General features: G+C 43.2%; 5 protein-coding genes across 8 annotated transcripts; 4 read left to right on the top strand and 1 right to left on the bottom strand.

Moving 5' to 3' along the window:
* The first annotated feature begins 29,307 nt into the window (after positions 1 to 29,307).
* Positions 29,308 to 67,607, top strand: LOC311227789 (protein THEM6-like). The gene is made up of 3 exons (XM_084313600.1): positions 29,308 to 29,433; positions 31,263 to 31,770; positions 66,468 to 67,607. The coding sequence occupies exons 2-3, from the start codon at positions 31,267 to 31,269 to the stop codon at positions 66,573 to 66,575; spliced, it is 612 nt and encodes a 203-aa protein (XP_084169726.1). The 5' UTR covers positions 29,308 to 29,433; positions 31,263 to 31,266; the 3' UTR covers positions 66,576 to 67,607.
* An 8,372-nt stretch (positions 67,608 to 75,979) lies between these two features.
* On the top strand, positions 75,980 to 101,980 carry LOC311227790 (protein THEM6-like). Its single transcript, XM_084313601.1, has 3 exons — positions 75,980 to 76,060; positions 76,675 to 77,179; positions 100,590 to 101,980. Exons 2-3 carry the CDS (start codon positions 76,679 to 76,681, stop codon positions 100,695 to 100,697), a joined length of 609 nt encoding a protein of 202 aa, XP_084169727.1. The 5' UTR covers positions 75,980 to 76,060; positions 76,675 to 76,678; the 3' UTR covers positions 100,698 to 101,980.
* Positions 101,981 to 102,371: 391 nt separating this feature from the next.
* Positions 102,372 to 150,732, top strand: ftr67 (finTRIM family, member 67). The gene is made up of 7 exons (XM_084313061.1): positions 102,372 to 103,043; positions 118,915 to 119,010; positions 135,407 to 135,640; positions 141,040 to 141,199; positions 142,752 to 142,850; positions 144,918 to 145,019; positions 149,615 to 150,732. Exons 1-7 carry the CDS (start codon positions 102,429 to 102,431, stop codon positions 149,680 to 149,682), a joined length of 1,374 nt encoding a protein of 457 aa, XP_084169187.1. The 5' UTR covers positions 102,372 to 102,428; the 3' UTR covers positions 149,683 to 150,732.
* A 390-nt stretch (positions 150,733 to 151,122) lies between these two features.
* On the top strand, positions 151,123 to 206,599 carry LOC311227420 (tripartite motif-containing protein 16-like; the record flags this gene model as incomplete). 3 transcript variants are annotated; one of them, XM_084313056.1, is made up of 7 exons in its annotated part: positions 151,123 to 151,725; positions 153,300 to 153,386; positions 193,146 to 193,379; positions 196,850 to 197,009; positions 198,456 to 198,506; positions 205,699 to 205,758; positions 206,037 to 206,599. In XM_084313056.1, 7 exons carry the CDS (start codon positions 151,123 to 151,125, stop codon positions 206,579 to 206,581), a joined length of 1,740 nt encoding a protein of 579 aa, XP_084169182.1. In that variant the 3' UTR covers positions 206,582 to 206,599. The 3 variants fall into 3 exon arrangements, with proteins under 3 accessions (XP_084169182.1, XP_084169183.1, XP_084169184.1); XM_084313057.1 differs by having other exon boundaries at positions 193,146 to 193,226; XM_084313058.1 differs by lacking the exon at positions 193,146 to 193,379.
* Positions 206,600 to 206,739: 140 nt separating this feature from the next.
* Positions 206,740 to 243,341, bottom strand: LOC311227421 (elongation factor 1-delta-like). Of its 2 annotated transcripts, XM_084313059.1 has the most exons (9): positions 243,319 to 243,341; positions 239,976 to 240,642; positions 238,921 to 239,047; positions 219,916 to 219,972; positions 217,942 to 218,023; positions 217,220 to 217,323; positions 214,265 to 214,468; positions 212,723 to 212,917; positions 206,740 to 206,865 (listed from the first exon to the last, which is right to left on the bottom strand). In XM_084313059.1, the coding sequence occupies exons 2-9, from the start codon at positions 240,608 to 240,610 to the stop codon at positions 206,827 to 206,829; spliced, it is 1,443 nt and encodes a 480-aa protein (XP_084169185.1). In that variant the 5' UTR covers positions 240,611 to 240,642; positions 243,319 to 243,341; the 3' UTR covers positions 206,740 to 206,826. The 2 variants fall into 2 exon arrangements, with proteins under 2 accessions (XP_084169185.1, XP_084169186.1); XM_084313060.1 differs by lacking the exon at positions 219,916 to 219,972 and having other exon boundaries at positions 239,976 to 240,645; positions 243,319 to 243,336.
* Between the last annotated feature and the right edge of the window lie 14,498 nt (positions 243,342 to 257,839).

Below are 257,839 nucleotides of genomic sequence, written 5' to 3' on the forward strand. Positions count from 1 at the left end.
CTGCATTTTGTAAAGTGGTTGTGTTTGTATGTTGTGTATTGTGCATTCTGTATAATTGTAGACAATGTTCTGGGAGTGGGTATTACTGCAAATTGTGTGGGGGTAACATGTGATAGGGACAGGCGGTTAAAATAGGATTAGATGATTTAGAATACATGCCCCTTAACTTACACTGGGATTCATAAACCAGATACACATTGGACTTGTAAACTAGGCAATATTATGTTACACAAGTGTATAGTCTTGACATATTGGGGTTGAGGGAAGCTACAGGCTGAGTTGGGAAAGCGCTCTACACTGAAAAGGACATATTGCTTGCATTATGTTTAAGTAATACATCTACATTACTTTCACATGTCGCCTGTATACAGGGCTAGGTGTTTCCAGAATATTCTGTTTACAGTTATGAGACTTAGCATGATTGAAACTGAACTGATAATAATGTTTAATTGCTGATAGGTGGTGGTTGATAGAAATGCTTATGTGTGTGTTGTGCATGTATAAATGTGATTTTAAGATCTGTATAGAAAAAATCTGTATAGAATGGTAATTATTTTTAGGTGCTTGTTTTAGATTGTTAAATCTTTAATACACTGTTAATGTGGTTAGGACATTTAATGCTGGACACAAGCCTCCGACTTGTAGGGGATTATAATTTATTGATTGAGGCTTGCTGTCTGTGTCAGGAAACAATGTTATTAATGCAATGACGATTTAATGATATGATTGTGTTGACAGTAGTTGAGATAATACTAGGTGAAATTGCAAATGTGTGCTACTTAACCTCTGGGGGGAAGGGATTTAGCCTCCCCTGGTGGCAGTAGGAATGTGTGTTTTATTCAAACCTGGGGGGGCGGCTTGCCCCCAGGGTGAGGTGTATGAAATGATTAACCTTTTGATGAAGTTGCAGGGGGCCTGCATATGGTGGTAGCGCCTGTTATTTATGATCACTGTTACGCTCACGGGAAAGACCAAGAATATCTTCACAGTAGGAAGTGATAACGTTGTATGCCCAGGCGGGGGCAAGGGGGACAGCTGTTGTTTACAAATGGCTGTTTGACAGGATGACGAGGCAAGATGCAACGGGGGAGAGGTCACAGGTGGAGATAGGAGAGAACAGTCATAGTGAGATAACAGATGGAGTTATTTTTAGAGCAAGGGACAAGAAGGGTTATATTGCCCAGGGGGGTAGGAATCCTTTTGTGACAGGTCTCAAGGCTCGAGATGTACAGCTGTTACAATGACTGTTGTTTTATACGACAGGAAGACGGAGCGGAGCTAATCAGAGAGAAGCAGGGGAAGTAGGGGTCAGAGGTGAAGATTGCAGAAAGTGAGATAACAGTTGACAGTTGTTTTTTACAACAAGGGACATGGAAGGTGTGACAGGAAGCGTGCTAATACAGAACACAGCTGGGTCAGTGAGTGAGACAATCAGGGAGGTAGTCGTTCAATGGGGTTATGACTTTTGGAGGGCTAGCTTTTTGGTTAGGGGGAATAGCGGTAGGCTCTCAAAGTACTAGGAATGCTTTGAGGTTCTGTCGTTGAGGGAGAGTTCCTAGACTCTTTCTGGCAGTAGGTAGGAGTGTAGAAATTAAGTGTGGATTGTATTAGCCGGAGATGAGTGTAGCCTGATGAGAGAGCAGGAGAGGGAGAAGCAAACTAACCTTTGTTTGTCAAAGATGTGAAGTGATTAACGAGTGTGGTGAAAGTATATGTTTATAGTATGAAAGTGGTGTGGATGATGTTGAATTGTGATGTTTGATTGGTTTTTGCTTTTATTTCTTTTCTAAAAACTCTAATGTTCAGGATTGAATGTGTTGTGACACTGAGAAATTGGATGAATGCGTTTACTTTAGGTCATATTTTTTGGTTGAGTGTCAAGGTTTAAAGTTTTATTTTGGAAACAGTGGTGGTGTTGGTACAGATAATATTTTTATTTAAATTTAATTTTTGTATGTATGAGTGAGCGTGAATGTACATTTGTAGGTTTATTTTCTAAGTGTTTTGATCTATAGTTGTGTGGACTGAAAGGTGTTTGAATAGGAACCGGTAGGGGTGATTGTGCTGTCTTGAGAGGTGTCAAAGTCACTGACATGTGTGAATGGAACGGTTGGGTGATGAGATGTTGAATGGATGGTTTTGGAAAACCTGGTTTTTATTTTATTTCATTGATTTACTGTTTTAGGTATGAATGGTAATTTTTTATGTGAAAATTGCAAGACATGTGGTCGGAGGATGTGTTATGTTTAAATATTTGGTTAATTGTTTGGTTTTTGTTTTTTCCCAAAACTGTGTTGCATGATCTGGTGAGAGGACTGTTGAAGGCTGGGATGCATTGGAACAGATCGAGGCTGGGATGCATTGGATCAGATCGATGATAGATAAGTGGTCCCATCACGTTTGCATAATGATTAAACATTTGGCTTCTCTTGAGAATATTTGACATATTGTGTAAAGAAAATTTGTTTTGTGTTTTGTTCCCTCGCAGTTTCAGTCGAGGGGGAGGACGGACCGTCACAGGTGGAGGAATCATGGAAGATGTGTAGGAATACATTTCATTAGATTATGACACAATGGTGTGAACCCGTTCAGTCAGTTCCTGTGGGAGATTGTTGGATTGTGAAGAGAGGTCGCTTGTAGACGCTGGCCCCTCCTTCTAAATAGCCCCGAGAACAGCGGCCGGAGGTTTGGGACAAACCGCCAGGCTGACAGAGTCGTCTGTAGATCCAAGGAAATACAGTCATGGGTCAAAATATGACGAGGTCACAGGCCTACAAACAGTGGCTACAGCTGAGGCTGGCCGACATGGGGTGGAGGGGGGGGGCGAAAACGGTCAGAGACTGGAGTTGAGCAAGGGCCTCTGTGGGATGTGGTGTGATTGGTATGTTGAACGGGAGGTGACTGAACGGTAACAACTGGTATAGATTATGACACAACGCAGGAGTACTAAACACATGCACATAGGTAGAATATTAGGTGTAGATTATGGCCAAAATGAGTTGGTGAAAATGTTTTTCCTTGAGTGATGCTCCGCCTTCCCCGTCCGACTGTGCGCCGAGGTGGTAGGTATTATGTCCATGGTATGTTCATAAAGGGGGGAGAGGTGAGAAGACCAACTGAGTTGATTATGCAAAATGTGATTGGGCTGTCTTGGAAAAGGAATTAACAAGAGAAAAAAGCTAAATATATGAAAGAATGAATAATAATTTCTGTGTCTTCCTCAGATCTTATGAAAGAATGTGGAATCAAAAGTGCTGTAACTTAAGAAGAATGGGTTTTTAAAAAATTGTGTTTTATTTAAAGGTATAATGATTAGATTAAATTGTTTTATTGTGTTCAACAAGCTCAAAAGTTGTTGTTTCAAAAGTAGGCCTCTGGCTATGAGCCTTGAGGAGCAAAAGCTAATTGATGATATGTACCAAAGAAAAATGGAAAAAGAAAAAATGGAGACATTTTGAAAAAATGAATTTTAATTTTGGAAAAAAATGAATTTTATTATGTATGGTTAGTATGTATAGAAAACCAAGTCAATATATCATATGTGACGATAAGAATCGTCAAAACGGGGAAATGTGGTAAATATTGACGTGGAATTTCATAAATAATATGTGTGAATAATCAGAGATCATCACAGCTACCTTTCAATAGCAGAGTGGACTCAGTGGCTAAATAAGGAACCATACTTGAGACAGTTGCATCAGATAACAGCAGCAACAGTTATTTCAACCCCCACTCAAGCAATGACTAATTTAGAGAACAAACAACACCTTCTCGAATTGACTGTATGTAAATGTAGAAGCAGAGACAGCTGGGTTGAACACAGGGCAGACCAGTTTAGACTTGTTGAAGAGATGATTAGTCATGGACACTAAGTCACAAACAAAGTTATCTATTAATCAACTGTTTAGTATCAAAAGAGTAAATCATAATATTAGAAATGTGTAAATTCATATACACGGGAGATACAGTTGGTAAAAGGTTTATTGGAACAGGCCTCTGTACTCATCAAGCGGCCACACCAAGGAGGGGGGCCACCAAGACCCCCCTCTGTTTACTGAAAGAAGACTCACACAGCAACCACACGGACGGGGGCCACCAGCAGAACCCCTCTGTACTCAGCAAAAGACCACACCGACGGGGGCCACCGACAGGCCCCCTCCATCTCTGTCCCATCACGTCGCCACAACCCAGAGGTGGGGGCTGCCAGCCCCCACAGGAGATCGCCCACAGGAGACGCATGATTGGATCAACTGTATTAGTAAAATGTACCATTATTGGCTAGAAATTATAGTATATAAGAGGACACTAAATGGTAGTTCGGGAGCCCCAGACCAAACCAACCCCAGGGGTCTGCGGCTCCACCGCTCCACCACCAGAGAGACTGTGCTGCTTTTTATATGAGTAAATCATGGACCCATGGTTGGTTAGAATAGAATGTAAAGATACTTATCTTAGAGACCAGGCTTACTCATATAAAAAGGGGCCTACAGTAAATTATGTATGTTCAAATTATGTTACCAAGTGACTGTTTATGTACATATTGAGGTTGAGAGAATGCAAACCTGATTGTGATTTCTGTACACAGACAGCCCTGTTAATGTTTTCTGATAATCTTTTGGCCTATTCACCTTGGCCTCTGGCTCTGATCAAATAAATGTTGAATTGGACTATAGTTCATGGTTTGTCTGGCCTACACGTTTAAGTTTAAGTCAGATGAAGAGATCAACAAATTCTATCAATATGATCCCTTTCTCCTCCTTCCAGATAAGCAATCTCATTGTACTGTACTACAATAACCTCAGATTATTGTAGAGTTCTGTGGGAATTTACCACAGAAATGTCAGTTATTGTGCCAGCTTGAGATCACTGATTAAACAGATTACACTGATCTGTAGAACACGGTCACATGACCAGTCATATTCTGAAAAGCATGAATGTATAGCCTAGAGTGGCAGATAGTGGAACACAGCAGTGTATACACGCAGCACAGAGATATAGCAGACAGATATATTTATTATACACAGACGCAGAAATTGAAAGCTCAACAGAAACATTGTGGTTGGCAAGATGTGATGACAAATAGACAGACACACAAACATGCTCGTACATGCACACACAAGCACACACACAGACACGTTTGTTTATGTGAAATAGGGGGACATTACATAGACTTACATGCATTCTGTAACTAACCCTAACCTTACCCCTAACCATAACCTAACCATAACCATAAGTTAATCATAACCATAACCATACTCTAACCATAACCTAATCATAACCATAACCATAACCAGGGCGGCTGGGTGGCGCAGTGGACATTGCGCTCGTCACCAGCGCAGGAGACACCGGGTTCGACTCCAGCTGTCTGCGTTGCCTCCGGCTTGGGCCAGCCGTCATACTAACTCAATTGGCAAGAGTTAGTGGATGGAAGTCGATGAGTGGTAATCTGGACGTTGTGGACAGCGACTCCTACAGGTCGGTTGGGGACGCCTGCACAGCAGAGACAGGAAATGGCTGGGGTAGTGTGAGCCTCCCACACATTACACCTCGCCAATGAGAGTCTGCGCTGGCAGGTGAAAAGATGTGACAGGCTGCCTCCACATGTATCGGAGGGGACATGTTATGCAAGGCTTCTATCCTCCCTACGACCGGCCTGTGGGGGGCATATGCGAGCAACGTTCAAGACAGGGGAGGGGAGAATTGGCACGACAAATTGGAATGGGAGAAAAAATAGAAAAAGAGGAGAAAAAGTGGATAAAAAAAAAACCATAACCATAACCTAACCTTACCATAACCTAATTTGTGTTATGGGGACACCCAGATTTGTCCCCATAATGTTTTTGGTACCCATTGCATGAGTGTGTAAACAGGTCAGTGTCCCCTGTAGTATAGCAATACACACACACACACACACACACACACACACACACACACACACACACACACACACACACACACACACACGCACACACACACACACACACACACACACACACACACACACACACACACACACACACAGTGGCAAAAACAATCAGTGAAGATGTAGATGTGGCCGTGTGTTCCCGGATATCCCTTCATGAGTGAGGAAATCCTTTACTATTGCAGACATACATTGCGGCTGCACACTGCAATCAATAGGCCACTCTTCCATTAAGGTGATGAACCTCTCCTCTCCCCAGAGCTCTCCAATAACCACAATGATCCAAAGCAGTCAGTGTGTCGGCAGTGGCACAGCAGCCCAACCGTTGCTATACCAAAGGTAAAGAGATTGACTGCTAAGGGTGTACGTTATATCCTCCATATATGCCTGACCTCTGGTGGACAACTAGGGTATTGCACATTGCTCTTATCCTATTCTACTTGCATTTCAGTGTTCTCACGGCGCGTCATCAAACCGGAAGTCGGCCATCTTGGCGATACACTTGGATGTAAATAACGCGTGAGTGCATCGAACTAGCAACTCTTCAAGTTCATTGTTGCTCAAAATAGTCAATTATTGCCGTGTTCTTGGCTGTACTAATAGGTCGGATAGGGAAAAGCATTTGGAGTTCTTCAGATTGCCAATTGTCATCACAAATCAAGGAGAAGATGGCAAACAATTGTCTCAGGAAAGGAGACGTTTGTGGTTGGCCAAACTGAACCAGGATTTCCATGGCAAGACTCTTGTCAACATTCGAGTTTGTTCTGCGCATTTCTTGTCAGGTAACGTTATGTGAAATATATTCTTGGCTGAATATGATTGTTATCTCATTTCATAACCTGCTACAGTAGTAGTGTAAGACTCAGTTTACGTTATGGTAACGTTACGTCAGGTAACGTTATGTGAAATATTAATTTATGATGAATTGAAAATGGGGGACCCTGATGTAAACAAGACGAAAGTCTTTCTCTGGTCTGCATCCCTTTAACAATTGTATGTATTGAGCTGTACTGTACTGTACCCATTCTGCAATCTGTTAATAAACTTTTCAATCAATCAATCAATAACACTAACAGCAACTATCATTTTACAGTGGAATAGTATGCAGGCTGGATATGATTCTTATCTCATTTCATAACCTACTACAGTGTAAGACTCGGTTTCTGTAAATGTTCCTAAAATGTAGCGTCTAAAGTGTGCTATATTTTTCATTATTGTATTCCAGGTAAAAAGTGTCACCTGTACAAGAAAGATGACCCAGATTGGGTGCCATCTGTAAATATGACCGGAAAGCAAGAGCCTTCTTCTCTGCAACCACCTAAAGAAACACGATACCAACGGCGTGTGAATCGTACCCAGCAGAAACTGAAGGTGGATGCTGCCCATGCCTTGCTTCTTATGGACATACCAGCTGCTGCTGATGATTCTGCTGCAAGTGATGTCGGTGATAATGTGTGCAGTATAGGTACTCAAACTGATATGACTGGTGATTTTATTTATTCTATGACCAATGAAGTTATAAATCTGAGAGCGGAAAACCTTCAGTTGCGTTCTGATGTGAAACAGTTGTCCTCTACCTATGACCAAAGTGCATTTGTGGATAAAGATGAGAAGGTTTTATTTTTCACTGGTCTACCTACATTCCAGATTTTGTTAGCACTCTTTACATACCTTAGTCCCCACCTTCCTGTGAAGAAGTCGCTTAATCCATTCAAGATGCTGATGTTGACATTGATGCGACTAAGGCTTAATGTTTCTACAACCTTCCTGTGTTATGCATTCAATGTGTCAATATCCACTGCTTCTAGGGTATTTACTGATGTCATTGATGTCATGTATATTCGCATGAAACCACTTGTTATATGGCCAGAAAGAGAACATTTGCAAAAAACCATGCCAATGCAATTTAGAAAACATTTTGGGAAGAAATGTGTTGTTATTGTCGACTGCTTTGAGGTCTTTATAGATCGTCCATCTAACCTTATAGCCAGAGCGGAAACATGGTCTTCCTACAAGCACCATAATACAGTAAAATGTTTGATTGGTATTACACCACAGGGCACAGTCTCTTACATTTCAAATGCATGGGGGGGAAGAGTTAGCGATAAGTACATAGTTGAAAACTGTGGCTTTTTGGACAACATTGTTCCTGGTGATTTAGTTCTCGCTGACCGTGGCTTTGATATTCAGGACACTTTAGGTTGCATAATGGCTCAGGTCAAAATCCCAGCCTTTACTCGAGGGAAGTCGCAGTTAGCTCCAATTGACTTAGAAACCACAAGGAAAATAGCTCATGTTAGGATTCATGTTGAGCGTGTGATCGGTAGTGTACTGTACGCCAGAAATATTGTATTTTGGGGGGGACATTGCCAATTGATTTCTTGATGTGCAAGGATGACAGTTTTTGTACCATAGACAAGATTGGACTTGTGTGTTGTGCTCTGGTGAACCTTTGCCCATCAGTTGTTGATTTTAATTCAAGTGTCTTGTTGTGCTCTGGTGAACCTTTGCCCATCAGTTAAGAGTTAAAATAGTAAATTGTATAGTAGTGTACATAGGAACCAGATTATCAGGAACATAGCATGTCTTTTTTAATCATGCATATCTTGTGTCTTACCTATTTTATTTTTTTATGCCTATATTTTTATTATTGTATTTTGCACAATCACAATGTTGAGTTGTTTTTTTGTGGTGGACATCTTCAGTTTTGCAGGATTTTGAGAAAGCATGGCACTTGAGACAAAACACACTATATCCTATATAATTGTATTTTAATTCCTCTTGTTTCTTTATATACATTGCGTACAGCTTGTTATATTACATTTTATTGTATTTTCTTGTTCTTGTGGCCATCTTGGTCGACAGGTCATTTGTCAAGTAATTGGTCAAACGTTTCACACCGAAACGTCATGATATGATTTCAGGCTGCCAATAAATTTGGAAAAGTGCGTGCCTGGACATTGTTTACCTATTTTTATGTGTGGTACAATACACCATTCCCATCAGAACACTTGAATAACAGAAGAGACAGTTTTGTATGCAACGTTGTGTTTAATAACAATAACAAAACACACCAATAAAAATTGCATAAATAGCAGCATTAACATCTCTCATTTACATAACATAACTATTATTATTTGATACACACAATTGTTACCCACTCAGAATATCCTCCTTCCAGAAAATCCTCCTTCCAATGTGCTGCTTGCCTGCATGGTTAAATAAAAAAATATATATATAAAAATCACAGCATGGGTATAGTGTGCAAATCAGCTTCAGAATAGAAATCAAAATAGCACTTATTAGGAGTTGTTTGTAATTAGGCTGTACATCGGATATAAATGAAGACGTCAATACAAATTTATGAAGCTACACAACGGTTTACTGAACATAGCATAACCTAGGATTTTTTACAAGGTTTCTTGACCCTTCTTGGCAGAAACTGAGGGAGCCTATGGCAGGTGGGACAATACCATTTTCCTTTTGGCACAACCTCAACATTAACACATGAATAGTGAAACCACTGAATATGACATTTTGTATTGTCACACAAAATCATGTGACCAAACTCAACCTGGCCACAGTAACACCAGGTTTCTTCTTGCACGCTGGCACTTGCTGCAGTATCTGAACCAGCATGGACAGATGCACCAGGCTGTAGGGATACATTAGCCATGGTAGACGAAAGCCTAGTGTAGAACTTGCCAACTAGCTCTGGCATAATGGCTGTGTCAAAAATGTGCTTGCTTTTCTGACATATCATGCCCCAGAATTCTTCATCAAATAAAATGTGCTCAACATGCAGATCTTTCTCTGTCCAAACAACAAAATAGGCAGATTCCAGTTTGCACACTCCAAGCTGTGTTTGCACCTGGTAGAAATACTGGTGGTTTCTATTTAGTGTCAGATTCCCTTCACCATCCTTCTCTAAGTAAAATAGATTAGGGTCATTGACGGATAAGACTTTTCAATAGGCCAATTTTAAAATACAAAAAATAAGGATATATTTGGCCATTTTTCAAACATTTGGAATGTAGTGTATACATGCATTTATGCAAAAAAACAAATGAAGAGATTTTAATGTTTTTAAAGTTGAATTAATAGGACATGGCCTTAATAAAAGTCATTTGGGGCGACCGTAATTTATCTCAAAATTAATATATTTCCTTAACATTACTAATATTTTAACAGGTATCAGTAATTAAATATACATCTTAAGAAAGACAGGCTTGTGTGCCCTTACATTTTTTGTAAACCATGATTTCACAAGTTTATTCTATAATGGCAGTGTCTCCCTCGTAATGCAGTTACAATACCCATATATGCTCTAAAACCCATAAAACTGATTTAAAATGTGTACAGATAGTATCCACTTAAGCATAGTATACCAGTGATTAATATTTGAGCCAAAACTGATGGATATTCTATTTTGAATTTAGTACAGTTATTGACAATCATTGGTTACCCCGCATGACAAATGGTCGCCCCAAATGATGAGAGTAGTTAAAAGTCTATTTAAAATGTTACACAATGCAGTTCAGACAAAAGAAAACGGAACAATGTTTTTATTACAATCTTTTCAAGTGGTCAACAAAAATATTCTTCAATTCATTCAAATATCACAAAAGTAAAACATGTTAACATGCGAGGGCCCACATGTGGGCCCTCTTGAGGAAGATTTTCCCACCTGCACTTTGGCGACCTCTACCGGCTCGGGTGTGCATATATTTTAATACAATATATATATCGAATTAAAGCGTGACACAATCCGTTCAGCGGTTCTCGAGTTACATGCCGATATGTGAGGTGTGCGCCGAAGTACACAGTGTTGTACAAATACAACACCGACTCCCGGGGCTCTAGCTCCGTCAATCATTTGGCACGGTAGGTTACAAGCTTCGTCAGGAACATTCAAATATCACAAATGTTAAAAACATTAAACATTCAAAAAGTTATAGTGCAATACACATTACATGCTTCAGGAACTTGAACATTTCACAAATGTCCATTTTCATGTCCTCATATCATCATTGGTTTTGTCAATGTATGAGAGCGAGAAGGTGGATTAAGTAGCATCACTTTTGTGATGGTAGTCACATTGGACAGGGATTAACAATTTAAGTCAATAATAAAAGGTAAACAGAGTTGTATGTATGGAATAAAAATTAAACACCAACACAGTTCTATAGTCAATAAACAATAACCACCAACATAGTTGCATGGATGAAATCAATGCTAAACAACTACAACACAGTTGTATCAGTTCCTTTTAGGGATGGCACGATACAACTTATTCATGTCCGATACTGATATCACAGCCTTGAGTATCTGCCAATACCGATACCCATCCGATACTCCCTTAAAAAACAAAAACCTGTTTAACCTAGCCATCTATAAAAAAAAAGCCAAATCAAAAACTCCCCTAAAGGAAGAAATACATACCACACATGACTCAGTTATGCAATAGTGCTGCTGCTTTTTATTTTGTTCAAATTATTTAGTTAATACGTTAATAAGACTACAGCGATTCCATGACGGCTTCCTGTCCTCACGTCTAAAACGTCTGTTTACCGGTACAATGCGTGGAGAGTTTCCAATCATTGGTATACAAACATAGTGCTGAAAATATACACTTTGACTGCTGTTTTGATAGGGTTAAGGTCTTTACTCTTGGCTACATTTGAAAAAGAAACACAACATTGTACTTATTTGAGATAGCCGTGTCAGAGATAATGACTGTTTGGCAACATGAAGTGAGGCTAAGCGTCGGAAACCTACATTTTCAACAACAGAAAGGAGCTGGTCGTCCAGCACAATAAATGTGGTTATTTTCTCGGTTTTCTTCAGCTTTGCTTTGTTACTGTCTGCAGGGAGTTTCTCTCGCTTCTGAATGGTTTCCAGCTATGTTAGCTGCTGCGACAAAACTTTTCCTCTTGGCATTCGTTGCACATATGAACTCGGCATACTCCCTTTCCATGATTAATCTGCAAGTGTTGTGTGGTGTTGAAGTTTCCAGTGTTGCTGCCACCCCTAGAAATACTTGCGTCGCAGATATTACACTTGGCTGTGTCGTGTTATTCCACAAGTATACATGCAAGTCCTCTGTATTTGTTTGTGCGTGTCTTCATTCTGTTAGCTCCACCATACAGGTCCGTTATTATCCGCTCTTAGTCTACTCTGCCCTGTGTACCTGTCCAGGGACGTGCACAGGACTTTAGAGGGGCAGGTGCTCAAAGGCTGAAAAAAGCATATACTTGTGTGTATATATTAACCGAGCGCATGTAGCGCGCAAGTCCGATTTCTAAGGGCCCTTTTCGGGCGGGGGGCCCCCCTTTTTATGCTTTTTGGGGGGTTTTGGTGATCAAATATTGAATATTGAACTATAATAATCAGTGCAGGAGCTCACTTATCCTTGAAAGACACTTTTATCACTGACTTAAAAGGCCCATACATCTCCATAAATGTTCAGGGGGGAAGTGCTTACCCTACAGACCCCAAGAAGTGCTGTATATTCTGTATTGTTTAATATAAATGCATTTTTTATTCCAATCCCGATTTGTATTTGAGATTCCCAAATCCCATCGGACTTGACTTCTTCGTGTCCCTCAATGAGTGTAATACCAGCATTCAACTGTATGCGCCACAGCGGTTTGTATCATCATCATCATCACCACCCACGCTATGCATAAAATATATAGGTCCGCGGAGAGGCACGCTGAGGAGGCCGTGCAAACTGCAATGGAATATGGGGCATCTCTCTCTCTTTACCTAATATTTTGATTCTATCCTGACATTTTTCAGTTGGAAGGGCAGTCTATATGCGTAACGGTAAAAAATAAAATAAAATAAAAAAATAAAAAAGGGCACTTTTTTAATGAGGCTCAAAAAGGCAGGTGCTCAAGCACCCCTTGGCCTCTATGTGTGCACGTGCCTGTACCTGTCTGTGACCCCAGTATGGTGGCCTGTACTCTGTCGTATTAATGCACACACATTAGCATAACACCACAGGCTGTTTTGCCTTTCTCTTTGAGCTTAAAATAACTCCACACAGCTGACATGATCGCAGCGCGCTGCTAACAAGTTGACTTACGTTTAGTTAATGCTAACGTTGTTGTCGCGCTACTACTGTTCACGTGATGGCATGCTTTATGGCCTGTATCGGATCTCCAATCCTGTGAATTTGGCCATAGTATCGGACCAATACCAATACTGAGTATCGGATTGGTGCCATCCCTAGTTCCTTTTATATTATCTCATGGTAAACTGCAGGCATTTCAAATTGAGGTACATGTGCATGTTTTAACAAATCAGGCAACCTGAACACCTAGAATAAGAAGCACACCAAAAAACAAAACACTGATATTTTTTACATTTAAGTTAAATGATTAATGTTCGGTTATGACATCATACGGTGACATCACGAATGTTCTAGAACATTCGGTCATGACATCATACTGTGACATCACAAATGTTCCAGAACGTTCGATCATGACATCATACTGTGACATCACAAATGTTCTAGAACGTTCAGTCATGACATCATACTGTGACATCACAAATGTTCTAGAATGTGCTATTATGACAAAAAGACGGTTCAATGACTTTATCTAAATCCAATCAATATTCCTAATGCCGTGTCAATGTAAGGTTATAAAAATAAACATATAAACATTCATACAATACAATATAGCTTTGGCTCCTACAGTCAACATTCCCCAAAGATATATCAAACACGAAACAAACTTTGATCAGATTATAATGGAGATGTTGCACAGTGCAATCCACTGAACATTTATTGTTGAAATATGTCACTGTTGATCATGAGCTGGGTATATAACCTATGGTTTCAAGGGATGTTAAACCTACTGTAGAATCAAAGTAAATGTTAGTGATTCAAATCCTCATTTAGAGGTAGGGGATCCACCACAGCTTGCCCTGCTGCTCTTCTCTACTTCTACACCAGCCAGAACTGGTGGAGTGTTCTCCATGGATAGTGGTGTCAGGTCCAGCATCGCCTTTTCCATCTTTTTCCTTCTCCCTGTAACCTCTGGATGCAGCCTTCTCCCTCTCCGATAGCTCATCTGACTTCACATATGGAATCTTGCCCTGTTGTTTTCTTCTCTGGTAGCTGAAACAATGGTGTATAATGTGATACTGATTATGGTGGGCTAAATTACATACAAACTTAAGTTCAAGATATTACAGAAAAGGTCATTCCTAATCCTACTAACATGACAGTTTGAAATACACCAGAGAAAAATATACTGCATGTTACCTACCTATAGTTTTTACCTTCTCTTTTCCTGGCAAGATAGTCGGCTCTTGCTGTAGGGTCTGCATTGACCCGCTGTCTGTAGTGAGCAGTCTTCTGTTTGCTTGTTTGTGCCATCTAGAAAATAGGTTAAACTAGTTAAACATGACTAATACATGTACAATTACCTAAATGGAATGTCATGCTATACCGTTTAAAAAGAATTCTCGTAAGATTGTACAATACTAAAAAAGAAACGTTAATTCCTAAATAGGAATGAAAAATTACAGAAATGTTGAAAAATATATGTTAAAGTATACAAAGAGTTATGCTAAAACAAAGAACTTTATGTATATAAATCATGAATAAAATATAAATATACAGAAACTACAAATACAGGACATATATCTATCATCTAAAACACTCAGCAGTGGTCGCCCCACATGATACTCGGTCGCCCAGATGATGTTTTTAAGGTCAGTCAAATATTACAGGCTAACCATTAGCTACAGAAACCAAACTAGCTAGCTCTTACCACATGTCACTATCAAATTCATCATCAAAATATAGATTTTCAGATAAAACGTATTATTCACAGTTTTGGGGCGGTCGTCCCACAAGACATCCAAAAGTGGCAACTACATTACAGCAGTTAAAAAATAGATTTATTTGCCAATATGAAAGAGATTTACTAACCTGCTAGTTGTTTCTCTGGGTCCCTCACATGTGACTGGCTGATGCAACATCCTGTCCTTGACGTGGTTTCAAAATAAAAGTCCCACAATTGTGTTTTCTTGATGGTCGCCCCAGATGATATTTCATAAAATTAACATATGCGGACAACATTCGTTTGTATATTATGATGGAAGTATATGTGCAAATGCTTCATAATGTTGTCAATGAATGCAAAACATGTTTGAAATTATGCCAAATAGGGCAAGGGAAATATTTAAATAGATTTAAAGTGATTTTAAGCCGGTTGTCCAAATAGAAGTCAATGCTGGACGGTCGCCCCACATGGACATTTGACACTTCAGATAGCAGAGAAATGACCAATAACTCAAATGTTTGGAGGAGTTAGAGTGGGTCTGTATATGGGGAAGGTATTAGAGATACATGTAATCTTTTTATGAATTTTAATGTTTTTTTTAAGGTAAGAAATTCAGTGGGACAGAAAAAATAGGCGTCACGTCATTGACCCATTAACACTATCTAACTTGTCACTTTTTACACAGAATGGACATTTAATTTCAATTACACTGACACCACAACAATCGCAAGAAACAAGGCCATCCGGGGAAGCACCCAAGAATGGCACACTTGGATTTATAAAAAAAACGGTGTCGTGCACTTTCACATTTTCATGAGATTTCTTATGTCCATCTGTAAACATGTCACGTGCAAATTTCTCATGAGTACATCCCCAGGTAGTGGATTTTGAGGTAAATTTGTATGATTCGGGATAGCATACACTTTTTATCAAGCTCTGGGCTGGTTGGTTTGGATCAGTGCAACATGCAGTTTTCATTTTGGATGCTGTAATCCGACCAGCACGAAATCGAAACCACAGTTTGGAAGAAGCTTGCTCCCTTGTAGCGGCCTCAACTGCATGTGCTTGCTCTTGGGATCAGTGATGCCACAGATTACTTGTAAAAGTAATCCGATTACTGATTACTGATTACTCCTTTAAAAAGTAATCCAAGTTACTTTACTGATTACTTGATTATCAGAGTAACTTAGTTACTTTGAAAGTAACTAGGTTACGAAGTCGTCGTCGTTCCCCCAACAGTTTTTTTTAAAACGCTTTATTGAAAGTGCATAAATTGTTTTTAACTTGTTTCTCTGCACATAACGTAAATTGTTAAACTAGTGCTTCAGCTTCTGTACCATCAAGTATGGTAAAGCAACAGTCTATGATGCTCACAGCATTAGAGCAGCCAGCCAGTGGTTTTACAAAACCAGTGTATCCATTCACATCTAACAAATGCAGGCTGAACTATTCAATTATATCAACTGTAACTATTAAATTGTTTTTATAAATGTCCCTCTATAAACATACAATCAGTCTCTCTTTAACATGTAAATTAACTGTAAATCTGGCAAATAAGAGCTTTTGCTCTGCCACCATCAAATATACATTAATCAATAGGGAAAGAAACAATCTCTCTCTTTTTTGCTGTTTGGCTGGCCTCCGAGTCCTCCTGTACCTAGTCGAAGCGTCGTAGTGTTGTGATTCCAGATGCTTTCAATGCAATTGGATGTGCTGTTTTTAGCGGTAGACAGTATTTACGTTTAGGTCGCTTTCACATATAGTTTTGGTGGACTCGGTGCGGTTCTGGGGGTGAAGTTGCAACATTGTTGCATTCTTCATTTTGTTCGCCTGCTTTCACACAGAGGCGGACCGAGACCTTCTGAACAATGTCACGCGGTCGAAAAGGGCGCTTGTCTATTGGACAGTGGAAATGTGTGTGTGGCTGCTGCGATCCCGTGTGTGCGCGCGCGCGTGTGTGTGTGTCTGTGTGTGTACTGCGGAGCCCTTCAGATCAGCGGAGCCGAGTTTTGACATGGCATTGATCCATTGTTCTATTGAAGCACATTACCACCATCCTCTCGCTAAACAACTTGTAGACCACGGTGTTTTTATGAGTGCCCACAAGTAGCTGTTTTAATAATATAATAAGCCGCGCGCCTCGGTAATAATAATAAGCCGCGTTTTTTCTTCCTGTAAGCGTTTTGGGGTGGAATTCTCAGACGAATGCAACGGAGCCCTGCTGTCACACGATTGGCGCATATGTCACATGACGTGCTGTGAAGACCCGCCCTACTCTGCCTCTGATTCGCAGACTGTGGATGGGGAATGTGATTGGGCCAAAGCAGAGTCACTCACAGACAGAGAGTCCAGTCACGCCGCGGGACACATTCTTGTGTAACCCTTTCACTGCCACACCACGTCACTCCCAAATAAGAAAAACAGCTCAAAAATGTATTTTTGACTGTCGAAAACGAAATAAAATACTGCATTCCGCCTGCATTATGCATTTATGATGAGATAGTAACGAAATAGTAACGCACAGCCACTTGGACAAGTAACTGCAATCAGATTACTGGCTTTTAAAGATTAACGCGTTAGATTACTATTTTCGGGGAAAAGTAATCAGATTACAATAACGCGTTACCGGCATCACTGCTTGGGATACAGAAATGTCAACACCATTACAAATGGACAATACATCAGTATAGTCCATGTGAACTGCATACTCGTTTCGTAATTCCGTTAACACCAGAGGAAAGTTTTCACCCATCGGCTTGGGAACAAAATCATTTGAATAAGGCTCAATCAGCGACAAAATAGCAGACTTAGAGCCAGTTGTGCTAAGAGCATTAAACAATGATGCTAATTCATCACTGGTTGGATGTTGGGTTTTGTTTACTTTAAGAGCAGAACAACTAGCACTTTCCTTTTGCTTCTCAAGTGACTGTAGTACATGACCAGCACAGTCACTTTTAGCCCTTATTTTACTTTGTATCTCTTTGCTGCACACACCACTGATGATTAACGGGGCTACCGTGGACAGGGTGAGCACAGCTTTAAGTACCTGGGGGTCCACATCTCAGAGGACCTGACATGGTCAACACACATAGACACAGTAGTAAAGAAGGCGAAACAGCGCCTCTACCACCTGAGACAGTTAAGGAAGTTCAGAGTATCGGGGAAGATACTCCAGTCCTTCTACTCAGGAGCTGTAGAGAGCATCCTGACCGGAAACATCACTGCCTGGTATGGAAACAGCACGGCACAGGACAAGAAGGCCCTACAGAGAGTGGTGCGCTCAGCTGAGCGTACCACGGGTATTGCACTACCTCCCCTGCAGGTTCTATACAACAAGAGGTGCAAATCCAGAGCCTGCAGAATAATGAAAGACCCCCACCACCCCAATAACAGCCTGTTTCAGCTGCTGAGGTCAGGCAGACGCCTGCGAACCCCAGCTACTAGGACAGAGAGGCTTAGGCTTGGCTTCTTCCCCCAGGCCATCAGAGTCCTGAACAATGAACATTGAGTACCACAGAACACTGAACTATCCACACATAAGCACACATGAGCACACACACGACACGCACGCTGTGCACGCTCACACACTAGCAGCCACTTTAACACTTCAACATGAGCGGGCACACACTCATGCGCACACACTCACACTTATTGCCAAAAGGAAAAGCCACTTTAAATCAGTATTAGCAACAGTAACAGTGTATTGCACTACCAAAGCTACCTAGCATGTCCTATATGCTCTGTAAATAACTATGTACAGATACCAATTTTGATGTCACACCATGTTACCTGTTATTATTATTATTGCACAATTTTATTTTGTATTGGATTCTATTATATGTTGTACCCACTGTATTGCACATTGTTGCGGGCAAGACCACCCGCATTTCATTGTATACTCGTATGCCGTGACAAATAAAACTCTTGACTTGACTTGACTTGCTGCAGTGAAGTCAATCTTTCTGCATTCCTTGTACTCCACCTTTGACATTGCAGTAGGCAACAGCCAATACGCCTTTTCCTGCGTCACTGTCTTTGAGTCCCTCAACTTCACTGTTGCTTCAATGAGAAACAACAATGCTGCTACATATGTGCAGGTCTCGCCCAGGCCAGCCATACATGTACAGTGGGCTCCAACAATCCTACCAGACTTTTCAGCCATTATCCAGGGCTCCAGGGGTTTTTCTCTTATTCGTTGGGAATGGAGTACCTGAATAAAAGACAACCAAATATAAGCTTGTAAATAAAAAGCGAGTTTGAATGAATTTATTTAACAGATTGCAGAATGGGTACAATACAGTACGTGTTAAGGGGATGCAGACCAGAGAAAGACGTTTGTCTTGTTTACATCAGGGTCCCCCATTTTCAATTCATAGTGACATTTATGACATACACAACATACATGACATTTATGGCATAGGGACATACATGACATACAGGTATATAGTACTGTTACATTTGTGACATATACGATATGCAAATATACAGTACAGTGTTACCCATAGATCCTAACAGAGATATGCAAATATACAGTAGCCTACTCATCAATTTACTTATTTAATAGGGTTTAATTGTTTATGACCGATCAGCATTTTGATCCAAAAATGTGTACTAGTAGACTATTAGAAAATAAAGTTAGGTATTACAATTTCCTAAATGTAAAGATCAGTTGATCTAGTAACGTTAGGTGAACCACCTACCTTGGCTTTCACAAGACACATGTCATCGATAATCTGGTACTGTGCGTCTCTCACCCATCCACACACCATCTGGTTGTAGGCATCCAACCCTTTGTAAGCCTTAAGATCTTCATTCGTGTATGGGCTTGGCGAAAATACTAGGTAGTTGACTATATCTGGATAGGCAACAGAAGGCAAAATTGTGGGGTCGCAATTCCAAGACGACGGAGCTAGCTCGTAAGGATCTTTATCACCTATTCGTCTTAGTTTGTCACAATATCGCGCCCTTTCCTGCTGACCAAGTCCTTCTCTATATGTTCGAGCAGCTTCCAGCTTACTCTTTTTGGGTTTAGACATATCTTAAATATATAATTCATCGCGCAATTCATTCATTCGTTCATTCTATCACCTGTTGTTTACATTGTAGTATAACGCCAAGATGGCGGCGCACCTGGCCACTGACGTCATTCGTGACGTCGGTGAAAACACTCTATACAGGATTGGGGATGATATTAATTTTTAGCTGTCAAGACTATTTCGATATTGAAGAAACACACTCCTCAATGTCAGTTTCAGTATTTAATAAAAGACAAAGATGAAGACACCCTGAAACAGACAAGACAACACACTCAGCTGACAATGTGTAACATGAATACATAATAACACTATGGTAACACATAAATATATATATCTGTATAATGCATATAATATAATATATATAATATGTATGAACAGCAATAGTGCAATAAGCATCTCACATGAATGAGTGAACGAACGTCTCTGCCGCAGGCGAGTGAGGGAATGAGGACTAAGATGGCCGCTCAGTAATAACAGCGCGGATCAAGGCATGTCCGGTTGGGTGCTGGTAAGACGCTGCCCCCTAGTGGCCGGCGATAAACTCTTCATCCCCCCCAGACCGGAAAGCTAAGGGTAGGAATAGCTTAACGTAGGGGTGGACGGTATAAACGGTATACGGTATAAACGGTATGAATTTGCTCTACGGTATGGATTTTGACTATACCGTGTAACCGGTAGTGCAGCTCTAAAATAGCAATGACGTCATGTAACCACAGCGCGACTATTGCACTCGCATTTGCCCCTAAAAATAGATAGAATTAGTCATAGATAATAGATATGTGCGAACTGGAAAAAGTTATTTAGGAGGCTTCGCGCAGTGGGCGTGCCAGCCCCTCCCGCACGCATGTAAACACGGGTCTAGTAGTCTAGTGGGACGGGACACGGCACACGGGAGGACGGCGGCGTCTCCCTGAGCTAACGTTAGCTTAGCTACCGTTACAAAATGACCCAGTCAACTATTCACTTTTAGTTTAATACATGATGAGGCATTGTCTAACCGAACGGTATCTAGTCGGCCAGCTACCGATAGCTCCTGACATCAACAAACGCTCCATCAAGTCTAGTAGAGACGTGTATGATAGCTCCGTTAGCTGTTAGCTCACGTTAACGCAAGTTAGTTCACCGTTCAAAACGAAATGTCCCATTGAACTAAATAATTCACTGAGGCGTTGTATTAACGTTATATATCCGGCTAGCAGTAGCTACAGATAGCTCCTGATATCAATGTCTTATAAGTTATAACACTGATTCGATGCGTATTCGAGCTGAGGGCTTGCTAACGTTATACCAATACAATAGGGTCCAGGTGCAGCGCCGGAGAATCCTGGCTGTAGCTCTGCTCGAGGCTACTCGAGTATAGGTCCAGGTGCAGCTCCGGAGAATCCTGGCCGTAGCTGGAGGCTACTAGAGTACACACAGACAGTGGAGCTTGTTGCGTGGTGGCGATGTCTCGCAGATAATACAAGTACAAGTCTAATTATATAATATATATATTTTATAAAAAAAATTAAAAATTATATAAAATAAAAAAAAAAAAATTATCAAAAACGATGATACCGTGATATATACCGTTACCGTCTATGCTTCAAATTATACCGTGATATACATTTTAGACCATACCGTCCACCCCTAGCTTAACGGTCTAAATCCTGTATCCAGCTGCCGGACTCGGGCTCGTAATGTGCAGGCGGCCGCCTCACGCGGCCCGGCCGAGTAGGCGGGGGCAGCGTCGGTGGCGACCGTGGCACCGGAAGCGGCACGCCCAGGAAGGCACCAACAGGAGCGGTGAGGTCAGAGGCCGCCTCATCAGCAGGCGCCGTAGGGAAGGCGCCCATAGCCGAGTCGCGGGGCTCATCAGCCGGCTGCTGAGTAAACCCCTGGGGCATCGCGGGCGGGGGCTGACGGGTGGGGGCCGGGGTGGGGACAACGGGTGGGGGCAGACGTCCCATTGCAGTAGGTGGCGGCGACGGCGCAGCCGACTGCTGATGGGTGCAGGGTGTGGCCGGTGTGTAGGCGCGGAGGAAACGCCGGTTGCGCAATGTTAGGCGTCCCGAACCGTCGACCCTGACCCGATACTGGTCGTGGCCCAGTGACTCCACCACCACCCCTGACCTGTCCCATTTGTGAGGGCTCGGGCCCTGCTGGTTCTGGAGGAATACTCTCTCGCCGAGTGCCAACGGGCGGAGCGGTCTCGAGTGAGTCCCCAGAGACTCGGTGGTACGGGACATACGGGTCCGAAGGGCATCCTCCTTTGCCGCCCATGCCTCGCGCCACAGCAGGCGGATATGTGGGTTCGAGAACTTCTCGAGGCGGTTCACGAAGGAGAGTGAGCCCGAAGATGATCTGCGCTGGAGAGAGGTTGCAGTCTGGGTCAGGTGTGTTTCTCAACTGCAGCATCGCGCGCAGGAAGCGGTCCTGATCAAGGCTGCCCGACGGGCCGGTGTTGGACATCAGGAGGCGCTTAGCAGCCTTCACCGCCACTTCTGCCCTCCCGTTCGACTGTGGAAAGCTGACGGAGGATATACGGTGCTTGACGTGCCATAGGCAGAGGAAGTCCTCAGTGTGGCTCGCCTTGAATTCCGGACCGCCGTCGCTTGAGAGCTCCTCCGGTACGCCGAAGGTGGCGAAGAACGAACGGAGGTGTTGGACCAGGCCCGCTGAGCCTGCCAGGGCAGTACCAGCCGTAGAGCTCAGGACCTCTACCCAGCCCGAGAGCCGGTCCCCAACAACTAGGTAGTGGCGGCCCCCATAGTCGAAGAAGTCCGCAAACACCGCCTCGAACGGAGTGGATGGGGGTGATGATGGCAGGGGGGGTGTAGCCGCCTGTGACGGAGCATTGCGGTTGCAGTTTGCACACCCGTCCCTGGTGGCTTGAATGTCCCCTGACATCCCGGGCCAGTAGACTATCGCTCGGGCATGCTGCCCCATCGCTGAAGTCCCCTGGTGGGCGGCGTGGAGATGCCGAAGGACTCTCTCACGGAGGGATGGGGGAACCACAACGCGGTCCTGATAGAGCAGGACGCCGTCCTGTGCGTAGACGGACTCACAGACCGATGACAGGCTCGCCAGGGCGGGGTTGTTGACGTCAATTCCACCCTCCTGCTCGATGAGGCGGAGGAGGTGGCCAAGGCCCTCGTCAGCCGCTGTCTCTTGTGCGAGGAGGGGCCAAGAGACGGCACCGAGCTCTCGTGCATCGTCACGGATGGAGGCCATGAGTGCTGATTCCACGGCGTCAGGCTCGCTCGGCAGCCACAGTGAGATGCCGTTCGTCGAGCCCGAGGGGGAAGGGTGCCTTGAAGTGGCGTCAGCGGCATAGTTGCTCTTGCCAGGCAGATGCACAATGTCAAAGCGCCATGGGAGGGTGCGCTGCTTGAGTCTAAATAGACGCGAGTTCGTAATCTCATCCAGCGTGCGGTCGCCAAAGATCTTCACCAGCGGCTTGTGGTCGGTGACCACGACGAGGTTGTCGGACCCCTGCGTGAAGTACCGCGTCTGTTCCAGACCCCAGGCCACGGCCAGGGCCTCTCCTTCGACAGCCGCATAACGCTGCTCCGCAGGGGACAGGAAACGCGACCCCGCATGACGCGACCAGTCAGGGCGGAGGCAGGTACGCTTCTGCATGTCGTAGATCTCCACGCCCTCACGGATGGCCCCAATTATGGCCTGCTTGGACGTCTGGAACGCCTCCTCCAGAGCGGGGGACCATAGGAACACACAACGTGGGCTGAGGAATGGCTTGAATGGAGCCATCGTCTCACGCAGCTGGGCATAGTTAGCCACCTGGTTAACAAGGCCGAACCAGCTCCTGATATCCGTCGTGGAGCCCGGTGTAGGGAAGTCCCGGATGGCGTCCAAGTATTTCGGGAGTGGTTCGATGGTGGACTCCGACACTTTCCATCTCCGTCTGTTAAACGCGTCCTGTTTACATTCGAGTGTGACGTCATCACCTACGGCAGCTTAGACGATCAAAACGCGAACCTAGAACAAAACCCGGGGGGGGGGGCTGGCTCTCTCATTCGTTCTCGCCCCCTCTCTCTCTCTCTCGCTCTGATTGATTGAAAACTTTATTAACAGATTGCAGAATGGGTACAATACAGTACAGCTCTCTCTACATTCAATGATTTAAAGTAGCCAAACGTTACAGACAGTATAAATACTAACTGGATAGTTGATGATAAACATTTAATTTCATTATCTGAAATATTCTAAAATAATTAAGTCTGCTATAAGCCATTATCCCTTTGTGTGTGTGATTATTATTTTCTCACAGTAGTGTGTGTGTATATATATATATATATATATTAGTGCTGTCAGGCGATTAAAAAAATTAATCTAATTAATTACAGGATTTGTAATTAATTAATCTAATTAATCGCATTTTAATCGCATAACCATTTTATGCCTGATATTCTATATTCTATAATCATATTTAAAATTGCATGTGTCCGGATGGCAAAATGCAGTACTGTATCTACAAAACCTTCTGTTTAATCTATTAATTACATCATCTGTTCCATCTATTAATTTGCTTAGATTTTTCAGGTCTGGTCAATTTGAGCATGGTGTTATTCACAGTCAAAGATAAAAAGAAAATTATTGATATTCTCATTTGGTTCATTACAATTGATTAAAAATAAAATTTCATTCAATCACTACGCAGATTGATTGATTGAATGAAAATGTTATTAACAGATTGCAGAATGGGTACAGTACAGTACAGCTCAATACACACAATTGTTAAGGGGATGCAGACCAGAGAAAGACTTTCGTCTTGTTTACATCAGGGTCCCCCATTTTCAATTCATAATGAATTGTAAGTAAGGGTGCAACTTGCACCGTGCAATCCATTCTTTGTGGATCTAGCCCACAGTATTTCTGACACTGGGAATACATTCCCTGAGATTCATAGATGTCCCTAGAATCAGATACCAAGAACATGCAAATGGACCATATTAAAAAAAAGTCTGTAAATGTGTATTCTACATTCTTATGGAATTAATGATACAAACAAAATTTATTAAAAAAAGAAATTATAAAAAATAAAAATTGTAATTAATTTTGAGTTAATTTTCATAACGCGATAATTTGCTGTGTAATTAATTAATCTAATTAACGCGATAAACTGACAGCCCTAATATATATATATATATATGTGTGTGTGTGTGTTTGGCTAAAGTGGATAGAAAACACAGTACTGTGCAAAAAAAAGGCACCCAAAAGTTTTTATATAAATGGTCTTAGATGTAAATACATTTTTTATTAGTGTGTCAGTAGACTACTCTTAGTACATTTTCATTAAATTATTTTTTAAAGCATCTTCATGGTTTAATAATGCAAACATATGTTGCAGGGACTTATTATAATCATCATATTATTGGCGTGACTGTATGCATCAAAGGGTTAAATCAAGCATTTTTAAGTGCTTTAGAGGAAATGTCAAAATATTGCGATATATATCGTGTATCGTGATATGGCCAAAAAATATCGCGATATCATTTAGAGGCCATATCGCCCAGCCCTACTATAATGGTAAAATAGTTATTTAAAAATTTGCCCCTAAAAAATATTCTTTGCCCCTAAATTTCTCATTTAGGGGCAAGTGTGCCCCTAGTGAAAAAGCTTAGCGTACAGCCCTGCCGATCGGCCGACACGCGTGAGGAAGTCGATGGTCCTCCACCAGTGTTGCTCCAGGTCAGTGTCATAGTGGATGGTGTCATCCACACAGCGTTCCTTGCGCTCATAGTCCGAGAGGACGGCGTCGAACCGGCGGTTGTAGCCATCCCCTGACGACAGGAAGCCCTGTGGTGCCCTGGTGTAGCGCCAACGGCCGAAGGGTGTGATGAAGGTAGTGAGGTGGCGATCCGACTCACGCAGGGGGACGCTGTGGTAGCCGTTCCAGGCATCCGTGATGGTCTTCCAGGTGCCCTTCGGGACGCGGCGTGCGAGGTGGAACGGAGACTCGGTGGCGAAGGTTTCACGTTGGCAGAACTTGTTGAGGGGGGAGAGGTCCACGGTTCTGCGGGGAGAACCGTCGTGCTTCCGAGTGACTACCATACGATGGCACCACGCGACAGGCTCGCCGTATGGCACACGTTCAATGACCCCAAGGGCCTCGTCCCGCAGGATCGTGGACCCTCCGCTGCCAGTGTAGAGGCACGTTGGCCGCGGTGTGGCATGCCTTGGGCGTAGCTGCGGGGTCCACGTGCATCTCGATAGGCGGTCCTTCCATGCATGGCAGTGCCCGATGAGGGCAGGTGTTGAACGTCGACGAGGCATATCTCTCGAGTAGCCAACCTTTCATCCGGCCGTTGTTCTCTGGCGTACAGGGGAACGGCAGTGCCGCGGGGCGCGCGGGGGGGACCGTGCGCTGGGGGCATGAGCACTGTGCGTCCTGGGGGTCACCTGGCCCTACGCAGCCGCCGTTGGTTGACCTCGTAGCATTGACGGACAACGGCTGGTCTGGCGTGTCAGCCGTGTCAGGGCCGCGCCTGTCCCTGGGCCCCCTTGTAACGTCGTCCGATGGGAAGCTCATAGGCAAGAGGCCGAGGTTGAGCAACGACTCGTAGGAGAGGAACATAGCCCGGACTGAGCTGCTCACGTATACCATGGAACGGCAGGACGTAACGCGCCCCCCCGCTGCAGGTCGTCGAGAGCCTAGCGAAGAACGCTCCCTCGATGGCTATGGGGGATCGATTGGCGGCTGACAGGCTGAGGCTGACGGGTCGCAGGTCGTCCTGCGTGAAACCGCAGGACAGGAACTCCTCCAGAGACCAAAGCTCCGACTGCGCGCCAGTGTCTGCGACGGCCGATATCCGAGCCCCGTTGGCTGGGCCCCGGTTGCTGGTGCCATTCCTCAGTCCGACTGGCATGTCCACCGAGATGGTGATCAGTGCTCGGGGGTGGTCTCTCAGCCTGGCTCGTTTCCATTCGCCCTTGGAGAAGATGTGGTGCTCGAGTCTGATGTGCAGGCCTGTTGACACAGCCATGCGACGTAGGGGCGTGGCGTCGGCGATGGCTCCTGCAACGTCGGCCAGGGCGGGCTCCAGCTTGCACCGATGAGACCTGGGAGATCAGCTCCGACCCCACAGCGGCCTGTTGACCGTCGGATGGTGGTTGTTGACGCTTCTGTTGTCGGCGGGCCCTGTAGCAGCCGATGCCCACCTGGTGAGGCTTAGGATTCCACCCACGAGGCCCCTCCGTGAAAATGTTAAAGACGCTCTTGCACTCCGGGCATGACGCTCGTTTAGCCCCGTCCGCAGGGTTCGGGGCGGGGCTCGTCTGTGGAGTCGTCTTAAGGCGCCGGAACGACGACATGGCTGACAGGGAGGACGACGGGAGAGCGTTACGGGCCATCTCTTTGTTCTCGACGAGCGCGATCACCTCGTTAACTGGCTTAACCAGGATGTCAGTCGTCCCCAGCGTCTCGCGGCGTATGTCCGAGTCATAAATGCCATTGAGCAGGACATCGCGGATAATGTGGTCGGTGAAGTCGACGTTCGCACCACACACGCATGCCGCACTATATGCGCATGTCTCTGCTTTGCCCCGCACTCTGGCAGCGAGTGCGCGGAATGTCTTGTCTCGTTCCTGTCGTAGCTGAAGTAGCTCGGTGCGCAGGACACATGTAGCGACCGGGATGACAGCCAGAGAGCGCATGACGGCGATCAGGTCCTGCAAAGGTCCGGTAGCGGCGCCGGGGGCGGCTTTCAGCAGGCTGTCTCCAAGCACAGGCCCGGCGCACTGAAACAATTGGACGGGGGCCTGGGCATCCTCTATGCCTGAGCCGGTGAAGAATACGTCCCAACGTCGGATGAACACATTCCATTCCTCTATTGACACGACACGTCAACCCTGGGCCGATCGAGTCTCGGGCCGCGAGGGGCTGGGGCCTGGGCCGGCGCGGCCATGACAGGCGCTGCGTGCTGATGGGCAAGTCCATGATTGTTCAACATAGCAATGGCGAGTGCTTCGGACACGTCGCCTGATGTGAACTCACAGGCGGGGACAGAGCATCCAACGACGACCATGGTGTCTTCATGAAGAAACACACTCCTCAATGTCAGTTTCAGTATTTAATAAAAGACAAAGATGAAGACACCCTGAAACAGACAAGACAACACACTCAGCTGACAATGTGTAACATGAATACATAATAACACTATGGTAACACATAAATATATATATCTGTATAATGCATATAATATAATATATATAATATGTATGAACAGCAATAGTGCAATAAGCATCTCACATGAATGAGTGAACGAACGTCTCTGCCGCAGGCGAGTGAGGGAATGAGGACTAAGATGGCCGCTCAGTAATAACAGCGCAGATCAAGGCATGTCCGGTTGGCCTGTACCCGTTCCGCAACTGTAAGTTACTTCCGGGGTAGGCCTGATTGGCCCCGACAGGCACGTGACGCGGCAAACTCAGGACGCGCAACGAGGCTGCTGAGAGCTGTCGCGCGGAAATAGGCTGTCTATTGCCATTCTCTAACACAAACTCTAACCTTAACCAGCTCCTTAACAGCGCCTAAACTTAACCGTTCTAACCTTAACCAACTCCGAAACAATGCCTAACCTTAACCTTAACCTTAACCATGCCTAACCTTAACCATAGAAAGAATATTGCCATTCTCTAACACAAACTCTAACCTTAACCAGCTCCTTAACAGCGCCTAAACTTAACCGTTCTAACCTTAACCAACTCCGAAACAATGCCTAACCTTAACCTTAACCATGCCTAACCTTAACCGGCGAAAGAATACACGTTAAAAAAAAAATCACGTTAAAAAAAAAAAATTTGATGGGATTCGAACTCGTCAAGAACGGACCGCAGGACCGCTGCTCTGCCAGGTGAGCTGAAGCGCCGAATGAAAATCATGGCGGATTAGGGCGGTGACATAATTCCGCAAGCTCTGCCGCTCCGCTCCGCGGAGCGTGCCGCGCGGCAGAGAAAGTTGCGCGTCACGTGCCTGTCGGGGCCAATCAGGCCTACCCCGGAAGTAACTTACAGTTGCGGAACAGTTATAGGCGTCCGGTTGGGTGCTGGTAAGACGCTGCCCCCTAGTGGCCGGCGATAAACTCTTCAGATATGATGACTTGATACATTATTTCCAAGATTACTCGTAAAAAATAGGTTTAATTAACATTTTTGCAACTCCAAATAAATTATAATCACAATAAATAAATAATGAATACTATAGGATGCAAGCTAATAGGAGACTGTGGGATTTTAGACAAAATTGTTTCAACCTATTCCAACTTCAACGAGGTGACTCAACAGCCAATCCTCCAATGTACAGTTTCTACGTCAAATGTATACTCTCTTTTCTGGACTCTTTTTGTATCACAAACAGTACTGTATTTGCAAATCTGGTATGGCATAAATGTATCTATGTAGCAGTACTGTCTATCTGTATGTGGTGTATGTCATATGTTATGATGAATTGAAAATGGGGGACCCTGATGTATTCTGCAATCTGTTAATAAAGTTTTCAATCAATCAATCAACCAATCAAGTACGTGCATTCAGTTTACGCGTCATGTCCAAGAGCACCCCAAAGCTGCAGCGACAAGTGGTCCACAGTGTCACGAAGAGCTGCTACCGACTCAAGTCATTTCAGACTAAAAAGCCGTAAAACGACACGAATCGCGTCAACCGTCGAGATTGCGTGAGTAATATATAACTGATTATTTGTAATAGTTTGCCAGCAAAACATTCGCTACCGTTTGAATGCGTTTACGTTCCGTTTCGAAGTTGGACGGAAGGAGATCATAATGTTGCACCGACTTGATCTGCCGTGCTGCTATGTCCATTTTAAACTGCAGCATAGTTTACAGTATTTTCTATCAACACTGTTGCTACGATGGTGTCGATGCTATTGAACGTAAGATATCACATTCAGCAAGACTCTTAGCGTAACGCTACGGCTACGTACACGCAGTGATTGATTACCCTGCTGTAGTGGTCAAAAATAAATAAACGGAGCATAATGTTTGCATAGAATTATAGTGGGTGGGCTTAGCCCCTTTCGGGGCTACTGTAGGTGGGCTATGTTTGGGAGTAAGTTTTAAAACCCTCCTTCCACTCCTGATTTGTTGACAAATTAAACGTAAGTTAAGAGGCAGCCTATACTACTGCAAGACGCTATGCTTTATTGATTGAACCAGAACATGGTAAAGCAAGAAACGCTAATTTACGCATCATAAGTTATCAATCATGAGACTATTTCAGTAGAATACAAGTGCCCGCCTTTCCAGCAAAACCAGTTGTTTACTAGCAGGTGAGGGTGCATTTCACACACTGTCCCACCTATCAGGTCGGACAAGTAAGAACACCGAAACTGATTCTGGACTGCAACCCAGTGGAACTCCTCTACGCCAAACTCAAGTAACAAGGGCTGCATACGTTTACACCTTCCTCCACCCAGTGGACTACTGTATCAATGTTATTGATGGGCTGACTGCTGCCTATAGGCTACTAGAATTGCAATCAGGGTAGGACATCTAGGCTAGCAGCAAAGAGACGAAATGCCCTCATGAATCAAAATAGCCTAGAATGTATAGCCTCCAACTGCAGGGGCAGTAACAAAAACAATACTAATAGCTTCCCTGATCAGTCTAGTATGCGAGTAACCGTTCAGTCATATTTTCCAAATAAAACAACTAAATCTTAATAATAATTAAGTAATCTAAATTATGAAGTCAACAGTAATGTTAAATTAATGCTGATAATAATCTTACAAAATGCACATAAAAATGTGTCACCAATGATGACCCCTACACACACACGCACACACACACACACTCACTCACTCACTCACTCACTCACTCACTCACTCACTCACTCACTCACTCACTCTCTGCTCCAAGCCTGGAATGAAGGAGGAGGTGAAAAACATGCTACCTTTGGTACAGTATTATAAAGGTTCTGTATAGATGACATTCAGCCATGAGATGTCGCACTAGAGCACCAGCATGTAATTTATAAAATCGGGTGCATTCCATGTGGGGAAATGGGAAGTAGGGATACATGCTTGCAACATATAAATGGCAACATTCATTTTGGACCCACCAACATTCCTTAAATGATTCTGTATGTATTCTACATACAAATGTTTTCTATATCACCTTTTAAGAAATAACTGCTCCTGGGAAGTTTTGTTTTTGGTACATGTTGATAGTATTCTCATGACTTATTTTGCCATACAATATGGTGCATAACCATGGCTCATTTGCTACAGTTGTCATTTAATGATAATCACCTGCTGCCTGATTTAAAATCACCTGCTGTCGCATTACAATCACCTGCAGTCTGATTACAATCACCTGCTGTTTGCGACCAAGATATCCGTGATCGAATACTATGAATAGATGAAATGTCATGATGTGATCATCATCTTTTTAACCATTACCAATAACAACGACATCACTATGCACAAAGCACACCTTATTAATAACCCGATGCCTCTCCTGCTTCCTGCACGTCTTTCCCCCTTAGCGTGATGTGGTGGGTCCTGTGGGTCCTCACCGCCTTGCTCGCTCTCTTCTGCTGTCTGGACGTGTGGTACTTCCTGCGGGCCGCGGCCGTGATCCTCTGGGCCTGGTTCCAACCCCCGGTCTGGGACGTCACGGCGGAGCAGACTCTAACGGGACGAGTCCTCCCCCGGGATATAGATATGTGTCACATGAACAACGCCCGCTACCTCCGGGAGTGTGACTTTGCCCGCTTTTCCCTTTACACTCGCAACGGCGTCTTCAAGGCCCTTCGAGCCCTCGGCGCGGGCATGGTCGTGGGGGCCACCACCATCCGTTACCGCAGGGCTCTGTATATAGGGGAGGGCTTTGAGCTGCGGAGTCGCATCGTGAGCTGGGACGACAAGTGCTTCTTCCTGGAGCAGAGGTTCGTGTCCACGAAGGACGGGCTGGTGTGTGCTGTGATGTACTGCAAGCAGAATGTCACACGCAGCAGCCCGGACAAGATCATGCAGCACCTCTGCAAGAGGAAGGTAAGAAAGGGATGTCCGTTTGGTTTGTATGGTTTGTATGTCTCTCGGCTCACATCAAGCAAGTACAACAGTAGTGAAATGCTTCTTATTGTGCGTCAATACCCCTGTTGACCTGGGCCCTCATTTATCAATGGTGCGTACGCACAAATATGTGCGTAACCCGTGCGTACGATCATTTCTAAGCAAAGTGTGTGACTTATCAATTTGAACGTGTGCTTGACTTTGTGCATATATTTACGCACAGCTCCGACCGTGCGTACCTGGCGCCCAGCGGTAGAATATTAATATTGCAACGCGGAAATAAGCTTCCGTGCATTAGTTTCAACACTGGCGTGTTCTGTATGACCCGTAATTCATTATAGTTAATTGTAAAATAGCAACAGTAGTGTAATTATAATGGGCTCACGCGCGAACAAGATGTTGGCCTGCTTGTTTGGCAGGGGGGCAGACGCAGAACACCCACCTCCAAACGCGATTAAATATTGTTTAAAGTAAAAAGCAAAATACTATTTTGTGTCATGTTTCCAAATAAGATTGGTCACAACGAAATGCTTTCTACTTCAATTTGTTGGTTAGAATAGATGACCTCCGTTGAAACTTCACTGAGACTAAGACAGTTGTGCGGGAGCTTAGAGGACTGTATATAATTATCACAGTCCATCCTGTGGTAGGATGCCTTAACTCTTAAACTAATTGTACCAAATACACAACTGAGTGAATAACTTAAAATGGAGTCACCTAAACTAGAAAGAGCGAGGAAACTGTTTGAATCATAATGCTTTTATATAAGCAAAAAAGGGGGAAAAAAGATACATACAAAATATTGTTATCACGTTACACCAGGGGTGTCAAACTCATTTTCACAGAGGGCCACATCAGCATTATGGTTGCCCTCAAAGGGCCAAAGACCGTATAAATGTTAATGTAATGTAAAATAAATGTAGCTACTCATTTACATATTGTTAAACATGTTGTTTCTGTATTTATTACTTATTCAAGTTATACATATTGCATATGCATTTGCATAGATGTAAAAATATATGTTAGCTTATGTTATTTTAACAAATAATTTTAGTTTATCAGAACCCCATATTACTCCATCAATCAATGATCAAACCATTCAAGTAAATAACAAAGAAGAATATCATCAAATACAAGCTATGACATCAAGTTTGTTCAAAACCTTTTTGTCACAGTCAAGAGGGGCAGAACTAACACCTGTGAGCTGCAAAGAACACGTGGGACAGATGTAGCAGATGTTACAAAAACAAATGGCTGCACACAACCTTGCAGAGGCCATACATCCAACTAATGGAAGATAGTTTAATTAACTTTAATTAACAGATTGCAGAATGGGTACAGTACAGCTCAATACACACAATTGTTAAGGGGATGCAGACCAGAGAAAGCCTTTCGACTTGTTTACATCAGGGTCCCCCATTTTCAATTCGTAATGAAATTGCTATTATGTGTCTGCATGAACACACAACTGTAACTGTACTCAAAAATAACAATAAGGGTTGTCTCAGTTCACAACTATATTGGTCAAGTTTTGGGTGGGACTTGTTTGCGTCCCTACAGCTTCTTATTCAATTGAGCGAGATGCTCGGTTATGTCACACAGCCAGCTTGCATCTGACAGTTCAGACAATATTTCTTCAACCCTTTGTTACCTATTCCGCCTGGATCTTTTTTGTATTTTGGGCTGTAAAATTGTCAAAGAATGTCTGAGGAGTAAGTGCTTTTGGCTTTTTTCCTTTGTTACTTCATCAATACCTCAGATGTTCAACACACATGTATGTGTAAGAATGTGTAATAACTAAGGCTGTCAAAGCTTTATTAACGCATTAACCCACAATTATTTTAACACCGCTATTTTTTAACCCAAGATTAATGTTAACATTTTTATTTTTATTTTTTTCTAACCAGAGCTCTTGGGGGGCCACATCAAATGACGTGGCGGGCCGCATTTGGCCCGCGGGCCGTGAGTTTGACACCTATGCGTTACACAATGCCTAATTAAATACTATTACTAAATTTAGATGGGCGCCCAAATAGTTCTATTAAAGTGTTCTGGCCAAACGTTGCCGCGGTTACCACTGTCAGAGGAACAATTCCCTCTGCAGGATGAGAGAGATGGAGAGAGTTAATAATCCTGGGGGTGAGAAAAGGACCCGGATGAGTTCTGTGATGAGGAGTAGTAGACCGCTGCGTGGTGATGAGGGCGGGAAGACGCTGCCCGGTCCAATAGGCGCCACCAGTCTGCTCCTGCAGACCAGATGCTCCGCTGTGGTGGATCCGAGTGTCTCGCTCCGCTCCGTGGTGCTGCACGGCGCACGCCGACAGCTGCTGCAGACACGCTGGTCCCCTCTGTACCACAGGCTACTGCTATGGCTACTTCTTAGGACTAGTTGTGTCCTTTTACAGCGACACAGACCCTATCTAAATGTTCTCTGGTCTGTGTTATATATCGACTGATATGTCCAGTATAGAGCAGCTATCGAAGCATGAGCCGAAGCTACTTTAGGTATTAGCGCCGAGCTAGCTAGCTTCGGCTAACTGGTAACGATAGATGGGGAATACTATAGTCCGCTGTAATGTGCTAATCCCAGACGTTTACTAAACATCGAATTAGCTGGGTACTAAAACTCACTCTCTCTTGGTGGTATAATGTCCGCTTGGTAAGCCACTTTACATACTTGGTCACCGTCAAACTATAACGTTAACAAGAGCAATGCTGGGTGTACGTTTGCTCTCTAACGTGTCCGGTCAAGTTCAACGTCAACAAGCTCATAGAGGAAGTGACGCACATACGAGGGAACACTACCACCTCTGGCCCACTAGAGGGCAGCACCGTCATATAACCTGAGATGCCATCAATAGGCAGACAGTGTAACATTATGTGGTAAATAATAACTTAACTCCCACATATTAAACAGGTTGGTGAACTTAAAGGGGGATTATTTTAGGTCTAATTTTACCTAATTGCAGACCCTTCAGCACAGCCGCCCCCTGATTTGCGGCGCTAATCAGTACTGAGGTCTGCTGAATGTCTAGTAGTCACTCAGGCTGGTCAGAGTCAGAGTCAGAGTACGGGGGTAGTCGGATCAGTCGAGCCACTGGTCTGTGGTATGTTCTTCCTCCGACATCCACGATAGCAGAGCGGACTCTTCCGTCTTGCCCTTTTACCACACTCTTCACCCCTCCGGTGAGCCAGCGGGCTCGGGGGAGTGCCTGATCCACGATCATGACTGGGGTTCCTGGTTCTAGGTTGCCTCTTTCAGTGATCCACTTGCGGCGGCCTTGCAGCGATGGGAGATATTCGGTGGTGAACCTCTTCCAGAATTGGTCGGCTAGAGCCTGACTATACCTCCATTGTCTTCTGCAGATGATCTCGGTGGAGGCGTAGACCGCAAAGGGAAGGGCCGCGTCTCGCCGCCCCATCAAAAGGCTGTTGGGTGTTATGGGGTCGAGATCGGCCGCGTCGCTACTGACGTACCCCAGTGGCTTGGAATTCAGAATGGCTTCAATCTCCACCAGCACGGTGTTGAAGACCTCTGCCTTCGGAACCTGTCCTCTGAGCGCGGCTGCTAGAGCAGCCTTTACTGACTTGACCTCTCTCTCCCACGTTCCACCGAAGTGGGGTGCATTTGGAGGGTTGTAGGAGAAGGTGACCTGTTGGGAGGCCAGCTCGTCCCTCAACTCCTCACTCATCTGGTGGTAACTCTTGATGAGTTCAGCTTCTCCTCCCTTGAAATTCGTCCCGTGATCAGACCATAAGGTATGGGGTCGCCCTCTCCTTCCAGTAAATCGACGGAATGACTGGAGGAAGCTGTCTGTTGTCATTTCAGCCAGCACCTCGAGATGGACGGCTCTCGTGGTGAGGCACTTGAAGATGATTCCCCATCTCTTAGCAGTTGCTCTCCCGATCTCCGCCTTGATGGTGAAGGGCCCGAAGCAGTCCATGCCCGTGTTGTGGAAGGGCGCTTCTTGGAGACGGAGGCGGCAGGATGGGAGGTCAGCCATTCGTGGCATGATGGGTTGGGCTCTGAGCTTCTGGCAGTCTGTGCATGACCGTTGGTAACGCCGCACAGCCTCCCGGCCGCGAAGTATCCAGAACCTTCTCCTGAGCTCCGCGAAGAGCCGCTCCGCTCCAGGGTGATACAATTTGGTGTCATAGTGACGAATCACCAAGTTAGTCACCGGATGCTTCGAGGGGAGTAGGATGGGGTGTTTGCTGTCCTCAGTGAGGCCCTGAGCCCGTCGTAGGCGGCCTCCGACACGTATGAGGTCTTTCTCGTCCAGTTCGGGGGCCAGTAGCCTCAGCTTGCTGTCTCTTGGTAGCTCCATCTTCCGTCCCAAGCACGCCATCTCGATCTGGAAGACCTCCCGCTGCACCCTCTGCAGCAACATGATCTCAGCTGCGGCGTAGTCGTCGGCGCTGAGAGGGGTCGGGTCTCCGGGACCGGGGTTCCGGTGGTGGAAGGTACGTACTTGGAGCTCTTCTAGGGTCTGGCAATCCTCAACCTTGGGACCGTCAGTATTTGAAGGGTCTTGGAGTCCAGTGAGGCCGCAGAAGATGGACTTCTTAAGTTCCACCTCCACCTCTGCGTTCTCCAAGTTCGGAGGAGAAGGCCAGTCTTCTTCTGGCTTGCGTAGGTAGTCGGGTCCACGGTGGTAGAGGTTGGGACGTGCCAATTCCTCGAGGGTCGCACCTCTGGTGATCACGTCCGCCGGGTTGACATCTGTCGAAACGTATCGCCAGCAGCTGATCCCCACAAGCTCTTGGATCTCTGTCACCCTTGTTCCTACGAATACTTTATATCTGCACGAAGTCGACTGGATCCACTGGATGACTGTTGAGTCAGACCACATCGACACCGCGTGAAGGGGGAGGTGCAGCTCTTCCTTCAGCATCTTTCCCAACTGGGCTCCACTTAGAGCTGCGCAGAGCTCCAGCCGGGGAATGGATTGCTGCTTCTTGGGTGCAACTCTTGAGCGTGCAAGAATGAAGGAGACGTGGACTGTGTCGTCGGGCTCCATCGCACGCAGGTACGCTACTGCACCATATGCCTTCTCAGACGCGTCACAGAATACATGAAGGGAGAGCTGGCTGCCGGTCAGACTGACGCTCGAGGGAAAGTAGCTCCTGGGAAACTCGATCTGTTGGAGGGTGGGGAGCTCTTCTTCCCACTTCTTCCACTTCGCCCCGAGTGTCTCTGGTAGGGGGTCATCCCATCCCTTCGCCTCAGTCCACAGCTCGCTGACCAGAGCCTTGGCACGAGTCGTGTAGGGGTTGATGTAACCCAACGGGTCATATTGACTCGCCAGAGTACTGTAGATCGACCTCCTGGTTACGTAATGGCGAGTTTCAATTTTCTTTTGCCGGTAACACAGGGTGTCAGATTTGAAACGCCAGAGGAGACCCAGAGTCATTTCCTGGGCGTCCTCACTTGACTGGGAGAGCCAGGTCTCGCTGCTGTCAGCCTTCGCTTCGTCTGGGAGGTCTCGGACGACCTCAGGGTCGTTGGTGGCCCACTGGCGGACCTCAAAGCCAGCGGTGGCCAGGAAGGTGCGTATGTCATGCACCAGCTTGTAGGCCTCTTCCGCGGTCTCCACGCTGTGGAGGCAGTTGTCCACATAGAAACTGTGGTGGACAGCATCGGAGACTCCGGGGGGTGCGGCGCCGTCGTCGACATGAAGCTGCAGGGCGTAGGTGGCGCAACACGGGCTGCAGGTCGTCCCAAAGGGCAGCACCTCCCACTGATAGATGGACGGTTCCGGGTCGTCTGGGTTTTCTCTCCACAAGAACCTCATGAGTGGCTTATCTTCGTCGAGCAAACACACCTGATGGAACATGCGTTTGATGTCGCCACTGATGGCGGTCTTCTGTCGTCGGAAGCGCACCATGACTCCGAGGAGAGGAGGGGTCAGAGTCGGACCGGGCAGGAGATAGCGGTTGAGGTTCTGCTGGCGCACTTGAAAGCTGCAATTAAAGACCACTCTGTTCTTTCCGTTGTGCTTAACGTTATGGTGTGGAAGGTACCATGACTCGGTACTCCTTTCCGCCTCCTCAGGCTTCAGCCTCCTGACGAGTCCAGACTCTATGAGCTTGCTCATTTCTGTGGCGTAGGCGGCAGCCGTCTCGGGGTCTCTGCTGAGTCTTCTTTCAGTGCTAAGCAGACACGGCTTCGCTACTCCTGGGGGAACCTTGAAGGTCGGCATGGGCTCTCTTCTCAAGAGCGGTGTGGCGTATCTGAGGACACCGCGCACGCAGACACGCTTGGTCTTGGCTTGGAGAAGATCCATCGCCGCCTTATCTTCTTTGGAGCGAGTGTGTATCTTCTCATTTTTGTATGGAGCAATGTCCAGCTGCCATAACCTCTGAACATTCTCCAGCAATGCCTCGTCTTCGTGCCCCGCTCCAATGAAGAGGCAGTGGGTCTGACGGGCGTTCAGATTTCTTAGACTGATGGGGCCCTGCAGGGTCCAGCCTAGCGGAGTTTCCAGGGCGACGGGACATCCGGGTGGACCCGGGATGATGTGCTTGGGTAAAGTGAGGTTCACATTATCGGAGCCGAGCAGGAGGGTGGGCTTCACCTCCATTGCAGCGTTGATCCCCAGATTACGGAGATGTGGGTACCTCTTCATGAGGGACTCCATCGGGTAGCCGTAACTGGAGAGGCACAACCCGGCAGCTGTGAATACGCGGCTCACTTTGAAGACTTCCTTCGGCCGTCCGGCCGGTGTGAGGGTGAGGGCCACACTTTCTCCTTGAATAGTGGTGCGCCCTGGTTGGATGGTGAGGAGATCCAACTCCTCTGCGTCGCCCATGAGTCCAAGGGCGATGGCAGCCTCACGCATCAGCAGCGTGCGCTCCGAGCCATCATCAATAACCGCGTAGGTCTCCAGAGTCTTGTCGCGGTTCCGCAGGACCACCGGCACAATCTTCAACAGCACGCGGGGAGTGCTGCCTCTCACGGGGCCCACGTAGTAGTTGCGTAGCTCTCTAGAGGGCTCATCACGGACTTCCGCCACATAAGGCTTAGCCTTGTCGTCTCTATTGTTGAGGTCGTGGAGGGCCGTGAGGTGGATCTTCCCGCACCCGCTCTGTCTGCAGGGTCCCTTGAGGGTGCAGTCCTTTGCTCTGTGCTCACGGGCGCACTTCCAGCACCGCTTATTCTCTATTATCCACTGTTTCTTTTCCTCTGTAGTCTTCTCCTTGAACACGGGACAGTTGTCTAGCCAGTGGACCTCTGTGCAGCACTGGCATGGCGGCGGAGTCTTCTTCTCTCCTTTCTTCTGGGAGGAGAAGCCTCGTTGGCCTTTCGGGGGCCCTTGGTGCTCCTTTGATCTGGTTTCATGTACGGTGGTCAGCACCCTAACGGGCCGCCCCGTTCGGTCGGACTTGTCTCGTCCACTGCCTCTCGGCTCTTCCGGCTTGGGGAGGCGGATGTGCCTCATCTCCGACTTCAGGAACTCTGAGAGCTCCATCAGGGTAGACAGTGGCTGTTGGGGGTGGAGACGCTCGTGTTCCCGTCGGAACCTCTCTTCCCTTTCCTTTGGAAGCTTCCTGACGAAGCGTTCTACGTTGGAGCCTGCATAGAGCTCAGTGCGGCCGGCGGCTCATTGAAACGTCAGGAGGCTCACCAGAGCCTGTACCTTCAAGGAGTATGCGTCCAGGGCGTGGTCGTCCTTTATGTCTGCCATTTCTCCCAGCTCGTGGATCTCATCCAATATGTGGTCCCACGGGCGTCCCCAGCGCTCGTCCAGGGCCTGGATAGACGAAGTATAGGGGGTGGGGGAGTATGCGTTGGCAGTGCATATGAGCTTGGCCGCAGGCAGCGTACAGTGCATAGACAGCTCGAGGAACTTCTGTTGCTCGCTGTGGTTGGCGGCGCCCAGGAGGAACTCCAGACACATCCTCATGTCATGTTACTGGCTTCTAGAATTGTCTTTGAAGAATGGGATGGCGCTCCCTGGTGGGCGCTGTGGGAGCGGGTCGTACCTAGGGGCCGGTGCAGTTACGGGCCAATGTTGATGGGATCTGGAGGTTGCTCTGTGTGGCGGGTAGCCGCTCACATTGAGAGCGGGGTGGCACCTCTCTTGGTGCCGTATATTCCTCCTGCAGACGAGCCAGTCGCCTTTCCAGGTCTTCGGAGTCGGCCTTGTCCCTTGTTCGGGGTCGGGGATACGTAGCCGGGTGCTCCTCCCTTTCAGGCTGGCGGCGCTGGGGTGAGTTATTCCTAGTGGATGCTCTTGATTGCCTGGAGGCAGAGGCCGATTGCAGTTGGGCGGTAGCGAGCCGGGTGTACTCCAAGGCCTGGGCTGCCGCTCTATCGTGCTCCCGCTCCAGTGCTTCCGCGGCTCTTCTCTCTCTGTCGAGCGCATCTTCGCGTTGTTGTTGCATGCATTGGAATATGAATTCTGTTTGGCTGGTAACGCTCCCTCTGCTTTGTGCTCTGCTGGGGGGCCTACTAGTTCTGCGAGTGTCTAGGAAGAACTCTCCTGGTTGGAAGTGATTGAAGTCCTGCCTGCCGCGTGGCTCCACTCTGTCTGGGGGATTGATATCCTCTCCAGGTTGCGAGTCGTTTTCAGCGGAGTCACTCTCCTCTTCTTCTTCAGGTTCATCTTGCTCATACTCATCTTGGTTGGCGGTATCCAGTGGCGAGAAGGTAGTTATGTCTTTACTACACGAGACTGCCACCTGGTGTCTCTTCTTCTCTTCAGGCCGCTGGGGGGTGTCAGTCGGGTCTGACTCTGTTCTCAGAGTCTGATCTAACTGCAGTGTGGCAGCAGCACCCTCTACTAGCTGGGGTGTGCCTGCCGTCTGATCTAACTGTGGTGTGGCAGCAGCACCCTCTACTAGCTGGGGTGTGCCTGCCGTCTGGGTTGTAAAGTCCCCTACTGTCCGGTCAGCTGATGTGTTTAGCACATGCTGATTGCTCTCCGAACTAGGGCTACTGGGTGTACCCAGGACACAGTCATCTAGTCAGGAGGGTAATCTACGCTCCCTAGGAGCACGTGTCTTCCCTTCAGGGAAGGGGGGGGGGGGACCCTCTGAACCTACCTCGCTCTTTCATGACATCCTATCTGGTTTAAATCCGGCTCGAAGGACCAAATTGTGCGGGAGCTTAGAGGACTGTATATAATTATCACCTTAGGGGGTGTGGTAGGATGCCTTAACTCTTAAACTAATTGTACCAAATACACAACTGAGTGAATAACTTAAAATGGAGTCACCTAAACTAGAAAGAGCGAGGAAACTGTTTGAATCATAATGCTTTTATATAAGCAAAAAAGGGGGAAAAAAGATACATACAAAATATTGTTATCACGTTACACAATGCCTAATTAAATACTATTACTAAATTTAGATGGGCGCCCAAATAGTTCTATTAAAGTGTTCTGGCCAAACGTTGCCGCGGTTACCACTGTCAGAGGAACAATTCCCTCTGCAGGATGAGAGAGATGGAGAGAGTTAATAATCCTGGGGGTGAGAAAAGGACCCGGATGAGTTCTGTGATGAGGAGTAGTAGACCGCTGCGTGGTGATGAGGGCGGGAAGACGCTGCCCGGTCCAATAGGCGCCACCAGTCTGCTCCTGCAGACCAGATGCTCCGCTGTGGTGGATCCGAGTGTCTCGCTCCGCTCCGTGGTGCTGCACGGCGCACGCCGACAGCTGCTGCAGACACGCTGGTCCCCTCTGTACCACAGGCTACTGCTATGGCTACTTCTTAGGACTAGTTGTGTCCTTTTACAGCGACACAGACCCTATCTAAATGTTCTCTGGTCTGTGTTATATATCGACTGATATGTCCAGTATAGAGCAGCTATCGAAGCATGAGCCGAAGCTACTTTAGGTATTAGCGCCGAGCTAGCTAGCTTCGGCTAACTGGTAACGATAGATGGGGAATACTATAGTCCGCTGTAATGTGCTAATCCCAGACGTTTACTAAACATCGAATTAGCTGGGTACTAAAACTCACTCTCTCTTGGTGGTATAATGTCCGCTTGGTAAGCCACTTTACATACTTGGTCACCGTCAAACTATAACGTTAACAAGAGCAACGCTGGGTGTACGTTTGCTCTCTAACGTGTCCGGTCAAGTTCAACGTCAACAAGCTCATAGAGGAAGTGACGCACATACGAGGGAACACTACCACCTCTGGCCCACTAGAGGGCAGCACCGTCATATAACCTGAGATGCCATCAATAGGCAGACAGTGTAACATTATGTGGTAAATAATAACTTAACTCCCACATATTAAACAGGTTGGTGAACTTAAAGGGGGATTATTTTAGGTCTAATTTTACCTAATTGCAGACCCTTCAGCACACAGTCTATTTGTGAGCTCCCGCACAGACGTGATAATAATAATAATAATAATAATAGCTTCATTTTATATAGCGCCTTTCAAGAGACCCAAGGTCGCTTTACATAGGGGGGGAAAATAACAAAGTAACAAACATAGTGGACAGACACAACATATAAATATGATGATGGAATTCAAGTTCGCGTTTTTATTGATCACATAGGCAGGCTATAGGCTACATGGCAGTGAGATTCATTGTTCTACTCTTCAAGTTCAAGTTCAAGTTCTTTAATAGTTGTCATACAGAAGTACAGAATACTTTCATACAAAATGCTTCTTACTGTTACGCTCCAGAGACTGTGCTAGACAAGATAGTATCAAATAACATAATAACATAATATAGCATGAATTTAGAAGAAGAAAATGAGGTCACAGTGTTCGGTATAGACATATGTACAATGTTCTGAGTTACCATATAATATACAATACACAATACTATGCAGTGTACTAATGTACAGTACTATCTAGTGCAAAGCAGAAATGGGATGAGGTACAATTTTAGGTACAATTTACAGTAAGGTGTACGAGTTGTAGTGCAATCCTTCATCCATAAATATAAAGTGTGGGGAGTGGGTGCTACAGTGTGTTTGTTTAAAGTGGGTGTGTGCTATAAGTGTGTGGAGTGGGTGCTACAGTGTGTTTGTTTAAAGTGAGTGTGTGCGTGTGGATGTGTGTGCTATGTGCGTTTGGTGGTTGTTGTTGTGTAGTGTTCATTCATTGTTCGTTTAGCAGCCTGATGGCCTGGGGATAGAAGCTTCTTCTGAGTCTTTCTGTGCTCGCCTTGAGACTCCTGTATCGCTTGCCTGACCGCAGCAGTTCAAAGAGGCAGTTGTTCGGGTGACTGGAGTCTTTAATGATTCTCTTAGCCTTGCCCTTGCAACGCTTGTAGTAAATGTTCTGGAGGGTGGGGAGCCCCCCTCCAATTGTGCGTTCGGCTGAACGTGTCACTCTTTGTAGTCTGCTTTGGTCTTGTGCAGTGCTATTCCCAAACCAGGAGGTGATGTTGCCGGTCAAGATGCTCTCTATTGTACATGAGTAGAAGTTCTTAAGGATCTTCTGGCTGACTTGGAACTTCCTTAGGCGCCTGAGGAAGTAGAGGCGTTGTCGTGCCTTCTTCACAACACTGTTAATGTGTGTGGTCCATGTCAAGTCCTCGGATATGTAGGCTCCGAGGTACTTAAAGCTGTTGACTCTCTCAACCGGTGCCCCGTCGATGCTGAGGGGGCTGTAGTCCTTGACCCCCGACCTCCTGAAGTCCACAATCATCTCCTTTGTTTTGCTGACGTTCAGGGAGAGGCTGTTTTCCTGGCACCATCCCGCCAGGACCTTGACCTCTTCCAGGTAGGCCCTCTCGTCGTTGGCAGAGATCAGGCCCACCACCACTGTGTCGTCAGCAAATTTGACGATTGTATTGCTACTCCGCTGAGCCACACAGTCGTGTGTGTACAGGGAGTAGAGGAGGGGACTCAGAACACAGCCCTGGGGGGCCCCTATGTTGAGGGTGAACTCTCTCGTATTATTGTTATAGTATATATGCTATTGTCAAGAAGGAAGTACATTATTTTCAATCGTGGCTTTTAGGGCTGTACCGAATGCCATTTTTTTTTTAACATTCAAAGCTTTGATTGAAGTATTCGAACGAAGCTTCGAATGTCTATAAAAAAAAGATTTTACTTCCAAAAATAAAAAATATACTTTTTTTTAATTTTTTTATAAACTAAATCCTCAATTTGAATAAAGTGATTAATCTGATTAAATTAGTCTTTTTCTTTTATTGAATCAACTTTCTTTAATGAATATAACTAATCAGTTTCATCAACATAAATAATCCAATAAGGGCACGGTTGGTATGAAAGTGATGGTGACGTCTTATAGTATAATATTAGTGTAGCCTAATCTTTAACTGCAACTGTGAAGACAACCCCCATTGGTTTAAACAGATTGAATAGACATTTTTTTTAAATAATAATAACAATAATTTATAAAAAAAATTAATTTGAATGTCAACATTATGATCGAAGCTTCGAAGCATTCGGTACAGCCCTATTAATTCGTATAGCCGAGAAGCAGTCTCCTATCAGCTTCATTAATCCCGACCCATCTCAGCCACAGCATAACTCTGCCTGGCTGGTTGCTGGCTAACTAACGTGGCTAATCGTTCTGAGAGCTAACATCTCTGCCTGGCTGGTTGCTGGCTAACTAACGTGGCTAATCGTTCTGAGAGCTAACATCTCTGCCTGGCTGGTTGCTGGCTAACTAACGTGGCTAATCGTTCCGGGAGCTAACGTCGGTACCTGGCTGGTTGCTGGCTAACTAACGTGGCTAATCGTTCTGAGAGCTAACATCTCTGCCTGGCTGGTTGCTGGCTAACTAACGTGGCTAATCGTTCCCTGAGCTAACGTCGGTACCTGGCTGGTTGCTGGCTAACTAACGTGGCTAATCATTCTGAGAGCTAACGTCGGTACCTGGCTGGTTGCTGGCTAACTAACTGGCTAATCGTTCTGAGAGCTAACGTCGGTACCTGGCTGGCTAACTGGCTATCGTTCTGTGATTTGTTTACTTGGTAACACGGGTTGCTAAGGAATTTAGGTTCGAGGTTGAAGAAAGTGCACTTTTAGGTTGAAAGAACGGCCCTAATGTCAACGTGTCGTCGTCGTCGTCTCCCCCCCCCCCCCCCTGGTGAAAATGAAAGTCATACCGTCATATATACCGTATACCGGGGTATTATGTCAGCGAGGTATGACGGTATGAAAAAAATGATACCGCCCAAGCCTATTTGAGAATATAGGCTATTAAGGCAAAATGACGGCCTATAGCCTATACATATTATTTAATGTTTTCATAAGCGTCGTAGGAGTCCCGAAACTATTTTAAACATGTTTGATAATCTGACTGCTATTACAGACACAGAGTTGATTGTAGTGCACAGCATGCGCCAGCAGAGGGTTACGTGGCTAATCGTTCCGGGAGCTAACGTCGGTACCTGGCTGGTTGCTGGCTAACTAACGTGGCTAATCGTTCTGAGAGCTAACATCTCTGCCTGGCTGGTTGCTGGCTAACTAACGTGGCTAATCGTTCTGAGAGCTAACATCTCTGCCTGGCTGGTTGCTTGCTAACTAACGTGGCTAATCGTTCTGAGAGCTAACATCACTGCCTGGCTGGTTGCTGGCTAACTAACGTGGCTAATCGTTCTGAGAGCTAACGTCTCTGCCTGGCTGGTTGCTGGCTAACTAATGTGGCTACTCGTTCTGAGAGCTAACGTCTCTGCCTGGCTGGTTGCTGGCTAACTAACGTGGCTAATCGTTCTGAGAGCTAACATCACTGCCTGGCTGGTTGCTGGCTAACTAACGTGGCTACTCGTTCTGAGAGCTAACGTCTCTGTCTGGCTGGTTGCTGGCTAACTAACGTGGCTAATCGTTCTGAGAGCTAACATCTCTGCCTGGCTGGTTGCTGGCTAACTAACGTGGCTAATCGTTCCGGGAGCTAACGTCGGTACCTGGCTGGTTGCTGGCTAACTAACGTGGCTAATCGTTCTGAGAGCTAACATCTCTGCCTGGCTGGTTGCTGGCTAACTAACGTGGCTAATCGTTCCCTGAGCTAACGTCGGTACCTGGCTGGTTGCTGGCTAACTAACGTGGCTAATCATTCTGAGAGCTAACGTCGGTACCTGGCTGGTTGCTGGCTAACTAACTGGCTAATCGTTCTGAGAGCTAACGTTGGTACCTGGCTGGCTAACTGGCTATCGTTCTGTGATTTGTTTACTTGGTAACACGGGTTGCTAAGGAATTTAGGTTCGAGGTTGAAGAAAGTGCACTTTTAGGTTGAAAGAACGGCCCTAATGTCAACGTGTCGTCGTCGTCTCCCCCCCCCCCCCCCCCCTGGTGAAAATGAAAGTCATACCGTAGGGCTGGGCGATATGGCCTAAATATGATATCACAATATTTTCTGACCTTTCGGCGATACACGATACGCATCACGATGTTTTTCTTTTTTTCCCCAAACAATTCATTATGAGGCTTACCAAGACAGTATTTGAGTTTGCAAGCTAACATTAAAGACAAAATAAAATACCCATGCATTTAGCATTTTTATATTAGATTTAGATTATTGGATTATTAGATTATATATTGCATATATTTAGCAATGAGATATTATATGATTTAGATATGAAATATGATGAATTGAAAATGGGGGACCCTGATGTAAACAAGACGAAAGTCTTTCTCTGGTCTGCATCCTCCAGTCCACTGTTGTTGTATTGAGCTGTACTGTATTGTACCCATGCTGCAATCTGTTAATAACGTTTTCATTCATTCAGACGGCAAACAGAATCATTTTGATTGACAGTCGAGTCTGCCAATTACGTCACACCGCTTGCACCCGCCCTGCTGTTCTTAGCACCAATCGGCAAGCGCGTATACATTTTTTACTTCCGCCATTGGAGAGCTCAATGACAACAACAATGGTAGCGGTAGCTCCCCGCGGCCGACGTTTAGCTTTTAGCTCCGCAGGATGACTAAACGACTGGAGGCATAATGATTTTACTGCAACGGATGTTATAATAAAAGCCTTTCCATACATCTGTCTGATTGAAAACTTTATTAACAGACCGCAGAATGGGCACAACTGAGTCAGCACGGGCTGAGATATGAACGACTAATGCTTGCTATATCTAGGTCGACCTCGGACGTTGCTATGTAAATACGCTGATGTTATTGAACGTTAATGCCACAAAACGAATGCCTTTGTTATAAGTAGTAACTTTGATGCAGTAGTGTGTGTGTGGGGCGGCGCTGTTCAAAAGTTTCAACGTGTGGACCAGATTGATGCGACACAATCCTCTTGGGCAAAACATCACGATATCCACGATACGTTTAAAAAGTGTATCGTTAATGAACTGTACCCGATATTTATATAATATCGTCATATCGCCCAGCCCTATCATACCGTCATATATACCGTATACCGGGGTATTATGTCAGCATGGTATGACGGTATGAAAAAAATTATACCGCCCAAGCCTATTTGAGAATGTAGGCTATTAAGGCAAAATGACGGCCTATAGCCTATACATATTATTTAATGTTTTCATAAGCGTGAAGATACAAGGACAACAGTTATTTTAACGATCAAGTTAGTTTACTGTATGCAGGCGCGGGGCTCCGTGTGACATCTCTGTGCCATATGCTGCGTTATGCGCAAATTACTGTTGCATAATGTAGGCCATAGGTGTCAAACTCATGGCCCGCGGGCCAAATGTGGCCCGCCACGTCATTTGATGTGGCCCCCAAAAGCTACAAAAAAAAAATAATAATTTTTAAACATTTATCTTGGCGCCGTTAAAATAATTGTGGGTTAATGCGTTAATAAAGCTTTAACTTTGACAGCCTTAGTTATTACACATTCTTACACATACATGTATGTTGAACATCTGAGGTATTGATGAAGTAACAAAGGAAAAAGCCAAAAGCACTTACTCCTCAGACATTCTTTGACAATTTTACAGCCCAAAATACAAAAAAGATCCAGGCGGAATAGGTAACAAAGGGTTGAAGAAATATTGTCTGAACTGTCGGATGCAAACTGGCTGTGTGACATAACCGAGCATCTCGCTCAATTGAATAAGAAGCTGTAGGGACGCAAACAAGTCCCACCCAAAACTTGACCAATATAGTTGTGAACTGAGACAACCCTTATTTTGTTATTTTTGAGTACAGTTACAGTTGTGTGTTCATGCAGACACATAATAGCAATTTCATTACGAATTGAAAATGGTGGACCCTGATGTAAACAAGTCGAAAGTCTTTCTCTGGTCTGCATCCCCTTAACAATTGTGTGTATTGAGCTGTACTGTACTGTACCCATTCTGCAATCTGTTAATTAAAGTTAATTAAACTTTAATTAACTTTAAACTAATTAAATTAAATCTTCCATTAGTTGGATGTATCGCCTCTGCAAGCTTGTGTGCAGCCATTTGTTTTTGTAACATCTGCTATATCTGTCCCACGTGTTCTTTGCAGCTCACAGTTGTTAGTTCTGCCCCTCTTGACTGTGACAAAAAGGTTTTGAACAAACTTAATGTCATAGCTTGTATTTGATGATCTTCTTTGTTATTTACTTGAATGGTTTGATCATTGATTAATGGAGTAATATGGGGTTCTGATAAACTAAAATTATTTGTTAAAATAACATAAGCTAACATATATTTTTACATCTATGCAAATGCATATGCAATATGTATAACTTGAATAAGTAATAAATACAGAAACAACATGTTTAACAATATGTAAATGAGTAGCTACATTTATTTTACATTACATTAACATTTATACGGTCTTTGGCCCTTTGAGGGCAACCATAATGCTGATGTGGCCCTCTGTGAAAATGAGTTTGACACCCCTGATGTAGGCTATGCATATATAATTTATATAGGCTATACCTAATACCGACATCAAAATAGATTGTATGCCTCTACAAATCATATTAAACCATGCAGGTAGAAAATTTACGGAAAATCTGTCGCGATTCGAAATCAAATTGAGGACAACTTTTATCTCTGGGTAATCAAACTTTAAAAGAACGAAGCGAAAAAGGGCATTCATATTCCAGCATGGTTATTATTAATGACACCAACGCCAAACAGTGGTTAAAGGTCTTTATTAGTGTTTGCGCAGCAATGGTCTTTAGGAAGTTAATAGATATCATATCCGACTGTTTCCGACATCACCGTGTACATGTCTGTCAGCCTGTCGCGTATTTCTCCCAGGCGTTTGCTCGGTTTAGTCCACTTTTCCACATTTCATGGGGGTGTTTCATTACCGTATATGGTTAATTACGGGCGGTTCTATATAGGGGTGCACCGATATATCGGTCGGGTATCGGTATCGGCCGATAAGTGCCTTGTTGACTGCTATCGGCCTATCGGCCGATAAGCTCAAATGTGCCGATAGCAGTCGCCGATAAATAACCATCAATTTTTGTAGCGTCAAAAGGCAAAAAAAAATATTCACTTGCGACCTACCTGCACAACGCCCGCCGTCCCCCCCACACACACACACAAGCTACTGCATCAAAGTTACGTTATGATTAACAAGGCATTCGTTTTGTGGCATTAACGTTATATAGTTAGTGTTACACGGACAATAACATCAGCATATTATTATTACCCATAGCAGCAAGGCATTACTCCGAGTCCGTTCATTAGCTACCGGGAGATGCAAGACTAACGTTACTGGTGAAAATGTGATTTGCGTTGGAATAATAGTGTAATAGTGTGCTAGTGTAAAAGTGTAATAGTGTGTAATAGTGTAATAGTGTGTAATAGTGTGCTAGTGTGCTAGTGTAATAGTGTGTAATAGTGTAATAGTGTGTAATAGTGTAATAGTGTGTAATAGTGTAATAGTGTGTATTAGTGTAATAGTGTGCTAGTGTAATAGTGTAATAGTGTGTAATAGTGTAATAGTGTAACAGTGTAATAGTGTGTAATAGTGTAATTTTGTGTAATAGTGTGTAATAGTGTAATAGTGTGTAATAGTGTAATAGTGTAATATACACTATTACACACTATTACACTATTACACACTATTACACTATTACACTAGCACACTATTACACACTATTACACACTATTACACACTATTACACTATTACACTATTACACACTAACACACTATTACACTATTACACTATTACACACTATTACACTAGCACACTATTACACTATTACACACTATTACACTATTACACTATTACACACTAGCACACTATTACACTATTACACTAGCACACTATTACACTATCACACACTATTACACACTATTACACACTATTACACTAGCACACTATTACACTATTACACTGTTACACACTATTACACTATTACACTATTACACACTATTACACTATTACACACTATCACACTATTACACTATTACACACTATTACACTATTACACACTATTACTGTTGTAAATTCCCCATTATTTGTTATGCTGTGTATTGTTATTTCCAGTCAGGCACTTCTTTGATGGCCCAGGGGTCCTATTATTTATAGTCTGGCATCTCTCTGGACAGCCCAGGGGTCCTAATGGGTTTAAATACAGCGGCCATCTTGCCGCCCATGTGTTCCATTGCTGTCTGCTTTCCCAGTGAGAGAGTGCGTTCATGAACTAAAACACCACTCACTCAATCTTTGATTGCTCCATCCAGCCCTACGACCTGGATGGAAAGCACTCTTGAGATATTACTCAACAACAGAATCCTTAATAAAATACGAAAGGACTGTTCTCTGTGTCTGCGTCCGCTCTCTGACCGGGGTGTGCCGTCCTGGATGAAGTGGCTCCAGCAAACCTTGCAAACAAACATTATATCTTCAATAATTACACTATTACACTATTGCACACTATTACACTATTACACACTATTACACTATTACACTATTACACACTATTACACTATTACACTAGCACAATATTACACTATTACACACTTACACACTATTACACTATTACACTATTACACACTAGCACACTATTACACTAGCACACTAGCACACTATTACACTATTACACACTATTACACACTAATACACTATTACACTAGCACACTATTACACTATTACACACTATTACACTATTACACACTATAACACTATTACACTATTACACACTATTATACTATTACACACTATTACACTATTACACACTATTACACTAATACACTGTTACACTATTACACACTATTACTGTTCTGAAGGGCCAGATTAACACTGAGAATCTACGTTTATTATTTTATATAACTTGTGTATTATTTATATATATAAGCTATATACCTTTAAGTCTCCGTTTGAATCATAGCATTATTCGCCCGCCTCATTGGACACCGCCCTTGACATTGGCGGCGCCAGCAGTCGCGCCCCCCAGACAAGTTCAAAGACGTGTCCGGGCAAGTTGAGACATGCCCTTGGCCAGCGCATTGATTCCGGTCAAGTAATTCGGTTGCGCTCTAGAAATCACTCTGAGTATATATATTATGGAAGGCGCAGCAGCCGTAGTGTGCAGCAGTAACGGGAAAAAGTGAAGTGAAGTGCAAACCTAACCTAGCAAGCAGCTGTAGTGTGAACTTAACGTAACGAGTATCAGAACACGAGGTGAAGTGTGGAGTAACCTAACAGCAGAACGATTGGACATGTGAGCAGTGGAAGCCTACCCGCGGTGTATCGTTACGGATAGCTAGTAGCTCCTTAGATACGACCCTAATATTGTAGAACCATTGTTGATGTATTATAGTGAATTGTGTAAGCGAAGTAACGTGGAGAAGAGCATAGTTGAGACCATTGGCGTTTGGATCTAACTACACCTGAAGACCTGCATCGGGCTAGCTTCTAGGATCAACGAAGCTAGCTAGCTATCATCACTGCCGTCGGGCTTTGGATTAAGAGCTATTACCCTGCCACCGGGCACTTGGATTACAAAGACTGGATCCGTACGAGACCCCTTTTTCTTCAGTGACCAGCAGGAGTATCCGACTATTCTTCAATTCGTCTGGAGCTTACCACTCCGTGGGGGAAATCACCAGTCTCCAGCTATACCCCTCGCTTGCCCTGTATCGCCATCTCACTCCATGTAGCGTTCCGGTCGAGTATTATTAACCTAGGAATTATTCATTCCCACTGACTTTGATACTCTGACATTCTACTATCATTCGCCATAAAAGAGCAACATACTAATTTCAGTTGTATATTGATATTGCTATTAAAATACTGTAAATGTTATCTCTTTGTCCCCGTGCCGTCTATTGAGTGTCTGCCATATTTAACTAACTGTACTGTCTGGCAAGTAATAATATTTAGTAGTGGTTTAATCTAAACAATCTTTAATACAGTCAGGGTTTTGTAACCCCTCAGTTACAATTACACTATTACACACTATTACACAAAATTACACTATTACACACTATTACACTATTACACTATTACACACTATTACACACCATTACACTATTACACTATTACACACTATTACACTATTACACTATTACACTATTACACACTATTACACTATTACACTATTACACACTATTACACTATTACACACTAGCACTAGGGGTGCACCGATATATCGGTCGGGTATCGGTATCGGCCGATAAGTGCCTTGTTGACTGCTATCGGCCTATCGGCCGATAAGCTCAAATGTGCCGATAGCAGTCGCCGATAAATAACCATCAATTTGTGTAGCGTCAAAAGGCACAAAAAAAAAAGTTCACTCGCGACCTACCTGCACAACGCCCGCCGTCCCCCACACACACACACAAGCTACTTATGATTAACAAGGCATTCGTTTTGTGGCATTAACGTTATATAGTTAGTGTTACACGGACAATAACATCAGCATATTATTATTACCCATAGCAGCAAGGCATTACTCCGAGTCCGTTCATAGCTCAGTTCCATTCCGTTGCAGCATGAGCTACCGGGAGGCAGAAGAATAACGTTACTGGTGAAAATGTGATTTACGTTGGAATACTCCTTTGCCAACTTGCTGTACTTTGCTTGCAGGTCTGCAGCCATTATTGCTGGATTATGAATAGCCCCAACTTTAGCCAAGGTAACGTTATGGCTAAACCTTTAACAATAGTTAACGCTAGCTTTCGGTTAGCTGTTCAATGCTATTAATAACACAACTCCCCGTCAACACCCTCTCTCGGGAAGATGGCATTTAAGAAAGTATCTGCTGTTAAAATGACACAAACATTCGTTTTGTGGCATTAACGTTATATAGTTAGTGTTACACGTTCAATAACAAGCATATTATTTACCCGAAGATAGCAGTAAACAAGGCATTACTCCGTTAGTCAGTTCATAGCTGAGTTCCATTCCGTTGCTCATTCCGTACCAAACTACCCATTCTGCAATCTGTTAATAAAGTTTTCAACCAGACAAATGTATAGAAAGGCTTTGTTTTATTATAACATTTGTTGCAGTAAAATCATTATGTCTCATTTGGTCATGCTGTGGAGCGCTGGTCGGCGGGCCGGGCAGCTAACGTATTAGCTCCGTATTAGCTCTCGCAAACAGAACAATGGCGGCATGAATAAACGCTTGCCGATTGGTGGTAAGGACAGCAGGAGGTGGGTGCTAGCGGTGTGGCGTAATTGGCCGAATCGACTGTCAATCAAAATGGTTCCATTGCATTGGTTGAAAGCTCCGGTTGAGAGAATAGTATCCCGCTGCAGGCCGCCAGAATGGTTCCATTGCATTGGTTGAAAGCTCTGGTTGAGAAAATAGTATCCCTCTGCAGGCCGCCAGACGATACTGGGAGAGAGATAGTGATACCATAAACATATTTCTTGATGTTTCCTTTTTTTAAGTAAGTAAAGAGGCCTACAAAAACAAACATACACATACAAATATACAGTAGTTTCATTAAAAAAAAACGAAAAATTAAAAAAAAAAATTAAAAAAAAATTAAAAAAATTACAAATACTTATATACAAATATACAAATATCGGTATCGGCCGATAGTGTTAGTTGAACAATCGGTATCGGTGGCCAATTTTCATATCGGTGCATCCCTAGTTCTATATGCAAATACGTAAAACCGTGCACGAGCGCGGAGCGTAGATCAAGTGATATTTATCAACACAGAGTACTTGCAGGTGTGCGTGGGACACGTCTACGCACGTGTTATAAATCCCGATTTTTCTGTACATACACACATTCTAAATTCTGTGCTTAACACTTTCAGAGCCACCAAGGGGTGCCGTAATTACCCCCTTGAGTGCCGGCCTTAACACTTTCACTGCCCAGCAGGGGGTGCACATTTAGTGCTTGAATGCCCACCATCCACTTCAATGTTAGCATTAATATCGCCTAATCTATGTTTTAAATTATGGCTATGTGTCTAATCTGCCCGTCGCTTATCAATGACTCATTTTCCAGTCAACATTGTCGAAGTGGATTGTTTTTTTATCGGTTCATTTCCGTTTTATAGCATTTTGAAAAGCCCTCGTTTTCAAGAAGAAAAAAAATAATCAGTGATAAACGCCCTGTACTGTAATATTCTAGAACGTTGTAATTTTTCTGCCTATTTATGAATCGTTTTCAAATAAACGCTAGATTATCGATAGTATATGTGTACGTATGCACGCTGGTGCCGCAAGCTGAAAATCTATTCTCTTAGTTCCTAATTGCTCGCACAGTCAAACAGCCCATATCACATATAGGGGAAAAGCTTATATCTCCGTGAAAACAGATCTGATTATCCTAAGACTGGTAAAATAGATTCCTTACCTGAGATCAGATGGTATCCAAATGGATTATTCCAATTCCTGATCGCCATTCCAAAAATCTATCCTTTTATTGGCAGTGGCGTCGCGTGGGTAAAATAACAGGGGAAGCCAAAAAAAATTATTAAAAAAAAATTATTAAATATTTTTTTTTTTTTTTTTTTTAGTCAAGCAGTCACAATGTACACTACAGTATGGCTCGGCGGCCAGTCAAACTTTCTTAACAGATTGCAGAATGGGTACAATACAGTACGGCTCAATACACACAATTGTATAAGGGGATGCAGACCAGAGAAAGATGTTTGTCTTGTTTACATCAGGGTCCCCCATTTTCAATTCATAGTGACATTTATGACATACAAGACATCATGACATCAAATATACAGTACTGTTACCCATAGATCCTGACAGAGTATATACATATGATGGGGAGGGGACTGTACATTAGGAGGGGGTGGGTGGGTGGGAGAGAAATATACATACGGCCGGGAGAGAATATGACTGTCTATTAGACAAACGTGACAAGACAAACATATTTCTATGGTCTGCATCCCCTTAACAATTGTGTGTATTGAGCCGTACTGTATTGTACCCATTCTGCAATCTGTTAAATAAAGTTTTCATTCATTCATTCACGTGTCTGTTGCGCGGCGCGCCCAGCCATCAGAGCGTTCCTACTGTAAAATGCGGAAGCAGCCATTTCAGCCTCAGTTTTACTCGTTTATAAAAATGATTTAAAATGTTTATTAGCAACGCCGAGCTTTCAAACCCTGCCGCATCTGTGTGTGAAACCCTAATGGAACGCTGGGTACCTTTGACATTTATATCCGATATATTTTGGACCCACCGCTAGCTTTTAAGCAGTGCTTGATGGTGCACATTAACCTGGCTACTACGGAGGAATAAGTGACTGCGTATTCCAGCCCCTGGCTTGCATTGCAGTCATGAAAGGGTATACAAGCTTGCCTGATAACGTTAGTTAGTCAGTCAGGCTGCTCAGTGCTTACCTGGTCAATAATGTGGTCCTCCTCTTGCCAGATAGATTTGTTAAATCATAATATCCACAGTGGTGTGCTCTGCTGGTCCTCAGTAAATGTCCCGCCGGCGAAAATAAGTTGCTATTAAAGTGCTAAATGTTAGATACACTAATAGAGGATTCGAATGTGCCCGCTCTGTTAATAACATTTTCAATCAATTCCGCGAGGGGATGATGTTCAGACATGTTTGTAGTAGACTACTAGACTGAGTGACGCCAGACAGTTTTATACTACTAATGGGATGTCACGTTAGGTAGTCAGGTGGAAACGTGAACTTCTGAGTGCCCCGCCTCCAGGGGGGGAAATATGCTGAGTGTTTTCCTCCCAGCTCCGTTTTAAACTTTTAGGGTGTGGCAGTCAGCTCGAATCTGATTGGCTAGGATCGGATTTGGACTCTATAATGCTGGAAGCCTGGAGAAAGAGACCTACCCACTGCCTCTCTCCTATACTAGCTGCAGTGAGCACAGTGAGTCTGACAGTGTGTTAGAGGGAGTGAGAAGGAGAAGAGGGAGACATTAAAAAAAAATATATATATATATATATAACACAGATGCACAGATGAAAAAGAATGTAAACTATATTAAATCTTTTTTTTTTTTCTTTTTTTTCATATTTCATATTTGATATGAATTTATAGGGAGGCATGGCTTCCGTTGGCTTCCATAAGGATTCGCCACTGTTTATTGGTCCAACGCATATACTGTAAAACACGTACACGCTGTGCTGAGGGTCCACAATGAATCTGATTGGCTCCGGTTACATGCGTGAGAAGTAAGATGTGGATTCCGGAGTTTTTTTTTCTCATCCATTTTCATTGAGTCCAATCCAAAAGGGTGCATTACCATCTGGGAGACGATAGGGGGCGCTTTTTTCACATCTGAGCGCCTGGTGGGGCAGGTTTACCATAGGGATGCACGATATTGATTTTTTGACACCGATACCGATAACTTTATGCTCCTCAAGCCGATACCGATAACCGATATTTATTGTATTATAATTTTTTTTAACTGTATATATATATATATATATATATATATATATATTTTTTTTTTTTTTTATCAAAAAAAAATTTTTTTTTTTAGTATTTATAAGCTCCGACGTCATCGGTACTGCTATCGGTACTCGAGAAATTATGGAGTTTTTTTTGGGGGAAACTAATCTTGTTGGCCGTTGTCATCATCATTTATTTATTCGTACATGGAATTACCACAGTCCAACAGTACATATTCATATAATTCACCAAAAATACCATGGCCGAAAGGAACAGGAAGAAGAAAAAATCTTATATATACCTGCCCCTACACACACACAACACATCGATAGACATATTGTGTAAAACCAAACAGAATATACCCATTTTGCAAAAAGAATAAAAATTTAACATCAACACAACCAAATTAAATCAACATAAATAAACCCATTTTGTTTATCTATCAGTCAAACTACATATTTATTTATTTTCATTTACACACACACACCCCCACACACTTATATAATGTATTATACTTCTATATACTATCTAATTTCTATTTTATTATAATATAACTAAATCATACTATTTATTCTACACCATATTGGTACAGTATTATACAATATTTTAATATATTATTATTCTATGTTATGCTGCTATATACTATATTACTATACTCATACTGGCCTACACTACAACTCTATGCTACGTCATCCTGACACACTAAACTGCAATATTATACTAAACTGTGCTATACTGTCTATGTATCTTTTCTTTGCACAACCTTTTGAAGTGAAATATATTATTGGAACTCTTTTCATCGTTCTGCAAGGAGTTCCATAGTTTGATACCTATAACTGAGGTGCACCTTTGTTTTAAGGTTGTTCGTGCAAATTGGTGTTTAAAATTTAATTTCCTTCTGCTGTCATCTGGACAGGGAACGAACAACCTCTGTATATTTGCTGGTAATACTCTGCATTTTGCTCTAAACAAAACTAATAAAGTCTGTATTTCAGCTAACTCTTTAAGTTTCAATAGTCTGGATTTAATAAATAATTTGTTGGTATGTTCTCTTGAATCTACATTGTGAACTATTCTTACTGCTCTCTTCTGTAATATAAATAATGGCTTTATGTTGCTTTCATACGTGTTACCCCACACTTCCACACAGTAACTCAAATATGGTAGGATGAGTGAACAATATAATATTCGCATAGAATTATAATCAAGCTCTCTCTCCTCTCTTCCCCTCCCACACACACACACTCACTCACTCACTCACACACACACACACACACACACACACACACCGAGTACAGACAGCTCTGCTCTCATAATGGCGGACAGAACGAAATGTTCAAAAGTCTGGGTCTATTTTACTAAAGTCGATGCTGACAACGCTCGTTGCCACAAGTGCAACAAGACATTTGCCAGTAATGTATAAACGCTGGTACTTGTCAATGTGGCTGGCGGGGAGATAACGTTAGCTCCGAGTAGAGTAATGGCTGACAATCCGGAGGTAAATAAACGAACGAGAGCTTCTGATTGGTGGTAAGAAGAAGAGGTGGGTGCAAGCCGTGGGACGTAATTGGCAGATCGACTGTCTGTCTCCGAATGTAACGTGACTACGTCACAGCCAAGAAAGGGAGCGCTGGATTTGTGAAAAACTCCCTGTTCCTAAACCACACGCTATCAGTTTTACCACAGTACTGGCAAAATGGGAGGAGGCTATAATAAAAACAAGCGCCCTTCATCCAAATCCACCCACACTGGATTTCTTTTAACCAAAAAATTTATTATATGTTATCGGAGCTATCAATAACGTTATCGAGTTTATCGGGATGACGTCATAATTGCTGATATCGGCCCGATAATTATCGTGCATCCCTAGTTTACCAACGGTAGACTCGGTTGATGAAATATGAATTCAGATTGCTAATAAAAAAATTTAAACGAGAATTCTCGTGATGGGCATTCAGGGGGCGGGCTGATAACCCGAGATATCTCGTGATGGGCATTCAAAGTGTTAAGAGGCTGATTTAGCGATATTTCATGATTTCCGCGGATCGCTTTCTATATTCTATATTTTAGCTATGTGGAAATGGTTGGGCTCATTTGACAAAAGACGAGTTGCTGTACAATACGCCAAAAGCCGTTTGTTTATACGTGCCGTCGTTCATTCACAATTCCACGCCAAAAAAGGTAAACACTGGCCGAAATCGACGCGGATATCCTGGAAGCTGAGATATGAAGGGTTTTCTGCGGGGAGCGCAAATCATATTTTCTCGTCTGAGACACACTATTCCAAGTGCATCATTTCACACACTGTACACACACCACATAGTGTTGTTTATCATTCATGAAATGCTGTTTATCATTCATGAAATGCAATACAGATATTATATAGGGATATTTTTATCGATTACGTTGTATGCCTATATTTATTTTTTTACAATTACTGTATATATATATAGCCTCAATGTCACACACTTACTGCATAAATATCTCAACATAGCAATACTATATATAGGCATATTCAACGTAAATCAAAATATCTATATAAAAAGCAGCCATTTACCAAAATATCCATATAAGCTTTACTGCATTTCATAAATCATAAACACACTATTCCAAGTAGGGCTGGGCGATATGGCCAAAAACGTTATCGCGATAAAATGATAAAATTATTTTCATATAACTCGATATCGATAATTATCGTCGATATAATGTCTGTCAAGTTTAATTAACTTCTTATGCCCGGCGCCGATGGACGGGCTATTAATAGCATAGATATATATATAATAGACTTGTTTTGCTGCTGCGAATGTTGATGTCGTCATCAGTCCGCGCACGTTAGCAGTTAGCCGACAAGCGGAGTATCTCATGACAGACAATGTACTAAATATTACCCTAAAATACTCTCTTCCGCCCCAATATATTGAAACGACGTCCACTGTATACCCCACACTACTATAAACGTGGCCTCAGAATTCACGACACACACATACTCGGCACGTAAATATATAAAATAGTGCCGCACAAGCTAGTTATCCTAGCCAGCCTGTTGCGTCTAAGCGGTGTATTCCATGACAATGTAATAAATATTACCCTAAAATACTCTCTTCCGCCCCAATATATTGAAACGACGTCCACTGTATACCCCACACTACTATAAACGTGGCCTCAGAATTCACGCCACACACATACTCGGCACGTAAATATATAAAATAGTGCCGTGCAAGCTAGTTATCCTAGCCAGCCTTGTTTACTACTAGAGTCCTACCTCTCTACCCAGAGGTGCACCGAGAGTCTCCTTCACTGTCGGCCATCTCCTTCACTGATTGGTTGTTAGTGCGTGTGCTGATATCCAAGCTTGGAAAATCGATATATCGAAACTTTGCGACCACGTTTCATGTTTATTTCGAGGAAATAATTTATCGCGATAGTTATCGTTTTATCGCCCAGCCCTAATTCCAAGTGCATAATTTCACACACTGTACACACACCACATAGTGTTGTTTATCATTCATGAAATGCAATACAGATATTATATAGGGATATTTTTATCGATTGTATGCCTATATTTATTTTTACAATTACTGTATATATATATATAGCCTCAATGTCACACACTTACTGCATAAATAGATCAACATAGCAATACTTTATATAGGCATATACAACGGAAATCAAAATATCTATATAAAAGCAGCCATTTACCAAAATATCCATAGAACCTGTACTGCATTTCATAAATCATAAACAATAGGTGGTTGTCGTTATTTGCTCATTTCTATATTGTATAATTGCATATATATATGCAATGTATACAATATAGAAATATCTATATGCAATATAGAAATGAGCAGAAACAACCTAGTTTTGACCTAGCGCAATGGCAGATAACCATTGAATGTGTGCATTTAGAACATTCACAGTAAATTTATTCATATATTCAAGTGCATTAGTTTCGACCTGGCAAAATGGCCGATGCACATATTTACATGTAAAGTATGTTAGTTTTGACCTGACAAAATGGCCGATAACCATTGTGTTTGTGCATCAGAACACATATGTACATGTAAAGTGTGTTAGTTAGTAAAGTGAGCCATATGTACTCTGTGAAAATATGTGAAAATGATCAGCAGCTAACACCAGGACACTGATGAACGGCATTGACAAGCGAGACCAACATTGCTACTCTGAAAGTGGACCAAGAATAGTGTTCCAAATATATCCATGTGCCAACACCTTTGTTCTGTACAACCAGTAATACCTATATTGTGAAATACTTACACTATTTACAAGACACTATACTACAGACCCCTACGCTCTGCATCTTCTGGCCGCCTCAGACAAACATTGTTACTCAGCTGATAGAGTTGTGCCCTTCCTGATGACTTGTCGTACAGAACTTGTAAGTCGCTTTGGATAAAAGCGTCAGCTAAATGACTAAATGTAAATGTATGTACACTCAGATATCATAACAACACATACTACGGGGAAGTACGCATCCATTCATATATATATATTTCATGGAGAGTGTTTCCACTCTAGCACACAAAGAGAGATTATGCTAGAGATAATGCTCAGCTAGCATAATCTCTTTGTGTGGTAGAGTGTGAAACACTCTTGATGCAGGGGGACTTCACACTTTGAGCAGTATGATCTGGTTTCCCGCCTAGTGCCTTTTTTCTTACAGACCCGGCACGTTCTCATGGGATGCTTCTTCTTTGGGGTGGGTGCGTACTTCAGCATAGTATGTGCTTTTATGTTGCCATCCAACCTGCACTGCGGATCTGTCCTTGGGGCCCTGGGATCACGCTCCCTCCCACCCCCCCACCCCCCCACCTGCGGCACCTGCATCTGCCTCATCTGCGGCACCGGCACATGCGGCACCTGCCACTGTCTGACCTGCCTCTGCCTCATCACTCAAGTCGGCGATTATACCGATTTGGAACTGCATGAATGTCTTGCAGGTAGGGATGGGTACCGAATTCGGTACTTTTGAGGTACCGAACCGAAACACGTCGGTACTACAGAGTATCGAATCAAGTGAGAAACCGGAGAAAAAAAGAAAAAAAATTATTTTTTTTTATTTTTTTTTATTTTTATTTTTTTTACTTTTTTCTTTTCATGTCAACGTTCACACGCACAATATATGCTTACCTAGGATTTGACTTGATTCAACAACAAAGCAGTCGGAGCAATGACCAGCCAAAAACTGTCGAAATTGTAGTTATTTGAAGTTTGGATTATTTTTTTTACGACTGAGGTAGGTAAATTACATTTCTTGAGACTAAAGTACCGAAAAAAGGTACCGTTGGGTACCGGTATCGATTCACGGGTACCGGTACCGGTATCGGTTCAAATGTGAAAGGTACCCATCCCTACTTGCAGGGTCCTGTTGGGTGTCTGGCTCTGTACAGAACAAAGGCATTGGCCATGGCTATTTGAATCAAATAGACTACGAACTTCTTGGTCCACTTTGCAGTCTTCCTAATGAAAGGATAGTATGCGATGTGTTGATCCAACTTGTCCACGCCGTTCATCGACAAATTATATGCAAGCATGTAGTCCGGCTTCATTACCTTTTCCCTCTCACTTGCACCTTTCCGCCAGACGCGTGCTTCCACTAGAGTGCCCTGGTGAAAGCTGCTGATCATTTTGACAATCCTCTAGTCTCTCCAGGCGAGAACCATGACCTGTTTGTTGTGCAGGGCCATGGTCTCACCCACCGCAAGGTCAGCATTGGTTAGCTGCTCCGGTTCTCCACGGTTCTTCCTCAAGGTACAGCAGACGTGGGTCCTCAACTGTAGGAGTATGTCAGACAGGGCCACCGAGTTGTACAAATTATCCATGAACAATCGATAGCCGCAATCTGCCAAAGTCCTAGGAGCGCCACGACCGTGTCCTTGAGGTTCCCCGGGTTCCCACAATATGGCTGCAGTGCAAAGCAGTAACCAGTGCGAGATTCACAGAGCATATATGACTTGATGCCATATTTCGTGGGCTTCAGGGGGTTATATACTTTGAACGCTAAGCGTCCACGCCAGGCCAGCATCCCCTCATCTATGCTAATATCCTGGCTGGGCTGATGGAGCTCCTGGAATCGGTTCACGAGGTAGTCTAGGACTGGGCACACTTTGTAAAGTTTATCAGCAATGTCTATAGTCTGGTTGTCACTAAAATGTAGGAACCTCCAAATTAGCTGATATCTGTTGCGTGACATTGTGTTTGAAAAATGGGGGCAATAGAAATATTTTACAGTTGACCAGTACATATACAGTGATGGCTTGTGATCGATCCCCGTCAGGAAGAGTATTCCCAAGAACCTCCATAGCTCTGCAATGGTGACAGGCTTCCACCTTCGTACTGTTACTCACCCGGTCGGGATCAATGAGGGTCATTGTCTGTTGGGCGTACAAGTTAGTTTGCTGTACAATGTTACCCATGAGTTCGTCTGTGAGGAACAGACGCAGAAAGGCAAGGGGGCTGTCTGATGCGATGGTGGCCGCATCTTGGAGTGGTCCCGGCTCTGCATTGAAGGCAATCTCTGTTGGCACAAAATTGCCAGAGCTCCACTCATCCTGGCTCCCACGAGGAGCTGACCTGCTTCTACGGCCTCTGCCCGGCCTTTGCCCCGGCCTGTAAATTATTGCACCTCAAATTTGCGGAGTACAAGGCCTTGTCGCTGATCTCGCGGCCACATCGACATCGGATTCGTTGTCGGATTCCATGTCATCCATAGCACCCTCATCAACAGAGTCTGTGTCGGAATCTGCAATTAAAAACAGTCAAGTCAGATTTTTGAGAGAGAGAGAGAGAGAGAGAGAGAGTGAGAGAGAGAGAGACTAATATATGATTTATGATTTATGAAATGCAGTACAGGTTATATGGATATTTTGGTCAAAACGAATGTTCTTTACATGTGTGTTCTGAGGCACAAACTCAATGTCGTTTTATCTGAAGTAAATGCATTTCCACTGCATCAAGTGTCAAGTGTTTATTATATACAGAATACAATGCAATGCTTTTTTATAACTTGTGTCTTAGATTAGAATATACAGAATACATTATAATGCAATGCAAAAATAAGATAAGATATTCCTTTATTGATCCCCTTGGGCATCATAGCAGCATGGGAAAGGGGGGGGGGGTACAGGTAGTGTTATGTTGATCTATTTATGCAGTAAGTGTGTGACATTGAGGCTATATATATACAGTAATTGTAAAAAGAAATATAGGCATACAACGTAATGAATAAAAATATCCCTATATAATATCTGTATTGCATATCATGAGAGAGGGAGAGAGACAGAGAACATACTCTGACTAACACACAGATCAAGGCCATTAGCATCACACCCCAACCCCCCTCGCGTCAGAGAGAGAGAGAGAGAACAATCTCGCTTGCAACGCATGATACATCGATGTAATGCGTTCAGACTAAACGCACGTGGAAACATTTATTGAATTGAAATTATAATCTTACCTGGAATCCACTCCTCATCCTCCTCCACAACGTCGGAATCATCCGAGCTGGGCGATAGGTGCTGGGTTTTGGCGATCCTCTTCCTTATGGCCCTGGCCGGAGGCGGAGGACTGCTAGGCCCCACACTCGGTGCTGGTGGAGGCTCATGGCTCGGCCCAGCTACCGGAGTCCCCGGGGCTTGGACGAACGGGAGTGTGGTCTGACGATACTTATCCGGTTTTGAACCAGCTTTCTTTCGGATCCGTTTCATAGTGAATACCTACTCTGAAACTATGACTATAAAAGGTTATGAAACAACTACTAACAACTAGTGTTACTATCTAACATGACTAAGCACTTTCTAAAAGTGCTGTACTATAGCTAAAAGTACTGCAACTACTATTACCTTCGACTACAAAAAATACAAGTATTACAAATAAAAAAAATATATTACCACTACTAATGAAATACTAGGAAATACTATCAATGCTCAACGGTCTAAATCAAATCAAAACGCTAATCTATCTCTCTCTATCTCTCTCTCTCTATCTCTCTCTTTCTCTCTCAATAATAATAACTATTCACAAATATCCGAAGACGCTCTGAGGTCTCGCTGCGTGTGACCAGGTTAAATAGTGTGACCAGGTTAAATACCAGGTGGGCAGGCCGTGACCTTTACTATCGACCAATCATAGCAGAGATCTATTCTCCTTAGAATAATGCAGGTAGGTTGGTAACATTATACATGTGTTACAAGGGATACATAGGGATAGACTGCCACCTAGCGGATTCGAGTGAAAGTGCATGTCTAGACGTTCAAAATTGTGGTAGCAAGAGGGGTATTGGTCTCTAGTTCCTGAAAAGCAAAAAAAAACTATACAAAACGCTAATACACGTCGTGGGCATTCAGGCATTGGGCTGATAAAACGTCCTATCACGTCATGGGCACTGAAAGTGTTAAGAACGTAAAATAGAACACTTTCTAAGAATTGTTGATAAATGAGGGCCCTGGAGCGGTGGGGGGGGGGGGGGTCAATATCGCAATATTTTGCATGCTGATATTATATTGATACAACAACGCCAAGTATCGATATTAAAAAAATAATAAATGTCTCCACCTCCCCCGGGTAAGCAGTCAGTCAGACAACAAGATGGTTTCTTCTCTGTGCGTTCAGTAGAAAGCTATCCGTCTGCAAGCTATCCTATCTTAGCACAAATAAATAGAAGCGGATGCAGACCATTAGCTTAGCTTAAAACTCCGGGAGCTGTGTTTTTGGCCAACAGCTAGGCTAGCTGATCCGCTTCCATTAATTTATGCTAAGCTAGGCTAGCTTGCAGTCGGATTGCTTTCTACTGAACGCGGAGAGGAAACTGGTATATATCTTCATGGGATACGACGATGTGCCAAACATAAGCTATAGATGGGTTTCTTGTTTGTAAACGCAATGTGTTCCAATCAGCAACACCTGAAGCTAAGTGTTGAACTGTGGCGCTAAAAAAGTACAATGGGGCCATGGCACTCCCCTGACTAAAAGTTGTTTCAAACGAAAACGGCTCGATGTCATTTAGCCACATCAGCATGACTGAGTGTGAGTCTTTCACCTCTTACATAGCTAGCTTTGGCATGGATTGACTGTTTAGATAGCTAACATGGCTCACAAATCCAAATTATACAGTATTGTAGTCTGCCACGTTCCTTTTTGATGCGCACGCACACTGGGTCTGACGTGGACGAGAAACCTACCTATAGCGTCGTCTGTTCTGTTGGAGTGGTGGGCAAATTGCAGTGGGTCTATGGTGCTAACAGTGAGGAGCAGATGATGTACCCCTTCACTAGCCCCTTGAAACACTTCAATAAGTGGACTCCTTAAAACATGTGGGTATGACAGACTGGGCCAGGGATGATGGATTGAATATGGCTGTGAACAATGGTGCTAGCTGGTCAGAGTGTTCACCCTCCTTGAAGGACCTCCTCACATCATGTTCTGTATGATTCTAAATGGGGATGAATGGATGCCACTTTTTCTCTGTCGACTCTTGAGTCCTAATATACCTATAGACCTGCTTGCTGTATACGTCCGACTCAGTGTGCGTGCATCAATGTGGCAAAAGGAACGTAATCCTAGTCAGAACAGGGCAGACTACAATATATTTGCATTTGTTAGCCAAGGTTGTTAAAAGGTGAAAGACTCGCACTCATGCTGATTTGGCTAAATGACATCCAGCCGTTTTCATTTGAAACAACTTTTAGTCAGGGGAGTGTCATGGTTTCTCCATAGAGCCCCATTGTACTTGTTTAGCAAAGCAGCTTGCGCAGGTTGGGGGCGACTTAGTCACGTGACTCAGTTGGTATTGCTGATTGGCTTGAACACGGTATGTTTGTATACAGCGAACAGGTCTATGGTATAGAATTGGACCATTACTTAGTTTGGGGTCATTCGACATAAATTATCAATATGTATCATCTGTTTTTCACCAATTACAATCTAATGGAAAACTGAATACCAGGGACACTATAGAATTCACTGAAAGATATTAATTTGATTAATTCATTTTAGGTCGAGGTTCCTGAGTTTCCTGAGGACCTCCAGCACTGGATCAGCTTCATCTCGGCCAGTAGCCTGGCCCTGAGAGCCGAGAGTGGGCTAGACGAGAAGAGCAAGTGAGGCCAAACTACCTTCTGGGACTTCTATGAAGATTGACTTTGGGAATCTAACTGAGCCAACAAAGACACAGCACTCTGCTGTGTATTCGTCATGTACTCTCACTTGACACACTTGTGCCTTTTCATCTGCAAATTAACATCATTTAAAGGAACACGCCAACATTTTGGGAAATTAGCTTACCGTCTTCTCCAGAGAGAGACAAGAAGATAGATACCAGTTTCCTCTCTGTGCGTTCAGTAGGGCTGTCCCCGACTAAGGATTTGGATAGTCGACTATGATTGGCCAAAATTTGCCGTTAGTCGACTTATCAGTCGACAATTTTTTTTTAAATATTTTTTATCATTTCATTTGGGCTGTGGGGTTGCTTAACACATTGACCGCCATAAACGGCGTATGACGGGTTTGCTGGTCATGCGAATTCTGCCAAACCACGCTGTACGACGTTATTGAGATCAGATTTCATATTTTCGCCATGGCATTCATAATTCCGCCACCCAGCCTCTGCTGATACAGTGGGAGCCTGCACAACAGTGCAACGCTTCAATACCGCCGCCTGCTGGATGATCGGGCGAGTTACAACCGGAAATGGATCTGGTGATCTCTGTGCATCTGGGAAATCCGTCCGGCAGTCGCATATCGTTGCGGGACTCTAGACACACATCCGTGTATATGGATCGCATAACTCAATAATCGATATGATTTGGGCGTTTATTGCGCCATACAAACCGGAAATGGATCTAGTCGATCGACGTCAAATAAGTGGGATCTTTTTCCTCCAGTCTCATCGGCGAACGGTAAGAGGACAGTAACGTTACTTTCAGCTTGATTGTTTTCTTTTCAATGCAAACCGCTCTGATCAATATATCACCCATACTACATAAAGCATTTACTGACTCACAGAATTATAAACGACCCCAAAACAATATTTTTTTTATCATTCTTTCCAAAAGACCTAGAAGCATGGCTAACGCTAATGGCACGCATACCAGAGGCTAACTGCCTAAGAAAACAGGCACAGAGGCACTGAAAGAGGATTTCACCCATCTAATGAACACACTAGACTAGACATATCAAGATGTATCCATCAGTGGACCAATTGCATGCTTTTGCAGAGGACAAGCAGCCTTCAGTCGACTACTTCAGACATTAACACATTGACTTCCACGCTTCTATCCATCAATGTATGATCACTGCCACCAGTCTAAGCCTATGGAGATGTTCACCTTCTTTGTAGGGCTATAACTTTTTAAATTGTATTGCTAAATTGACTACTATGGCCCATTCAACATCGATTATCTATCGTTCAGGATGTAGGAATGTTATACTTTTTCATTCATAGATTCTTCCAAAAATAGCTTCTAGAATATAAGTGTTTTTATCGTTTTCTGCAGTAATTCATAGAATGTGAGTTATAGACATAAACGCATATATAGATTATCAACTGCCGTTTATTGCAACTACATGCTATATACGTATATGTTTGATTCATCCACGCATGAATAATCATAACGTATACGATCATATACCGTTGAATTTTTTATAGACTGGAGGCAGTGATCATACATTGATGGATAGAAGCGTGGCAGTCAATGTGTTAATGTCTGAAGGAGTCGACTGAAGGCTTCTTGTCCTCTGCAAAAGCATGCAATTGGTCCACTGATGGATACATCTTGATATGTCTAGTCTAGTGTGTTCATTAGATGGGTGAAATCCTTTTTCTGTGCCTGTTTTCTTAGGCAGTTAGCCTCTGGTATGTGTGCCATTAGCGTTAGCCACGCTTCTAGGCCTCTTTTCTTTTGGAAAGAATGATACAAATTTTTTATTTTTTTTTGTATTCGACTAAGAGGTTGGCAGTCGACTACGGCTCCTTTCGACCGATTAGTCGACTAATCGACTAATAGGGGTCAGCCCTAGCGTTCAGTAGAAAGCTATCTGGCTGCAGGTTAGCCTAGCTTAGCACAATGAATGGAAGCGGACATGACCGGTTAGCCTAGGCATTGTCCAACTAACACCTCTCCCGAAGGCTAACCGGTCATGTCCGCTTCCATTCATTGTGCTAAGCTAGGCTAACCTGCAGCTTTCTACTGAACGCACAGAGAGGAAACTGGTATCTATCTTCTTGTCTCTCTCTGGAGAAGACGGTAAGCTAATTTCCCAAAATGTTGGCGTGTTCCTGTAAACTCAAATCCCTGCACAGTTGACATGTGAAGAACTCGAAAGCCAGTGTCATTGCACTACTTCACATTCTGTTTGGCAAAGTTGAAACCAGGGCCAGAATGAATATGGATTTGACATGTAATTGAAAAGCAATGTGAGTTGTTGTTTATTTTCTATCCTGTGCAATAAAACACTTTTTCTAGGTGCTCTCGATGACGTCTTCTCTGGCTCTTGTGTTGAATTATGAGCCCATCCGATGTGTTATGTGATTTTTTTTTAATTTATTCTATGGTTTTCTATTTAAAGATTAAATCAGAATTACTTTAGTCGCTAAACGTACATAATACGACACACCACAAACCGCCTGGGCCGGTCCTTTATACCGGCAGCCATCAGGCTCTTCAACCAAGGGCTCGTATGGCCGGCTCTGCTGCCAGGAGAACTAATGATGTCAGAACTCGAGAACTAGAGAGATGACTCCTTGTCACCCTATTCTCACCACGTGCACTGATATCCATCCACCTATTCACCCGTATATCATTGGCATACTCTCATACCAGTCATATTATTCTTATTCTCTCTATATATTGTTTATACTGTCCATAGTGATAATTCTGTTCATACTGCTATAGTGTCTACAGTACTCATATTTATTTATAGACGGTCAGTGTCAGGTATACAAATATTATGGGTATACTGTATTCCCTTGTGCAATTCTGCTGTGGGTATACCTGCTTACCTTGTATTTTGTACTTTTTATATTTTATATATCTTACAGTATATATCGGACTGTGCAGCTCTGTACCCCCCCCCCCCCCCCCCCCCCATGCTGCTTTGACAATTTCCCCAAGGGGATTAATAAAGGATAATCTCATTTTATACAGGAATTGTACATGGCGATCAGCCATAGACTGTACAAATAAGAAATGCAAGAACATGGCTGTAACTAAATGTAACATGATGACACATGTACAATAGCATACAACATATCCAACAACCCATACAACAACAAGGCTAACCATAGAATACGTTACAATCATTGTATTATATTCAAATGTATTGTCATTGCACAGTACAAAGGTTGGTAAATGCAACTGCAAATACAGTATTCTTGCACATGGCTAATCATACAGGTCTAAACCGTACAACTATAGGATGAGGTTGGTATTATGATTACAGTGCAGGGCAGTTGTAGACTGGCAGCTATGGGGTATACTGATTGGTATAATTTCAATTTACCACGACACACATTGTTCTCACGTTTGACTTCTATAGTAACTTTCCAATGTGGAATTGTCTAACGCATTAAGTTCAAGTTTCTTTAATAGTTGTCATACAGAAGTACAGAATACTTTTATACAAAATGCTTCTTACTGTTACACTCCAGAGACTGTGCTAGACAAGATAAGTATGAAATAAAATAGTATAGCATGTAATAGAAGTAAAAATAGAAGTCACAGTGTTCAGTATAGACATATGTTCGATGCAGAATAGAAGTAACTGAGTTACCATACAATATACTATGCAATGTACTAATATACAATACTATATAGTGCAAAGCAGAAATTAGAGATGTTCCGATACCATTTTTTCCTTTCCGATCCGATTCCGATACCTAAGCTTTGGGTATCGGCCGATACCGATACGTATCCGATACCAGTGCATACATTAAAAAAAAAAAAAAAAAAAAGTATAAAAATTATATATATATATATATATATATTTTTTTACAGATACTGTTTTATATATACTGTTTTTTAGTAATAACTAGAAGGTAATGGTATTTATTCAACAGGTGATTGTATAGATTTGTATTAGTATCATTAATCAATGAGTATGGGGCTGCAGGACTGCAGATATACCCTACTCTAGATCCACTCGCTTTGCACTCGTTACCAAGTGGCTCTGCAGATATACCCTACTCAGTCAAGGCTCCGGTGAAGTAGCAGAGGAACTGTTGTGATTTTTGCACAATAAATATTCAACATTCTCTTTTGAGACTCCGCCTCAGACTCTTATCATTTGGCACTAAAAGCTAAACATTGTCGCCGATATGGCTGTCCGCAACATGTCATTAATTGTGTACGCGACGTGCAATTGTGCAATGACTACGTTAACGTGAGCTAGGTTAGCTAGCATAAGTTACCGGTATATGGAAAGACCATAGAAGACTGTAACGTTACTGGTGACATTGTGATTTAACTTGGAATACTCCTTTGCCAACTTGCTGTACTTTGCTTGCAGGTCTGCAGCCATTATTGCTGGATTATAAATAGCCCCAACTTTAGCCAAGGTAACGTCAAAGCTAGCTTTCGGTTAGCTGTTCACTGCTAATAACACCAGCCACCAAGCGAACTCATCAGAGCTCCCCGTCAACAGCGCTCTGTCGGGACGATGGCATTTTAAGAAAGTATCTGCTCTGCTGTTAAAATGACAAATGGCAATTGACACTTTAATTCACGGTCGATTAAGCATGTTTGTTTTATAATGCTCACTCAGCGAGTAGGGTATATCTACAGAGCCCAACGTCCGCAGTGTTGTTGATAAATTACGTCATATGGTATCGGAGCGCAACATTAGAGGGTACTCGCCGATACCGATACCAGCATTTTAGGCAGTATCGGCGGCATTTCCGATACTGGTATCGGTATCGGAACAACTCTAGCAGAAATGGATGAGGTACAATTTAGGTACAATTTACAGTAAGGTGTACGAGTTGTAGTGCAAATCCTTTACCAATAAATATAAAGTGTGTTTAGGTGATCTAAAGTGTGGAGAGTGGGTGCTGCAGTGTGTGTTGTTTGTTTAAAGTGAGTGTGTGTGCTGTGTGCATTTGATGGTTGTTGCATAGTGTTTATTGTTCGTTGAGCAGCCTGATGGCCTGGGGATAGAAGCTTCTTCTGAGTCTTTCTGTGCTCGCCATGAGACTCCGGTATCGCTTGCCTGACCACAGCAGTTCAAAGAGGCAGTTGTTTGGGTGGCTGGAGTCCTTGATGATTCTCTTAGCCTTACCCCTGCACCGCTTGTTGTAAATGTTCTGGAGGGTGGGAAGCCCCCCTCCAATTGTGCGTTCGGCTGAACGTGCCACTCTCTGTAGTCTGCTACGGTCTTGTGCGGTGCTATTCCCAAACCAGGAGGTGATATTGCCAGTCAGGATGCTCTCTATTGTACATGAGTAGAAGTTCTTAAGGATCTTCTGACTGACTTGGAACTTCCTTAGGCGCCTGAGGAAGTAGAGGCGTTGTCGTGCCTTCTTCACAACACTGTCAATGTGTGTGGTCCATGTCAAGTCCTCGGAAATGTGGACTTTGAGGTACTTAAAACTGTTCACTCTCTCAACCGGTGCCCCGTCGATGCTGAGGGGGCTGTAGTCCCTGACCCCCGACCTCCTAAAGTCCACAATCATCTCCTTTGTTTTGCTGACGTTCAGGGAGAGTCTGTTCTCCTGGCACCATCTCGCCAGGACCTTGACCTCTTCCAGGTAGGCCCTCTCGTCGTTTGCAGAGATCAGGCCCACCACTACTGTGTCGTCAGCAAATTTGATGATTGTGTTGTTGCTCCGCTGAGCCACACAGTCATGTGTGTACAGGGAGTAGAGGAGGGGATCAGGTTAGTAGATATTGTACCGATCAGGTATTACAGATCATATCCGCATGAAATAAACTAAAATGTTAACCCATTTAGACTGTTTCTCATTCCTGTACTGTTGTTTATACTCTGCTCCTGTGTTGTAACCCAACCCCCTCCAATGTACAGTAAATGACCAAGTATGGTTGTCAATATTCCAATGTACAGTTTTGCTTGTACAGTTGTACAGTGTCCCCCACCCACCCACCCTACCCGACCCCCCCCCCCCCCCCCCCAACCACCTCCAATGTACAGTCCCCCCCAGCTACCCAACCTCCTCCAATGTACAGTTTCTACGTCAAATGTATATACTCTCTTTTCTGGACTCTTTTTGTATCACAAACAATACTGTATTTGCAAATCTGGTATGTCATAAATGTATATATTTAGCAGTACTGTCTATCTGTATGTCGTGTATGTCATATGTTATGATGAATTGAAAATGGGGGACCCTGATGTAAACAAGACGAAAGTCTTTCTCTGGTCTGCATACCCTTAACAATTGTGTGTATTGAGCTGTACTGTATTGTACCCAATTTTCAATCAATCAATCAATCAATCAAGACCCGCGTCGCGGGCACTGCATTCCGTTCTCCGAATGGATTTGAGAGAGAGAGAGAGATCAGCAGGCTATATATGATATTCAGACTCTAGATCTATTTGCATAGCCAGATGAGATGAGGCAACCTGTGCGATTGGCTCTTGACAACTAATTTTGCACGTACTGTATACAGTATGCGTGTATGCGTGCACTGCGGGAGGTGGCCAGAAGCGCGCAACTACCAACTACTATTATTACTACTATATTAATACAGTCTATTCCATTATATAGCTATAGGTGCTGTATGATGACAATACATTTGATTCCTATCTAATTTTGATCCATCGCAAAGCGCTCCAGCGCTTGAATACGGCCGGGGGATCCGCTCTATACAATGCAGACCCACGGCTCTCGTATTATAATGAGCCCGCGAGGCGTGTTATTATTAGAGTTAATAATATTGTATATTGTTTACACTGCCTTTTTATTCTATTTTTACTTCTCCACTGTACTATAATTATGTGACCTGTACCTCTATGTCTTCTACTACCTGTACCTCCCCATGCTGTAACAAGGAAAGATGAAATTACCTACCTGGGTTCCATCCTAGAGGCTAATCTCTCCTGTGACAAAATGGCATCCAATGTAATAAAAAAAGTCAACCAACGAACTCGATTCTTGTACCGGATCTCCTCTCTGGTAAACAAGAATACCCTGAAGACTCTGGCAGGAGCACTCATTCAGGGGTACTACGACTATGCTTGCACCTCATGGTACCAAAGCACCTCAAAGGCGCTAAAAACAAAATTACAAACATCTCAAAACAAACTGGTCAGACTACTGCTTGACCTTACTCCTAGAACCCACCTCACCCCTGCCCACTTTGACAACCTAGGATGGCTTAGAGTAGACGACAGAGTACAGCAACTTGCAATGGGCCTGGTCTACAAGATACACTACACGACCAAGGTACCTATGTACATGTCAAAATACTTCCCAAAGGTCAGTGAATACCACGATCACAACACCAGAGGGAGCTCCACAAATCATGTTAAACCCAGATTCGGCTCAAATAAGGGACTAAACACGTTTCGCAATTATGCCGCAGCCACATCAATGTGGAACGCCCTACCCAAAGCTGTAAAGGAATGTGGATCACTACCCACTTTCAAAACCTCTCTCAAGGGACACCTACGGGAGACTGCAATTCAACACTGGCCCCTGTAAATATCCTAACCCAACCCCCTCCAATGTACAGTAATTTACCTAGTATGGTTTTGTCAATAGTCCAATGTACAATTTTGTTTGTTTGTACAGTGTCTCCTCCCCCCCCCCTCTGTACAGTTTTACTTGTTTATACAGTGTGCCCCAACCACCTCCAATGTAAATTACCCAGTATGGTTGTCAATATCCCAATGTACCCAACCCCCCCCACCCAACCTCCTCCAATGTACAGTTTCTACGTCAAATGTATATACTCCCTTTTCTTGACTCCTTCTGTATCACAAACAGTACTGTATTTGCAAATCTGGTATGTCATAAATGTATAGATGTAGCAGTACTGACTATCTGTATGTCATGTATGTCATATATGTCCTGATGAATTGAAAATGGGGGACCCTGATGTAAACAAGACGAAAGTCTTTCTCTGGTCTGCATCCCCTTAACAATTGTGTTGATTGATTGATTGAAAACTTTATTAACAGATTGCAGAATGGGTACAATACAGTACAGCTCAATACACACAATTGTTAAGGGGATGCAGACCAGAGAAAGACTTTCGTCTTGTTTACATCAGGGTCCCCCATTTTCAATTCATCAGGACATATATGACATACATGACATACAGATAGTCAGTACTGCTACATCTATACATTTATGACATACCAGATTTGCAAATACAGTACTGTTTGTGATACAGAAGGAGTCAGGAAAAGGGAGTATATACATTTGACGTAGAAACTGTACATTGGAGGAGGTTGGGTGGGTGTGTATTGAGCTGTACTGTATTGTACCCATTCTGCAATCTGTTAATAAAGTTTTCAATCAATCAATCAATCAATCAATCCCCCCCCCAACCACCTCCAATGTAAATTACCCAGTATGGTTGTCAATATCTCAACGTACCCAACCCCCCCCACCCAACCTCCTCCAATGTACAGTTTCTACGTCAAATGTATATACTCCCTTTTCTTGACTCCTTCTGTATCACAAACAGTACTGTATTTGCAAATCTGGTATGTCATAAATGTATAGATGTAGCAGTACTGACTATCTGTATGTCATGTATGTCATTATGTCCTGATGAATTGAAAATGGGGGACCCTGATGTAAACAAGACGAAAGTCTTTCTCTGGTCTGCATCCCCTTAACAATTGTGTGTATTGAGCTGTACTGTATTGTACCCATTCTGCAATCTGTTAATAAAGTTTTCAATCAATCAATCAATCAATGCTGAATTTATCTTATCTTATGAATACAACGTTTAACGTTCGCTAACGTAGGGAAACGTCAGACGTAATTCGAGATACGTCAGACGTACTTCGAGATACTTCCATACTTTCCGCCAATCAGCGCACATTGTCCTGTCCCGGGAGAAATGTCTTGTGGCTGGGCGGAAGTTGCCGTGAGAGGACAATCTCCGGGGCTGCAGCTGGAGGCTAGTCGTGGATGGAGTTACACTCATGCGTACCTTTGCAATAAACATCTTAATGTAATCTCCTCGTCCTGAATGATTATTCTCTTTAAATCGAATACGACACTATAGTATATACCTGTATGTCATGTATGTCCCTATGCCATAAATGTCATGATGTCATATTATGTTGTGTATGTCATAAATGTCACTGAATTGAAAATGGGGGACCCTGATGTAAACAAGACAAACGTCTTTCTCTGGTCTGCATCCCCTTAACAATTGTGTGTATTGAGCCGTACTGTATTGTACCCATTCTGCAATCTGTTAAATAAAGTTGTCATTCACTCACTCACCCATTGAGGTCTTATTAGTCAGCAAATGCAAAAGCACGTCATAAAATCGGCCAATGGAAAGGGTTTAGTTACCGGCCAGGAAGTAGGAAATGCAGTCAATCGACCGGCTTCTTCAAGTTGCAGCTTGCAGCGCAACCCATGGTAGCTAGCACTGTCTTCGGAAAGTACAGTGAGTACATAATAATACATATGGATTTAAAGATGGTTTTCCGAAAGTAAATATTATTTGTAAACGCTGACATAAGGTGGGGACAGTGAGAGTCTGAGTAGCGCATCGCCTGCTTCAGAATGAGCAAGGTCCGACTACTAGGCCAACTACAGCTAACGTTAGGCTAACGGTAACGGACACGGCTAGCAGCAGCAGCATAGCAACGTCCCATCCATCCATTTGAATAGCATAGCCTTGGCTTCCGAATCCTTTTAAGTCGGTTGAAATGGGTGATAACGCGAATGTCATTATTCGTTATTATGGATGTCTTGCTGAATACATTAACGTTGCCAAGCCAACGACTGAAGGAGCACTGACCTCTTGCATTATTTGTCATTGATGAGGTCATAGCTGCCCATTGCTAAAAAAAAATTAGGTTTCTGAGTGTATTGACATTTTAAAATACAGAAGCATTTTTTAATACATGAATAATATATAGTACATGGTCATACAGTATTACATTGGATGAAGATGCCAATACTAGTGATGCTATGTCAGCATAAAGCTGGCTATAATTGCTTACTATCTGAACTGTAGTAGCCTAATACAGATTGATACTGTGTGTTGTATTATAGAGAGATGTTGCTGCTAGTACTGGGGGCCCTGCTGCTGCTCTTCTGCAACCTGGACGTATGGTACTTCCTACGAGGGGCCCAAGTGTTTATCCAGGCGTGGTTTCAACCTCGAATACGGGACATTCTGGCCGAGCAGAGTGTCGATGGAATGGTCCTCCCCCACGACCTGGACTACATGGGCCACATGAACAACTCCCGGTACCTGCGGGAGTGTGACTTTGCCAGGTTCCACCATTACATGCGGAACGGCCTTTTCATGGCCTCTCGCAAACTGGGGGCCAAGATGGTGGTGGGGGCCTCGACCATCCGCTATCGGCGCTCGTTGGCGTTCCGGGAGCCCTTCGAGATTCGAACGCGGGTGGTGGGCTGGGACGAGAAAGCCTTCTACCTGGAGCAGCGATTCGTGTCCAAGAGTGACGGCTTCATCTCCGCGGTCATGCTCTGCAGACAGAACGTTGTGCGCAGCAGCCCAGAGCAGATCATCGAGTTTGTGTGCAAGAGAAAGGTACGCAACAACAACATGGGGTGGAGAGGGCAGCTGAGTGGCGCAGTGGGCAAGGCTCTCGCCACTAACGCAGGAGATGCTGGTATCGAGCCCAGCTCTCGGCGTTGCTACCGGCTTGGCTGGCCGAGTGGCCGTCATACTAACACAATTGGCAGTGTTAGAGGGTGGGAAAGTCGGTGGGTGGGGATTGGACGTTGTGGACAGCGACTCCTACAGGTCGGTTGGTGCGCCTGTACAGCAGAATCATTAAGTATCTGGGGCAGCGTGAGCCTCCCACGCGTTACTCCTCGCCACCGAGAGATTGCGCTGTTCAGGTGAAAAGATGCGACAGCTGCCTCCTCGTGTACCGGAGGGGACACGTGATGCCAGGCTTGGTCCTCACTGCAGCCGACCAGTGGGAGGCATAGTCTAGCAACGTTCAAGGCAGGGGAGGGGAGAATTGGCGAGGTGAAATTGGGATGGGAGAAAAATAGAATAATAAGGAGAAAAAGTGGATAAAAAAAGAAAAACATGGGGCGGAGATGAATACTGTATGTTGGGGTACATCTCTAGTTGGGGGCTGTGTTATTAGTCTGTTAACACTTTGAGTGCCACGCCGGGTTTTCCTTTTTACCCCCTGAATGCCACCATCGGCGCCAATGTTAACCTTAATATCGCCTAATCTATGTTTTAAATTATGGCTATGTGTCTAATCTGCCCATCGCATTATCAAAGACTATTTTCCAGTCAGTGCTGTCAAGGCAGATTGGTTTTTTATCGCGTCATTTCCGTTTCAGAGCATTTAGAAAAGCACCCGTTTTGAGATAAAAAACAGCCCATTCTGGACCATTCTATGAAAATCGTCTTTTACTGGAATATTCCACAACGTTGATATTCGTCGGCCTTTTTATGAATAGTTTTCAAATAAACGCTAGATGATCAATATTATACGTGCACGCAAGCACATTCGGGCCGCGCACGGATAATCGCTGCGTTGATTTCCTCTTGGACTTTTACAGTGAAACCGAAAGAGCCCATTTCACAAAACAGCTTATAACTTCATCAAAATTAGTCTGATTATCCTAACACTGATAACAGAGTCCTTACCTGACATCAGATGGTATCCAACTGGTATATTCCAATTCCTGATCACCATTCGAAAAAATCGATAAGTGTATAGATCCAACGCGATACAGTAGAACTCCATGATCAGCGGGGCTCAGAGGCTCCAGAATGAACTGTGGTAACCCCGGCTGGATCAGTGGACTGGAAAATGTGGAGTACCGGAATTTTTTCCCCATCCATTTTCATTGAGTCCATTCCAAAATCCCTTATGTCATCTGAAAGATGATAGGGGGCGCTTTTTTCCACATATGATCTCCGGCGGTGCTCGTGTATACTCGGGTAGGCTCGCGTGATGCAATATGATTTCAGATCGCTTAAAAAAAAAAAAAAATCAGAGAAATCTCGTGTGGCAGTTAAAGTGTTAACTGCGTGTGTGTTACAGCTAATACTCGAGTTACAGCTATGTTACAGCTAATACACCAGATGGGTTGTTTTTGTTGATGAGGACCAGTGTTGTAGTAGAGTCTCCTTTACCCTAGTCCGAGTCCAAGTCGTCACGGTTGAGTCCACTCCACTTTGGCAGTCAAATAGCTGACATACAAATATATATATATAAAAAAAAAGGTCTACATTAAACAAATTACACAGTGGCCACCATTTCAAAGGGAGTTTATTTACTTTGTGACACAATAGCCAAACAAATGCACTAGCCATCAATATCTTATGCCAAATTATTAGGGCCTATTACAAAAAAAAATCAAATAACAAGTCTGAGTGCTCGTCTGCACCTTCCGAGTCCGAATGCAGTCAATGCTTGAGTCCAAGTCAGAGTCATCAGTGCTCAAGTCCAAGTCGAGTCACGAGTCCTGAAAATCAGTCCAGGGCCCTGTTCCTCGTACCTGGCTAACTGAGTTAGCCGGATAATTTTCAGGATAACTTGACGTAAGCCAGATCTTTCGGTTCCCCAACGCGTGATTGTCTAAATCACTATGGCAACAGATCGAAAAATTTGAACCTGCTCCAGAGCAGGTTTAGTTGAGTTAGCTGGATATAAGCTGGCCACTCCCTCGGAACAAAATGGCAGCTCTCTTCCTCAGAGATTGATTGATTGGAAACTTTATTAACAGATTGCAGAATGGGGTACAATACAGTACGGCTCAATACACACAATTGTTAAGGGGATGCAGACCCAGAGAAAGACTTTTGTCTCGTTTACATCAGGGTCCCCCATTTTCAATTCATAATGACATTTATGACATACACAATATACAGATATATATCATGACATTTATGACATGCATGACATACAGATATACAGTACTGTTACATTTGTGACATACAAGATATGCAAATATACAGTACTGTTAAACAGAGATCCTAACAGAAAATATATACATACGAGGGGGAGGAAACTGTACATTGGGAGGGGGTGGGTGGGTGGGAGGGAGTGTTTGGACATTTTATGGGGGCCAGTTTCGAATTGCAGCCTCCCGTAGGTGCTCTTTGATCCCATTATACCATTCTGAATAATGTTTTTGCGAGATGATTTCCAGAATGTGTGAAATAGGCCTATAATTAAAAACAATTAAATACATTAACACTTTGATTACTGGCCATTAACATGGTAAAACGTGGTTGAATGCCAGCACCCACTTCAATGATCGCGTCGTGAACGCATAATCTCTGTCTTAAATTATGGCTATGTGTCTAATCTGCCCGTCGTTTATCAATGACTTGTTTGCAGTCAACATTGTCGAAACGGATTTTTTTTAATCGTTTCATTTCCGTTTTATAGCATTTTGAAAATCCCTCATTTTCAAGGAAAATATAAAGATTCAGTGATAAAAGGCATTTACTGGAATATTCTGGAATACACAAACGGTCATTTTTCTGCCTATTTATGAATCGTTTTCAAATAAACGCTAGATTATCGATAGTATATGTGTACTTATGCACGCTATAGAAGCGGGCTGAAATATCGATTATCTCATTTCCTGATCGCTCGCACAGCCACACACACACACATAGGGCAAACGCTTATATCTCTGTGAAAATAGCTCTGATTATCCTAAGACTGGTAAAATAGATTCCTTACCTTAGATCAGATGTTATCCAAAAAGATTATTCCAATTCCTGATCGCCATTTCAAATATCGATCACGCTTATTGATTAGTGTTGGGTACTGTAAATACATAATCCACACGTTTTCCGGGCCGGCGAGCACAATGGATTCTTCAGTTGGCTTGAGGGAAAAGTAAAATGAGGAAACTGGCCACCCCCCCTTCGTCAGTGTAAAGTAATGGGGTGCAGTTACACAGGGAGAGACGATAGGGGGCGGTATCTTCCCAATTGAGCTCGGAGAGACTCTGCAGCACTAACCCGATGCTCGATTGATGAAATATGAATTCAAATCGCCAACAATAATAAAAAAAGACAAACAAACGGTATATAGCGTCGGGGGCACTCAAAGGTCGGCATGAACTAACGACAAAACACGTCCGTGGCACTCAAAGTGTTAAACTGGTAAAAGAAATGCGTTTGACATGTAAAATAATAGACCTAAAATGTTGATAATAAATCATATTCAGCCTATGGATTTCCTACATACTGCACGACACCTGTTTGAGCTGCGGGATGAGGCGCGCCTGTTTCTGATGGAGAATGCGTCCCAGCTCGCTGCCCACCTCCGATGCCGACTAGATATCAATAGACCTATCGCTAAGCCACGCCCCCTTTGAAAACTCTGACACAAAGCCGACCGTGAATGACTCTCGTTGACGATGGCTGCAGCCTTGCTTCACAGTCACGAAAGGGGCTAGGCCGCTGGAGATTTACCACAGCAGGTAATAGACTTGTTTTTTAAAGATAACACAAATATTTCATCTAGAAGCAGACAGAGGGTTACAATATGCAGTGGAAAAGTACGTTCATGAGATACACATTTACCTTAGACCTCCATGGTGATGCAAGCATTAGCTATAGATAACGTCTCAAGCATTACTTACAGTTGACTTGATTGAAGATTACAAGAACTTGATGATAATCCATGATTACTACTATTGCTGATACATTTAGTTTAAGGCTAGTGGTCCAACGCAGTATACGAGCTAGACCCGACAGTTGTGTCACTAGTCACTAGAATGAGGAAAAAAAGTGAGAGCTGTCACTTGCCAACAATCCTCCTCCATAAAGGGGTGAGACGTCAGAGAATGGTATGCTGCACATTCTAGTGTACATCAGGTCAAATGATTGATTACACTAACTATAAATGTATAGAGATTAGTGATAGAGACCAAAGTAAAAATACCTAATAATAAAATAGACCTAGGGGGCGACAGTGGCTTGGGAGTAGAGCAGTCGTCTGGTAATCCGGAGGTTCCCGTTTTGATTCTCGCTCCTCCCGGGCAGCGTGTCGAAGTGTCCTTGAGCAAGACACTGATGAGCAGGTTGGCACCTTGCATGGTTGCCTCCACCGTCGGTGTGTGAATGTGTGAGTGAATGGGTAAGATGTGAGAAACAAATTGTAAAGCGCTTTGGATAAAAATACCAATTTACCAAAATACCTGTAAATCACAGTAAATGGGTACAGGTCAGGACATAGCTTTTCTTATAACACTAAGTATAAGTTATATTTAATATAAATATAAATAAATGCATATACAACACATTCTCAAGATAGATCACTCTGATTAGAAAAGAAAACCCACAACTAAAGTGTACATAAATAGCCACTATTTTTAATATATACAATAAATATACATGGATTTACAGTTACACAAATGGATGTACGATATAAACTGGAATAGCGAACAATATCATGTGTTGTTGTGATACATCTATGGTAATTTAACATTATATTCTTCTAGTACCTCCATTATGGATTAATAGCCTGGTCTGTTGACATTTGCAATATCAGCAACTGTTGATGAAGATTAAGTACTTTAACATTGTAAACCAGCAATCTGAGGGACACAGAGCAGCATAACTGGACCACTTTAACACTTTCACTGCCACACACGAGATATCTCGGGTTTCCGATAGTTATGTTGAAAGCCACTCACGAGATTTCTCTGAATCTTTTTTTTTTTTTTTTTTTAGCGATCTGAAATCATATTGCATCACGCGAGCCTACCCGAGTATACCCGAGCGCCGCCGGCGATCAGATGTGGAAAAAAGCGCCCCCTATCGTCTCCCAGATGACATAAGGGATTTTGGAATGGACTCAATGAAAATGGATGGGGGAAAAAATCCTGTACTCCACATTTTCCAGTCCACTGATGCAGCCGGGGTTACCACAGTTCATTCTGGAGCCTCTCATCCCCGCGGAATCATGTACTGCACTGTACACACGTTGGATCCATACACTTATCGATTTTTTCGAATGGTGATCAGGAATTGGAATATACCAGTTGGATACCATCTGATGTCAGGTAAGGAATCTATGTTATCAGTGTTAGGATAATCAGACTAATTTTGTTGAAGATATAGGCTGTTTTGTGAAATGGGCTCTTTCGGTTTCACTGTAAAAGTCCAAGAGGAAATGAACACGGCGATTATCCGTGCGCGGCTCGAATGTGCTTGCGTGCACGTATAATATTGATCATCTAGCATTTATTTGAAAACGATTCATAAATAGGCGGACGAATATCAACGTTCTGGAATATTCCAGTAAAAGACGATTATCATAGAATGGTCTAGAATGAACTGTTTTTTACCTCAAAACGGGTGCTTTTCAAAATGCTCTCAAAAGGAAATTAAAGGTCAACCTCCACGTTGTATTTTTGTTCAATAAACAATGTGGACTAGGCCAACAGTGGCTTTCATGAAGAAGGGGGGAAAAAGTATTGAAATTGACCCAGTTTTAGTGTTTTTATCAAACATTTTGTCTGCCCAACACAATCACCACGCATGTGCATATTTTAATCAATGGTTCATACCGTGCGTGTGTAATCGTCACAACAGGTGCAGGACAACAGGGGCTCACCAGGGGGCGCTGAGAGTCACACAGCTAGTGGCAGGCAGAGAGCCTTGCTACCATAGATATATGCTTGCTACTACTAGCCGAATGGAAATGTATCTGTTTCACCTCACTATTGCTCCGTGATTATAGCCATCCATCCATCTCTAAAGCTAACCACTATTTGTAAAAGCCACAACCACGTTACCATATTTGTAATAATGTAAATCATTGTGTCGTTGTACACATATTGTGTTTATAACGTTAGTAGATAACATAGCTTAGCTTGGTAGCTATTGTTCTAACAACATATCCCGACATCCGGCTCGCTGGCCGGCATGAACGGCCGACCCAAAATGGTTCTCTCCTCTCTGTACACCCCGACCCGTCCCCACGGGTGCCCTGCCGGGGGGGCCCATGGACGCGACGGCGGCGGCAGCCGCAGGGCGCCCGAGCCCGCAAAGGCTAGTGTTACACGATAGCTATGAGCTAACTAGCGCTGTGGGCTCCGGCGCCCCGCGGCCGCGGTCGCCGTCGAGTCCACAAGCTCCTCCGCGGGGACGGGGGCACACAAAGAGGAGAGAACCACCCGCAGGGACGGCGGGCTATAGGCTAACGTCAGTGAGTGTAGTGGTCCCGACTGCGTGTAGCAGGGACGGCGGAGATATAGGCTAACTGTGATGCACCGAGTGAGCCACCATTGATCTAGTACTATGACCCGGACGGACATAAGGCATACGTTTCCTGAAGTGACGTCACGGCCGTGCTAGGTGCTAGTGTCTGATAAGCTTTTAGATTCGGCTCATTAATATGCACCTGTTGACCTGTTGCGACGTCGGCGTTTGATAAGCTTTTTTGATTCGCGCGTGCATGTTATTCGTGCGTGAACCTTTTTAACTCTTTCAGAGTGGCATTTCCGGTGTCAAATGGAAAAAAATAAATAATGAAATTATATACCAATGATGTAAACTACCCATAATTGATCAGTAGGGTTTAACCTGGAGGTTGGGCTTTAAGCGATAAAAAACCAATCTGCCTTGACAGCACTGACTGGAAAAGGATTCTTTGATAAGCGACGGGCAGATTAGACACATAGCCATAATTTAAAACATAGATTAGGCGATATTAAGCGTAACATTGGCGCCGATGGTGGCATTGGAGCGCTACCTCTGGCGCCACCTCGTGGCATTCAAAGTGTTAACAACCTTCAGGTCAATCGAGGGTTGAATGCACTGAAATACAAGAACACCCTATAGAATATGTACTTTTACTTTTGAAACTTAATACAGTACTGTAGTGATTGTAATGGTACATAATTCACCCACAAACCTATTGAAAATTTGTGCCGCCCGAACATTCTGGAACGTGTGTGATGATGTCATGGCAGTACATTCTAGAACCTTAGTCCTGCCCGATCATTCTGGAACGTTGGTGATGATGTCATAGTAGAACCTTCTAGAACCTCTTACCATTCCTATTGAGGCTACGTTTAGACGGAGAGAGTCTGAACAGAAACCTCAAAAGTCATCTTGCGGTCTCACTTTTTATTTTGCGTTTAGACTAGTGTTTTGGGATGGAATTCTCCGTGCAGACGAGGCTGTAACGACTCGAGACGACAGCCCCGCTGTCACACGATTGGCGCATATGTCACATGACGTGCTGTGAAGACCCGCCCTACTCTGCCTCTGATTCGCAGACTGTGGGTGGGGAATGTGATTGGACCAAAGCAGAGTCACTCACAGACAGTGGCTCCAGTCATACTAATAGTTGTGATAGCCGCGGGACAGATTCTTGTGTATTTAAAAGTACTGCCAATGTAGCCTTCAGGTGATCGCCATGGATAGAATCAGACATGCTTTGTTTACGCTTCTAGGCTACTGGCGCATGCCTGTGATGTAAGCAGTACGCACAACGAGAGCCGTGACAACCCTTTCATCATCATTTTATGCGGTTTGACAGTTTAGATGATAGTGCAAAGGTTTATCGTTTCTAGGAATTCCACCCTGGAAGGTAGTCTCACTTTTTTGCGGTTTCACCCCGTAAAAACGCTGTTTCCGTATAAACGAAAGGCACATCCGAAAAAATATTTTTGCGGATTCACCTGCTAGCGTTTCCGTCTAAACAGGGCCTTAAGCATTCTGTTTAGCTTTCTAGTAATGTCCACCTTCCATTGGGGGAGCCTGGTGCCCACAGGCCGGCACTCCTCATCTGGAGTAAGAGGGGAGGAGAGAGGGGTGATCATGCATTAAAGCGTTCCGTCTCCAGACGGATTTCCGTCAATTTGATTGGGGAGATCCGTCCATTTGATTTGCAGTCTGACGGAATTGGCTACCTGGTATAATATGATTTGTAGATGCATACACATTGAAACAAAATTGAGCCAATCAGAGGCGCCAAATATCATCACTCAGCGACTCGAGAGACAGGATTACGCTGCTCGCTCAAATGGAAGGAGTAAGCCGGCCACTAAAAAGAAAACCCACCGTGGGTTTCTCAGATGAAAAGGATCAGCGGGACCACCTAACAAAATAAAGTTTAAAGAGGAGAGGAGAGGATGTTTGAAGAGACTGGCTAGGCAGCGCTACTGGGGGCTGTAGTGGTGAGTTGTTAACTTGTTCCGTGTGCCGCAACTATGTCAAAACAACACGTTTGTCATTGTCGTGTTACTTCACAGTACAATACGTGAGTCCCCTGCTGTGGTTGTGAGTATAAGTTTATTAGCTTAACTCCGTAGCAACATCACACAGGTGTATCTGTTAGAGCCATATGAAATCCGTTTTATTTTTTTCCAAATTCCATTTAATTTTTTCCCAAATTCCGTTTTTTCCGTTTTAATATTTCAGAATTCTGTATTTTGCTTTGTACGCTCATTTTACCATCAGAAATAGTGTCTAATAAGTGGGAATGAATAAATGTCCACAATTTAATAAGATATAACAGTCCATTTAATAGGGCTGTCTTAAATACTTCGAAGCTTCGTTCGATGGGCATGGGATTCGAATATGAAAATAAAATTTGATTAAAAAATATAAAAATATAAATGATATATATATATTTTTTTGCAAAATCAACTCTGCCTCTCTTTGTTAACTACAACAAGCAATGCTGTTTGTTATTTAAGATGAGGTCGGACTCGGCACTGACAGATTTGTGTTCATTGTGCTGCTTTTATAAAGCCTCAAATGATGGCTTACAATATTTCATGAAAGCAAAGTGTTTTGTTTGTCTAAGATTTAAAAAGGTTTAAACTTTACAGCACTGACAAAGTTGAACACAGTGCTGTACAAGTCCCACAACATATTAAAAAAATATATATATATAATTTTTTTTAATATTTTTTTTTTAATTTACAGTTGATTCCATTTTTATTGCTCAATTCCGCGATTCCGTCCGCGATTCCGTGATCGCGGATTTCATATGGCTCTAGTATCTGTAGACAGTCTCCTCCCCACCGTATATTCTCTCCCCACCGTATATCTTTTTTCTACCATCCCCTCCTAATGTACGGTCTCCTCATATGTATATAATCTCTGTTAGGATCTATGGGTAACAGTACTGTATATTTCTCTCCCACCCACCCCCTCCTAATGTACAGTCTCCTCCCCATCATATCATGTATATAATCTCTGTTAGGATCTATGGGTAACAGTACTGTATATTTTCTCCCACCCACCCACCCCCTCCTAATGTACAGTCTCCTCTCTCCTCCCCATCATATGTATAATCTCTGTCAGGATATATGGGTAACATTACTGTATATTTGCATATCGTATATGTCACAAATGTAACAGTACTATAATATACCTGTAGACTGTAGTATGTCCCTATGCCATAAATGTCACTATGAATTGAAAATGGGGGACCCTGATGATGTAAACAAGACAAACGTCTTTCTCTGGTCTGCATCCCCTTAACAATTGTGTGTATTGAGCCATACTGTATTGTACCCATTCTGCAATCTGTTAAATATTGATTGATTGATTGAACATTTTATTAACAGAATTGCAGAATGGGTACAATACAGTACGGCTCAATACACACAATTGTTAAGGGGATGCAGACCAGAGAAATACTTTCGTCTTGTTTACATCAGGGTCCCCTATTTTCAATTCATCATAACATATATGACATACAGATAGACAGTACTGCTACATCTATACATTTATGACATACCAGATTTACAAATACAGTATTGTTTGTGATACAAAAATAGTCTAAAAAAGAGAGTATATACATTGGAGGAGGTTGGGTAGGTGGGGTGGTACATTGGAGGTGGTTGGGTAGGCGGGTGGGGTAACTGTACATTGGATTATCGACAAAACCTTACTTGGTCCCAAGAAGAGGGTCTCGTGTATTAAATAAAGTTTTCACTGGTAAATCCAGTAGCAATACACACAATTGTTAAGGGGATGCAGACCAGAGAAAGATGTTTGTCTTGTTTACATCATCAGGGTCCCCCATTTTCAATTCATAGTGACATTTATGACATACACAACATACATGACATCATGACATTTATGACATAGGGACATACATGACTTACAGGTATAGTATTGTACTGTTACATTTGTCTCATATGATATGCAAATATACAGTACTGTTACCCAGAGATCCTAACAGTAAATATATACATATGATGAGGAGGAGACTACATTAGGAGGGGGTGGGTGGGTGGTAAAAAATATATACAAACGGTGGGGAGGAGACTGTCCATTGTTGTTGTGGCATAATTGTGAAACGTGTTTAGTCCCTTGTTTGTATGATAACAAGCCGTTTAGTTCATGGTTCAAAGTAATGGGAAAGGGGTGCTAGCTCGCCATCAATCAGAAGCTAGCCACAAGACTTGCATTCACGCTCTCCAGCACACAGCCTCCCTGCCTGGCACAACAACCACAACAGTAGGGTATATAGTCACAGTCAGGACAACAAGTACAAGTAGGCTCCCTTAAAACGCTAACGCTATTAAAAAAAATACAGTGGAGATTAAAATAAGAATATGACTTGGCCTGAAATTCGGTCAGGAGATTATTTTTTTGCTTTAATCCCTGGATGATGGATAAGGAGAGAGGGGTGATGGATAAGGGGAGAGGTATGAGGGGGAGATGTGAATGAGGAGAGAGGGATGAGGGGGAGAGGTGAATGAGGAGAGAGGGATATTATTCAGTTAATATATTCAGTTCATCCATGACATGATTGTAAAGCTGCACACATTCCATGATGCTCACTTTAGTCCAAAAACATAAATCAGACCTCTTTCATTGTCACTCATGTCCTGTCTTGGGTTGACCTGTGTCGTCTCTGTGAGGGCAGTAACATCTCCAGCACACCTCATTCTGTGAAAAAAACACAAAAAGCTGAGTATTAGCTAAGCATAGACAGATAATAATAGTTCATTTATGGAGCATCTTTCATACATAAAATGCAGCTCAAAGTGGATTTTATTGACAACAAACATAACAACTTTGACAGATCAACATTTGTGTTTGCCTTGTCAGGGATAAAACGAAAAGTCCAGGACCTATTTACTGTTTACATTGTTGTCCCTGTTGTTACTGGTTTCAAGTGGCACTATGGCATCTGAAGTGCATCGAGCATTCTTAGTGCATGTAGTATTCATGTTATTAGTATTCTGTTGTCTGTTAGCCAGTTCTTTATTTTATACTATCAATGGTGGTCACTACATTACATCTATAACTGTCCTTGTTGGTCATCATTTCCACTGTTATGCACCTGGCTTGCGGTAACGTTGCTGACGTTATGATGCAGAAAGCTAACCTTATGATACAGAAGGCTCACGTTATGATGCAGAAAGCTAACCTTATGATACAGAAGGCTCACGTTATGATGCAGAAAGCGAACCTTATGATACAGAAGGCTCACGTTATGATGCAGAAAGCTAACCTTATGATGCAGAAATATCTGCGGTATCGTTACATGTTGGCAGCTAACGTTAGCTAGCTGCTAACGTTAGCTAACTGGGCTGGATATACGATAGCTAGTTCGCAGTCAAAGTCAAACGTTAGCAAACTAATAGTTTGGTCTACGTTTCTAATACATGCCGTCAAAGGAAGTTCCAAGTCAGTCAGAAGATCCTTAGGAACTTCTACTCATGTACAATAGAGAGCATCCTGACTGGCAACATCACCGCCTGGTTTGGGAATAGCACTGCACAAGACCGTAGCAGACTACAAAGAGTGACACGTTCAGCCGAACGCACAATTGGAGGGGGGCTTCCCACCCTCCAGAACATTTACAACAAGCGGTGCAGGGGGACAGCTAAGAGAATTATTAAGGACTCGAGCCACCCGAACAACTGCCTCTTTGAACTGCTGCGGTCAGGCAAGCGATACCGGAGTCTTAAGGCGAGCACAGAAAGACTCAGAAGAAGCTTCTATCCCCAGGCCATCAGGCTGCTAAACGAACAATAAACACTATGCAACAACCATCAAATGCACACAGCACACACACCCACACGCACACACTCACTTAAACAAACAACACACTGCAGCACCCACTCTCCACACTTTAGATCACACAAACACACTTTATATTTATTGATAAAGGATTTGCACTACAACTCGTACACCTACTGTAAATTGTACCTAAATTGCACCTCATCCCATTTCTGCCTTGCACTATAGTATTGTATATTAGTACACTGCATAGTATTGTATATTATATGGTAACTCAGTTACGTCTATTCTGCATTGAACATTGTACATATGTATACTGAACACTGACCTTTTTTTACTTCTAATTTACATGCTATACTATGTTATTTTATTTCATACTTATCTTGTCTTGCAGTCTCTGGAGCATAACAGTAAGAAGCATTTTGTATAAAAGTATTCTGTACTTCTGTATGACAACTATTAAAGAAACTTGAAACTTGAAATATTATGTCTTTATGAATTGACCTTACCTTTGAGCAAACACAAGTGTCCTTGGTAATGGTATTCACATTCAGTTGTGTATGTGGTCGACGACACAACATCCATCGCTTGCATTTCTCTAGTTTTCGTTTTGGGCTTCGGGAAAGGTATGAAATATACTCCTCCATCCAGTCTTTCAGGGTACCTGGTGTCCGAATTACAGGTACCCCACGTTAGTGTTGTCACGATACTGGAATTTCGACTTCGATACGATACCTTGAAAAGTATCGATACTTCGATATTATTTCGATATATAATTTTTTTAAATTTTTTTTAAATTTTTTTTTTTATATAACATTTAGCTTTAAATTTAGCTTCTCTCTGGTACTATAAGAGAAGATAAATATAACAATTTTAAAACCCTTTGTTTATCTTTAGATCACACATTTAAAAATAACTTCATCTCACTTCAATCATTTTTATTGCAAATGCAGAACATGGTATTTTCTCAAGCAGACAGATGTAAACACTGTAATCTGTGTAAGGCTGAGCCCGAACCCTGTTTTTAGGGTTCGAACGTTCGCCAGGGTTTATCGAACGAACGTTCGAACGTTCGTTTTTTTAAATTTTTTAATAAAAAAAATGTTTAATACATTTTTTTTTCATTTTTTTAATAATACTTTTTTTTTTATTGTATTATTATAGATCCTACGGAGGGCGGCATTGCATAGTCTATTGGTGAAAAACATGTTGTTTACAGTGGTGGCTGTTCATGTAAACATGTAATTAAACAAAGCACTCAGAAGAAAATAAACAAGCTACTGAATCAAAGTATGATAAACAATAGCCCTTGCAGTCACGTAAGGGGCTAGATAAACAAATGCATTCGTTTTGTGGCATTAACGTTATATAGTTAGTGTTACACGTTCAATAACAGGTATTCACTCTTGGTCGACGGGGAGGGGAGCCGGGAGGAGAGGCGCACGCCTCGGCTCAACAGACCCATCCACAGTCTACCTCAGAACGGCCGGGCTCCCAACACGCCTGCCGCCCGTCCGCCCTACCACCGTTCAGAGGTAGACGGTGGATGGGTCTGTCCACCGTGCGCCTGCTGTTGTTTCCAACGCAACCACCTCCCGCCATGAAGCTCGCGCTCCGTGGCCGAAAAAGGATGGTATTCATTAATGATCCTAATCTGCAGGTTCACCTACGGAAACCTTGTTACCGATTACTTCCTCGGCGGGGAGCTAACTACGGCTCCCCGGTAGCTACGGTAAGTCTGTTGAGGCTTGCCGATTGGTGGTAACAGCAGAGGCGGGTGCAAGCGGTGTGACGTAATTGGCAGAATCGCCTGTCAATCAAAATAGAGCTCTGGTTGAGAAATAGTATCCCGCTGCAGCCCGGCAGACCATACTGGTTGAGCCGAGCGCCTCGCATTCACATCACCTCAACCCTGTGCGCATCCTTTATTTTTTTTTCACCGAACGTTCGAACCTATTAATTAAAGTCCGAATGTCAGCGTAACGAACGAACGTTCGAACGTTCGGGCTCAGCCTTAAATCTGTGTTGCATGTACCTGACAAACTGAACTGTTTATATTACAGTTAGTAACAGTTTCGTTTTTATTTAAAGATAACGAGAGAGAGAGAGAGAGAGAGAGAGAGAGAGAGAGAGAGAGAGGTAGCGGTAGATAGAGAGAGAGAGGTAGCGATAGAGAGAGAGAGAGAGAGAGGTAGCGGTAGATAGAGAGAGAGAGGTAGAGAGAGAGAGACTATGCTCGGAGCATTTTAGTAACGTTACATTTTCAACAAGATTGCTGCTATTTAAACACTTGATGGAAACGGGGTAACGTTAACCTTATGTCGACTGTAGTATTGTATGACCTCGACATAACGTTTACACGTTAACGTTACTCCGTTTCCATGCAGTAATTATAACGGTGGCCAGCTAAGCTAAGGGAGCTAACTGCTAGCAGTAGCTAACGTTAGCTGGTAGCTGTAACGTTACAACGAATCAGCTGTTTATAGTATGCGCCATCAGTAGACAACGTATCATGTATTAAACTAGAGTTAATGGTTTAATGCTTCAGTCACAGTGACGTTGAAAGAGCAGCTGTCACGAACCTCTTTAATTTCTTTATGGAGATCGGCGCTGGCACTGCTAACACCGCTTGCAAATATCATTGGGGCATTTGTAGCTTGTCCTTCGTTGTTTACTTGAAACCCGAAGTACCTCCAAACAGCACTTCTGCTGTTTTCTTTATCCACAAGCACAAGTTGCGGAGGCTCTGCATTTACCATCTTCAGCTAAAATGTTTGTTTACTAACTGAAGAAGACGGCTCTCTGTGACTCTGTGAGGGGGAGGGCTGGACTCGGAGGAGCCGGGGGGCAAGCGCGCTGAGCGCTCTGAACAGCACGTCAACAACTTGCGGTAGAACACTCGCCAGCTGGTACCGATACTGCAGAAAGTATCGGTACTTCGGGAAATGAGTATCGAAGCCGTTTTAAATATTCAGTATCGATATGTATCGATACTTCGATATTTTTGACAACACTACCCCACGCACAGCGTTTCACCATCGGATATTAGGTAGATAATAACATATAAACTGAACTCTTCACAGTGGTTTCGATCACAGCCGTCTGGTTTGATGCGCCACAAATGGGTTTTCTCTTGTTGTCCGACTATTCTCCAAGCTAGGATTTTTGCTGTGATATGATTGGACAAATTCTATTTGGGGCGTGGTTTAGCGACAGGTCTATTGAGGGGGAATACGCACAGCTATACCTACCTATTCGAAAAAACATTATCTGCATTGACTTATATAAAAAAAAAGTACAGATCACGTCTGAATGAATGTGGAGGATGATCTCCGAGTCGCTGTCTCAAATTAAACCCAGACTGGACATATGCCCATCCATCTCATTAGGTGAGTTGAACATTATAGCCTTCTAAATGAAACACGCTATATGTATTCATTTTATGGTTGTTTGATTATTGTGTTATTTTGTGTAGTTATTGTGCGTGTGAAAAGCCTCCAATGCATCAAGTCAAGTCAAGAGTTTTATTTGTCACGGCATACAAGTATACAATGAAATGCGGGTGGTCTTGCCCGCAACGATGTGCAATACAGTAGTAACAACATATAATAGAATCCAATAAAACAACATTGTGCAATAAACAAGTAACATAGTAGGGCATATTGGTATTTGTACATAGTTATTTACATATTTTATACAATCTCAGGTTATGCTATACTATTTTTAAAGTGACCTTTCCTTAGTGGCCATAAGTGTGGGCGTGTGCAGCATGAGTGTGTGCTTGCTCATGTTAAAGTGGCTGCTAGTGTGTGAGCGTGTACAGTGTGTGTGTCGTGTGTGTGCTTGTGTGTGTAGAGTTCAGTGTTCAAGGCTCTGATGGCCTGGGGGAAGAAGCTGAGCCGAAGCCTCTCTGTCCTAGTAGCTGGGGTTCGCAGGCGTCTGCCTGACCTCAGCAGCATGAACAGGCTGTTGTTGGGGTGGTGTGGGTCTTTCATTATTCTGCAGGCTCTGGATTTGCACCTCTTGTTGTATAGAACCTGCAGGGGTGGTAGTGCAATACCCGTGGTACGCTCGGCTGAGCGCACCACTCTCTGTAGGGCAGGGCTATTCAACTAAATTGTTCAGGGGGCCACATTGTCAGAAACCCAAGGGGCCAGGGGCCGGACTGCCACGGCGCCTCCCCGTGCTATGAATATATGTACACTTGACACAACACGCAACCACATTTTCACAACTTTTATTTAACTACATTGCAAAAGTAGTATACTTTTCAAAAAAAAGTGCTTCATTTATGTGCCACATCTGCAACATCTCCTGCAGAAAGTGCTTCATTTATGACTGTGCAACAACTGCAACATCTCCTCTTCAACATTTCAATATAAAAATAAAATAAAAAACAAAAAAGTGCATGATGTGCATCTGAACATTCTAACATCAACACTTGAACAAAAAAACACATTTATAGTGCAGCTGAGCTTATGAAAAAGTGCTTCATGTCTGTGCAACAACAGCAAATCACAGCATCTTATTAGCACTTATTGTCCACTCTTAACTCTCAAACATCAGGGGGGTGGGGGGCAGACAGGCCTAGCCTACATACACACAGGGGTGTAGCTCCAGATTCTGGGCCCCATGAAAGAATTTATTTGTAGGCCCCCAGTGAATGCGAGCGTGCGTAAGCGCGCAAGCGGAATTTTGTTTGGCAATTTTTTTATTGATAAACGCATAATATGGTTTTTACCTATACATTCGGATCAGCAGTTCAGCACCTGCACTGTTGGTGGGTGAGCCTAGTAAAGGATGTCGCATTGCGTTCATCTTCAATGAATGGACCAATGCAATAGTCTACCAAAGCCCCCCCTCTCTCTCTATATACACACACACACACACACACACACACACACACACACTTCAGAAACAAACATAGTATCAATGAGAGCATCAATAATACACGTGAGTGATGTCTAGTATAAAAAAAAAAAAAAAAAATGTTGGCCCCCCCCCCCCAGTCCTTGGAATCATCCTAAGCTACCCCCCCCCCCCCCAGCTACGCCCCTGCATACACACATCTAATGAGAGCGATTGCACTTATTTGACTGGGCAATGGCAGAGAAAGAGGGTTCATAGGAAGTGAGGGCTACCCGCAAACAGTGATGCAAATGCTCATTTGTCAAGGGGCACGGTTGCTTGTTTTAATGGCATTCATGTGAGAGAAACTGGATTCACAGGTGTATGTTGAGCCAAACATTGTTAGCACAGATATTGCCAGCGTTTTTATTTTGGGGAATGTCTTGACATGAATACACTTTATCCAAAATGTTGTGGTGGATTCATTCTCAAGTGCCTGCTTCAGAGCAGATGATGCTTGCATGTCAATTATTTCAAGTTGCAGGAGACCTTCATCAATGTGAAGTGATGCAAGGAACTCTTGTCCTTTTGTGGAAATAGCAGCTACATTGGCAAATGGGTTGCTCACAAAATGCATCAATTCTCTGGACATGTCAAATTCATCAAATCTTTTTTTTTTATTATTTTTTATTTTTTTTTATTATCATGTAATCTTTGGCGGGCCGGTCAGAATCATCCCGCGGGCCGGATCTGGCCCGCGGGCCGCCAGTTGAATAGCCCTGCTGTAGGGCCTTCTTGTCCTGTGCCGTGCTGTTTCCATACCAGGCAGTGATGTTTCCAGTCAAGATGCTCTCTACAGCTCCAGAGTAGAAGGACTGGAGTATCTTCCCAGATACTCTGAACTTCCTTAACTGTCTCAGGTGGTAGAGGCGCTGCTTCGCCTTTTTTACGACTGAGTCTATGTGTGTTGAGTTGTTGACCATGTCAGATCCTCTGAGATGTGGACCCCCAGGTACTTAAAGCTGCTCACCCTGTCCACGGTAGCCCCGTTTATCCTCAGTGGTGTGTGTGTCTCCTGCTGTCCTCTCCTATAATCCACGATCAGCTCCTTGGTTTTACCAATGTTCAGGAGCAGGCTGTTGTCCTGGCACCAGCGTTCCAGTACCTCAACCTCCTCCCGGTAGGCCTTCTCGTCGTTGTCCGAGATCAGCCCCACCACCACTGTGTCGTCCGCAAACTTCACTATGGAGTTGGAGCTGAACTTGGCCACACAGTCGTGTGTGTATAGTGAGTACAGCAGGGGGCTCAGAACACAGCCCTGGGGGGACCCGATGCTCAGGGTGATGGTGTTGGAGGTCTGACCCCCCACCCTGACCGCCTGGGGCCTTTCGCTCAAAGTCCAGTATCCAGGCGCTCAGAGCGGAGCTCAGACCCAGCTCGATCAGCTTGTCCACCAGTCTGGTGGGGACTATGGTGTTGAACGCTGAGCTGTAGTCAATGAACAACAGTCTCACATAGCCCCCATTCTAGCGGTCAAGGTGAGTGAGAGAGGGTGCTGTGCAGTACCTGGGAGCAGGGTTTCCGTTAGAAAAAATTGTTGTCGGTCTCCGTGACCTGCAAGATTTCAATCTACCGGACAAATGAGATTAATTCCGGTCATAGTTTAGAATAAAGAATGTCATCCTCAAGGCATGTAGATTTATAATATTATTACTTAAAACTAGGCTACTTTTGCGTATACAGTCATTAATTAATATATTCCAAATAAAATAAGTCCCTCGATACTCCGTGCTGCTGCTGACTTGAACTAAAATAGACCGCGTATGTGGGCAGTCGGTCCGACAATAAACAGCAGTCTGTTATAATCACATTTTTATGAGCTAACGAATTCCGTTATATTGGACATTTGTATTAATTATATCAAGCGAAGAACTGAGAAAGCAGAGAGGCGGCAACATTATCGTGGTTTGCGTGACGACTCTCTCCACCTCGCAACAACTTATTTGCAAAGAGTATGGCGCTGCAGAGAAGCTCATTCAGCTGTTATTGGCTCTTTTCTGGGAACCGCACAACAGCGCCCCCCACCCAACATTGGCTGAAAATGGCCGAATTGGAGTACTGATGGAATACTGCATTGTGCCGTTGCCTCTCTGGCTCTGCAGCTTCACATGCACTCGCACACCCAGCACTAAGCTCTCGCTGACAACGTCGTTGTCATTATTAGAAGCAACGAGGAAACAAATGTAATGATCGTTTCGTTCATCGCATAGGCTATTTAATTTTAGCCTATTTTAATACAATTCAAATAATCAAATTGTGCTTAGACTCAGGGAATTATTTTCACCGGACATTAAGACCGGAGATATTAAATAAGTCGGACTTCAACAGATTTTGCCGGTCAAAAACCGGTAATTACCGGCTAACGGAAACGCTGCCTGGGAGACTGCATCGTCAGTGGACCTGTTTGGCCTGTATGCAAATTGCATGGGGTCCATATCACTGGGAGGCACAAATGTGATCCTTGACCAGCCTCTCGAAACATTTCATGGCCACAGAGGTGAGTGCCACCGGTCTGTAGTCATTGAGACATGTTGGGGAGGGTTTCTTTGGTACAGGGATGATGCATATGTGTGCGTGTGAACGTTTGCATGTTTCAACCACATAATAGTGGGGGTCGCCGCTCTCTGACACCTTTATTTCGGGGGGGTCGCGGCCTGAACTTTAGGAACAATGTATTTATTATATTACATGATGCCTACTGTAAGCGCATACAGTAGGCTACAGATATCCTCATGTATCTATTAATTCGTATAAATTAGATATATTCTTTGGGCTTGTTTTTGTATACTTATTCTGAAAGAGTTGAAATAATAATTTTCGCTAGCAAGATCTCATTCGATTATTCATTCCATTAAGCCTATTGCCAGCAGGCACATTTAAATAAATATAATCTGATTGATTGGGGTAATAAGAGACTTAAAATGTGCCTATAGATTATGCATTTAACTTGTCGGCGAGGCTATTGAGCCGTACTGTATTGTACCCAGTCTGCAATCTGTTAGTAAAGTTTTAAATCAATCAATCAATGCCGTTAGAAAATCAGGATTTCTGCGATCGACACCTGCTGTCTTTTCAGGTGAGGCGTCCGCTCGCAATTATCCTGAGTATCAAGTCTGGTTCGAATTAACGAGACTAGCATTCGAGGAACAGGGAAAGCCCGGATTCAAACATCGGGTTAATTGAATCTGGATAATGGGACTTTTGATCGACTTAGTTGAACCAGGTACGGGGAATAGGGCCCAGGACTCTGACTCGAGTACTACAACTCGCACTTTGATTATATGCACTTTTACTGTAAATTGTGCCTCTATGCATTATGCACTTTACTATGATGTTGTGTCCTTAGCATTTGTCCTTTTATACTGTGTTTTTTCATACCGTCCATGTTTTTCTTTGTTGTACTGTTTCTGCTCTGCTCCTGTATTGGTTTAGTTGTAGACAGTGTTGCTCTGTACCTGTATTCCAATGTGGATTCGTCCATACATGGCAAATCAAATCTCTGACTCTGATGAGGACAGTAGAGAAGTCACCATTTTAGAAGTAGGATGCACTTTTGATTATAGTCTGTTACATTACCATTGATTAGTATAAAGTGCTCATTGTCTTGTATCAATGTAACATAACAACACGAAACGGTAGCCAAAGTAACAAAAATATGTTTAATTATATTTACCATGGTTTGAAGGTGAAGAAATAACATACAAATTATAACAAACAATTGACAGGACTGTGCAGACAGGATCAGCCTCCACATACACACGAGAGAGAACAGATATTCACAAGGGGATGACGAGAACAAGAAACACCTGGCCTGATTACAAATGGATACACCTGGGAGGGAAACGACAAAGGACTACAGGAACAATACAAGGAACTACACCTAGACACCACACATCACACTGGAGACACCGATCAGGATATGAACACAGGATACAAACACACCCACACAACAGTCTGGAAGAGGCATTTCTTACCACAGTTGTAAAGTACCAACTGCTCAAGGATGCTGTTACACAGCTTGGGTACAAATGTAAATGTTTGGTGTTTATTATTTGGAAGCCTGCAGGTGGCAGGAGCAAAGCGCAAAAAGCCAAAAGCGAAGGCAAAGTTCTGCTCTAAATCTGTGATAACTGGCAGTCACCACATTTGGACCTTTGTCCTTTGATGCAGTGGCGAAGTTTCGTGGTTTTCTTTATGCTGTTAATTTTCAGGTTCCCTTATCAGTTCATCAGCTGGCATTTGTTTTCTGCGTAGTTCTAACCATGCCTTATGTGACGACCTACAGGCCACTCCCACTTACTTCATTTCCTGTAAACAAAAAGGCCGCTGGAAGACTCCCTTTAATTTTCCCATTTCCATGTCAATATTGTTTTGGAAAATGGCACAGGCTGGATTAGTCCTCGACAAGGACCAATTCAACTGTCTGGACGTACTGAAGGATCCGGTGACCATTCCTTGTGGACACATTTGGAGGAGACGCTGCTTCCTGTACTCATTAGACTAGATACACGTGTTGTACTGAGATTGTACTCCTTGTCCAATCAACAGTCATCTCCTGCCTCGACTACTGCAACGCACTGCTTGCTGGCCTCCTGGCCACTGCCACCAAGCCTCTTCAACTCATTCAGAACGCAGTGGCCCGCCTGATCTCAAACCTACCGAAGTCGGCCCCCACTTCTTAGGGACCTGCACTGGCTCCATTTCTGCACGAATCCGCTTCAAGGCCGTCGACCTGTCATACTGTGCGGCAAAGGGAACCGCTCCCACCTACCTCCGGTCAATGGTCTCTATCTACACACCCTCAAGACCCCTACGCTCTGCATCTTCTGGCCGCCTCAGACCTACTCCTATCCAAGCTCCGGGAGGGTCATCAAAGAGAAGTCGCCTATTCTCAGTCCTTGCCCCACAATGGTGGAATTAACTACCCACCCCAGTTAGGACAGCCGAAGCCCGTCCAATCTTTCGCCGTCGACTAAAGACTCGCTTCTTCAAACATTATCTGAAATAAGAAAAATAAAATAAAAAAAATCTAACCCTAACTAACTAACCTTACTGTCATGCACTTGTCCTAATAAACTAACCTACACTGTAGCACTCAACACTTTGATGAACATTGTTACTCAGCTGATAGAGTTGTACCCTTCCTGATGACTTGTCATACAGAACTTGTAAGTCGCTTTGGATAAAAGCGTCAGCTAAATGACTAAATGTAAATGATTGATTGAAACCTTTATTTATACTCAGGTGAGCTCTGAGGTGAGGCCACCTCATTTACAGAACTGAGTGTACAACAAAATAAAACAACAAAACAATGTGCAGTGCAATCAGTTAAAAACAGTTACAACATGAATCATAGAGAAATTAAATCAGACATTTAAATTCCGTAAGGAAATTTGACTGAATGTCATTCCAGGACTTTGGAGCTGCATAAGAGAATGCTGTCCTGCCAAGTCCTGTACTAGTCTGTGGACTAGTGTGATCCAGTTACTAGATTGTGTTTGATGGGCTGGAGCATTCCTGTCCAACAGGGCAGCTACAGTATATACGGTGGCTGTTTACTGGAATGGTTGAGATTCCATTGTTTTGTGCATCAATTATAGAATAGAATAGAAATACTTTATTCATCTCTAGGGAAATTTGGCACTACAAATGGCTCACAGTAAACCGTAAACATTTAGGTAGACAAAAACAAAGTCACGAATAAGAATAAGCCTAACAATAAAAGATGGTCCGGGATATACATTTCCTATGTTATATTCTAATATAAAATATACTAATATAACATTTCTTATGTTACATTCTAATATAAAATATACAGTACAAATATCCAGAATATACAGTAAGTATAAAATTGTACTATGAAGGTCTAAAAGTAAAAGTCCAGGAAGATGTTACCGTCACCCTGTGCTCAGTGATGCAGTGAGGCACAGTGATGAATTATAAAGTCTGATGGCTGTTGGAATGAAGGACTTCTTGTGCCGTTCAGTGCTACATCTTGGGGAGTATTGGTTATGGTTTGTGTTCAAGGCTCTTTGTCTAAAATGTGAACACAAATAAAGCTCTTAAAATGTGTGTGTGTGTTTTGCAGGTCGAGTGCCCCGAGTTTCCCGAGGACCTGCAGCACTGGATCAGCTTCATCTCAGCCAGCAGCCTGGCCCTGAGAGCCGAAAGTGGGCTGGAGGAGAAGAGCAAGTGAGGCCCCGTCCCAGGACACCCTGCCTCTGGACCAGTAGTCACCCCGACATGTCATTGCACGCACGCACACACACACATACGCACATGCAGTGAAACTCTCTAGTTCCATTCCCCAAGACTTCATGTGACCCATCTTTATCAGTCCACCCCCTACTGGGCTGTCTATTCTCTGTATGGCATGAGCAGAACTACTTAAGATGGCTGAATGAATACTTGAACTCTGAAATATCCCATGTTATGAAATGTACTGTATGCACTGGGATACAAGGGATGGGTAAAATTTGAGATGGCCTTGATTCGATAAGAGTCAAAACGATGATGAATGATTTGCACTTCAGACGCAAGTGGGTACAAGAATATAGGGAACAAACTCCATGTAGCTTATAGATGACCTGACCATGCATTGATTATTGACTTTTACAGACCTTTGTTATTATTAGGCAAATCCTAACTTTGGATAAGCATGTGGAACACAAGGAAATCTTACATTGACATCAGTGCATGTTTTTGAAACAGGCTTGAGTTTTGTGTGCCTGTTGATCATATTTAAAGGTAGTTCACACTGACGTGAGTTATAACAATTACTTTTTGCAAAATGTAGTCATAAATTACCTGAATGGACCGGAAGAGTACAAGTATTCCATTAGATTTGTCCCTCTGCAACGCACAAGGTAGCCCAAAACAAACAGACAATTGGAGAAATTGCTAATATTAATTAAGCTTATTTTGACTTCCTACTATCATTTATCTGGCATGGACACATATCATTTGAAGGGATTTCTTAATCGGTATTATATTGCGTGTCTGATTTGGGTTAACACGCACTTAAAGGGCGGGTTGTATGTAAGGTTTTGCATTTGGTCTGACTCGACCGTGAAGGTGTTCTTACACCAAGAGAAGCCGTCTGCCATTTTCTCATTACAACACTGTCGTAAAAACTGTTCAGCATTCGACACTTGTTTTTTTATCCTTAAGATAAGACTTCTCAAAATCCCTAACCTGCCCTTTAATGCACCAAAGCTTCTTGTTTGTGACCAAAGTAATGTATCGGCATTTCTGAAAGTATTTATAGATATTATTTATAATAGTTGTACGTGTGTCCAGAGTTTTATCAATGCACTGAAAGTGAAGCTTGTGGAATTGATTGATGGTGAAAATGTACATTTTAAAATATATGTTGACTATTTATTTTCAAATTGTTATTTTGCTATTTAAATATAATTTATTCAAATGGTTTCATATATTATACTTTGATTTCATGTGTGTTAATTATTTAAATGCATTTTTAATAAATAATGCATTGAAAACTGGTGCAGCGCTTAAATGATGACTTTATGTTGGCTTGGCACTGATCACTAGAATAATGGAATTCTGAAATGGAACAAATTGTGCTCATCCTTTCCCAGTTGTAATGTCGCCCCCTGGTGGATATGTAGCCACGCACAGCTTTTCAGTCACTGCTGATTTCAAAAGGCATAATGGGAGGAAAGCTGGAAAGTGTTCGCTTTGTCCTTTGATGCACGAAACAGTGGCGAAGTTTCGTGGTTTTCTTTATGCTGTTCTTTTTCGGGTTCCCTTATCAGTTCATCAGCTGACGTTTGTTTTCTGCGTAGTTATTCTAACCACGTGACGACCTACAGGCCACCCCCACTTACTTCACTTCCTGTCAACAAAGGCCGCTGGAAGACTCCCTTTAATTTCCCCATTTCCACGTCAATATTGTTTTTTCAAAATGGCACAGGCTGGATTAGTCCTCGACAAGGACCAATTCAACTGTCCGGTCTGTCTGGACGTACTGAAGGACCCGGTGACCATTCCTTGTGGACACAGTTACTGTTCGGGTTGCATCAAGAGCTACTGGGACCAGGACGAGTACCTCGCGGTGTTCGCCTGCCCGCAGTGCCGGCGGACCTTCAGCCCCAGGCCGCGGCTGGGGAGGAACACCATGTTGGCCGACGTGGTGGAGAAATTCAAAAGCACGGCGCTTCATCATCACCACCAAACGGTTTCGAACCCACGGAGTGTCGCCGCTGGACCCGAGGACGTGGAGTGTGACGCCTGCTGCTCCGGTGGGAGCAAGAACCGAGCTGTCAAGTCGTGTCTGGTGTGCCTGGCCTCGTACTGCGAGAGCCACCTGACGCCCCACTACGAGTCGGCCGCGTTCAAGAAGCACAAGCTGGTCGCCGCCTCCAGGACGCTGCAGGAGACCCTCTGCCCGCGGCACGACAAGCTGCTGGAGGTGTACTGCCGCACGGACGGCAGGTGCATCTGCTACCTCTGCCTGACGGACGAGGAGCACAAAGGCCACGACACCGTGCTCGCTGAGACTGAAATACAGGCGAAACAGGTAACGATTAGGTCTGACTACTCTAGACATTGTATTTTATTATCCCTTTTAATTTTTTATTATTTATTTGTATTTAATAACCAGGTAAGTGAATCGAGAACCAGTTCTAATTAGTTATGAATAGAAAATCGTGTTATGAATTGAATTGATTGAAAATTGTATTAACAGATTGCAGAATGGGTCAATACAGTACAGCTCAATACACACAATTGTTAAGGGGATGCAGACCACCGGTTGAGAGAGTGAACAGTTTCAAGTACCTCGGAGCCCACATATCCGAGGACTTGACATGGACCACACACATTGACAATGTTGTGAAGAAGGCACGACAACGCCTCTACTTCCTCAGGCGCTTAAGGAAGTTCCAAGTCAGTCAGAAGATCCTTAGGAACTTCTACTCATGTACAATAGAGAGCATCCTGACTGGCAACATCACCTCCTGGTTTGGGAATAGCACTGCACAAGACCGTAGCAGACTACAAAGAGTGACACGTTCAGCCGAACGCACAATTGGAGGGGGGCTTCCCACCCTCCAGAACATTTACAACAAGCGGTGCAGGGGGAAGGCTTACTAAGAGAATTATTAAGGACTCGAGCCACCCGAACAACTGCCTCTTTGAACTGCTGCGGTCAGGCAAGCGATACCGGAGTCTTAAGGCGAGCACAGAAAGACTCAGAAGAAGCTTCTATCCCCAGGCCATCAGGCTGCTAAACGAACAATAAACACTATGCAACAACCATCAAATGCACACAGCACACACACCCACACGCACACACTCACTTAAACCACACAAACACACTTTATATTTATTGATAAAGGATTTGCACTACAACTCGTACACCCACTGTAAATTGTACCTAAATTGCACCTCATCCCATTTCTGCCTTGCACTATATAGTATTGTATTAGTACACTGCACAGTATTGTATATTATATGGTAACTCAGTTACGTCTATTCTGCATCGAACATTGTACATATGTCTATACTGAACACTGTGACCTCATTTTTTTTTACTTCTAATTTACATGCTATACTATGTTATTTTATTTCATACTTATCTTGTCTTGCACAGTCTCTGGAGCGTAACAGTAAGAAGCATTTTGTATAAAAGTATTCTGTACTTCTGTATGACAACTATTAAAGAAACTTGAAAACTTGAAGAAACTTGACCAGAGAAAGACTAGTCATCATCAGGGTCCCCCATTTTTAATTCATCATAACATAATTTATATGACATACAGATAGACAGTACTGCTACATCTATACATGTATGACATACCAGATTTACACATACAGTACTGTTTTTGATACAAGAAGAGTCTAAAAAAGAGAGTATATACATTTGAGTAGAAACTGTACATTGATGGAGGTTTGGTAGGTGGGGGGGGGGGGTAAGTGTACATTGGATTATCGACGAAACCCCACTTGGTCCCAAGAAGAGGGTCTCGTGTATTATTGGGTTTAATAGGACATTTATTGTACATTGGAGGGGGTTGCGTTAGGACATTTACAGGGGCCAGTTTCGAATTAAAGTCTCTCGTAGGTGCTCTTTTGAGAGTGGTTTTGAAGGTGGGTAGTGATTCACATTCCTTTACAGCTGTGGGTAGGGCGTTCCACATTGATGTGGTATAATTGCGATTTTGCGAAACATGTTTAGGGCAATTCCAGCGTTATGGATGTTACATTCAGAGAGAACATTGGAAACTTAACTTAACATTGACAAGGCATCGAATTGAATTGGAAGTATAATTTACACATTTTAGTCACACTTATTGAGATAAAGATGAGCCTGCAGTAAGAAATGTTTTGACCTTTTGGATTTTGAGATAGGTGACAAAATACACAGCGTTATGGATGTTACGGAAATTGACAAGCTTTTCGGACTCACTGAACACATGATGAAAACTCTGTGAATATCTTTTTCAAAGAATAACATGTTTACCATCACTTTGTAGGGAAGGGTTTGAGGTACCCAAAAAGCACATTCAGGAAAACCTGGCATTTCCTCTCAAGGAATGAATCACAAAGTGCTGTTATGGATGTTACACGTCTGAAATAGACAAAAAACACTATCAAAAATGTGTGTTAAGTCCGATTATGACCCCTTTGTTTGATTTAAATCAGAAGTATTTTATGACTCCTTGTTTGATTAAAATCCAACATATTCCCAGACACAACTTTTTCACACATTCGCAATGTAACATCCGTCACTTGCAATGTAACATCCATAATGGTAACATCCATAACACTTATAAAGAATACAAAAAATAAGACCAGAATGACTAATTGTTGCTAATATGTCATCTTTATAAAAGTCAGCTTTGATTAGGAAGTTTGGTTGACATTGCATTCCAGATGCATGTTTTATGACAACTTTTCCTGGAAAACGTTATGGATGTTACATTCGCTGTCCCATAAAGGGGCATTATAACAGCATGCTTCACCTGCCAATGGAAAGTCACAAAGTTCATAATTGATTCACATATTGATACAACAGCCCTTCATGACCAAAGGTGAGGTTAGAAAAATATCTGTTTATTTTTTGCCATTCTGGCCATTCAGAAAGTCATACAATCAATTACTAACGTCCTCATATGAAACCCTCCAACTAGACTCTGTCTGGAGGAGGGATATACCAGACCTGGAAAGTGACTTTGATTGGCAAGGAGCATGGGCAAATGTCCGACTTACATCAAGGAACCCGGACCATCAACAAATCAATCTTAACTATATTCACAGGACATACTTGACTCCTATAAGACTGAACAGAATGGGTCTTAAACAAGACTCCAAATGCTCCCAATGTACAAATGGAGACGAAGGGACATTTATGCACATGTATTGGGACTGCCCACCAGTTAAGGCATTCTGGAAAGATGTGACCCAACAATTATCAAAACTCGTATCTTGGAATATACCTGTACACCCCTCTGTATTACTATTGAATGATGTTTTTGAGTTTGCAGTAAATCCACAGCTAAAGAGATTGGTTTTATCGGTATCACAGTAGCTAAAAAGCTGATCGCATCACGCTGGTTTCAACCGGAAAAAATGTGCCGGAAAGTTTGGTTTCTTACATATCTCGATGTGATTTATCAAGAAATATCTACAGCAAGAATTCTGGGTCTCAATGAATCCAAAATGTCAATGTGGTTAGAAGTGGTGGAGAGAATAAAAGCTAGCTTATAATGGTAGTGTCTGGTTAGGAGCGAGGAGGTACTATCCAAAGAGGGGTCCGGGAGGGGGGGGTTCGAGCTGGAGCATATGTGTGTAGGGTTTTAGATAACAGGTATTAGGGGTATATCCTGTATAAGACATTGGTATAATTGGTAATTTCGTTGGATATACACTGTATACAGTATTATTATATACTTTTTTTTGCTTTCTGTTTCTGTGCTTGCATGTCATTTTAGCCATCTTAATTGTTAGTTTCATTATGCATTGTGTGTTGAGTACTGACTTTTAATAAATTTTTTTTGCAATAATAATAAAAAAAAAAAAAAAGTCATACAATTAATTAGGTTAATCGAAAAATTAATTTTTACATCGTTGTGTCTCCTCCTGTAGTGTGAAAAAACATGCATTCTCATAAATATTACGATTTTGTACTTCAAAATATAGACCTTGATGATGCATTTGAAATTGGTTTGGTTATGATCATGTTATTTAAATTTTTTCATGGTGAGGTTGACATTTGCATGGAATTGCCCTTTACCGTAAATCCTCAAATATAGGACGGGTCTTTATTTACCTCAGCTGCAAAGAGCACCAGGCCTTTATTAGACAGGCTTATATAAGAGGCAGGCCTTCATTTCTAAAAATGACACTCATGGACATAATCCCTTCATTTTCAGACTTTTATTGCATTATTTTTTATTTTTTTTTTTAAATACGTACATTGTCTTGTCTACATTTATTTAGACTAGCATTGGTATTTAAATATTGAGTGCAGTTGAGTAATTGTGGGATTAACGTAATTCACACACTGAAGTTGGAACTGTCTATGTGGGGTCCGGGGACAGTTTAGCGCGTGGTACCTTCTCGACTTCCTTCGTCGAATCGAGTTGTTTACATGCAGTAGCTTTAGCTACTAACGCTGTCATAGCATCATGATCTCTAATGTGTCAGCTGGACAACGCCAGCCTCCTGAAAATGCCATATAGATAGCGAACGTTAACTAGGGATGGGCAGTGGCGTCGCGTGGGTAAAATAACAGGGGAAGCCAAAAAAAAATTATTAAAAAAAAAATTATTAAATATTTTTATTTTATTTTTATTTTTTTTAAGTCAAGCAGTCACCATGTACACTACAGTATGGCTCGGCGGCCAGTCAAACTTTCTTTTTATTTATTTAACAGATTGCAGAATGGGTACAATACAGTACGGCTCAATACACACAATTGTATAAGGGGATGCAGACCAGAGAAAGACGTTTGTCTTGTTTACATCAGGGTCATTAATACTGCTGGAGCATTGGTTAATTTTTGGTCCGATTTTTCCTTGCACAATTTTGCGCACCGCGTGGGAGCAAATTCGAGACACATAATCGGTTGCAAAAAGGTGTCCCACGATCTCCTCTATGGCCGTGAATATTTTCACGCGGATCGGAATCACGGCGCGCCCGTGGGACACTTTTCCGTTTCGGCGAGTTTATTCCACGCTTTCTGTTTTCCTTTTCTAAGCATTTTAGGGGCTACATGTGAATGAGTAAAAGTTGCGGGACGCCCAGATGTTTCCACGATAGAAAGCTCGCGTGGATCCCATAATAGGCTCACTTAATACAGCGTTTTTAAAATCACGCAACATTTTCAGGGTCGCGAGCCGACCTTTTCCCCTCGTTTTCGATGATGGAAGTGATTTAGGAAAAGCTTCGGCACGCCGAGAGGTCCCCGTGGATTTAATCTCGCGAGGATCGGGGCAATATTCGGCCCGTGGGAACATGCGGGTTAATACAATGTTCAGAGTGCAGAGGGGAAAATATGCTGAGTGTTTTCCTCTCAGCCCCGTTTTAAACTTTTAGGGTGTGGCAGTCAGCTCGAATCTGATTGGCTAGGATCGGATTTGGACTCTATAATGCTGGAAGCCTGGAGAAAGAGACATACCATCTGCCTCCTCTCCTGCTGCAGTGAGCATAGTGAGGCTGACAGTGTGTTAGAGGGAGTGAGAAGGAGAAGAGGGAGACATTTAAAAAAAAATTAAAAATTATAACGCAGATGCACAGATGAAAAAGAATGTAAACTATATTAAAAAAAAATTATATATATATATATATTTTTTTTATTTCATATTTGATATTAATTCATATTTTAATATTAGGGAGGCATGGCTTCCGTTGGCTTCCATAAGGATTCGCCACTGGGGATGGGTACCTTTCACATTTGAACCGATACCGGTACCCAACGGTACCTTTTTTCGGTACTTTAGTCTCAAGAAATTTAATTTACCTACCTCAGTCGTAAAAAGAAATCCAAACTTCAAATACCGGTAACTACAATTTCGACAGTTTTCGACTTGTCATTGCTCCAACTGCTTTGTTGTTGAATCAAGTAAAATCCTAGGTAAGCATATATTGTGCGTGTGAACGTTGACATGAAAAGAAAAAAAAAAAAAAAAAAAAAGTAAAAAAAAAATTAATAAATCCTTTTTTTTAATTTTTTAATTTTTTTTTTGGTTTCTCACTTGATTCGATACTCGGTAGTACCGACGTGTTTCGGTTCGGTACCTCAAAAGTACCGAATTCGGTACCCATCCCTAACGTTAACGTTTGCAAACGAAGTCAACGTCATCCAGCTGACACCACATATCTAGATATTATGACAACGTTAGCTAGCGCTAAAGCTAACCAGAGGGAAACATTAATGTACGGTAGTCAGTGTAGCGGGAGGCAACACTTGATTTCCATTGGCAAGAGTTTATCATTCTATATCACGGCACGAAAAATTAAAAAAATACGACCTTATAATAGAGACCGGCCTGTGTTTGTCTAAATGCATCAAACCCCCCGGCCATTATGAGAGGCCCCTCCTTTATCGGAGGTCCCTCCTCTATTTGAGGATTTACGGTAGTCCCTTGTTTGAGCCGAATCTGGGTTTAACATGATTTGTGGAGCTCCCTCTGGTGTCGTGGTATTCACTGACCGTTGGGAAGTATTTTGACATGTACATGGGTACCTTAGTCGTGTAGTGTATCTTGTAGACCAGGCCCATTGCAAGTTGCTGTACTCTGTCGTCTACTCTAAGCCATCCTAGGTTGTCAAAGTGGGCAGGGGTGAGGTGGGTTCTAGGAGTAAGGTCAAGCACAGTGATGGGCAGTAGCTTGCTACAAGTAGCGACGCTACATAGCTTAACTACAATTCTCAGTAGCGTGCTGGTAGCTCGCTACTTTTTAACCAGGGTAGCGATCTCTGTAGCGGAGCTATTTATAGAACGAAGTAGTAACGTAGCGACGAGAAACGTTACACGCTACTTTCGGGAGAGACAGTCTAGACTAGAAGATCTGCGAGGAGAAAAAAAAACTCCCCGTAAAAAAAACCCACTATGATTGGTTGGTTTGTTTAGATATGAGTGACGACTCATGATTGGGTATGGTAGACCAAAACATTACGGGTAGGCCAATCAGAGGCAGGATAGGGCGGGACTCCAGCCGCAAAGCAGGAAGTGAAAATCAAAACACAGACGTATTGAATGAATGCAATTTAACGGATTACATGAAATGAACCAGTCCGCGCGAAATGGCAGAGGGGTTCGATGGCATTGATGATGAAGATGATGATGTCAATAACAACAATGACTCTCCATGGCCCTATCTGGGACACATGTATGAGTTTGACTGAAAAAACGGCTAAAACATATGCTGCTCTCTCAACACGTCCAGCACTAACTTGAGGACAGTCAGGTGAGCTGATGAAAATCAACTGTTCCCAAACAGCACACAAGTCAGTACACTTTGTCAACAGCTTTAACTAAGATAGCTGCTATCATGATGTTTCACTGTAGGCAAAAAATGAACAATATTATTGGGGTGGAGAAAAGAAAAAAAGAGGGAAAAGCAGTGGTTCTCAACCTGTGGGACAGGACCCCCAGGGGGGGTCCCCACATGATTTTGGGGCCATGGAATGTTTTGTGAGTTACATATTTAAATACATTTGGTCATTTAGCTGACACTTTCATTCAAAGCAACTTACAAATTGTGTACAACAAGTCAGTAGGAGTGGTACATATCTAGCAGCCAAGGATAAGTAGTATTGTTTGTCAGTGTCAAGCTTGAGTGTTATACTCTGAGTACATACTGTAGTAGTATAGACATATTAGCATAGTTGGTAGTAGTATATACATTGGTAGCATAATACTAGTAAAATGAAGTAAAACAATTCAGATATTGAAGAAGTGTGTAATACAAGTTCATGTTAAAAGGATGACACAAAAAGCCAGACCGAGGGCTTGTTTCAGTTTTATAATAAACAATCAAACTGAGAATTTTTTTCCCTGCCTATTTGTTTGGTGGAAACTTGGTCACGAAGTAAAAAAAAAAAAAAAAAGTAGTGCCGATGTAGCTAGCTATTTTTGTCATGTTCTTGTAGTGTAGCTTGCTACATTTCTCTGGGGATAGCTTCCATTGTAGTTGAGCTATATTTAATCGAGAGTAACTTGTAGTGTAGCTTGCTACATTTTCCAAGTAGCTTGCCCATCACTAGTCAAGCAGTAGTCTGACCAGTTTGTTTTGAGATGTTTGTAATTGTTTTTAGCACCTTTGAGGTGCTTTGGTACCATGAGTTACAAGCATAGTCGTAGTACCCTTGAATGAGTGCTCCTGCCAGAGTCTTCAGGGTATTCTTGTTTACCAGAGAGGAGATCCGGTACAAGAATCTTGTTCGTTGGTTGACTTTTTTGATTACATTGGTTGCCATTTTGTCACAGGAAAGATTTGCCTCTAGGATGGAACCCATGTGTGTAATTTCATCTTTCCTTGTGACAATATTGTCACCCACTGTAACAGAGAAGCCGTTGGCCTTGCTGAGTTTGTTATTTGAACCAAAGAGAATGGACTCTGTTTTACCCAGGTGGTGTAGTGATAGTTTATCAGCGAGCCAGGTGCAGATTCGAGTTTAGTATGTTTTTTCGACCAAAAAGGTCAATAAACTACTGAAATGGCCTAACAGCATCCCTGCACCTTTGCCCTCATTGATAATGAAAGGATATATGCCTCAAGCCTGTTAATAAAATGTTTCCACCTAAACGCTTTGGCAAAAATGTGTTTCACCCAAATGCAACACTTCTTCGCCTACACAATCTTGTTATAACTAAGAGATTTGTATCGACTTATAATACAGAGTTTCACCTTCAGCTTTTCACTTTAGCCGGTTCCTGGATGACAGTGTGGCCTGCTGGGCAGTAGCGAGTCGACCCTGCACAAATAACAATCTGTATATAAAGTCATTTCTCCAAGAGGAGTTAAAGGAACACGCCAACATTTGGGGAAATTAGCTTATTGTCTTCTCCAGAAGACATGAATATAACATGTGCGTTCAGTAGAAAGCTATCTGGCTGCACGCTAGCCTAGGCATTGTCCAACTAACACTTCTCCCGAAGGCTAACCGGCACTGTCCGCTTCCATTCATTGTGCTAAGCTAGGCTAACATGCAGCCAGATAGTTTTCTACTGAACGCATAGAGAGGAAACTGGTATCTATCTTCTTGTCTCTCTCTGGAGAAGAGAGACCTAATTTCCCAAAATGTTGGTGTGTTCCTTCAACTGTAGAAAAAACATGCTTTTGAGTGGAGGGCACCTTTAACACATCCAGCGCCGGAAACGGCTTACGACGTGTTTCAAGTTCATGCCATTCCACGCCGTATGACGTTATTGAGATCATAGGGCTGGGCGATATGGCCAAAAACGTTATCGCGATAAAATTATAAAATTATTTTCATATAACTCTATATTGATAATTATCGTCGATATAATGTCTGTCAAGTTTAATTAACTTCTTATGCCCGGCGCCGATGGACGGGCTATTAACACTTTAACTGCCACACACGAGATATCTCGGGTTTATTAATATGTGGTTGAAAGCCACTCACGAGATTTCTCTGATTTTTTTTTTAGCGATCTGAAATCATATTGCATCACGCGAGCCTACCCGAGTATACACGAGCGCCGCCGGCGATCATATGTGGAAAAAAGCGCCCCCTATCGTCTCCCAGATGACATAAGGGATTTTGGAATGGACTCAATGAAAATGGATGGGGAAAAAAATCCGGTACTCCACATTTTCCAGTCCACTGATCCAGCCGGGGTTACCACAGTTCATTCTGGAGCCTCTGAGACCCGCGGAATCATGTACTGCACTGTACACACGGTGGATCTATACACTTATCGATTTTTTCGAATGGTGATCAGGAATTGGAATATACCAGTTGGATACCATCTTATGTCAGGTAAGGAATCTATGTTATCAGTGTTAGGATAATCAGACTAATTTTGATGAAGTTATAAGCTGTTTTGTGAAATGGGCTCTTTCGGTTTCACTGTAAAAGTCCAAGAGGAAATCAACGCAGCGATTATCCGTGCGCGGCCTGAATGTGCTTGCGTGCACGTATAATATTGATCATCTAGCGCTTATTTGAAAACGATTCATAAATAGGCCGACGAATATCAACGTTGTGGAATATTCCAGTAAAAGACTATTTTCATAGAATGGTCCAGAATGAACTGTTTTTTATCTCAAAACGGGTGCTTTTCTAAATGCTCTAAAATGGAAATGAAGCGATAAAAAACCAATCTGCCTTGACAGCACTGACTGGAAAATAGTCTTTGATAAGCGACGGGCAGATTAGACACATAGCCATAATTTAAAACATAGATTAGGCGATATTAACGTTAACATCGAAGTGGATGGTGGCATCAAGGGGGTAAAAAGGAAAACCCGGCGTGGCACTCAAAGTGTTAATATACTTGTTTTGCTGCTGCGAATGTCTCGAGTTGATGTCGTCATCAGTCCGCGCACGTTAGCAGTTAGCCAGAGCAAGCGGTGTATCCCATGACAATGTACTAAATATGACCCTAAAATACTCCGTTCCGCCCCAATATATTGCAACGACATCCACCGCATACCCCACACTACTCAAACCGTGGCCTCAGAATTCACGCCACACACCCACTCGGCACGTAAACTATAAAATAGCGCCGTGCAAGCTAATTATCCTAGCCAGCCTTGTTCCAATGTACTAAATATCACCCTAAAATACTCTGTTCCGCCCCAATACATTGCAACGACGTCCACCGTATACCCCACACTACTATAACCGTGGCCTCAGAATTCACGCCACACACCCACTCGGCACGTAAACTATAAAATAGCGCCGTGCAAGCTAATTATCCTAGCCAGCCTTGTTCCAATGTACTAAATATCACCCTAAAATACTCTGTTCCGCCCCAATACATTGCAACGACGTCCACCGTATACCCCACACTACTATAACCGTGGCCTCAGAATTCACGCCACACACCCACTCGGCACGTAAACTATAAAATAGCGCCGTGCAAGCGAATTATCCTAGCCAACCTTGTTTACTACTTGAGTCCTACCTCTCTACCCAGAGGTCTCCTTCCGCTGTCGGCCATCTCCTTCACTGATTGGTTGTTAGTGCGCGTGCTCATATCCAAGCTTGGAAAATCGATATATCGAAACTTTGCGACCACGTTTCATTTTATTTCGAGGAAATAATTTATCGCGATAGTTATCGTTATCGTTTTATCGCCCAGCCCTATGAGATCATATTTCATTTTTTCGCCATGTTATTCATAATACCCTCACGGAGCCTGGTCTGATGCAGTGGGAGCATGCACAACTCTGCAACGCTTCAATACTGCCGCCTGGTGGATGATCGGCGAGTTACCAAACCGGAAATGGACCAGTCGATATCGGTGCGTCTTGGAAATGCGTCCGGCACTCTCATATTGTCGCGGGACTCAAGACACACACCGTGTATATGGATCGCTGCCATAACTCAATAATCGACATGATTTGGGCTGTTATTATTATTATACAAACCGGAAATTGATCGACTCGATCGCCGTCAAATAAGTGGGATCTTTTTGCTCCAGTCTCGGAGGACGCTGACGTCATTTTCAAGGCGATTGTACATTTCTTTGTTTACAAACCAACTGATCAATAAATCAACCTAGGGCTGGGCGATATGGCAAAAAATCATATTGCGATAACGGATGTATGTTTATTTTGCAGCAATTCTTTGTCGTTGCCGCCATCTTTAGTGTTACATCCCCTCACACTCCAGTTCTCAGGCTGCAGCTGGTTTAAAAGCGAAAGTAAACCGGCTTCTCTGCTGGCTGTGGCTCCAGCCTAGGGGAGTTGAACAGTTCTGGCTCTGCTAGTTTATTTTCGATCTGTTGGCGCTTTTTTGGTGGACAAACCACAGCACATGTGCACCGTGACTGGAGTCTAGCTCTGCTAGCACACATAGCCTACTGTGTACAGACGGTTTCAAACTGTATTTTAAATTAGAAAGCAAACAAAATAAAGAGAAAAAAAATCTCAATTTGGTCACTATTGTCATTTGGACAAGCAAAGCCATTACTTTAAGTTGCAGGCAAGAAAGACAAGTCTGTCCACTGTCTCTGGTTTTAAAACTGCCCTGTTGTCACAATTTTTTATTTTTTTTTCTATATTCGATATCGATTATTAAAATATATCGCGATATTTATCGTTATCGTTATATCGCCCAGCCCTAAATCAACCCATACTCAGGGCTGTACACTGCGATGATATGGTTGCAAATTGCCCCCTAATTTGGTCCGTTCGAGTTTCAAATAATATCTGGGGGCAAGCTTGCGAGTGGTGATTTCAACCCTTCATTCGCATTTCACTCCTAAATTAATCCATACAAATTGTAGTAAAACATTAGCCTACAACCAGGGCTGTACAGTGCAATATAATGTTGCGGTTGTAATTTCATTAGACAGACCAGTGCGGACCTTTAATAACATGCAATTTAATTGACACGAGCAATGAGCTAACGGTAGCTGCTAACCAAGGTATCCATTAGGATTATGCTAAGCTAACTAGCGATCTCTGCTAACCCTGGAAAACGGTCAAAGCGGACTCCACAAGACTAGTTCCATTTGTGAGGAAAGGGGGTGGGTTATATTGACAACGCTTGACAACAGAAGTTTAAACTAGAGTTGTTCCGATACCGATACCAATATCGGAAATGCCGCCGATACTGCCTAAAATGCTGGTATCGGCGAGTACCCTCTAATGTTGCGCTCCGATACCATGACGTAATTTATCAACAACACTGCGGACGTTGGGCTCTGTAGATACTTTATATACTCATACTTCGCCGGGTGAGCATTATAAAACAAACGTGTGCTTAATCGACCGTGAATTAAAGTGTCAATTGCCATTAACAGCAGATACTTTCTTAAAATGCCATTGTCCCGACAGCGCTGTTGACGGGGAGCTCTGATGAGTTCGCTTGGTGGCTGGTGTTATTAGCATTGAACAGCTAACCGAAAGCTAGCTTTGACGTTACCTTGGCTAAAGTTGGGGCTATTCACATAATCCAGCAATAATGGCTGCAGATCTGCAAGCAAAGTACAGCAAGTTGGCAAAGGAGTATTCCAAGTTAAATCACAATGTCACCGGCAGTAACGTTACAGTCTTTCCATATAGCGGTAGCTCATGCTAGCTAACATAGCTCACGGTAACGTTGTCATTGCACAATTGCACGTCGCGTACACAATTAATGACATGTTGCGGACAGCCATATCGGCGACAATGTTTAGCTTTTAGTGCCAAATGATAAGAGTCTGAGGCGGAGTCTCAAAAGAGAATGTTGAATATTTATTGTGCAAAAATCACAACAACAGAGCCTCTGGTACTAAACGGAGCCTTCTTGTGGAAGCAAGTGCAGCAACGAATAATGTCCGTGTGGAACTAATGTGCCAACAACCTTTCCGTGGGTGAACTCATTGAGATAGTTTTCAATTACTGATACTAATACTAATCTATACAATCACCTGTTGTTGAATAAATACCATTACTTTATAGTTATTACTAAAAAACAGTATATATAAAACAGTAGCTGTATTAAAAAAAAAACGTTTTATAATTTATATAATTATTTTTTTATTTTTTTAATGTATGCACTGGTATCGGATAAGTATCGGTATCGGCCGATACCCAAAGCTTAGGTATCGGAATCGGATCGGAAAGGAAAAAATGGTATCGGAACATCTCTAGTTTAAACATAACTTCATATTTATTGGTTATTCATTTCTGTATATCATTCAATTTCCATCTCCGTGTGTCTCCATCTCCATCTCTTCCTGTTTACATTCGAGTGTGACGTCATCACCTACGGCAGCTTAGACGATCAAAACGCGAACCTATAACAAAACCCGAAGGGGGGGCCTGGCTCTCTTGTTCGTTCTCGCCCCCTCTCTCTCTCTCTCTCTCTCTCTCTCGCTCTCTCTCTACATTCAATGATTTAAAGTAGCCAAATGTTACACACAGTATAAATACTATTATTTTCTCACAGTAGTGTGTGTGTATATATATATATATATTAGAGCTGGGCCGTTAACGGCGTTAACGTGCTGCGTTAACGCTATACTAGTATCGCGCGATAATATAATTAACGCATTAATCTAATTAATTTTTTTTTTTTACATTTTTTTTTTCTACCTTTATTTACCCAGGGTAGGTTCGCTGAGCACAGATGTTCTTTTCCATTCACACCTGGGAGCTGCCCAGTACAACCACAGTTGACACCATTGGCCACTGAGCAACTCCACTGGAGCAGTTGATTCAAGCCATGTCACATAGTTCAAGTTTGAAATGATTCTTTCTGTTTTGCTCCTGAGAGTGTGCTAGATACTGTACTGTACTGGTAATATTATGTATTTGTGTTAACTTCTGAATAAAACAACTTATTAAACACAAGTACATCTTATTGAACATTATTTTGATATTTCATTACCAATTATCATAGCAAAACAGCTTTTTCAAACAGTCTGTAATGCATTTTGGAAACGGGAGATGGGCTCATGGTGTAATGGGCCACCTGGCCTGAGAAACATAAGGAGGAAAGAAAAAGTAAGGACTTACTTCTGGTCATTATTTGGGTAGAACACACGTATTTTGAATGCCTTCGGCAGTTTTTTTTTTTTTTTTTTTTTAGCCATTTTAATCTAGATTAATCTAGATTAAATCCCGGATTGCAGATAGATTAATCTAGATTAAAAAAATTAATCTATGCCCACCTCTAATATATATATATATATATATATATATATATATATATATATATATATATGTGTGTGCGTTTGGCTAAAGTGGATAGAAAACACAGTACTGTGTAAAAGGCACCCAAGAGTTTTTATATAAATTGTCTTAGATGTAAATACGTTTTTTTATTAGTGTGTCAGTAGACTACTCTTAGTACATTTTCATTAAATTATTTTTTAAAGCATCTTCATGGTTTAATAATGCAAACATATGTTGCAGGGACTTATTATAATCATCATATTGGCGTGACTGTATGCATCAAAGGGTTAAATCAAGCATTTTTAAGTGCTTTAGAGGAAATGTCAAAATATCGCAATATCATTTAGAGCAGTGTTTCTCAACTGGTGGGTCGCGACCCAAAAGTGGGTCGCAGGGCCATTTTGAGTGGGTCGCGGATGTGTGTGTAACATTTTTTTTTTTTTTTTTCACTACCTATCTTTGTGAAAGTGGCTTCTCAGCTCTGGTCCAGCTGAAGACAGCGGGGGAACAGATTGGACATTGAGCATGACCTCAGAGTTGCTTTGTCTACCATCACCCCAGACTTTGAGACTCTTGTCAGGAGCAAACATCATCCCCAGTTATCCCATTAGTTCCCTGCATGTTAAGCTAAGAAGTCTGCTAAGAAGGATATATTATTTATTATTATTATTATTATTATTATTATTATTATTTTATTTCATTGGGTTTTAGCCCTAGTTGCACTTTTGTTGCAAACTCAGTTATCCCATTAGTTCCCCCAAATTTAGGTCTGTTATGTTAAGCTAATAAATCTGCTAAGAAGCATATATTATTTATTATTCTTTTATTTCATTGGGTTTTTAGCAATAGTTGCACTTTTGTTGCACTTTTTTGTGTTTATTTCATGTTTTGAAAGATTGCGTATTACTGCAAATATTTTTTTTCACATAAATCATAGTGGTTCAAAATTTTGGGTCGCGACTTAATGACTAAGGAAAATGTTGGGTCCCGAGGCTAGACCAGTTGAGAACCACTGATTTAGAGGCCATATCGCCCAGCCCTACTAATGGTAAAATAGTTATTTAAAAATTTGCCCCCTAAAAAATATTCTTTGCCCCTAAATTTCTCATGTGGGCCCTCATGAGGACGATTCACAACGTGCCACTTTGCCGACCTCTAGCCGCTCGGGTGTGCATTTCTTTTAATACAATATATAGATAGAATTAAAGCCCTATTTGTTGCCTGTCGATTGCCCTTTCAGGCGACAGAATCTGTTCAGCGGTTCTCGAGTTACATGCCGATATGTGAGGCGTGCGCCAAATTACCACCCCTGACTCCCGGGGCTCTAGCTCCGTCAATCATTTGGTGATATATATCGAAAATTATTGGACAGAGTTGTAGCCAATGAGTGTGGCTTTCCAATGATACCCCATGATATGATAATTCGGTCTCTAATACGGTCTCTAATACGGTCTCTAATACGGTCTCTAATCTATTTATGATAAAGAAAAGCAGGGTCCCCCAATTGGGGGACCTTACAGCTTAACAGGTTTTAACTGTATTTGGCAAATAATGTGTTTCTGATTTATGATCTTTTGTTTTCAGAGTCAGCTTGGTGAGATGCAGAAGAGCTCTCAGCAGAGGATCCAGAAGAGAGAGCGAGAGGTTCAGGAGCTGAGACAAGCCGTCATGTCTCTGACTGTAAGCACTGTAAAAACAACACCCAGCAAACACAGCACACTGGTGGGGACGCACCACAGCCCGATCTCGCTTAAAATATGTAAATAAAGTACTAATCGACCACAGGCGAAAAGGATACATAATGTATGTTATGTTCAAGCCATATGTAATATACTTCCAAGTTTCAAGTTCAAGTTTGCTTTTATTTCTCACGTATTAAATACATGTACATTACATTGAAATGCTTGGTTCTGTATGAGCCCCTGAGAATGTGCGTCATACAGTAAAAAAAAAGTAAAAGAGGAATAAGTCCCAACACTATACAAATATACAATATACAAACTAAAGTACAATGAAGTAAAAATGCAGACAATGAGGTCAAACAAATATATAATAATTAATAAATAAAAGGCAAGATGCAAAATGAGGTATGGATGACGTAGTGCAAATCTCTTTAATAAATAGATACAATATGGTGTAGTGTTTAAAGTGTAAAGGTGAGTGTTAAGGTGAGTGTGTGCATGTGGATGTGTGTGCAGTGAGTGGATGGATGGGTTAGTGTTGCATAGAGTCATTGAGCATCCTGATGGCCTGGGGATAGAAGCTCCTTCTCAATACTTACGTATTGTATTGAAGATGTCACATGTGTACGTATTACAAATAAGTACATATATTACATATTCCAATGTAAGCTTGTTATGTTTTCAAGAAAACTTCTGCTGCTGGGGATCGAGCCCTAACCCTAACTTCATGTCTTTACCATAACTAACCATAACTCTAACTATAATCATAGTTAGATAGTGGTCAGAGCAACTCACTGCAATGATTGTTGGTTCAAGCCAATCGGCAATATCAACTGAGTCATGTGACTAAGTTGCCCCGGACCTGCGTGAGCTGTTGTGCTAAAAGAATACGACGGGGCTCTATGGAGAAACCATGACACTCCCCTGACTAAAAGTTGTTTCAAACGAAAACAGCTGGATGTCATTTTGCCAAATCAGCATGTCTGTGAGTGTGAGTCCTTCACCTTTTACATATCTAGCTTTGGCATGGATTGATTGTTTAGATTGCTAGCATGGCTAACAAATGCAAATATATTGTAGTCTGACCAGGATTACGTTCCTTTTGCCCCCTTGATGCACGTGCGCACACAGAGTCTGACGTGGACAGCGAACAGGTCTATACCAATCAGCGTTTCCGTTAGCCGGTAATTACCGGTATTTGATCGGCAAAATCTGTTGAAGTCCGACATATTTAATCTCTCCGGTCTTAATGTCCGGTGAAAATAATTCCCTGAGTCTAAGCACAATTTGATTATTTGAATTGTATTAAAATAGGCTAAAATTAAATAGCCTATGCGATGAACGAAACAATCATTACATTTGTTTCATCGCTGCTTCTAATAATGACAACGACGTTGTCAGCGAGAGCTTAGTGCTGGGTGTGCGAACTTTTGTGAAGCTGCAGAGCCGGAGCAGCAGCAGCACAATGCAGTACTCCAGCAGTACTCCAATTCAGCCATTTTCAATTCAATGTTGGGTGGGGGGCGCTGCTGTGCGGTCCCCAGAAAAGAGCCAATAACAGCTGAATCTGCTGCTCTGCATCGACATACTCTCGCAAATAAGTCATTGGGAGGTGGAGAGAGAGAGAGTCGTCACGCAAACCCACGATAATGTTGCCGTCTCTCTCTGTCAAATTTCTCAGTTCTTCGCTTGATATAATTACTACAAATGTCCAATATAACGGAATTCGTTAGCTCATAAAAATGTGATTATAACACTGTTGTTTATTAATGTCGGGCGACTGCCCACAGACACCTATTTGATTTAAAGTCGGCAGCAGCACGAGTCTCGGGACTTATTTTATTTGGAATATAATGACTTTATACGCAAAAGTAGCCTAGTTTTAAGTAAAAATATTATAAATCTACATGCCTTGATGATGTCATTCTTTTGTTTTGTTGTCATTCTTTTGCCTATCAATTGTTTTTAAGCTCAATAAACTCTGACCGGAATTTCTCTCATTTGACCGGTAGATTTCAATCTACCGGACACTGAGGCCGGCAACAATTTTTTCTAACGGAAACCCTGATACCAATACATCAAAAAATTATTGATGACAGCTAGGGCTGGGCGATATGACGATATTATATAAATATCGGGTACAGTTCATTAACGATACACTTTTTTAACGTATCGTGGATATCGTGATGTTTTGCCCAAGAGGATTGTGTCGCGTCAATCTGGTCCACACGTTCAAACTTTTGAACAACACCGCCCCCACACACACACTACTGCAGGGGTGGCCAACCAGTCAGAGACTAAGAGCCACAAAAATTACTGTGGGTACCACAAAGAGCCACACCATATACCAGCGTTTCTCAACTTTTTTTTCAGTCACGGCACCCTTCATGTGTTTATAGGTCTCACCCTCTGGCCTCTGAAGTTGCTAATGTCTTTTTTATTTGGGCCTCACAGGGTTAAAAGTACCCTGTGAGACCCACGGTTGCAAAATTACAAAATCACTTTTAGCCATTTAAAAAAAGAATGTTTATTTAAAAAATGTTAAAGGGGAACTATTTTATTATTTCTTTCACTATTTGGGCACTTTTACACAATTCCTGTGAGTCTATGGAACACCTAGGTTTTTTTCAAAAAAAAATAATGCATTGTTTTGTATTTCTAATCAAGTACTCAAAAAACGCATTTTTCTACCTCAAGATCTTAAGCCGTTTTGAGGCTGGGCTCCAACCACTGTGTGGCCTGGTGCCAACATACAGGTAGGAGTATCGCTGTTAGAGGCCGGATTACCTGTAATTCTGATTTTGTTGTTTACTTGCTTAAATGTCCTTGCAACCTTTACTATGTTGGAAAAACAAGAAGACGTTTTAAAAATCGAATTTCGGAGCACAAATGTTCTATAAGAAGAAATGACGAGAAGTCTTCAGTTGCAAGGCACTTTAATAAGTTAGGACATGATATTTCTGGCTTAAAATACATGGGTATAGAGCAGGTCTTGAGACCACCAAGAGGCGGCGACAGAGACAGGCTCTTGCTACAAAGGGGATGCTTCTATATTCATTTTCTGGATTGTCTAGAGCCTAGAGGCCTCAATGAGGAAAATGTTTTGACCTGTTTCATTTGATTATTTCATTTCATTCGATTGTTTACTATTTTCATTTATCATTCTTTATAATTGAAAGATGGCTTATATGGGTCATGAGTGTTTATGTTTAGAGTTTAAGATGTAGGCCTACTCTGTATAAAAAATATATATAACTATATATAGATATATCTCTTTGTGATTTACTGTTTCTTCTTTTTTATTTTTATTTACATGCTTCTTTTTGATTTACATAATTCTGAAAAGGTTGTGCTTGTAAGTGGTATTTTGTACTTTTTTGCAGATCTCTTGTGGGAATGTGTTGTCACTTCCTATGTTGTCACTTCCTGTTTGACTTGTATTTACTAGGGTCACTTACCCTTCATGCTTCATGCAAGCCATTCTGAAGAAGGTGTGTTCACACCGAAACGTCATATGATTACAGGCTGCCAATACATTTGGAAAAACCTGGAGTGCGTGCCTGGACATTGTTTCCCTATTTTTTATGTATGATATCAGAGGTTACAGCACCCAGTGTCAAGTCTAGTGAGGTGAGCGTGTTCTACTACTTTTTTCACTGGTGCCAACTGCCACATCAACTGCCACATTATTATGCAGCTGAGACATCTCTGACATCACAGATATGCACATTTTCAGATGACTCAGTTCAGTGAGGGTGAATATTGTGAGAGGAGAATTGGAAGAATGCGCCAATATGAGAATTAGAATTAATATAAGTCCACATAGCTAAGAAACAATGGTAAACACTGAAAAAGGCCATTTATAAGATAGTTCCCCTTTAAGCACATGTATAGTCAATTGGTCCTGTTGTTCAGCCTCACAATTAGGGCTGGGCGATAAAACGATAACGATAACTATCGCGATAAATTATTTCCTCGAAATAAACATGAAACGTGGTCGCAAAGTTTCGATATATCGATTTTCCAAGCTTGGATATGAGCACACGCACTAACAACCAATCAGTGAAGGAGATGGCCGACAGCGGAAGGAGACCCAGAAGGAGGTAGGACTCCAGTAGTCAACAAGGCTGGCTAGGCTAATTAGCTTGCACGGCGCTATTTTACAGTTTACCTGCCGAGTTGGTGTGTTTTGAATTCTGAGGGTAACTGTTCTAGTAGTGTGGGGTATGCGGTGGACGTCGTTGCAATGTATTGAGGCGGAACATAGTATTTTATGGTCATATTTAGTACATTGTCATGGAATACACCGCTTGTAAACGAGGCTTGCTAGGATAATTAGCTTGCACGGTGCTATTTTACAGTTTACCTGCCGAGTTGGTGTGTGTTTTGAATTCTGATGGTAACTGTTATAGTAGTGTGGGGTATACGGTGGACTTCGTTGCAATGTATTGGGGTGGAACAGAGTATTTTAGGGTCATATTTAGTACATTGTCATGAGATACTCCGCTTGCTCTGGACTGGCTAACTGCTAACGTGCGCGGACTGATGACGACATCAACTCGACTCTCGAGACATTCGCAGCAGCAAAACAAGTCTATTAATAGCCCGTCCATCGGCGCCGGGCATAATAAGTTAATTAAACTTGACAGACATTATATCGACGATAATTATCAATATCGAGTTATATGAAAATAATTTTATAATTTTAGCGCGATAACGTTTTTGGCCATATCGCCCAGCCCTACTCACAATGCTATTTGATAGTAAATGTGTTTATATGTCCCACCCTCTGGCCTCTGAAGTTGCTAATGTCTTTTTAATTTGGGCCTCACAGGGTTAACCTCTTAAGCCAGAGATATACAGTAAAAGTGTATATTTTCAGCATTACGTTTGTTTACCAATTATTTTAACTGTTATTAGTGAAATATAAGATTATAGAAATCTCTGGGCATTGAGTCGGAAACCGGTGCATATTGACAGGAGGAAGTGGCACATCCAAAAGTGAGTGTAGTCTTTTGAAGGAAGAGACTCAGGGCTTTCAAATTTTGAAAAACTACCCTGCCCAGCTCACACCAGCCCCTGTCAATCATCTGACTTCTGGATTTACTTTTTTATTTCTCTTATTTTTGGCGATTATCTCCCACAAACCTGAACGTTATTGCCATAAAACAGAACGCAGTTAGTTTCTCTACCTTTCTGTGAACGTTTTGCAAAAAACGGTGTTGCAATATGATGAAAAATGGTGGAGAAATTTACATTATAAAAAAGATGGCAGAATTCAGTACTGTATCTACAAAACCTTCTGTTTAATCATCTTCCCTTTATTAATTTGCTTAGATTTTTCAGGTCTGGTCAACTTTAGCATGGTGTTATTCACAGTCAAAGATAATTTTTTTTTAAATAGAATTGATATTCTCCTTTGGTTCATTACAATTTACTCAAGCCTAGTAACAGACACACTATTTCTGACACTGATCCATATATGTCCCTAGATTCAGATACCAAGAACATGCAAATGGACCATTTAAAAAAAAAAATGTAAATGTTTATTCTACGTCCTTATGGAATGAGTGACATAAAAAAAAAAGTAATTTTATTTTTTTATTTTTTTTAATGGATGGAAGTTAACACTTTGATTGCCCAAGGTTAAATTCATGATATACCATCCCTTGCCAGCTCTATTTAACATGGAGAAGTTCCCCTTCTTTGCAGGGCTATAACTTTTTAAATTCTATTGCTAGATTGCCATTATTAGGGCCCATTCAATGTCCTATATGTATTGTTCATGGTGTAGCAACGTTAAACTTTTTCATTCAAATATTCATACTAAAATATGGGATGGGTTAATCGCAGATACGCATTGTATGCATGGTTCGCATGTGTGCCAAATGGTGACCTCGGAGCAGGTCCTAAATTATTATATTATTTATAAAGTATAAGTATGTTTTCATCTCTTTCTGCAGCTTTCTCCAGAACGTGATTTATAGCCCCAAATGCATTATATTGATGATCAAATACAGTTTGGTAGGAATCTGTGCGAGATCAAAAATGTCAACTGGACGTGCTTCTAGAATTTACTACACGTCATCTGATGTTGACCGGATGGGTGAGGGGGCGTTTATAATTCCGTGGGCAACGTTATACCATTCATCTAATGTGGGTCATATGTTCATCATAGCAGTTTATATCGAACACGGTAATACTACACGCTAAAACTCACCCCAGTCTCCTCAGGCCGTTGGGCGATCAGCGTGGAGTAGACAGTTTTCGATTATGGGATGTTGAAATGCCCGATCTATTTCCAGGTTGTATAATAGTATATACGTCCACGTCAATCTCTTGAACCGCTAGAGCAGGGGTGGCCAACCTTTTTTGAACCAAGATCTACTTTTTTATTTACCACCTAGCCCGAGAGCTACCAGCCAAAATTGTATATTGTAAGCCGTCATTTGAGGCTTTATAAAAGCAGCATAATGAACACAAATCTGTCAGTGCCGAGTCCGACCTCATCTTAAATAACAAACAGCATTGCTTGTTGTAGTTAACACTTTGGGTGCCGGCCAGAAATCCGGAAAATGACTGTGGATTGCCAGGATTCCTGGGCGATTTTAGCATATCTCATGATCTTAGCGGAGCTATTTCTATATTTTATATTATAACTATGGGGAAATGGTTTGGCTCATTTGACGACGACAAGTTGATGTACACAATGAAAAAAACCGTTTGTTTCTGCATGTCTTCGTTCGTTCACAATTACAAGTTAAAAAACGTCAACACAAGGTAAAAATCCAGGTATATTCTTTAGAACAGGAGTTATGGGCTCTTTTATGAAAGGTGCGCCGCCGGGGTGATAATAGGTACTGAACGTGTTATAAAGCAATTTAGACTGGGATGGATGGATGGTTTGATTGATAGATTGTTTGATAGATTGTTTTATTGGTTTGATTGATAGATTGTTTTATTGTTTTGTTGGTTGATTGATTGTTTTGTTTGATTGATTGATTGTTTTCTTGGTTGTTTGATTGATTGATTGTTTTATTGGTTGTTTGATTGATTGTTTTGTTGGTTGTTTGATTGATTGGTTGATTGATTGATTGTTTTGTTGGTTGATTGATTGATTGTTTGATTGTTTTATTGGTTGATTGATTGTTTTGTTGGTTGTTTGATTGATTGTTTTATTGGTTGTTTGATTGATTGTTTTATTGGTTGTTTGTTTGTTTTGTGGGTTGTTTGATTGATTGTTTGATTGGTTGTTTGATTGATTGATTGTTTTGTTGGTTGTTTGATTGATTGTTTTATTGGTTGTTTGATTGATTGTTTTGTTGGTTGTTTGATTGATTGTTTTATTGGTTGTTTGGTTGATTGATTGTTTTGTTGGTTGTTTGATTGTTTTATTGGTTGTTTGATTGATTGATTGTTTTGTTGGTTGTTTGATTGATTGTTTGATTCATTGTTTGATTGTTTTATTGGTTGTTTGATTGATTGATTGTTTTGTTGGTTGTTTGATTGATTGCTTGATTGATTGACAGTCCGACTGACTGACTGACAGTCCGACTGACAGTCCGACTGACTGACTGACAAACTTGAAATGCAGTAATACTATTATATCGATCAGGTGGGAATATATTGTATTGATCAGGTTAGTAGATATTGTACCGATCAGGTAGGGGTGGACGGTATAAACTGTATACGGTATAAACGGTATGAATTTGCTCTACGGTATGGATTTTGACTATACCGTGTAACCGGTAGTGCAGCTCTAAAATAGCAATGACGTCATGTAACCACAGCGCGACTATTTCACTCGCATTTGCCCCTAAAAATAGATAGAATTAGTCATAGATAATAGATATGTGCGAACTGGAAAAAGTTATTTAGGAGGCTTCGCGCAGTGGGCGTGTCAACACGCAATTGTCATTTCATAATAAACGCATATCACCGCGGCGCACAGCAAGTTTCAATTTCAATTCCTGGCATTTTTAACCAGTGGAGAAAGGTAAGAGATGTCCCTATCGTTTTTCTTATATGAATTATTCTACGTTAATAAAACATACCTGGCTGGTGATCAACTACAGTTTGCTGTAAACATTATGATATGCGTGTAGTGTTATGATAACGACGGCTGCAGCGGGAGCCGGGAGGACGGCTGCAGGCAGCAGTGGATTTGCGAATAGCATGCAGCCGCAGAGCCAGCGGCGCTTTCAGGTCAGGTCCGCTCAACAGCGCCCCTCCCCCCCACCCCCCCCACCCAACGGCTGAAAGCTGTGACCAGACCTGAAAGCGCCGCTGGCTAGGGCTGGGCGATATAACGATAACGATAAATATCGCGATATATTTTAATAATCGATATCGAATATCGAAATAAAAAAAAAATCGAAAAATCGTTTTTTTTTTTTTTTTTTTTTTTTTTTTAATTTTTTTTTTTACCTGCAACAGGGCAGTTTTAAAACCAGAGACAGTGGACAGACTTGTCTTTCTTGCCTGCAACTTAAAGTAATGGCTTTGCTTGTCCAAATGACAATACTGACCAAATTCAGATTTCTTTTTCTCTTGTCCATTTATTTTGTTTGCTTTCTAATTTAAAATACATTTTGAAACCGTCTGTACACAGTAGGCTATGTGTGCTAGCAGAACTAGACTCCAGTCACGAGTCACAGTGCACATGTGCGGTGGTTTGTCCACCAAAAAAGCGCCAAAAGATCGAAAATAAACTAGCAGAGCCAGAACTGTTCAACTCCTCTGGAGCCACAGCCAGCAGAGAAGCCGGTTTACTTTAGCTTTTAAACCAGCTGCAGCCTGAGAACTCGAGTGTGAGGGGATGTAACACTAAAGATGGCGGCAATGACAAAGAATTGCTGCAAAATAAACATACATCTGTTGTTAAAAAAAAAAAAAAAAAATTTAATTTATCGATATCGAGAAATAAAATAAAATTATCATATCGTTATCGCGATATGATTTTTTTCCATATCGCCCAGCCCTACCGCTGGCTCTGCGGCTCTGCAGCTACATATGCTTCTAGCAAAATCCAGCATCCAGCCCGGCTGTTTGCAATGGGAGCAGCACGGACTCGGGACTTATTTTATTTGGAATATAATGACTTTATACGCAAAAGTAGCCTAGTTTTAAGTTAAAATATTATAAATCTACATGCCTTGAGGATGTCATTCTTTATATAGCCTGCCTATCAGGCAAAAAAAATTATTCTAACGGAAACACTGATACCGTGATATATACCGTTACCGTCTATGCTTCAAATTATACCGTGATATAAATTTTAGACCATACCGTCCACCCCTAGGTACAATACAGTACAGCTCAATACAACAACAGTGGACTGGAGGATGAAGACCAGAAAAAGACTTTCGGCTTTTTTACATAAGGGTCCTCCATTTTCAATTCATCAAAACATTTAGAGACATACAAATATACAGTAGTTTCATAAAAATGCTAAAATGCTATTTATTGATTGATTGATTGATTTAAAACTTTATTAACATATTGCAGAATGGGTACAGTACAGCTCAATACATACAATTGTTAAGGGGATGCAGACCAGAGAAAGACTTTCGTCTTGTTTACATCAGGGTACCCCATTTTCAATTAATCATATTTCATATCTAAATCATATAATATCTCATTGCTAAATATATGCAATATATAATCTAATAATCCAATAATCTAAATCTAATATATAATATAAAAATGCTAAATGCATGGGTATTTTATTTTGTCTTTAATGTTAGCTTGCAAACTCAAATACTGTCTTGGTAAGCCTCATAATGAATTGTTTGGGGAAAAAAAGAAAAACATTGTGATGTGTATCGTGTATCGCCGAAAGGTCAGAAAATATCGTGATATCATATTTAGGCCATATCGCCCAGCCCTAATGACAGCCCAGCAGATGGCCGCTACTGGCTCTCGTCAAGATGTCTCACAGCGTCATGTATTTTTTAAGACTGTCAAAGTTAACGCGTTATTTATTATTAATGATTATTAATGATTACCAATAACAGTGTTTGTCTAACTAGCCACATAGGCCGATCACCTGGATGGCTATCAGAACGGTGTCCGATCAGGCTGTAATTTACGTGAAGGGGATCTTACCGTGGTCGGGGCTGATCACCCCGAGCATTTCCCCATTATCGATCGCCATCTGGTAGATCGATATGTCCATTGGCTGATGATAAATCCCCTTATTGCATGGTGAAATCTGCGATTCAAAACGTAATCCAAGCTACATGATGCACATCCAGAATCCTGCTACTGGAATCTCCGTTGAAAAGGGAAAAAAAGAAACTGATCCCTTCAGCCACAGGGCACACTGCAGTGGCGCGATGGCGCCCCTAAGAGGATCTGGCCGGTATTGCACCATGTCGAATTCATAGTAGGGAAAATCTGCAGTGCCGCTCGGTGACCTTGAATAGGTTATTAAAATGGAATAAAAGCAATAACAACTTCCCACGGATTTATCCGTGCTTCTGTCCACAACGCATGGATTCGAAACACGGATAAATACGTGGCCCGTCCCGAATGTGTTAAACATAAAAAATACAATACATAATAAATGTATGCATGATCATCATGCAACATAAAACAATTGCAGGAACGGTTTGGGAGAGGAAGGGGTTTTAGGTGTTCCAAAAAAAATTTACTTAAAGATTAAAGCTCAATAAATTATATCAAAATGTGGCACTTTATACTGAACAGGAGGTCTATTTGTATTAAAAACAATAAATAGTTTTTCATTTAAATGTCTGGAAGAGCTAAAACATTTTTCCCCAAATTATATTTGTTACCTTTTGAGTTGATCTAAATGTTACTGATTGTGTTAAATGGGCTTATGATATCATCTCATCAATTGCAGGCACCTGCATTGTATCGTATCGTGGCAGATATCGGCAAATATCGTATCGTTGTCCAAAGAATCGATATTGTATCGTGATGAAACTGGTGATTCCCACCCCTAGTAGAGTCCATACACCCAACACCAAATCCCATAATTCCTTACACGTAACGTGTCTGGCTGTGTGACGTCAACTTGTCAGCATGAAAATGACCGCCAAACATGGCACTGCAACTAAATGACACAAATACAATAGGCACATTTGTGACTGTTACAAATATAACACGTTTTATACTTGTGCTACAAGATATTGGTCTGTGCTACAAAACTATCAACCTCTGTAGTACCAGTGCTATGTGCAAAAAAAGTTAACGTACAGCCCTGCTTGGAGGCTAAGGCCAAAGTACTGGCAGAGCACGAGGGCCAGCAAGGCGCATCCGGAGTGTCCCGTAGGGATGGTAGGAGCTCTTACCTATCGGGAAGGAGTTCCGTCGCCGCACCAGCTCACGGGCAGGCTAGGCCTGCTAGCGAGGCCGTAGCGGAAAGGGAAGAACCTGCTTCCAATGGCAGCTCCAGTGCATCTGGCGGTGCTACCCGGAAAGAACAAGAGGCTCCGCCACAAGAGCGTCAATGAGCCAGGGGGGATTGCCCAGTGAGGCAGCAACGCCCTGCTACGCTGCCCCCTCAGATTCCTCTATTCAGGGAAGAAACTAGTAATGGAAGGATTTCCGTCGCCGCACCAGCTCATGGGCAGGCTCGGCCTATTATCGAGGCCGTAGCGGAAAGGGAAGAACCTGCTTACAGTGGCAGCTCTGGAGCACCCGGCGGTGCTACCGGGAAAGAACAGGAGGCTCCGCCACAAGAGCACCTACGAGCCAGGGGGGATTTCCCAGTGAGGCAGCAACGCCATGCTACGCTGCCCCCTCAACAGATTCCTATATTCAGGGGAGAACCTATGGAGTACAGGCTATTCATCAGGGCCTTTGAACACGGAGTGAAGGCCAAGACTGATAGCAGCAGTGACCGGCTGTACTTTTTGGAGCAGTACACGGATGGGGAGCCAAGAGAGCTGATAAGAAGTTGTCTTCACATGGACTCATATGTCTATGGCGTATATAGACAAGGCGCTGGACTGGCCTATTATCAAGCCCAAGGACGGAGGGGCGCTCCGCTCCTTTGGCCTCTATCTCACTGGATGCCTCCACACTATGACTGACGTGGAGTACGTACAGGAGCTTGACGGCATATCAAATATGCGGGCCATCACAGCCAAGCTTCCGTTAGAGCAGAGAAGGCGGTGGAGAAGCAATGTCCAGGCGCTTCTGAGGAAAGAGCGGCGCAGCGCCAAGTTCAGCGACCTTGTCGAATTTGTCAACCTAGAAGCCCAGGAAGCCCTACACCCACTCTTTGGCAACCTCACAGAGGGAAACAGGAGCCAAACTAAGGCTCACCAAGACGAGAGGACCTCCAGAAATAGCGGCGCTCGGGGAAGCTTCACAACAGCTGCTACAGCAGTCCAGCACCCGGCAGAGGCTAAAGCAAGCCACGAGAGGGATACCCTCTGTGCCTTCTCCAACCCTTGCCTTTTCTGCCAAGGAGAACAGCATGCCCTGGAGCAATGCAACAAGCTGAAGAAGTCTCTTCACAGGGAGAAGATAGAATTTCTCAGAGTAAAGGCCTATGTTTCAGCTGTCTGAAACGGGGTCACATGAGCAAGGACTGCCAGGAGGAGATTAGCTGCAGAGTCTGCCAGCTTACCCACCGTACAGTTCTACATATTAATAACCAAGCTGCCTATGAGGAAGCAAGGTACAAGACGGAGACATCGGACATCGGATGTCAAGCATCGGATGCCAGTTCTACGGTCCGTGGATGCATCAATGCAGAAACCAGGACCTGCAGAGCTACTGGGGCCGGCGATGTCGAAGGCCTTTTGGCTATCGTTCCGGTCCACATCTAAGCCAAGAAAGGCAACAAGATGGTGACTACCTACACTTTCATTGACCCAGGCAGCAACGTCACCTTCTGCACAGAGTGGTTAATGGTAGCGCTTAACGTCACCGGCCGGAAGACAAGTATCCTGCTAAAGACCATGGGAGGCGAGCAGGTTGTGAGCAGCCAGATGGTGTCTGGTTTAGAAGTCTGTGGCTTGGACAGCGACAACTTCCTAGAGCTACCCAATACCTTCTCTCAGAAGTCAATACCTGCTAGTTACCGGAACATCCCCCTCCAAGAGGAAGTCGATAAGTGGCCCCATCTCAGGGAAGTGCAAATCCCGAAGATCCAGGCGGAGATAGGCCTTCTCCTCGGGACCAACGTACCCAAGGCAATGGAACCATGGCAGGTGGTACCCAGCGTGGAGGAAGGGCCGTACGCAGTGAAAACGCGATTGGGCTGGTTCGTCAATGGCCCCCTCAGAGGAATAGATGGCCCTGAAACGACCAATGGACTCCTACAAGCCACGTCCAACCGCACATCTGTGACCACGCTAGATGAACTTTGGAGTCAACAGTTCAAGAACGACTTCCCAGAGCGTTGAGACGACCGGCTTGAGAAGTCGAGGGACGACATCCAGTTTCTGGAACTGGTCCCGCAGTCTGTGAAACTTACAGATGGACACTACAGCATCGGCTTACCAGTGAGGAATGCAGTCCTCAAGATGCCGAACCGCAGAAGAGTAGCTGAACAGCGAGCTCTCAACTACAGCTCTCTGCTACAGAAGAGTGATGACAACAAGCTTTGTGTTGCCTTCGTCATGGCGAAGGCGAGAGTGGCCCCCTCACTATCCCGCACATGGAGCTAGCAGCCGCTACCATGGCAGCGCGCATGGACAGGCCATTGAGATCCGAGCTGGAGCAACAACTAAACAAAGCGGTGTTCGGGTACGACAGCACCACTGTGCTCAAATACATGACAAACAGAACCAGTAGGTTTCGCGCCTTCGTGGCGAATCGAGGGGAGACCATCTTGAAGCTGTCAGATGTGGGACAGTGGCGGTACGTAGATACTGCAACCAATCCTGACGCTGACCACGCGTTGAGAGGACTCAAGGTGGAATCATTCCTTCGCAATGAGACTTGGATACAGGGGCCGGAAATTTGGAGACTGGGAGAATACGTTTTCTTACCTTGTAGTAGTACTTGTGGCCTGTATTAGTACTTGTAGCTGGTAGGAGCCACTTGTATTAGAATTTGTAGGAGTGACAGGAATATTTAGGAAAGTAGATTTAGGACCACTTCTGTAAAGAAATACTTAGCAAATAAACCATTTGGATATCTTTGCTTTGCACTGGAGCGGCTGTGGACATTACTTTTCTTTATCAACGAACTTACTACTCACAAGTAAGTAATTTAACCAGTAGAGTGGATCGTCGGCCCTCACAGAGAGAGAGAGACCTCAGCCCTTATGTGGGTGAATGTAACAAGTTCCTAATGTTTTCTTTCCCCTATTATTTCATGCACACTTTATTCATTGTTTCAAATTATTATTTTCTTTTAATATAATAATAATAGATTCTATTTGTAATGCACTTTACAGTTGCGGGGCAAATCTCAAAGCGCTACAGTTAAAAGAACTTAAAAACTAGCGAGAATAAAGGAAAGAAATAATATTAAAATAGGCAAGACTAAACCTAGAATAAATAAAACTGATAAAGGAAATTGGTAAAAGAACAATGTGTGGAGCAAAAAATTTGATAAAAAGTCAACAGAAGGCTCTACTAAAAAGGTGAGTTTTGAGGCCTTTCTTGAAAGCATCCACAGTCTGTGGTGCTCTCAGGTAGTCAGGGAGAGCATTCCACAGACTGGGAGCGGAAGAGCAAAAAGCCTGATCTCCCATAGTGCAGAGATTGGTCCTTGGGCGCTGGAGGAGGTTTGCCTGGCCAGAGCGGAGATGTCGAGAGGAGGAGTGAGGGGTGATGAGTTCTTTGAGGTATAGGGGGGCGTTTCCGTAGAGGCATTTGTGGGTGACCAGGGAGACTTTGAACTCAATCCTGAGTGAGACAGGGAGCCAGTGAAGGGACTTGAGGATGGGAGTGATGTGGTGGTATTTCCGCACTCTCATCAGGATCCTAGCAGCGCTGTTTTGGATACATTGTAGCCTTTGGATGTTCTTGCTAGGGATCCCGATGAGGAGTGCGTTGCAGTAATCCAGCCTGGAGGAAACAAAGGCGTGGATGAGCTTTTCGGCATCTGACAGTGAGTGAGGGGCGAAGTTTAGCGATGTTCCTAAGGTGGTAGAAAGAGTTTTTGTATAATTGATTTATGTGCGCCTCAAAGGTCAGGTGAGGGTCCATTTTTACCCCTAGGTTGGTGATTGTTGGTGACAGGGTGATGTTTTGGCCGGAAAAGGTGATGGTGGATGAGCGAACCTGGTGTGGGGTGCCAATAATAATGGCTTCAGTTTTAGAACTGTTTAACTGTAAGAAGTTGTGCTTCATCCACGCCTTGGTCTCCTCAAGGCAGGTGGTCAGAGTGGAAGATGGCAGAACTGTGGATGGTGTAGGGTTTATTTTTAGGTAGAGTTGGGTGTCATCAGCCTAGCAGTGGAATGATATTCCATGCCGTCTGATGACAGAGCCAAGGGGGAGCATGTAGAGGGTGAATAGGGTGGGGCTGAGGACTGATCCTTGTGGGACACCACAGGTGACATGATGGGTGTCAGACCTTGCCTCCCCCAAGGAGACATACTCCGTTCTTCCGGTGAGGTAAGATCTGAACCAATCAAGGACAGTCTGAAAGTCTGATGGTGGATTGAAGCCGGTGAAGAAGGATGTCATGATCGACGGTGTCGAAAGCTGCTGTGCGGTCAAGGAGGATGAGGAGGGAAGGAGAGCCAGCATCAGCCGTCATCAGTAAGTCGTTGGTGACCCTGACCAGGGCAGTTTCGGTGCTGTGGCCAGAGCGGAAACCTGACTGGAACTTCTCGAAGTTGGTTTGAGTTTAGGTGGTCCTGAAGCTGAGCGGCAACTACCTTCTCCAGCACCTTGGACAGGAATGGGAGGTTGGATATAGGTCTGTAGTTGGCCAAGATTTCCGGGTCTAGGGAGGGTTTTTTAATTAGTGGTTTTATGACTACAGTTTTAAGGGCAGAGGGGACATGGCCAGCCTGGAGAGAGAGGTTTATGACCTTGGTGATGAGAGGGCTCATAGCGACAATATTGTATTTCACCAGGGCTGAGGGAAAGGGGTCCAGGATACAAGTGGAAGGCTTCATTTTCCTGACGATTTCCTCAACCTCTCGCTGTGTGATGATTGAAAAGCATTTATTAGCATTTATTAGCACAAGTTATTTTGTGCATCACTCTGTTTTGAATTTGATGCAAATTTGCAATGCATGAGGGTCATCCTTTTGTGTTAAATCGCTGCATAAAACAAGAATTTGTTGACTCATGTTGATAAGACTATTAAAACTAGAAAAATATCATTTTAAGGTCGATTTAGAACAGATAGAAAATATGCTAAATTTGCGATTAATCGCGAGTTAACTATGGACAATCATGCGATTAATCAGATTAAATAGCCTTAGTATTTTTCTGTTTTCTTTCTAGCGTTCCGCTCGGGCGGCAATGGAGGAGAGCGACACGGTGTTTACCGAGCTCATCCGGTCCATGGAGGTGAAGCGATTCGAGGTCCGGGAGCTGATCCGGGCCCAGGAGAACACCGCTGTGGGCCAGGCGGAGATGGTGCTGGAGAGGCTGGAGAGGGAGATGGCGGAGATGAAGAAGAGAGCTGCTGAACTGGAGCAGCTCTTGCACACCGAGGACCACATACAGTTCCTGCAGGTAACACCGTTATGATTTATAGATGACATAGGATTATATTTTTCTCCCACAAGACTCCTGAACAAGGACAAGAACAGGAGATAGCAAAACCTCTTGGACACACACACACACAAGACACATGCACCCTGCACCTTAAAGGAACACGCCAACATTTGGGCAAATTAGCTTACCGTCTTCTCCAGAGAGAGACGAGAAGATAGATACCAGTGTATGGCGACTGTCCAAACAAACTGTAGTCACGAGAGACTAAATCGGGGAAATAATGATACCTGCCAGACGCACTGCTCCAGGATACTGTGTTTGGTTAGTTTATTAAAGTTAAATCAGTTCATATACTACAAAACTAAAGTGAATCACAGCTTGGTATAGCGTGTGACTTCCCCGTTCACCCCCTCATCATTACCATACCTGAAACCCGCTGGTGGACAGCTGACTTTTACTCATACTACAACACCACGTGACCCATTTGTGAATGACGTGACCATAACAACCCGAGTTGTCTATACCTGTCACCAACAACCAGTTTCCTCTCTATGCATTCAGTAGAAGGCTATCTGGCTTAACGTTAGCCTAGCTTAGCACAATGAATGGAAGCGGACATGTACGGGTAGCCTATGCATTGTCCAACTAACACCTCTCCCGAAGGCTATCCGTACATGTCCGCTTCCATTCATTGTGCTAAGCTAGGCTAACGTGCAGCCAGATAGCTTTCTACTGAACGCACAGAGAGGAAACTGGTCTCTACTTCTTGTCTCTCTGGAGAAGACGGTAAGCTAATTTCCCAAAATGTTGGTGTGTTGCTTTTTTTTTTTTCTTTTTTTTTTTATTATTGCAAAACAGAAATTATTAAAAGTCAGTACTCAACACACAATGCATAATTAAACTAACAGTCAAGGTGGTTAAAATTACATGCAAGTACAGAAACAAGACAAAAAAAAAGTCTATAATAATATTTTACCGTATACAGTGTATATCCAGCGAAATTAACAATTATACAAATGCTTATACAGGACATACCCCTAATACCTATTTTCTAAAACCCTACACACATATGCTCCAGCTCGAACCCCCCCCTCCCGGACCCCTCCTTGGATAGTACCTCCATTATCCCTCACTCCTAACCAGACACTACCATTATAAGCTAGCTTTTATTCTCTCCACCACTTCTACCCACATTGACATTTTGGATTCGTTGAGACCCAGAATTCTTGCTGTAGATATTTCTTGATATATCACATCGAGATATGTAAGAGACCAAACTTTCCGGCAAATTTTTTCCGGTTGAAACCAGCGTGATGCGATCAGTTTTTTAGCTACTGTGATACCCGATAAAACCAATCTCTTTAGCTGTGGATTTACTGCAAACTCAAAAACATCATTCAAAAGCAATACAGCGGGGTGTACTGGTATATTCCAAGATACGAGTTTTGATAATTGATGGGTCACATCTTTCCAGAATGCCTTAACTGGTGGGCAGTCCCAATACATGTGCATAAATGTCCCTTCGTCTCCATTTGTACATTGGGAGCATTTTGAGTCTTGTTTCAGGCCCATTCTGTTCAGTCTTATAGGAGTCAAGTATGTCCTGTGAATATAGTTAAGATTGATTTGTTGATGGTCCGGGTTCCTTGATGTAAGACGGACATTTGCCCATGCTTCTTGCCAATCAAAGTCACTTTCCAGGTCTGGTATATCCCTCCTCCAGACAGTGTCTAGTTGAAGGGTTTCATACAAGGACGTTAGTAATTGATAATAAAAACCTGATACAAAACCTCCCAATGTTTCTCTTTCATAGAAGAATTTGTGGTATCTGTGGTGTTCAACTGGTATGTCTAATGGAACACCGTGAGACCTCAAACATAGGCGTAACTGTATGTAAAAAAGCCATGTGGACTCGGTGAGGTTAAACTTTGTGCATATTTCTCCATAACTACAAAAGCCCTGGTTATTAAAAATATCCCCTAATGAGTGTATGCCTTGCTCTTCCCATATAGGGAATCTTATAGGACGTTTTTCCATTAAGAGTGCATTGTTATTGAATATGGGAGTGTGATTATGCCATTTTTGAGGGTTAGGATATTTTTTTTGTGTTTCCCGCCATGTTCGGATTGCATGGGTAATTATGGGGCCAAATTTCCGCTCACAGTGCTTGATTGGAAGTTTAGTGTGTGCTATGTCCTTCAGTCTCTGTGGGGCTACTATGTTTTCTTCCAATTCTCTCCAAGATACCAAAGCCTGGGGATCAAACCATATTGTCAATGGTCTTAATGTGTAAGCCTTAAAATATTGGAAAAAATCTGGAACTGCCATGCCACCGTCTGCTTTATTTCTCTGTGCGGTGGATCTTTTTATGCGAGGTGGTTTGTTATTCCAAATAAATTTGTATGTGGAGGAGTGTAATCTTTTCCAGTAGCCCTCTGGAGGGGGTAACGGTAGCATTGAGCTGATGAAGTTGATTCTTGGTAGTACATCCATCTTAACTATTGATACCCTTGCCTGTACTGAGTTTTTAAGTTTTGCCCACCTGTCCAGGTCGTCTTTGATTTTGTTCTGTATTTTTGTGTAATTGTGCTTCACCGTTTGTCTTATGGTGGGAAATATTTCCACACCCAAGCATCTAAAATGTTTTACCATGGGTATCGCACCTGGGAGGGTTGTGTCTTTTTTTGCATGGGTGTTAAGTGGAAGGAAAGCCGACTTCGGCCAATTTATTTTAAATCCCGATAAATCACCAAAGTTCTCTATCAACTTGAGTAGATGAGGCAATGTGGTGTTGGGGCTTTGCATGAACAATATTACGTCGTCCGCATATAAACTAATTTTATGTTGTGTGCCCTTGATTACGATTGGTTCTATGTATTGGGATTGTCTTATATATTGTGCTAAAGGCTCTAATGATATATCGAATAGTCCGGGACTAAGAGGGCAACCCTGTCTGGCTGAGCGTGATACCGGAAAGATTTCGGAGATGAATGTGCCTGTTGTAATCATGGCCGATGGGTCCTTGTATAATACTTTAATCATATCAATGAATCCTTTTCCTAACCCCATCCTTTCTAATACTGCCCATAGAAACGACCATTCCAGCCTGTCAAATGCTTTCATAGCATCCAGGGACAGCATCGCCTTAGGTGTGGTGTCCTCTTTGTCTGCATCTAGTACGTGCAGTATTCGTCTTATGTTATCATTGATCAGGCGACCTCTTATGAAGCCAGTTTGGTCCGGATGAACTAAAGACGTCATATGCTTTTGCAATCTGATGGCTAATACCTTAGAGTACAGTTTGACATCGGTTCCGAGGAGGCTTAAAGGTCTGTAACTACCGCACTCGGTGGGGTCTTTGTCTTTTTTGAGAAGGACTGAAATGAGTGCAATATTGTCGTGTTTATGGAAGCTCCCCTCCTTGACTGAGTATAAGATCATATTTAGTAATAAGGGTCCAAATATGTCCCAACAAGAAAGGTACATTTCTGATGGGATACTGTCTCTTCCAGGAGCCTTACCATTTTTCATTTCGGATATGGCCTTCTTGAGTTCCTCTAATGTGATCGGTGCTTCTAACTGTTTAGCGTCGTCCTCCGAAAGTTTAGGGAGAATAATTTGATTAAGATATGTGTCCAATTTGTTTTGATCAAAGGTCGTTTCTGAATTATATAAGTCGAAGTAGAATTCTTTGAATGTATCGTTTATTATTTTGGGGTCTGTTACAAGTACTTGTTGTTTTCTAATGGCAGTTATATCTGCAAATTTTGCATTCATTCTTAATCGCATGGCTAATAGGTGACTAGGTTTAGAACCTTGGAAGTACTGCTGTTGTCTTGTGCTGCGTATTTGCATTTCCGATTTTTGTCTGTATATTGCATTGATCTCTGTTTTTAGTACGTTAACTTGATTTTCTAGTTGAGTTGTTGTATTTTAAAGAATTAAATAACGTTGAGTAAAGCGTTTCCAGTTCAGACAGTTTTGTGCATTGATTTTTGCGCAATATGGAGGAAAATCTATCCATGAAATCCTTGATCATACCCTTTACCGACATCCATATTATTCTGGGGTCTTGCACCGCGTTTGCATTCTCCCGTAGGAATACTGTGAGAGCTTCTTTGAGTTGTGTAATGAATTCCTTGTTGTTAAGCAGCATAGTATTAAAACGCCATCTTGGGGCCCGGGAAGATAGTATACCAAATGTTGCTTTTAGGAGTAAATAACAGTGATCTGAAAGCGCATTGGGTATCATTTCCACTTCATATTTATCAAATAGTCTCGGGGATGCAAAGACATAATCAATTCTGGATAATGTGTTATGTCTCGCCGATCGACAGGAGTACTTTCCTTTAAGGAGTGTGTTCCTTTAAGATGCACATACACTTTTATACAAGATACTTTCTGTAGAAATGTACTATTTTATTTGATCATTTTGTTATTTTATTTTATTTACCGTACTACTACTACTAGGCTACTTATTGTTATTGGACACACACACACCCTGCACTGCACCTTATCATGCATATAAAGATGAATAAAGGATCATCTTATCTTATATACACTACACACAAGACACTTTCTGTAAATTGACCTTACCTCTTTTATATTTTATTTGATGTTACTACTACTACCTATTGTTACCATTCTTGTATTCATTGATGTTTCTTAAATGTGCACTGTTGAGTCTGAGCTTGAATTACCTGCAATGCCCCCTGTATTGTTTTGTATTTGACAAATAAAGAACTTGAACCAGGTTATAGTAGACCAACACAATAGGGTTACGAGGAGCAATAGTGTTTGGGGAAGGGTCCTTTTGAAATACACAAAAGTGAAGTTTTCATAAAGATCACATGAAAGAAATTAAGACATTTTATTTCTTCCATTTTACCCCTTTTGTCTGCACCTCCTTTATTTATCACTATGTGCCAAGAAATGCACACTGAATGTCTTCTTAAATTGCTTCTTACTTGGCGGGCAATGCGAACATTTTCATCAATGCAATTTGATTTTGAACCGTTCCCTCCAATGTGTGGGGGTACTTTACGATGTCAATCAAATGCCATCAAATCGACCTCCCGCCCCACCCTGAAGGTTTGTTGTATTCGGAAATATGTTAAATCGCGGAAGCGCGAGATGCTGCATAAGCCGTTTCCATGGATCTTTAAAGGAGCTAATGGGGCTTAGTCACTCAGTAAGCCATGAATGTCAAAATCAACCAGTCCAATCTACTCAGTCTTATCCATTCTCTCATCCATCGCGTCATCGGCATCCATCTCAAGGACCCAGGGCTGTTATGAAACTTATGATGCGACGCCAAACTTAATTTCACTATCCTCATCAGTATTACCCATTTATGTCAAGAAACGATGTGAAAGTAAGTAAACATCCTAACACTCGGCTTCTCTTCTCACTCCCAGAGCTGCCAGTCTCTCCGCGCTCCACCCGAGCTGGACGTCGCACCGTCGGTCACCGTTGACCCCAACCTGACCTTTGGCCCGGTGATGGCGTCTGTCTCCGATTTTAAAAGCCTCCTCGAAGAAGTCTGCCAGGGAGGATTCGTCGGCATCTACGAGAAAGGTAGATCTTGTGCACGGGGGTCATATTAGACTCTAATGATGGATACATTAATCTGTCGTTCTTGTGTCTCTAATGTAGTCTTGTCACGGTACTGGAATTTCGAACTTCGATACGATACCTTGAAAAGTATCGATATTCAATACCATTTTCGATACCACAGGGAAAAAGGTTCAATCTTAACACATCCTGCGCCATAAATGCCGTACAACGGGTTTCAAGTTCATGCGAATTCTGCCAATCCACGGCGTACAACGTTATTGAGATCATATTTCATATTTTTGCCATGTTATTCATATTTCCCTCACGGAGCCTGGTCTGATGCTGTGTGAGCCGGCACAACTCTGCAACGCTTCAATACTGCCCCCTGGTGGATGATCGGCGAGTTGCCAAACCGGAAATGGACTGTTGGATCTCGGTGCGTCTCCGAAATGCGTCCGGCCACTTGCATATCGTTGCGGGACTGTATACACACGTCCATGTGTAGCGATCGCTGCCATAACTCAATAATCGACATGATTTGGGTGTGTATTATTATTATACAAACCGGAAATGGATCGACTCGATCCCCATCAAATAACTGGGATCTTTTTGCTTCAGTCTCATCGCCCAACGGTAAGAGGAGGCTGACGTTACTTTCAGCCTGTTTGTTTATTATTATCCATGCAAACCGCTCTGATCTATATCACCCATACTACATAAAGCATTTAACGACTATCACAGAATTATAAACGACCCCCCCCCCCTCCGTTCATCCGCGCATGATCAGTCATAACGTTTAGGATCATGTACAGTTGACATTTTTAATATAGCGTGGATCGGCAACAAACAGCATTTGATAATCTATATATGCATTTATGCCTATATCTCACGTTCTAGGAATTACTGGAGAAAACGATAAAAACATATTTATATTCTAGAGACGGTATTTTCGTATGAATGTATGCATGAAAAAGTAAAACGTTCCTACTAGTGTTGTCACAATACTGGAATTTCGACTTCGATACGATACCTTGAAAAGTATCGATATTTTGATACCATTTCGATACCTAAAAAAATAATAATGATGATTTTTTTTTTTTTTTTAAACAAATTTAGCTTTTGTTGCTGGTTGATTCTCCTCAGCTTCTCTCTGGTACTATAAGAGAAGATAAATATAACACTTTTAAAACCCTTTGTTTATCTTTAGATCACACATTTAAAAATAACTGTTCATCTCACTTCAATAATTTTTATTGCAGAACATGGTATTTTCTCAAGCAGACAGATGTAAACACTGTAATCTGTGTTGCATGTACCTGACAAACTGAACTGTTTGTATTAGTCATATTCCGACTTAACTGAATGCACATGTGTGTGTGTGTGGACTACTGTACTATTACAGGTATTGAAATGAACAATGCAACTTCCTTATACAATTTATTTTTTTAATGAATAATTAAATATCGATATTTCGGGAAATGATTATTGAAACCGTTTTAAATATTCAGAATCGATATGTATAGATTTTTTGATATTTGACAACACTACTCTAATGTGCTTCTTCCTTTTCTAGTGAGAAACGTGATGATTGTCGATTGTCCAAAACCCGATGTCCAGTTTGAACCGGCGCAGCAGGACGCCCAGTCTACTGTCCACATGGAAGCAACACTTGGTGAGTATGATGCTGTGATTCCAAGTGCTGGCTGGTGTGTGTTTCTTTTAACCACTTTTCTAGTTCGAGGAGTAACTTCTAGTCCTTTACGCATTACGTTTTGCCTCTAATAAATGCAATCGGGTCCACCACACATGTCTGTATAGAATAGAATAGAAATACTTTATTGATCCCGAGGGAAATTAGCACTACAGATTGCTCACAGTAAACATTTAGGTATAGTCAAAAATCACAAATAAGAATAGAAATACAGTCAGCGATATACATTCTAAAATATACAGCCAAAATATACAGTAAAATGTACAGTAATAGGTGTGTGTCAACGTAAAGGTAAAAAGCCATAAGTCAAAAAGTCTAGGAGATATGCCAGAGTTTGTGCTGTCACTCTGTGCTCAGTGATGCAGTGAGGCACAGTGATGCGTTATAAAGTCTGATGGCTGTCACTCTGTGCTCAGTGAGGCAGAGAGGCACAGTGATGCGTTATATAGTCTGATGGCTGTATGTGGACATTAGCTCCTGTAAACAGAGAGAGGATGTTCTCTTGTTTCCACGTGTCTCATATTCAACAGTGGCCCGATGTGTTGAAATATTCAACCGCAGACTTGGGGACTCGAGTCAGCGACTTGTACTTAATTGACATACAATTTAACTCGAAAATCAACTTGAGACTCGTCCGCAAAAATGACTTCAAACTCGACTCAGACTCTAGATTAGGGACTTGTGAACAATGTGAGAGAACGGCACAGCATAATAATAATAATAATAACAATAATAATAATAATAATAATAATAATAATAATAATAATAATAATAATAATAATAATAATAATAATAGATCAAATTTATATAGCGCCTTTCATAGAACCCAAGGTCGCTTCACAATCAGGACAAAAAATAGGGCAAGGAAAATAGGGGGGGGGGGGGGATGAGGGAAGGTAAGGGATAATGGACCTAATCTAATCTAAACTAACTGATGGGGAAAGCCTTGGTGAAGAGGTGTGTTTTTAGAGCGGATTTGAAGGTGTCCAGGGTTGGGGCGTTGTGGATTTCGGGGGGGGAGAGAGTTCCAGAGGGTAGGGGACGCCACGCTGAAGGCTCTGTCCCCAAAAGTCCGTAACCTGGTGCGAGGGATGGAGAGGAGACCTAGATCAGAGGATCGTAGGTTCCGGGATGGAATGTACTGGTGGAGGAGATCAGACAGGTATCGGGGGGCGAGGGCATGGAGGGATTTGTAGGTGAGGAGCAGGAGTTTGAAGGTGATGCGGAACTTGACTGGAAGCCAGTGGAGGTGGATGAGGGTGGGGGTGATGTGCTGCCAGGGCTTGGTGTGAGTGAGAACCCTGGCAGCTGAGTTCTAAACATACTGGAGCCTGTCCAGGGCTTTGCTGGGTACCCCGAACAGGACTCCATTACAGTAGTCCAACCGGGAGGTGATGAATGAGTGGATCAGGGTCTCAGCCACAGAGTCTGAGAGTGAGGGTCGGAGACGGGAGATGTTTTTGAGCATAAATTAATTAAATGTTTTATTTTGGTTTAATTTCCTTATGTTTTTTCTAGGAGTTTAATCATCCATAGTTGATTAGGTGTGAATGCTGGAGCATAAGCAACTGGCCAAAAGCAACGTGTACTTTGTAAGAGAAGATTTAAGAAATTTTTCAGAATTTGATTATTTAAGAAAACAAGGACTTGGTTGTTTTGCAGGTGTGTTTCGGGAATATGTTTTACACGTTTTGAGTAATTGACACCGGTGCACTGCCCCTGCAAATCCACTACAGCCTACGCTTTCAAGACCCCGGAGAATTGGCAATAATCGACCGCAGCAATAGTATAAAGTATTTTTAATAAAATATACAGAATTACTGACCTTGGTTGTGTGTCTTGGGTGCATTATCAAATCAGGCTGTGCCAACAACACCTTACTCGGCTTTATTTATTCTTTTTAGTGAAGGCAGTGAGCCCGTGTTTGCTGATATTGAACAAGTGCAAATAGGCACGCTGGGGGAATGCTGATGGTGGCAACAGCTGCATCGCTGCAGTAACTATCTTCGTGCTCTTGTGTCCTTGCAGTGACACCTGGGCTGGACCAGAGCCCCGTCAACCCTCTCAACCCGTTCCTCGCTCCCGGACTTACTGTCCCCACCTTTGGCGGCTTCGCCTTCTCACCGTTCGGTCAGTAGTAATAACATTTACATTACATTTAGTAATTTTTTCATTTAGCTGAACGCTTTTATCCAAAGCGACTTACAAGTTCTGTACGACAAGTCAGCAGGAAGAGTACAACTCTTACAGCCGAGTAACAATGATCATCACACGGTAATGACCCTAATATGGAGCGTTTGACTGAAAGCATACAAACAGTAATGGATTATAACCTTGTAGTGGTCTATATTAGCCATAAGGCCCAATCTCGCTTATAATATGTAAATAAAGTACTAATCAGCCACAGGTACATAATGTGTGTTGTGTTAGAGCCATAAGTAATACATTTTTATTGTATCAAACATGTAACGTGTGTACGTATTACAAATAAGTACATATATTTATTCAAAATGTAAGTTTTCAGAAAACCTTTTTTAAGTTTGTCTTAACCATAACTGCTAAGCGAATGTTAAAACTAACCTTAACTCTAAACAACACTCATAGTTTGTTTTGGACTTTTGCAGATACAATATGTAAACATATTACTTATGGCTATAACATAACGTACAATATGTACCCTTTTTAGTACTTGATTTACATTGTCTGAAGATACCAAGTTGCTTCTACGTAACATGTTGAGGTTTGTCTCTTTTATGAAGCAAATTGGAAATAGCCTCATCCGTTACCTTCATCTGTGTATACAAATTTACATGATATATCATACACCACATTATGAACATCCTTATTTTGTGCTTTGAATACCGTCTTACCCCTAAACCAAAATGTATACTTTTTCTTTTGCAATTGTTCATTGAAAATTCACTAAACATTAGTTATAAACTGACTACTGATAAGCTAACTGGGAATTATTTGAAATGAGCGACACCAGGCTTATTGCAAAAATAGGTCAGATTTCTCTTTTAGATACAATAACATGACACGTAGCCCCTTTCGTGACTGTGATGCACGCCAACAGGGTTGGACGAGTGAAACCACAGTCCCTTATTCCTCCATAGGAAAATCCCATAATAGGGAGGTGTAGTGGTTACGTCATTTTTGTTTTTTCCTGTTCCACCCTCTGTTCCACTTAATGTATTTCCCCATTGACCATTTCTAAATCGGCTCGTTTTAGATAAAAAAGCATTAACGTTGGCATGGTGTACCTTTCTGTGCGTATTTATCCACAATCTATAGCTCAACATGAAAATATTCGCAATTAATCGTAAAGGTAGCAAAATAACAACGTTTATGTTTTTGTTCGCTGGGAAACTACACTGCTATTTGGCGCTGCTGACTGACGTCACCACAAAGTAGACGCCTGGCTTTAGTCGCTGACCTAGGATCAGATTTCCCTTACATTCCATAAGCTTAACAATTCGTACAATGGGAAAATAACTGACCCTGAATCTGTGGCTAGTATCTCTCTGGTGACCATATTTGTATTTATATTTTAAATCGTATAACGTTATTTCGCTGCATATTAAATCACTGTAAATACTAATGTAAATCATTGTTTCGTTGTACATATTGTGTATAGTTTATAACGTTATTGTTTTTTACATGACGTTAGTAGCTAGCTAGCTTGCTAGCCGGCATTCCCAAAACTCCTAACATGCCCCGATTTAAAATGGTTCTCTCCTCTTTGTATACTTTTGTCCTCACAAACAAAGTATTCTGCCAGGGAACTTATGGACAGGACAGTAGTAGTAGTTATAAGGTTTTTGAGCTTGTAATGTTAACGTTAGCTATCGTGTAGCTACGGGCCATGTAGCTAGCTAGCTTGCTAGCCGGCATGATGCGTGTGCAGTGCTTGCCCCACAGGTCTGAGAAGAGGACCTGCACATTTTACTCGTTCCCGAAACTCCTCTACATCAGGGTTTCCGTTGTCCGTTAATTTCTGTTTTTTTACAGGGGAAATCTGTTGAAGTCCGACATATTTAAATATCTCCGGTCATAATGTCCTGTGAAAATAATTCCCTCTAAGCACAATTTGAATTGTATTAAAATAGTTACATTTGTTTCATTGTTGCTTCACCAAGCGGGTCTAATAATGACAACGATGTGTGTTCCTATATCATATCACGCGCACAGCAAGTTTGCAGCGCGACCTGTGGTTTGCTGATGAGAATGGCGGGGCGGGAGCTTAATGCTGGATTAGCGAGAAGCATGCAACTGCAGAGCCGCAGAGCTCACAGTTGTGCCCGCACAGTGCAATACTCCAATTCAGCCATTGGCAATTCAGCCACTGGGTGGGTGGCGCTGCTGAGCGGCCCTCAGAGCCGGACCTGAGAGCGCCGCTGGCTCTGCGGCTAATGCAGTTGCATACTATTGGGATTAGTTTATCGCTTCGTTGAACGTTTCAGTGAACCGGACCCCACGATAATGTTGCCGTCTCTCTCTGCCAAATTTCTCAGTTCTTCGCTTGATATAATTAATACAAATGTCCAATATAACGGAATTCGTTAGTTCATAAAAATGTGATTATAACAGACTGCTGTTTAATGTCCGGCTGACTGCCCACAGACACCTATTTGATTTCAAGTCAGCAGCAGCACGGAGTCTCGAGGGACTTATTTTATTTGGAATATAATGACTGTATACGCAAAAGTAGCCTAGTTTTAAATTAAAATATTATAAATCTACATGTCTTGAGGATGTCATTCTTTATATAGCCTGCCTATCAATTGTTTTTAAGCTCAATAAACTGACCGGAATTTCTCACATTTGTCCGGGAGATTGAAATCTACCAGGACACGGAGACCGGCAACAATATTTTCTAACGGAAACCCTGCTCTACATGCCCCGATTTAAAATGGTTCACGACAGTAGACATAATACTAACGTCTAGTACGTTTAGCGGGGTAACGTTAACGTTAGCTAGCTAGCTAATATGTATCAGCTTGCCGTGACGTGAGGTAGGCGACAGCTGCCTACTTAACAACAGGCTGCCTACTGGTAAATGTAGTTCTTTTTTTACGACAAATTAAAAACCTTATAACTACCTTTATTTCAGGGCGGTCAGGTGGCGTAGCGGAGATTGCGTTCGTCACCAACACCGGAGCGGCTGGATTCGCCTGTTCGAATCCAGCTCACAGCTCCGGCGTTGTCACCAGCTTGGCTGGCCGTTCACACTAATACAATTGGCTGTATTAGAGGGTGGGAAAGCTGGCGGGGTGGGTCCGGGTCGTTGTAAACAGCGACTCCTACAGTTCGGTCGGGGCGCCTGCTAAGCGCGGATAGGATCTAAGGGGGGTAGTGTGATCCTTCCACACGTTACACCCTCTCAGTGAGAGTCCGCGCTGCCAGGTGAAAAGAAGCGGTTGATTGGCTAGACGTGTGTCGGAGGAAGCATGTGATAGCCTCCACTCTCCCAGACCGACTGTGGGGGGTAAGTGCGCAGCGACCAGGAAGGGGATTGGGAATTGGCATAACGACTAACATTGGGATGGGAGGAAATCTGAGGAAAAAGGAGGGGGGAAAATATCAATAAAAAAAAAACAATAATGTTAGTGGTAGAAGGGAACTCATTTTGTGCAAAAATGGAAAGCTTGCCAATGTTCATGCTGCAAAATTGTTACAATAGCCGATAATCCATTTTCCCAATGATAAATCCCTATACGAGTGGAACAACCAGTGACGTCAGACTACACCTCCCTATTAACTCTGAAGAACTGGTCCTCCGCGAACCGCTCGTTGTACAAGTATCGCAGAGAAATTTCAAAGGTACTCACAGTTGCACAAGGGTTTCGGACAGAGAAGCGCAATGGTTTGAAAGCTCGGCATTGCTAATAAACATTTTAAATCATTTTTATAAACTGGTCAACACTGGTCAACACAGCTTTATTTCCGGCATTGGGTGCCTGATGCGCATGCGCTGTGATCGAATCGAATCAGGCAGCTAAAGCCGTTTTTTAACAGTGTTGACCAGTTTATAAAAATGATTTATAAATGTTTATTAGCAACGCCGAGCTTTCAAACCATTGCGTTTCTCTGTCCAAAACCCTTGTGCAACTGTGAGTACCTAAATTTCTCAGCGATACTTGTACGAGCGTTTCGCGGAGGACCAGTTCTTCAGAGTTAATTATGGGATTTTCCTATGAAGGAATAATTGACTGTGGTTTCACTCGTCCAACCCTGTTGGCATGCATCGCAGTCACGAAAGGGGCTACATGACACAATGTAACGTGTCTGGCTGTGTGACGTCAACTTGTCAGCATGAAAGTAACAGCACCAGGATAGCTTAGCAAAGTAGCTTAACAGACGTTGTTGCGTTTGGGATTTGGTACAAATCCATTTATTATTTACAAACACAAAGCCATGTCATACTGCATTCATTCAATATTCACAACTACTATAGCCACATCGTTACTAGAGAACTACGATAACAAGTTTGAAGTGAAGAAGTCACTGGCTCAGGTTAAATCAAATTAAACTTGTAGCTACATTAGGTACAAACAATGGAGAGAGCCACTTAGTGACCAAACATGGCACTGCAGCTGAATAACAACACAGAAATACAATAGGCACATTTGTGACCGTTACAACGAAGTCTACTCCTAAACCCTCTCCTCTGGATCCAGGTTCGCCCAGGGTGCTTGTGAATAACTCTGCTTCTGTCTGCTCAGGGTCCAAACTGTCCACGGGCACCAGGCTGAGGCAAGCGCAGAGGCGCTCCCACCCCAAGAGGAAGTAGCGGCAGCCGCGCGTGCGTAGCGCACATCAAGATGATCTTCTCAGACTGTTGAGATAACATGGGTTGAATGTCGGTACACTAAAAGAGGACCTCTTATCCTTTCATCTCTGGCACACGGCACGGACACCACTGCAGTGGACAAGGGAATATTGTTGGTATCTGGCAGCTCTATTGCTTTTATGCCATGTCTCTCCACCACAGTGCAGGAGAGAGAGAGAGAGAGATGAGACCACCGACGACACACTGTTTCTCATGGGGCCACTGGAAGACCAATCTGAACTTGTATTTAAAATGTACTAAATAAGATTAAGTTAAACTAAAGCATTAGCAATGCCTAGTCACATTAGAAGCACGCACATGGAAGTGTTTCGGTTTCTGAGACGGCATTCGTTTTTATAAAGATGTGCTTTTTTAAATATAGGCTAATTACTTCATTCAACTTCTCTTTTTTTAATTTTAATAATTTTTTTGAATCCTCTTTTTCTCTGCCTGATTTAAAAATGTTCTCCCCATCCCAATTTAGTCGTTATGCCAATTCCCCCCCTCCCCTACCTGGTTGTTGTGCGCATGTTCCTCCTACTGGGTCGGTACAAGGGAACCCTGAAGTCTACCACGCGCTTCCTCCGACGCGTGGAGACAGCCAGTGGCTCTTTTTTCACCTGGCAGCGAGAACTCTCATTGGTGAAGCGTAACACGTGGGAGGTCACACTGCCTTCACCATTTCCTGCCTTTCGCTGAGCAGGCGCCCATACCTGACCTGTAGGCGTCGCTGTCCACAACGCCAGATTACCACCCTCGACTTCCCTCCCGCTAACTCAGCCAAACGAGTTAGTATGACGATTGGCCCAAGCCGCAGGCAATGCTGACTCGAGAGTCGAGACCGCAGCCTCTTGCATTGGTGACGAGCGCAATCTCCGCTACGTCATCCGACCGCAACTTTACCAGATATCTGTAATAATCGCTTTGCTTTACACAATCACTGTGCTAAAGAGTGTAACATACTGTGATTTGTGACTTGCTTACATTAAAAAGAGATTGGATTTTACTAAATGTGCTTCCTGTGGGTTCTTTTGGTTTACTTCTCTCTTTGTACTTTGTGTAAACATGGGCTATTGGGTGAATGTAGTAGAACCGGGATAACGGGTTGAGTACACACCCAAAAGGTAATTACACAGTAGACGATAATCATCTTTAACCATTTAAATTGAAATAACACGTAATTGTTTGATTTCATCTCTGTTGCGTCATGAAACAAACCGACGTGCATTTGCCCTTTTGAATTGTATTTGCTTATCCAGAACAACCTATTTGCCTGCTTTTGATTGGCTGCCTCGGGCTGTGCGAATGATACCTGAGAACCAGTCTCCCACACACACCTGCAGGCCACGCCCATCTTCCGTCACATTATTTCCCACGGTTCCTGTTTGACACCCGTAGAAAATGGCAGGAGCAACAACGCAAATCTCCATTGACCAAGACCAGTTCTGTTGTTCGATATGTCTCGACGTACTGAAGGACCCGGTGACCATTCCCTGTGGACACAGCTATTGTTGGTATTGTATCGAAGACTACTGGAATAGGAACAAGAACAAGCCCCAGTACAGTTGCCCCCAGTGCCGCGAGATCTTCAACCCGAGACCCGCTTTGAGTCGGAACACAGTTCTGGCCGAGGTGCTGGAGAAGATCCAGGAGACGACGGGGTTCCGAGAAACACCGCCACCCTCCTCCGTCAAACCGGAGGATGTTGTCAAATGTGGCGCCTGCCCCCCGGGGAGGAAGAACCGAGCGGTCAAGTCCTGCCTTGTGTGTGTGGAGTCGTACTGCGAGGCGCACCTAAGGATCCACGAGGAGCGCGTTCACGGCAGGGCTCACCAGCTGACCACCGCTACCGGGCCGCTGCAGGAGAAGCGGTGCCCTCATCACGACAAACCCCTGAGGTCCTACTGTTGCACCGACCAGAAGTTAGTTTGTTCTCAGTGTATGAAGGAGAGACACCGGGGCCACGCTACAGTTTCTGTGGTGGAGGAGAGGGCAGCGCAACAGGTAATAATAACTTTATTTATATAGCACCTTATGGATTGCATGCAGCATGAATGAATGTTTATTTAACAGATTGCAGAATGGGCTCAATACACACAATTGTTAAGGGGATGCAGACCAGAGAAAGACGTGTGTCTTGTTTACATTAGGGTCCCCCATTTTCAATTCATAGTGAAATAATGCAGATTGATTGAAAACTTTATTAACAGATTGCAGAATTGGTACTGTCGTGGAATATATTATCATGTCATTATGAGTCTTTGTTGTTTTATCATGTCAACAGTCATACAGCTTGAGTTTCAGTCCGACCAGATTTACTGGTTAATGTGTGTATGTCTCTTTAAGATTACTCTATCATTCTCTCAGTCATAACGAAGTTGCTGTTTCTCCCAGCCATAGAGCCATAACCCAAGGTTATGGGAACTGTAAGATGGAGCTGTTTTCCTTCCAGGCTTAGCCATAACATAGTCGTATTATTAATTTCTCTAACCAGCCATTTTGTTTTCTTCTACGTCATTTCATGTATTCAATTGTATGTCTGACCAAGCCTCTGGGTCAGTCCTCGGTCAGACGCTAGTGGGTTAACATGTCTGTCTCTGGCGGGTGACTGGCCTGGCAGCGTGGCCACGCTGTCATAAACTTTCTTTATTGAATAAACCTTTTTATTATTATGAATAATGACTCAGAATGATTAATGTAAACGGCTCATCGTTTGTCCTTTAATAATTCCCATTACAGTACAATACAGTAGGCCCTACAGCTCAATATACACAATTGTTAAGGGGATACAGATCAGAGAAAGACTTTCGTCTTGTTTACATCAGGGTCCCCCATTTTCAATTCATTATGAGTATGAATGAGTGAGAGTTCAAAGTGCTTCACAGCTAATAGCATACAGTTGACCGAATAAAAGCAATGCATAAAGTGCAGACATATGAATAGGTATAAAAGACAATAGTAGTGCAATGTAGAAAGTGCAGACATAAGAATAGGTATAAAAGACGATAGTAGTGCAATGCATAAAGTGCAGACATAAGAATAGGTATAAAAGACAATAGTAGTGCAATGTAGAAAGTGCAGACATAAGAATAGGCATCAAATAAGTACAATAAGTAGTGTTGCTCGAAAGCATGTGTACTCTACAATGTTTTAGGATGTTTAGAATCACCGCATTTGTGGATTGCATCTACTTTATTACCATTATGTAAATTAACCATTTAAATGAACCTCTTTTGAAAAACATGACACTGCCAGATCTCAAGAGACCATGTGCGATTCTGACTTATTACAAATGTATGACAAAAAAAATACATTGCAATTTAAAAATTAAATTATGGGAGTGTGGAAATGTATAACATTGTGTTCCCACCCTGGAGAAGCTTGTACTTGTATTCCTTGTTATTGTGATTTACTGTATAGCAAGTGTTAGACTGATTTGACCACATACCATCTTTGCAATCTTTTTTTATTTTTTATTCTGGCATCAAAACTGCTTTCAAAAAGTCAAGTGTGTGTACCTTGCGCCACGCTATCCATTGTTCATCGCAGGGTGTTTATCTTGTGTGCGCTTTGTTCAGAAAAAGCTGGAAGAGGCCTCTTTGAAGTCGGTGCAGAAGTTGAAGGAAGTGGAGAAGGAACTCCGATATGGTGTGAGGTATATCAAGGTGAGTACCTCCTAAAGTGTCTAAATGGAAGTACAGGCGTTCCAGTTTCGACAAAACAATTATAGAAACGTGTGAAGTGCACAATATTTCATTGTTTAAGCCACTGCAATGGCTTTGCCTGAAGAATTTACTACATGACCGGGACGTTCTAGCTTGTTTGCCGACAGGATTCGGGAAAAGTTTGGTCCGTTCGGAGGCAGCTTCCAGGGGAAGTACATATACCGGAAATTCTACCCCATAGACACTTTCTGCAGTAGTTCTTTACCAAGCTTTATCCCATGGAGATAAAACTGGGAACGAGGTTACTCAGGGCAGACCCGGCAGCCTGATATTTTTCCCTGACGGAGTTGTGTTTCCGCGGTCGGTTTGCGCGATCTGATTGGCCTGCAGTTGCACTTCTGCGTTCGGTTTGCACGATTTGGTTAGGGTTAGTTGGTTAGTTGGTTAAGGTTAGGGTTAGTTGGTTAAGGTTAAGGTTAGGGTAACAGCCTGCTGGCGCGATTGTTAGCAGTAATGCGATTGGTGCTGAGATAAACGTCAGTGGCCAATCAGATCGCGCAAACCGAACGAGGAAGTGCAACTCCGTTAGGGAAAATATTCACGCGACCCGGCGGCATGGGCGGACATTTGGGGGCCGGGCCCGCCCACTGAGTCAACTGTGCCCGCCCTGGTAAAAAAACTTTTTTTTATTTATTTATTTTTTGGCCAATCAAAGTCGACTACCGTAATTCCTCTAATAGTAACCCCGGCTTGTATTTGTTTCAACTGTAGGGGGGATAGAGTACCGTTTACCTCTACCATCTGTTCTCTCCCCTCCAGGTAGGATTGCATCCAGCTCACTGATAAGCTATCAAAACCAATTGCCTTTAGCTTGTCCATTAGAATGGAGTGATTGACAGTGTCGAAGGCCTTTTGTAGGTCCAGCATGACCATGCCGCAGTATTTGCCCGCGTCCACCTCTTGTTTGATGTGGTCGTTCAAATAGAGGAGGCATGTGTCAGTGGAGTGGGACGTTCTGAAGCCAGATTGGAATTCGTAGATTAGATTTTTTTCCGCCAGGTACTTTTCGACCTGTTCGTAAAATATTTTCTCCATGACTTTCGAGATGGAGGTAAGAATAGAAACAGGGCGGTAGTTGCCTGGGTCTAATTTGCTGCCCTTTTTGTGCAGAGGGGTCACTCTCGCAATTTTGAAGTCCTTGGGGACGTGCCCCTGTTTTATAGAGAGGTTTATTATGTGTGTGATGACTGGGGTGATGGCGGCTGCTGCGTCTCTGAGGAATTTGGAGGGGATGTTGTCATGGCCAGTGGCCTTGTTAGGTTGGAGGGTGCTCAATTTTTTGAGTACCTAATCGGTTGTTACCATTTCAAGTTTGAAGTCGTCTTTGTGGACCCCTAGGTTTTTGTAGTATGCTACTATGTGTTCTACCCCATAATGCCCTGAGTGGGAGGGTAGTTTGTTTATCAGTGTTGTGGCTATGTTTGTGAAGAAGATGTTTAAGTAATTGGCTACATCCAGCTTGTCTGTGATGAGCGTGTTGTCCGTCTTTATGTTTATGTTTGAGAATCTGGTTTTACGTTTTTTACTGCAGCCTAGTTGATTATTGAGTAATTTCCAAAGTTCGCAGGGTTTGTTTTTGTTTTCCTCCGTTTTGTCGTTGATGAAATTTCTTTTTGCGGTTCTGATCATGGTGTTTACGTCATTTCTTAGTCTGTTTCTTTGGATTTTTAGTTCAACCACGTGGGCTTGGAGTTCACTGTTTGAGCTATTGGAAAGCTTTGTCTGACTTTTATGAAGTTCAGAGCATTTTTTGTCTCTGGTTTTCATAGCGGCCAGTATTTCAGTGTGCATCCATGCCTCTTTTAACCCTGGTGGTTCTTATGGGTGCCATGTTGTTGAGTATTGCTGTGAATTTGGTTTTGAATCCAAGCCATGTTTCTTCAACCTGTGTACCACTGAGTTCATCTGACCAGTCCAAGCTCCCCAGTTCTAGGTTAAAGGCCTCTCTAGAGTAAGTTTTGAGGTCTCTAGATGTAACTGTTTTGTGACAGCCGGCCTTCTGTTTTAGCTTTTTGCGGGTACAGAAAATCATATAATGATCACTTAACCTGCATGCTATCACCCCTTTATTGGAGATCATTGACTTGTCAGAGGTCAAAATGAGGTCAATGGTGGTTTGTGTCGAATCGCATACCCTTGTGGGTTGGGTGATTGCTGGCTGAAACCGTGCAGATCAGAAAATCTACTGAAGGCCTTGAAGACGGGTGCTCCTTTACGCAGCATATCCGTGTTCCAGTCCCCAATAAGAATTTTTTCTACCCCCTCCACCCCAGCTAAACACCCATCAAGTGCGTCATAAAAGCCACTCTGTTCTGGTGGTCTATAGATTGTGCCTACTAGTACTGGTTTCGCCCTGTCTAATAAGATTTCAATCCAAACAGTTTCAATTTCATCATGGTTAAGGTCAGTACGGTTGATGTATTTGGTATCCTTGTGTATATACACACAGACGCCACCTCCATACTGGTTCCTATCCCTCCTGACTAGAGGTAAACGGTACTCTATCCCCCCCCCCTCACAGTGAGCTGTGGTGTTCCACAAGGAAGCATACTAGGACCGCTACTCTTCCTAATCTATGCAAATGACATGTCGTCAGCCTGTGACTGCAACTTGTTCCTGTTTGTGGACGACTCAGCCCTGCTGGTCTCTGACAAGAACAAATTGCAGGTTGAAAAAACCCTCAGCACGGAACTAGGCAAAATCTGCATATGGCTCGCTGATAACAAACTATCATTACACATGGGCAAAACAGAGTCCATTCTCTTCGGTTCAAATAACAAACTCAGCAAGACCGACGGCTTCTCAGTTACAGTGGGTGACAATATTGTCACAAGGAAAGACGAAATTACCTACCTGGGTTCCATCCTAGAGGCAAATCTTTCCTGTGACAAAATGGCATCCAATGTAATAAAAAAAGTCAACCAACGAACTAGATTCTTGTACCGGATCTCCTCTCTGGTAAACAAGAATACCCTGAAGACTCTGGCAGGAGCACTCATTCAAGGGTACTATGACTATGCGTGCACCTCATGGTACCAAAGCACCTCAAAGGCGCTTAAAACAAAATTACAAACATCACAAAACAAACTGGTCAGACTACTACTTGACCTGAACCCCAGAACCCACCTCACCCCTGCCCACTTTGACAACCTAGGATGGCTTAGAGTAGACGACAGAGTACAGCAACTTGCAATGGGCCTGGTCTTCAAGATACACTATACGACCGGGGTGCCCATGTACATGTCAAAATACTTCCCAAAGGTCAGTGAATACCACAACCACTACACCAGAGGAAGCTCAACAAATCATGTTAAACCCAGATTCGGCTCAAACAAGGGACTAAACACGTTTCGCAATTATGCCACAACAATGTGGAACACCCTACCCAAAGCTGTAAAGGAATGTGAATCCCTGCCCACATTCAAAACCGCTCTTAAAGAGCACCTACGGGAGGCTGCAATTCGAAACTGGCCACCGTAAATGCCCAAAACCCCCACCACCTCCTAATAGACAGTCTCCTCCCCACCGCATGTATATATTCCCTCCCCGCCGTATGTATATTTCCCTCCCACCCACCCACCCCCTCCTAATGTACAGTCCCCTCCCCATCATATGTATATACTCTGTCAGGATCTAGGGGTAACAGTACTGTATATTTGAATACCGCTTATGTCACAAATGTATCAGTACTAAATACCTATATGTCCCTATGCCATAAATGTCATGTATGTTGTGTGTCATAAATGTCTATATGAAATGAAAATGGGGGACTCTGATGGAAACAAGACAAATGTCTTTCTGAGGTCTGCATCCCCTTAACAATTGTATGTATTGAGCCGTACTGTATTGTACCCATTCTGCAATCTGTTAAATAAAGTTTTCATTCATTCATTCATTCATTCATTCACCAGGCTTGTATTAGGAGGAGGCATGTATAAGAGAGGCCTATATTTCAAATTTTCAAACGGATCATAATGAATAAATCAACATTTTGTGTACAATAAATGTACTGGGTTCATTTATTGAAACCAAGTACTGTATGAAATGCGGTAGTAAACAGTGCAATTACAGGTGGTCAAAAAAAGTTAAATAAAGTAAAATAGTGCAATCACAATACTGGTATAATAATAATAATAATAACTTCGTTTTATACAATTCTGAGGTAGGCTTACTCTCTTGGTAAACATTGACACCATACCATTATATGGTATTTACTGCACAGCCAGGCCAGCATATAACAACAATAACAAAATATATTGCCTATGGTAAATCCGTTGAGGGAAATACCTTAATTCCTCTAATATACATGAAACCCGGCTTGTATTAGGAGGCCGGCTTATAATTGCTTAGCTCAACAGCGCACCCGGTCATTAATAGAGACCCGGTTTTTAATTGAATACCGGTTACTATTAGAGGAATTACAGTATCCAAATCCTTAGTCGGGGACAGCCCTAGTGGGCACTGATGTCAACAACAACACTACTGAAGCTAGCACGGCACTGTGAGAATTCGTTTTCTACCCTCAAGAACATCGCCTTAGTATGCTTCATCGACGCAAGGCCAATTTAATTCAGTTGGCATTTGAGAAGGACTTAACAAAAAAGTTCAGGAATGAGTGGAGGGACAGTGTTAAGAAGATTTCACTCTGTCCCCAAACGCCGCTTGCCGCTCTACTAATGATGGTGAGTAGCCTGTGGAGGAATTTTGTTTGCTTTTTTATGCACCTTATTTTTGTCAGTTCAGTTTGTCAGTGAATTCAGAAGTGTTGAATAAATGGAGACTTTTCAAAGATATAGAATAGAATAGAATAGAAATGTATTATCCTGAGGGAAATTTGACACTGCAAATCACTCAACATTAAACATTTAGACAGAACAAGTCACGAATAAGAATAACAAAACAAATGGCCTAAGAATAGAATAAAATGAAATAGAATAAAAGATACAGTAAATAAATACAGTAAAAATATACTGAAGTCTACAGTAGGTGTAATATTGCACAGTGCTGTTTAAAAAGTAAGAGTCCAGGAAGATGGTAACTCACTCTGTGCTCAGTGATGCAGTGAGGCACAGTGATGCATTGTATAGTCTGATGGCTGTCGGAATGAAGGACTTCCTGTGCCGTTCACTGCTGCATTTAGGTAGTGTGAGCCTGGCACTGAACATGCTCCTCCTGTCAGCCAAGTCTGTGTATAGTGGGTGGGAGGGGTTTTCCCCGATGGCCTGGAGCTTAGCAAGGTTCCTCATCTCCGCCACCCTCGCTAGAGTCCAGCTCCGCCCCAACCACGCTACTGGCCTTCCTGACCATCTTATCCAGCCTGTTTGTGTCCCCTGCTCTCAGTCCGCTGCCCCAGCAGGTCTGTTATATATATCCGTTCAGTCTGTTTTTGTATAAGTGAATGTTCTTAAGATGGAGAGAAATTAGATTTTTCAATTGCCTCTCTGCTGTTTAGTTCAGCACCGTGGGCAACGCTAAGCAAGCCACAGTGCCGCTGTCCGAGCTGAAATGTATAAAAGGTAACATGTGTTGAAAAAACAATAATGAGCATTACCCGGAGAGAAAAGGGTTAGACAAAATGCACATTAAAGACACACACACAGTGCTCCCATTTACGTTTCCTTTACTGAAGCTTATACACGTTATCGCATACCTATCAAGGCTACTTCCACACTGGGCACCTAGTGCTCTCGCTCTATATTACAGACACAGTAATGACCTCTTCCCTTTAAGCGTTATCTACTGCTCCGCTTCGCTGTAGGTGGGGAACAGGGTAGGGAGTAAAGGAGTTCAATGGGAATTTTTATAAAGAACCACACGTTATTAGTACACTCAAAAGAAATTGACAGTGGGCCCACGTTAGCAAATAAAAGTCCTATCTAAAGCCGGCTTTTCCCCAAAACAATAAATGGTCGGGGCGCCCCTAGACACTGCTGCCAGCGTTAGTTCAAAGCACCGTTTATCTTCGCCCTTAGAGAGCCTGCGCCACACAGTGGAAATGTCTACCGATAAAGTTTCAGCACTCGGAGCGCCACTGTACTTATCCAAGATGGCGGGCCTGCTCTCACCACCAACCGTCCGTGTGGTAAGATGGCCGTCAGGAGATCCCACGATAACAGGCAGCGGGGCGGGGTAGACGCTGGGCAGGTGACTGCTGGGGTAACGGCTTGGAGGGGCTGGAGGAGCGTGCAGTGTAGTGACGTCCGCTGCTGGGCTGAAGAGGTAGCCGACACGCGGGCTAAACTGTGGTGCTAGCCTATAACTGAAGCTAAACTGTGGGTCGTGGTAAACCCCCTGTCATGACGCCTATACACAGCTAACGCAAGGTGGACAATATCTACCACCTGGTCTTCGGCAGTTGCTCGTCTGCTGGTTCATTCACAATGTCTCTTCCGCATTAACCAAACGCTAAACTATCGCATACTTCTATAATAACCCGCTTTGTAACTGAGTTTATCTCTCGCATGCTGAATCTCCGGAGCTCCCGTTCCGTGCGTCCCCCTCCCTCTGTGGAAAACGATGAAGAGGAAGCCCCTCCCTCGGCACCGCGCTCTGAACCCATCCTTCTTCACCTGTGTCTCCCTGCCCAACGTGACCACCAGCGCCTCTGGCGGCACCTGTATCCTGTCCCACTATGAAGTGTCAATGTTAGGATAGGGAGAATCAAAGATCAGCCAGTTAAGTGTCCATGTCAGGATAGGGATGATCAAGAGCGGTCAGCCGGTTACACAACGTCCTCACAAACACAGGGAATTAGCGTTAGACACATTGAATAATAGTCAGTCATTTTCAGGTGTCTACACATGCTCCTTACAAGTTGTACCCATTGTAAAGGTGACTAATCAGGCTTTCCAACAATATAAAATACAATACCAATTGGTATTATTAAAGGGGAGGAATAATCGATCGAAATAACGTTTCCGAATTATTTTGAGGAGTTTAGAAAACTCCATATTCACAGCACATCCTGGCTAGATACTAGGGTCATGACGGCAATCGCACTACATTTATTATCATTGCTGTCAGGACCCTTTGTTCCCCGATGAAGGCCTTCTTGCGTCGAAACAAGTTGATCAGGCCCAGTGATGGAAAGATAAAGACTTTTGATTTTAGTATTTCAATTTTACTTTTGATTTGAGTACTTATGAAATTAAGCTACTCACTTGTCATTGATTATTCTTATTCCCATTCCAAAGAACACCAGTTTCTTGTTTTAAAGACACACACATCACTGCTAATTATTTGCATCTTGTTGAATAGTCAATATTTGTAAATCAGTGGCATCATTGCACGATTTACATTAAAGGTCACATTCAGATTTGATGTTGATTTGAAGGGTTGAGTCCTCAACCCATGCTTCCTCAAGCCAATGCAAGTCCTTGATCCACGCTTTGCTTCATACTGGATACTAGGGCTGTCTTAAATACTTCGAAGCTTTGTTCGATGGCACAAGCTTCGAACATTAAAAAAAAAATCGAAGTTTATTTTTTGTATTTAATTTTTTGTATTTTTTAAACAAACACATAAACAAACATGACAACACACGATTAGATATACAAGCATTGTAAAACAGTGTACATCAGTTAACTCACCGTTTGTATAAATGTCTTATACAAGATATACCCCTAATACCTGCTATCTATTCCCCTACACACATATGCTCTTGCTCGCACCCCCCTCCCTGAACCCCCCAATGGATAATCCATCCATTATCCTTCGACCCTAACCAGACACTACCATTAAATGCTAGCTTTTATTCTCTCCACCACTTCTAACCACATTGTCAATTTGGATTCATTGAGACCCAAAATTCTTGCTGTAGATATTTCTAGATAAATCACATCGAGATATGTAAGAATACAGACCTTTCGGCACATATTTTCCGGTTGGAACCATCGTGATGCTATCAGTTTTTTAGCCACTGTAATACCAGATAAAACCAATCTCTTTTGCTGTATAGGTACTGCATATTCAAAAACATCATTCAGCAGTAATATAGAGGGGTGTACAGGTATATTCAGAATTAAGAGACTTGATAATTGCTGGGTCACTTCTTCCCAGAATATCTTAACTGGTGGGCAGTCCCAATACATGTGCATAAATGTCCCCTCGTCCCCATTTGTACATAAGGAGCATTTGGAGTCTTGTTTAAGACCCATTCTGTTCAGTCTTATAGGAGTCAGGTATGTCCTATGAATATAGTTAAGATTGATTTGTTGATGGTCCGGGTTCCTTGATGCAAGTCGAACATTTGCCCAGGCTTCTTGCCAATCAAAATCTTTTTCTAGGTCTGGTATATCCCTCCTCCAAACAGAGTCTAGGTGGAGGGTTTCATACGAAGCCGTTAGTAATTGATGATAAAAATCTGATACAAACCTCTCGATGTCTCTCTTTCATAGAAAAATTTGTGGTATCTGTGGTGTGCAATTGGTATCCTTAATGGAACACCGTGAGTCTTCAAACATAACAATAATTGTGCGTAAAAAAGATATGTGGAACCGGTGAGATAAATTTTTTTTTCTATTTCATCATAGCTACAAATACCCTGTTTGTTGAAAACATCTCCTAATGTATGTATGCCTTGCTTTTCCCATCTAGGGAATCGTATAGGTTGTTTTCTAATCAGGAGTGCATTGTTATTGAATAAGGGAGTATGATTATGCCATTTATATGGATTAGAATATTTTTTGTGTGTTTCACGCCATATCCGGGTCGCATGTGTAATTATGGGGCCAAATTTCAGTTCGCATTGCTTAATTGATATTTTGGTGTATACTATGGCCTGCAGTCTCTGTGGTGCTACTATATTTACTTCTAAATTTCTCCAGGATACTGATGCTTGGGGTTCAAACCAGGTTGTCAGTGGTCTTAAAGTGTACGCCTTAAAATAGTGGAAAAAATGTGGGATTGCCATCCCTCCGTCGGCTTTGTTTCTCTGTGCGGTGGATCTTTTTATACGTGGTGGTTTGTTATTCCAAATAAATGTATATGCCGAAGAGTGTAATTTTTTCCAGTAACCATCTGGAGGGGGTAACGGAAGCATTGAGCTGATGAAGTTGATTCTAGGTAAGACATCCATCTTAACTATTGAAACCCGTGCCTGTACTGAGTTTTTAAGTGTTGACCACCTGGCAAGGTCGTATTTGATTTTATTTTGGATTTCTATGTAATTGTGTTTCACCGTTTGGCTTATGGTAGGGAATACTTCAACTCCCAAGCATCTAAAGTGTTTAACCATTGGTATTTCTTCTGGAAGACTTGTATTCTTTGCAGGGGCGTTCAGTGGAAGGAAAGCAGTCTTTGGCCAGTTTATTTTAAATCCCGATAGATCGCCAAAGTCATTAAGCAACTTGAGAAGATGAGGCATTGCGGTGTTAGGGTTTTGCATGAACGATGTATTACGTCGTCCGCATATAGACAAATTTTGTGTTGTGTGCCCTTGATTACGATTGGTTCTATGAGTTGGGATTGTCTTATATATTGTGCTAAAGGTTCTAGTGATAAATCGAATAGTCCGGGACTAAGAGGGCAACCCTGTCTAGAAGAGCGTGATACCGGAAATATTCCGGAGGTGATTATACCTGTTGTAATCATGGCCGATGGGTCTTTGTATAATACTTTAATCATATCAATGAATCCTTTTCCTAACCCCATCCTTTCTAATACTGCCCATAGATACGACCATTCCAGCCTATCAAAAGCTTTCATTGCATCCAGGGACAGCATCGCCTTGGGTGTGGTGTCGTCCTTGCTGGCATCTAGTACGTATAGTAATCGTCTTATGTTGTCAGTGATCAAACGGTTTCTTATGAAGCCAGTTTGATCCGGATGAACTAAAGACGTCATATGCTTTTGAAGTCTGATGGCTAATACCTTAGAGAACAGTTTGATATCGGTTCCGAGGAGGCTTACGGGTCTATAACTACCGCACTCAGTGGGGTCTTTGTCTATTTTAAGGAGGACTGTTATGAGTGCAATATTGTCGTTCTTATGGAAGTTCCCCTCCTTGACTGAGTATAAAATCATATTAAGTAATAGGGGTCCAATTATGTCCCAACATGAGAGGTACATTTCTGGTGGGATACCGTCTCTTCCAGGAGCCCTACCACTTTGCATTTCGGATATGGCCTTCCTGAGTTCCTCTAGTGTGATTGGTGTTTCTAACTGTTTAGCATCATCCTCTGAAAGTTTGGGGAGGTTAATTTGTTTAAGATATGTCCATTTTGTTTTGATCGAAGGTCGTTTCTGATTTATACAAGTTGGAGTAGAATTCTTTGAATGTCGTGTTTATTTCTTTGGTGTCTGTTACAAGTCCTTGTTGTGCTTTAATGGAGGTTATATCTGCAAATGTTGCGTTGACTCTTAATCGCGTAGCTAGTAGGTGACTTGGTTTGGAACCTTGAGAGTAATGCTGTTGTCTTGTGCTACGTATTTGTACTTCAGATTGTTGTCTGTAAATGGCGTTAATCTCTATTTTTAGTAAATTAACTTGAGATTCCAGTTGAGCCGAGTCGTTATATTGTAAAGAAGTAAATAATGTAGAGTAGAGCGTTTCTAATTCCGCCAGTTTTGAGCATCGATTCTTGCGTATTTCGGATGAAAAGCTATCCGTGAAATCCTTGATTATTCCCTTTACCGACATCCATAATATTCTAGGGTCCGGCACCGAGTTCACATTCTCTGGTAGGAATACTGAAAGAGCTTCTTTGAGTTGTGTAAGGAATTCCTTGTTATTCAGCAGTGTTGTGTTAAAGCGCCATCTTGGGGCTCGGGATGATAGTACACCAAATTATCCTTTTAGGAGTAAATAACAATGATCTGATAATGCATTGGGTACCATCTCCACTTCATAGTTATCAAATAGTCTCGGTGTTGCGAAAACATAATCTATTCTGGAGAGTGTTTTATGTCTTGCTGATCGACGAGAGTACTTCCGGGTCGTGGGGTTGAGTGATCGCCATAGATCATTTACACCTGTATTCTTTGCCCAATCCTTTAACGCATTAATGACTTTTTTTGTTCGTTGGAAAAGTTGGGATAAGATTTATCCAACCCACGGTCCCAAATGGCATTAAAATCCGCACCAATTATAAATGAGTATTCTGGAAGGTTTAACATTTCCCTAGTGAGTGCAGTGTAGAAATTATTTTCGTATAGATTTGGGGCATATACCGCTACCAACGCTATTTTCCTATTCTTATTCCGACCATCTGCATCAGACCATACTCCCTTCAATTCAATATTCAATTTCCGTTTCACGACTATAGCAACTCCACGGGTTCTCGTTCCAAAGGAAGAGTGACTAATGTTATGGTATGTGTTGTCCGCTAACGTAGCGTTGTCTCCCACTAAAATGTGCGTTTCGCTTAAGAGAGCCACATCAACCCGTTTGTTTTTCATCAATGTGAGCACGCTTTTGCGTTTATGTTGATTATTTATTCCCCCAGTGTTCCAGATCATTATATTCAAACTAGCCATAATCTATACATATTGATTTGTATTTGTTGGTAATATTTCTGGAGTGCGAATTCACAATGGATTTATATCCCACTGTTGAGGTCCTGTTGAGAGCCGAGCATAAAAACATACATATATACAAAAAAAAACCTGAACCCCCCTCCCTTACAGAGTCGTACAAGGTACCTATTTGATACCTCCTTCGCGTACAACCTCTTCCTTTCCTGCACCTCCGGTCTGCCCAGAATGAGCAATTTATCCTAATCTTTCCTATGTATACCATAGGATCTATGCTTTAATTCTAATTTAATAGAATGTCACCTGTGACCAAGCCTCTCTCCCCTTAATGTAATTATAACAGAATGAAAATTATACCTCGATTGGTATACTCATTTAAACCTATTTTTTTATTTTTTATTTTTTTAACCTATTAACATTTATTGGTTAGAACATTTCAGAATAACGAAATAAAGAATAAGAAATAGTGATGTTTAGAATTAGATATCGAAAACCCATCTAATCCGGGAATATCTACTTAAATTTTTTAAATACCTTTGTATGTTTACACATCTAAACAACAAGGAGATTTTAAATACTTGTATGCAGATCGTCCACCGTCATGCGTGATCATTAATCTGTTATGGTGGTCGTTGTTCTTCACGTCTATTTCATGACCAAGACTCATATCATTGTTATTTCACGGGGCCATCATTGAAAAAGGTATTGTATTCCATAGTGCTGTCAGCCGCTCGTTACTTGCAGTTTGATGCTTTAATGTTCCAGAACATTCCTCGTGCCCTAAAACAATAACCATCCAGTGTATTCCAGAATATTCCGTTATGACTCATAGCCTTCAAGTAAGAAAAATAGAGTATAAAAATCTAGAATGTTCCAAAATGGTCGATATCAAATCGAGATCTGCATATTACTGTGAATCTATATTTATATGGTGTTTAGCGTTTTATATCAAATTACTTATTTCTCAATGTTGTCAAAAGTTTGTATGTTGCCGTTTTTTGATGTCCATGCAATTGTAGAGTTATCCGTGAAAGATGAATCTTGTCATCCACTTTTTATATTCTTCATATATTCTTCTGCCGCCTTAAGCGAACGTAGCATGAATCTCTTTCCTTCTCCCTCAACTATAGAAAGATTCGCAGGGTACCGTAGGATGGGGTGGAGACCTTTCTCATATAGCTGGTTTACTACAACCTTGTAGTGGGCCCGCAGAGTTATGGCTTCCTTGCACATATCTTCATAAAACCACACTCGTTTTCCTTTGTACATCAGTTTCCCCCATCTCTTGCGTGATTCCCTGATAATCGTGTCTCTTGTTGCAGTTTCCCGTAGACTAGCAATTATCACTCTTTCCTTGTTGTTTTTATTGTAGTTTTCAGATCCAATTCTGTAGCCTTTGTCCACTATCGGTTCTGTAGATAGGATTTCAGAACCTAGGATTTTGAATAGTACTGCAGCAAACTTGTCATCTGTGCAGTCGACTGATTCATCCAGACCCACTATACGGAGATTGAATCTGCGGGCGTGCCGTTCTATTTCTAGCAGATGGATCAAGTTTTCCTCCTTGTTGTCTTGGATCAACTGCCGGAGCTGTTTGTTTTCCAGTTGCATTTCCTTCGATACTTCGGCGATAGCTTCAGATAGTTCCTTATTCTTTTCCTCTTGCTTCCGTGAGTATTCGATCCCAGTATTTGCAACCGCCGTTATGCGATCGGATTGTGCTACAAACTGTGTGTTGATATATTCAAATTTAGCCTCTATGGCTATCTTAAATGCGGTAGCATTAGCCTCGACTCTATCCACAGCTTTAGCCATATCAGTAACCTTGTCGGTTAGGATTTTCATCATATCTGTCATCCGCGTTTTGAAGTCGGGTGGAATACTCTCCATGACTGTCTCTGCTGAGGTCGTTTGAATGTTAGAATCCATGCTATTGTCGGGTTTTTTATTCTCAATAGCGTCCGCTCTTCCCTTCCCTGAACGTGTCACCGCGCCGTCTGCCGTTGGAGAATCTGCTTCACGTCTTTTTGAGCTATCTTTCTTTGGTCGCATGCTGCGTTTCACTGTTGATATAGTTAGTTGAAGATCTTAGTTAATATATAAGTCTAGGTTTAAACACATTAGTGTTGTATAAAGTAGGGATGCACGATATTGATTTTTTTGACACCGATACCGATAACTTTATGCTCCTCAAGCCGATACCGATACTGATAACCGATATTTATTGTATTATAATATTTTCTTTAACTGTATATATAATTTTTTTTTTTTTTTTTGGTATTTATAAGCTCCGACGTCATCGGTACTGCTATCGGTACTCGAGAAATTATGGATTTTTTTTTTTTAGGAATTTAAACGTCGCAAACTAATCTTGTTGGCAGTTGTCTATTATCTCTCCTGCCTGTGTCTCTGCCTGCTGTGCTCTCCTCTCTTCCCCTCCCTCCCACACACACACACTAACTCACTCACACACACACACACACAGACACGGGTGCTGCGCTGCCACAGACAGCTCTGCTCTCATAATGGACAGAACGAAATGTTCAAAAGTCTGGGTCTATTTTTACTAAAGTCGATGCTGACAACGCTCGTTGCCACAAGTGCAACAAGACATTTGCCAGTAATGTATAAGCGCTGGTACTTGTCAATGTGGCTGGCGGGGAGATAACGTTAGCTTTGATTGATTGATTGATTGATTGAAAAACTTTATTAACAGATTGCAGAATGGGTACAATACAGTACAGCTCAATACACACAATTGTTAAGGGGATGCAGACCAGAGAAAGACTTTCGTCTTGTTTCCACCAGGGTCCCCCATTTTCAATTCATCAGGACATATATGACATACATGACATACAGATAGTCAGTACTGCTACATCTATACATTTATGACATACCAGATTTGCAAATACAGTACTGTTTGTGATACAGAAGGAGTCAAGAAAAGGGAGTATATACATTTGACGTAGAAACTGTACATTGGAGGAGGTTGGGTGGGGGGGGTTGGGTACACTGGGATATTGACAACCATACTGGGTAATTTACATTGGAGGTGGTTGGGGGGGGGGGGGGGCACACTGTATAGACAAGCAAAACTGTACATTGAGGGGGGGGAGACTCTGTACAAACAAACAAAATTGTACATTGGACTATTGACAAAACCATACTAGGTAAATTACTGTACATTGGAGGGGGTTGGGTTAGGATATTTACAGGGGCCAGTGTTGAATTGCAGTCTCCTGTAGGTGTCTCTTGAGAGAGGTTTTGAAAGTGGGTAGTGATCCACATTCCTTTACAGCTTTGGGTAGGGCGTTCCACATTGATGTGGCATAATTGCGAAACGTGTTTAGTCCCTTATTTGAGCCGAAGCTCCGAGTAGAGTAATGGCTGACAATCCGGAGGTAAATAAACGAACGAGAGCTTCTGATTGGTGGTAAGAAGAAGAGGTGGGTGCAAGCCGTGGGACGTAATTGGCAGATCGACTGTCTGTCTCCGAATGTAACGTGACTACGTCACAGCCAAGAAGGGGAGCGCTGGATTTGTGAAAAACTCCCTGTTCCTAAACCACACGCTATCAGTTTTACCACAGTACTGGTAAAACGGGAGGAGGCTATAATAAAAACAAGCGCCCTTCATCCAAATCCACCCACACCGGATTTCTTTTAACCAAAAAATGTATTATATGTTATCGGAGCTATCAATAACGTTATCGAGTTTATCGGGATGACGTCATAATTGCTGATATCGGCCCGATAATTATCGTGCATCCCTAGTATAAAGTAGGTATTTAAGCTAAATTAACAAAACATGGAGCGGAGCTTGTGACAGATGCGACCGTCACATACTGTTGTCAAACCGGAAGTAAAAAAGAAAAAGAAAAATCGAAGTTAAATTTTTTTTTTTTTTTCTTTTTTAATTATTTTTCAAAAAAAATAATCAACATTTTTTTTACTTCGATTTGTATGTGTGTGTGTGTGCACGCATTGGGTGGGGCCGGGGGACAAATACACTGGAGGAAAGTAACCCAGCTCAGCACTGCCCAAATTATATCATCACCTGTTTGAAGGATATCATCCCAGTAGCGGCTGCTGGTTCTCTCTCCACTAGGGGCGCTATACCAAAACATTTTGCAAACATGTACAGTACCACGCAACCGACTCATGGCAAGACGTGAGCGATTCGACTCACGCTCACGGCAATGAATCGGCTCTTATGAACGAGTCGCTCAGCTGTTACTACAACAACACACAACCAGTCAAATAAAGTATAGTCTAATTCACAACTTGAAACACAATATATAAATAGAAAAGTTAGAAACAAAACTCGCTCCGTCTCCAAACACACGCAGATCTCTCCCTCTCTCTCCTTCTCTCTCTCACACACAGCGCGACGTGGAATCGATTCGTTACACAATCAGACCTAGTATATGTAGTATTATATACCAAGAATAACTTCAGTATGAGTACAGGGCTGATGTAAACAAGACAAACGTCTTTCTCAGGTCTGCATCCCCTTAACAATTGTGTGTATTGAGCCGTACTGTATTGTACCCATTCTGCAATCTGTTAAAGTTTTCATTCATTCATTCAAACATAGACGATATTGAACAAGCCATAATCCACGTATTTTCAATCCGAGAGAGAGAGAGAGAGAGAGAGAGAGAGAGAGAGAGAGAGAGAGATGTCTGTCCATGCATGTCCCTCCACACTGCATCCATAATATAGCTTGTTAATAGCCAACAAGTACTGTGAGTGCCTTTGTCCATGTCCGCCTCGAACAGCCTGCAAACTACCTGGTGTTCTATCGCCATGCTCTAAGACAAACTCTAACCTTAACCAACTTTGAAAGAGTGCCTAAGCCTAACCGTTGAAAGAACTTGCCATCACGCTCCAAGACAAATATCTGCATCACACAACACAACAACAGCATAAACTCATGTTGCAAACTGCGGTTACGGAAAGTACCGCGTCGGCCAATCAGAGAGCTTTTAGACGCTCGGCTGCTTGCTAGGTCGTTTCAAACCAGCGCCCGAGTTCCATCATAATACATCATATTCAACGCAAAGCGCATGGCTGCGACGGATACAGCGATGAACCAGTGCACGGCGGGCACGCGCACTCCAGGCGCAATTGCCCCTAGCCCAGAGAGAAATACGGCGAGGAGAAATGCCTGCGGCTACGGTAATGAAAAGGTCTATATCAGACAGAATCGTCACTTCCTGTTCAGGAAAACTATTATTAATCTTTGTAAAATTAAGTTATATTGTGCATTGGAAACACAAACATACTTAAAATGAGTAAATATTATTCATTTTAAACATGTTTATATTATTTATAGGGCTAAAAAACAAAAAAGTTTTTTTCTTCTTCTCTCATTTAACAGGTGGGTCGGCGCCCTAGCGCCCCCAGTGGCGAGCCGCCACGGTATCATCCTCAAACACATATACACCTACATGCCTTGTAGAATTCCACACATAAGAAAGAAAGATACTGGGATGAATAAACAAAATAGGAAATAAAATGTAGAAATGCATGCAATACATAAATAAATATGAATCTCCATATATGAAATAGAACATTTAGATAAGGTGCTACTGAGATGTTTTGGTGAGTTCTTTGTTTTTTTGTGGAAGTAGCCCTTCTTAAAAATGCATGAACATTCACTGATAATTGGTCTGTAGTGGAGTCTACAAGGTCTACATTGCCGGACCATGTAGAATCCGGACCTTGTAGACTGACATAATTCTGTGCATAGTTTAGTCTACACAGGCCATATTTCAAATAATCTAAATCTTACTTCATTCATTCATCTTAAACATTCTTGATTTGGGGGATTGGTAGTTCCCATGAAATCTGAAGTTGTTCAAACGACAACAGCGATCCACCTTGAATTAAATCACACAGCCGAGTGAAACCTTGTTAGCTGCGTCACAGTCACGAAAGGGGCTACTTAATTCATTAATCCAATCCACTTTATTTATAGAGCACATTTAAAAACAACAAAGTTTACCAAAGTGCTGTACAAGTCTCACAACATAAGATAAAAAAAAATTATATAAAGAAAATGTATTTTAAATTTAAAAATTTTCGAAGCTTCGAATTAAAAGCGAAGCTCGGCCCCGAAGCTTCGTTTGCCAAAAAAAGCTTCGAAGGTCAGCCCTACTGGATACCTAAATCCTCCTTAGGCTACGTTCACACTGCAAGCCTTTTTACTCAATTCTGATTAGTTGCTCAGATCCAATTCATGTTTTTTTTAACAAGGTTTTTTTATTGAATTCGTTTTTACAGGCGGTCCCACATTGGCCAAAAGAAAATAAAAATAAAATAAGGCCCTCCCCCCTCCCTCCCTCCACCCCTATACCAGACAAAATCATTCTAAAATACATTAAAGCATTTTATCAATCAATGTTCTCCTTTTAGCTCTTAAATCACCAGACAGCAGTCACATATCTCTTGCATTCTGTAGATAGAGAAGAGGAATAGTAAGAACATAATAGAAAACAAAAATAAAACAATAACAAGCTGAGAGACCAGGAAGCCACGTGCGACACTGACGTCAGTCTGTGCGATGAATTATTTGACTTTAGTAGCACTGGTGCGATGGCCCGTGGCGCAAGCAAAAAAAAAGAAAGTGTGACGGTAAATTGAAACGCTATCCACTTGGTACTTGTAGTCTCGTGCAATTAAAAACAATGTCCCGTCTCGCGTAGAGTCCATAATCAAACACCAAATCCCATAATCCCTAGCGAACAATATCCCGCGACTAAGTTGCGAGCTCAATGTACACTGACTGGGTGACTTCGACAAGATGAAGCGCTTTTTTAAGGTATTAAATCCAACAAAAGAAGTACAAGATCAAAACCCCAAACGAGCCCGAGAGGGACTACCGTTAATAGAAACGAGACAAAAGGAGAAGATTAACAAGATGTACAGATATAACGCAGAGTGGGAAAATGATTTTCCGTGGATATTTTTTAATGAGGAAGCACAGCTATTATTATTCTGTCACTGGTGCCGGGAGACTCCGGAAAAGATCCGATCAGAGAATCCCTATGTCGCGGGTAACAATATCCTAAAAAGGGATAACATTAATAAACACAATACGTCCCATCGACACATTCTTGCCCGGGATGCCTTCAACGCTAAACAAACCCCTGAGCGGGCCGGCACCCTCTTGCACTCGCTGAGTAAACAGACGACCAGAGCGGATGATGCTGATCTCTGTGAGGTCAAGTTTAAGATGAATGTGGCATATTGCATCGCCAAGGAAGAAATGCTGTTCACTAAATTTAAGCCGCTAATTTTACTCTGTAAAAAGAACTCCATCGTATGGCTACTTAAATTCCCCTCCGGGATCAATAAAGTATTAATTATCTATCTATCAATCAATCTATCTATCTATCTATCTAATAACGAGACAATATGCAAATAAGGTAATAATAATAATAATTCATTTTATTTATAAAGCCCTTTTCATTCATGCAGAGTTCCTTGTACTTAGTTCTGATTAATGCAATTGTGTGTGTGTGTGTGTGTGTGTGTGTGTGTGTGTGTGTGTGTGTGTGTGTGGATCTGAAAAAGTGGCCAGCAGACATGATGCTGGAACTGTGACACGTGTGCAGTGCACACACACACACACACACGCACACACACACACACACACGAATAATTATAATAATAATAATAATACATTTATTTATTTGGTTCCACAAATATGTACAGGTGTTTGTATGCATTATATCTATTTGTTATGTTGGTTTCTAGGTGTTTCTAGGTTGGTTTCTAGCTTTCCCTGTAATCTGAGTCCACACCAGCGCTGCCTGGTCTCGGACTGCTTCATATCGGTTATATGGTTATGTCCTTGTTCTTTTTGTTTTACATTATGGGCAAATAAAGAAAGAATTTGTCTAAAAGCATTTCTTGTTAAAGTTTGGATTTTGTGTGCCCTGTATGCAAGATTCATGTCCCTTGCCAGTCACATACCTATTTAAGTAATGAACTGCACTACTTGTGGTTGTTTTTAGAGATTTTAGAGACGTTTTATACTCGTGCTACAAGATTTTGGCCTGTGCTACAAAACTATCAACCTCTGTAGCACCAGTGCTATGTGCAAAAAAAGTTAACGTACAGCCCTGCAGGAAGGCCAGTCAGATCGCCTCTGTCACATTATCCGCTTCCATACCCTCAAAGAAAGTTAGGAAAGGATCCCAAATATTGTGGAATTTTTCAGTACAACCTCTGACAGTATACCTGATCTTCTCCAGTTTAATATGATACATGACCTCTCTCATCCAGTGGCCATGGACCGGTGAACCTGGGTCCTTCCATTTGAACAGTATCAGCCTTCTGGCCAAAAGTGAACAGTAGGCCAGCATTCTAGATTCCCACCATCTAAAGTGGATGTCCTTTGGGGCCACTCCGAATAATGCAATATATGGTGATGGCTCCACTTCCTTTCCAAATATCTTAGAGAAGGTGTCAAAGATGGTCTGCCAATAGGTGTGCAACTTTGGGCACGTCCAGAACATGTGGAGCAGAGTGGCTGGAGCCTGTCTGCAGCGGTCGGGATATATTTTAGAGAGCCTGTCTTTAGACCAATGCAGTCGGTGTACAATTTTAAATTGGATAACCGCATGTTTAAGGCAAATGGAAGAGGAGAAAATCCCCTGTATTTTGTCCCATGTGTCCTCTGCGATTGGTTCACCTAAGTCAGTCTCCCATCTGCCCCTGAGGAGATCTAAAGGTGTCGAGTTGCTTCTATTAAGTAGTTCATAGATTCTGCTTATAGCCTGTTTCTGGATCAGTTTACAGTTCAAGATTGAGTCTAAAAGGGAGGCAGGAGGACACACTGGGTAGCAGTTCGAAGTTACGAAGTATCTATAGAAGTGTGACCTAGGGATCTTGTATTTCTGTACTAGCTGTTCAAAGGAGGCAAAGTTGCCGTCTATATAGAGGTCAGACAGTGTACTCACTCCACTCCCAGCCCAACTGTCAAAGGCCCTATCCATCGTTGATGGGACAAACATGTGATTTCTTGTGATCGGAGCAGCCAGTGATAGTTCCCTGAGGGAAAAGGTTCTTCTAAATTGGTTCCACATTTTTATCGAATGGATGACAACTGGGTTCAAGGTAAAGCTAGATATGGGCTGTGTGAACGGGAGCTTAGCACATAACAAGGCAGATAGGGAGGTGGATTTAACCGACGCTCTCTCCAGCACTGTCCACCAGGGGGCTGTGTCCTCGCCCTTTACCCAGTATAGTAACGATCTTATGTTTGCTGCCCAGTAGTAGTAAGTTTGGAAGCGCCATCCCACCCATTACGCGGGGTCTCTGCAGCATAGATCTTTTGATCCGGGGCGGTTTTTTGTTCCAGATAAAGGAAGATATCTGGTTGTTTATCTTGGAGAAGAATATTTTAGTCAGAAAGACTGGAAGACTCTGAAACACATATAGAAATTTCGGCAATACATTCATCTTTATTGTGTTGATTCTCCCACCCAGGGATAGCGACAACGTTTAATATCTCTCGCCAGACCAGACAGTAAAGGTTGATAGTTAGCCATATATAGGTCCTTATGTTCATGCGTGATCCATATCCTGAGGTACTTGAACTTTTTAGGGCTAATTTTAAACAGGAATGTGCTCAGAGGTACCCGATCTGCCGAGGTGCCGACGTGCATCAGTTCGCTTTTTTGAATGTTGATTTTGTATCCGGATATTTTGCCGAAGTCCGCAAGTAGGGCCATCAACCGAGGAAGACTCGTTTGGGGTTGTGATATATACAACATGTCGTCCGCGTAGAGCGAGACTTTATGCTCCGAGCCCGCACGCATGATCCCTTTGATATCGGTGTTCTGCCTCAGAGCCAGCGCAAGGGGCTCCATTGCGATCGTGAAAAGGAGTGGAGATAAAGGACATCCCTGTCTCGTACCCCTATGGAGTTCAAAGTAGGTGGATAGATTGTTGTTGGTGCGAACGGCAGCCATCGGTGACGTATATAGAATTTTAATCCAAGCTATGAGCTTGGGGCCAAACCCAAACCTCTCCAGAGCGTGAAAAAGATAGTTCCACTCCACCCGATCAAATGCTTTTTCCGCATCAAGGGAGAGGACCACCTCAGGCGTTCCGGGTGGAGAGGGGCTATACAGGATATTTAGGAGGCGTCTGATATTAAAGAGAGTACCGATTCCTGATGAAGCCTGTTTGGTCCGGCGAGATAATCAAGGGGAGAACCCCCTCCAGACGACGGGCCAGAACCTTAGCGAGAACCTTGACATCGGCGTTAAGGAGGGAAATTGGACGGAACGAGCCGCATTCCAGTGGGTTCTTGTCTTTCTTAAGGATTAAGGAGATAACAGCTTGGCGCATGGTCGGAGGAAGAGAATTTGTTGAGAATGATTCATCAAATATGGCTAGCAGCAGTGGGGACAGCTGGGTTGAGAATTTTTTGTATAAGTCTGTAGGGTAGCCGTCTGGCCCCGGGGACTTGCCACTCTGCATAGATCTAATCGCTGACGTAATCTCTGCAACCGTAAGTTCCTCCTCCAGATCTGCGGCCCTCTCTGGGTCGACTGTCGGGACGCGGAGGGTCCTAATATAAATCGTCTAGCGTGGAGGGCCCCACTTGTGAGTCCGAGGTGTATAACGATTGGTAGAAAGTTTTAAAGCTTTCATTAATTTTAAGGTTGTCAGTGGCTTTTGAGCCCCGCTCGTCATTGATAGTGGGGATGGACTGGTTGGCAGTTCTTTGTCGCAGTTGATGGGCAAGTATCCGTCCGGCCTTCTCCCCATGTTCATAGTACCCCTGTCGCGTTTTAGTAATGAGGTACTCAGCCTGTCGTGTTGACAGGAGGTCAAACTCAGTTCGCAACGATATACGTTTTTTCAACGTGTCGGCTGATGGCGAGTGGCTATATAGTCTATCTAGCTCCAGAATCTCATCCGTCAGTTGCTTAAGGCGTGCCGTGTTTATCTTCTTTTGGTTGGCGCAATTTGAAATCATCTGTCCCCTTAAGTACGCCTTCAGTGATTCCCAAATGGTTAAAGAGGACATTCCCGTAGTCTTATTAATGTCGAGAAATAATGTAATTTCCGAGGTGATGAAGTTTGTGAAGGCTTCCTCCGACAGGAGCAACGGGTTGAGTCTCCACTGGCGGTGGCCGAGCCGTGTATTCGGGATACTCATTTTCATAACTAAGGGACCATGGTCCGAGATAACTATCGCTCTGTATTCGTATTTGGTTACGAGGGGAAGGAGTCTCTTATCCAGGAGAAAGCTGTCTATGCGCGAGAAGGTATTATGGACCGGAGAAAAAAAGGAGTATCCTCTGGATGTAGGATTACGAAACCGCCACACGTCAGCTACCCCATATGATTTAAGAAAGCGCCGGATTGCGCGGGCCGAGCTAGACTGGGGGGCCTTCCTGGACGAGCTACGGTCCAGCCCCGGGGAGAGTGCACAATTCATGTCGCCGCCAAGGATGAGATGGTGCGAGGTCATATCCGGTAGGCGAGAAAAAAGGCTGGTGAAGAACGAAGGGTTGTCCCAGTTTGGTGCGTAGATATTACCCAGAATGGTTTCCCCACCACTATAATATAGCGCCCTGCAGGGTCGGCCTCTACACTTGACATAGTAAATGGCGTGTTTTTATCTATCAAAATGGCTGCTCCTCTGGCCCTTGTGTGGAAGTTGGAGTGATACATCTGTCCCACCCACCCCCCCCCCCCTCAGTCGAGCATGGTCCACAGTTTTTAAATGAGTCTCCTGTAAAAACGCTATGTCTACATTGAGTTGTTTTAAATGTGTAAGTACCTTCTTATGCTTTACTGGGTGGTTGAGTGATTTAACATTCCAACTCACGAAATTGACAGAGCACCCTTCCAGCCCTATGGTATCACCTGTGTCGATCATAGAAGATGAGAGAGGCCATGCATCTGGAACCTAGATAGAGCTCAGCACAGCTGCAGGTGAAAAACAAAACAGACATCTGATCAATTAAGCATGTTGAATGTACAAGTCTGGTAACCCCCCCCCCCCTGACACCCATAAAAGCAAGGTGTCCTAAGTACCCTTCAGAAACAAATCCACACATAATGTGCTTGTGTTGGAGGTTCTCTATCTATAGAGCCTGCCGCTCAGACCCCCGTCGAGCCTCTTAGGAGAGAAAAAAAATATATAATAATAATAATAATAATAATAATAATAATAATAATAATAATAATAATAATAATAATAATAATAATAATAATAATAATAATAATAATAATAGGAAAGGAAAAGTAAAAAATCTTTACTCAGATCTTGGTATTATATAGAATCTTCCACGGTCTAGTGGAATGCACCCAACCGGGTAAAATTATATAGGTGGCGACGGTAAACGTCAAGCATAACCGTATATTAGCAATATCACATTAAGCCAGTGCTTCTCAAACTTTTTCTGTCAGGCCCCCCTTTGGCGGACCAAAATATTTTGGGCCCCCCCCCCCCCCCCTCGCCACAACAAAATAGTCATGAAATGGGCCATGTTTAAATTTATTGAAATAACACCAATATCGTGACCTTTCAAATTGACAGCACCTTCCCTCGCGAGAGCCACCTTGCCTCGCTGTGAAACAGCACTGCAGAATGGTCAGCTCCCATCCCCTCACACAGCGCAGATAACAGGCGCGCTTTCAGGGGTCGGGTTTTGATGAAATTAACTTCCGTCAACCTCATTCAGCTCAGGGCTAAGCTGTCTTGACGCTGGCGCCTCTCTGTGAATTTACAGTGCGTCCATTGCGAGTTTGGCGAGACCCCCTTGATGAGCGCCTGTAGCCCCCTCCTTTTCCCTGCCATGGCCTGCGCACAGTCGGAGCAAAAGCCCACACAGTTCTCCCATTTCAGTCCATGTTCTGTCAGGTAACTGTCAATAATTTTGAAGAGCTCATCAGCTGTCGCTCTGTTTTTGACATATTTGCAAAACAGCAGATCTTCACTCAGTGACTGGGAATTTACAAAGCGAACATAGGAAATAAGCAAACAGTCTTTATTGCTGTCGGTCTTTGACAAGGCAACACGCATGTCATCCTCAAGGCTCAACTTGGCCACTTGGCAACACCTTAACTGCTGCATCATGAGATACTTGGTACTCAGCACCACACTCTGAAACTAGCTCTCCAGGTGGTATCGGATGAGATTTCAATGAGTTCTTCCTAGAGTTTGGATGGAGATGTGTCAGGAAGCTTTGTCTCAATGTTATCTGTAAAGTTTTTTTATCCAGAGTAACTTGGTAATCTTTTTCTGTGTTTTATTAAATAATGATTTTCAGATTTTGAGAAATGGTCAAACTTATCCAAATATGGTATTTTCATGGAGAACAGTGCAGCTGCAACAGATAGCACTTTAGTGATAATTTTCTGTAATCCAAATATTCTTTTTATTTTATTTTATTTTTTATCTCAAGGCCCCCCCTGTCCTGCCTCTGCGCCCCCCCCCCCCCGTTGGGGACAAGATGGCACATAATTCACAACATCTGTACGGTACAGATATAACACACAAATATCCGAGTATCTCCCCTTTCTGATCGAAAAAGTTTATAGTGATGTGCAAAGCAAACAGCATCTCAAGAATCTTTTATTCTTCTTTTCTAAAGAATGCTAGCATTGTGTGTGCCAAAGGTAGCCTACCCGACCTCACCCGCTGCTGCGTGTACAATGTTCTTTCTGACGTAGCTCATTGCCTCACTTGCATCGATGAACTCTTTATCTTTTCCCTTGTGCGTGATGCGAAGTCGGGCTGGAAAAAGAATGCCGTACCGGGTGTCCTCACGACCGCGTAGTAGCTTCCTTACCTCCGTAAACGCAGCCCTGGCTTTCGCGACGCTTGTGGCATAGTCGGGGAAGATTGCAAGAGCCATTCCGTTGATCTGTATTAGAGCCTGGGCGCGCGCCCGGCTCAAAACCTCTACACAGTCCTGGAGTTTAGCCACGATAGCACGAGGCTTCCCGTCCGCCCTCTTCGGCCCCAGTGTTCTGTGTGAGCGGTCTACCAGCACTTCATTATCCATTTGTAGCATGTCTCTCAGTAGCTTTGAGACCGACGCACTGGAACTCGAGCCATCCTTCTCAGCCACCCCAATTATCCTCACGTTGCACCTCCTCATTCTTCCTTCCATGTCCTCACACTTCCCTCTGAGACCCGCCACCTCTGATTTTAAGTCTTTGACTGTGGTTTGTAGCGTTACCACCTCGAGAGACCACCTTCCATGTCTTTAACTGTAGCCTCCATTTTGTTCATATCTACGCACAGTGCCGCTACACAGCTTCGCATTTCCTCATTCATCACTTTCAAATAATTTCTGATAAGGTCGAACTCTCTGGAAAGTGCACCTTTCAATTCCGATTGTATTATCTCTGCGAGTTCCGATTTCAGTGCGAGGAGAATCTCCGCCTTTTAAGGCTGTGGTATCCACGCCTGACATCTTTGACGGTGTGGACGGTGGTGGCCCAGAACTGGAAGTCGAGGCTTTTTCAGGCCTTCTTGGAGTCGAGACGTATTTGTATTTGCGTAGGTTTGATGCCATCTGTCCGTGTAAACAATGACCATTGGTTTGAACAAATGTACCCTGAGTAAGATTCACTAAGTTTTGTAAATCCGTAAGCTTATTAAGATAAAATAAAAATAAGTAGAGGCTCGACGGGAGCTCGAACAAACAGCGTGCTACTCCATTGCTCACCTAGCCACGCCCCCAGATCCAATTCATGTTTGACTGTTCACATTAAATGTGGCCATGATCAGATTCCAGTGTGAACCGGTCACTGCTCCTGAACTGACCCGCATGCGCAAATGAACAAAGACGAAGATGGACACAATGTGGAGGACAGTGAAGTCACAGTTTATGGTTTATGTGCAGTGGAGGCGTTGTGTCGTGGAGGAGGTGTTGTGTTGTGGAGGCCAGGGCAGCTAATATGCCAGCAGATAATGGGGGTGAGGAGGAGGTGAAAGAGAGACGTTTGTTCTTTCAATAGGCTTTTAAACACAGACCAGTTATAATGCCCCCTCAAGTTTAGCTTGTACAGAAGTATCGCCTCAAATCCTTATAAGGTAAACACCTTTCGTGGGGTGACAGTGGCTCAGGAGGTAGAGCAGTCGTCTGGTAATCCAGAGGTTCCCGGTTCAATTCCCGCTCCTCCCGGGCAGTGTGTCGAAGTGTCCTTGAGCAAGACACTTAACCCCTAATTGCTCCCGATGAGCAGGTTGGCACCTTGCATGGTCGCCTCCGCCGTCGGTGTGTGAATGTGAGGAACAATTTGTAAAGCGCTTTGGATAAAAGCTGCTATATAAATGCAGCCATTTACCATTTACCTCACTGTCCCTCCACTGACTGACTCCATCACAGCTGTCTTCCATGTCTGTACTCGCACTAGTGCAGAATTGTGATGAATGTCAACCTAGAGTGACGTAAAAGACGGATGAATTCTGATTGGACTGTTAGGACTGAGGTCGCACTGCAAAATATCAGACCTGTATCTGATTTAGGACCACGTATGAAAGTGGCCCAAATCAGAATTGAAAAGATCAGATTTGGGCCACTTTTGCCTGCAGTCTCTGAATATAATAATAATAAACTTTATTTGTATAGCACCTTTCATACAGAAATTGCAGCTCAAAAGTGCTTCACAACAGAAGAAATACAGGCATAAAATGAGCACATAAAGTGCAGACAGTTTTTTTTCACTGTTTTTCAACACTTTGAGCGCCACGTCACGGCTATTCTCGGGTGTTTTTTTATTATTATTATTATTAGCGATCTGAAATCATATTGCATTACGCTAGCCTACCGTTGGAGATCCAGGGACCGCCGGCGATCAGATGTGAAAAAAGCGCCCCCTATCGTCTCCCAGATGGTAAATCACCCTTTTGGAATGGACTCAATGAAAGTGAATGGGAGAACGGATTTCTGACTCCACATTTTACTTCTCACTGATGCAGCCGGGGTCTACCAGAGTTAATTCTGGAGCCTCTGAGCCACGGCGAATATGGGTTATACTGTACACACGATGGATCAATACATTTATCGATTTTTTCGAATGGCGATCGGAAATTGGAATAAACCATTTGGATACCATCTGACCTCAGGTAAGGAATCTGTTATCAGTGTTAGGATAATCAGACTCGTTTTCACAGAGATATAAGCGTTTATGTGATTTATGTGATATGGCTGTCTTGACTGTAAAAGCCATGAGGAAATAACAGCAGCGATTATCAGCGCACGGCACGAGCGTGCGTGCGCACACATATACTATCGATCATCTAGCGTAATAAATAGGCCGACAAATGACAACGTTCTGGAATATTCCAGTAAAAGGCGATTATCATAGGCATGGGTTGTTTTTCCCCTGGAAAACGGGTGATTTTCAAAATGCTATCAAACGGAAATGAAGCGATAAAAATACAATCTGCCTTGCCAATGTTAACTGGAAAATGAGTCTTTGATAATCGACGGGCAGATTAGACACATAGCCATAATTTAAAACATAGATTAGGCGATATTAACGTTAACATTGGCCGTGGATGGTGGCACTCAACGGGGTAAATAGGAAAACACGGCCCGGCACTGAAAGTGTTAAGATCTAACATCCCAACAGGCCACCTTGTTTATAATAATAAAATAATAATAATGCAGGACCTGCTCAGAGGTCTTTAATTGGCATGCAATTATCCTCAACACACACACACACACACCGGAACACACACGCATGCATTGTCTCTGTAGGATCGCCGATGCGATTCGTCTCTGCGATTAACCCATCCCGTCGTCCTTTCCCCCCCAAGGGCAGCCGGGAGCAGACAGGCGTCAACGTGAGCCGCGCCAGGGGACCAATCCAAGTGCTCCTGTCCGTCTTCGTCTCAGGACGCCACAGCGTTAGCGATCTGTTGTTGTGCATGTTTTTCCATTGGGTTTATCTTATCGGGGGGAAACCCTTGTGAGCACGGGGAGAACATGCAAACTCCACACAGAAAGGCCTGGGAGATACCCCACCTGGGTACCTGGCATCATGGAAACCTGGTCCCCAAGCGGGAATCGAACCCTGGACCTTCTTGCTGTGAGGTGACAGTGTTAACCACTACACCACCGTGCCGCTTGGTTTGATTCAGTTTTAAAAATAGACAATAATAAAAAAGAGTTAAGATAGAATAGGCAGAGTAAAATATTGCAATAAGTAGTAGAATAGAATAGAATAGACATGAAATGAGCACAAAGTGCAGACATATAAAACCTTTTTTTTTTACAGTGCAATAAAATAGTTCTGGATTACTGTTTAACAGTTTAAAAGTCGTCTTTACCTTCTCTGTTTGAATGTCAAAACACACATGAAGTAATGGGGCCACTGTAAAAATTTAACGTTGACTATACAAATTTGTGCAGAACTTCACCAGAAAGCCTTATTCACATTCTTCCCCTGGAGAGGGAGAGAGCTTCTCTGTACTTCCCCGAAATCCGAGTTGCACGTGTTCTGTCACTAATAGGTCAAACCTATCACGGTCGTATTTGTGGTAACTTGACATCTTAGTGTTGGCACACACAGAAAGCAGAGTAGGTATCGACATGTCTTGAAACACTATGAGCCGCTGACTGGGAATTCCATGTAAATATAAATGAGTGATTGTTGACAATTTGCATAATTCATAGATCCTTGCATCTTAATGAGGGTGATGGTGTAGAAATGCTGCTAAGCCATTTCCAGTAGTTTAGAGTTTAGTAGAGTAAAATACATCTGGAGGGGATCTTTAACTTTCTGAGGAAAAACAGATCCCTCAGACCACACCATGTTAGCCTGACATTTCATGTCTTTGTCAATGACCGTACAACGATATTTCAGGTTACCGTCACCAGGAAAGTCACATTGAGATACAAAAAAAAATCTCGTTTTCAAGTGAGACCTGGCCAAGACAAGCTGGAGCAAAGGAATACAAAAGTTGCACATAATACAAAAAACAACAACAAATACACTGAACAACCAATATCAGAGCCAGAGGCAACCTAGCAGGGCAGGCAGCAACAATAGACTATTAGGGCAAATAAAAAAAAACGACAGAGCATTGATTCAGCCTCTAGTCCCGTCATGAGGCATTTAAAAGCATCCAGTGATACATAGTCAGAGAGTTTCGGTTCATTCTGTAACATGTTCCAAGCCGAGGGAGCAGAATAACTAAATGCTCCCCATTTCAGTAAGAACATTGGGAACAGACGATAGGAGCAGACTTTGATAATGTAAAAAATTACTTGGAGATGGCGGTCGGGTGGCGTAGCGGAGATTGTGCTCGTCACCAATGCAAGAGGCTGCGGTCTCGACTCCCGGAATCAGCATTGCCCTGCGGCTTGGGCCGGTCGTCATACTAACTCGTTTGGCTGAGTTAGGGGGAGGGAAGTCGTGGGTGGTAATCTGGCATTGTGGACAGCGACGCCTACAGGTCAGGTCTGGGCGCCTCCTCAGCGAAAGGCAGGAAATGTGATGGCAGCGTGACCTCCCACGCGTTACGCTTCACCAATGAGAGTCCTCGCTGCCAGGTGAGAAGAGAGCCACTGGCTGTCCATGTGTCGGAGGAAGCATGTGGTGGACTTCAGTGTTCCCTTGTACCGACCAGTAGGAGGAACATGCGCACCAGTGGCGTCTTTAGCCCTGGGCTTCCGGGGCTTTAGCCCTGGGCTTCCGGGGCTTTAGCCCCGGATGTTTTTCTCCTAGCCCCGGATCTAAAAAAAGAAAAAAAATTGTTTACATTTTCTTTTCTTTTTTTTACTTTTTTTTTTTTTTATGTCAGCATCCCCATTGTCTGTGCTGAATGTTTGTTGGTGTTTGGTATTTTTTGTTGCTTTTTAGGACTTTTAAACATCCATTTTTAGTAAGTAGTTTTCATTTGATCCTATAATTTTTTCATTCACCGATTTGTGGACTTTTTTTTTTAGTGTCCTTAAAGGCGCCTTATAAATCAAATGCATTATTATTATTATTATTATTATTATTATTATTATTATTATTATTATTATTATTATTATTATCATCCAGGAGGGAAAAGACACTTTGGATAGTAGGGACTGCATCTCTGCCTGTCCTGACCAGGAAACACTTTGCAACTGTGATCTCCTCTGGCAATAGTTGGATATTGTAATGTGTGGCGAGGGGTTGCAGTAATTCCACTGAGATAAACTGGTCTGAGGCTGGATAACATGCCTGTATGCCTCTCATAAGTTGTTATCCAACTCATGAGAACCTGCTCTCAAGCTCTTGCAGCATTCTGTCGACGACTGGATAGAACAGTCTCTGTCTCAGCTGATCTCCTGAGCTGAGGTCTGAGCTTGTGCCACAAGATGACTCAACTACATACTCGTCCATCCTGTTCTGCGTCCTCCTTTGGCTGGTAGTATGTTCCTCAATCCAAAGGCCATTACATATGGCCTTTGTCCTGTCATACATGTCCACTGCCATCTCTGAGGTGCTATAACCTTTGAGTGTGTCCTGCACTGTGCTTTTAAATAGTACAGATATTGAAGATGTGCACTTTAACGCAGCAGCACCTGGAGCCATCCATACCCATGTCCAGTGTCCTATAATAAGCTTTAATCGAACCCTGGTTCATTTCCTCGGATAGTCCGGTTGGTTTGGGGTGGTGTGACAGCTCATTCACTCTTGCAAGTGAACCCTGCTGCGGTTCATTTGAGATGTTTCAAGTTTTCAAGTTTATTTAATAGTTGTCATACAGAAGTACAGAATACTTTCATACAAAATGCTTCTTACTGTTACGCTCCAGAGACTGTGCTAGACAAGATAGTATCAAATAACATAGTATAGCATGTAATTTAGAAGAAGAAAATTAGGTCACAGTGTTCGGTATAGACATATGTACAATGTTCTGAGTTACCATATAATATACAATACTATGCAGTGTACTAATGTACAGTACTATATAGTGCAAAGCAGAAATGGGATGAGGTACAATTTAGGTACAATTTACAGTAAGGTGTACGAGTTGTAGTGCAATCCTTCATCAATAAATATAAAGTGTGGGGAGTGGGTGCTACAGTGTGTTTGTTTAAAGTGGGTGTGTGCTATAAAGTGTGTGGAGTGGGTGCTACAGTGTGTTTGTTTAAAGTGAGTGTGTGCGTGTGGATGTGTGTGCTATGTGCGTTTGGTGGTTGTTGTTGTGTAGTGTTCATTGTTCGTTTAGCAGCCTGATGGCCTTGGGATAGAAGCTTCTTCTGAGTCTTTCTGTGCTCGCCTTGAGACTCCGGTATCGCTTGCCTGACCGCAGCAGTTCAAAGAGGCAGTTGTTTGGGTGACTGGAGTCTTTAATGATTCTCTTAGCCTTGCCCTTGCAACGCTTGTTGTAAATGTTCTGGAGGGTGGGGAGCCCCCCTCCAATTGTGCGTTCGGCTGAACGTGTCACTCTTTGTAGTCTGCTTCGGTCTTGTGCAGTGCTATTCCCAAACCAGGAGGTGATGTTGCCAGTCAAGATGCTCTCTATTGTACATGAGTAAAAGTTCTTAAGGATCTTCTGACTGACTTGGAACTTCCTTAGGCGCCTGAGGAAGTAGAGGCGTTGTCGTGCCTTCTTCACAACACTGTCAATGTGTGTGGTCCATGTCAAGTCCTCGGATATGTAGGCTCCGAGGTACTTAAAGCTGTTGACTCTCTCAACCGGTGCCCCGTCGATGCTGAGGGGGCTGTAGTCCTTGACCCCCGACCTCCTGAAGTCCACAATCATCTCCTTTGTTTTGCTGACGTTCAGGGAGAGGCTGTTTTCCTGGCACCATCCCGCCAGGACCTTGACCTCTTCCAGGTAGGCCCTCTCGTCGTTGGCAGAGATCAGGCCCACCACCACTGTGTCGTCAGCAAATTTGGTGATTGTATTGCTACTCCGCTGAGCCACACAGTCGTGTGTGTACAGGGAGTAGAGGAGGGGACTCAGAACACAGCCCTGGGGGGCCCCTATGTTGAGGGTGATGGATGAGGAGGTGCAGTTGCCTGCTCTCACCACCTGGAGTCTGCCAGTCAGGAAGTCCAAGACCCACTGGCAGAGGTCATAGTTCAAGCCCAGGTCCCTGAGCTTGGCTATGAGTATGGAGGGGACTATGGTATTGAATGCCGAGCTGTAGTCGATGAATAGCATTCTCACATAGTTCCCCTGCCTCTTGTCCAGGTGTGATGCTGCTGTGTGCAGCACATGGGCTATGGCGTCCTCCGTGGACCTGTTAGGGCGGTATGCAAATTGCAGGGGGTCCATGTTGATGGGGAGGGAGGAGCAGATGTAGCCCTTTACTAGCTTCTCAAAGCACTTCATGGCTGTGAATGCAAAGTGGACCAAAGGCAGGAAAAGACCCAAAAATCTAATATTTTTTTTATGAGAAGACTGAAACATATGTATATAATGAAACGCAATACAGTTTTTTTTCAATGCCTAAGCATGATTTTGAAAACGGGGCCCGGTGTTTCAAAACACACAATTAGCACAACCACACTAAATTAAACACTTGTCAAAACCATACACTAATTTATAAAAACTACATTTTGTTACCATATGAAACACACATTAATTGAAAAACGACCTATAAGATTCCCTATATGGGAAGAGCAAGGCATACACTCATTAGGGGATGTTTTTAACAAACATGGTTTTTGTAGTTATCGAGAAATATGCAAAAAATGTAATCTCACCAAGTCCACATGGCTTTTTTACATACAGTTACAGCTATGTTTGAAGTCTCACGGTGTTCCATTAGACATACCAATTGAACACCACAGATACCACAAATTCTTCTATGAAAGAGAGACATCGAGAGGTTTTGTTTCAGATTTTTATCATCAATTACTAACGTCCTCGTATGAAACCCTCCAACTAGACTCTGCCTGGAGGAGGGATATACCAGACCTGGAAAATGACTTTGATTGGCAAGGAGCCTGGGCAAATGTCCGACTTACATCAAGGAACCCGGACCATCAACAAATCAATCTTAACTATATTCACAGGACATACTTGACTCCTATAAGACTGAGCAGAATGGGTCTTAAACAAGACTCCAAATGCTCCCAATGTACAAATGGGGACGAAGGGACATTTATGCACATGTATTGGGACTGCCCACCAGTTAAGACATTCTGGAAAGATGTGACCCAACAATTATCAAAACTCGTATCTTGGAATATACCTGTACACCCCTCGGTATTACTATTGAATGATGTTTTTGAGTTTGCAGTAAATCCACAGCTAAAGAGATTGGTTTTATCGGGTATCACAGTAGCTAAAAAGCTGATCGCATCACGCTGGTTTCAACCGGAAAAAATGTGCCGGAAAGTTTGGTTTCTTACATATCTCGATGTGATTTATCAAGAAATATCTACAGCAAGAATTCTGGGTCTCAATGAATCCAAAATGTCAATGTGGTTAGAAGTGGTGGAGAGAATAAAAGATAGCTTATAATGGTAGTGTCTGGTTAGGTGCGAGGGATAATGGAGGTACTACCCAAGGTGGGGTCCGGGAGGGGGGGGTTCGAGCTGGAGCATATGTGTGTAGGTTTTTAGATAACAGGTATTAGGGGTATATCTTACATAAGACAATTAACTAAAATGTGATTTCATTGGATGTGCTCTGACAACTAATGCTTGTATATCTTATCGTGTGTTGTCATGTTTGTTTATGTGTTTGTTTAAAAAATAATAAAAAAATAAAATACAAAAAAAAAAGAAACACACATTTCATATGAATTAATTCTGTTTGAACCAGTTACACACACTACTGTGCTTAACCTAAAACACATTTAGCAATTCTACTTCTCAGTTATTAGAGTACTGTAAGTGAAGTACGCAGAGAATGTGCAAATATACAATAAATTCACCAAACACTACACAAGACCAATGCTGTAGACCAGGGGTCAGCAACCTTTTTGACATGGAGTGCCTGTTTGAAATATAGTTGTAACTAGTGTGCCTCAGCAATATTCCATGCATCGTAATTTTTCTTTTCTCATAATCAGGTATTTTTAATGATAATTTTTACATTATTACACCATTATTGTTATTGTTATTATTAACAATATTATTATGATGGTTGTATCAACCCTAAATCTGAGTTGGGGGGGGGGGGGGGAATGCAATGCAGACAAACAGCTGCATACAGTGCGACCATTTCACTCACATTTGCCCATTCATTTTTGGACACATCACACACCATCGGTGTGTGTACTGTACGTGTGCTGTCATAGCTCCACCTACAGGCCTAATGGAGAACACCAGGAGAACACCAGGATGTGAATGGAGGGTGAATGTGAGGTATATCGTGTAAATAAGTTTTGATTGGTCGCAAGACTACACTGTAAAAAAAATTATAATAATAAGTTACCAAAACTTAAAAATATTGAGTTCAGTTACTGTGCATTAAGGTTTTCAGTTTTCAATCCATAATAAGTTAACAGAAAAATAAGTACACAACCACATTATTTCAACCTAATAAAACTATGTTTATTGTCATTGTTTTAAGAACACAAGTTGACATGGTATGTATTTCATGGTATGTATTTCCAGCTAAATTGAAATAATAAACAAATAAAGGGTCTCAATTAAATATGTGGTAGTAAAAAGAACCTGTGGGAGGATTTCAACAAGATAAATGTGACAACAGTGCAAAATATTTCACTATAATATATAAAAAAAAAAAATGTTTTTGTTTACTGCTGCCCCCTGTGCCTATGCAAATGCCCCCCTGTGCCTATGCAAATGCCCCCGCGTGCCTATGCAGGCACGCGTGCCTAGGGTTGCCTACCCCTGCTGTAGACTGATGAAAATATAATTTATTTATCTACATATACCCAAATCAATGATGCAGACTGATGAAAAAAATTACATTTTCTCTCCATATACCCAAATCAATGATGCAGACTGATGAAAATATAAATGTTCTCTCCATATAACCAAATCAGTCAACATTTCAACATGGAGAATCACAACAATACATGTCCCAGTTTTCATGCTACTATGTGCATAACACTGTAAGCTCAGCAAATATCAGACAAACATAAAATACTGTATCCAGTACAGGTTAAAATTACAGTAAAAAAAAACGAAAACATTTAAACAGAAAATACTAGACATTATCTCGTTGCCTAGCTGGATCTGGCAAGATAATTTTTTGTTGTGATTCTCCATGTTGACTGATTTGGGAAAATGGGAGAAAATGTATATTTTCATCAGTCTGCATCATTGGTTGTCTTGTGTAGTGTTTGGTGAATGTATTGTATATTTTCACGTTCTCTGTGTACAGTACTTCACTCTCCTTCCATTTTGGTTGAAGACAGGTGAACTCACCTGCTGCATTTTTATAGTGCTTAAACCTGATTGGTGTATCTACAATTAAGCAATGGTGTGTTTGTGCATCTGATGGCTGTGTTTAACCAATTGGCTCATATGTGTGGTAATTTGACATTCTGTGTCTAATGTAATGCAAGTGTGTTTAGTGTTTTGCAAATCACTGTGTATTGTTTTGCAAAAAGTGTGAGGCTGACATTGTAGGGGTGCAAATCTGGGCCTATATTTTGCTCCTTGAGTGTAAGGTTTTGATAATTGTGTAATACTTTTGATTTGAGTGTTTATGCAATTGAAGAAAACTGTAAAGACTAGAGATGAACTGTTTATTTCTTTTGTACATAGGCTGTGCATATGTTTGTTTGTTTGTTTATTTGCTTATGTGTATGATTCTTAACTGTTTTTATTTAGTTATTGGTGTATATGTGTGTATGTATGTACAGTATATGTATATATATTATATATATATATATGTATATTTGTACTCCTGTTGGAGCTTCTTGGACCAGATCAATGTTTTATCTGGCTAAATAAAGGTTAAATAAATAAATAAGAAACTGATGATTTGGTCCTGTTAACTTTGAATTTTCTATGGGGACTGCCCAGATCCCCCTCATGGACCTGGACCTCACTTTGAGAACCTCTAATGATTCTAGTTATTCAGTATTCATCTCTAATTACTCTAAAATTGCGTATTTCTGTGTTTAAAAAATAAAATAAAATAAAAAATGTGAGGGGGGGGGGGGGGGGGGGGCTGAAGCCCCCAATGTTTTCTAACCCTAAAAACGCCCCTGATGCGCACAACAACCAGGTAGGGGAGGGGGGGAAATTGGCATAGCGATTACAATTGGGATGGGGAGAGCAATAGAAAATCAGGCAGAGAAAAAGAGGATTAAAAAAAAAGTATTACTTTTCTGGACCATATAAGTACACGAGTAAGAGGGGAGGAGACCAAGAATTGCCTTGTATATGGTATACTGTATGCTTATATTGTGTATAAGGTCTAAGATGGTGGGTATGATAATTTTCTTCTAAATTCACCAGCCATAGTGCGGCTGGGTAGCGCAGTGGACTAAGCACTCTCCTACCACTGCAGAGACTCTGGGATCGAATCCAGCTGTCAGCGGTACCTCCGGCTTGGTCAGTCGTCCCTACTAACACAATTGGCAGTGTTAGCGGGTGGGAAGCCGGTGGGGTGTGTGTCCTGGTCGTGGTAAACTGCAACTCCTACTGATCGGTCGGGCGCCTGTTCAGCAGGGAGGGGATCTGGGGGAAATAGCATGAACCTCCCCACGCGTTACGTTCCCCCAGTGAAACTCCTCGCTATCGGGTTAAAAAGAAGCGGCTGGGGCTTCCGGTTTGGCGAGGAGCGGGTGAGCAGCTGCAGAACAGAGCTCCTGGTCCAAAATTCAAGAAAGGTAATAAAAAGTTATAAAACACGATAAAAAGTAACAACTAGAAGATTAAAGAAAGATGACAAGACCCAGTGCACAAAACTCGAGGAGAAGTGAGAGAAGAGTGACCCCCGACAAAGAAAATACGACGAAAGGAAAGGTACAACACGAGGAGATGACGCAGCAAGTATAACGTTAGACCACAGCGAGGTCTGGCTGGAGACGGAGCTACAAGCTAACATGGAAGCTAACACGATGAATATGCAAGTTAGCATTCGGATCAGGCTAGAAGCAATAATGCTAACATGCAAATCAACATGCAGGCTGGACTCGATGAAATACAGAATATTCAGAGGAACATGGAGGCTAATTCAAAAGAAATAAAAAAAGTTAGACAACAGCGAGGCTGGAGACGAAGCTACAAGCTAACATGGAAGCTAACACGATGAATATGCAAGCTAGCATTCGGATCAGGCTAGAACCAATACAGAATGCTAACGATGCTAACGTGCAAACCAACACGCAGACTGGACTCGATGCAATACAGAATATTCAGAGGAGCATGGAGGCTAATTCAAAAGAGGTAAAACAAACTACCCCCAAAAGAAGGACAAAGAGACGCTGGATACAACCGGACCAACCAGGACTCGGGCACCGGGGTCGGCCGGACCATCCGGGATGCAAGCATTGAGGCCACACACACCAACCGGGAGCCGAGCGCCGAGATCAACCAGACCAGCCAGGATTCAAATAACGAGATCTCACACACCAAACAGGACTCGAGCACTGACCAAGATTCAATACCACATATATATATTATTTGATAGTGAATGGATGTTATGATTCGATACACACTGCAGATAACACACAGCCCACTGGGAATACAAACAAGGTAAACACATTAGTTGGGAAATTGGGACTTGATTCGGGACATATAATATAAATAACTCGTACTAGACAAAACTGTAGACACTAACACACATGACGCACAACTAAGACGACGGGGAACATGGGGAAAAACATTCGGAGACCTGACCGGGAGCTCTGGAACTGTACTATCATATGAAAGATAAAAATTCAACGAAAATGTTGGACAATAATAAGGACATTGGAGAATCCCCATTGGGGAATCTCCGTCGTTATAGGAGGGGCCCTCTCCAGGAGAGCCTTACCCCTCCAGCCCGCCAACATGGGTTAAACTGGGTTTAAAAGAATTACCTGGGAAGTACCAATTGTCTTTCGTTTTTTTTCTTTCTCTGAGTTATGTTAGAATAGCAGTTGCTTTGAATGTGCACATGGACAATTGTGAAGGACAAGAATTCAAAATGTTGGACATGAAGAGAGGCTTGGAGAATCTCCTTTGGGGGATATCTCCGTCTCTAGGAGGGGGGGCTTCTTCAACAGGAGAGCTGATTCCCCTCCAAACCGCCAACGGGGGAAAGAGTGCTAAACATATGGCTTATTTTATAATTTTTTCTTATTGTGTTGTCAGTGCTATTTTTTCATAAATGTATATAGTGATATATCGGCGGATCGACCCGGGAGAGGGGGGCCTTGCGTGTTGCGCGGTCGGTGGTAGGGTCTTGTGTGTTGTGGGGTCGATGTGCGGGGGGGGGTTTATCTGTGACATGGGAGGTAACGGGCTGGGCTCGGTGGGGGGGAGCCCCTTGCACTCTCCTCTACTGGGCCAGGCCCAATCAATTCAAGGGACCCATGTTGCAGGTGCCCGGCTCCGTGTATAGCGGTCCTGGGATATGGGGGAGTCCTACTAGTTGGCCTGGGATATGGGGGTGCTCTGATTCTTGGGGAGGCCTATTGGGGGGTCAGAGCGGATGCGCTTTGCCCAGGGGGGCCTTGTGTGTTGTGGGATCGGTGTGGGTGGGGTGGGGTTCTTGGGGACATGGGAGGTAACGGGCTTGGCTCGGTGGGGGGGAGTCCCCTATCCTCTCCTCTATTGAGCCTGGCTCAAACAATTCAAGGAACCCATGTCGCTGGGGGCCGGCTCCGTGTATAGAGGTCCTGGGATATGGGGGAGCCCTATCTCTCGGAGTGGATGGCGGGAGGGGGGGGATATTTCTTTATTATTTCTGTTATTTGAATATATTGTCTGATGTATGTTTGTAAACTAAAACTAAAACTGCAAATAAAAATTTGAGTTTAAAAAAAAAAAGAAAAAAGAAGAAGCGGCTGGCGACTCATGTATCGGAGGAGGCAGGTGGTAGTTCTACACCCTCCCCAGGCCGACAGTGGGGCAATGCGCGCAATGACCAGGAAGGGAATTGGCATAACGACTAAATTGGGATGAGTCATATCATTGGTCTTTGTGACATTTACCTGGACCAATGAGCATGAAGATTAAAATAAACAAAGATAATAATAATAATAATAATAATAATAATAATAATAATAATAATAATAATAATAATAATAATAATAATAATAATAATAATAATAATAACTGAGGATGATTTAAATAGCTTTGAGACTGACATGTTCCACAGCACTCCACAGAAGCGGTCCTGGAGGAGAGCGAGAGGACCTTCTCCAAGCTGATCCGCTCCATCGAGAGACAGCGCTCTGGGGTGAGGGAGCTGATCCGAGCCCAGGAGCAGGCGGCCGTCAGTCAGGCAGAGGAGCTGCTGGTGATGGTGGAGAAGGAGATTGCGGAGCTGAGGAGACAGGACGCTGAGCTGAAGAAGCTCTCGAGCTCAGACGACCACGTACAGTTCCTTCAGGTGGCAAACACGCGTTAGCGGCATTGGGGTGAATAGACCTGTTCGCTGTATAGACCACTGCAACACTTACACCGGTATTCTGAAATCATGGAGGAGAAAATGGATGAATGTGGAGAGCCTTGACATTAAGTGGTTGTAGCTACGGATGTGCATGATCCGATAGACTTTTATACGCCAGAGTCTCCTGAACACGGAGAGACCAATCCCAAGTCGATCTGCACTTTCTCGGCCGAGCTATAGTCACTTTTCCGCACCCACTCCCGAACTCTGCATGTGCAGACTGATGAACCTAGATCTCTGGACAATCCAGAGACTCCATGGGCAATCTGCGCATGCAGAGTTCGGGAGTAGGTGTGGAAAAGTGACTATAGCTCGGTCGAGAAAGTGCCGATTGACTTGGGATTGGTCTCTCCGTGTTCAGGAGACTCGGGCGTATAAAAGTCTATTGGATCATGTCTCCAGCACCCCCACAGCTGTAGCTACAACCACTTAATGTCAAGGCTCTCATCCACATTCATTCATTTTCTCCCCCGCTCTCTCCCATGAGCTCAATGTAACGCGAAAGTGCAGTGGTCTATACGTCAGACTCAGTGTGTCAGGCAAAAGGAACGCAATCCTGGTCAGAGCAATGGGGCAGACTACAATATATTTGCATTTGTTAGCCATGCTAGCGATCTAAACAAGTGAAAAAAGTAGTAGAACGCGCTCACCTCACTAGACTTGACACTGGGTGCTGTAACCTTTGATATCATACATAAAAATAGGGAAACAATGGCTTGCAAGCCATTCTGAAGGTGTGTTCACACCGAAACGTCATGATTACAGGCTGCCAATAAATTTGGAAAAACCTGGAGTGCGTGCCTGGACATTGTTTCCCTATTTTTATGAGCGATCTAAACAATCAATCCATGCCAAAGCTACAGTAGATATGTAAAAGGTGAAAGACTCACTCACAGCCCTGCTGATTTGGAAAAATGCCATTCAGCCTTTTTCGTTTGAAACAACTTTTAGTCAGGGGAGTGTCATGGTTTCTTCATAGAGCCCTGTTGTACTTTTTTAGAGCAGGTAGTGGGCAGCTTAGTCACGTGACTCAGTTGGTATTGCTGATTGGCTCGAACACGGTATGTTTGTAAACAGCGAACAGGTCTTATTACGTTTATCTGTGGGTTTAGCAAATAAAGTAATAATACATCTATTTTATATAGCGCTTTTCCAGGTGCTCAAAGACGCTTTACATGGGCAGGAGAGACAAACTATGGCAAAACAAAAAACAGAACAAAACGGAACAAAAATAATACATGACAAAATAAAATAAAACCGAGAGAATTAGAGGTCAAAAGCAAGATTGAAAAGGTGAGTTTTGAGTGCTGATTTAAAAGATGTCAGGGTGTTTGCATCACGGATATGGCTGGGGAGGGCATTCCAGAGGGAGGGGGCAGCAGCAGCAAAGGCCCTGTCGCCCCAGGTCCGGAGCTTGGTCGTGGGAGGTGTTAGGAGGTTGGCATCTGCAGACCTAAGGCGACGGGTGGGCGTGTGACGGTGAAGGAGGTCGGACAGGTAGGGAGGGGCAAGGTTGTTGAGGGCATTAAATGTGATGAGTATTTTAAAATGTATCCTGTATTTGATTGGAAGCCAGTGGAGGTCGTGGAGGACAGGGGTGATGTGATCAGAGCGACGGGGGGAGGTGAGTATGCGGGCAGCAGAGTTTTGGACATATTGGAGTTTATTGAGAATAGTGTTTGGTGAGCCGTAGAGGATGCTGTTGCAGTAATCTAGTCTTGATGATATGAATGCATGAACCAGTGTTTCAGCAGCGGAGAGTGATAGGGACGGGCGAAGACGAGCAATGTTCCGGAGGTGATAGAAGGCCGATTTGGTTATGTGGTTCACATGGGGGAGGAAAGAAAGGGTGGAGTCCAGGATGATGCCAAGGTTACGGACGTGAGTGGAGGGGGTGACAATGGTACCATCAATATTTAGGGTGAAATCCTGGGTGTGGCTGGTGAGGGATTTTGGACCGATAATGATGATTTCTGATTTATTGCAGTTTAGTTTAAGAAAGTTATTTTGCATCCATGTTTTGATGTCTGTGAGGCAGGTGCTGAGGGTGGAGAGAGTGGCTGGAGTGATAGTCTTGGTGGAGAGGTAGAGCTGAGTGTCATCTGCATAACAGTGAAAACGCAGGCCATGTTGGCGGAGAATCAGACCAAGTGGAAGGATGTAGAGGATGAAGAGCAGGGGACCAAGTACTGAGCCTTGGGGGACACCATGAGTGATGGGGGCAGTGGGGGATTTGCAGTTGTTGATAGAGATGAATTGGTGCCTGTGTGAGAGGTATGATTGGAGCAAGGTGTGGGGGATTCCGGAGATGCCAACGGAGGACTGGAGACGAGTGATGAGGATGGGGTGACTGATGGTGTCAAAAGCAGCGCTGAGGTCTAGGAGAATGAGGATGGAGAGGGAACCAGAGTCGGCAGAGAGGAGTATGTCGTTGGTGACCTTTAGAAGAGCAGTTTCGGTGCTGTGTTTGGTGCGGAATCCGGATTGAAATGTATCGTAAAGGTTATTGTTGTCGAGGTAGGATTTTAATTGGGAGGCAATGGCTCGCTCAATTATTTTTGAGAGGAAGGGGAGGTTGGAAATGGGGCGGAAATTATCAAGGGTTTCAGGGTTGAGACCGGGTTTTTTTAGTAAGGGGGTGACGGAAGCAATTTTGAGGGCGGGGGGAAATAGGCCAGTGGTCAGAGAGGAGTTTACGATGGAGGTGATTAGGGGAGAAAGGGCAGGGAGACAAGCCTTGACTAGGATGGAGGGGATAGGGTCCAGGATGCAGGTTGAAGTTTTCATTGTAGAGAGAATAGAGGATAGGTCCGATGCGGTGATTTCAGTGAAGGATGTAAAAGGGGGGTTGGGCGGTGGAGGGGGGGTTGAATCCGGAGGGGAGATAGTGTTGGCGGAGGCAATTGTTAGTTGGGTGTGGATTTTGTCAATTTTTGTTTGTTGATGTGACAGATAGGAGACACATTTACTGACAGTGAAGGAACAGGAGATTGTGTCAGAGGGTTTAAGAAGTGTGTTGATGGTGGAAAACAGAGTCCTGGGGTTGTTGCTGCCAGACTGTATGATAGCGGAGTAGTGGGAGGAGCGTGCAGAGTTGAGGGCGTCTTTGTAGAGCTGTTGATGTTGTAAGACATTTAGGTCAACGTCCTGAGCTGATGGAAGTGAATTTGGAAACTATTCCCTTCTGCTGTGATTACATTTACATTCAGTCATTTAGCTGACTCTTATCCAAAGCAACTTACAAGTTCTGTACAACAGGTCAGCAGGAAGGGTACAACTCTTACAGCTGAGTAACAATGTTCATCAAACAGTGCTGAGACTTGGGTGCTGCAGTGTTGAGTGCATAGTAGTAGAGACATTGCAAATGAGGTATGAATTAAGTGCAAATCCTTGTTTGTATTGCATTGTAGAAGTGCAAGTCCCTCCATTTCCCTACCAAGACCGCAGAGCTGCCCAGCACCGACGTGCTTCCTTACGTGATGTACCGGACCATGAGAGACGGCCTGGCCGACCTGAAGGACCGGCTGGAGGACTGGTGCGAGAAGGAGCTCCTGAGGGTCTCTGACAAGGGTACGTCTTCTCCAAAATGGACATCAAAAATATTTTTAAAATAATAATTATATTTTAATCTTTATTTCGAACATGTAAATAAAACAAAATAAATCATTTATCTCTGGCAATGAAAAAAATTTAAATAAAAAAAAAAACTCAATTTACATGTTCGACAAGGAGTAGGAAGAAGTATACACTTATTTAATCCTACCCCTTTTCCACTACTCAAAATGAATGTAATTCCTTACTGATTGAAATCCTTACAAAACAAATTTAAACATGAAGAAAATCAAATAAAAATGTAAACACCTGTGCATGTCAAATCCCTTCCTCATCCCTGTACCTCGTGAACATAATTTCTTTATAACTGTTTTTCTATTATATATGGACATTGCTTGCCTTAACTCATTGGGGGCCAACAGCAGAGGGCGCTGATGGCCCTTTAGCGCCAGTGCTTTATCCAATGTAAAGATAGCTTTACTTGCGAGTGCTTAAAATATATGAAATATAATAGAAATAGATCTAAATAACATGTTGATCGTCAGTGAGTTGCTTCCAGTCAACATGCACGAAACAGATAACTTTTTCATACATACATTTCCGTTTTATACCGTGATTAATATGAATATATTTCTAGAGCGTTCTGTCTAATCTCAATAAACTCCAGCAAATCGAGCTTCAATGTATTTCCTTAGAAGGCGTGCCATTTGTCGCTTGATTTATGAATCGTTTTCAAATAAACGCTAGATTATCGATATTATATGTGTCATCATGCACGAACAGAAGCAGGGTCTGAAAAATCGCTTCTCCGTACTTTGGTCGGCACGAACCACACACACACACGCTCTGATGGCGGTGAAAGAAACATCGGATTAACCCAAGATTCGTAACATAGACTCCTTACCTCACATCTGATGTAGTGCAAAAAGATTAATCCAAAACCTGATTGCCATTCCAAATATTGATTGCGTTTATTGATCCAACGTTATATGTCCAAAACACATAATCCACACTGCTCCGAGTGTCCCCGGTCCATCTGTTATAACGATACTGCATGCCCGAGAAGTAAAACCTGAACCGGACTTCTTAGATCGATGCACAGCCCCAGCCAGAGGGATTACAATGATGTGCAATACCAGCCGGGAGGCGTTAGGCAGCGGTATTTGCCCTTTGCGAGCTCAGACCCATTCCCAATGATAACATCATGCTGGATGGATGAACAAATGTATGGATATAGCTAATAAAAGAAATAACGATTAAAACCTGGGATTTCTCGGGTTTGGCGCCCAGAGCATGGCGAGTTAACCCGAGATATCTCGGGTCTGGCCCTGAATGTGTTAAGCACAACATTCAGACTGTTCCACAGTTTCACTCCACATATTGAAATGCAATGTCTTCTCTTGGTAGTATGTTTAAATTATATATTTTTTTTTTATTAATATGGTACATTTTCTTGATTTCTAGTGATTTCATTGAAGGAAACCAGTCGAAGTACCTCTGCAAAATATCCTAAAGGTAATTGGGTCCAAAGAGATGGTTAGACTAAAGCTTCTGTCTCACCTCGATGGACCTGTTCGCTGTTTACAAACATACCATGTTCGAGGCAATCAGCAATACCAACCGAGTCACATGACTAAGTTGCCCCGGACCTGCGCAAGCTGCTGCGTTAAAAGATACTACGGGGCTCTATGGCGAAACCATGACACTCCCCTGACTAAAAGTTGTTTCAAACGAAAACGGCTGGAAGTAATTTAGCCAAATCAGGAGTCTTTTCACATTTTACATATCTAGCTTGGGCATGGATTGATTGTTTAGATCGCTAGCATGGCTAACAAATGCAAATATATTAGAATAGAATAGAATAGAATAGAATGATCTTTATTGTCATTGTAACAGTGTTACAACGAAATTTAAAATGCAGCCCTAGGTGCTAGCCGTCACACAGTCCTAGATCATAAAAACACAGTCCTAAACACAGTATTAAATATAAAAACAAGAGTAAGGCATAAATAGACATAACATAAACATAAACAGGGGGGTGTAAAAGATAATTGCACTATCCCTTAGTGTTGTGTGTGTGGGGGGGGGGGGTGCAGGGGAGATTGTTGTTTTAAATTTTAGCTGAGTCTAGTGCACATATGGCCCTGGGATAAAAACTAAACTTCAGTCTGTTAGTCCAGGTGGGCATGACGCTGAAACGCCTGCCCGAGCGCAGCCGTACGAGGTGTTTGTTGCCCGGGTGGTGTGGGTCTTTCAGTATTTTGACTGCTTTTCTGGGCCGAGTTGACGACCCTCTGGAGCGCCTTCCTCTCTGCGGCTGTGCAGCTGAGGAACCACACGTTGATGCAGTAGGTGAGGATGCTTTCCACGGAGCAGCGGTAAAAGGACACAAGCAGGTCTTGTCTGAGGTGGTAATTCCTCAGTATTCTCAGGAAGTACTCTGTTGTGCCTTTTGCACAATCGCCTTGGTGTTGGTTCTCCAGGTCAGGTCATCCTCCAGGTGGACGCCCAGGAATTTGATGACCGAGACTCTCTCCACGCATCCCCCGTCGATGTACAGGGGCTGTATGTCGGTCTTCTTCCTCCTGTAGTCCACAATCATCTCCTGGGTTTTTAGCTTATTCAGCTGCAGGTTGTTGATTTTGCACAGGGCTGACAGCTGCTCTACCGCATCGCGGTACGCGGCCTCGTCGCCTTTTGAGATGCAGCCCACCACGGTGGTGTCGTCAGCGAACTTGATGATGGTGTTGCTGGGGTGGACTGCGGTGAAGTCGTGGGTGTAAATAGAGTAAAAAAGGGGACTCAGCACGCAGCCCTGGGGGGATCCGGTGCTGATGGCTGTGGAGGTGTGGGGGCCTATCCTGACCCTCTGGGGGCGGTCAGACAGGAAGTCCTTGGACCACTGGCAGAGGGGATGGTTTAGTCCAAGATCCATGAGTTTGGGCACTAGTCTGTCAGGCAGGATGGTATTGAATGCAGAGCTAAAGTCCACGAAGAGCAGCCGTGCATAGCCTCCCGCTCTCTCCAGATGGGACAGGGTAGAGTGGAGAGTTGTGGCGATGGCATCCTCCGTGAACCTGTTGGCTCTGTATGCAAACTGGTGGGGGTCTAGTCCGGGTGGGAGGCTAGAGATGATGTGGGGCTTGAGTGTCTTTTCAAAGACCTTCATGGGTAGGGAGGCGAGTGCGACTGGACGGTAGTCGTTCAGGCAACTGATGGAGTTCTTCTTTGGGACCCGGATGATTATGGAGGTTTTCAGGCAGGGTGGGACGGTGGCCTGGGACAGGGACTGGTTGAAGATCTTAGTGAAGACCCCCATCAGCTGGTCAGCGCAGTCTTTCAGCACCCGTCCAACGACACCGTCCGGCCCTGCCGCTTTCCTAGGGTTCACTCCCTTCAGTGTGCGTCTCACCTCGTGCTCCGTGAGGATGATGCTGCTGAGGACTGGTAAGTGTGGTGAGGCTGCTTCTGTCGGCACCGCCTCGGGGGTGGCGTTGATGTGCAGTGTGGATGTTTTCGTCGGCCTCGCCTCGAATCGTGCGAAGAAGGAGTTCAGCTCATCTGCCAGCTGAGGGTCACCCTCATTGGCTGAGGAGTGGCTGGGTTTGTAGTTGGTCATCTGTTGGACCCCCTGCCATACCTGTCTGGTGTTGTTGCTCTGGAAGCAATCCTCGATCTTCCCCTTGTAGTTGGCCTTGGACCTCTTGATACCTCGCTTCAGGTTGGCTCTGGCAGTGCTGTATAGCTCCTTATCACAGATCAGTCTGCCCTGCTGTTCTGACCAGGATTTACGTTCATTTTGCTCCACTGATGCGCGTGCACACAGAGTCTGACGTCTACAGCGAACAGATCTATAGAGCGTATTTGTAAACTCCCAAGGAAACTATAAAGGAAGGAAGGGTCATCACGTCACTGTGTAGTGCAAAGGGTTTAGACAACTTATTATCTTGGATGTCATACTCATCGCCAATTTGTTGCATTGTTAACTAGCTAACATTTTATATATTGGTTGATGTATATTTCTTTAGATGTTTGTATATTTTTTTTATTTACCCCCTCCACCCCACCTACCCAACCTCCTCCAATGTAGTTTCTTCGTCAAATGTATATACTCTTTTTTTTAGACTCTTTTTGTATCACAAACAATACTGTATTTGTAAATCTGGTATGCCATAAATGTATAGATGTAGCAGTATTGTCTCTGTATGTCATGTTTGTCATATATGTTATGATGAATTGAAAATGGGGGACCCTGATGTAAACAAGACGAATGTCTTTCTCTGGTCTGCATCCAAACAATTGTGTGTATTGAGCTGTACTGTATTGTACCCATTCTGCAATCTATTAATAACATTTTCAATCAATCAATTAAATCAATACAGGCTTCAATAGCACTGGCACCAAGCAGAGCATAGAACACTGGTATTGTGACGTGATGACCCTTCGTTCTTTCAGTCTTCTTGGTCAACTCCAGGAAGTGGACCCAAGGAGAGTAAATGGAGACGTCACTAGTATACTCTTAATTTTGTGTCATATCCTTTGATAAATTGGGGTAGAACACATGGACAGCTAAAGTGCCAGCATTTCCATTCCACTCCCAGTGCAGCATATACCGCTATCTCCCATTGGGTGACTTAGCCTGATATATTATCCCTAAGTGGACCCAGGAACAGCCTTGTTATATTAGCCCTGAGTGGACCCAGAAAGTCTTGTTATATTAGCCCTGAGTGGACCCAGGAAGCGTGTAGCCTTTTTACAACGTATCCGCGTTTCCGGTGCGCTGATTGGCCAGGTCATGTGACATGTGCGCCCAATAGCGTGTTTGCCCATTTCCGCGTCGAACAGTGTGCAAACTACCTGGCGTTCTATCGCCATGCTCTAAGACAAACTCTAACCTTAACCAACTTCGAAAGAGTGCCTAAGCTTAACCGGCGAAAGAACTTGCAGTCACGCTCTAAGACAAACTCTAACCTTAACCAACTTCGAAGAGTGCCTAAGCTTAACCAGTGTAGAAACTTGCCGTCCCACGATTGGCGCTCATGTCACATGACCTGGCCAATCGGAGCGCAAAACGGGAACCCGGAAACGCGGATGTGTTGTAAAAAGGCTTCAAGCACCCAGGAACAGCCTTGTTTGAATGAGGTTTTGCCCTAGAAACTATTTAAATCCCAAGGTGGATAATACTCATCTAGCAGGCCACCATTCTTACTTGGCGCGACCCCGAGTCAGTCGCCATGGGTTTTGCTCAGCAACGAATGTGCACATTTATAGTTATTATGTTTGTTTTTACTACTTTTTTTATCGAAGCATCACTGGCGGGGACGTCATACGACCGCCAGTCACTTATTGACCTAAACTCCGGACTCAAAGGGGAGTTTAGAGACACTTTATCATGCCAAGAATGGCCAACGGAGATCAGGCGGGACAAAGACAACGCGGGAGACAAAGACGGACGCAAGACAAAGAAAAAACACAGGGGGAAGAGGAGCGGGATCAGATTAAGATTAAGGAAATCTGCTTACCGTCCGGCTATTCCATCTATCTTCCTAGCGAATGCCCGTTCGCTAGAGAGTAAGATGGATGATTTACGTGCGCGGGTCCGATTCCAGCGAGAGATGAGGGAATGCAATATCCTGTGCTTCACCGAGACCTGGCTGAAACCAGTGACTCCCGATCACAGCATCTCTCCCTCCGACTCCTTCACCATCTTCAGAGCGGATCGTACAGAAGCCTCCGGGAAGAGCATCGGCGGGGGGCTATGCCTTATGACCAACAACGGCTGGACTAGCCCCGGGGAAGTGAAGATACTCTCCCGTTCATGCTCTCCCGACATGGAACACCTCACGATCCAATGTCGTCCGTTCCATCTTCCGCGCGAATTCACTGCAGTGATCATGACTGCAGTGTACATCCACCCCCAGGCGAATGTCGACAGGGCGCTAGGGGAACTACACGACCATCTGAACGCGCACCAGATCAAGCATCCGGACGCAGCCATGATCGTAGCCGGGGACTTCAATCAGGCGAATCTGAAGAAAGTCATGCCGTCTTTCTTCCAGCACATCGTCTGCTCCACAAGGGGAGGAAATACACTCGACCACTGCTACACCCCGTTCAGAGCCGGATACAAGGCTGTACCGGCTCCACCATTAGCGGGAGCAACAAACACGTCGGATCATGCCGCCATCTTTTTGGTCCCAGCGTATAAACAGAGATCACGTGACGCCGTCGTGTCACGTGAGGTACAAAAATGGGACGACCAATCAGAGGCCACGTTTCAGGACGCACTAGATGACGCCGACTGGGGAATGTTCAGGAGGAGTAACAGTGACGTCAGCGATTTCACAGACGCTGTAGTGTCATTCATAACAACACTGGCTGATAGTATCGTCCCCACAAAGAAGGCGAGGGTGTTCCCAAACCAGAAACCATGGGTGGACAGTACCATCAGAGCAGCCCTGAACTCTCGCACCACTGCTTATAACCGGGGCAGAGAGTCAGGAAACATGGAAGAGTACAAGACATCTACACTCTGCGCAAGGCTGTCAAACTTTCTAAGAGGACGTATGCCGACAAGATGGAGGCACAGAATGACACAAGAGGCTTATGGCAGGGACCGAGGGCTATAACTGACTACAAAGTCAGCGCCCCCTCAATGGGGAGCGGCGACGCCTCCCTTGCGGACCAGCTCAACACCTTCTATGCACGGTTTGGTGCAAACAGTGGCACTGCTAGCCCAACGGCTAGTGACGTCACTGGTGCGCCGGCTGTTGTGGAGGGGGGGGGGGGGGGGGCATCCGCGGGGGGGGGGGGGGGGGGGGGACGCTCTCTCATTGACTGTACACAGTGTGAGAAGAGCATTTATGCAGGTGAACACCAGGAAGGCTGCTGGCCCAGATGGTATAACAGGACGCATACTTAAGTCCTGTGCCAACCAGCTTGCCCCGGTGTTCACCGCCATATTTAATCAATCCCTGGCGGAGTCGGTGGTCCCTGCCTGCTTCAAGATGTCTACCATCATCCCTGTACCGAAGAAACCCTCCCCAACATGTCCAAATGACTACAGACCGGTGGCACTCACCTCTGTGGTCATGAAATGTTTTGAGAGGCTGGTCAAGGACCACATTTGTGCCTCCCTCCCCAGTGATATGGACCCTATGCAATTTGCATACAGGACAAACGGGTCCACTGACGACGCGGTCTCCCAGGTACTGCACAGCACCCTCTCCCACCTTGACCGTCAGAAGGGGGGCTATGTGAGACTGTTGTTCATTGACTACAGCTCAGCGTTCAACACCATAGTCCCCACCAGACTGGTGGACAAGCTGATCGAGCTGGGTCTGAGCTCCGCCCTGAGCGCCTGGGTACTGGACTTTCTGAGTGAAAGACCCCAGGCGGTCAGGGTGGGGGGTCAGACCTCCAACACCATCACCCTGAGCATCGGGTCCCCCCAGGGCTGTGTTCTAAGCCCCCTGCTGTACTCACTCTACACACACGACTGTGTGGCCAAGTTCAGCTCCAACTCCATAGTGAAGTTCGCAGACGACACGTGGTGGTGGGGCTGATCTCGGACAACGACGAGAAGGCCTACCGGGAGGAGGTTGAGGTACTGGAACGCTGGTGCCAGGACAACAGCCTGCTCCTGAACATTGGTAAAACCAAGGAGCTGATCGTGGATTATAGGAGAGGACAGCAGGAGACACACACACCACTGATGATTAACGGGGCTACCGTGGACAGGGTGAGCAGCTTTAAGTACCTGGGGGTCCACATCTCAGAGGACCTGACATGGTCAACACACATAGACACAGTAGTAAAGAAGGCGAAACAGCGCCTCTACCACCTGAGACAGTTAAGGAAGTTCAGAGTATCGGGGAAGATACTCCAGTCCTTCTACTCAGGAGCTGTAGAGAGCATCTTGACTGGAAACATCACTGCCTGGTATGGAAACAGCACGGCACAAGACAAGAAGGCCCTACAGAGAGTGGTGCGCTCAGCCGAGCGTACCACGGGTATTGCACTACCTCCCCTGCAGGTTCTATACAACAAGAGGTGCAAATCCAGAGCCTGCAGGATAATGAAAGACCCTCACCACCCCAATAACAGCCTGTTCCAGCTGCTGAGGTCAGGCAGACGCCTGCGAACCCCAGCTACTAGGACAGAGAGGCTTAGGCTCAGCTTCTTCCCCCAGGCCATCAGAGTCCTGAACAATGAACATTGAGTACCACTGTAACACTTTAGCATGAGCGGGCACACACTCAAGCCGCACGCACCCTCACTTATTGCCAAAAGGAAAGGCCACTTTAAATTAGTATTAGCAACAGTAACAGTGTATTGCACTACTATTACTACTACTGTTAACTGTTACCCGTTATTGCACAAATGTATTGTTACCTGCTACCTGTTATTGCACAATTTTATTGCACACTTTTTTGTATTGGATTCTATTATATGTTGTACCAATTGCACATCGTTGCGGGCAAGACCACCCGCATTTCATTGTATATCCGTATGCCGTGACAAATAAAACTCTTGACTTGACCATTTAGGTTGAAAATGTTCTTGTAAAAAAAAAAGCTACTGTATATATTTACATTTAGAATCACAGCCTACAACCACCTTGAAAATATTTTTGAAAATGCATAATGCAACAGAAATCACGTCATGGAACACTCATCCGTCGTCCCCCTAAATCTCTCCATCCTAGTAAAAGATCCAGAGATATCATCCAGCTCAGAGCCGAGGACAAGAGCTGAGCTTCTACATTGTGAGTACATTTCATAAAATGTATTGATCTTTTAGTCTTCTGTCGTAAAAATTACAATTAGTTAACATTAACCTTCTTATACTAATGCACTCTTCCTACTATACCAATGTCATTACAATGTACTCAACACTGCAGCACCCAGGTTTCAGCACTGTTTGATGATCATTGTTACTCAGCTGTAAGAGTTGTACCCTTCCTGCTGACTTGTCTTACAGAACCCGTAAGTCGCTTTTGATAATAGCGTTCAGCTAAATGACTAAATGTTAACGTTACCTCAGATCACAATGACCTCACACTGGACCCCAACACGGCCAACCCCTACCTGAGCCTCTCCGAAAGCCTGAGAGGCGTGACCACGCAGTCGGAGCCCCAGCCCTGCCCGGAGCACCCCGACCGCTTCACCAGCTGGGCCCAGGTGCTGTGCCGGGCGGGCGTGGCCGGGCGCTGCTACTGGGAGGTGGAGTGGAGCGGGAGCGCCGGCGTCTCCGTGGGGATCTGCTACAGAGGCATGAGCCGGAGCGGAGGAGGCAGCGAGTGCAAGCTGGGGCACAACGTCAAGTCCTGGAGCCTGGACTGCTCCCACTCTGCCTGCTCCTTCCGGCACGGCAGGTGCAGCGAGGCGGCGGCCGCCGTGCCCCCCTGCCCCGGCAGGATAGGGGTGTACCTGGACTTCAGGGCCGGGACGCTGGCCTTCTACGGTGTCTCCGACACGCTGGTGCTCCTTTACAGGGTGAAGACGACGTTCAGCCAGCCCCTCTACCCGGGGTTCTGGGTGGGGCTGGGCTCCACCCTGAGTCTGTGCCCGTACAAAGCTCCGGCTTGAAGGTGTTAACCCTTTCACTGCCACAAAACAAATGTAGTGTGGTAGTGAAAGGGTTAAGTGGTATTTCTCCTACTTTGTTCCCGTACTTGAATATACACGTAAAGGTTTATTTCATCTTTAACACAATTTCATCTATAATAACGAAACAAGGACACGTGTTTGTGCTCAAAGCTCATTATTTTATTAATAACTGTGCCAGCAGATAGCAGTCATCACACTTTGGTAGAGAGGAAGGAGGGGGGGGCTTAGATCTTGTTGAAGGCAGCAACATCCACACTTTGGACCTGAAATTACAGAAAAACACCAATGATCAGTCTATTTTCATTTGAATGTCAACATTATATATTGTGTCATACAGTTTGCTAATTTATCATCTCACTTTATTAGCTCATCCGCTAATGTATTTCTAAATAATTTATGCTTATGTAGTAAACCCATTTTTTTATTATCAATACCCGGTGGTCTATTGTGAATCATTTGTTACAAAGAAGCTCATTGGGCCTCTATTGCAGCATGTATCAATCTTTTTGGTAATGATTTGTGCAAGTTGTACAGTATCTCGAGCATGTGGAAATATCTGATTACTTTCAGTGATATAATGTGCATATTAAAAGGTGCTATAGATAACATTCAGCCACTAGGTGTCGCAGTAGAGTTCAAGTTTCAAGTTTCTTTAATAGTTGTCATACAGAAGTACAGAATACTTTTATACAAAATGCTTCTTACTGTTGCGCTCCAGAGACTGTGCAAGACAAGATAAGTATGAAATAAAATAACATAGTAAAATTAGAAGTAAAAAAAAATTAGGTCACAGTGTTCAGTTTAGACATATGTACAATGTTCGATGCAGAATAGACGTAGTTACCATATTTTTTTTTTTTTTTTTTTTTTTTATCTCATTCATTCCATAAGAACGTAGAATACACATTACAGACTTTTTTTTATATGGTCCATTTGCATGTTCTTGGTATCTGATTCTAGGGACATCTATGGATCTCAGGGAATGTATTCCCAGTGTCAGAAATACAGTGTCTGTTACTAGGCTTGAGTAAATTGTAATAGAATATCAATAAAAACATTTTTTTATCTTTGACTGTGAATAACACTATGCTCAAATTGACCAGACCTGAAAAATCTAAGCAAATTAATAGATGGAAGATGATTAAACAGAAGGTTTTGTAGATACAGTACTGAATTCTGCCATCCGGACACATGCAATTTGAAATATGATTATATAATATAGGATATCAGGCATAAAATGGTTATGCGATTAAAATGCGATTAATTAGATTAATTAATTACAAATCATGTAATTAATTAGATACATTTTTTTAATCGCCTGACGGCACTAATAATTAGGTTGTAGGCAGTGTTAATTTTGTTGACTAAATTGATGACGAAAGATGTTCGTCAACGAAGGTTTTTTTCATGACGACAACGAGACGTAACGTCAATTATAACTTTTCGAATGATTATTTCAGTATTTCCGTTTCCGGCTGTGACGTGAGTCTCTGCAGCAGGCAGGTGACGCAGGCACGTGGGGCTTTCATTCTGTCCCTGACACAGCACAAGCACGGAGGTAGAAAGACCAGTAGGTGGCATTACTGCATTATCAAAGAGCTGAGCCGCCCCCCTCAGGCCCTCACTCAGTCAGACAATGGCGACCGCGAACCAACAGCAACAGGGTCTCAAGTTAATGATCAATTATCCCATGGGCTTGGAAGAAAACGAAGACCAGACCTCTGGGCATACTTTAGATATATAGAGCTCGAAAGACTGACAATGTATTGTTGAAAAAAGTTAAACACGAGGAGAGGCCGCTCAGGCCGGGGAGAAATGTGGTCATCGGATGAAGGGAAAAAACACCACTAATCTCAAACGCCATCTGAAGACATTCCACAAGGAAATCCAGGTAAATGTAAAAATGCATTAGCACCATATGACATGAATGATATGAATTTGTGGTGGATTAGCCCGTCTGTTGTAACTTGCTTGCTTGCTAGCTACTAGCTAGCCCCCTGATGCTAACGCTACTCTAGCCACGTGACCGCTTTGCTGTAAGATGATAATATTGTGTTGTGTTCTCATCTTCGCTGTAAGATGATAATATTGTGTTGTGTCCTCATCTTTGCTGTAAGATGATAATATTATGTTGTGTTCTCATCTTCGCCGCAAGATGATAATATTGTGTTGTGTTCTCATCTTCGCCGCAAGATGATAATATTGTGTTGTGTTCTCATCTTCGCCGCAAGATGATAATATTGTGTTGTGTTCTCATCTTCGCTGTAAGATGATAATATTGGCACTTTACACACCAACCTCAAATGTGATTTATCATTTTATATGTTTATGCAAGCAGATTGCAATCAGATTGCTACTGTGTGTACTATACACACTACTATTATCTACTCAACTACTACTGTACTGTGTTTGTTTACAACAGACAGTATCCCGTTAGTTAGTGTTGTTGTTACACTGCGCTGGCTGCTGTTACTGAGTGTTATTTAATATTTATCATTCAAATAAATCGCTGCCAGGTGAGCAAGGCAAGAGATAATGTCTTAAGTTATTGCTCCATTCACAGATCGACAGTGAGTGCACCCTTCCTGTATATTACTTGTGCCGCAGACTCAGATTCCCCTAGGTTAAAAATAAATACGCAATTTAAATCAGAATATGTTCCATGTTGACTATTTCTGACTTCTGACAAGTTTTTTTCCATTGACTAAAAATAGACAAAAATGTCATCCGTTTTCGTCGACTAAATCTAGACGAAAACAAAAAAGACAAAATTGAGACAAACTGACTAAGGCCCCGTTTAGACGAGCGTTTTGTGAACAGAAACCGCAAAAGTCATCTTGCGGTTTCACTTTAAATTTTACGTTTAGACGAGCGTTTTGGGATGGAATTCTGCGTGCAGACGACGCTGTAACGACTCGAGACGACGGAGCCCCACTGTCACACGATTGGCGCATATGTCACATGACGTGCCGTGAAGACCCGCCCTACTCTGCCTCTGATTCGCAGACTGTGGATGGGGAATGTGATTGCACCAAAGCAGAGTCACTCACAGACAGTGGGTCCACTCACGCCGCGGGACAGATTCTTGTGTATTTAACCCTTTCACTGCCACACGACAGCCGGTTGTGTGATAGTAAAGGGTTAACCTTCTGTCGTGTGGCAGTGAAAGGGTTAAAAGTACTGCCAATGTAGCCTTCAGGTGATCTCCGTTGATATAAGTCAGACATACTTGCTTTGTTTACGTCTCGGCTACTGGCGCATACCTGCTACCTGTGACGTAAGCAGTACGCGCGACCAGAGCCGTGACAACCCTTTCGTCATCGTTTTATCAGATTTATACGTTTTAACAGTTTAGACGAGAGCGCAAAGCTTTTGCGTTTCTAGGAATTCCACCCTGGAAGGTAGTCTCACTTTTTTGCGGTTTCACCCCGTAAAAACGCCGTTTCCGTATAAACGAAAGGCACATCCGAAAAAATATTTTTGCGGATTCACCTGCTAGCGTTTCCGTCTAAACGGGGCCTAAGACTAAAATGCTCAGACATTTAGTTGACTAAAACTGACTAAACGAAAAATAAATGAAAATTACTAAATATGATAAACGAAAAAGGAGCACTTGACACATGACTAAGACTAAAACTAAAATCAAAATAGCTGCCAAAATTAACACTGGTTGTAGGCTACTAGGGTGCATATTAGCCTACCTAATTTAGTTAATGTCTAATCTAACGAACAGTGTCTGGTGCACTACGGCTAAAGCTAAAGAGAACCATCAACCGCAGGGCTCACTGAGGTTCGAATCTCATTTCTTTCTAACATTAGGATGAACAGGCCTTTACGATAGTGTACACAATCCTTCTGCTCTTTGTCCCATTAGCCTCCGACATTCTCTTTGGTAGACTGCTCTTGTTTTGTTGGAACAAAAGTATTCTTGTTTTTGTTTGGCACCTGCGTCAAATTGCCACCTTCTGATTGGTTGCCGTTTGTGATCAATGATATGGCTATAAAGTTTGAATATCAAATGTTCTAACCGTTGCATTGTTTTTAACACTCAAATATAATTTCTATTCACATGGCTTTTTTGCTTAACTTTACTATTAGACTCTGCCCATCCCATCAGTCCTGTGACTGACTATCCATCTAGTAGGGAACACTGCATCACAGCATTCTGTCTGAAGCTCACGGATGATGGCATTATGCTTCGCTGAAATGTTACAACTAAGCCTTTCCTGGCAGGTAACAAGATGAGTTAACCTACAAATATGACAGTTCTGCACAATAATGATGTAAGAACGTCTGATCACCGAGTGTATCTGACTCCCATCTAAACGTATAACATATCAATCACGCCATACGTACCTTATGCATACTGCACCTGTGTATGCTTACTTACTCTTAGTATATATTTAGATAGTGTATTGGAACTACATTTATAGTAATGCAAATATAATATAGGGCCTTTATAGGGCATACAGACCCTCATCTGCACCTTGAATTACACTCCCTACTTGCTCATATGCACATACTCAAGAGTTAATTATATTGTTTACACTGTCCATTACAATTTTTACTTTTCTACTGTACTATAATTTTATGACCTGTAATCATGTGTTCTACCATCACCATGTACCTCCCCTCCCCCATGCTGCTATTATGCCTGAATTTCCCCAAGGGGATCAATAAAGGAATGTCTTAACTAAGAGATTCGCTGGGATAAAAGTTAACGGATAGATATTTAGTAGGGATGCTCGATATTGGCTTTTTTACCGATATACCGATATTGTCCAACTCTTAATTTCCGATACCGATATATGCAGGGTAATTTCAGGTAATTAAGTAAGGGATAATGTATAGCTACGAGGTCATTGTCGCAAAATAATTGACCGACGCGAGTTCTGGAAAATACAGTGAAGGTCAATTATTTTGCGACAATGACAGAGTATATAGCTATACATTATCCCGCTTATTACATGGCTAACTTACTAACAATATACCTAATTCATTTTACACCATCGACAAGACGAGATCAAATGCAGACTCAGTTCTGTTCTGTGGCTCCGCTGTCATCGCTGGCAGGTGTGTGGTCTGATTGCACTGATGTAGTGCAGCTGTGCATAATGGTAATGCTTAATTCATTTTACACCATCGACAAGACGAGATAAAATGCAGACGCAGTTCTGTTCTGTGGCTCCGCTGTCATCGCTGGCAGGTGTGTGGTCTGATTGCACTGATGTAGTGCAGCTGTGCATAATGGTAATGCTTAATTCATTTTACACCATCGACAAGACGAGATCAAATGCAGACGCAGTTCTGTTCTGTGGCTCCGCTGTCATCGCTGGCAGGTGTGGTCTGATTGCACTGATGTAGTGCAGCTGTGCATAATGGTAATGCTTAGCTTTCGTGACTGCGACCAAAATGCTTGATTGTGATTGGTCAATAGCGCTCCCGTATCAGGTCATTATTGCGCGTTGCCCATGACAGCGGTCAGTTATCAAGAAATAATTAACCGCTGTCGGGGGCAACCGAGCGCTATTGACCAATCACAATCAAGCATTTTGGCTAATGTTAAAACGCCATGTAATAACATTACATATATCTTGTCATGGAATTAACACAACATTATGCATACTTTTGACAATAAATAAAATCAGAATTTGTTCTTACTTGCCTGGGTAAATAAAGGTGAAATAAATGTAAAAAATAAAAAATATATTTTTTTTAAAACAAGATACCGATAATTTCCGATATCACATTTTAATGCCAATATCGGTAGGCCGATAATATCGGACATCCCTAATATTTTGCCATTTACACTCGTCGCCCGGCCTCGTTTCGATTCAAGATGACGGCGACATGAACGAGGCAAATTGTTTGTTTGTTCGTTAGTTCCTGTGCTCGATAATAACTTTATTTATAATGCAACTTTCATACATGGATTGCAGCTCAAAGTGCTTCACAGCAAATAGCATAAAATGAACAGGCATACAATTAGCATACAGTTGACAGAATAAAAGCAATGCATTAAGTGCAGACAAGAATAGGTATAAAAAGACAATAAAAGTAGTGTTGCTCGAAGGCACGTGAACCCCCCTCGATGTGGAAGGTGTTGCTTGTGTCACTTACATAGTCCTCGAAGTTGGTGATCTCCTCCTCCAGCATGTCCGTCCCCACCTTGTCGTCCTCCACCACGCAGTTGATCTGCAGCTTCATGATGCCGTAGCCCACGGGGAGCAGCTTGGAGGCGCCCCACAGCAGCCCGTCGGCCACCACCGAGCGCACGCACTCCTCCAGCTTCACCATGTCCGTCTCATCGTCCCACTGAAGGAGAGAGGAAGGAGACGCTCCATGACATCTCCAAATCATTTATTGCCCCCTTACCCTTACGTGTCCCAACAGTCTGACTCCATGTCGACGACGTTCAAATTCCAAAAAAACGAAAAACCCATCTTTTCAAACTGGCATATTCACTAGAACTGTACCCTGTGTGTGTCACTGTTTTATACTTCCCGTTTGTTTAGCCAAGATCACCATTTTTTTCTTTTACTTGTTACGTCTTTATGCCCTGTAAGATGACCTTGGGTGTCTTGAAAGGCGGCTCCAAATAAAATGTATTATTTATTATTATTAGATGTATTATGAACTCCAAAATTATACTACAAATTGAGAAAAAACCACTTACATGATGGCAAACGCATCCTAAACCTAACCGCCTATAACAGATGAACCCTTTCACTACCACACAACCAAAAGGCTTTCACTGTGACGATACAGAAGGTTAACCCTTTCACTGCCACTAAAGATGGTTAACTGTCTGTAGTGTGGTAGTGAAAGGTTAACCTTCTGTAGTGCGGTAGTGAAAGGTTAACCTTCTGTAGTGTGGTAGTGAAAGGGTTAATAAAATTGAGGAAGAGGGGCAACAACTGCAAAAGCAGTCACTTTTTGACCATAGGTTTGATCTAGGAAAGAGAGAGGCACCAGACAAACCGTGGCATGTTAATACAGTTAGAAGTAGGGGTGCACGATATTGATTTTTTGACCCCAATATCGATAACTTTCTGCTCCTGAAGGCCGATACCGATAACCGATAGATATATATATTTATTGTATTATATATATATTTTTTTTTATGTATATTCCTGTAGTTTTGACCTAACCAGATTTATCATGACATGAGCGTTACTACTATGAACAACAAAACCAAGAGAACAGTTTTGACTCTTCAAATAAAGTGACTATATTTATTTTTCCAAATAAATATAATTTGAGTCAATCACAAAATTCACAATCCGTCAATGTCATTAACAATGCGTTTCCCTGAACAATGAGTGAACTAAAAACCAACAGGTATTGTGCTTTGTCAGTAGGGATGGGTACCGTTCACATTTGAATCGATACCGGTACCCAACGGTACCTTTTTTCTGTACTTTAGTCTCTAAAAATGTAAAAATGTAACCTACCTCAGTTGTAAAAATAAAAAATCCAAACTTCAAATAACCACATTTTCGACCGTTTTCGGCTTGCCATTGCCCTGACTGCTTTGTTGTTGAATCAAGTCAAATCCCAAGTAAGCATATATTGTGCGTGTGAACGTTGACATAAAAAAAAAAAAAAAAGTGCATCCCTAGTTAGAAGTGTGTATGTGGGGGGAAGGGGTGGTATACATACAGGCTTGACATCCAACAGGATGGAGGACTTTGCAATGAGGGCAGGCTTCTTGGACTTCTTGGCTGCGTACGCATCGATACGCTCCTGCTTGAGCCGCTCAGCCTCTGCGTCCTCTTCCTCGTCGCTGCCAAACAAGTCAATATCATCATCGTCATCGTCGTCATCATCAGCATTTACTACCTTCACCTGTTGGATGGGGACAGACTGCACAGCAGGAGAGGAGCGAGGAGAATATGGTGAGTTAAGGTCCAACGTGGCATAAAACAGTACCGAGATACAGTAGCTCAATGTGAATGTTGGCTCTTCTCACAGTGGTGAAAGAAGTACACAGTTCCTTTACTTAAAAGTAGAAATACTCAGATAAATGAGTACTCTGGTAAAAGTAAAAGTCCTCCATTCAAATTCTACTTAAGCCAGACGGGTCCGGTACCAGACCCAAAATGACATCACATAATAAATCCATGTCTGCAGACTATGGATTAATATGGCGTTTTTTTTTTTTTTTTTTTTAGCCAAGAGTAAAGACCCCAATCCTGTCAAACAGCATATCCATAGATGTCCCTAGATACCAAGAACATGCAAATGGACCTTGTACAAGTGGAGCAATCTTCCATTTACTTGTGTATTTTAGGCGGATTTTCAGAAAATAGGGCTAGGGCTTAACAGGTTAAGTAAAAGAGAAGTATTTGCTATTGAATGTACATAAAAGTGCACATCCTACATGATGTTTGTTTATCCATTGACCTCTATAGGTTAAAGTGGTATGTGGTCCAGTTATGTTGCTTTGATTAAATGCTATGTTAAAGTGGTATGTGGTCCAGTTATGTTGCTTTGATTAAATATTGTGTTAAAGTGGTATGTGGTCCAGTTATGTTGCTTTGATTAAATGGTATGTTAAAGTGGTATGTGGTCCAGTTATGCTGCTGGTTAAATGGTATGTTAAAGTGGTATGTGGTCCAGTTATGCTGCTGGTTAAATGTTATGTTAAATTGATATGTGGTCCAGTTATGCTGCTGATTAAAGGTTATGTTAAAGTGATATGTGGTCCAGTTAAAGTTGACTGGCTTCAAATGTCAGAGTATATAATCTTCATACATTCTTGATGTTGTATATATTATGTCTTCTATGCTAAATCCTTTTCTTCAAAGCAGGGTTAGAAATTAACATTTTTTTTCAAGGGCTTTTTTTGCCCCCCTTAATTGATTTTCGGGGGCTTTTTTTTTTATTTCGGGGGCACTGAATTTTTATGATAAACGGTAGGGGTGGGACGGTTCACAAAATGGACGGTTTGGTTCGTATCACGATTTTGGGGTCACGGTTTTCAGTTCGATATACGTTAATTTTTATTAAAAAAAAATGTAACACTCAAATCTAAACATGCTTCTCATTTATTAAAAATAAAATAAAAGGTTTACAGTGTTTACAGCCTTAAATAATGTTTGGCACACAAAGACCGAACTGACTGAAAAATATAGGCTACATTTGTCAAAGTATCAACTTAGTGCAAACAAACAATATGCTCAGCCAGCACTAGACTTTCCTTTCTTTAATTAATATAAACACACAAAAACAATGTCAACCATGTTTAAATTCCCTGATTGTCAGTTCTTAATGGAAATATTCGTTTTCTGCTTGAAATTATGTTTGTCTACATTTATTTAGACTAACATTATTTAAATATTGAGTGCAACTGTGGTGGATTACATAATTCGGTGAGTTGGAACTATCTATGGGTTGGCGCCGGGTCCCCACGGACATTTTAGCGTGTGGCACCTTCAGCTCCGGTCACGTTAGGAGCAGTTCATAACATCAACAAGCAGCGCGAAAGCGGCAATAGTCCCGGTTGGAGTTAGTAAAACACAGTTGTATGTTAGCCTTCTTGGATGTTAAATAAACGCCTATCATTGTCTTTAAACACCCCGCCTCTCAGACTCCCATTTCCTCCTCTGCTACAGTAGCTAGTAGCTACGGTGTTAGCTGTTGTTGTGAAGGGCTAGCTAGCTAACAGCTACAAACATTGTACAAACTGCTAACGCTATGGCAAGATGTGTGTAGGCCTATGTAATGTTAATGGCTATGTTTTTAAAGTCGTAATGAAGATTGATTTATATTGTGCGTGCCATTTTTACACAAACTGACTAGCACCTGGCTGGCTGCAGTGCTGCTGCTGCTGCCTGCAGCCAGTGCAGAACACCGGCTCCGCCAAATGATTTTTTTTATTTGCGCGATACACAGACGCTCCATTACCGGATAAATATATATAATTAGTAAACTGTCGGGGGCATTAAGTGCCCCCCTTAACTGATTTTCGAGGGCATTTTGTCCATTTTCAAGGGCATTATGCCCCAAGCCCCCGTTAATTTCGAACCCTGCTTCAAAGTAACTACAGTAACTGATGGTTCAGATAAATGTAAAAAGTACAATATTTCCCTCGAAATGTAGTGGAGTAAAAGTATAAAGTTCCCTCAAATGAAAATACTCACAAAGTACAAGTAGCTTGGAATTGTACAGTACTTGAGTAAAAATACAGAGTTACTTTCCACCACTGGGTTTAAACAGAAGTGCTGAGAATATTTCCAGTGAACATTCTCTTCAGCAGCAGTCTGTGGGGGCAGATCTGTGAACATAATGCCCTAATGAAAGAGTCTGGTGTGACCCACCCTGGAACATGGCAGATCTGTGAACATAATGCCCTAATGAAAGAGTGTGAGTGACCCACCCTGGAACATGGCAGATCTGTGAACATAATGCCCTAATGAAAGAGTGCGAGTGACCCACCCTGGAACATGGCAGATCTGTAAACATAATGCCCTAATGAAAGAGTGTGAGTGACCCACCCTGGAACATGGCAGATCTGTGAACATAATGCCCTAATGAAAGAGTGTGAGTGACCCACCCTGGAACATGGCAGATATGTGAACATAATGCCCTAATGAAAGAGTGCGAGTGACCCACCCTGGAACATGGGACGGCTGCTGGTGCAGAGGTTCTGGGAGTCTTCTCCAGTACCGACACTCTGGACTCCAGCATGCGCATGGTCGCCCTCATGTCCTCCACCACTGAAAACACACAAACGCACAAGTATTTACTTTGTTCACATTCTCCTAACCAGACCGCAGACCTTTGGGGACAGAGCTTTCAGCGTGGCAGCTCCCACTCCCTCCCCGCAGAACTCCGCAATGGCCAAACTCTGGACTGCTTCAAGAAACTCCTCAAAACTCACCTCTTTAAAAAGGAACACGTCAACATTTTGGGAAATTAGCTTACCGTCTTCTCCAGAGAGAGACAAGAAGATAGATACTGTACCAGTTTCCTCTCTGTGCGTTCAATAGAAAGCTATCTGGCTGCACGTTAGCCTAGCTTGTGTGAAAGGTGATAGTTATTATATTGTAAAAAGAAAATGTATGCATTGAAATGACTAAGTCTCGACGACATTGAAAATGAGGGTGACCTCAATTGTCCTTTGAGAATAAATAAAGGTTTGAATGAATGAATGAACATGCTCCCCTCTACGGATCTTTATGCTGGACACTCACTTTGGTTTTCCTCTACAGCTGCAACGCCGAAATACCCATGTCTATAGTATTAAATGTGTACAGTATATATATTGAGTGATATGTACAGTCCATGTCCTACGGATGTGTATTCATAGTGATTAAAAGTATTCCTGAACGCACCTTTGTGCAGCCCCTGGTTCTCCAGCTCCATGCTCTTCATGCGTGAGACCAACTCCTGATCTCCACCGGCATGTGAGGAAGACTGGAGAGAAAAGAAAAGTGTTTGAGTGCAGGGTCACAACTTTAACAGGACACACATTAATTCCAGACAGAGATCCAATTAAGGTCTGGAGGTAAAGATACAAACAAAAGCAAAAGAAAATGGGCGGTAAAGACCGCTGGTAACAATAAGGCGCGATTGATTATTAAATTACTTTAAAGGAGACATGTTTCTTTTCATCAATTTCACGTTTGTTAAATTTACATTTTAATACATTTACTTTCTAGCACCTCTTTCTTCCCATTTCTGGTGGGTGTAGCACATACCATTTGTTTTATTAATTATTTCCTTCCCTGCCAGGCTATTCAGCTTGTTTAGGCTTGAAATAACACCTAAATAACACGCCAAGTCTAGGGGAAAACACATTTTCCATAATATGTCCGACATGCAGGGTTGACATGCAAAAACACTGATGGTTTTGATTAGGGCTGGGCAATACATGAATAGCATTGTTTTTATCATCCATCATCATATCATCCATCAAGCGTGGTTGCATCTTTTTATGCAATACACATTACACAATTATGCCGCGTTAATTGCATGATCACACTTCCCGTGACACACACATGCAGTCCAGTATGGTCATCAATTGGACTGTTCGACATGTGATTTTCCAAACCTAAGCAAATAGTGATTATGGTGCCACAGACTGTCGCAGTGGGCTTTAAAAGTCACAAATTGTGGACGCTCACTCATTAAAAAAGGAACACGCCAACATTATGGGAAATACAACATTCTCCAGAGTCAGACAAGAAGATGAATACCAGTTTCCTCTCCGTGTGTTCAATAGAAAGCTATGCGGCTGCAAGCTAGCCTAGCACATATGGAAGTGAATACGGACCACTAGCCTAGCTTAAAACTCTATCCGCTTCCTTTCATTTGTGCTAAGCTAGGCTATCTTGCAGCCGGATAGCTTTCTACTGAACAGAGGACATTTATATACATCTTCTTGGTAAGCAAATGTCCCCATAATGTTGGCATGTTCCTTTAATGGACATTTTTCATGGGGACATTGTCAGTGCATTCGTTGTTGGCATACTTTCAACCAATTGGCAGCACCCATACCTGCAGTACAGGTGGACGGTTTGGTGCTCGCCTGCTTCCATATCGTCCAGCACCAGTTTGTTTACATGCTCAAGCATCAACTCGTTAACACACTCTTCATGCCAACCAACATCCAATACATTTCCCCTGCCGAGCAAGAAAGCTTCCCCTCTCATAATCAAAAAGCCAACATGCAGAATTACTCTTTTTAAATCGTTTCATTAGGTAGACCCAGATTCCCCCGATGAGGACACACCGATCCAAGAGTACCAGCTAGCTAGTGGCCGCACCTGTAGCCGATTTACGACAGGAAGTGCGGGGTCTTGTGACAGCAGCACACACTCCATTCCCAGGCGCGTGTATATTTTCCCTAACGCACTTTCACTTCCGCGTTCGGGTTCCACGATCTGATTGGCCACTGACGTTTCTCTCAGCGCCAATCGCGTTATGCCTAGTTCTATCACTGGTTAAGCTTGGCGACTCTTTCGAAGTTGGTTAATGTTAAGAGTTTGGTTTAGAGCAAAGCGATAGACCGCCAGCCCTGATTCCAAACTCTAACCTTAACCAACTTTGAAAGAGTCGCCAAGCTTCACCAGTGATAGAACTAGGCGTTAGCTAGCTAGCAGGCTGTTAGAGGCCTAACGCGATTGGCGCTGAGAGAAACGTCAGTGGCCAATCAGATCGCGGAAGTGAAAGTGCGTTAGGGAAAATATACACGCTTCCCAGGCAGCAGGATGACAAGAGTGTTAGCTAAAAGCCCAGACCTGGCCCCGCGGTCTGCCCCAGCCAGCCATGCAGCATCACCTGGGGTGGAGCGGACGACGACTTACGTTTCTGTGCCGGCGTTTCTCTGGACGCCCTTTGGCTGGCTGCTGGGCTGACCTCACCTGCACCCGTTTAATATACAGAGGGTTTCAAGTGAAAGGGGTGGGGGTGTTGGACGGGTGGCGAGAATAGAGGGAAGAGGAAGAAAACAAAATGGAGTAGGACGCTAGACATTTATATACTATACAAAAAAAGAGACAATTGTTGAGACAGACACATGGTTAAACCAACCCTAAACATTCTGAAAGCCAAAATGATACTGAACCAACACCGGCAATACAACCATGTGTAACACTCAAACATTTTAGGAAATACACTTATTTGCCTTCTTCCCCAAAGTCAATCAAGAAGATCGATATCAATTTTCAACATTGTAAGATAAGATAAGATATTCCTTTATTGATCCCCTCATGGGAAAAATACTTATTTGCCTCCTTCACCAGAGTCAAGTCGAGAAGATGGATTTATTTATTCATAAAATTCATTCATTTATTTCCACTCTGTCCGTTTTGGAGTTGTACTTCTTAAAAAATAAATGTATTCAATTCATTTCTGGGCCTTTTCTGTATTTTTCACCCATCCAATTTGTCGTTATGCCAATTCCCTTCCTGGACGTTGCCCACTGTCAGCCTGGGAGGGTGTTGAACTACCACATGCCTCCTCCGATACATGTGGAGTCACCAGCCACTTCTTTTCCCCCGACAGCGAGGAGCTTCACTGGGGGAACGTAACGCGTGCGGAGGTTCGTGCTATTTCCCCCAGATCCCCTCCCTGCTGAACAGGCGCCCCGACCGACCAGTACCGTATTGCTTCACTTTTGACGGCGCTAGGTTAGATGCTCCCTACTGCGTCTAGTCATTGTGCTAAAATAGACTCCCATGCACCTGGACCTGGCTACTGGACACGCAGAGGTGAGACTCGTATCAATAGTCTGAATCCGGGGAAGATCCGAAGATGGCTTCCCAAAATGTGGGAGTGTTCCTTTAAATGGTGTATTTCACGTCAACGTTTTGTAGGGTCCCCAATGTCCATAACAGGGTTTCCGTTAGAATTTTTTTTTGCAGGTCTGAGTGTCCGGTAGATTTCAATCTACCGGACAAATGGGATAAATTCCGGTCAGAGTTTATTGAGCTTAAAAACAATTTATAGACCTATATAAAGAATGACATCATCAAGGCATTTATAATATTTTAACTTAAAACTAGGCTACTTTTGCGTATCAGTCATTAATATATTCCAAATAAAATAAGTCCCTCGAGACTTCGTGCTGCTGCTGCCGACTTCAGGTGTCGGTGGGCAGTCTGCCCGACCTTAATAAACAGCAGTCTGTTATAATCACATTTTTATGAGCTAACTAATTCCGTTATATTGGACATTTGTATTAATTATATCAAGCGAAGAACTGAGAAATTTGGCACCGCTGTGTCAGCGCGAGCTGGCTGCTGATATATTTACGTGAAGCATGGAGCACTTGGAGCAGGCAGAGCAGAGCAGTGGTGTCAGCAGCGCCCCCACCCAACAGCTGAATTGCCAATGGCTGAATTGGAGTACTGCACCCTGCCAAGCCATGCTTCACGTAAATATATCAGCAGCCAGCTCGCGCTGACAGCAGGATGTCATTATTAGACCGGCTGCTTGGTGAGATTGTTTCGTTCATCGCATAGGCTATATAATTTTAGCCTATTTTAATACAATTCAAATAATCTAATTGTGTTTAGAGGGAATTATTTTCACCGGACATTATGACCGGAGAGATTAAATATGTCGGACTTCAACAGATTTTGCCAGTCAAATACCGGTAATTACCGGCTAACGGAAACGCTGGTCCATAACCTAAATTAGACCGACATAAAGGCAGCAAAGAGAGACCATCTCTTGATCATACAACACTTAAACTTGTTAAACTTGAGAAGCAGAGTTGGATACATCTGCACTCCTTACTATGCGTGTGCAACATGAACTTCTCTTTAACACTGCCACTTAATTAGACTGCAGTGTCTTGTTTAGAACATACACACACACCACAGACCTGGACTAGGACCCCCCCCCCACTGACACGCACACCATCCCACAGACACACACTGCCACTTTATTCTACTATGTACTACTGCTGCTAGAAAATATTTGCACTAAGCTCATTTTAATTACCGTTTATATTGTACATATCTTGCAGTCCTGTATATTGTGTGTTACGTTTACTTTTGTGTTTATATTGTCTATATCTTCGTAGGAATGGGGGGAACGCAATTTAAAATGTCTGCATGTCTTACACAAGTAGAAAATTGACAATAAAGTTGACTAAATCCATTTACTGCTCTGTCCACCTGGCATAAAAAGGGAGAGCAACACAAAACAATATAGGACTATATATACACATATATAATTTAAGGTAATTTTAGGTTTAGGCAAACGTGTCAGTATTACCATTTGGAAATGGCAATGCAGCTCAGATAATTACAGTTTCCCAAGTCTGGATTTCAGCATTCACTGCATCGATTCAACGTCAACCCTTTCCGACAACTGAAAACAGTTACGGGGAGGCTGGCAGCTGACAACGGCATCATCTCCCAATCGTTTTCACTTAAACAAAAACTAAGAATCAATAACATTTTGACAAGTAACCTGAAATATCTGTGTAGCTCTGCTATTTCATTAATACTTGACAGCTACCATCTATGTGCATCCACCATCAGATATTCTCACAGTATTTATTGATATGCTGCAGGGGGGCACTAGTTTCTGCTGGCGTTGGAGAGTAAAGCACTTGTGAGCAGGAGGGAAAGCACTGGGGAGCAGAAAGGAGCATGACGAACACACATTCACACACACAGAGGGCAGGCTAGAGACAGTTGTCATTTAATTCAGTCATTATTTGGGGGATAAAATGGAATTTTATTTTCTACAGAATATTTGTATCCTTCACTGAAAGAATTGAATTCAACATATTCTAAAACGTCCCAAGATACACATTCACAAAAAAAGCGAACAGTGCATGATGCGAGTGCTAGGCGTATGCAGTAGTGTTTGAAGCAGCAAATAAGATATTCCTTTATTGATCCCCTTGGGGAATAACCCAGTATACAAACTCTTTGATCCCAGATGAAAATACACTTGGTGGAGTCACCCAGACCCAGACAGTTTGACCAACGGGGACAGCTGCCAAACCACATAACCGCTGCCACCCCCTCCCAATCCCCTCCTCCCTCACCCAGCGGATCTACTTTTAAGTCGAGTGGCTCAGCAGCTCAACAAGCACACAGCTGGTTGAAGCTGGCGAGCCCTGTGAGTGACGACGATGTGACGACCAATGACTGATGGGCCTCGGTGCCGAGCAGCTGCCGCCATGGCAACATGAGCTGAGGCGGTACCATCCAGTGGGGTATGTGATATCCAAGATGGCAGCAGCACAGCGCACAGGAAAAATAGAAAAGGGCTCTACCAGTAAGGGCCTCAAGTGTGACAGTCCTCAAAAGAGGACCTTGGAGAAAAGTTGGTATCTGTATTTCTGAAAGTTATCAGACAGACCCTATCAGTATCAGGCATGTCATCTAGAACAATAACCTTTGAAACTACAACATAACATAGCCATACAACTTTGGATCCTTGCAGTGCCTCAAAAAGGTCGAATTTGCCATTGTCCCATCTTCTCACCGGGCCAGATTAGCTTGTCTCTGTAATGATCCCTTGAGCAATTTCAGGCCAGGGATGTGGTCCCCCAACCAGGGCACGAAATTAACTTTTTGACTCACCGGCCAGTGAGATGGGACAATTCTACCCGCCAAGCATATTTCTTACCAGCCAAAAAAACACATTTTTGTGTCACATATATAAAAAATGTTTAGTACATTTCAAGTAGATAAGCTATTACGTTGAAGAATAGACACTTAAAGAGGCCAGAGTTAAATTTGTACTCTCTCTCTCTGAAGTGACTTCTCACTATCTGAAAACAGCTCCACTGTCTGTGTGTATACTTAGTAGGGCTGTCTTAAATACTTTGAAGCTTCGTTCGATGGCACAAGCTTCGAACATTAAAAGAAAATCGAAGTAAAAAAAAATTCAAAAAAAAATTCAAAAAAATGCAAATTTTTTTTACTTCGATTTGTGTGTGTGTGTGTGTGTGCACGCATGGGGCCATTGGGTGGGGCCGGGAGACAAATACACTGGAGGAAAGTAACCCAGCTCAGCACTGCCCAAATTATATCATCACTATTGCCTGTTTGAAGGATATCATCCTCAAACACATATACACCTACATGCTAGGGATGTCCCGATCGCCTTTTTTTGCTTCCGATCCGATCCCGATCATGTGATTTTAAATATCTATCGATCCGATCGTTTCCGATCCGATCTTTCACATTAGTAATCAATTTTGACGCATTTGTCAGAAACTGGCAGAGCGAGACAAGCCCATCTGTTGCCTATAGTCCGGGGCGCGAGAGCGGAGGCTTTTGTTATTACATTCACCCTGAGAAATGTGCTTCTGCTTCATATGAGAAATATTAAAAGTTTCAATATATGTTTGCACATTAGTATACATTCAGTGTTCGACTTACGTAATGGTCCATTCTGGTCTGAAACGCCGACGATAATCCTCAGTCACGTTATCCTCCAGGTGAAAAGTTAGTCTGAAAACTTCGCCTCCAGCCTGTCCTCCTTGCAAACATTGCAACTGGCTTGACTTTCTATTTTAAAATGCTTACCGGTAGTTCCAAACCTCTGACATTAAGTCTAGCTGCTCAAGTCAGTGGATATTAACCGCGTTTCGGGAGCGACGTGTTGTACTGTTGTTGTGATGTGGTCGAGCGTGTAGCGTGTAGCGTCTAAATTAAAGGGAATGTGTTTGTTGCAACGGTGAAAATTAAAGGGGAATGTGTTTGTTGTGGACAATTATTCTGCTCTGTGTGACAATAAATACATTAATGATGATATATTATATGTAATTTAAAACCAAAACTAAGGCCTCCGTATGAGTTTAAGACGTGGACATGGTCATGTTTGTTGAATACAATTTCTTTTTTTGACTGCCGATTTTTATTATTATTTTTTCCCGATCCCCGATCCTCTGAAAAGCACGTGATCGACGCCAATCACGTGATCGGATCGGGACATCCCTACTACATGCCTTGTTAGAATTCCACACATAAGAAAGAAAGATACTGGGATGAATAAACAAAATAGGAAATAAAATGTAGAAATGCATGCAATACATAAATAAATATGAATCTCCATATATGAAATAGAACATTTAGATAAGGTGCTACTGAGATGTTTTGGTGAGTTCTTTGTTTTTTTGTGGAAGTAGCCCTTCTTAAAAATGCATGAACATTCACTGATAATTGGTCTGTAGTGGAGTCTACAAGGTCTACATTGCCGGACCATGTAGAATCCGGACCTTGTAGACTGACATAATTCTGTGCATAGTTTAGTCTACACAGGCCATATTTCAAATAATCAAAATCTTACTTCATTCATTCATCTTAAACATTCTTGATTTGGAGGATTGGTAGTTCCCATGAAATCTGAAGTTGTTCAAACGGCAACAGCGATCCACCTTGAATTAAATCACACAGCCGAGTGAAACCTTGTTAGCTGCGTCACAGTCACGAAAGGGGCTACTTAATTCATTAATCCAATCCACTTTATTTATAGAGCACATTTAAAAACAACAGTTTACCAAAGTGCTGTACAAGTCCCACAACATAAGATAAAAAAAATAAAAATACAGAAATATAAAAGAAATTAAAATCGAAGCTCGGCCCCAAAGCTTCGATTGCCAAAAAAAGCTTTGAAGGTCAGCCCTAATACTTAGTAGCCTCCAGATGCAGCCAGGATTCTCCGGCGCTGCAGCTGGACCCTATTGGTCAAATCACATTCAGCATGCCTTGCCCTCAGCTAGAATACGCATCGAATCTATGTTATAAGACATTGATATCTGTAGCTACTGCTAGCCGGCTATATAACGTTTAAGACAACGCCTCAGTGAACTATTTAGTTTACTGGGACATATAGAGCTAACGTGAGCTAACGTTGCCTACCGAGCGAACGGACTTCAACGGAGGTATTATGCACTCGACTATAATTGCTGGAGCATTTGTTGATATCAGCAGCTATCAGTAGCTAGCCAGCTAGATACCGTTAGACAATGCCTCATGTATTAAAACTAAAATAGTTGACTGGGTCATTGTTTAAACAGTAACGTTAGCTCACGGAGGTCCGCAATAGACTAGAGCAGACTGCCTCGGTGTTGATACGAGCAGAAGCGAGCAGAGCAGAGCAGAGCAGAAACAAGTCATATCCGCCCCAGGATGACTCGTTGCCACGTGTTTTTTTCAAAATAAGAGTATCATATGAACCGAACGTTGCTAACTGCCGGAGCCATCGATATTATGACTGGAGCTGCGCTTGGGGCGGAAATGAGACCCGCACAGGATTTTCAAAATAAGAGTATCGATATGAACTACACGCCAGGTGGCGGGCAGACCTCTCATTGTTAGTCGCCAAACCTAAAATATGCCCGCCATTGGCGGGTGGCGGGCTCTAATTTCGTGCCCTGCCCCCAACCCAGTTACCCTTTCCTTTACCATTATACTTTAGATTTCACCAAACCAACACTAGTCTAGGCACAATTCAAATCACAATGGTCCTCATTCTTGAACGGACTTACGAGAAAAGTTATGAGCAAATATCATAACTCCTCTTACAAGCTTTTCGGGACGATTTTGGCATTATCGAACGGTTCCTTTTCAGGGATTCGCTCGTAGCTAAGAGCAGGATTTACGACCGCGGAAGAGCAGTCGTAGATAGGACAGACTGGTGTTCTTAAGGGCTTCATTTAGGATAAATCATGGTGATTGCATTCACGTTGATTCTACATACTTCTAGGGCTGGGCGATATGGCCTAAATATGATATCACGATATTTTCTGACCTTTCGGCGATACACGATACGCATCACAATGTTTTTCTTTTTTTCCCCAAACAATTCATTATGAGGCTTACCAAGACAGTATTTGAGTTTGCAAGCTAACATTAAAGACAAAATAAAATACCCATGCATTTAGCATTTTTATATTATATATTAGATTTAGATTATTGGATTATTAGATTATATATTGCATATATTTAGCAATGAGATATTATATGATTTAGATATGAAATATGATGAATTGAAAATGGGGGACCCTGATGTAAACAAGACGAAAGTCTTTCGCTGGTCTGCATCCCCTTAACAATTGTATGTATTGAGCTGTACTGTACCCTTTCTGAAATATGTTAATAAAGTTTTAAATCAATCAATAGGATTTTAGCATTTTTATGAAACTACTGTATATTTGTATGTCTCTAAATGTTTTGATGAATTGAAAATGGAGGACCCTTATGTAAAAAAGCCGAAAGTCTTTTTCTGGTCTTCATCCTCCAGTCAGTCCACTGTTGTTGTATTGAGCTGTACTGTATTGTACCCATTCTGCAATCGTTAATAACGTTCATTCATTCAATCATTCAGCCGGCAACAGAATAATTTTGATTGACAGTCGAGTCTGCCAATTACGTCACACCGCTTGTACCCGCCCTGCTGTTCTTAGCACCAATCGGCAAGCAGCGCTATTCTTTTTTTACTTCCTGAATGCCCTCCTTGATTTTAACGAGAGCTCAGCTCAACGACAACAACAACAGCTCACCGCAGCCGACGAGTGATTACTAGCGCACCGCAGCATGACAACGAGGCATAATGATTTTACTGCAACAAATGTTATAATAAAAGCCTTTCCATACATCTGTCTGATTGAAAACTTTATTAACAGACCGCAGAATGGGCACGCACAACTCGGCACGGACTGAGATATGAACAGTAACGCTTGCTATCTATGTCGTCATCGGACGTTGCTATGTTTGGGTAAATACGCTGATGTGTAACTATATAACGTGTAACTATATAATGTTGATGCCACAAAACGAATGCCTTTGTTAATCATAAGTACTAACTAACTTTGATGCAGTAGTGTGTGTGTGGGAGCGGCGTTGTTCAAAAGTTTGAACGGGGTGGACCAGATTGACGCGACACAATCCTCTTGGGCAAAACATCACGATATCCACGATACGTTAAAAAAGTGTATCGTTAATGAACTGTACCCGATATTTATATAATATCGTCATATCGCCCAGCCCTACATACTTCTAAATAATTATAATAGTAATAAATACGACAATATTTGTATCATTCAAAATCATGTTTTACTTTTATAGTCCTGACTCAAAAGCACTACACAAACACTGCAAATTATGGTGAATAAATAAGAACTAAACTCAATTGCATGGATATAGCTTTAGTGGAATGGACACATCTACATTGTGCTCTCAGCACATCCCAAGTCAAGTCAAGTCAAGAGTTTTAATTGTCACGGCATACAGGTATACAATGAAATGCGGGTGGTCTTGCCCGCAACGATGTGCAATACAGTGGTACAACATATAATAGAATCAAAAAATGAAAAAACAACATTGTGCAGTAAACAGGTAACAGGTAACATGGAGTGACATCTCGGTATCTGTACATAGTTATTTACAGAGCATATGGGACATGCTAGTTAGCTTTGGTAGTGCAATACACTGTTCCTGTTATTCTAATTTAAAGTGTCCTTTCCTTTGGCCATAAGTGTGCGTGTGTGCGACATGAGTGTGTGCCCGCTCATGTTAAAGTGTTAAGTGGCTGCTCGTGTGTGAGCGTGCACAGCGTGCGTGTCGTGTGTGTGTTCATGTGTGCTTGTGTGTGGATAGTTCAATGTTCTGAGCACTCAATGTTCATTGTTCATGGCTCTGATGGCCTGGGGGAAGAAGCTGAGCCTAAGCCGCTCTGTCCTAGTAGCTGGGGTTCGCAGGCGTCTGCCTGACCTCAGCAGCTGAAACAGGCTGTTATTGGGGTGGTGAGGGTCTTTCATTATCCTGCAGGCTCTGGATTTGCACCTCTTGTTGTATAGAACCTGCAGGGGGGGTAGTGCAATACCCGTGGTACGCTCGGCTGAGCGCACCACTCTCTGTAGGGCCTTCTTGTCCTGTGCCGTGCTGTTTCCATACCAGGCAGTGATGTTTCCGGTCAAGATGCTCTCTACAGCTCCTGAGTAGAAGGACTGGAGTATCTTCCCCGATACTCTGAACTTCCTTAACTGTCTCAGGTGGTAGAGGCGCTGTTTCGCCTTCTTTACTACTGTGTCTATGTGTGTTGACCATGTCAGGTCCTCTGAGATGTGGACCCCCAGGTACTTAAAGCTGCTCACCCTGTCCACGGTAGCCCCGTTAATCATCAGTGGTGTGTGCGTCTCCTGCTGTCCTCTCCTATAATCCACGATCAGCTCCTTGGTTTTACCAATGTTCAGGAGCAGGCTGTTGTCCTGGCACCAGCGTTCCAGTACCTCAACCTCCTCCCGGTAGGCCTTCTCGTCGTTGTCCGAGATCAGCCCCACCACCACCGTGTCGTCTGCGAACTTCACTATGGAGTTGGAGCTGAACTTGGCCACACAGTCGTGTGTGTAGAGTGAGTACAGCAGGGGGCTTAGAACACAGCCCTGGGGGGACCCGATGCTCAGGGTGATGGTGTTGGAGGTCTGACCCCCCACCCTGACCGCCTGGGGTCTTTCACTCAGAAAGTCCAGTACCCAGGCGCTCAGGGCGGAGCTCAGACCCAGCTCGATCAGCTTGTCCACCAGTCTGGTGGGGACTATGGTGTTGAATGCCGAGCTGTAGTCAATGAACAACAGTCTCACATAGCCCCCCTTCTGACGGTCAAGGTGGGAGAGGGTGCTGTGCAGTACCTGGGAGACCGCGTCGTCAGTGGACCCGTTTGTCCTGTATGCAAATTGCATAGGGTCCATATCACTGGGGAGGGAGTAGGGCTGGGCGATATGACCAAAAACGTTATCGCGATAAAATTATAAAATTATTTTCATATAATTCGATATCGATAATTATCGTCGATATAATGTCTGTCAAGTTTAATTAACTTCTTATGCTGCTGCGAATGTCTCAAGTCGAGTTGATGTCGTCATCAGTCCGCGCACGGAGTATCTCATGACAAGCGGAGTATCTCATGACAATAAATATGACACTAAAACTCTCTTCCGCCACAATATATTGAAACGACGTCCACTGTATACCCCACACTACTTAAATGTGGCCTCAGAATTCAAAACACACACATACTCGGCACGTAAATATATAAAACAACGCCGTGCAAGCTAATTAGCCTAGCAAGCCTTGTTGTTGAGTGAGTCCTAGTACCTCTGGGTCTCCTTCCGGATCTCGTTCGCTCTCGGCCATCTCCTTCACTGATTGGTTGTTAGCTGTTGTGCGTATGCACGTCACGTCATCACGTAACGTTGGTTGTTGTTAGTGAGTGTGCTGAGCCGAGGCTGAACGGAGCCAAGCTTGGAAATCGATATATCGAAACTTTGCGACCACGTTTCATGTTTATTTCGAGGAAATAATTTATCGCGATAGTTATCGTTATCGTTTTATCGCCCAGCCCTAGGAGGGAGGCACAAATGTGGTCCTTGACCAGCCTCTCAAAACATTTCATGACCACAGAGGTGAGTGCCACCGGTCTGTAGTCATTTGGACATGTTGGGGAGGGTTTCTTCGGTACAGGGATGATGGTAGACATCTTGAAGCAGGCAGGGACCACCGACTCCGCCAGGGATTGATTAAATATGGCGGTGAACACTGGGGCAAGCTGGTTGGCACAGGACTTAAGTATGCGTCCTGTTATACCATCTGGGCCAGCAGGCTTCCTGGTGTTCACCTGCATAAATGCTCTTCTCACACTGTGTACCGTCAATGAGAGAGCGTCCCCCCCCCCCCCCCGCGGATGCCCCCCCCCCTCCACAACAGCCGGCGCACCAGTGACGTCACTAGCCGTTGGGCTAGCAGTGCCACTGTTTGCACCAAACCTTGCATAGAAGGTGTTGAGCTGGTCCGCAAGGGAGGCGTCGTCGCTCCCCATTGAGGGGGCGCTGACTTTGTAGTCAGTTATAGCCCTTTGCGCTCATGTAGTATGCTATAGGGTTGCACGATACACCGGTACTAGAAAAGTATTGCGATACCCAGCTGCTAAAAATTGTTCAATACTCACACGCAGTGTGTGTTGAGAGAGAGCACACTTTGCGTAGTGGGTGTGTCAACAGTGTCGACTGAGTGAGCATAGGGAAAATAGTCAGATATCTCCAAATATCTTATTTCATAATACAAAGTTTCTGATGGACGTTTGGATTAAACCAAGTTGTATGCAGTGATGAACAGTCTTTCCCAGCAGAACACAAGTTACTTAAAGGTGACATGTACTATAAATTAGGGATGCACAATATTGATTTTTTGACACCGATACCGATAACTTTAGGCTCCTCAAGCCGATAACCGATATTTATTGTATTATAAAAAAATGTAATGTATATTTTTTTTTTATCTTTTTTTCTCAACATGAAACAAAACATATCACAATACAATAATAATACATAAAAAGACTTCCCAGGACAATAACTTAACACCAACTTAAATGTGACCTAACCAGACAACAGAAACAAAAGGCAAGACAACAGTTTTGACTGATAAAGTGACCATATTTATTTTTCCAAATGAAAATTCACAATCCGTCAACAACTTGTAATACATCCAACCTAAGACGCTCGAAGCTTTTTATTCTTCTTTTTTCAAAGCGGAGCCTTGAAAAAAAGGCTTCGAGTGGACACATCACCACCACAACAAGTCACCTGCGGCATCACCACCGCTATGATGGCGTTAAAAGCCTACGACGCTAGAAGCTAGAAGCTAAAAGCTAGAAGCTAGAAGCTGCTGTGAATCCAAAGCCAGCTATTGACGAGTCGTTTGCTAAATTAAAGAAGTTTGACAGAAATGACCCAAGGGCTCAAACCGCTAGCTTTTAAGCAGTCCTTGGTGGTGCAAATTAACCTACTACTACTACGGAGCAATAAGTGACTGCGTTCAACCGAGGGTTGCATCACAGCCATGGAAGGGGCTAGCTTTGCTTAGCTCCTCGCGTCGTCGTAGGCTTCTAAGTTAACACAATAACACACCGTCGTGGCGGTGGTGATGCCGCAGGTTACCCGTCAGGCTGGATGTATTACAAGTTGTTGCCCTTTTCCCTCCTTGTGGAACTTCTGCATTGCATTTATTACAAATAGCAAGCAAACTTTTTCCTCTGAAATTCCGAGTACCGACGCGGCCATCTTTGTTGTCAACGTCCGCGCTGATTCAGAAACTTACGTGGCTACGTCACAGCCAAGAAAGGGAGCGCTGGATTTGTGTAAAACGCCCTGTTCCTAAACCACACGCCGTCAGTCGTACCACAGTACTGGCAAAACGGGATGAGCCTACAGTCAAAACAAACGCACTTCATTCCAATTCACCCACACAGCATTTTTTTTTACCAAAAAATATATTATATTATCGGAGCTATTAATAACGTTATCGGGATGACGTCATAATTGCTGATATCGGCCCGATAATTATCGTGCATCCCTACTATAAATGTCATTTTTCAGTCTCTAGCATTGTATTATAGTAATAGGAGTTCGTATCAATGTGTTTTAGTGTCTAAATACCATATTGGCGGATTGCTCTGATTCAGCTCAGCCCCTTTCCTCCTCCAGTAAATCAGGCCATTTTGATTTGAACGTCTGAGTCACGTCATTCGGACGCTGGGTAGCGCACAGTGATGCGATTGGCTCTGTGGTTGGAGCTAATGCCCGCCCCCATTCTACCTAGACTAGACAGCGAGTGGAAGCCACTTCCTCATGCTGCGAGGCGGAGTGGAGCCCGACGCCTCTGCGTGCGCTCTGGAGGGAGAGAGAGATGGAGAGAGAGGGAGCACTTGGGGGGTGGGGGGGGGGACCTGCTGCGCGGCACACGGGAGAGGGGAAGAATGAAGGCCCACAAGCTGCCGCGCGGCGGGTCCCCCCCCCCTCCCTCTCTCTCTGTCTCTCTCTCCCTCCGGAGTGTGTGCAGGTGTCGGGTTTCGCTCTGGGAAAAGCTCTCTCTCTCTCTCTCTCCCACCCCCCCCCCCCCCCTCTCTCTCTCTCCCCCTCCGGAGTGTGTGCAGAGGTGTCGGGTTTCGCTCTGGAAGAAGCTCTCTCTCTCTCTCTCTCTCTCCCACCCCCCCTCTCTCTCTATCTCTCTATCTCTCTCTGTACCAGTCGCAGACTGTGTGGGCTGACTGTCACTCAAAGTGCTTATGGGCGGAGCCAGGCCATAACAGCCTGAAATCTTGAAGCTGGAAAATGATGGTTTTGAGTACTTGATTAGAAATATAAAACAATGCATTTTTTTGAAAAAAAAACTTACAGATGTCTTCAATAGACTAACAGGAATTGTGTAAAGTTGCCCAAATAGTGCTAGGAATAGCAGTACATGTCCCCTTTAACTAGGGATGGGAATTGATAGGATTTTATCGATACGATTCCATTATCGATTCTGCTTATCGATTAGATTCTTTATCGATTCCCTTATCGATACCTGATCAATTTATCATTTAAATAAATAAATTGGAAATGCAACAGAACTAAGCTGGTTAGAATAACAACATGCAACTTGACATTTCTGATTGTCATTTATTGTTGAGCCCCCATGTCAGGGGCGACAGTGGCTCGGGAGGTAGAGCAGTCGTCTGGCAATCCGGAGGTTCCCGGTTCGATTCCCGCTCCTCCCGGGCAGCGTGTCGATGTGTCCTTGAGCAAGACACTTAACCCCTAACTGCTCCCAATGAGCAGGTTGGCACCTTGCATGGTTGCCTCAGCCGTCATTGTGTGAATGTGTGAGTGATTGGGTAAAATGTAAGGAACAAATTGTAAAGCGCTTTGGATAAAAGCGCTATATAAAAAAGCAGCCATTTACCATGTCAGAAAAATACAAAAACTGTAAAAAATAAAACATTAACTATAGCCTACACTTAAATAAAATAATGTATTTGAGATTCTCTTAAAATGTATTTATTTTTTTATTCTTAAACAAATTTAATCTATTGAATAACAGGTCGTTATTCCTCTGTCTCACACACACACACACACCTCCCCCTCCCTCCCTCCCTCCCCGGGCCCCTGTCCTGTAAGGTATTGGCTTGTGTTGCTACACGGACACATTTGTATGTTGCACCACGGTACTTCCTGTCTTACAGAGTAAAGACTAGTAAACAAACACTCCGTCTCTTATTATATGTGAACTAAAGAGTACAAGGTTTACACAACAGCCCCCACCCGCTGTTTTATTGTATTTGTACCTGTACTATCCGCTGTCAGCTGTTTATCTCTCTCTGAGAGCTTGATTAACTAGCGTTAGCTCACGTTAGCTAGTGTTAGCTCCGCGGCTAATTTTAGCTCACCCTGAACTAAATCAATGACTAGGTTCTAAAGCATTCAAGTAGTTTTCACTGCACATAGAAGTAGAGATGTTCCGATACCATTTTTTCCTTTTCGATCCGATTCCGATACCTAAGCTTTGGGTATCGGCCGATACCGATACTTATCCGATACCAGTGCATACATAAAAATTTTATATAAATTATACCGTTTTTTTTTTTTTTTTTTTTTTACAAATACTGTTTTATATATACTGTTTTTTAGTAATAACTAGAACGTAATGGTATTTATTCAACAACAGGTGATTGTATATATTTGTATTAGTATCATTAATCAATGAGTATGGGGCTTCAGCACTGCAGATATACCCTACTCCAATGATCCACACGGACATTATACGTTGCTGCACTCGCTACCCACTGGCTCTGCAGATATACCCTACTCAGTCTGTCTACAAGGCTCCGTTTCAGTAGCAGTCGGATCTGTTGTGATTTTTGCACAATAAATATTCAACATTCTCTTTTGAGACTCCGCCTCAGACTCTTATCATTTGGCACTAAAAGCTAAACATTGTCACCGATATGGCTGTCCGCAACATGTCATTAATTGTGTACGCGAGGTGGTCTCAATGACGACGTCAACGTGAGCTAAGTTAGCATAGCATGAGCTGCCGGTATATGAAAAGACTGTAACGTTACTGGTGACATTGTGATTTAACGAATACTCCTTTGCCAACTTTCTGTACTTTGCTTGCAGGTCTGCAGCCATTATTGCTGGATTATGAATAGCCCCAACTTTAGCCACGGTAATGTTAAAGCTAGCTTTCGGTTAGCTGTTCAATGCTAATAACACCAGCCACCAAGCGAACCCATGAGCTCCCCGTCAACACCGCTCTGTCGGGACGATGACATTTAAGAAAGTATCTGCTGTTAAAATGACAAATGGCATTGACACTTTAATCGATTAAGCACACGTTTGTTTTATAATGCTTACTCAACAGACCGCAGTGTTGTTGATAAATTACGTCATATGGTATCGGAGCGTAGCATTAGAGATTACTCGCCGATACCGATACCAGCATTTTAGGCAGTATCGGCGGCTTTTCCGATACTGGTATCGGTATCGGAACAACTCTACATAGAAGTAGCCAAACAGCGGGAGCATTTCGGGAGCATATTACCAAAACCCAGGCAATTTCGAGCCCTTAATGAATCAAATAGTCTGCCATGGCTACATGCTAACGCTAACGTTATTGCGCAACTGTAGGAAAAACCTGGCAGCGATAAGGGAATCGAAAGTCACGGGAGCCACACGGTTCCAGGCATCGGCCAATTAGGAACCGGTTTTCGATTCCCATCTCTACCTTTAACATTACACAGTTCACGCTATGCATGCTTAGCTTGCCAACGTTAGATAGCAGTGTTTATAAGGAGTCATCTGCCAACAACGATGTTGTATAAAACAAATGTATTCACAAAATGGAAAATTTTTTTAATACAATCTTATCTCCTGTGCTGCACAAGCACTAACTAGTGTGGAGTGTGGAGATGACGCATAACAAATAGACATTAGCTATAGCTAGTAGCTCAGCAGCTGTAACAGAATAATTTTATTATTTACATTTCAACAGTGTCAAAATATACATTTTAATTCATTAAAGAATTTTCCATGTTCGGTCATCTAATAATACGTATATTCCATAACTTTTCCTGATAATTTAGGTTTTTGCCGTGGTATCATTTTAGAATCGGTATCGTGATACATAGGCTGGTTGTTGGTATGGTGACAACATTAGTAGGCTCTATATTTATAAAATCTATAGTTTATTAGCAACGACGCAGCAGCCTGATGCAGGCGGCTTGGTGAGGATGCATACGAGCTGCGCGTTCCTGGGCAGCTGCGCAGACACAGGCGGAATAATGGCATATCTACTGCTGCTGGAAGATATAGCTGATCGTGCATTGAGGAGCCGGACCAGACGCTCAAACACTGTGCCACCACCACACGTAATAATAATAATTCATTACATTTATATAGCGCTTTTCTAGACACTCAAAGCGCTCCCCACAATGTAGGGTGGAAATTGCCTCCCTCAACACCACTGGTAGCACCCAACCTTGGGCTACGCGCAGGCTCAGTAGCTGCCATACACTGGCACACATCACACGACTACACAATGGCTGAACGGCTCAGGAGATGGGGATTGATATCAGCCAATTAAGGGGGAGGGATGATTAGGTGGCCTCGATGTCATGAGACCTGATTGGGAATTTGGCCAGGAACGTCAGGGAACCCCCTCTACTCTTTGCGATAGGCGTCCTGAGTTCTTTAATGACGAGATTCAGTCAGGACCTCGGTTTAGTGTCTCATCCGAAGGACGGAACGTCCAGGTACAGTCCACCTTGGGGCACGTGCACGTCGAGGCACCCTCCCCAGATACGTTTTCCATATCTCAACAGAAAGCAATACCACGCCAGCATCCCCCCCTAGATGGGACTAGATTTCACATTTCTTTTTCACTTCAGCCGCTGTGCGCTCACTCGCCTGTTATCTCATCACATGCCACTTTTTTCTGGGTGGCCTTGGACCCGTATTGACACTGTCACGCTAAAATGTCATGTTCTACAGTATGACTTACTATTATAGGGTCTTTATAACTATCACTGGTCATATTAATACTACAACTCTGTACATGCATGTGATGAGCACTATCCCTCAGTAGTACTATTTATATATTTTATACCCAGTTTAATCACCTGTGCATTGTATGTTACTATTGCACCCGTTACATTTGTAGTCTGGTTAACTTATTTTTAGGGATGTCCAATATTATCGGCCTACCGATATTATCGGTCGATATTGGCATTAAAATGTGATATCGAAAAATATCTATCGGTTTTCAAAAAAGAAAATGTTTACATTTCTATAACCTTTATTTACCCAGGCAAGCAAGTAAGAACAAATTTTGATTTTATTTATTGTCAAAAGTATGCATAATGTTGTGTTAATTCCACAACAAGAGATATGTAATGTTAATTACCTGAAATTATTCGGTTTTTTGGGGGTGGAAACCCTGCATATATCGGTATCTGTTGATATCGGTTGATATCAGTATCGGAAATTAAGAGTTGGACAATATCGGTATAGGTAAAAAAGCCAATATCGAGCATCCCTACTTATTTTCGACAATTCATTTGAATCTAATCTCATTTTGATCAGTCGCAAATTGCTTTCGCTCTACCCGTTGAATATCTTCACAGGCGTCAGCAGTAGACTTGGGCGGTATAATTTTTTTCATACAGTCATACCTTACTGACATAATACCCCGGTATACGGTATATGACGGTATGACTTAGCCCGCACCATCCAGGTACTACTATAACGTTAGCTTCCAGTCCCAGAATGGTAGCTAGTTAGCCCGCACCATCAGGTACTACTATAACGTTAGCTCCCAGTCCCAGAACGGTAGCTAGTTAGCCCGCACCATCCAGGTACTACTATAATGTTAGCTCCCAGTCCCAGAACGGTAGCTAGTTAGCCCGCACCATCCAGGTACTACTATAACATTAGCTCCCAGTCCCAGAACGGTAGCCAGTTACCCTGCACCATCCAGGTACTACTAACGTTAGCTCCCAGTCCCAGAACGGTAGCCAGTTACCCCGCACCATCCAGGTACTACTAACGTTAGCTCCCAGTCCCAGAACGGTAGCCAGTTACCCCGCACCATCCAGGTACAACTAACGTTAGCTCCCAGTCCCAGAACGGTAGCCAGTTACCCTGCACCATCCAGGTACTACTAACGTTAGCTCCCAGTCCCAGAACGGTAGCCAGTTACCCCGCACCATCCAGGTACTACTAACGTTAGCTCCCAGTCCCAGAACGGTAGCCACGTAACCCTCTGCTGGCGCATGCTGTGCAGTGCACTACAATCAACTCCGTGTCAGTGTAATAGCAGTCTGTGACGTCACGGTATTGAGAATCATACCGGCGGGATCTCGAAATACCCTGGTTAGGGATGGGTACCGAATTCGGTACTTTTGAGGTACCGAACCGAAACACGTCGGTACTACCGAGTATCGAATCAAGTGAGAAACCGAAAAAAAAATAAAAAAAAATATTTTTTATCATTTTTTTTTTACTTTTTTTTTTACTTTTTTCTTTTCATGTCAACGTTCACACGCACTCAACAACAAAGCAGTCGGAGCAATGACAAGCCGAAAACTGTCGAAATTGTAGTTATTTGAAGTTTTGATTTTTTTTTACGACTGAGGTAGGTAAATTAAATTTCGACAGTTTTCGGCTTGTCATTGCTCCGACTGCTTTGTTGTTGAATCAAGTCAAATCCTAGGTAAGCATATATTGTGCGTGTGAACGTTGACATGAAAAAAAAAAAGTAAAAAAAAAAAAAAAAAAAAAATATTTATTTTTATTTTTTTTAAGTACCGAAAAAAGGTACCGTTGGGTACCGGTATCGATTCACAGGTACCGGTACCGGTATCGGTTCAAATGTGAAAGGTACCCATCCCTAACCCTGGTATACCGTAATACCGTCATACCGCCCAAGCATAGTCAGCAGCACAACCGATGCAATGCTTAGCCTCTGCCTTCCCTTATAAGGAGCTGGCAGGGCGTTTCTGTGTGCGCATGTTCCTACCTGGTGGTGTGACTGTGTGGAGGGGCCGTTGGCTCCCTCGTAGAAGCGCTTCTCGGCGTCGCCGTAGCGGTGCTTGTCGAACCAGACGTTCTCGGTGGCAAAGCACTCTACTCCGCTCATCTTGGTGCTGACGAGGGGAGAGGAGATCAAGTAAGTGAAGAAGCACCATCATCCGTTACCATACTATTAATGCCAAAAATAGAGCATCTTTGCGTCAATCAACATTTAACAGTATACCTTTACGATTAAATCATTACAGCCAAAGCGCTCCCAACACAGCACGATAATTAACACAACGTGGATTAATTAGATGCTGGCCCGGAACATTCAATATTACCGATTACAATCCAAACGGCATGCAGGGGCACAGACAGGATTTTAGGAATGGGGAGAGACAAATTAAGGCATTAGGCAAAATAAAAAGACAAAGTTACATCAAAACATTTTAATAATGTGACCGTGGTGATAATGACTGATGCATCGGTTGTGCAACATCACACAAAAACAAGTGCACTTCCCATCACATGATTATTTAGGAGGGCCTGGAGATGACATGCTTTGGCCTTCTCGTACCACACTACGGATGGATTATTGCCACAGATAGGCATCTCCACATTCCTGGCTCATTGAAACAGAGTTGCCTTGTCTGCAAACTCTGGATTATATAGAACAAAAGATTGGCCACCGTCCGCCCGCCCACTCTACAGTAGGATTATCGAACCCAGAAAGAGGACTTACTCTGTGTATTAATTACATTAATTACTATTAAATCACACGGCCTCTTGTTGCAGATCGAATCACGGTCAAACTAAAATAAGGGGCTAGAAGTGCTTGTTTATAACCAACAAATATGGTTACCAAAAAATAAAATAAAAATCAAACCCACACCATAGTTAGCATAAAAAAATACTAGGGCCAAACAGAAATGCAGACGGACAAAAAAAATAATAATATCAAAAAGAAAATCGAAGAAATTCAAATCAAGTGAAACCAAGTCAGACAAGAATTCAAACGAGTCTCTCTCCCATTCCCTGAGTGAGTGGGTGGTGCCATACTTGTCCCATCGGGGCCGGCTCTCCGTCTCGGAGTAGCCCCTCCGCCTACGTGGGGGCCCCCTGCTGCCCCTGCCGCACCCCTGCTCCGTCTCCGAGGTCGAGCGGTTGCGGCCCCCCCTGCTGGACTGGCGGCGGCTGGTGCCAGGGGACCTGGCGGCGTGGGACGGGTGCTCCTGGTCCCAGCCGTCCTGCTGCTGCTGTTGGCCATAGGGCCGCTTGGAGCGGAAGGTGAGGGTGCGGGAGGAATTGGAGCCCCTGGCGCCCCTGCTGGGGGAGGAAGAGAGGGGTTCGTTGTTGGCGGTGCCGGCCAGCCTGCGTTGGTAGTTGCTCTCCGCCTGCTCGTAGGCACCGCGGTTGTACCAGATGGGCTCTCCCTGCATGGCGTGCTGGAGCGCGGGGCTCTGGCCGTAGTAGCCGGCCTCCATGGGACCCCCCGTCGACTCCTCCTCCGCCCCGGAGCCCTGGCTCTCGGAACGGGACGAACGGGTGCGGCGCCTCCTTCCGCCAAAGTGGAGGTCGTCTCCATTCAGGATGCCCCTCTCCAGAGAGGGACCGTTACCCTGCCTGAAGGCCCCCGCTGGGACGGCGCTCCGAGGGGCTCCGCCATTCCGCGGATTGGGCCAAAACTGATCCATGACTTAGTACTAGGGGGTGTCTTCTACACTCACTTCTTGAGTCGGGTGGTTATATGAGGAAAGAAAGGGAGAGAAGCCACAGGTAGAAGCTAGAGCTATTAGTTTTATGTAAAGTTAGTAGCACAGTGAACTTGCCGATTAGAGGGATAGAAGAGGATTTTTTTGAAGCTCAAAACAAGGACCGATATGGTGGCGCCAATGTGGTCTTGAAGACAAGGCGACAGAGGATTGATCAAAATGTTCTGCACGGTTAAGTCAAGTCTTGTAAACTCACTGAAAATGTTAAAAAAAATTAAAAAGAGCTCAGAGTTGGACTGGACACGATGATGTCAATTTAAAGCGACAATGTTTTTTATTATTAATTTATTGTATTAACACTTTGGCTGCCATGAAACGTGTTTAGACTGCCATGCTCAAGTTGCCGGAGGACGCTGTACAGCGTCCTTATATCAATATTTCAAAAATCTGCGATCGGATTCATATGTCCCCTCCGCTGGCCTGAGATCCACCAGGAGGACCCACTGAGCTCTCTGGCGGTTCAGGAGCGCCATCTGGTGGCCGATCGGCGCAATCGCTTAAACAGGAAGTGGCATAGAGGTTGTGCTGGACGTCCGTATTACTTCCGGGCACTCGCTATAGGTCCCGGCATTCTAGCTCGTCACAATACACAGTGATCGATTGCCAATAACTCGATAAACAACATGATTTGGACGTATATACCATTATACAAGCTGGAGATGGACCGGGTAAATCTACATCCCATAATGATAAGATTTCTACTCTACGATGATCGCCCAACGGCGCGCGGAGACTGGGGTGAGTTTTAGCGTGTAACGTTACCGTCTTCGATACTAACTGCTATTATCAACATTTGACCCACATTAGATGATTGGTATAACGCTGCCCACGGAATTATAAACGCCCCCTAGCCCATCCGGTCAACATCAGATGACGTGTAGTAACTTCTAGAAGTACGTCTAGTTGGAATTTTTTATATCGCGCTGATTGCCATAAAACTGTATTGCATCATCAATATAATGCATTTGGGGCTATAGATCACGTTCTGGAGAAAGCTGCAGAAAGAGATGAAAACATACTTATACATTAGACCATACTTTACTATGAATATGTGAATGAAAAAGTTTAACGTTGCTACACAATGAACAATACATATAGGACTTTGAATGGGCCCTAATAATGGCAATGTAGCAATAGAATTTAAAAAGTTATAGCCATGCAAAGAAGGGGTACTTCTCCATAGACAAATAGAGCCGGCAACCTATGGTATATCATGAATTTAACCCAAGGCAACCAAAGTGTTAATCATGTTCTGGAGTGTGTACATAGCAAACTGAGATCACGCAGCTTCCCTCACGTTCGCTGGTCTAACTATCCGACGTGATCGTTTCTTCGCCCACAGAAAGCAGGGTATTTTTTGCAACAATGTAAGGGGGGGGGGGGGTCTGCATGTAAAAAATAAAGTACACAGAGGCAACAGAGCAAAGAGACTCATGGGAAATGTATTGAAAAGACAGACAATACCGCTAGCAGCCAGCAGGTGTCATAAATTGACATTGTCGCTTTAGTTTAGGATATAGGTCTGAATCTGAGCGCAACACAAAAAGATGACAAATGACAAAGACTCAAAAATTACAAAATTATTTTGATCAATCCCACATTGGACTTTCAAAACCAAAAGCCAAAACAAGATCGGCTACACAAGATGCAGTGTGTGTGACGGACTGGTGAAAACAACTAATATCTAGGTCACAGGTGAAATAGACTATGACATGGTGTTCCTTTTCAAAAGCATTGAAATGGAACACCTTCGTAACATAATAGACCATTTGGCTCACCTTTTTTTAGGCATGTTGTAGAATAATGTAGGCTACGTATTGTGGAATGGAATACTGAAATCCAAAAATATGTATTGTGCAAATGATATCATTAGCATAGGAAATCGGTATCAAGAAAATAGAAAATACAATTTGAATGTACATTAAACACATAGACATATACACAACAGCACTCTATAATAGTCAAATGAAGCAAATCCAAACCACCATAAAAAAGACATATCTCTCGTATGCATAGGCAACCTGTATCTTATGCATAGGCAAATAAAACAAATAAATAAATAAATAAATAAATAAATAAATAAATAAATAAATAAATAAATAAATAAATAAATAAAACCCTATGTTTACAAGGACACCCAACATCCAATGCATTGTCTACAGCAGTGTCACTCGAGAAATGTTACATCTTCCCACAACACACACAGCCAAAGTGACTAATCATGACAAACAGATGGAGCATCTATCAACCAACACTCACCTGTGGGACTGGAATGGGAAGATGGTGCAGCCATTTACAACAACCACATTCCCAACAGAGAGGAGAGTAGGAGACAGTACAAATATTTCATATGTGGTCACAAATCATGTTTCAGAAATGCAATGACAAAAGGGAGACACAAAAACGATTATAAATGAACGTGTTATGTGAACCATAATGTGCAGATCTGTTGACCTCGCGTCCACCATGAAACTTCGACTCAAGTTTTGACAGCCACACGAACTAGGTTGCTCGGACTGGCCACGTGGCGCTCGAAACTAAGTAAGTTTACACATAGTAACTTACTTTACAAGCAGCACACTTTATTTTATTCAGTCCATGCTTTGAAATAGATATGTTTGTGCACTTACTTTTTGAGTTTTATCGAGGTTTAACAGCGGGTAAGAGCTCTTTGCGTGCTCTCGGGCTGTAATCCGATGGTAGAAGAGAACTAGCGTCCTTGGCCCGCGGGCATTCTTCAATAATAGGAGGGGAGGAGGACTTCACTTTCCTACTTTAGGTCATTGACACCACCGTTTTAATGATGTCTAATAAAACCTATGTCAATATATGGAGACAGCAACACCTATTTAAATAGGTAACGTTACACATGCATTCGTTTAAAGTGGTGCATGTTTTAGCCACCAATTCTACCGTACCTCACAGATTGGTATGATCCCATTTTCACCTAAACTACACTTCCCACAATCCCTCTAGCTAAACCTAGAGATCCAGAGACTCCGTGGGTAGTCTGCGCATGCGTAGTCCTGGAGTAGGTGCGTGAAAGTGCCCCAGAGAAGTGCCGATCGACTTGGGAGACTGGGGCGCATGTCTCCAGCACCCCCACAGCCGGCTACAACCACTTAATATCGATACTCTCATCCACATGCATTCATTTTCTCCGCCGCTCTCTCCTCCATGAGCTCAATGTAACGCGGAAGTGCAGTAGTCTATGCACAAAAGAAAAAAGAGAACTGGCGCTGTGTGTTGACCTTGCCTTCCTTCCTCAGTCAGTCTACTTGTCTGAATAGCCTTTTCCAACTTTTCGTTTTTCTATAATAGTAGCAATTCGTTTTTTTTGGTTTAGTTTTTTTCAGATTCTTCTTTGTGTTGTGGCCACTATCTATGTAGCCTCTTGTCTGCTGGTCTCTGACAAGAACAAGTTACAGGTTGAAAAAGCCCTCAGCTCTGAACTAGGCAAAATCTGCATATGGCTCGCCGACAACAAACTATCATTACACATGGGCAAAACAGAGTCCATTCTCTTCGGTTCAAATAACAAACTCAGCAAGACCGACGGCTTCTCGGTTACAGTGGGTGACAATATTATCACAAGGAAAGATGAAATTACCTACCTGGGTTCCATCCTAGAGGCTAATCTTTCCTGTGACAAAATGGCATCCAATGTAATAAAAAAAGTCAACCAACGAACGCGATTCTTGTACCGGATCTCCTCTCTGGTAAACAAGAATACCCTGAAGACTCTAGCAGGAGCACTCATTCAAGGGTACTACGACTATGCTTGCACCTCATGGTACCAAAGCACCTCAAAGGCACTAAAAAACAAATTACAAACATCTCAAAACAAGCTAGTCAGACTACTACTTGACCTGACTCCTAGAACCCACCTCACCCCTGCCCACTTTGACAACCTAGGATGGCTTAGAGTAGACGACAGAGTACAGCAACTTGCAATGGGCCTGGTCTACAAGATACACTATGCGACCAAGGTACCCATGTACATGTCAAAATACTTCCCAAAGGTCAGTGAATACCACGATCACAACACCAGAGGGAGCTCCACAAATCATGTAAAACCCAGATTCGGCTCAAACAAGGGACTAAACACGTTTCGCAATTATGCCACATCAATGTGGAACGCCCTGCCTAAAGCTGTAAAGGAATGTGAATCACTACCCACTTTCAAAAACACTCTCAAAAAACACCTACGTGAGACTGCAATTCGAAACTGGCCCCTACAAATGTCCTAACCTAGTTGTACAGTAAATTACCAAGTAAGGCTCTGTCAATATTCCAATGTACAGTGTAAAATGTGTGTGTGTCCCCTACCCAACCCCCCCCCCCCCCCACCTCCAATGTACAGCCCTCACCCAACCCACCCAACCCCACCCCACCCAACCAACCTCCTCCAATGTACAGTTTCTACGCCAAATGTATATACACTCCTTTTCTGGACACTTTTGTATCACAAACAGTACTGTATTTGCAAATATGATATGTCATAAATGTATAGATGTAGCAGTACTGTCTATCTGTATGTCATGTATGTCATATATGTTATGATGAATTGAAAATGGGGGACCCTGATGTAAACAAGATGAAAGTCTTTCTCTGGTCTGCATCCCCTTAACAATTGTATGTATTGAGCTGTACTGTACTGTACCCATTCTGCAATCTGTTAATAAACTTTTCAATCAATCAATCAATCAATCCTGTAGATGGCAGTCTAGTCCAGCAGTCCTAGACCACACCATTCTCGAAGTCAACTTCCTGTCTATTGTTGCTACGCAACTGCAGCGTGGGGGGAAACTGCCCCGCCTGGTACATTGTGTACGCTTCATTTAGTGGAAAAACGGATCGTTAAAGCGGCAAATTAAAGACAATCAAGTGGAATTTTCTTCAGTCCTTCACAATGCCAAAGAGCTGCTGTGTTACGCGTTGTACTAATGGCAAAAACAGAAATCCAAATCGCAAGTTTTATACCATCATGGAGGAAAAAGTGGCTGGTGGCTAACGTTTGGCTAACTCGCTCTGGTGTTGTGGTCGTGGTAGCTACATGCTAAGCTAACGTTAATTACATCATATCGAACCGGTTCATGCTGGACCTACAAAAGGCCTTCGACACTGTCAATCACTCCATTCTAATGGACAAGCTAAAAGCAATTGGTTTTGATTTGATAGCTTATCAGTGAGCTGGATGCAATCCTACCTGGAGGGGAGAGAACAGATGGTAGAGGTAAACGGTACTCTATCCCCCCCCCCTCACAGTGAGCTGTGGTGTTCCACAAGGAAGCATACTAGGACCGCTACTCTTCCTAATTTATGCAAATGACATGTCGTCAGCCTGTGACTGCAACTTGTTCCTGTTTACGGACGACTCAGCCCTGCTGGTCTCTGACAAGAACAAGTTGCAGGTTGAAAAAACCCTCAGCACGGAACTAGGCAAAATCTGCATATGGCTCGCTGATAACAAACTATCATTACACATGGGCAAAACAGAGTCCATTCTCTTCGGTTCAAATAACAAACTCAGCAAGACCGACGGCTTCTCAGTTACAGTGGGTGACAATATTGTCACAAGGAAAGACGAAATTACCTACCTGGGTTCCATCCTAGAGGCAAATCTTTCCTGTGACAAAATGGCATCCAATGTAATAAAAAAAGTCAACCAACGAACTAGATTATTGTACCGGATCTCCTCTCTGGTAAACAAGAATACCCTGAAGACTCTGGCAGGAGCACTCATTCAAGGGTACTATGACTATGCGTGCACCTCATGGTACCAAAGCACCTCAAAGGCGCTTAAAACAAAATTACAAACATCACAAAACAAACTGGTCAGACTACTACTTGACCTGAACCCCAGAACCCACCTCACCCCTGCCCACTTTGACAACCTAGGATGGCTTAGAGTAGACGACAGAGTACAGCAACTTGCAATGGGCCTGGTCTACAAGATACACTATACGACCGGGGTGCCCATGTACATGTCAAAATACTTCCCAAAGGTCAGTGAATACCACAACCACTACACCAGAGGAAGCTCAACAAATCATGTTAAACCCAGATTCGGCTCAAACAAGGGACTAAACACGTTTCACATTCAAAACCGCTCTTAAAGAGCACCTACGGGAGGCTGCAATTCGAAACTGGCCACCGTAAATGCCCAAAACCCCCACCACCTCCTAATAGACAGTCTCCTCCCCACCGCATGTATATATTCCCTCCCCGCCGTATGTATATTTCCCTCCCACCCACCCACCCCCTCCTAATGTACAGTCCCCTCCCCATCATATGTATATACTCTGTCAGGATCTAGGGGTAACAGTACTGTATATTTGAATACCGCTTATGTCACAAATGTATCAGTACTAAATACCTATATGTCCCTATGCCATAAATGTCATGTATGTTGTGTATGTCATAAATGTCTATATGAATTGAAAATGGGGGACCCTGATGGAAACAAGACAAACGTTTTTCTCAGGTCTGCATTCCCTTAACAATTGTATGTATTGAGCCGTACTGTATTGTACCCATTCTGCAATCTGTTAAATAAAGTTTTCATTCATTCATTCATAGGAGCTTATCTTATCTAATCTTACCGGCTCCTCCTCACATCGACGCCGGCCGTCGACAGCAACATCAACAACATCCACGCAGATTTCACAACAGCCAGCGGATGCACCAACCGGCCAGCAGGCGGCGACATGCCCTCACCGAAGCCCCTGCAGATGAGGCGAGATGCGAGAGGCAGAGAGCTTACAACCAGGGGACACAGATCGACGCAGGACGTCGAGATCACCAGGGACCCGCCGGCTGGCTTGGCTAGCCCCGCCATGCTAGCTAGGATACCCGGGCCAGGACAAAAGGCAGACCCACCCCCCCTCCCCCACAATGAAGGACTTCCAGACACATCTGTGGACAGCGACCAGCCCCCCCCCACGTTGCGGGCTTTCACACCGAGCAATACAGACACCAGCAGAGGACAAAGGATCATCCCCACCCCCCCTCCTAACATCAATGAACACAGGACCCCATCCCCCCCTCCCCACCTACCGCCACAAGATCAACCACACACCACAGTGGAAAAACAATTTGAACTTGACGACATTAAAGAAATAACAAACTCAAATGGACTTCACATATTTCACTTAAACATAAACAGCTTGAAACCGAAATTGGCTGAAATCAGACATTTGTTTTTAAACGTTAAGGCTAATATATTATGTTTCACAGAAACAAAACTTGACTCATCTGTTCAGGATCCAGAGATAGAAATCGAGGACTATTCAATCATCAGGAGGGATAGGAACCAGTATGGAGGTGGTGTCTGTGTGTATATACACAAAGATACCAAATTCAGCAACCGTACTGACCTTAACCATGACGAGATTGAAACTGTATGGATTGAAATCTTATTTGAAAGGGCAAAATCAGTACTAATAGGCACAATCTATAGACCACCAGAACAGAGTGGCTTTTATGACACACTTGATGGGTGCTTAACTGGGGTTGAGGGCGTAGAAAAAAATCCTTATTGGGGACTGGAACACGGATATGCTACCTAAAGCAGCACCCGTCTTCAAGGCCTTCAGTAGATTTTCTGATCTGCACGGTTTCAGCCAGCTAATCACCCAACCCACAAGGGTGTGTGAATCAACCCAGACTACCATTGACCTCATCCTGACCTCCGACAAGTCCATGATCTCCAATAAAGGGGTGATAGCATGCGGGTTAAGTGATCATTATATGATATTCTGTTCCCGCAAAAAGCCAAAGCAAAAGGCTGGCTGTCACAAAATGGTCACATCTAGAGACCTCAAAACGTACTCTAGCGAGGCCTTTAACCTTGAACTGAAGAGCCTGGACTGGTCAGATGAACTCAATGGTACACTGGTTGAAGAAACCTGGCTTGGCTTCAAAACCAAATTCTCAACAATACTAAACAACATGGCCCCCCTAAGAACCACCAGGGTAAGAAATCGCGCTGAGCCGTGGATGCACACTGAAATACTGACCGCCATGAAAGCCAGAGACAAAAAATGCTCTGAATTTCATAAAAGTCAGTCAAAGCTTACCAAAAGCACGAGCAGTGAACTCCAAGCCCACGTGACTGAACTCAAACTAGAAAGAAAGAGACTAAGAAATGACGTAAACTCCATGATAAAAACTGCAAAAAAATTTTCATCAATGACAAAACTGAGGAAAACAAAAATAAATCATGTGAACTTTGGAAATTACTCAATAATCAACTAGGCTGCAGTAAAAAACTTAAAACCAGGTTCTCAAACATAAACATAAAGACGGACAACACGCTCATCACAGACAAACTGGATGTAGCCAATTACTTAAACACTTTCTTCACAAACATAGCCACAACACTGGTAAACAAACTACCCTCCCACTCAGGGCAGTATGGGGTAGAACACATAGTAGCATACTACAAGAACCTAGGCGTCCACAAAGACGATTTCAAACTGGAAATGGTAACTACAGATGAGGTACTCAATAAACTGAGCGCCCTCCAACCGAACAAGGCCACTGGCCATGACAACATCCCCTCCAAATTCCTCAGAGACTCAGCAGCCGCTATCACCCCAGTCATCACACACATAATAAACCTCTCCATAAAACAGGGACACGTCCCCAAGGACTTCAAAATAGCGAGAGTAACACCCCTGCACAAAAAGGGCAGCAAATTAGACCCAGGCAACTACCGCCCTGTTTCTATCCTTACATCCATCTCGAAAGTCATGGAAAAAATAGTATACGAACAGGTCGAAAAGTACCTTACGGATAAAAATCGAATCTACGAATTCCAATCTGGCTTCAGAACATCCCACTCCACTGACACATGCCTTCTCTATTTGAACGACCACATCAAGCAAGAGGTGGACGCGGGCAAATACTGCGGCATGGTCATGCTAGACCTACAAAAGGCCTTCGACACTGTCAATCACACCATTCTGATTGACAAGCTAAAAGCAATTGGTTTTGATAGTTTATCAGTGAGCTGGATACAATCCTACCTGGAGGGGAGAGAACAGATGGTGGAGGTAAACGGTACCCTACCCCCCCCCCCTCACAGTGAGCTGTGGAAGGAAGCATACTAGGACCACTACTGTTCCTAATTTATGCAAATGACATGTCGTCAGCTTGTGACTGCAACTTGTTCCTGTTTGCTGACGACTCAGCCCTGCTGGTCTCTGATAAGAACAAGTTACAGGTTGAAAAAACCCTCGGCTCGGAACTAGGCAAAATCTGCATATGGCTCGCCGACAACAAACTATCATTACACATGGGCAAAACAGAGTCTATTCTCTTCGGTTCAAATAACAAACTCAGCAAAACAGACGGCTTCTCAGTTACAGTGGGTGACAATATTGTCACAAGGAAAGATGAAATTACCTACCTGGGTTCCATCCTAGAGGCTAATCTTTCCTGTGACAAAATGGCATCCAATGTAATAAAAAAAGTCAATCAACGAACTCGATTATTGTACCGGATCTCCTCCCTGGTAAACAAGAATACCCTGAAGACTCTGGCAGGAGCACTCATTCAAGGGTACTATGACTATGCTTGCACCTCATGGTACCAAAGCACCTCAAAGGCACTAAAAACCAAATTACAAACATCTCAAAACAAACTAGTCAGACTACTGCTTGACCTGACTCCTAGAACCCACCTCACCCCTGCACACTTTGCCAACCTAGGATGGCTTAGAGTAGACAACAGAGTACAGCAACTTGCAATGGGCCTGGTCTACAAGATACACTACACGACCAAGGTACCCATGTACATGTCAAAATACTTCCCAAAGGTCAGTGAATACCACGATCACAACACCAGAGGGAGCTCCACAAATCATGTAAAACCCAGATTCGGCTCAAACAAGGGACTAAACACGTTTCGCAATTATGCCACAACAATGTGGAACGCCCTACCCAAAGCTGTAAAGGAATATAAATCACTACCCACCTTCAAAAACACTCTCAAAGAACACCTACGGGAGACTGCAATTCAAAACTGGCCCCTACAAATGTCCTAACCCAGTTGTACAATAAAGACCAAGCATGGCTTTGTCAGTATTCCAATGTACAGCCCCACCCAACCCCACCCCACCTACCCAACCTCCTCCAATGTACAGTTTCCATGTCAAATGTATGTCAGTATTCCAATGTAGTGTCCCCCCCCCCCTACCCAACCCCCCCCCCCCCCCCCCCCTCCAATGTACAGCCCCTCCCCACCTACCCAACCTCCCCCAATGCACAGTTTCTATGTCAAATGTATATACTCTTCTTCTGGATTTTTTTAGTATCACAAACAGTACTGTATTTGAAAATCTGGTATGTCATAAATGTATAGATGTAGCAGTACTGTCTATCTGTATGTCATGTGTGTCATATGATGAATTGAAAATTTGGGACCCTGATGGAAACAAGACGAAAGTCTTTCTCAGGTCTGCATCCTCTTAACAATTGTATGTATTGAGCTGTACTGTACTGTACCCATTCTGCAATCTGTTAATAAACTTTTCAATCAATCAATCAAACGTGGATGTTCGATCGGGTAGTGGCCCACATGGTACCACCACGTAAGATTAGATAAGATAAGCTCCTATCGGTTCGATATGATGTAATTAATGTAACAACCTCTATTGCAATGATGACTTAACCCGTTTTTGATCTTTACTGATTGGCTTTATTTCCGTTCGAAGAGAACATCTTTATTCCGAACCGTAAAACTGTGAAAACATATGTTACACCCGCTAAGTTCCTAGCTTTAAGAAAGACACAAGAGTGTAGGTTAATTTAACAATAATATTTATTACATAAAAAGGGGTGGACAAAATTACTATAAGCCCACACACCTCATGTCAGGAACCCCAGTCAGACTTGACCAGCAAGTCAAGTCTTCACGGCAACCTGGTGATACTTCACACAATGAAGGAGAGTAATATCAATTGTCAATAAATAGCACTTCATACGATATCAATTGTCAATAAATAGCACTTCATACGATATCAATTGTCAATAAATAGCACTTCACACAATGAAGGAAACTTTATCACACATCAATAAATACCACTTCAAGAACTGTATAAAAAGAGATATCAAACTTCTCACAATGAAGTAAACGGATATCATACCACTCAGTGATTCAACTTTATCAAACATTGGCACATGTGTGCAAACTGTGCATAACCACGGCATCCATATAATAATGGCACACTAGGCCTGCCCGTATTCACGTCTGAGAGAGGTACCTTGTACATGGGTTGGTGTTAGGGTGGGGGGGGGAAACGGACACACAAATAAACAAACAAACGTAGATAAAGAAAACGAATCCGCCCCAAGGGCAAGACCCAATTATTTTTGCCCGTCTACCGGCCCACTGGCCCGGGCGGATTAGACATAATTATATAACTACCAAACAATAACTAAAAGTGTTTCACGACAAGAGCAGCTGGACCACTGGTGCTCTGCCGGGAAACAAACACAACAGTATTAAAACACTTTATTATTAAAACAATAACACACATAATTATTAGACAACATTACATGCTAAAACAAAGTGCTACATTTAAAATACCTGGTCCGTCGGTGGTCCTATTATCCTACCGACTATTCAATCCCGCTGGGAACCAGGCAAATGATCTGAAACAAACACTCCATGTCACACATATTGCCCAGCACATATTAAAACCCGCTATTCCTATACCATAATACTACCACTGCCTACCTTAGCGTGTAATGCTTGTTCCTGCATTCCGGAGTGAGGTGTGCACCTACCTCACTGCACCGGCCGCAACAAACAATTCCAACTAACGTTCCTCCCGCAGGTAGCCCCCTATAAGGGAACCTGGCTCATTGAGGCCCCTCCTCCTTTCTCATTAATGCCACCCGCCACATACACCCCCTCCAAATGTATCGGCGTCCCGACGATATACCAATACAATCTACTACTTGGGGAAAACCTTAAACTGCAGATTTAGGGAGTCTAAACCGATTATCGTGTTTGCCTGCAGTACTCCTATTAGACTTCCTGAGGCCTTCCACCACCACTGGGAAATCTGTCTCCAAGTCACCATCCCCTCCTTCCAACACATCATCCTCTGGACAAAGCTCAGATTCTGATATTGACCCCTCACTATACGACTCCAACGGCCGTCCTGTCAATGTAACATCTGTGTCCTCCACCCCATTGTCTCCTCCATCCCCCTGCTCCTCCTGCTCTTCCCCCAAATCATGGCCTGTATCAGGCCTCAACCCACCTATGGGCATACCTCTCATCTCAGTCCGGTGGACATGCCGCACCGGACCATCCTGAACTGCAGGGGTGATGGAGTAGACTACACCACGTTCTGCGGGGCACTGTACCACCCGGTAAGGGGTCGGTTCCCAGACATCCTGAATCTTGTTACGACCCTTCACCCCATGGTTACGGACATATACAAGGTCTCCCTCCCCTATAAATGGAACTCTCACTTGCTCTTCCTGTTTCTTATCTCTGTACTCCCTCCTTGTAGCCAGGCGCTGTCGTACATGGCTATACGCTCCCTCCAGTGACTCCTGGTGCTCCTTTACCCAGTCCTCTAGACCCTGCTCCGCCTCCTCTAACCCCTCCCCTAGCAAAAAATCCACAGGGAGTCGGGGCTCCCGGCCAAACATTAAAAAGTAGGGAGTCATGCCAGTGGACTGATGCACGGTGGTGTTATAGGCATAGGTTAACTGAGGAAGGTGCCACGGCCAATATCTCTTCTGGTCTGTGGGCAGTGTGCGCAACAAATCATGTAATGTGCGATTATATCTCTCACACTGACCATTTCCCTGAGGATGGTAAGGGGTAGTACGAGACTTGCGAATCTTGTAGACCTTGCATAACTGCCTGACCAACCCACTCTCAGTTTCTCCCCTGATCTGAATAGATACGTTCAGGAGGACCAAATAAATTAAACCACTGTTTAACCAGAACATCATCTACGGTACTGGCCCGCTGATCTTTAGTGGGAATGGCCTGGGTGTATTTGGAAAACACATCTGTTAAGACCAGCACATTTTCTCTTCCGTTTGAAGCTAGTTCCAACATGGTGAAATCTATAGCCAGGATTTCATGTGGCCTAGAAGCCTGTATACTGCCCATAACTGGTTTAATTTTTGGCTGTACAGCTTTAGCCAACACACATCTCCCACACTGTAGACACCATTTCTCGACATCCCTGTACATATTTGGCCAGTAACACCGCGAACGCGCAAGTTGCAACGTCAGCTCCACCCCCTGATGCCCATGATTATCATGCAGCTGCGTGAGCACATCTTTATGTAAACACTGTGGTAGTACAAGCTGATAGATCTCCTTACCACCATCAGGAGATTTACACTGTCGATACAGCACTGTCCCTTCCTCTCTCAGGCGCCCCCATTGGCATGCGAGCTCCTTGGTACCCTGGCCAAACCTCTCTATCTCCTTTGCATCAGGTGGCCTGGCTTTTCTCCAACAGGCCAACAGTGGTCCAATAACTGGATCCTGTTCTTGCAACACGGCTCTCCTTGGAACAACCTGGAAGCACAGAAATGTCAGACTGGATGCCAAAGAGCCCTTCCTCCCAAACATCTTCCTCCTCCGAGGCCTCAGTCGTACTGGGCTCCCTGTACCGGCGAGACAAGGCATCCGCATTACCATTCCTAGTCCCAGGACGATATTTTAAAGTAAGGTTAAATGGAGCCAGCTCGCCTGCCCATCGTTGCTCTACTGCACCAAGTTTAGCTGTGTCTAGGTGGGTAAGTGGGTTGTTATCTGTATACAGTGCAGGAACCCCTGTTGTAAAATCCAAAACATATATATCATGATTAACTAATGTGTAGAAATATTTGGGCCTCAAAACAATAATTCATAGATTGTGTGTGTTTACATAGACTGATTGCCATTGTCACCCCAGGAGGGCATTTGCACATAGTGGCAGCTGGGGTAAGACTACTTCCCTTTAGGGGGTGGGTCAGAACAAAGGGCAGGAAATTCTAGAGAAACATGTCTCCTTTTAGGCTGCCAAAGACAAAAGGTCACGTAGACATGTTATCTTGCTGGAGTTTCCTGTCACACACACACACACACATACACACACACACATTCAGACACACACACACACACACATAGACACACACACATATAGTCACTCACATACACACACATAGACACGCACACACACACACACATAGTCACACACACACACACTCACACACACACACATTTTCACATACACATCCACACACACACACACAGTGATGAGGTTAAAAGGATCAAAGCGCCCATGAAGTGTTATCAGCTGCTTTACGGCCTGGGGGACACAGACAGACACACACACATACTCACACACACACATTTTCAAATACACATCCACACACACACACACACTCACACACACACACACATACACACACACACATTCACACACACACACACACACACATTCACACACACACACACACACACACAGAAGATTTCCAAAACAAGCTAACTATTTCCTGGTATATTGTTAAAATAGTAATTTGAATCTTGAATTAAGTCATTGAAGTAAGTTAAAATATAATTAGGTTTGGTCATACTTAAATATCTACAATTAGTTAATGTGTCTGTGCTATTTTCATTTATGTTCAATATCACTAGAATTGATTGTTACCCATTCTGCAATCTGTTATTCTATAATGATTAAAGTCAGCAGACTTAGTGATAAAAGAATATATATCTGTGTTTATGTGGGCAATTGTAATTCAAATATGGATATTAGTAAATGAAAATGATGCAATGTTTAAATGAAAATGATGCAATGTTTAAATGAAAATGATGCAATGTTGAAATGAAAATGATGCAATGTTTATATTGTTGACTGTAAGGACGGGGGTTGGGCTATTAAGCCAAACCCCTATTTTTCAAATCCAGCTTAAGCAGGCTTGTGATTGGGACAATAATGTGATGATGTCATCAACTCCAAGAGACTGGCCTTGGCTATAATAATGGGTGTGTGATGGGGGGAGAGGGACTCAGAAACAACAGAAGAACTCAGAACCAACCAAACCCACAAGGACAGGACCTCACCTACCATCTCACCCATCAACACCAAGGAAGCAGGCAGCAGAAGACAAAGGACTTTTTGGAGGGAAAACAGACTGCTTTGTTTTGTCAGCCAAGACAACACAAAGACCAGCAACAATTTATCAATTATCATTCTTTATACTGTAATATTAGTCTGGTTGTTATCAAGACGGCATAGTGTCTTTGATAAACAACTATAGCATTTTCTTATTATAATTTGTATACACTCTTAAACTTTGATTAAACAACTGTTATACCACTTTCCTCCTAATTCCTGCTGCCTTTCTGCCTGCACGTCTGAATTTGAAGAGAAGTGATTCCCAGAGCGTTAAGGTATTGAATCACAACGCACAGTACCAGCAACAGGTTCTGGCAGAGCAGAACAGAACAGCTTGGGAATCCACTTCACCCCCTAACAGATACCCTCTGAATTTCTCCGACACTGCCCACTTAAGAGCAAGAAACTCTAGTTTCATAGAGCTATAGTTCTGCATGTTCTTTTCTGTAGGTTTAAGTGCCCTACTAGCATAAGCGACAGGCCTGAGCTTCCCTCCATGTTCCTGGCAAAGTACTGCCCCCAACCCTGCATGACTAGCATCAATCTGTAATACAAATGGCTTATGAAAATCTGCATAGGCCAACACTGGTGCAGAGATCAGCGCCGTTTTTATCTGGCCAAAATTCTCTTCACACTCTGGTGTCCAGACCGGGGCCAGTGGCTTCCTGGGAGTCTTACCCTTTTTTATGCCTGGGGACAATTGTGCTGCTGCATGATTTAAAGGAGCAGCCATCTTTGCAAACCCAGCTATAAAGCGCCGATAGTAACTAGCAAACCCCAGGAAAGATTTGAGCTCGGCCAGATTAGTGGGGGTCCGCCACTCCTTCACAATTGCTACCTTGTCCGGGTCTGTTGCCACTCCCTCAGCCGAAACTACATGGCCCAGATATTTCACTTGCCTCTGAAAGAAATGGCATTTAGAACCCTTTACCTTGAGCCCCTGCTTCTGTAGCCGAGAGAAAACGTCCTCCAGCCTCTCTATGTGCTGCTGAACAGAGGAAGAGAACACAATCACGTCATCAAGGTACAGTAAAACAGACTGATAACGGCAATCTCCGAACATGCGCTCCATAAGGCGTTGAAAAGTGCTAGGAGCATTGCACAATCCAAATGGCATCCTATTAAATTCGAATAGACCAAATGGAGTACAGAATGCTGACTTTGCCCTATCCTTTTCCACAACCTCCACTTGGTTGTAGCCACTGGCTAAGTCCAGAGTTGAAAACCATTTAGCTCCCACCAGTCCATCTAATGACTCCTCAATCCGTGGCAAAGGGAACGCATCTTTCCTAGTCTTAGCATTGAGGCGACGATAGTCTACACACATTCGGTTTCCGCCGTCTTTCTTTTGTACCATGACAATGGGTGATGCATAAGGGCTACAACTCTCTCTGATGATCTGGCTGTCCAGCAGTTGTTTTATGTGGGCCCTCACCATGTCATATTGAGACGGGATGATGCGACGGTATGGCTGCCGTACAGGAGCATCATCTAGCAGGGGGATCTCATGCTGAATCAGATTGGTACAGCCCAAATCAGCTTCACTTTTTGCAAACAGACTGTTATATTTATTAATCAAAGCTGCCGCTTGTTGTTGCTCAGATGCATCTAATCCCTCAAAAGAAGGCAAAACCCAGTCAGCCCCCCCTCTAGCTTCAGTTCCTGGAAGGGACACAGATGCTGTGCACTCATTGTTAATCACATCCCTGCGAAACTCAACCTGAGGAGCTGGTTCTGATACTATAGTTACCATGCTCACCGTAGCGATGACCCTGCGTGGGGTTAGCCAAACATCAGAGTAGCCCACATTAGTGATTGGTACATATGTTATCCCTGCTTCAGCTGTCACTAGGGCAGGTGAAACTAACAGCCCTTCTGGAAGTACCCCTCACCTGGCCGTAATGGCTCCACCAATAATTCCATGTGCTGCTTTGAATGGACCTTAGGACATGTTACAGGGACCATTATTAATGTACCGGCAGCTACACAAAATGGCAGCT

The sequence above is a fragment of the Notolepis coatsorum genome, assembly GCF_963971535.1.
Source record: "Notolepis coatsorum genome assembly, chromosome: 4".
Lineage (NCBI taxonomy): Eukaryota > Metazoa > Chordata > Actinopteri > Aulopiformes > Paralepididae > Notolepis > Notolepis coatsorum.

Excerpts from the sequence above, each read along its gene's own strand:
- LOC311227790 (XM_084313601.1), top strand. The coding sequence starts at position 76,679 with ATGTTGCTGCTAGTACTGGGGGCCCTGCTGCTGCTCTTCTGCAACCTG. Across the intron at positions 77,180-100,589 it reads AGTTTGTGTGCAAGAGAAAG|GTCGAGTGCCCCGAGTTTCC; the intron begins GTACGCAACAAC and ends TGTGTTTTGCAG.
- ftr67 (XM_084313061.1), top strand. The coding sequence starts at position 102,429 with ATGGCACAGGCTGGATTAGTCCTCGACAAGGACCAATTCAACTGTCCG. Across the intron at positions 135,641-141,039 it reads ACCACATACAGTTCCTGCAG|AGCTGCCAGTCTCTCCGCGC; the intron begins GTAACACCGTTA and ends TCTCACTCCCAG. Across the intron at positions 142,851-144,917 it reads CCACATGGAAGCAACACTTG|TGACACCTGGGCTGGACCAG; the intron begins GTGAGTATGATG and ends GTGTCCTTGCAG.
- LOC311227421 (XM_084313059.1), bottom strand. The coding sequence starts at position 240,610 with ATGGATCAGTTTTGGCCCAATCCGCGGAATGGCGGAGCCCCTCGGAGC. Across the intron at positions 239,048-239,975 it reads AGCCGGCCCCGATGGGACAA|CACCAAGATGAGCGGAGTAG; the intron begins GTATGGCACCAC and ends TCCCCTCGTCAG. Across the intron at positions 217,324-217,941 it reads GAACCAGGGGCTGCACAAAG|TGGTGGAGGACATGAGGGCG; the intron begins GTGCGTTCAGGA and ends GTGTGTTTTCAG.
- LOC311227789 (XM_084313600.1), top strand. The coding sequence starts at position 31,267 with ATGTGGTGGGTCCTGTGGGTCCTCACCGCCTTGCTCGCTCTCTTCTGC. Across the intron at positions 31,771-66,467 it reads AGCACCTCTGCAAGAGGAAG|GTCGAGGTTCCTGAGTTTCC; the intron begins GTAAGAAAGGGA and ends AATTCATTTTAG.